At 42.4% G+C, this 252,217-nt stretch overlaps 3 protein-coding genes across 22 annotated transcripts; 1 reads left to right on the forward strand and 2 right to left on the reverse strand.

Annotated features, from left to right (window-relative positions):
* The first annotated feature begins 54,069 nt into the window (after positions 1-54,069).
* On the forward strand, positions 54,070-66,297 carry Ccdc190 (coiled-coil domain containing 190). 16 transcript variants are annotated; one of them, XM_076941551.1, is made up of 9 exons: positions 54,070-54,156; positions 54,987-55,100; positions 55,501-55,619; positions 58,143-58,199; positions 61,135-61,207; positions 62,619-62,706; positions 63,607-63,877; positions 65,199-65,322; positions 65,603-66,297. In XM_076941551.1, the coding sequence occupies exons 6-9, from the start codon at positions 62,632-62,634 to the stop codon at positions 66,159-66,161; spliced, it is 1,029 nt and encodes a 342-aa protein (XP_076797666.1). In that variant the 5' UTR covers positions 54,070-54,156; positions 54,987-55,100; positions 55,501-55,619; positions 58,143-58,199; positions 61,135-61,207; positions 62,619-62,631; the 3' UTR covers positions 66,162-66,297. The 16 variants fall into 16 exon arrangements, with proteins under 16 accessions (XP_076797666.1, XP_076797665.1, XP_076797675.1 ...); XM_076941550.1 differs by having other exon boundaries at positions 54,136-54,318; XM_076941560.1 differs by having other exon boundaries at positions 54,136-54,318; positions 63,687-63,877.
* Positions 66,298-87,424: 21,127 nt separating this feature from the next.
* Hsd17b7 (hydroxysteroid 17-beta dehydrogenase 7) lies at positions 87,425-107,550 on the reverse strand. Its single transcript, XM_034513595.2, has 9 exons — positions 107,390-107,550; positions 105,577-105,780; positions 104,152-104,244; positions 102,839-102,953; positions 99,431-99,625; positions 98,089-98,193; positions 97,836-97,892; positions 93,997-94,095; positions 87,425-91,233 (listed from the first exon to the last, which is right to left on the reverse strand). The coding sequence occupies exons 1-9, from the start codon at positions 107,422-107,424 to the stop codon at positions 91,132-91,134; spliced, it is 1,005 nt and encodes a 334-aa protein (XP_034369486.1). The 5' UTR covers positions 107,425-107,550; the 3' UTR covers positions 87,425-91,131.
* A 2,901-nt stretch (positions 107,551-110,451) lies between these two features.
* Ddr2 (discoidin domain receptor tyrosine kinase 2) lies at positions 110,452-232,989 on the reverse strand. Of its 5 annotated transcripts, none has more exons than XM_034512852.2 (18): positions 232,812-232,989; positions 211,646-211,795; positions 161,656-161,777; positions 143,628-143,730; positions 141,934-142,165; positions 141,491-141,638; positions 141,002-141,107; positions 138,459-138,642; positions 134,653-134,896; positions 132,522-132,584; positions 131,561-131,691; positions 127,981-128,191; positions 126,217-126,440; positions 124,823-124,950; positions 122,680-122,868; positions 122,176-122,410; positions 120,023-120,172; positions 110,452-116,363 (listed from the first exon to the last, which is right to left on the reverse strand). In XM_034512852.2, exons 3-18 carry the CDS (start codon positions 161,735-161,737, stop codon positions 116,229-116,231), a joined length of 2,565 nt encoding a protein of 854 aa, XP_034368743.1. In that variant the 5' UTR covers positions 161,738-161,777; positions 211,646-211,795; positions 232,812-232,989; the 3' UTR covers positions 110,452-116,228. The 5 variants fall into 5 exon arrangements, with proteins under 5 accessions (XP_034368743.1, XP_034368741.1, XP_076797678.1 ...); XM_034512850.2 differs by lacking the exon at positions 232,812-232,989 and adding an exon at positions 232,295-232,491; XM_076941563.1 differs by lacking the exon at positions 232,812-232,989 and adding an exon at positions 232,016-232,165.
* Between the last annotated feature and the right edge of the window lie 19,228 nt (positions 232,990-252,217).

The following is a 252,217-nucleotide window of genomic DNA, read 5'->3' on the forward strand; positions in this document are numbered from 1 at the left end:
GGTGTATAGTCCTGAATCATTGAAAGTGACCAGCATTTGGATTCTAAGGGCAAGCAATGGGCTAAATATTTGAAAATATGCAAATTGGGTTCTGAAGCTGGTAACTCAGCTGACCGAATATTTGCCTGGTGTGCACAAAGCCCTGGGTTCTGTCCCTAGCATGGCATAAACTGATTGTACTGGCACAAGCTTGTAATTCCATAAACTCTGGCAAAAGCAAAAAGATAAGAAGTTCAGGGGAACTTGAAGCCAATCAGGCCTGGAGACTTGTTTATATAAGGAAATAAAATACAATTTAAAATCAAGCACATTGTTCCATTCAACTGTAGAGTCAATTGTCTTCTAAAATCAAGTTGACTACTATACTCTACTTTATAACACTGTTTGGGACAACCTGCTGAAGAAACATGTTATAACCAGAGAGCATGTGGCTACCAAGTCCCCAAGAAGGCTCTACGGTGCACAATGACATCTCACTATCAAAGACCTTCTATGTTCTTTTACCTAGACCCTGGATCTTTATCATTTTTCCTTTTCTGTTCTGGTTCAGACAGAGCTCCCAGAGTTTAGGCTCTCAATTTTATTTCTAATTTAGCTCTTTGTCTCATTCATCCAGCCTAACATGAAGAAACAAAGAAAAACTATATGATTAATTTAATTTCCAACAATCTAATTTCCACCAAGTATTATTAAATCAATAAGCACTGACCTATTCAGATACATGAATATTTCTCTTTTTTTCCATTTTTAATTGGATATTTCATTTATTTACAATACAGATGTCATCCCCTTTCCCCATTTCCCCTCCCTAGAACCCCCTATTCTATACCCCCTATTTCTTTATGCTTTTATACCATTTTGATTACATGCATGTAATAAGGTCAGTTCTAGGTTGTAACATCTACTTACAAAGTTTTCAGAAGTGGGTTGTAGTTTGAAGTATCCTATAGGAACAGTCACTTGTCTATGTCAGCTGTTCAGAGGCCAAATCTAAGCAAATATTTGGTATAAAAGGCTGGATTTCATGGAAAATGGCAACCAAATACTTAACTGTGGTCTGTGCCTATGACACAGTTTTGCAATCAGTGTGTTGAGCTCTACACAAGACTTCTACCACTGTGAGAGGTTTTGTTAGACACTGGCTATGGGTTGCTGGTGAAACTAGTTTTGAAAGCATCTGGATTATCTGTAATATTCTAGAGTTACATACTTCATTTACATGAAGTAAAATATGCAGGATACAGTGAGGCCTGTAGACTATGCCATGGTAAGTAGTGGCTGAGGCTTCGTCTATAAGAGCCACCATATGACATCATTCCTCTTTGTTTAAAAATTTCCAGTTGCCTAATGTCAACTAGACTTTTGACACAGAATAAAAACAGCCAAAAGAACAGAGGCTGGGTTTGAAGGAGTTTATAGAACGTGTTTCATGAGCTTCATTGTCTGCTCATGGATGTTCATTTATTGCAGTACATGTGGACATTCAGTGCAGAATTTTGTCTACATTTTTTCCTTTCATTATACTCCTGGATTATAGTGACACAGTTCACTTCAACCCCTCTCTGACCACTACCATCATTCATCTCTTAAATATTTTATTTCTTGCCCATCCACACACCCCAGCATAGTCACAGGAACCGCATTCTTAGACAGCTGAACCTACTCTAGCAGACTAGAAGACCATGTGATTTGTAGGCCACAGAGTCTGCCTGTGAAGGGGCAGTAGTTAAGAAGACAAATGCACAAAGGTGAGAGAGGGGGCAGGTTAAAGCAGAGGGTAGAACAGAGCTGGGAAGCAGACCTATGTGGGAAAAGTTTAAGGAGAGGCTTTCTATGTGGCCAGGGCAGAGAATGCTGCTGAGCTTAGAGTAAAGTACACAAGAGGATTCCTAAGACTTGTAGAATGTTAGACAGGTCCACACACACAAGGCATGGGTTCAACCAGTCAACCCTGATGCGGGGAGTTTTACTGGTATCTATGCATGTAGTGGTTGTCCCTTTCAGAAGAGGGACCGAAAACACACACACACACACATACACACACACAAGCACACGCACGCACACCTGCACACACCCTGAACACTCACATGCAGAAACTGACAGAGCATGCATTTGAGTACCTGCCAATGACAGACAGAAGTATGAACCCTACCTGCTATAGAAATAATGCAGAACTTCATCATGTTCTTTAAACTATCATGTCAATCCCCTGTGCCCTCTCCTTGCCATCTTGTGTTCTCCATCCATCAACCACAGCTAAATTTCCATATTCTTAGACATCAGGTAAGACGATCATGCATTTTCTTAGCTTTTGCAATTATCTCTATATTTCAGCTCTATTAAACAATTATTCTCTCCATGGCAACCAGGGATCAGCACCAGCAGGGATGAGATGAGGACTGTGAACTCATAGCAAGACCTTCAAATATCTTGAGAATAATGAAGTTTCAAATCAGAGGTTTCAAGGGCTGTCTGGGGACTTGCCTTTGAGCTTCTTTTAAAGATGTGAGACAGAACTAACCAACCTTCTCTCTTGTGTGGGAGAAAGGAAGCCTGGTCATGCTCTGAGGTATCTGGTGGGCTTCTGAAGGTGTTCTATCCACCCAAATACCCTAGCGAACTAAGGACACCACCAGGCAGTCTCATTTGCCAAAGGAAAAAAATAAGAGTGGGGAGAGAGGTCGGAGGAAGAGGGGGATCGCAGTAGGACAGTGGGAAAAAGACAGAATGAGTGGGAAACATTGCAAGCAATTCTACTTATTTCTGCCAGCTCCTACCAGCATACTCCTTTTACACAGGAGGATAACTCAAGGGAAACTAAAACACTTGAGTTTTACTTAAATTGTGAAGACAGCATGTAGAAGATATGAAAATATGGTTCATCACAAATGTTTATGATTGTGACTACCACATTTAAACCCAAATATTGGGCACCAAATGTTTCAGCAACTTTTTAAAAATACAAAACCAGCAAAAGAGGCCACATGTCAATGGTAGAGCACTACTGTACTTGCCTAGGTACAACCCTCTAGTGACAGTAACAGCAGATACAAACATGGTTTATAAATACTATACCAGCCTTAATAAAAAACATAACTACTACCAATATTTCTCAAACTGTTCCACAAAACAGAAACAGAGGGAATGCCACCTAATTCATGCTATGAAGTCACAGTTATGCTGATACCTTAATCACACAAAGACCTAGCAGAAAAGGAGAACTTCAGACCAATTTTGCTTATGCATGTCAACACAAAAATACTCAATAAACCTAATCCAAGAACACATCAAAATGATCACTCACCACAATCAAGTAGGCTTCATCTCAGGGATGCAGGGATGATTCAATATACACAAACCCATCATCATGATCCACTATATAAGCAAACTCACAGAAAAAAAAAATCACATGATATTCTCGTTAGATGCTGAAAAAGACTTTGACAAAATACAGCACCCTTCATGTTAACAGTCTTGGAAAGATCAGGAATTCAAGGTATACATAAACATAATAAAAGCAATATATAGCAAACCAATAGCCAACATCAAACTAAATGGAAAGAAACTCAAAGCAGTTCCATTAAAATCCAGGACAAAACAAGGCAGTCCACTCTCCCCCTACCTATTCAATATAGTACTTGAATTTCTAGCCAGAGTAATTAGACAACAAAAGGATATCAAAGTGATACAAATTGAGAAGAAGGAAGTCAAGATAGCACTATTTGCAGATGATATAATAGTATACATAAGCGACCACAAATACTCTACCAGAAAACTCCTACAGCTAATAAACAACTTAAGCAAAGTGGCTGGATATAAAATTAACTCAAACAAATCAGTAGGCTTTCTCTACACAAAGGATAAACACACTGAGAAAGAAATTAGGGAAACAACACCCTTCACAATAGTCACAAATAATATAAAATATTTTGGTGTAACTCTAACCAAGCAAGTGAAAAATCTATATGACAAGAACTTTAAGTTTCTGAAGAAAGAAATTGAAGAAGAACTTAGAAGATGGAAAGATATCCCGTGCTCATGGATTGGCAGGATTAATATAGTAAAAATGGTCATTTTACGAAAAGCAATCTACAGATTCAATGCAATCCCCATCAACATTCCAACTCAATTCTTCTCAAATTCATCTAGAATAACAATAACAACAACAAAAAAAAGGCTGCTGAAAACAATTCTAAACAAGAAAAGAACTAGAACTTCTGGGGTAATTACAGTCCCTGACCTTAAGCTGTACTACAGAGCAGTAGTGATTAAAAAAAAAACAAAAACAAAACAAAACAAAACCTCATGGTATGGCACAGAGACAGACAATGGAATAGAATTGAAGATCCAGAAATGAACCCACACACCTATGGTCACTTGATCTTTGACAAAGAAGCCCAAACCATACAGTTGAAAAAAGAAAGCATTTTCAATAAATGGTGCTTGTCTGACAGTCTGCATGTAGAAGAATGCAAATTGATCCATTTTTATCTCCTTACACAAAGCTCAAGTCCAAGTGAATCAAGAATCTCCACATAAAACCAGATACATTGAATCTAATAGAAGAGAAAGTGGGAAAGAGCCTCAAACATATTGGTACAGGGAAATTTTTCTGAACAGAACATCAATGTCTCAGGCTCTAAGATCGAGAATTGACAAATGGGACCTCAGGAAACTGCAAAGCTTCCTTAAGGTAAAGACACTGTCAATAGGACAAAACAGCAACCTACAGATTGGGAAAAGATCTTTACCAACCCTACATCCAATAGAGGGCTAATATCCAAAATAGTCAAAGAACTCAAGAAGTTAGACTCCAGACAACCAAATAACTCTATTTAAAAAAATGGAGTACAGAGCTAAAAAAAAAAGAATTTATGTTCCTGTTTAGACACTTAGTTACAGGGTGTGGAAGGCATCTGCTTTCAATTCATGAGAAAAAACACTCATGGCATAAGAATTATTACAGTCTACTTGCTGCTTAATGAACTGCATATAACGTGTGTGCACGTACACGTGTGGGCATATGTAAAATCCATTAAGTTATATTGCACTTAGTAGTTCGTTGACAATGAATAATAAAGAGAGTCTGTGATGTAGTGGGCATAATTACCTCCACTTAACAAATAAAAAGAAAGGAACCCTTAAAAGATTAGTGACTTGCTTAACAACACAAAACAATGGGATGGAAATCTAGTCTTAGACCAGCTCTCTTTGCTCTCAGTCTTGTAGTTTTCCACAAATCTATATATTCAACTTGGTAGTGTGTTACTAAAATATACTTAACATTTTTAAATGCAAGGTGTCAGCAAAGAACTGGAAGACCACTTTATTTTAGTATATGTTGCACTTTATGGTTTGTCCCTCACAGGTTCCTGTATTGTAAAACTGGTTGCCAGTGTTGCATTGTTGAGAGGTGGTGGGCAACTTAGTCAAAGGTGTCTTGGTCACAGAGGCAACACGTCTTAAAAGGGTTGATGTCTTTGTCCAGCCTGGGTCTGTTTCCTCAGGACTCAATTATATGTGGCAAGAGTGAGTTAGGTCTCCTAGTACTGGATTATTTACAAGAAGCGGTCATTATTGTATTGTGTTACAAGTGAACCAGACTCCCTTTGTCTCTCTCACAGTGTCCTTCCTCCCTTGCTAACTTCCTCTTTCTTTTTCTTTGCCATCACAGGATACTGTGTGACCTGGTCCCTTCCCAGGCACAGAAGCAGATGTTGGCCGCATGCTGCTGAGCTTGCCTGTATCCCATCTGTTAGATAAAGTAAACTTCGTCTCTTTATAACTTACCCAGTGTAGTGTTTTATCACAGCAACCCAAAATAGACTAAGACATCAAAGGAACAAATACACAGAGAACACTAGAAGTTTCCTGGCCACAGTAGGAATAGGGCCACCATCCTTGCACACCTTAGTACATGCTACTCTGCCTGAAACATCTTCAATCCTAAACTTTCTTTCTGTCCTCCCTATATGCCCACATCACAATCATCCCTTCCTCCAGGAAGCCTTCCCAGATCTTCAGGGCTGGGAATAGGCTCTCCCTTTATATTCCAGTAATACTGGGGACTCGAGTTCATCGCTGCACACACACCATGTTGTAAATGTCCATTTAGGACTCCTGTCTTTCCCCAGTTACAGTGTAAGCTTCTAGAGACAGGGAATGTGCTCCTTTACTCTGACGTCCCCTAATCTTTGTATAAGCCTTAGCCACATTTTAAATATTCAAAAATTATTCGTAATTTGAACCTTCTGCAAAATGTTTGCTGGTGGGACTACATGCAACTGACCAAGGCTAGAAATGAAATCTGCCTCCCACAGAAAGAATCCCAGGCACCTTGCACCAATCCCCTGTACTAAGCCCTAATCTCCTGTGTGTGAGTCATCACCAGAGCAACTGCATGAAGAGGCTTTGCCCTTCTCTCTCAGAGCCATAATAAAGGTTAGTTTACTTTAAGCAAATGCTGTTTTCTTTCCTCCTCCTATTTTTTTCAGTAGCTATTTTTTTCCTTCTATTTACTTAACCAGTGGCGGTAAGAAAAATGACTCCAATTTCTATTTAGATATTTGATATGCAACATGTTTAGATAAGGAGAGCTATAAATTGCCAGCTAGGCACCGTTTGGATAACCGAACTGTGTTACTTTTATTTTAGATTTCAATAGAGCAGAGGCAAGGAGGGTGGGGGAGGAACGTGCATACTACTTAGAGATGTAAAGGTTTGAAACTGTATCATCCCCAATACAGCGTTTGAGCTCGTGATTAGCATTACACGCTGAAAGAAACGCACGCATCACAAAAAAAAAAAAAAATGAAAAAAAAAAAAAAAAAAAAAAAAAACCAGCAGCAGCAATCTTCAGAATTCAATGCAGACAGCATTGCTTGAGCACCAATTCTGACCCAACCACAAACTGGCTATATGAGCCCAGGAGAGATGCTGGGTCTGTTTTGTTGTTTGTAAAAGGAGCTAGGGGGTGGATAAGACTTGAAAACCTAAGTCCACTTATTTCTACCAGGAGTTGTGTGGTTTGCCTTCCTCTGTTATTTGGGTGAATCACACATCCGGCGTTCCGGTGCTGTCTCTGTTGGAGTCACGCACTTCCACTCCTTGAATATGTGTCGACTCTGACTACCACATGCGTGTTCTAGTGATCTTCCCCTTGTCTTCTTTATGAAACAGAATATTTACATTTCGTCTTTTAATAATCCAGTTGATTCTGTTTTCTGGAGTCTACCAGCCGTGAATAAACCTGCCATACTCTGAATATAATCTTTGCGAACCTGTAGATTGGATATGGCTGCTTGAAAAATGATCCCTTGGATTAATTGAATTTCTTAGTGCATTGAAAATAATTGATACTTAAAATGGATTTCATCTGAGGCATTTGATCTTCACACAGTTATGGGCACTCATGAAACACTGTCTAACCTGGACTTCCAAGGGTCCTCAGAAATCCCCATTCTCAACTAACTGATTTGCTATGTATACCTCCAGACCTGAATAGGCATCAACCGTCTCACACGCTTTCCTCCATGTCTGAATTCATTACTCAGAAACGTTCCTTGACTTCCCATCAGCATCAGAATAGAGTTCAATGTAGCATATCTCTCTCTCGCTCATCTGATCTCCATCTCTGGGTAGCACTACCCCACTGCTTTCTATTGTGATGAACTAACTCATGTCCTATCCTTTCAGGGTACACTCTGAGCTTCCCCGTTCCCACCATTCATACCATGCCTTTCCCCAGTGCCTCTACAGGCAATTAGATGGCATGGTGTACATCACGATTGTCAGCCCGGTGTCCATGATAACTTGCAATGGATAACTGGCTTTAGTGTTCTCATTCCTTCCTGTTTTCCTCATCCATTTGTGGATGACTTTGTTGACTAAGTGTGGCTCCGATTACACAGGGGACATCGGAGCAGAACAGCTGTGGAATGTGTAGGTAGAGTACAACATGTTAGTTTAGGCTTTTGGGGGAAAAAAATCAACGTAGCAGCAGTACACATTGTAAGCACAGGGCCCTGGTAAGTACAGAGAGAAGTACAGAGATGACATGCCCTTGGCTCAGGGAAGCTCGTTGTTGTGACAAGTAAGTAAAAACAAAATTATGGTACATTAAGTGCTGTGATGTGGATAAAGAGAGGACCCTGAGGAAGTAAGTGGGCATGGTTAAGAATGGCTCGACCCTTGCTAGTTGATGGAGGGTGGGAGGTGTCGAGAAAATCTTATGGAAGGAAGTAGCATGTAAACTCTCTTGTGTACTTCAAAATGGAGTGGAGAAATGAGGGGGAAAAAGAGCAAGAAGAAATCAAGAGGTAAAATAGCTCAATGCTAAATAAAAGAAAGAGAGAAAGAAAGAGAGAGAGAGAGAGAGAGAGAGAGAGAGAGAGGAAGGAAGGAAGGAAGGAAGGAAGGAAGGAAGAAAGAAAGAAAGAAAGAAAGAAAGAAAGAAAGAAAGAAAGAAAGAAAGAAAGAAAGAAAGAAGGAGCTGAACACCACAACGTCCAATGTAGGCCCCCATCCTGCTCCACTGCTGGGCATGGCCGTTGGGGAGGCAAAATGCAAGAAGTTTAACTATGTTTATCCCTTGCCACCGCTGAGTGCTGGGCTTCTGGGAAGCTCTATGCACTCACTGCTCCAGGGGTGGGAAAACGCAGTCTGAGATGTGAGAAAGCAGGCTTTTGGGTGTTTCAAGCAGGCTTTTTCCCTGGCTTCCAGGCCCCACGTCGCCAGGGGCTCCCAAACTCCTGGACATCAGGCTCTGCTTAGTCACAAGAAGTTGAAAGAATCTTCAGGGCCCAGTGGGCTGAGGACACAGTCTAGCCCAGGGCAAGGGGGAATGGGAGCTCCAGCTTTGCTCATCAGTGAAGGTCCTTAGCTTGGCTATGGCTGTGACCGGAAGCACAGAGAGGCCTTCTGCCGGAGAATTAGGCTGCGGCTTGGTAGTCACAGACCCTCTCCATGCTCCCCATGGTGGTTCTCGACGAAAGGGGCTGTCCTTGGTTCTAGATGGTTTATTGGTTATTCATCTTGGGAAAAGGATGCATACAGTACCAACTTCTTAGGGTGGACCCGAGATTAAATACCTTTTGTAGGGTGGAATGTCTGGGAAGAGATGCTTATTGGCTAAACCCTCAGGGCCTCTCAGTACCTCAATAGCATGGAGAATTCTGTTCTGGGTCTATGTGACCACAAGTCACATTTCTTTATGTAGGAAGTATGGCACATGTTCCAGGCCAGAAATTTGGCAGGGAGTAGGGAAGCCCCTACCTCTCAGGTGTCAGTTTCCAGGGTCTCAACCTGCTCTATCCACTAAGCTTCCTGGCATGGTTTGCCACTCCACAGTCTAAATTATACACATCCTTAAAGACTCAAACATTTTTGACAATGGATCACAGAAATAAATGTACACAAGACCCAATACAGATTGAAACAAAATGTCACCAAACCCCATATGATATATTTGCTCTTTTGTGATGTTACCTACATTTATAACCCATAATATGTATAAATGACCTTACTTTTGGGACTGTATAAAGTGACACCTAATCTTTTCATATTTAAGCCACCTGGATCTCTGAGTGCATTTCTGTGGACATTTAGATTTCTGGTGCCCATGTCATGTCTTACATCAGCTATGATGCCAGAACGTGAGAGCAGCTTCAGGTGTGCCCATCAGGATCTGGTAAATACTGTAAGCAGATCCATTGTCCTCCTCGTCTTTACAGCCACCACCCTAGAACCACCACCCTGCTCTGACTGGTCATTTTCTGCCAGCTCGCCCACCTCATTCTTGATAATGAGTTTCAGGAGAATCCTCGGTCTCAAATGAACAAATGCTTTCCCACGGGGCAGCATGCCACACACCAATAATCCCAGCTCTAGAGAACTGAAGGAAAGGTAGCAAGACAGAGACCAGCCTGAGCTACATGTGAACATTTCTTGTCTAAAAAATAGATAAATAAAACAGGCACTGGGATAGAGAAAATAAGTTTACTTGAATGATACTGGGTATGTTAACTATTCTAGGACAGCTCTCATGTTCAGGAGTAGTTGACCAACATATAATTAGACTCAATAGTTTTGTTTTTCTGTTGTGTGTGTGCATGTGTGTGTGCATGCGTGTGTGTGTGTGTGTGTGTGTGTGTGTGTGTGTGTACACGCGCGCGCGCACATTTAATATGGTTAGAATCTGGCGGCATCTTTTGCACTTTTTCTTCCTTCCTTCCTTTCTTTTTGATGTGGTTTTATTTTGTTTTCTTGGTTGGGGTGGGGGGCTGTTGCATTGGGTTTTTGTTTGCTTTTTGAAAACAACCTTAAAGTTGGGTGGGTAGGAAGGGAAGAAGAATATCATCAACTGATATTTAAATTTAAATTTAAAAAAAAAAACAGAGAGACCCAGGCTAGGGGTACACTTCAGTGCTGGAGTGCTCACCTGCATGTGCAAGGCTTTCAGACTTGCCCTCAGCACCACAAGCAACAACAAAATAGACCCCGTTCTTTAATACACTCTGGAATTAATACCAAACCAGTCTGATTCTGTGCGATATCTTCTCAGTGCTTTTTGTTAATCTTACACCAAATTCTAGTCATATATTCCCAAGACCTCACAGTATCAAAGCAGTCTGTAGAACCAGCCTTTAATAAAAGGCAAATTGCTCAGACCATGAATTTGCACTTTTAATACTTCAGTGATGGAGGAGAATTTAAGAGCCATTAAAAAAAAAAAAAAAAAAAAAAAAAAAAAACACTGTGTTCCTGGAACTTTCACATATGTGTTGTTATTATAAAGACTTTTAAAATACCTGTGAAACAAGAACCCCATTCTTATCTTCTCCCATCTGATAAGTGATGACAGACTTCATTGTGTCTGATTCAAAGGTCACACTCTTTCCATTATGCTAATCAAAGGACAGCAATGACAGGGTGTGCTGAACAAAGCTGAACTCCACAGCCAGCAACTCCACCCTGGGCATGAGTGTTCATTTACCCAAAGAAATCCCGTGGCAAACCACAGCCCCTTGCTTCCTAGTTATATGATGCTACACAGTGACTCCCAGGCTCCCTTGGTAGCTTGGCAATGATTGCTTTGCCCTGGTGCTTTGTCAGGGTCACTGGCCTATTTCAGAATTTACGCTGGATACAGAATGTCAGATTCTAAAGGTTAGACATCCCACTTCAGTCATTTATTTGTTATTTTATGGAGGTTTGCTTTATTTCCTTTTTCGTGACAGGAGGGAAAAAAAAAAAAAAACATTCCTTGCTTTCCTGAGGCGGCCTGGAGGTTAATGTAAGCTAGACAAAAGATTGTATGTTCTCAGAGAATTTGCCCTGTCCCACTGGCTTATACCAACTTTTAAGAAAAAGGCACTCACTGCCCACCACAGTGACCATGTTTGTATACTCCTGAAACTTCAGGGGCGGATACTGCTCTTCTACAGCTCCACCCCATGTATGTCCTTGAGATAAAAGTATTCTATAGTGTAAGTCCAGGGTGATAAGAATGTTACAGTGTGGAGGAAAGAAGAAGCTATGTCTAATTGATAGCAAGGACGTTTGTTCCAGAAGGTAGCATGGGGAGTGGAAGGAAGTTAAACTGGGAAGCAGGGTACCTGGTTTCAATGTCCACAGAGTGAGGGAGGCACTTATCAAAGTGTAAGCTGGGAGAGCAACACCAGCATGAAGACTCCTGTTGCTGAACAGTGAGCTGAGGGAAATCAGGGGCTAATTTGGGTAGGCTTAGAGGCTCAGAGGTTCAAAGAGTTACAACTGCCCATGGCCAAGCCAGAGTTACAGCTCACACCTTCAGGTTAAGAGCACAAGGCAAGGAAATAATGCATGTGGCCTCTAGATACTCCCTACTGCTTACAGCTAATATATCCAAGCCATGCCTTTTCCTATAAAACAAGAACTGCATTGAATTCAGACCTGGGTATGTGTTTGGGGCTTTGAATCTAAGGGAACCTGATGTGGATAAGATCCTTCCTAAGCTCTGGGATGACCAGTCATCCTTTGTAGATCAAGACTTTCTCAGACCGATGTCTTTTCCAGGCATTGTTTAACTCTGACAGGACTCAAGTCTTCCCTGACAATGCCTTGCTAACACCAAATTCCTCATCTCTCCCCAGCAGGCATTGCTCTGCCTCAGCACACAGCAGCTCCAGTGTAGAAAGAACAATCCCATATAGCATCACCACTTGCATGCTACAATCTTCAGGAAGCCCAGACCAGTTCCTTCCACAGTTATTGCTAGACTTGATCACCACGAGGTGCTGATCAGTTGCACCTGCAGTCTAAAATCAGCGCATACAGGAAGTGGGGTGGCTCTATAAACGCCAAGGCTTACTGTTAGTGATCCACCTCTTACCAAAGGGTCCACAGTCTTTCAAAGCAACACCAGTAGCTGGGGACCAAGTATCCAAACACATGAGACTAACAGAAGACTCCGAGGATGTGTGCTTAAACTGAGCAAGTTCTGTTATAAGAACTCAGACAGTTGTCTTGTCACTCTTCTTGTTGTTGTTGTTGTTGTTGTTGTTGTTGTTGTTGTTGTTGTTGTTGTTGTTGTTTGGTGGTGGTGGTGGTGATTGGGTGTAGAGACAGAGTTTCAACATACAACTCAACGCAGGTCTTCAACCTGAGATACAGGTGTCTTACCTTCCCAGGACTGGGATCCAGGTATGCACCACCAAGCCCAGCGCAGTAACTTTGTGTTTTATTTTTAAATCAGAGGCCTCAAAATCATGCAAAAGATCTTGCATGAAGTTGAAGCTACCACGAATCTTGAGAATGCCACACCTAAGTGCTGCGGCCCTCCTCTCCTAAGAGCACCTGCATGCAGATGAGTGGGATCCCTTTCCTTCGTGACTTAGAAGCCTTTAAGCAAATGGGTTTCCATGATGTAAAATATGCAGAAAGGGCACTGAGTGCTCATCTTAGGCCAAATATGAATTATTAATGTGGTGTTTGCTAAATAATTCATTCAGTTCAGTGTAGCTCAAGGATTCTAATTCAGACAAAATACAGAACTGTCTATGCTTTCCCAGTCTTTCCTATAACTTTCTTATTTTATTTGAATTTCTTTAGTAAAGTTTCAATACGAATAACCGCCAACTTACCCACCCAACAATTACTCATGCCAAGGATTTTCCTGAGTTTCTGGAGACAGAGCGGTGAACAAAGAGACAAAGCCGTTCGTTAATAAATATTTATTGTTCCAGGGATTTTGCTAGACATGCAGATGGAGAATTGTGCTGTCTCTGTCCTCAATGAGAGCAATAGATGAAAGCAATGTAAGATACAGAGACTCATAAATAGCAGATGAGACATGCAAATCAAAGTTGAGAGGGAAGGGTTTCTGAGAAAGGACAAAAAAGAATTGACTGACCTCTGTTATATTGGGTAGACAAATTACCAATCCCTATACACAGGCTTGATTGTGAATTTCTGCCCAAAGTATGCAGACAAATGCTGATTAAATTGGGCAACTGGTGAAGACTTTGGATATTGAATTTTCAATAAGCATAGAAACATGTTTTTATGGTCATTTACATTGGGAATGTTGATTTCCGATAACAATCTATGGGCTCAATTAAGCAGGGGGATAATTTAATAGATGGCCACCTGAAGTCTACAAAAGCAGAAAACACGGGAATATAAATAAATTACCAACCTTGTTTTCAGTAAACAACTGATTCATCCATTTAAGAAAATTGAGAGGTTGGGGATTTGACACCCAAAAAGTACATGGAGCTTGGGTTTAATTGGCAAGTTGGGTCCGTTATGAGACCGTGCACCATTAAATATGGAGGGGAATGAGATGCAGGCTTGCTGTGTTTTGCAAATCTAGAGCAAATCATTCATATGAATTTCCAATGTGACAGGTTTAGTTTAATGTAAATGGTACCACTGGGTAAGTGCATCCTCGTGCAGGTGCCAGCAAAAGGAGGAAATCTGAGACTGGCACTCTTAACTGAAGAAACAACACTTCAGTGGGAGTAGCTTCATGCAAATGAAAATCTGGTGGCTACTTATATTAAGTAAAGGTGGCTTTTAATGAGACAAGGCAAGAGCTATATAATGTGGGTTATCCACAAGTAACAACACTCTTTCTAGCCTTGTTTTGAGAGAGACTGACTGTGTGTCATACACACAAATCATTGATACCCATTAAATCCAAAATACTCCCAACTATCCATTTTGGAAACTCAAGTCCAGATATCAGGTATCCATCAAGAGCTACCTGCTCCAAATGACACCATTGGAATGACAGCTTAGAGAAGCTTTTGATGTGGCCTCTCAAAATTTAAAGAAACTAAATGAATTCAACTGTAATTACTTCAGAGATACCCTAGAAAAAGGTCTGAGGCAGAGTGCTAGAGGGTCCCATCCATGGCTACATTCAGCTTCTACTTTTTACACAACATACAAACTTGGCAGGTTACTTTCTTTAGCTGACAAGCTGAGGAGAAAGCTAGTGGTCTTTCTTTAGAGGATTTGAAGGAAAATTAACTGGACAGTACATCAAAAACACTAATCATATTTTTGTTACAATGTTGCTGTCCAAGAAATGCTAGGTTTATGATTCTTATGTTTCTATAAAGCGTTTGGGAATACATACATACACTGGTGGTGTACATAGACTTCCAGAGACCAGTGCATCATAAGAACTCTAATCTAATGAATGGGCCAGTCATTTAAGAATTTATACTTGGGGGCTGGAGAGATGGCTCAGCAGTTAAGAGCACTGACTGCTCTTCAGAGGTCCTGAGTTCAATTCCCTGCAACCACATGGTGGCTCACAACCATCTGTAATGGGATCTGATGCCCTCTTCTGGTGTGTCTGAAGACAGATACAGTGTACTCATATACATAAAGTAAATAATTTAAAAAGTAAACCAAATGTATGAATGTATACTTGATGGCATTACTGAGAGGTAGTAAAAGGTAGGGGGTGGATGCAGCTGAAGGAAGCAAGCCACTAGGGACCTGATGGTGGGTCTGAATCCTTACTGCATGCCCTTTTCTTTGCTTGCTGTCTGCCATGCAATGAGCTCTCCTTCTCTACCTGGTCCTCCCCTTTAAGATGGACTGTCACCTCTGCTACTGAGAGACAAGTAAGTCTCTCCTCTTCTCATAGCTACACAGAAGCAACCAGTGCAACAAGAGAATATCAGTGTGCATGCATCTCCAGGTGCTCGTGTACATGGAAATCAGGTGCACCTCCAAACCCAGGATACCCCCTGGTATCCTGCTCATGAGCAAGCATGTAAAAAGAAGGCTAAATAAGACAAATAAGACTGTCATCATGCTGGATTTGATGGTTCCTTGTTCTTCATCAGTGTCTCAGTCTGTATTTAACAGAGCACTACATATTATTGTAAAAAATGGAGTTTTTCATTTTATATTAAATTGCTGCAATGTATGTCAAGTCAATATACATTACATGATAACCTTGGTAACTGCTACTGTACTTAGCCCTAATGCTCAACACCATCAAATCAAGAAGTACAGAGGTCACTCTCCACACCCAGTGCAGTCTCAGACACCCCCTGCTGCAATCTGGAGTCTGTCTGTATGTTTGTCTGTGGGCTGGCTTCTCTTTCTTCTATTCAGAAAATATTAAGATGAGTGTGTCTGATAACCTGAGAACTCTGCTCTGAGTAATTACCCTTGAACAAGAATTCTAGCCATGCCTACTCTAGAGTAATCTGGGTTTGACATTTAGTGCCATTGGGTCTCATCTTTAGTATTAAGTTTTCACTTATAGTATTTAAAAGAGCTTTCTTGACTCTGAAATGTTATTTTGCTATTGTTCTTTAGCTAAAATCCAGTATAGCAGCTCTGGAATGGCTTAAGGACATACCAAGAGAGGCGAACAACACACACACACACACACACACACACACACACACACACACACACACCATACAAGGCAATTCTTTAAAAAGAATAAGAAATATTTGGATTTATTTTCAAAGGTTTGAGCTTCTGACAGGGTACTACTGCCACTGGGATTTCAAAGTTAATAATCATAAATTTTGAAGAAAAATGAAGCAATACAGGAGGGTAGCACAGAGCAAGAGCTCACAGGAAAGGGTTCCTGGTCCACCTGGGGAACCTCCTGTCAGAATGGTGCATAGCCTCAGAAGCAACATCACATTGCAAGTGTGAGATTTTTCACAGAAATTTAATGTGCAAAGAGCTCCCTCAGAGACCCTGAAAGTCATCCATGTGGAAGGCACTACTCGAAGGCATGAAGGATGTTTGTGTGTTCTGGATTTTAGAATTTTAGGTCAAGGAAGATGATATTAAAATCAATGCTAAGAATCAAATCAAACCCTACTTTAGACCCTAATGTTAATCTTTGCAATTTGTGAATGTCTCAGGAAAAAAAAAAAGTCTGTAACAGTTTGTGCCACAAACTATAGCAATGTTGTATTATGTTGTTTTAGTTTTTAATTGTTTTGTACATTCACAGACAGTAATAATGGCCAACCTAGAAAATGTGTTCAATAATAGCCATGTCTGAATTGTAAGGGTTTCTTTTCTCTCTCTTCCCCATTCACTGCTGAGATCCACTGGCTTACCCACTGCAACCTGGGGTCCTTTGTGTTTCTGTTTCAAAGTGAAAAGAGCCCTTACCCCCTCCACATTCTGGATGAACTAAAACTAACAGCCCCTCACCTATCTTTCCTTAGTCCTTCAACCACCTCAACTATGCAAACTGAGAAATCACAATTGTCTTTGAAAGCCATTCTGTCACTCTCCTCGGCTGCACCTGGACTAGCGACCCTTGTGCCTGGTCCACGGCACTGTGTCCTGTTCATCATGGACACAAAGAAATCTTCCCCAGGAGTCAACTCTGAGATTCTAATTACAAGGTTGATAGAGCAATGCCCTGAGCTTATCCCATCAACTTTAAGGCTAAACACCCTTTTCTTTTGACATAGTCATATGTACACCAAAAAGCCGTGAAGGAGATTTGACCCAAAGGGACCAAAATGTAACTGCCTCTTACACAAGATGCAGTTGAATCTTTTTATAAAACAGCTTCTTTCCTTCCTCAGAGTGAATCACAGTTATTTCAAAGAGAATTTGTCAAGTGGCCCCGTAACTATTTTTGTTTGGCGCCTGTATTAGGCTACTCTCATTTTCTGTCTAGGCCATGTTTCTTAGGTGAATGTGTCTTTTTAAAAAATGTCGTGATTTATAGAAATAACAAGAGACTTTATACCCACTTAGATAGCAGTTCCCACCTCCATGAGCCAGCCATGTGCCTTTGAGAATGAAACTTCATGTCATGGCCTCAATTTTCCACCTGTAAAAAGAAAGGGAAAAGTCCTTACAGGGTCTTTGAGAAAACATTAAGTTAAAACCAGAAGTGATCAGATCCCGTGTCCATTTTATGTGATTGGATTTAAATTGATACATACATGTCCCTAGTCTGCTGAGAGGTAGAAGTTTCTTCAGTTTGGTGACCAACATCCAGCAACTTCCTCAGGGTCTGTCTGGTCTCTGAGGAGAGATAGTGTAGAGTTGATCCATAGCTGGAGTACAGACCAGTGGAGTCAAAAGGAAGAGGAGTACCCAGCCTGGGCTGTCTGGAAAGGCTGGTTCCTGGTGCTTTTGTGTGTAATTATTGGGTCCATTAGATCCCTACTAACTCCCCAAGCACTGTTCATTCAGGATTCTTTGTGATATTCCTCTCTGAATGCTCCAGGGTCCCTGTCACTCAATTTGTGGAACCCACAGAAGCAAGACAACCCACGGCTTTGCACCAAACTTCTGCTTCCTGTTGACTTCATTTTTCACTGAGAGGTCAAATCTTAAGTTCAGACTCCATTTTAGAGAACCTGACCTAAGTTTGAACTCAGGTAAAATAACAAGCCGTTACCTAGTATTAGTTTCCAAGTTACACGCCCCCCCCCCCCCCAACAAAACCTGAGCCAAGATCCAGCCTCCAGGTTACACTCCCCCCAACAAGACCACCATCTCCAGGTTATTATCCAGATTACCCCGACAGATCTTCACCCCCAGGTTATAAGCCCACCCCCTGCTTAACACCACAAATGCAGAGGGAAACAGAAATTACGTTTATGATATGACTCCCAGCACCAGACAATTTTGTTAAAGACCATGGTAGCTCTCCAACTAGATATTTAAACACCCTCCACTCCCACCCTCCTCCCTACCCCCCGACCCCCACCCCTCACTTGTAGCTTTCTACAAAGCCTTGCCAGGATAGATATTCCAGGCTACTGTCACCACCAAAAACTGTCCTGCAAGATGGCAGTGTGCTGAGGGGCCCAAACTAGCTCCAATAAAAAGACCCTACTGTACCTACTGTGACTGCATCTGTTTGGCTCCTGTCTGTTTTTTGTGGGGTGGGGGGGTGAGGGTGGGGGGTGGGATCACTAACACTCCCCTAACCTACATCACCACCATGACGTGATGAGCAATGGAGATCCTCAGAGCTCCTCAGATGCAAGACAGCAGACCTTCCTCAGGGTTCATCCATCATGAAGTCCCACCGTCCTAGTCTCCGCCTGAATGTGGAGCCCTGGATCCTCTCTGCAAATCGACCCTCCTCCCTGTAATGAGAACATCTACTCATTCCTAGCTTTGCCTGAGACTTCCGCCTCCCTTGTCTCATACCACCCTTTCCCCGCTCTTCTAATAAGCCTTAAATAATGTCAGGTATGAGAAACATATCTGACTCATTTTTGAGATTTCTATGTTACTTCTCAAAGCTTAGGAATCTAAAAGTCTAGGTCCTTCTCTTCCTGTATAACATTTGTTAATGTCTACAATGTAGCCGCCCAAATGAAGGAAGAATTCTTAGAAAATCGGAAGTTCTGTGGGAAAAAGAAAATATTTCAGAATTCTACTTTTCTTTGATTCTTTAAAATAATGTAATAATAACCTTAATAGCAAGGCTGAGCTGTTGTTGACTGCTCTCCAAAGATTCTAAGGAGATGATGAATGATGGTGAGTCTTCACATAAAGTAAGAAAGTGAAAAATAAAATATGGAGTTTTACAATTAGAAAAATCTTAAGGATAACTAATTCACTCTTTGTTTCCAAGCTTTTTCCTCAAAGAATCCCCTAAAAATCTCTTTGAGGTAGCATTTTGATTTGAATGGTAATATGTACTGTCTATATGAGTTTTTTTTTTCTTTTTTGGGGGGAGCATTAATAAATCTGAAAATCAGGGGGAGGCCGGAGCTACCAGTACCGCACATGAGAACTGACACTGGCTGAAGTGTGCTCCTAGGTAAGACTGAGAAAACAGCTTTCATTCCACCACACCTTGTGTGACCCACCCCACCCCCTGCCACTCACCATGGGTCACCCTATGCTCTCTCACAGTAGACCCTGAGCAACATCCAGAAATCTTCCTGCTCCTTTTATATCATGTGGCCTTCCCTCTGGAGTTCTTAAGTGTTTCTATAACCATCCCCTTGGCTCAGTCCCCAACCCCTATCTCCCCTGCCTTGTTTTGGGGGACTGTCATTAAAGCAGGAACATCTACCCTCCTGACCCATATTCCTCCTGCCCTGACTCATATTCTTCCCCTACCAAGTGATCATTCTTCATCCAGATAATTGATAAAGCTGAAACTAGTCTAGCTTGCAGCAGGCAAACCTCAGAACAATTCACTTATTTAATAGCATCTGTAACCGTGGTGTGTTGACTTCCAACTCTACAGCATGTCTGATCTCATTGCATTTCTCAGGAATTCTCTTACACTGGCCTTCTGCCTATGAAAATACTCATCACGGTAATTTTTGTGTCTCCCTTAACAGAGACACCTCCTTCCAAAGCACAGTTGTACAGCTGATGTCACTTGCCTGGCTTCCAGCAGGAGGACTCGTGATGTTGTAGGAAGAGGCGTGACTTCCTAAAGTAAAATAAATCTGAACTCATACCCGCAATTCACTGAACAGCCGGGTTCAGTGATCACCGATAGCTATTTGGCCTCTCAAAACTCACATTTCTTTATCTGTAGGTGATTGATAATGATGTCAACTGCACAGTGTTGTTCTGAGGATTTAAGAGCCACATCTGTTCTGGCTTCTCTGCTGCCTGTCATCTGTAATGAAGACAATGTGATCCTTTCAGAATTAGCTGTTTATTGGCACGGTGTAGAATGGAAAGCATACCAAAGTCCTCCATCCTAATCCCAGCTCTGCCTGAACTAGCTCGATAGCTTTGGATGAATGCCTTCCGTTAGAGAAGTGGGTGGTGGTAAGAATTTATTTATCATATTCCTTACGTTTCCTTCCACGTGTAGAGTGTGGGAGGCCTCTTGGCTCCCTCCCACCTGCTCACTCACTCTTGACCATAGATATGAAAGCCAATATGGCTTTTGTCTCTCTTGCAGTGATGGAAGGGGAGTGGTTCTATTCTGTTTCCAAATGTGTAGATTTCCCCTGACCCCTGGCCTGGGGTGAGATATACCTTCATGAGCTGACCTGCCTACTATTGAAAACTCCATATCACGAAGTCCATTTGTTCAGACGTGAAACATGTTATACTATGTCAGAGTATGTCAACAATATCAGTAATACTTGAAATCCAGTTGATTTGATCTTTTGTCTCATTTTTTTCAACTATTGAGAACTTGGAAAGAAAACAGAGAAAGGGTTCATCTGGCCCCTTCTGGAGCCAAGCATTGTCTATGGCCATTTCTCATTCGAAAGTTGTGATCTCCCTCAGATCCTTTTATTGAAAATAGTGTTTTTCTCCTCACATAATATACAGCTTCCCTTCCATCTACTTTTCCTCCCCTCCCCTCCCCTCCCCTCCCCTCCCCTCCCCTCCCCTCCCCTCCCCTCCCATCCAGAGCCAGGACCTTTCTTTCTCTCATTAGAAAAGAAATGCATTTCTAAGAAGTAACAACAAAAGAAAATATAATATATGATTTAAAAAAAAAACACATTGGAATAGGACAAAACAAACAGAAGAAAAAGAGCCCAAGAAAAGACATAAGAAACAGATAAAGGGGCAGCGGCCCTCTCATTCACACACTCTGGAATCCTGCAACACTAAACTGAAGCCATAAAATATACACAGAGGAGCTGTAGGGTAAAATGATATATAGCAAAATATTAAATAATTTAAAGGTGAAAAGAAAAGCCTAGACATGACAGTATGAGACAAGGAAGCTCTAAAGATGTCACTGGGTTTATTTTCTCTTGGCCATTTCCTGCTGGGCATGCAGTCTAGCTTCAAGAGTAGGTGGTTTCCCCGGTGTAACTCCCTTGGAGAAAGCTAAATTTCTATTTGCAAGTGCCTATCAATTGGAGATAGCATCTGGGTTAAGAATGCAGGAATGTGTATACTCCCTTTTTTCGCATCTGGGTTAAGAATGCAGGGATGTGTATGCTTCCTTTTTCTGCTCTAGGACTCCACATGATGCAGACCTGTGAGAGCCCTATGCATGTTCCTCAGTTTCTGTTAGCAAATACATGTCATATTTGCCTTTCTGGGTCTGGTTTACCTCATTCAGGATAGTTTTTTTTTTTTCTAGTTCCATCTATTTACCTGCAAATATCATTTTTTTAATGGGCTAGTAACAGTCTATTGTGTTAAAGTACCACATTTTTAAATTCACTCATCTGTTGAGAAGAATCTAAGTAGTTCCCAGTTTCTGGCTGTTATGAATAGAACAGAAATGAACACAGTTAAGCAAGTGGCTCTGTGGTAGGATAAAGCATCCTTTGGGTATATGGCCAGGAGTGGTACAGCTGGATCTTGAGATAGGTCATTTTGCCTCTTCCTGAGGAACCATCACTGATTTTTACAGTGGTTGTACAAGTTTGCACTCCCACCAGCAATGGATAAGTGTTCCCCTTGCTCCACAACCTCCCCAGCACGAGCTGGTGCTTTTTGATTTTAGCTGTTCTGACAGGTGTAATATGGAATATCAGAGTCATTTTGATTTGCATTTCCCTGAATACTAGGAACGTTGGGCATTTTCCTTAAGTGTTTCTCAGTCATTTGAGTTTCCTCTCGAGAGATCTCTGTTTAGATATGTAACCCATTTTTTAATTGAGTTGTTTATTTCCTTGATATCTAGTGTTTGGAGTTCTTTCTGAATTTTTGAAATTAGTCCTCTATGCTAAGTGGAGTTCAGAAAAATCTTATCCCATTCTGTAGGCTGCTGCTATGTCTGAATGCAGGGTCCTTGGCAATGTAGACACTTTTCAGTTTTGTGGTCTTGTTTGCTAATTATTGATCTAAATGCCTGTGATAACAATGTTCTGTTTAGAGCCTTTTCCTGTGCCAATGAGTTCAAAGCTATCTCTCCTTTCTCTTCTGTTAGGTTCAGTGCATCTGGTTTTATGTTGAAGTCTTTGATCCAAGAATAAATTCTGCATACAGCTATCCAATTTGATCAGCACCGTTTGTAGATGTTCTTTTCTTCTAATGTGTATCAAACTTCTTTATCAAAATCAGGTCCATAGGTGTGTATATTTATTTCTGGGTCTTTAATTTGTTTCTATTGTTCAAAAATATCTGTTTGGGTGCTGACAGAATGATGTTTTTATTATAGCTTTGGAGTGCAACTTGAGTTCAGGAATGAGGAGACCTTAAACAGTTCTGTTATTTTTCAGGATTGTTTCAGCTACCTGGGTTGTTTTGCTTTGTTTTGTTTGCATATGAAGTCGAATGTTGTCCTTTCAATAATTGTGAAGAATTGTGTTGGAATTTTGATGGGGATTGCATTGAATCCATAGTTTGCTTTAGAAGGATGGTTATTTTTATTATATCAGTGCTACTTATCCATGAGCATGGAAGATCTTTTCATCTTCTGATACCTTTAAGTATCATAAAGTTTTTATCACACGAGACTTTCATTTGCCAGATTAGGGTTATCCTAAAATATTTTATATTATTTGAGGCAATTGTGAAAGATGCTGTTTCCATGATTTCTTTCTCACTTTATTAGGTGTATATAGGGTTACTTTTTAGTGTGTGTGTGTGTGTGTGTGTGTGTGTGTGTGTGTGTTAATTTTGTATCCTGCTACTTTGTTGAAAGTATTTATCAGCTGTAGATTTTTCCTGGGTGACATGGAAGTTTCTGGATATGTCAGATAATGGGGACTCAACTCTGTGTGATGTTTGGCTGATACAGACTCATGTGATGTTTTGCTAAGGCAGGACTGATGGGAGGACACAAGATGTTTGGAGATAGTATAAACAGGACTCAACAGACAGTGACAGGGTGCTTGCATAGTTACCTTTGCAATGATCTTCATTTTCTTGAGAGAGGCTCGCCAGAGAACTTCTCCTGGTATCCCAGCTTGTCCTAGTTGCTACTGCTGACTCCAGCAGATTAGGCAGAGGCCTTGCCGTTTCTGCTGGATTGTGCTACTGCTGCTGATTTGTGTTTGGTATCCTGACACTACTGAACTGGACTGTTGGTATCTTGACAATGGGGATTGGAATCACCCCCAAAGAACTACTTCTAAACAGGTCTACATCCCCAAGTCCTATTCATCATCTTTTCTCCACTACCTCTGTACAGTGGACTAGAAGGGAGGTCAAAGCATTTGAGAACTCTTATTAAAAATAGGTTTTGAAAAATCTAAGCCTACACCTGGGTTTAGTTTTTACATGTGTGTCTGTGTGTAGGTATATATGCACATGAGTGTAGGTACCCACAGAGACCAGAAGAGGGCATAAAATTCCCTGGAGCTGGAGTTACAGGCAATTATGAACTGCCTGCTGGGAACAAAACTTGGGTTCTCCTTACTCTCCTCACTCAGCCTCATGGTTTCATCCATGTTGACACAAATGGCAACATGTTATTGGTTTGGGGCTGAATAGTATTCTATCTGTCTATTTACCATATTATCATTGATATTCCATTTGTATGCATAACATATTGTCTTTGCTGATGCCTGTTATTGTTGTTTCTATTTTTTTAATTCTTGTCAATAGTTTATCAATGAACATGGAGTACAGGTTTGTCTTCTAACAGTCAGATACATTGACCATTGTCTTTGCGTCCTGTTTGAGAAACGTCTTTTTTTAAAGTCAATTGCCAAGTTTTAAAAATCAAATTGTTCCTCTTTTTCCTTTTGGACATTGAGGATTCTTAAAAGCTCTTTCTATTTCCTGTCTATTGTGCCATCACCAGATGTTTGGTTTGCTTTCTCTCACTGAGTAGGTGGTCTGTTCACTTAGTCAGCTTTTTCCTTCCTAGTGCAAAGCGTTTTAGTTTTAGCTTGGTACAGTCCTCTGTTTTTCTTTTTGTCTCTTGTCCTTTTGTATCTTACCTAAAAAAATTCACACCCATTATAATGCCCTCAGCTATTTCCCTTGTGTATTTTCCTCCAGTAGTTCCACAGTTTCAAATATTAGATGTGTTTGAATTATTTGAAGTTGACATTTGTAACTGTCAAGAGATGAGTCTTTAATTTCATTATTTGTGTTTGTTGGATAGCCAGTATTTGCAGGGCCTTTATTAAAAAAATAAACCTTTCTCTATTGTAGGTCCTTGTACTTTTGCTAAAAAAAAATCATGATTTCATGGTTTATGTGTAGGCTTTCTGCTCTGATTCATGAATGCATGTTTGTCTTTCTGCCAATACCATACAGACTTGACAGCTACAGCTTTGTTGTTTTCTGCTCTACATGGTTCTGGCTATTTGGGTGTTTTGTGAGTACATACAAATTTTATGAATTTGTTTTTATAGTTTTATAAAAAAATTATTGGCACTTTGATAGGGATTGAGTTGAATCTGCTGGGCAACCATTCCACCATGAGCTACATCCCCAGCTCTCATTAAACTTGTAGATTGCTTAGGGGAGTAAGGTTTTTTATGAATATTGATTCTCCCACATCATAAACACAGGATGTCTCTTCATTTGTTTGTTTCTTCCTCTGTTTGTTTCACTAATGTCTTCCATTTTCATAAGGACTTTCATCTCATTAGTTAAATTTATTCCTAAGTATTCTTGTAACTGTCATAAATGAGATTGCTTTCTTGATTTCTCTTTCAGAGAAGTCAGTGTTAGCAACACTACTGATTTTTTTAAAGATTGATTTTATATGCTGAAACTTTGCTGACTTTATTAATTCTGTTAGGTTTCTTTTGAGCCTTTGAGGTTGTAGGCATACGAGTATGTCATCTGCTCACTACCAGACTTCCTCTTTTCTAGTTTGAGTACTTTTGAATGGTCTGGCTAAGACTTCCAGCACAATACTGAAAAAAAGCCTCCCCACTCCCCTTTTAAAGTACCCTTTCTTGGTTCCAGATAGAATGAAATTTTCCAGCTCTTCTCTACTCAGTGTGATGTGAGCTATGGAGCTTTTCATGAGATCTTATTAAGTTAAATTCTATTCCTTCTATACCTAATTTGTTCAGAGTTTATATCATAAAAGGATGTTAAATTTTATCAAATGTTTTCAGGGCATGTATTTTGATGCTCATTGAAATTTTGTTATCGGTCTGCTGGCATGTTGTATCATACTTACTGGTTTGCATATGCAAAACATTAGTTAAGCCATCCTAGTCTCCTGCTTGGTCCCAGTGGATAATTCTCACTAAATTGTTGGATTTAGTCTTTGGTGTTTTCCTGAGGATTTGTATGTCTATTCCCATTCAGAATAATGATATGTTGAATTCTTTTCTTGCATTCTTATTTGATTTTGGTTTCTAGGCAATGTCAACTCTATAGAAGTATTGAAAGAATGCCATACTCTTCAATTTTCCAGAATACCTCAAGAAGAATCAATATTGTTTCTTTACAATTTTATAGCATTTGGCAGTGAAGCCATCTGGTTCTGGGCTATGCTTTGATGGAAATTGTCTTTATTGTGATTTCAATCTTCTTACTATTGATCTGTACAGATTTCTTTATGATTCGGTCTTTCTGATACTATTTCTGGGATGGATAATTAGACAATACTATGTCTAGTACCCAGAGTTTCTGTTGGATACATCTCAGTTGTTTTGAGGAAAGGAAGGATACTTCTGTTCTGAGTCTCTTTCAGATAATTCTTCCTTTCCATCTTGCAAAGCTATGTATGAGCTATTTCTAGATTTAAAATGTCCATCTGCTTCATTATAGATTCTAATTCATAGCCTACTCTATTTTCACATCCTCTCAATGGGATCTGCTCTTAATGGTGTATTTATCTGATAGACAAACAGAGATACAGGGAAAGAGGATAGGCTACAGCATCAGAGCCCTGATGAACCTAACCATGTCATGACAGTCATTCTTCCTTGAGGATATCAGCTAAATTCTGTTTAAATTATTTTCATATAAAGATGTTATAGTGACAAATCAATTTCAACTTCACTGGTATATAAGTTGGGATTTTTGATTCAGCAATATAACAGGAAACCTGAATTTTAGATGACACATGCACCTTAAGTCTCGCATAGGTGTCTAGTTAGACAGTTCAAGAGGAGCTTCTTCTTGTTGTTCTACAATCCTCAGTGTATGGTTTTGTTTCCTATTGTGAGTGGGTTTCAACTGCCCCCACACTCACATTATATCTGCCTTCTAGTTGCAGGTAGGAAGAAAGAAGCAGGGAAAGTGGCCCTATTTATAGAGGTATCATTCAAAAGCTAAAATCGGGGGAGTAGAGCCAGAGAAAATGGTCAGGAACCTCCATGAACTTTTATGTCCACATCTGAAATGAGAAAAATGGCAAAACTTACAAATCACCTTTTTCCTAACTCTGAAAATGAGCCAACGGCTTGCATAATCCTGGGAATATCTAATCAGAGGAGGAAACAAAATCCCAAGAAGAAACATAAACCTCCTGGTGTTTTAATTCACTCCAGTCTCATCTCCCTGTCTTCAATGTCACAGAATCTTTAAAAACTAATAACTTTTGTTTAAAATGAAAACTAGGAACTTGACAGCCACAGTGGGGAATAAACTAGAGCTACGGCTCCTTTGAAGTCCCGTTTTGATAGAATCATCATTATTTGTCTTGCCTTGTGGTTCTCCAGAAGATTCTTTGTGAAAAGCTGTCTGCATTTGATTTGACTCAGATGGATACATCCAGGTGGAGAAAGAAACCCATTTTTTCTAGGCTCTTTGATTGAAAGTAATTATAGGCAATTATTTCCCTCACAGCAATTTCAGACACTGGATAACAATTATATCAATCAGCAGACTAACCAAGAAAATCAACAGGGAATTGGGGAATAAGATGTCAGTGGAGACTTGGCAAATCTCTGACATCTTTCTAGGAATATAGAAAGCCACTTGCATGTTGTCCTAGGTTGATAAATGGAATCATATAAAACTAAAACAATGTGTGTCTTTTTCTTGTTTTATGAAGCACTGAGTTTACTCATGGTCCCCATAGACTCATGGGGAGCGGTACTATTAGTGGATGTGGCCTTGTTGGAGTAGGTGTGGCCTTGTTTGAGGAAATGTGCCACTGAGGGTAGGCTTGGAAGTTTCAGATATTCAAGCCAGGCCCAATGTGTCACCCTCACTTCCTGATGCCTGGGGATCCAGATGTAAAACTCTCAGCTCCTCTGCTGTACCATGTCTGCATGCTTCCTACCATGACAATTATGGACTAAACCCTTGAACTGTAAGCCAGCCTTAGTTAAATGTTTCCTGTATAAGAGTTGCCAGCACATATGTAGCAGTGGACCACCTGTCTTGTCTAGCCCCAGTGGGAGAAAAAGTGCTTAATCCTGTAGAGACTTGATGCTCCAGGGAAGGGGGTGTCCTGGGAAGGGTACCCTCTCAGAGGTGAAGGGGAAGGAAGAAGGGTGATGAACGCTGGGAGGGGGTAGCTGGAGGGGGATAACATTTGGGATGTAAACAAATAAAATAATTAAAAGAAAAAAGAAGAGTTGCCCTGGTCATAGTGTCTCTTCACAGCAATAGAAAACCGAAGACAAACATTATAAGGCCATCTTCAGAGGCTTCACATATCATTTTTCTCATGTGTGTACCTCAGCATTGATGTGCGCAGCCACAACTCTGGAGCTTAGAGGTGCCATTAGTTTGAAAAGCTATCCAAACAATCCAGTTTACATTACTGTGAGGAAACATGAAGTAATGTAAATAGGAAAATATAGATCAATCAACCTCTGACACACGGGATTTTGTGGGGGGACCAAATACAATAATATGTAGTGAGACCTTTGCCATTTATAATGTATTATACAAAGATGAGTCACTGCTGTCGCTCATCAGTTCAGGTTGGTAGACATCTCCCATCTAGAGCCAAGGCTGACTCGTGCTCTAATTGAACAAACTAAAAAAAAAAAAAAAAAAAAAAAAAAACAAAGAAAGAAAGAAAGGGAGGGAGGAAGGGAGGAAGGAAGGAAGGAAGGGAGGAGGGAGGAAGGGAAGAAGGAAAGAAAGAAAGAAGGAAGAAAAATAGATCAGTGTATTGAATTCAATATTTGCTAGCTAACATTTCAACTTTAATTCAAGCACAGGAGTGCGTTTCTCCACAAGGCTGATGAGAATCTGGCTTTCTGGGAGCAGCAGACTACAATGGTAGGCATTACCAAATGCAGAGGAACCCTCACAGCACCTAGGTGCCCTCTCTCTTACAGATGGCCTTGCTTTGATTGAACACTTATTGTTCTTATTGTTTACTTATTGTTACTTATTGTTCTCAAAGGTTTTAAGTGATGTCTTTTTATGTTGGGGGGGGGGAAGCAATGTATATAACTGATATGGGACTTACTAAAATGCCCCAGCCTTGATTTACAAGTGCAGGCAGAACACACATGGTGACACACACCTATAATCTCAGCACTCGGGAGGCAGAGTAGAGTGAGTTCAAGGTCATTTGGGGCTGTGTAACAAGATCCTATGAAGACATATATTACATACATATATACATATGAATACATACATGCAGACAAATTTGAAGTGTGCAAAGTCTTATCTTGAATCTATGTCATCAGGTATATAAAACCCTTCTCCAAATCTGGCACACACAGAACTCATCTCTCAGAGGAAGTAAGAAACATTTTTTTGTGGTCAGAATGTAAAACAATTTTTATATATTGAAGAAAGAGTAAACTTCAATACTTTCGCATACTCCCCTCCAGGATTTCTCATCAAGGTATCATTTTAAAACGTAACATGACTCAAAATAGCCTTGGCATTTGGCCCAGTTCATTCACCACAACTGAGAAATCTCTTTGGCATTCCACTTTATTGTAAAATTTTATGTATCTTCAAAATATTTCTATGTTGATCTTTATGATAAAATCGATTCTCTTTTCTCTTCCCCGTCCCTCCTTCTCCCTCCCATCCCCCTCCTCCCACTCCCAGCACCCTACCCTCTTTGTGTGTGTGTGTGTGTGTGTGTGTGTGTGTGTGTGTGTGTGTGTGTGTTCCTATACCACAGACAGGTATCTTTCTCCATCACTCTCCACCTTACTCTTTGAGACAGAGTCTCTCAGTGAAATTGAAGCTCATTGGTTTGGCTAGGTTGGAAGGACAATGAACTCCAGGGATCCACTTGTCACTGCTCCCCCAGTTCTGGGATTATAGAAATTATAGATGAGTACCACAATACCTGACATTTTTGTAGGTGCTGAGATTCAAATACAGGTTCCCCTATTTCTATGGCAGCCACTTGACTGACTGAACCAACTCCCCAATTTCCTCCTTCTCTCTTCTTTTTCCTCCCTTCCTCCCCTCCCCTCCAATTTTAAAATAAAAAGTATTTCAAGTGACTTCATATCATAATGATGCTCTGAAGAGGATCAGCCTGAGTAACTTCCAGCTACAGCTTCATACCACACTGTTCTCCCCGCTTAGAACTCTGGGGTATAGTGCAGTGCGAGAATCCTGCTGCCCTACTCTTCTAGATCCTTGCCTGCTGATACAAAGCCTTGTTTAAAATTCTGGGGAAGCATGCCTGAAGATACCATTATGGCCTGCTTCTCAGGGCTCTCTGCTGATTGTTGGGGCTCAGCTTCTCCAGTGTTCTCTGGTCACTGATGTATCATCCCTCTGTGCTCAGTGCTGGGCTGAGCACATTGGAGGTGTTCTACTGACATTTGTTGGATGACTAATACTGTCCAGGGATCTTGTTTATCAAATCCTTTGTTCCAAGAAATAAATGTATCCCAAAATAAAATATTGAACAGGCACCATTGTTTATTGGGGTTTAGAGCTAGGCGTGTTCATATGGTCATCTCATCATTTGTGGACATAAATATGGGCGGGCAATATGGTACATTGACTGTGAGTTTGGGGTGATCAGCTGCCGCAAGCTCCCTGACTTCCCTTTGGTAATGGCCCATAGCTTAAAAATTCCATGCACACTCAGGGCTTAAAGACTCATCACTTGTGGCTGGCAAGATGTTCAGTGAGGAAAGTCACTTGCAGAATGCACAGTAGAAAGAGAAGCCGAGCAGTGGTAGCGCACGCCTTTAATCCCAGCACTTGGGAGGCAGAGGCAGGCGGATTTCTGAGTTCGAGGCCAGCCTGGTCTACAGAGTGAGTTCCAGAACAGCCAGGGCTACCCAGAGAAACCCTGTCTTGAAAAAAAGAAAGAAAAGAAAGAGAAAAGCAGATACTGAGAGTTGTACATGCGCTCTCTCTCTCTCTCGCTCTCGCTCTTGCTCTCTCTCTCTCTCTCTCTCACACACACACACAGAGAGAGAAGGGGGAGAGAGGGAGAAAAGGAGAGAGCGAGAGAGAGGAGAGAGAGAAAAAATAAATAAACTTTTCTATAGAGAAGGCGAGAAGAGTAAAACCAGGGATAACTTTCTGAAATTAAGGCTCCCTCCTGTTGGCCTCAACAAACTCTCCTCTCAGGAGGAAATCCTTCTGAAGGCCAGGAATACCAAAGGGGTGGACTCTTTGTTTCCATGAGACATCAAAAGGGTTATTGGCATAGCTTGACTGAAATGGTGTGGCATTTGAATATCTCAAACCTTAGTGGCTCTACCTGGGGCCTCCTTGTTCTGTGGATGTAGCCCAATTAGAAGTTACTAAGTACATGTGTGGATCACAACTGGCTGAACGGAGTTCATCCTAATCGGTATCTGTTCCAAATACAAAATAACACACTAGACCTTGAAGGCTTTGGAGGAGAAAAGAAATGTAAAGTAATCTCAATAATTTCACATTGATTGTATGTTGAAATGACAACATAGCCTTGCATTGCTTCATGTCTGTCCACTCTCTTCTGAAAAGGGAAGTGGGCCCAACTCGCATCTAGAATTTCTGCATCTGAGAGAAAACAGTAAGTCACTTTAGGTTAATCCTCCCACAAATAGCCTCTGACAAGATTCTGAAGGGATCATAAGCAAATAAAGTCTTTGTAAATTAAATATATGTACAAGTATATAATAGTCCAATGATCTAGCAGACATGTCATGGTGGCTATTTGAGGGGGGAACAGAGGATTCAATAATTAATCTAAAAGAAAATAAACTAAGAATCTATGTTTATTACTTTTCTCGTTATTACAAACAAAATATCTGAGAAATGTACCTTAAGGGAAGAAGTGTAGTCTGTGAGACATGAAAGGCAGGGTGGCATGAGGCCCCTGGTCACACTGTATCTGCAGTCAGAGCATGAGGCCCTGCTCACACTGTATATGCAGTCAGGGCATGAGGCCCCTGGTCACACTGTATATGCAGTCAGGGCATGAGGCCCTGCTCACACTGTATCTGCAGTCAGAGCATGAGGCCCTGCTCACACTGTATCTGCAGTCAGAGCATGAGGCCCTGCTCACACTGTATATGTAGTCAGGGCATGAGGCCCTGGTCACACTGTATCTGCAGGCAGAGCATGAGGCCCTGGTCACACTGTATCTGCAGGCAGAGCATGAGGCCCTGGTCATACTGTATCTGCAGGCAGAGCATGAGGCCCCTGGTCACACTGTATCTGCAGGCAGAGAATGAAGCCCTGCTCACACTGTATATGCAGTCAGGGCATGAGGCCCCTGGTCACACTGTATCTGCAGTCAGAGCACGAGAGGAAATGAATGTTGGTGCTCAGTTACTTTTCTCCTTTTCTACATTTCTAGACCCTCCTTGTGGAATTGTGCCAAATGCATCCCAGATTCAATTAAACCAGTCCAGACACTTCTTCCCAGGGATGCCCAGAGACTTGTCACCTAGGTGATTCTAGAGTTGGCCAAGTTGATAATCAATATTAACCATCACAAGACCTTGCACAAAATAAAGACAATAGCTTGTCATAAACTAGGGTTTGTCTAACTTTCTGCATAGGAAGTTCTAGAAACTAAGGATTATCATATATATATATATATATATATATATATATATGGACTCCCTTCTCAGGGTAGAAAGTAGGAAGCACCAAGAGAAACAAATGAATCAGTAAGATGATAGACACACCTGTCCTTAGGGTCCCAGACAATGACCCTGAATGCTAAGTTAACATATGTCTCACCTGGGACCACAGGCTACAGACATCCAGTCCTCGCTCTGTTCACAAAGTTGAAAAAAAAAGAATCCATTTAAAAAGCTCTCTCTGACTTTACATAATGAGACATTATGTAAAGAAGGAACTTTATTTCAGTGAAGGCACTGACCAGAGCAAACAGTGAGAAGGAGAGATGATTAAAAACATGTCAATCACATTTATGCCTCAGAGCATACAATGTGTACACAAACCTCACCCCAGCAGCAGTTACTTCAGGCACCCAATCCACTAACATGTTGGCGTTGAAAACATTCAGGTGACCATTTTAGCATCCACTGACTTGCTTTGGGGGCTGGATGAAGGAGGTATTTTCATCAGCACCATCTGTTAAGAATTTGCTCATCTGCAAGTTGACCGACCAAAACAGCAGTAAGATTATCTTGACAGTTGTCTTCTGATGTCCTCTGTTACATCTTCTCAAAATTCCTAACTTTAAGTCCTAATGCCCAGCATCATTTGCAAATAGGCAAATAGGCTCGATGCTGTGTGACTGAGATGAGAGTCAACTGCAGCAGTGACTGGCATCATTTTTTAAAAGGGAATTCAGACATAGGAGAGAGAGAGAGAGAGAGAGAGAGAGAGAGAGAGAGAGAGAGAGAGAGAGAGAGAGAGAGAGAATATAGAAATGACAATTCCACAAACCAAGGACCCCCAAAGATTGACAGGGAACCACCAGTCACCAGGCGGGATGCCTGAGGAGCACATTCTTCCTCACAGCCCTCAGAAGGGATGGATGACCCTGCTAACCTTGATCTCTGAACTCTGAGAACTGAGAAAATATGTTGATCTGTGAAACCGCAGAGTTAATGATACCCTATTATGCTCTGTATAGAAAATCGACATAAGCCCACAACTTAAACTGATGATTGGCAAAAACTATCTTCTACTGACAGATACAGCAGGCTCTGCTTACGAACCAAGTCAGTAAATAGCTTGGCTCTATCAATCACCTGGGAGCTATGAAGCTGAGATAATACGGCACAACCTTCAGCACCTCAGTCTTTTGAACTGAAATGTGGGTGCAATAACCATCTTACCTTATGGAATGAAATGAAACTGACTGGCATATGTTCTGCACTCAAAAATATTAGCTATTCGTACTGATTAGGTACAGTGTAAATTATAAAATGCCCTCTTGTGTTTTATTATTTCTTTCTTCAGATTCCAAGATCATTGGGTTGCTATACATTTTACAACTAGATTGTGAATCTCACAGATTTAACTAAAAATCTTAGTGGAATTGAGATACAGGTAGTTGGAATCCCACATGATCCACCTCCTATTTCAGTAACTTTGGACACAGTTTCTGACTCAGTCTATGTACCTCCTCTTCTAAATGAAATCCTCCATACAGTGAACACACTGAGGTCTCCATAATCACAGGGGCCTTCCAATGTCTGTGGAAATTAATGCAATTTGAGGAAGATTGACCAGGATTTTTTTTTTGTCTTGGAGATAACAAAAAGCATCTGGGAGCCAATGGATGGAGTCTTCCCTAGATGCTGGAAAGGGGGAAAGCAAACTGGTTCTTTTGGAAGTCTGAAGTCTGCTGAAAGGAAACTAGCTTTCTATCAGAAATTGTGCTATCATAGGACCCTTGCTTTCCTGACTTTCAGAACAGTTAGATGATAAATCTCCAATGTTTAAGCCACTAAGTTGGTGACAACTTCTTACAATTTGCTGCAATGTAAACTAACGCATGGCTACTCATATCTACACCTTCGTATCTCTTCAAAGGGTTTCTTCATCCTCTTCACCCCCTCGTTCCTTCCAGTCAATTGCCCCAAAGTCCATTAGTATCCTATTCTTCATACGGGACACAACTCCTCTACATGAAGTAAATAGTCCATTGAACCATCTAAAAATCTGCCCCTCTCCCTCAGTGCTGTCTCTCAGGGTCCCTCTAGTGATATAAAACCATGGACCATTTTCTGATCCTCTTACACACCAGGATGATTCATTTGTCACCATTTCTTTGGCGCCCATGACCAATTCACACAAAACAAATAGTTTTAAGTAATAACATTTATTCTGTCAAAACTCTAGAGGCCTGGAAGTCCTAAGTGAACCTATCACCAGGTTTCACTCCTTTGTGAAGGACAGTCATTGCCTTCCTCTCTCCCACTGGCTGTAGATAGCCCTAGGAATCCCTGAGCATACAGATGCACCCACCTCTTCTCTACCTTTCTCTTCAAATCAACTTTTCCTCTGTGTATTAATCTTCTCTTTTGTGTCTTATAAGGACATATGTCATTGGACATAAACCCAACAAGGGTAACCCAAGTCCTTTGCTCCCTGCTAAACCAACTACACTACCAATTTCATCCTTTTTCTGTCTTCTACCAAAGTGGCCATAAGGATGAACAGAACATGTGCAATGTGACAGCCGTGGGTGGCACGGAAGTCCATTTTCTCTGCTTCCTTGTGCCCTATCCCTATTTATACCCGAGTGCCAACATACCACTTACATATTAAAATGCTCTGCTGTAGGTGTCATCCAGCATTATGCTTCGAGAGATCTGTCAAAAAGCACAGCTCATTGTGGACAATTCTGGATGCCTGGTAACTTAATATCTCACCATCAGATTGTTTCATTTATGCCAGGGCCCCAAAGACTGCTAGGAGCTATTTTCAAAAATTAAATCTAGTTCTGTTCCATAAATAGCTTGAATATATGCCAGAACCCTGGACATCTATGCTGTGATTTTCTTATCAGAGTTTGATAGGAACCATGCACAGGTCCCAATAGCCTATTGTGGATGCCCTCAGTACTACAGTCTATCTTATGATAGGACCCAAATGGAAGGGTTGATTGCTGATGCAGTTTAGATTTTTCTGCTGAGATTTCTCCTGCTTTAGAGTCCACTAGGAGATGGCAGCCTTTCACATTGCCTGGTAAATAGGTCAGAGCATATTCTCAAGTATTCCATATTCCATCTTAAAAATATACAGAGAAGCCTACGGGATAGAATACATCTGCCTTTATGGGGGAATGTGGAAGACACTTTGTCCTTGTTAGGAATAGTTATCTCACCATGTCCAGACTCTTAGACTCCTAGGACCTCTTCCAATAGAGCAGAGAATCTTTGTGGTGTTTATGTCCCACACTCTAGGACATATTTATGACCTCATCCTACTTTACATTTCTTTCTTAGCTGATATGAGGAAACTGGCATGAGTAGACGGTGTGATGTGCTGTCCAATGCACAGGTAGTCCTCATCCCTTTGGACTGCATCATAACTAGAGGTTACACGGTGAATATGTCTGACACAAGACCGTAAGTGTATACAGTTACCTATTCCATATAAATGGAAAATGCTTCTACTTTTATACCAAGGTTGATAAAGAACATTGTTGTCAGTTCGGTGGCTGTGTATCATGAACGCAAAATTGTGGCAATCTGCTCCAGCATGGTAGATGCAATATAGCTGAGGTGAGGGTAGTCCACTGATATCCATTTGAAATCCATCTGAGTTCTGTAGGAAACAAGCTAAAGAATGTCAATATGATGAAGGCCACCACCACACATCCTTTATGTCCTCAGAGTGGCAGTCATCTCTCTTAGAATCCAAGGTGGTGTTGAAATGGGTGGGATAGAGGAAAATTCAGAAACTGTTATAGAACCTTCCCCTCTATTACGTGTTAGCTCTTATTCCACAGCTTAAAGAACAACGTATGTGAATTCTGCTACAAATATGTCCATTCTAATGACATATAGGGAAACTATATCAAGTAGTTCCGTAGACAAACGGGACCCAGTGTGTGGCAGGCTTAGACTAGGATTTCTTTCATGACATCATCTTCATGTACCCAACTCAACTGAGGTATGTGTAAAATCAACTCATGTCCCTGTGTCTCTTTCCTCATCAAGTCCCTGCACACAGGCTCAGGGGTTAAGGATGTTTGCCAGCAAGCTGGAGTTCAGTGGTGGAAGAGAACCAGGTCCCACAAGTTGTCCTCTGACTTCTACGCATGTGCTAAGCATGCAAACCCCATCTTCCATAAATCAAAACAATGTTAAGGAAACTTATTTTATTTTATGTGTATGAGTGTTTTTCCTACATGTTTATCTGTGTATCATGTATGTGCCTGGTGGCTGCAGAGGCTTGAAAAGGGTATTGGATTCCCTGGAACTAGAGGAACAGTCAATTGTAAGCCATCATGTTATTGCAGAGAATCAAATTCAGGTCTTCTGGAAGAGCAACTAGTGTTCCTAACCACTGAGATAGCTCTCTCTATAGCCATTGGTTTTACTTTTGACATTGTCAAGACTTATTATTTTATTAAACTTTCTTCGGGCAAATTATCCAACCTTTTCTATGTAGCTGTTGATTTTTGTCTTTTATGTAAAGACCAGTCAGTGTACCAAACCAATGCTCTCTTTGGGAAGTGTTCTGAGTCATTTTTTTATGTTTAAAGCTGTAAGCCATCTGTAATTCCAATTTTACTTTCACAGGAAGAACAAGGGACATTTTTGAAGAGGCTTTCTAAAATATTCTGCATTTCATTAAATTGGAAAGAAAAAGACCAGATATTGTATCTAATTCTGTCTCCTTTTGCATAATAATTTCTATTAAATTACAAATGTATCCTTTATGGGAGAAAATTTTTTAAAATGTAGAAAAGAATAAGGGAGAAATTTGGAAAAGAAAAAAGAAAATAAACAAAAAATAAAAGGTAAGACTAGTAGGAGATAATTACTGTGACAGTTTATTTTTAGCACATCTACATAACCTTTTCTAAAACTTGGATCATACATTATATATACAGTTGATTTGTAGTGTTATCAATTTATTACCAATTCAGCAGGTTGTGGGCTTTGAAAGCATGGTAGAACGGCTATATAATATTTCCCATGCATTAGTATAATCATAACCATGTCAACAATTTGGGAGAGGATCAATAAAAGAAGTTAAGAAATCAGGGGCTGGAAAGATGGCTCAGCCATTAAAAGCTAACCAAAAATGTAAGAAATCAAAGATTTGCACATGTTGAAAATATCTTTAAATAACTTCTAATATATAATATTAATTGCCATATCTGCCAACTGTATTTAAGAGTATTAACCTCAAACTAGATTTTTTTTCCTTTTAATCTCTGCAACTTTGAAAGATGGCAAATGGTTTATTGTTAGGAAACTTTTAAATACCATATGACTCCCCAGGGGTGTCCAAGGATTAAAGAAAAAAACTTTCAAGTCCTCAAGCCTTCAAATCTTCCAGTTCTGAGAAAAATATAAACCCAGTTTCCCATGTATACTTTTGAACAAATAGTGCAAAGAAAGAAATGCCCATGCCCACGCCAAGCGCTCCATCCTCTGGGTTACTGTGACTCAAAGAAGTTACATGTATCCTGGTTCTACCTGTCCCTTGAGTAGGAGCCTAAGATTAGATCCTTAGAATTAGCAGGGGATAATGCAGAGGAGAGGGAAAGTCAGAAGACAAGAAGAAAAGCAAAAAGAGGATCCTGGGTCTCATGCCTGACTCTTCCTCACAATAGATCCAAAGATGCCCAGTGGCTAGGCAGGCTCTGCTTGAAACCTTGAGACGAGAGACTGTTCTGGTTAGATGTTTTTGTTGACTTAGTACAAAGCTAGTCACATCAGGAAAGAGATCATCTCAACATAGGGATTGTCATCATGAGATTAACCTATGAGCAAATCACTGGAAACATTCTCTTAATTGATGATTTTTGTGGGAGGACACAACACACTGTGGATGACGCCGTCCCTGGGCAGGGGATCCTGGGTGTGTAAGAAGGCAAAGTGATCCAGCTATGGCAAACAAGCCTAGAAGCAGCGTTTCTCGGGTTTCTCTGCATTTGTTCCTTCCTCCAGGTTCCTGTTTTGTGTTCCTGTCCTGATTTCTCTTCATGAGAGATTCTAAGTTGTGTGGTGAAATAAGCCCTTGCCTTTACACCCCACATTGCTTTTGGTCATGGTATGTATCACAGCAATAGAAGGCAAACTGAGGCAGAGACTCCGTTCATAGAATGGCTATTTGTCAAGAAGACAGTCATCCCCACATGTAACAACGTAAGTCATGATGAGAGAATAGATGAGAGTCATTACACAGTAACTGTCCCCAAGCTTTTCTGGTGAGTGGATCCCAACCCCACCCCATCCTGATTGATTGATTAAAGGAGTCATTAAGATCTACTAGTCTCGGGGGTTTCATTCATAAACTAAAGGTGAAAAGACAGGAGATGATGAGAGCAACACATACATGGATTTTGTATGTTCTTTGTTTTACATGGGAAAAACGGAGGCTCTAAGAAAAGTTAAGAAAACAGACACAATTACAAACTTAGAAAATAAATGACAGGCTTTAAATGCCAATGTCTGACTTGCTCCCAAAATTCTAGTGTTATCTTGAGCAGATGATTTAATTTCTGAGTTCTTGACCGGCTTACCTTTAATGTGGAAGAAGCAGAACTAATCATGTAGGGTCCAAGGCATAAGAGGGTGTTTGTAAACTTGATTATAGTGATGGCCCTCTGTTTGCAGAGTCATAACATGAGAGAGCTCCTGGCTCAACATTTCATTTACCCCTGTGATTACCTATTTATATCCCAGGAAGCCAGCATGATCTATAAATAGAGGATAATAAAACCTTATTGTAAAGCTTCATAAATGTAAATTAATACTCGTTATGTGTGCTCCATCAATGATCAACTATCCAGTTAGAACTATGCAAATCTGATCCAAAGCTACAGTAAAACTCTTAGGACAGGTTAGTTACTATGGTGGTCCCTGTCTACCTGTTCCCCTGCCCTTTCACTCCACAGTCCCCCAACCCACTGCAGTTCTGTTCTCCCATCTCTCACCAACAAGCTCACAGCTGTAGCAACCAAGATTTACAGTTGATTGAGAGAGAGAGAGAGAGAGAGAGAGAGAGAGAGAGAGAGAAAGACTATGTGTGTTTCTGTGTGTGCATGTGTCTGTGTGTTTGTGTGTGTTTGTGTGTCTGTGTATATCTGTGTGTATGTCTCTGTGTGTGTGTGACTCTGCATGTCTCCGTGTGTGTTTGTGGGGGGGGGGGGTCTGTGTATGTCTGTGTCTGTGTGTGTGTGTGTGTGTGTGTGTGTGTGTGTGTGCATGTGTTCACATTAGTAGATGACTTTGGGTGTCTTCCTCTATCACTCTCTACATCAGTGTTTGAGACAGGATGCTCACCGAACTTGGAGCTCACTGACTGTACAAAACTAGCCAGCCACAAGTCCTGGGGAATCCTCCTTTCTCTAACTCCTGCTTGCCCGGTGCTGAGATGACAGGATGCTCCTGTGGTCCTGAGGACTAAACCCAAGCCCTTCTCATGCTTGCTCAGCACACACTTTACCAAGTGAGCCATCTCCCCTGCCCTCAGAATTTATGGTAAATGTTAAGTACAGTGACACTGGACATTTGGACTAGGTGTCCCCAGCTCAGCCTGGAGAGCATAGCAGCAGAGAACAAAGGAGAGAGAAGAGAAGCTGGGTTTTGCCTATATGCTGACAAAAGCTGTACACTTAAACCAGTCCCTAGGATGAAAGAAAGGGGGAGGGGCTAAGGTCTTCTTTTCTCTGATGTCACACAGGGTGGAGAAAAATCTAGAACAACTGCTGTCCTTCTGTCCTTGAAGCACACACACACACACACACACACACACGCACACACACACATACACACAGCTCCTTCATATTCTCAACTACAAACTTGGGTGCTTACATCACAATTTTTAAGTATCTTTATATTATAACTGTGTAGGAGTCTAATTTGGGATCTTAGCATGTGGGTTACAGGTAATTCTGTGCATAACTGACCAATATGCATGTTTCTTTTGTAAAATTTATTTTTATTTGATATGTATGCCTGGCTTGCCTGCATGTCTGAACATCACATATGTTGCCTGCAGAGGCCCAAAGTAGGTGTCAGATACCCTGGACTTCTAACTACAGATGATTAAGAGCAATCAGTGCTCTTAGCCAAAGAGTCCCTCTCCAGACCCCTCGAAGAGTATTTTCAAGACAAGCTTCAAAAGGAAACATCCTTTTTCTGGTACTTGGACTTAGGCTGAGATGAAACCATTTTTGCTCTCCCCCCAATTCCTACCAACCTGGTACACAGCATGGGGAGACCTCCTGGGGCCGCACACCTTTCTGCACTTCTCACAACACATGTGGTCTCCTCGAATTAGTGGACAGTCAAATGAGACAGGCATGTGCTTTCCTCTGACATGGGGCAAAACACTGGGACAAGAGCAATGGCAGCATCTCACCCTTTGCACTTCACAGTCCCAGTGGGACTTAAAAAAGATCCCGTGTGCAAAGATGCATGTGGGTTATAAAAGGGAGTTGGATGGGGGACAAGAAAGGGAAGATGCTCATTCCATTAAGCCATTTACTGTTATTGTTCAATACAAGTTATCGATTATACATATTGATTATATCTATAATACAAGTTATATCCCACAGTTATTTAACATTGGTATACATTTCCTTAAGTCAGAATCTGGCATCTACTAGAAGATGCTATACTTTCCATTTTCTCATTCCTTCTTATTTTATTACTTTTTAATCTCCATTTTCTCTTGCTATCTAAGAGTAGAGTTCGTCTGCCCTTTGGTTTAAAAGCTGGTGGTGGTCATGTGGCTTCTCTGCTCAAAATAAATCATGATTGCTATTGTGATCTTCCTAGGCAATGACAGACACCGCTTCTCATGATGGATTGAATAGGAATGGCCCCCCCACAGGCCATATATTTGGATGGCTGGTTATTAGGGAATGGTGCTACTTGAGAGGAATTAAAAGATGTCACCTTGTTGGACTAGGTGTAGCCTTGTTGGAGGAAGTGTGTCACTGAGGGTGAACGAACGTTGGGGTTTTAAAAGTTCAAGCCAGGCCCAGATTCTCTCTCTTCCTGCTGCCTGGAGATCTGGATATAGAATTCTCTGTTACTTCTCTCTTCCTAATGCTTTTGGGTCCAGATGTTGAACTCTCAGCTACCACGTCTGCCTGCAAGTTGTGTTGCTTCCTGCCATAAGGATAATGGAATAAACCTCTGAAACTGTAACCCTGACCCAATTAAATGCTTTCTTTGATAAAAAAAAAAAAAAACTATCATGGTCATGGTGTCTCTTCACAGCAATAGAATGCTGACTAAGGCTCTCCTTTTGATAAAACAACTCAACTGTTCTTTCAAATACCTAGGTGCCAGGTAAACTCATTGTGGTCCCTGGATTCTGAGAGCTGTAAGAAAGAACTAACTCAAAAAAGTAAGCATTCTATGCCACATTTTTTTCTGTGAAATAAAATTAGTAACAGCACCTTACTACTCCATTACATTCTGACAATTATAGAAGATGATCCACTAATGTGCTTCCAAGAGTCTGTCATATCCGCACAGTAATTATGGAGAACATCCGATTGCTTTGCTCTAAAGGCAGTATTTTTAAAAGGAAGAAGACAGGAAGCTGAATAGCACCAATGGCCCACAGGCCTCTTGGCTGACCTGTAGCATGTGCTGACAGCAGGCAAGCCACACTTGAAACCAGCAAGCATCCTCCAGGAAGTAACTTGTACAATCACTGTCTCCATGACATGTGATCATAATCTGAGTCCCCCCATATCTCAAACCACTGCCACCCCCAACTTCTCTGAGATGACACTTATCTACCTCCCCTCCTCTTGGTAGAAGCTGGGTCTCCGTTCCTTCTCCTTTTCCTTCTCCTGCCCAGCAGCTCCAATTACAACAGTGAAAGTGCAGCTGCTTACAGAAGGGTGGAACTTGGCTTCTCTCCCAAGATAAACAATTAGGCAAGCATTAACTTCTCTTTAATGGGCAAAGCAACATTGAGCAGATGGAAGCCCGGACTCGGGTCACTCTGCAGAGAGCCCAAGCTGTGATAGGGTTGCCGTCTTCAAAATACTATCTCCAAATTGAAACTTAATTGGCCACTAATGGAATTTACCTAATTAAAAATACTTGTAATTAAGCATGAAGAAGAAAAGAAGACTGATTTTGGTCCTGGAAGAAGGAGAACAACATTAAACATAGTCATTAAGCCCACACTTAAGAATATATTCAATGCTTGAGTTGTGCAGGGCATATGCCCATCACAGAAGGAAGCCTACTACAGTGCCCCACCCAAGTCTTCAGGCTTTTCATCCTCCATCCAGAAACTTCAATGAGAGAACTAACTCCATAGTGTCTACTGAGGTCCTGAGAAACACACACACACACACACACACACACACACACACACACACACACAGCTGGGAGTGGTAAGGTAACAGACTCAGCAGTCAACAGTAGATTCAAGGCTTTATAGTTATCCTGCCTCACCATTGCCCAGATACTTGGAAGAATGAAATAAGATTGGCTAATGAAAGCACATTAGGGCCCAAAGGTGCAGGTGAATACACCTAACTTTATCCTCTTGGATGTAGCAATGGCACCTTGAATCCAAACATCACAATATAACTCCTGTCCTTAATATGAGCCTAAAACACAAGCTCAGTTGTTACATAGTGTAGTAGACTGGTTACCAATGCAAGCCTTGGGGCCAGAATGCATGAGCCATAGTTTGACCATGCTTTTTATGAACCATGTGATCTTTGAGCAAATTGCCTCTCTATCGGTCAGTTTTTCCACCTGTGAAATGGAGAGAATAATAGTCCTATAGGTTTGGATTGATGTATAAAGTGCTTTTGAACAGGGACTAATAAGTATTCATGGTAGCTATTACTGCTCATTTGACAAGATTGACAAGTCTTTCTCAAGAACCTCCTTTGCCTGAGATCTGTGTGCTTAGTGGCACTTATAATCAAATCATCCATAGATACTCTCTCAATACAAGCAAGGAGCCAACATGCTAATGTCATCCAGGGGGTGGGGTCTCCAGTCTGCAAAATCCTTTGTGAGTTTGGCAGGAAAGTGAACCACTGCTGGGTATTTGAAAGCCTGTCTCACATAAGACCTTGCTTGTCCCCTCTCTTTTGTCACTTCCAAGATCCACAGAGTCTTAGCTTTCTTCACATCATCTGTCTCCTCGGACCGAGGACTTCATCTGCCTGGAGTGGCTGAGCCACTGTGCCATCTCTTTTGCCTGCTTGGTCCTGATATGGATGAGTAGAAAGTGATGCTACTGTGTGTCCAAGCTGGGGCAGAACAGCAGCCAGACAGGTACACACAGGCTGGAAGCACCAAAGAGACTTGATGGGGACTATGGGAGGTGGCTCATGGGAGACAAGAAGTGGCTCTGGCCATGTCCCTACACAGAGGCTGTGATCCTTTAGTGTCCTTGCTCACCAGTGTAGGGAGCACAGCACCATGAGAGGAGCAATTGGTCTTCCTGACCTGTGGTTAGGGTCTATGTTTTCACTCTACACTGAGTTAACACATTAGGCACTGAGCTTTGACACTGTCTCAGGACCTCTTTGCCCTTGGCAACATGCATTACTTTGTTTCTACCACTGAGGTGTGGTCAGCTATGACAATCTCCATATGCCTGGGTCTTCCTATCTATCTGCAACAGCCTCAGAATAGAAACAAAGAAATCTGAAATCACAGGCAGTCTATGTGGCTTTAGAGTGTTAAAATTCTGAAAAGGGATGACAGGATTCCATCAAGTCAGGGTCCTGTTGTGATTCCTTTTTTTATTAAATATTTTCTTTATTTATATTTCAAATGTTATCCCTTTTCCCGGTTCTCCTCCCCTTTGGAAACCCCCTACCCATCCCCATCCCCTTGCTTCTGTGAGGGTATTCCTTCACCCACCCACCTGCTCCTGCCTCCATGCCCTGGCATTCCCCTACACTGGGGCATCGAGTAATAGCAAATAGATCTGAAAGCCACAGACAATCTTTTTTCTTCTACATCTGGAACCCATTAGCCCACAGGCTGCTTGGGGCAGCTTTGATAAAGGGAATGCCAAGAAAATCAGGCTAAGATTCTTACTAATTCAATCAGCTGCATAAGCCTTGGAAAAATCTTGAGCAGTAGAATCATTTTCTAAGCAGAAAATAAACATAATTAAGACCAACTTTCAGGTCATTTCTTTGGCCTTAATGTCTAGTGAGCAACTTCGGTACCATGGTCATATTCTGGAAAACAAATAAGACTCAAGCTATTATCTTATTGATTTTCCAGAGCTCCTTAAATGTGTTTAGAGCCTTGTTGACTGGAAGACTTCTCTACCTAAATATGTCCGTGAACCATCAGCCATCCTAAGCAGACAGGACAGATGAAGGGCTTTCTAAAAAAACAGTGTTCTTTCCTAAACACACCATGATTCAACAGGATGGTCTCATCCTGTTTATTTTCTACCAGTTTCTTCTGAGAGGCAAGCTCATCATGCCTGGATTTTGTGTGTGTGTGTGTGTGTGTGTGTGTGTGTGTGTGTGTGTGTGTGTTGCCTTGCTAAATGTGGAGCCAGATACAGAGGGAAGGCAACAGTTCCAGCTGAAGTGATGATGTGTCAGCCCCTGAGATAGCAGAGGTCAGGTCAACCATCCCTCTAGCAGAACTGGACTTCGTGTGTGAATTTGGTCATGAAACCCTCAGGCATCTCAGGAAACATCCAGACTTATAGGTCCCTTTGCTTACTCATCAGGGGCTTCCTGTGGCCTCTGGTATCAGTACGGCCTGCAGACCCATCCTTCTTAGCTGGATGAGGACAAGAATGTGCAGACATGCTTGTCAAAACTAACTCCCAGAGAACAGGGAACAGAGGACTTAGCCGCCCCCCTTATGGCTTCCTTTTCTACTCTATCTCCCTGCAGGAGAGGCAATGACAAAGTTAAACAAAGCATTGACATTGACAGCCCAGCCCCCACCTCAACAACACCACCCTATGACTCCCTCTCCCTCATTATCAGAGACCACAGCACTGGTCACAGCAGTTGGCCTGGCCCCTGGCCGTGCTACCATTTGCTTCCAAAAAGTCTCTTGGCTTGAATTCCTCTCTGACCCATCAGAGAAAATGCACAGACTGACCCTCACTAATCCCAGGCTAGATTATACTTATCATTGCCCTTTGATTATAGAACAGACAGCATTCATCTGACCTAGTCTATTTGGAAGTAATACCAAAATAGAAGCCCAAAGGAGCAAGATCCAAATAAAGTGGGGCCCTTCTCCCCACATATGTCAGGCACCAAGTGTTTTGTTGGGCCCTGATGGCTACCTATCTTCAGCAAACTCTTGAACAAAGAAAATATCTGACCATAAGACCTCCCAAGAAAGACATGTCAGGATTTTTGACTACATGGGACATGAGGCTGAGAAAAACACAAGCCTGTTTTTTTTATTGTTTGTTTATTTTATTTCATTTTCCCTCAACACAAATGCACCCTCGTCATCTAAGGAAAAATAGACGATGGAAAGCCACAAACACCAACCTAGGTTGCCACTGCTTGGTGGCTCTCTGGTCTTCAGGGGAAAGTGTTCTACAAGCCAGGAAACTCAATTCTTAAATTCTGGAGTGCACTGCTCCTTTAAGGAGCATGCATATCTGATACTATCCCCACAGATACAAAGCAGGTAAGTATAATCATTTTTGTGTAAAAGAGGTTCAATACTAAGAAGGCCAGAAGATAAGGCCAGAGAGCTTTTACATTATTCTGATAACTGAAATGTTTTTCCATTATGGGAGCATTTTGCTATGGAGAGTTGTTTCACAGACCTCGGAGCATGGCCTCATATTATAGACGTATCATACAGACACTGGCTAGAAGTGTGTATACATTTCTAGGTCCACTTTGTGGCATTCTCTTCTAATTAGTACCAGACATAATCTGGGAATTGAGAATTATGAAAAACATCCCAGGTAATTTTAAAAAAACATTTTTTAATTTATTTCTTTGTGGGGGAATATTGGGGACAATTTGAGGGGGTTGTTTCTCTCCTTTTACCATGCGAGTCCCCAGGAGCAAATTCAAGTCTTCATGCTCAGTGGCAGGTGCCTTTACCAGATCCGACATCCCACTGGCTGATCCAGTTTTTGTTTTGTTTTTATGAGAAAGGGTCTCACATAGCTCAGGCTAGCCCCCAACTCACTATGTAGTTAGTCAAGATGACCCTGAAGTCCATATCCTCCTACCCATTCCCTCAGAATGCTGGGATGACAAACATGCACCACCATGCCTGGCTCTCCTCTGAGACTTCAACCACCCAGCTCGGTTATTCATTGATTCCCACACAAGTCTCCAGCCACTCTCTGTATCTGCCATTTGCAGCCATCTCAGTGTTTAGTCTCCTGACTTTCAAAAGAGCTGACAAGATTTTGATAGAAAGACAGCGCTACAGCTAAGGCCTGGGTTAAACAGCAGTTCTTGCTGAGTCTATGGGAAATGTAGGCTCAGAAGCAGCAAATAATTTACCATGCATGAGCTACTTAGTATTTAAAAATAAAACTATCTTCCTCGGAAACTGGAAAGGTGGCTTAGTGGTTAAAAGCCCTTTCTGCTCTTTGAGAGGACCTGGGTTCAGTTCCCAGAACCCACATCAGGTGGCTCCCAAAAGCCTGTAACTGCAGCTCCAGGGGATCCAACACTGTCTGGCCACACAGGCACCTGCACACATGTGTACACAGACTCATGGACATACATCTATTAAATAAACATGTGAAAATATCCTATTGAACCATGTCAATAAATAGTAGTAAGTGCTACTAATTTTTAACCATTTGTTTTAAAGTGATGCCTGGAATAAAATGTGAAAATATTTTATTTGATTCAATAAATTTCCCACTAGCATTCAATTCTTCTCCTAATTCTCTCTCTTGTGTTTTCGAGAGCCAAACTTTCTCAGCAATTTAACATAAACTTCTAGGTGACTCAGTCTCAAAATAATTCTACCGTGCCTCTTCCCAACCATACACAGTGCCTTATTTTGATCAGAGACAATCCTAGAGTCTCTGAGTTTAAGAAAAGGTATACTATTTTATTTTCTTTTTTTTTTCCATTTTTTATTGGATATTTTATTTACACTTCAGATGCCATCCCCTTTCCCCATCCCCCCCCCTTAGAAAACCCCTATCCCATGCCCCCTTTTCCTTTTTGCACTTATACATTTTTTTTAAAATGTTAATCACAGGCTTTATAGGTTTGGTATTGCTCAATCAGAGGTGTAACCCACTACCCAACCTAGATATATCAACTATCTTTGACTGGTGGAGATACATGAACATCTGCCTCCCTGTCTCCCCCCTCTTTCTCTCTCTCATCACCTAGCTTCTCCTCTCCTTCTTCTCCTCCTCTTCTTACTCCTTCTCTTCCTCTCAGTACTCCTCCCACCTTAGCTCCTCCTACATATCACCCTATTAAAATGAAACTTTTCTCTCAAAATATAATTAGAGCATAATTATGCCAATTTGTACCAGTGAGGTACAAGATAGTCCTAATACCCAGTCCATCATTTTGTTAACTAACCAGAACCTCTGTCATCTATCCTAACTAAAACATTTAGTTCTGAACCTGGCTTTTTCCTTGGCTTTAGGATGAATGTCAGCTGACGACCATCCACTCAAATCTTTTCTCTCAAGGTAAATAGCCAGGATTGGCTATGAGGCTATAAGTTTTCAACCCCGTCAGAAATCCAGAATGACTGAGTTAACTATAATTGTGGGAAGCACAAAGCATAGCTTCTAAAACTTAGCCAATTTCAATGCAGCAACGGAATGAAAAACTTTGAGAGATGCCAGGCCTTGGCATGAGGTAAGGGTGAAGGACTGAGGCAGGTATGCAGATGTGTTCAACAAGGAGTAAGTAGAGGACTAGCCTTGGGTTTAGATGGGATGCCTAGTGGGAGAAGAGAAAAGCAGACAGAATAAAATCCTCAAAATTCCAGGAAACAGTGCTCCAATTATCAGAAACAAGAGCCCGGAGTCTCAGCATCCCCCAAAGAAGAGAGAATTGCGGTGCATAGGTAGATGCATAGACACATGGAACAACGAACTTGGGAACTTAGCACTGAGCCAACTCTGAGGGGCGAACAGAGCCAGCCATCAGTCTGTGTCTGCAATGAAGTGCCTGTCATGTTCAGTCTGTTCTAAGCTAGACTTGGATCCTGGTAGGATAAGGAAGGACACAGAGATCAAACTGCAGGGTCTAAGCTGACCTAGTATAGGAATGGAGTGTTGTAAACTGTTGTTGTTGGTTTGTATAATAATCACAGGCTCAAACCTCTTCCTGGTTCTAATAGCTTATAATTCTCTACTGCTGACCCAGTGTGTGCTACAGTCGGCTTTCACATGCTCAGGAGAGAACCTCACATAGTAGCTGAGGGTAAACTAGAACACACGCACACGCACACTCACACGCACACGCACACGCACACGCACGCGCGCACACACACACACACACAGGAATGATTGAGCTGAAAACCTGAATTTTGATCTTCATCTTCCTTTAACTGTTTATGATTGAATCATTTTAAGTTATGGCCCCTAAGAGAAGAGGCAAACAGGAGAGAAGAGCAACTCCTGTAAGTAAATCTCTAGCCTTGAAGTCAGAAGTTCTCCATAGTAGATATTTTATTGAATATATGTGTGTGTTCATACATACATATATATATATATACATATATGTGTGTATACACATATCTATACATATATTATATACATATATGTGTATACACACATATACACATATATGTGTGTATACACATATGTGTATACACACATATGTATTCGTATATACATATGTGTGTATACACACACAAACACATATGGAAAGAGATAGGAAGACAGACAGAGGTTTAATCTCCACGTGTGAGAACACAGAGGATGCTGCCTATCTGTAAAGTCTGTAGGCGATCTGATATGGTTTCATAAATATTTTCAAGACCATCATACAAATGGGAAGTAACCCTGATCTTTTGAACTATTGGTAGGGACAAAAGGGCAAAGCTGCAACTACTAGGCTCGTCAGCAGACTCCAAGAAGAATCTCACGCAGCAAAGATCAAAGTGAAGACTGCATGATGTTTCCGTGAGGAAGGTCTGGTTTCTGCTATCACAGGAAGAGAAGCAGAGGGAGCCTCATGTCTGGTTTGAGCTTTGGTCTCTGTGTTTGGGATCTGGGGAGGTTGGGGGACAGTGGGGCTGAGCACCAGGAGAGAAGCACCCCAGATGCTTGAGGAGTGTGCTATAAACAGTCCCTTAAGTCCCTTCCATCAGCACGTCCCCCAAAGGGACATTTCCAGCACTCCATCCAGCTACGTGCTTCTCTGCATTCTCAGCCAGATGTAAGCTGGCCAAGGGGTGGCCATCTGGACTCAGAGAGCCCATTAGAGCCATAACAGGCAGCGGAGTCTGGTTATAAACACCAGCCTTTCTCAAGCCAGCTGTCTCACGCTTTGCAATTACACACTTGGGAGGCATCTGGTTTGGGACAGGAGACATCTCTCCCATGGGCTTCAGAGAAGAGAAGCCTGGGGGTATATGACCCAGGCAGCATGAGGCTTCTGGCAGAAGGCTAGCAGGCTCTTTCATCCCTCACCCTGCTCTTCAATCTTCGCATGCCTACCTGTAAGGAGTGTGTGCCTGCACGTACATGGTTTTGGAATCATTTTCTCAGGACTCCTGTAGACAAAGGGGCTTTCATTAAAACAGGGATAAGTGAGAGATTTGAGAACATCTGGGACTGTCAAGTATAAAGCCATTTGGACTAGTAATAGTCACATCTGTAAGCAGCCCAGGCCTTAGACAGAAAAATAGAAGGAGACTAACTGGGGGCACTTGTCTGTGAGCAAACACACCTGTGTTCTCCCCTTCTGTAGATGGTCAAAATGAGGCAAGAAACAGGTTGAAAGTAACACATGAATGAAAATCCCACCTCACTGTTCGCATGAAGCCCAGGATCAAAGTTGTTCCTCAACAACTATCCAGATTCTTCTCTTGCTTCTGTCACGTCTCTGCCTATGACTCTCATTAAAAGCTCGCTGTTTCTTGGTTATTGATTAGACGTTTATCCTCTTCCCTTATCTTTAAGCTGCTGGAGGAGTAAGATTGCAGAGGGTTGATTCTTGCCACCTCCACGGCAAAGTAGGTGTTATGGAGCAGGTCTTTGACAATGAAGTGGATCAAATTGATTGGAAATGGGTGGGTAACTGTGCATTGGGCAAGTTGCTAACAGCTTTGCTTGGGTTGTGAAGAGGGTTCCTTACATTTAAACACACGCATGCACTGTCTCCTAAGTCTGCCTCTAAGACCCATGAAAAACAATTGCTAAGCTGAACTAGAGGCTGAAGGCTTAAGTATAGAAAGTGAACTAAGAGGAGAAGTGGGGGTGAGAATGACTCTTCCTGTGCAGAGCTTGAGAGGTAGAAGAGACAGCTGTCCTCAGGGAGGCCAGAAGCACAAAAGAAGGGACTACTGGGTCACCTGGGCCTTTGGGAAGGTAGGCTTATATCCAAATAAAGAGAGAACATGCCCCCCAGATGTCTAAACCCTGAGGCGTTCCTTAAAATGAGAAACCGAATTACCACAAACAAGTGAAGTGGATTACACAGTTGCTGGGTGAACCCAATTCCAAACTGCAAAAACTGACAAAGCCTCAGTCTACAGCCAAGGGCACAGGCATAGAGAGCCATCTAGAGGGAGGCAGGGACCCATCCCCAAGGAAGCTATGCTGGGAGACAGAAAGGATGGCTACATTCTCCCAACTACTGAAGTGGGGGCTGTCCCAGAATTTGTTGCCTGCCTGTGGATCCGCTTTCCCCTAACTGGGCCGCCTTGTCTGGCCTCAGTGAGAGAGGATGCTCCTAGTCCCGTAACGACAGTGCTGAGGATGGTGGGGTGCTCAGGGGGAGCTCCCCCTTCTCAAAGGAGAGGGGGAGGGGGAGTAGGGGCATGAGCTGGAAGGGGGGAAATCTGGGAGAAGAGGACTGGCATTGGGATGGAAAGTTAATTAATTAATTAATCAAAAAATCCTCAAGAAGTAATGTTTCCTATACCAATAACAGCTTCCTGGAGACAATTAATTTCTTTCTATTAGACAGGAAGGAATGAAGGAAGAAAGGAAGAGAGGGAGGGAGGGAGGAGGGAGGGAGGGAGGGAGGGAAGACAGAAAGTCTTCAGTTGCATTAAGCACCTCAGGCTGAAGTAGATAAATAGTATAACAGCAGTCTGCAGGAGGTTTGTTTGTTTTTCATTCTTCTGGTGTTTTTTGTTTTGTTTTGTTTTGTTTTGTTTTGTTTTTGTTTTTTGGCATTTGGGGTTTTTTTTAAAGGTCTCATTTTTATTTTATGAGCGTCACTCAAAATGAGCTCTGGAGTTTAGAAGGAAGAATTGACATGAGTTTTCAGGCAGGACCCTCTAGAAATAAAATTTTTAAAAATTGACACTAAAAAATATTTATTTTATTTTCTACTCTGACAAAAGAAAATTGATCCTCAACACATAATTCTGTGCTTTGCCAAGTGTGATTGCATGGGCTTATATTCCATCAGGTGGGACACTGAAGAAGGAACATTACAAGTTTGTTTGTAATATTTCTGTGTTTGTTACAAGTCTCTATCTCAAAAAACAATCGACAGCACGGACAAAAAGAGCAGGGAGTTTAAATGCTTCCAGACCTCTAGCACGGAAAAATTATGCTTCCATGTAAGAGGTCTTGAAGCATGCAACCCCAACTCTGTAAAACAGTATATTATGCTTTCAGAAGAAATAAATCATCAACGTAAAGGGGGATGGAAAGGGCTACTTTGTTAGGCCAGAGAGGGTATCTTTTCTGTTCTAACTCCTTCTAAGGCTCTCTGGTCCAGGAGTTTCTGACCGATTTCAATTTCCTGAAATTCTGTCTTCTCTCAGCTAAGTGAGTACGTGGTTTTGGGGCGCCACCCAGTGCCAGAGTCAGGAACTACTACAAATTTTCACAAGGCGGAAATGAAAGGAATCCAACTGAAAAATTCAGCCTAATATGAGGCTTGGTTACTTTTGTAGCCCGTGCTCTAAATTCCAATACAAGTTCAAAGTTCAACAGTTCTGAATTGAATGATTTTAAACTCTGTCGAAAAGCACAACAGAATCTGCGGGCAGGGTCTCAGCAGCTTCCATATGGCAAACTCAACCTAATACAAGCCGCCCAAAGGGTCTGGCTTTAAAAAGTAGAAGCCCTTCATTCCCCAAGGATACTACTCTTTACAATTCCCTTACTGTATTTAGAGAACTCTGACATCTCAGGCAGAAGCAGAAGCTCCGGTGCACCTTTGACCGAAGGAAGGAGAAAGGGAATCGATGGCTTTAGGCTTAGGGATTGTGCTGGGGTAGACTAGGATGGAGGTAGACAACAGCAGGCATTTTTACTTCAATGCACATTTCCTATTATTTCCCCTTAATTCACCTTCAATACCTGTGGAGGCTAATGTAACTTTTCCTTAAAATGTCTACAATTCTATGTGTAAATCAATATCCCTGACGTCATTTCTATAAAGTCCGTTTTATTTCTTGACTTTAATTACCAATGGCACCGTCATTGGCTGAAATGGCACTGCTAATTCCAGAATAAACACCAGTTAGGGTCAAGACATTTATTTCTAAGCATCCTTCCTTGTTCACAGGAGCTTTGAAAGAGATAAATAAACTTGTAATACCTTCATTGTTCCACTTGCTGTGTTCCTGTTTGAGCTCCAGTTTTGTGTTTGTTTTGTTTTTTGAGACAGGGCTTCTCTGTGTAGCGTTGGCTGTCCTAAAACTAGCTCTGTAAACCAGGCTAGGCTAGAACTCACAGAGATCCACCTGTCTCTGCCTCCCAAGATTAAAAGTGTGTGGCCTGTGGTGGCCACCACAGCCACCACCACTGGAGGCTGATCTTCACTTCCTAAAAGCAAAAGTCATTTGCACCTCTCTCATCACTGTCTCCCCAGTGCAGTGCAATGCTCAAGGTCCATATGTAGCATCAACTCAGTAAGGATGATAGCTGTGTATGAAAAGGGTTTCTGATTGTAGCAGAGACAGTTCCTCAATGGATGTTCCAGAGAGGGAATGGAATCCTTCCTTGGCTCTGGTACTTAAACATGAACAGTTAGGGGCTCAGTGATTAAGAGAGATTACTTCCAGAAGATCCAGGTTCAGTCCCCAGCACCATCACCAGACAGTTGGCAACCACCTGGAACACCAGCTCCAGGGAATCCAACACCCTCTGGCCACCATAGGTACCTACACACATGCGCACATACCCACAAACAGACACACATACATACTCATAATTTAAAATAAAAATATTTAATCTTTTAAAAGAATGAACAGTTAGGAAAAGAAGCGATCAATCTTGACAAGGCACTCGGGTTTTCCAAACAGCAATGTCTTCCCTAATGCAGATTTCAGCCTCCTAGCTTAGCCCCTTTATACTGTGTTCCACACACCTCCACAGACATGGGAGCTTACAAACAATAAAATCTTTTTTCTCATCGAGCTGGAGGTTGAGATCAAAGTATGGGCAGATTTGGTGCCAGATAGGTGTGGACCCACTTCCTGGTCCACAAACAGCCTTCTCTTTGTTGTGTTCTCACTTGACAGAAGGGATGAGAGAGCTCTCTGGATCTGCTATAGCAGAGCTCTAATCCCACTAGTAAACGTTCTGCCCTACTGACTGTATAATGGAGAACGCAAGCTGAGCACTATGGTGCAGCCATCTTTACAGCCTGACCTACAGGTCATGTGGTCATGTGACTAACTGCTTCCTGCTCCCGTCGCCTTGACTTCCTTGGCGCAATGGGCTGTGTACCGCAAACTGTGCGCCAAAGTAAGCCCTTTCTCTCTTAAGTTGCTTTTAGCTGTAGTACTTTATTACAACAGCAGAAAAATGAGGCGAGGTTGTTTAGAAATAGAGTCTTTGTGAGTGTAACCTGATCAAGATGACTGCACAAGGCAGTGGCTAATCCAACATGGCTGGGGATTTTAAAAGGTAAGGAGAGACAGAAAATCAGGCACAGGAGGGAGAAGGGTATGAAAAGTTCCCAGTAGAGCTTAGAACTGTGCTCCCACAAGCCAGCCTCTAACCCAGAGGTTCTCAAACTTCCAAATGCTGCAACTCTTAAGTTCTTCACGTTGCAATGATCCCACCCTAACAATAAAGTTATTTCATTGTACTTCATAACTGTAAATTTTGCTACTATGCAGGCTATCTGATACCTTCTTTGGGGGTTCAGGACCCACAGGTTCTGGACCCACAGATTCAGGACCCACAGTTTGAGACCAGTGTTCTAGAGCTACCAAAAACAGGAAAAGATGGGTGTGATTCTCTTGAAAGCCTGCAGGTGGCAGACCCTCTACTGCGTCTGGGTCCACCACAAAAAAAAAAAAAAAAAAAAAAAAAAAAAAAAAAAAAAAAATCACTGTTTCAAACTAGCCAGTTGGAGTAACTTATTATGGCAGCCACCGAAAATTCATACAGTTTCTTCTCAGAACGTAGACCAGGGGAAAAGAGTGGCTGCTTAGCTTTGTAGGTTAAGGTGGGTATTACAGGACTGTGTCACTATGGAGATGCCACGTTATCTAAAGTTACTCATTAAACTCATGAAGAGATTAGGAGTTTGTTAGTTTAATAAATGTGTGTACTTTGTCTCCAATAAGGGTGGCCACTGCTGTTATCTGATCACTATGTGACTACAGATGGAAAGTCATTACCAGAAACGGAGACCTGCCTGGTGGCTTTCCTGGCATAGCCATCCCCAAAACAGAAACAAGGTATCTTGATCCCTTGCTGCATCCTGGCAGAAAGCAGCTGGTTCCCCAAACTCAGCAAGGTTTCAGGTTCCACCAGGAGAGAACCTGGGCTGTGGATCCAAGATGAGCAAATTGAGGGCATATGAAATTTAGGAAATGAACCAACCTGTAGCCAGCCAGTGTGAGCTGATTCACAAGGAGCCTATGAGAATCTAAGCAACCATGGTCTCCTAAGTTTAAAATATTTATTGGTATTTGGCATTATTTTAAAAGAACACTTATCCTTCCAGTTTCATTTACAGAAGCACTGGTGGAGTTTTTTTTGTTTGGTTTGTTTTGTATTTAATAGAAAATGCAAAAGTTGTTGCATAAGTTTCCAGTGGAATTTATTTAAGTTGCTTTTTTCTCATATGTCATTCAGCAAACATTTATTGAACTCTTATCATGAATGAGTCACTCTGCTCCTTGAAGAAAAATAAATAAATCCCTTTCTTAAAAGAGTTGGCAACAACAGTGGATCAAGTGGATGAATAGTTGAAGGTACTGGATTCTTGTGTTTTAATTGGTTTTTAATTGTTGAAAGACTTAGTGTAGATATTAATGTCAAATGTGTTCTGTGCTTCAGACGTATAAATTGTAGCACAGAGAAAAGACTCTGGGTATCCTCTCTGGAAAACGAGGCCACTTGTCTGTCCCCTAGAGACACTCCCCTCCTCTAACAGGAACCAAAGGCTAACATAGCCAGAATAGTCAGAAAAGGAAGTAAGCTAGCCCGTGCTATAACCAAGAGTGCTGGGGTCCACATGGTCTTAGGAAAATGCAAATATTTCAGGGGAAAAATAAGGCAGAAGTCTCTCCTGAAAAAAAAATGTGTCTTTCTCTCACTTTTTTTTTTCCAGACTGGTACCCAAAAGCCAAATGAGGCTACTTTGTAAATTTCTTTACAAGAATATTTATGTAAATGCACTTTTGCTTCACTTCAAATATAATCTTTAAAAGTAGCATACTCTGACCATTTAGCCACCTTATATGTTAGTGCTGCCATGTGATTTTAGACTTTGCATTTCCGTTTTTAAGAGTGTTTGTGGTGAGCAGCATTTATTTAACTATAGTCTGTTACATATTGAAGTGATGAACAGACAATGAATCTTAGCAATCTAATTATTATATGCATATATTAATCTGTGTGGCAGAAATTTTTGGTTCTCTCCTAATACAAAACCCCATTCCCTAAATTAATGAAATCAAATTAATGAAATCGATACATCATTGTGGGGAGGGGGACATACATTGCTCAGACTCTCTTGCAGCTCGATGTGACCAAATGACTATAAACTGTATACAAATATCTTGTATCTTGGGAAGCTTCTAACAATATCAGAATATTCTGTATTACCTCAGTAGCCATCATTTATCTGAATTAAAAAAAATAAAACCTCACATAATCTTACTACTTTCATTTGAATTTACATTTGTAACCATTTTTGTTTCATGTACTGTTGCCTCATGTTTTTAACTCAAACTGGCAGCTGTTGATTGTTCAGCAAAACAATTACTCATTTGCATGAATAATAACAGATATTTGAACTTAAATTTCCATCCTATCATGTACACTGTTTTCCCTGTCTCTCCATCTCAGATTCATTGCTTTGTGGGTGTGTTTTGATTCTTTCACCAATACTTTTTCTTGAACTTAATCTTTTTAGCTGTCATCCAAGAAATTACAGTATTAATCACAATTTATAAAAGTAAAGTGTTAATGAGCATCCTTAGGTTTCTCTTGGAAAGTAAAAATAAAAGCTGGAAAACATTCCTGATCTATTTTTTAAACCTCTGTGGTTTGTTACAATGTATTAGATGTTTCATTTTCCCAAGTCCCAGCTTTATTAAAACAGTCTTCATTTTCACACATCAATACATGTGATACTCTCTGCACTCACCATCTCTCTGTACGCCAACCTTACACCGAGGAACTTTTTTTCTGCCTCAAACACATCTGTAGGTATATGTATTTCTCAACCTTGCTCTAGCCCACCACCCACCAGAGGTAGTGGGGAAGAAAGGTTATAGGATACCAGGGAACTGGACCTGCTTAGAAATAGTTCTTTAGGGCAATTCAAATCTTCATTGTTCTCAGTTCAGTCCTGTAGCAAAAACCAAACATGAATCAGCAGCTGCAGTCCATTCCACTCGGTAGACACCACACATGAATCAACAACTACAGTTCAATCCAGAAGAAGGTTTGCCAACCAGCCCGAGGCTGCGGAAGCAGCAAGAAGTCACAGGAACCTCACGAGAAGTTCTTTGGCGAGTTTCTCTCTATGACATCACCACATGCAAAGCTCAACAACATAATGTAAGGTGAACCAATACATGGGTGTGGTCAGTGAAGGCTAGGGAGGCAGAACAAGGCAAACCAATGTTGGAGCTCCTACTGTCTGTGGAGTCATATTTATAGTCCTTCTAAACATCATGCATGTTTTCATGTGCTTGCTACAGCAAAACATTCTTTCACCTGTGTTTGCTTCAGCAAAACATTCGTTCACATGTCTGCTTTAGCAAAGCATTCTTTCACCTGTGTGCCCCAGCAGAGAGCATCATTTGACATAACTGACTTTTCAAAGAAACCAGAAGTTTCCACTTCACACATCCATGTAGAGGTTAATTTAGCAAAGACATAATATTTTTCTTCCTTTTTAGTCTTGTCTGAAACTGTCTTTGCTACCCATGTGTAGAATTTGTGCACATATTCCAGTTTCAACAATTATCAATATTTTACAACTTTTGTGTCATTTAGTCTTGTGCACAAGTCACTCATATACTTGTTTTAGTATTTTTTAATGGAAGGTTTTAGAATACATAAAAAAGGTTGTGTCGTTTAATGTGTATGTCCAGTTGTGAAGGACCATATTGGCATGACCACCAAGGTGTAAGGTGGGAATCTCTACCCTCACAGTTCAGACATTGTAAGTAGATTACATCATGGCACAGATGACATCATAAATAAGACAGGTGCCCTTGAGAGAAATGCCCTAGTGAACTGTCTTGTTCTTCTCACTATAGGGGACACCATATGGCCATCTGTAAACTAGGACTCTACATCTGCCAGCACCTTCAAATGTAAGTTTACAGACATCCACAACACACACACACACACACACACACACACACGCTCACGTCCACATGTTGTAATAATTATTTTAAAACGTCTGCTTGTCAAGCCAACTATCTAAGCTGTGGCAGCTCTGCCTAGCTCAGCCACCATGTTCTGTGGCCAGAGGTCATGTGCACGCTGCAGCTAGAAACAGCCAGCCAGAAACACCAGCCCTGCTACCCATGAGACACCAGCATGGGAGATGGCTCTGCCAATCTTCCACGATGTCTCCACAAGGCTGGGCATTACCCAGACCATTCCGCCATCCATGCAGGCCCGGCAGGAAAATGAGACTCTAATGCTTAAAGATTAATCAAAGGCTTTATATGTTTAGTAATGCTTAATAACAATATGCCCATACAAAGAGAGTTATTTCCCAATTAGCTAACCTAAATATAAGTTGTTACCCAGGACTGCTCTCTATACCTGCGTGGCTCTCCATCCTCCTACATCTCTGCTCTCTAGCTCCTCCTCTTCCTTTTCCTCTTCCTCTCCTTACTCCTCCAACCTTAGCTCCTTCTACATCCACATACTGTTTGGTTGTTAGTATAAGCAGCTTCAGTATCATTTTTTAAGCTTGTAATATATAGCTATTGATTTGTCAAGAGAATCAGATAGTTCTCTAGGATAATCTATGTATTTTAATAGGCCTTCTCATATTGGTTATAAATTTCTTTATAAGTCTCTGAATGGCAGTCAGAACCCAAGGTTAGCATAAATTCAATGTAAGAGTTCTTTATGCAAGTACATTTCTCAGCCCTTGTCTTAATGACACAATTAATCAGTGGGTTCAGGTGGTGTCAGCTGAAGCTTCCCTATGAATCTTCCCCTGAAGCTCTCACTTAAGGCTAGAGCCATTGTCTAGGCCGCTTACCTCCTGTAGGTTTCCTCCTTTCAGGCTTGCATCTGTACCTGTGAGCTAAGTCCCCTCACCAACTCTTTAACTTAAAAATACAGTTCATGAGAGAACACATGGCAGATGCTCAGACCGTGAACTGTTGCCTACGCAGTCTAAATGTAGCCAGCCTGTGGTGGCTTTCCACAATGATGCTGAGTCTCTGGAATACTGAGGATCGTTTATGATTTAATAGTGTTTGTGTGTGAGAGCACACAGATGCCACAGTGTGTGTGTGGAGGTCAGAGAACAGCTTGTAGAATTTGGTTTTCTCCTTCCACCATGTGAGTCACAGGGATTGAGCCCATGTCTTCAGGCCTGGTGGCAGGTACCTTTACCTACTGAGCCATCTCACAGCCCACCCACCGTCACCCCCAGGTATATTTTAAAACTCAATTTTTTGGATATATAATCTACATTCATTTTAAAGAGGTTGATAAACAAATGCATCCATATAGACACAACCATAAGCCCAACACAGAACATTCCCTGTGCTACCCCAACCTCTTGCTCTTTAAAGTGAACCCACATGCCCCATCTCAACGACAAACAGCTATAAATCAACTTTAACCACTTTAAGTTCACAGTTGCTGGTACTTTCATGTTTGACATCACAAGGCGTGGAGTCTTTTGTATGGAAATTTTCCTTTAGCATAATCCCTCAGAGATTAATAATCTGCATTGCTGCATGTATCAGTATCGCTCTTTCACTGAGAAGTAATTTTGATGAATAGATGTACTGTTGTTGTTATTGTTATTATCATTATTATTATCATTGTTATTATTATTCATGTCCAAGCATTTAGATATTTCACTCTTACATCAACAGGGCAGGGTCAAACAAAGGTTCTACAGGTGTGCAGCTTTCTCCATCTCTCTCTTTCATGTGTGTCTGTGTGTGTCTGTGTGTGTGTATGTGTGTCTGGGTATCTGTGTCCATGTGTGTATGTCTGTATGTGTGTACTTATGTGTCTGTGTGTGTCTGTGAATGTGGCTATGTTTGTGTGTGTCTGAGTATCTGTGTCCATGTGTGTGTGAGTGTCTGTGTGTGTCTGTGTGTGTGTGTGTCTGTATGTGTGTACTTGTATGTCTGTGTGTGTCTGTGAGTGTGTCTGTGTTTGTGTGTGTCTGGGTATCTGTGTCCATGTGTGTGTCTGTGTGCATGCATTTACTTCTGCTCCGATAGTCTGTCAGTGCTAGCCACCACCACAGCTCACTGAACCTCCACTCTCCATCCAGCTCAGAGCCTGCTGGGCTCTGTTGAGCTTGCTTTCCTCAAGTTATTTCTTATCTCACAGGGCTCACACTTGCCCCGCCTATTTCCAATCTATGAAAACAGTTCTTTTGTGTACATTTGGTTGACTTTCTGGTTATCAGAAGCAGCAATCCTTCTTGTACCAAGCAAAGCTCCCTGAATCTTTTTTTGCAGTTATGTGGGGTTTCTTTTTATAATCAACTTTACTAAGATAAAATTTATATGCATTAAGATCCAGAGTTTAGGCATACAGGTCGTTGGCTTTGACAAATGTATGCAAATGTAATCAACACCCTTCTTTCCCCAGAACCTCCCTCTTCCATTTACATAATCAGTCTTCATCTGCACCTCTCTATCCTAGAAGCCACGGAGCTGGTTTTTTTGCTACAGATTAATTGTGCCTGTTTTAATATTTCACATATATCACCTCTCCATCTTGGAAGCCACCAAGCCGGTCTTGGTTGCTATGGATTAATGTTATACTTTTCCAGATATTGGGAGCCAGTTTCTCTTTTGTATCTAGCTCCTTTCACCACCAGGGTGTCTGTGGGATCCATTCATGGGTTTCATATATCGCATTTCCTTTATTACTAAGCAGTATCCTCTTAGGAGAATAAATCACAACTTGCTTCCCAATTCACTTACCCACTGGCCAGACAGTTTGTTTCCAGTTGAAGACTGCTATGTAAAGCTGCCATGAGCATGCCTAGGCAGGTCTTCAATGAGCCTCTTTTCTCTCTTCTCCCTTGAGATGTGGCCAGAGCTTGCATGTTGCTGTCTGTAAGAAGCCTCAGCCCGATTTAAAGATCCAGTCTCATCTGCAGGTCAGACCTTCTTGCCTTGTACTCTAGGGATGTGGGGAAAGGGACGGAGAGTGATGGCCTGTCATTCTTCTTCTCCTATTGGTGGAGTACAGTGGGAATGTGAACATGCATGTGTACACGTGTGTATGGGGGGGGGTATACGTGTTCATGCACATGTGTGTAGTGGCCAGAGATAGGAATGAGGTACCGCCTTCAGCAACTTTTCTCCTTGACTCCTCATATGGAGTCAGTGTCTCCAAGTCCCTCTCAAGAGGACCAGACAGCCATGGTACATGCCACACTAAGGGCCCTTCGTTAGTTCTGCAAACTCCTCCCCATCTGTACTTTTTCTAGATGATGGCACACCAATTGTACGAGAAGTGCCACAATGTCCTCAGCTCCAGGGACAACAAAGCTCTATTGCTATGCACTTCACCAGGTCTCCAGATGGGGAATGGAGTGTCAGTTTCCCTTATGTGGCACCCCACTTTCTGTAGTAATTGTCTTGGAGGCTGCACCCTCTTTGTTTAAATCCTGGAGATGAAGAACTTGTGCATGGGAGAAGCTCTGGAAGGCATCCTTCTCTACTTAGTAGAACAATGACTCAGTTCTTTCTCTCATCTCCCGAGTAATCTCTTTAGAATAGTTTGTTTGCTGGGTGGTGACTGTGAGTAGTAGTGACTGCTTAGCTGCCTTTCATAAACTCCCAGGGGATTACTGGGCCCCAGTGTGGAAAGCTGTCTTTAGACTGTGGAATATTACTGCTTCTTTTCAGTAGGATCCCCAAGAAAACAGTAAGAGTCCCAACTAGTATCTTCTATGACCAATAGTTCAGCTCTACCCTGTGCTGCAGCTATCCAAACATGAAGACAAAAGCCGACTCAGAAATGTATATCACTTCATCTCGAGCTATGTCCAGTCCTTTGAAAATTTAAATGCACTTTGAAATGCACCAGATGAAGCTGGAAGACTAGAAACAGGGTGGAGTGCAGTAATAGAATAAGCAAATTCAATGCCCGTCTGTGCAAATGTGCTGGGTCACCAATAGGAGGACAGGGTGCTTTCTTTTGGTTTCCAAGAAGCCAGGAACGGGGTGGGAGATTGGGTGGGGGTGGGGGGGAGGTAGAAGAGAAGCAGGGGGAGGTGGAAAAAAAGAGATTGGTTACAAACAGTGAGGGCCTCTTTGCTTTCATTCTTGGCTCCCATGGACACGACCTAGGAGCACCAGGCCTCCGGGGAGGGCTGGACGTTGGCAGGCTTCCTTTACTCTCAAAACAGGTTAGAGATGTGATCTCTTCGAGAGGGACTGGTACCCATGGCTCGAGGAGGCAACATTCCTAACCAGGGGAAGCAAGAGGAAAAGACGGAGCTTTCAAATGTAGTCAACCTTCTCCTAGCAGCCCCCTTCAAAAGTCTCCCCCCCTTTACACAGGCTCACACATTTAATGAAGAAAACAAGTCCAGCTGCCTGCCGCAGCCAAAGAAACAAAGATTCTCCTGGTGAGAAGCAGGGTTTGCAGGTAAGTGCTACCACCACCGTGCTCTTGGGTGAAGCTGTAAGCTGTACTCTAGAATCTAAATCAAGCTGACTTGAATTAGGCTCTTAAATTAGAGCTGCCTTGTGTCCCGCATTATCGCCCCTCACCCAACCCACTTTTTTGACATTTCAACTCTTTTTTTTTAACTTATTCACTTTACATTCCACTCACTGACTCTCTCCCTCTCACCCCTTTCCACAATCCTTCCTCCCCTCCCCACTTCCCCTCTGAGTGGGTAACCCTCCCCCGACCCCTATCCTCCTACCCTGGCACTCCAAATCTCTGTGAGGCTGGGCACTTCCTTTCCCACTGAGGCCAGACAAGACAGCCCAGCTAGAAGAGCGTATCCCACAGACAGGCACTCTTGGGAGAGTCCCCACTCCAGTTGTTTGGGACCCACATAAAGACCAAGCTGCACATCTCTTACATCTGTGCAGAGGCCTAGGTCCAGCCTGGTTATGTTCTTTGGTTGGCGGTTCAGTCTCTGAGAGCCCCAAGGATCCAGGTTAGTTGATTCTGTTAGTCTTCCTATGGAGTTCTTACCACCTTAGGGGCTGTAATCCTTCCTCCTATTCTTCCAGAAGAGTCCCCAGTTTGGCTGTGGGTTAATGCCCTTCTTTCATTCTAATGTTTTACTAAGTTATTACCACAATGCCTTAGAGAGAGCAAGTGACCTCTATCCTGCAGGTAGCCCTGAGGTAAGTACTGGCAGGGACTCACTTTAGGTCTTAAACTTAACATATCAAAGATGTGTCCCTTCCTGGGAGTGTTGTTGGGCTTAGGAAGGTAGAAGTGTGGGTTTGGATGTGGGGACTTCATCTGACTAGGCAGTTTAAAATTTAATAAAATTAGATTTCAAACTAATCGGTGACCAATGACCAGAGGCAGCCATGCTGGCCTTGGTCTTTTAGATTATCTGTGGTACCTGGAAGACACTTTCTTTACTGTCTCCAACACATGAGGAAGATGGACAGAAACATGGTGAGGGGACCTCTGTATAAGCAGTTCGACTTGGAGAGAAAGAGTGCCAGGCAAGCTGAAGCCAGACTCAGCCTTAGACTGCAGAGGCTGGAGGTCGTCTGTCTCTATCACATGAAGTCACTCGCCAGGGAGAAGAGGCAGCTTCAGAAAGAACTGCAGCGCCTGCAGCAAGGTAAGGCCCCACGAGGGGCAATATGCCTCCACTTCCGGTCCTAAGGAGCAATTTACAGGGGGAGTGTCCTGGATTTTGTTTGGTGGTGGTAGTTTGATAGGCATTTGGTTGTTATTCTTAGCTGGGATTTCTGGTTTGGGTTTGGGGGGGGGGGGGGACAGTTGGCCTAGTGCTCAGGTTTGAGTCCAGGGCCTTTTTCATGTTTAGCAAGCAATCTACCACTAAACAACACCCCCAGCCCTAACCACTGTAACTTTAAGTGATTCCCATTCAAACACAAACCAATGCAAGATTTTCCATTCCAAATGACTCAGTCTTAAATGCCTTGAAAACTAATAGAGTCAGTGTGTTCTCTTCAGCTGTGACAACAGGGACCCAGAACATAACCTGGAAAAATTTGAAATTCACTGAATCCTGGCCTCAGGCAGTTGCAAACCCTTGCCATGGGTAAAAGGCAGGCACACACCTGTAGTAAACAGACAAAATGTTCACGCCCAGTTATTTTCTTTTTTAAACGTTTGCACCTGCCAAGTAAAACATTAGAACAAACCCCACCAGGCCTGAGGAAGTTGCAACATCTGATCTTGGTGTCTAAATCCTCTCTGACATGTTCTAGGCAAACAGTCAGACCTGTGGAACCTTGCTGTTTCTGTCTACCATCTTAGAGTATTGCAACATGTGAAAGGAATCAGTACATCCTCATGCACCAGCACTCTGAAAGTCCAGACTCCAGCTTCCATTTTCCTCTCCTATTATACTCCTTTTCTAGGGCTTCGCAGTAAAGTTCCAAAACCACACAGCTCCATCCATGTACCTTCCTTGTGCCAACATCTGAAGCACAAAAGTCAAAATGGGCATGTGAACAGGGTTGGTTTCCTTGGTTGTGAGGCAGGAGCAGGCTTTTTCTTTAATGTGTAGGCGACAGGTCCCTTCATCCTGCCCAATCTGTGTGTCTGCTCAAATTGCTGTTGTCATAAGGACCCCATCACAATGGCCAGGACCCACCATAATGTCCTCATATTCCTTTGATCATCTCTACAAAAAGCCTATTTGTAAGCCATGTCATAATTGCAAACTAAGGACTAGGACCCCAACAAATGAAATTTTACATAATTCAGTCCACATTAACTTATTTTAAACCTTATTTTATTTATGTGCATATGTGTCTGTGTGGATGTCTGAGTGACTGTATGAGCACATGGGTGTGCAAATACTGACAGAGACCAAAAGAGGTCTTGGAGCATCTTGGATCCAGACTCTTGATCCTCATGATTGAGCATCGAGGGCTCTTCAAGCCTATTGTTTGTTAATTATTTCTTAGTGGATATCATCAATAAAAGGTTATCTTCTTATGTGGGACATGAAATTCAGAAGAGATCGAAAGGTGTTGTCACCGTCTCACCACAAACAAGACAAAGGCACGAAGTCCCGGAGCCTAAAATTAGGTAAGGATGTGATTAAGTGTTTGGGCATGATGCTGAATCCCACTTCCCAACCAATCTCTCTAAAACATCCCCTTCCATCTGAGAACATTCTTCCCACTCCTTCCTGGACATGTACACTCCTGCCCCTCACCCTCCATCCCTTCTCACCTACTTTACCACCTCAACTGAAACCACACTGAAAGGAACCACAGTCTAATAACCAGAAAGGTGGAAGCAGGAGCCTCCTAATTTTTCAAAGTCATTTATTTCTTCCTTTTATCTCCCCCCTCCAACTCCCCAGGATACTGAAAACCAGTATTACACAAGAAGTTAAAACTAAGATTCAGGTGCCCTCTTCACATGACCCTGCCCTTAAAGATGCCCTGAGAAACCAAGAGCGCCTATCATCTCAAGGTGAGAGAACCAGCTACTTCAAGGAAGGGAACTCACCAGCCCGGGAGGGAAAGCCCGCAAATCCACTGAAGGACATGGACCCCAGCAAGGATGTCTCTGTCTCACGTCACAACCAAGAGGTGTCCATCAACAAGACAGAAGACATCCGCGTGTCCAGCCCAGATGGTGAGAGAAGATCAGCATCTACTAATGAGACTAGATCCAAAAATGCCAATAAGAAGCCACACGGGGATGCTGATGTACAAAATCTCCCCAGCTCCATGGACTATACAGGAAGCCTCAAAGATGAATGCACAAAGCCAACCTTCCTAGAGCTGTTCGCAAAGGCCAAAAATGCCCACTATCTCCGCCACAGGGTGACCCCTGAGTCTGAGAGATTACTTAGCATCGGGGAGATATTTGGACACAGAGACTACTCACTACCCAGAGCAGGGGAAAAGCTGTGAAAATGGTGCCAAGTCCCTTCCTCTCTGGCTGTGTAATGACGCCTGACCAGAAGATAATCTGTAATCACTATGGAAATGTGACCCATCAAATAGCTGCCATAGCAATGCACAGAAATAAACAGAAATGCATGACAAACTTTCTTTTGCAACCTCAGGGCCCCTGCTCTCTAGATGGTCTTTCTCTTAATAAACAAGGCTACTATGAAAGAGAAGGAGAGGGAAAATATTATGAAAATATTTTAAGTTGCGAACCTAGGTTTATTTTGAAGAAGAAAGTCTTGTTTGTCCGAAGGTCTGTCCTGTATAGGAGATGCTTATACTGCCACCTGCTGGCCAAATGGCATAGCTGTTTGCCTAGTTTTCCTTTCTTTGGGGGTTTGCATAGGAACCCAACTGAAATCATGTACAGTGAGTGACATGGTCTCCAAATAAAACCTGTTCATGCCACAGCTCTGTTCTTTTGAAGTTTTCCTCTCTTCTCCACTTTGTTTCTCTTTCCTTCCCTCTCTTCATCCCCCCTCTTCTCCTCTCCCCTTCTCTTCCCTCTTTTCCTTACTTCCTTTCTGAATAGTTCCATTGGGTTTCTCTCTCCCCGTTTCCACCTTAATATCAAACATTTCTGGATCCTAATGAGAGAAATGAATGTGTCCTTTCATCTTCTCCCTAATCAAAATATCTTACGGCCCCCAGCACACTTTCAAATCTCTATCAGATTCAGTCAGTAACAGTCTTACAGTAAAATAAGAATAATTTCCATTTAAAAGTCATTGTTTTAAGTTAATGTGGTGCCACGTGTTTATAATCCTAGTATCCCAGTATTTGGGAAGCTGAGGCAGGAGGATTAACAGGGACCAGAGAGAGTTACACAGTGAAACCCTGACAAGAAAAACTCTCTTAGAAAAACAAAGACTACTGTTTGAAGTAGGTCAGCATAACCTGGGTCCCACTGTAAATGGATTGAATAAACTTTGTTCCCCACCCAGAGGGCCCGGATTTCACACTTAAAGCAAATGACGTCATTTGTCATCAGAAAACAGCAGTTCATGATTAGTGTGTTTAATCCTATTGCTTACCTACTACACACCAAATGAAGATTTCACTTTTATCATTTAATTATTATTTATATTGACTTCATTAGAAAAACTAGCTCTTACTTTTAAGTGCAAGATCAAATAGCAACTGTTAAATTCAAGTTCTCAACCCTATAGCAAACTTGGACACCAGTGGAATAAATTCAGGACTTAGATATTTGTTTGCAAATAGTTACTTACTTTGAATTAGTTTGGGTTTTTTTTTTTCTTTTTGGTTTTTTGCTTTTGTTGTATTTTTATTTTTGCTTTCTTTTTTTTTTTTTTTTTTTTTTTTTTTTTGAAACAGTGATTAAACTGTGCTGTCCTGGGTTGGCCCTGAACTCCCAGGTTCAGTAATCCTCCTGCCTCACCCTCCTGAGAACCTGGGATTGTAGGCTCTAAGCCCACCAGAACCTATTTACAATTGAACAAACATATTTGTTACAGTCTAGCTTGAGGACATCTTGAAGAACCCAAAACTATTTATATCAAAAATGATAAAGGACCCAATCATCTAATACTAAAGCTCCTGGGGGTTAAATTAATTTGAATTTAATGACAAAGTATGAATTAATTGCATTTAGTTTAATAACACTATTTAATTCCCATTTGTGATGCCTGGTGTTTAAATTCATAACTCATAATAGCTCCCGTTTTCCAGCATCTCCTGCTGCCCAAAGCTTTCCACACGGCATCCCAATTGCTCCTCAGAACTCTGTAAATGGTTTTCTTTTAGTCCTCAGTTTACAGATAAACAGAGCCAAGCAGAAAACGCCCTCTGAGTCAGGTCTACACACTGTCCTCTGTCACGCTCATTCTATCTACCTTGTACCTCCTAGTTGGAGACAAAAGCTTGGCTTGGTCTTGCAAAAAAAAAAAAAAATCAGTTTTATTAGCCCAGTCTTTGGTCTTCAATGGCAAGGCAATAGTTTATAGTAGAAATAACATAAATTTCTTTTCTTTTAATGTATTCTTTAATGGGGAAGGCAGGTCAGGAGCAAAACTCAATGGTTCACAAATTATTTACACTGGTCATGAAGGCAGGGACTCCCAGAACAGAGAACCATCTTTGCAAACTGCCCAAGTATTGGGGAGAGACCTGTTCAGTCTCCGCTCCCTGGTGCAAAAGGAGCTTTCTCCTTCACTGTATTACCCAAATGCCTTCTATTCGGAGGGCATCTACGCTTTGCCTGGAGGCAGAGGCATTTGGACACTCACAGAGGTAGCAAGTGAGCTCCTCTCAACTTCCCTAAGCTGTAGCACAGAAATACTATCAGTTCTGCAAAGAAATCTTAAAACTGATCAAGAACAACAAAAGGTGGCATCTAAGGAGAAGATGGCTCAGTGGGTAAGGAGCTTGCTGTCCAAGCACAGAGAGCGGAGTGTAGATCTCTATCGTCTACATAAAAGCCCTGGTGTGACAGAACATAGACAATCCTAGCACTGTGGGGAACAGGGAGGGAGGGCTGAGACAGATAGATCCCGGGAGCTCACTGGCCGTCTGGTCTGCCAGACATCACAGGGTTCAGTGAGACTGATGAGGGAAGGCACTGGACATGAACTTGTGGCTTCCACACCCTCCTGCATGAGTAAGCAAGTCTGCACACAGGTGACACCCAAGAAGAGAATCTATACAAAATTAAAACATTTACAGCAAAAAAAAAAAAAAAAAAAAAAAAAAAAAAAAAAAAAAAAAACAAAAAAAAAAAAAGGAATACCAGGACAATTGTGAGTCAGGGAACAGCTACTGTGGGAGAAAACAGAAACCACTCTGATTCCCCCTTACCAAGCTCAGACAGTTCAGTTTCTGAAGCAAAGAGGCACGTGTTGAGCCACAGACATTATCAAGACTGCAAGATTTATCAGCAGATCAAGGTTGAGGCCAGCCTGGTCCATATGAGGCCCTGTCCTAAGGAAGTCCCTTGCTCAAAATTAAAAAAAAAAAAAAAAAAAAAAGACATGTATTTAGTACAGAGTCTTCATCTCACTTGTGGCTTGGAATATGGATTTCTTGCGACTGCTAGGAAGAAAGGTTTCACCTGATCGGGTACAACATAAAACACTCAAAATGTCTCCATTTTCCCACCACTACTGTGAACAGGTTGCTGTTACATTCCCTAATAATGGCTCCTCACCAATTACAGTATAAATTAACGTCAATACAATTGGTCATGTTATTTTGAATGATCTGAGTTTAATTCTATAAAAATTGTTCCATGGAAGTGAGCCACAGGAACTGTCATCGGACTCTAAGAAACACAAATGCACTTGACCCACACTGACATGGTCACCGTCGTGGCCACTGAAGAGAGAAACTCTCAATTCAAAATTTGACCTACGATAAACTGAAAATGTATGTAAGCTGTGTATAAAGATAGTTCATCGTCCAACTGGCGATGAGAAGCTTTTTGTGTATTTTTGCTGAGGACTCTGCCTGTGATGCAGTGGGAGGAGACAAGGGGTGTTAAGTTGGCCAGACGGGTGTGCCGCATGGCTGGGGGAGAGGAGCAGACAGCAAGCAAGTTCACTGATCAACAGCAACTGTTCCCTTCTTAACTTTCTCCTGAACTCCAGGAAATAGGACACTAATGATCAGAATGTCCAGCGAGGCTACTGATGGGTCTCTCACTTTTAAATTTAGTTCAACATGAGGCTTAGTGATGGATCAGCCGTTAGGGACCCAAGGATTGTGGAGAAATGATGAGGTCTCCATCTCCTCTCCCTGATGAAAGAGAGCTTTCACCTTTACTTCAGAAAGGCTAGAGTATGTGTTCAGAATCTCAGCGGTAGTAGGCCTCAGAAGCAGGATGCAACCAGGGACCCAAGCCTTCTGATTCCCCACCACCACAATCAGCTTCCCCAGCAGGCCCCAAAAGCCTGTAGCCAGCTAGCTCAGTGACCTCCTGAAATATGGAGGCTGTGCCTGGAGTCAGACAACATCCGGGAAGCTATGGGTATTGAGCAGATCCATCAAAGAAAAAGACAAGGCTTGGACTTAAAGAAGCAGAAAAGGCTTAGAAATATATATATGTGCGGGCTACAGAGAAGGCCCAGCAGTTAGGAGTACTGGCTACCAAGAACCCCATCTCAATTTCTAACACCCACATGGCAGCTAACTACTCTGTATAATTCCAGTTCCAGGGGATCCAAGTCGCTCCTCTGGCCTCTAAGCATTGTACACATATGGGGCACAGGCATGATGCAGGCAGGCAAAATACCCACACGCATAAAACAAAATATTTTAAAATATATAAATAAATTGAGTTTTACAGGCTATATATAAGAGCTTGGGTCGGCATGTTTTCCTTATGCTCCATTTTCTTAAAGAATATGAACACATCACACACACACACACACACACACACACACACACACACACACACACTCATCACTTTCTTTAGGAATAAAAGTAAGGAGACATGCCCCCATGGTTTTGCAATGCCTCACTACCAAAGTCCACAGCAGCAACATTGTGGCTCTACTGTGGCTAGTGGGAGGTGCCTGTTTTGAGACGTGTTGGCGAATGGTGATCCTAACACAGTTTGGGGTTGGTTACTGTTGCTGTACAACCAAGGCTAGTCTCAAACCCTCAGTCCTGCTTGCTTGCTGTCCAGCCTCCTGAGTCCTTGAGATACAGGTGTATCCCGTTACATATGACAATTAGATGATTTTTTTTTTAAGTTCCAGAAAATTTGGTACACATTTTGCCCGTGTTTTTATCCAGGTATATCTTAAAAATAACAAACTCGGTATTAGTCGGGTCCTAAATGTAAAAGGAAACGAATCAGAAAAGATTTGGACTAGAAAGAAAGGCGCTTGAAGGAAATACACAGAAAGAGAACTGGGTAGAGGCCAGCCTGGCAGCTTCTCTGGGGATCTCTAAGGACACAAGATAGGCTACCTTACAGCTGACCCTATCCCTGACAAACCGAGCCTCTAGTTTGCACACAACATGCAGGTCTGAGCTGGCTGCCCCCATTAGCTTGTGTTCATCGGGAGCAGAAGAACTACCTAATGGTGTCCATTCAACAGTGAACAAAAACCCTGCCGTATAGTACAGCAGGTGCCCCAACCATAAAGTCAAGACTAGTTTATAATTATGTTTAAAGCAATAAGGTGAATATCTCTCTTCATCATAAGGATAGATTCTTAGTAGACACTCTTTCACTATACAAGACAGATACTTACTTGCCTCTTGCCTGTAAATAACTCTCCTGGGGTTGAAAAGAGTTCACTCACAGGAAAGTGTGCCCTATATCTGTGGTCAGATCCCTAGGGGTACAAGCTCATAGCTCATTCTAGCTCTGCCATTTAATCCTAAATATCACACAGATAAGTACAAAACGTTATGCTCGGGACAGAAGGAGTAACTTATTATCCTCCGGGGAGTTTACCGAGGGTCCCAGAGTTGGTGGAGGTACAGAGATTAGCCAGTTCAACCCCAGATCAAAGATGTGAAATGGCTTCTCAAGAGAAGTACAATATGAAAATGCTTATTTGGGTGAATTTTTAGTCAGTGAATTTTGCTTTAGAATGGAAATTTGTTCACAGTATACAATTCAATGCTACCCCCTAGTGGTAAAGATGGCCCGTTCAGAAAAAATTACCCTGAGAGTCATGCTAACATAATTTCTCAAAGGGTTTTCTAAGAAATCTTACTAAGTGCTATTAGGGAAAGACCTAGAATTGAAATAAGTCTGGATAATTGGAATCAATTTCTCTAGGTGAGACTTCTCTTAAGTCTTTAATATGTTAATATCAGGCTGAGCATCCAGAGGGGAAATTAAATGAAGCTAAATTACCCCAGATGAGATGGCCACAGAAACTTTGTCCATACCTTATCTCCCAGGAACTATGGTGACCTACTAAGCACACTTTAGAAACACTATCCTGGAATAAAAGCTTTTTATATCATAAGGATAAAATAGTCAACAAAGATCCCATAAATTTCATAAGATAATGACAGGAAGGACACTTTTCTTAGGGGATATTTCCCTTTGCTAACCTATGGGTATTCCGACAAACACCTCCTACACATATGCATATATACTCATGTAAATGCAGCAATAACTGTTAGTATTCTGTCTAAACTCCACCTCCCCAGTTACCTGGCAACAGCCAGGTATGCTCCTCCCCACAGTTACCTGGCAACCGCCAGGTAGGCCTGATCCACTATAAAAAGGGGCTGCTTGCCCCCTCCTCACTCTCTTACTCTTACTCTCTTACTCTCTCTCTTACCCTCTTGCCTCTCTGTCCCCTCCACCACCTTTCTCTCTCTCCATGTGGTCATGGCCGGCCTCTACTTCTCTTCTCTCTTATCTCTTCCACCTTCCTCTCCCCACCTTTGCCCTACCCCCTGAATAAACCTCCTCCCCCTTGGAACCGTGTGGTCTGGAGTGGTCTGTTCTGAACTGCGGTCGGATTTCTTAAAACAACTAATATTGGTGCCGTGACTCGGATACAAATACTTTGGGGACTGCTGTGCTGCCGGCTGCCGCAGCTGCTAGCTGCTGTGGCCAGGTGGGACCAACGCTGCGTGCATCACAGACCTCGTGAATTTCCACCGATGCTTCAGACTAACTAAGCCTGTGGCCCACCACATGGTACTCTGCCACATGGGAGGCAGCCAGACAGGCCCACACAGACCTCGAGGTTCCACTTTCCTGATACCAGACTACATAAGCCTACAAACACACACCGGCATATTGATTGGTAAGGAGATTCCAATTGGCAGGAGGGACCCTAGACACCCAGATAAGGCCTGGCCAGCCTTCCCTGGGCTCAGAGGTGTTGGCATTTGTCTGCCCCAGTCCCTATGACTGGCCTCCTAGCTGAACTACTACTTAGGACATTGGCCGCTGGGTGAACCCCCCCCACCCCCCCGAAAGCAGTTTACAGTCTCCCTCCCTGCTCTGAGCTCTTGCAGCTGCCGGAAATCCTAGTACCAGGTTAAACTGCGTTCGGTGAACTCCAGGAGTTTGCTGGGGCCCCTAGGTAATCTCGTGAAGACCTGCTTACCTAGGCTGTTGCCTGATTTTCTTGCCGTCTTTCTATCGGGACGCCGATACATTAGCTCGGTAAGCCCTCCCTGTCACCCAATAGGCGCTACATTGTCTTCGGCCACACCTTCAGACACCCCACTGGGTTGTCTCCTTAAAAACCTCAGATCTCTAAAATTAATGCCTGCTTTGAGGCCTTCCAAATTGATATATCTCTGCAATGAAGTTTAGATTCGGTATCTTCTAGATAATGGTTTAAAGTGGCCACCTAATGGCATGCTAGACCCAGTCATTTTAAAGGGCCTTCATACATACATACAACAGTCTGGTAAATGGAAAAGTTTCCTATATCCAAGCATTCATCTACTTTCGCTCTAATCTCTCCATGTGTTCTGCCTGTTCCCCACCTCAGGTTTTTTTAAACCATTCCCCAGTGATCAGAGTAACCATCCACATGGTCCCAGGAAAGATTTCTTGAGCTCAGAGCTAACCCTTTCCTTTCCTGACCCTCGTTCTAGAAATGCCCTTGGGTGAGACACTTCCCCTCTCCTCTTGAGACAGTTTCTTTCTTGCAGCTGAATATCCCAGGCCGGGCCTGGACAGACTGTTCTCTCTCAGGAGCACTGGCTCCAAGCTCTAGTCCCTAGCGTGTCTCCCCCAGGGGTCAGTCCTCCGCCTGCTAGTATAGGCCTCTTCCCTTCCTCCGTCATTTGTGGCCAATTGTGACCATTTAGTTCAGCCGGTTTGCCTGAAATGCAGCAGGTCCAGGACCTGGCTTGCTCCCTTCCCCTCTGGTCCTTAGCTCTGCTCTGGGTCTACTCCTTACATTCTGCCAGGGACCCTCTCTGGGACTTGTTTCCCCCATGCACAGCCACCCGAGCAAAGGGCTTGGCTGCCCGTACACTCAGGGAGTCTCTCTCTCTCTCTCTCTCTCTCTCTCTCTCTCTCTCTCTCTCTCTCTCTCTCTCTCTCTCTGCCCAGGACCTGTAAAGTGAGTGCAGACTCTAGCCGCCAAAGGCACTGGGCAGTGACTTCCGGCTGCTAATAGGAAGTCCCGCCCTACCGCCACAGCGGACCCGACCTGCAACAACTATGCCCTCAGCTGTGGGCCCATAGCCCCAGCTTTCCAGCCATTTCATCGTATGCCACTATTGCCAGCTTTCTTAGTCTGTTCCTAGCCAAATGTTTTCTTGCTAATACTAAAATGTGCTTTTCTCTACCTACAGAACCTGCCAAAGCTACTTAAGACTCTTTCCTATCCTGTCTTAATAGATTTTTACTACTGCTATTAAATTCTATTCAGTTACAACCAAACCTTATGGCTCTCAATCTTGTCAAAAGTCTGCTAATACTATATTTAAGTTTATGGCAGACAGAACTCCCAAAGCCTGTCACAGTTGACCCAAGATGGTTTCAGAAGACTTGGACACCTAGAAGATACAGCCTGGATTGCATGCGATGATATTGTCACTAATGTAGTGGACAAAACTGGATGCCCTGAGTCAAATGACTTGGCTAAACCAAGGTAAATCATTTCTCATGTCGCGCGTATCCATTCCACAGAGAAAAAGCCCTACATCTTCTGTGCTTGGAAGCCAAACTGACTTCGCCCAAGAGACTATGGAGACCATGGGAACTGTTGGCTAGTGGACTCGGTCATTTTTTAAAATAATATATAACTGGTAGATTATTGTTTACTCTTTCAGACTTCTGACTACATTGACAGCTAAGCTTTCACAGATATTATCTGTTACCTCATTAACTAAACTCAGTTGCCATCAATTAAATGCTTCTTATTTCCTCTTCTTGCTATGCCACTGTCCTAATATCTGAGTTCCTATAAACTTGCCTACCTCTAATAAAACATGCCACTATACAATCCAACAAAGGTTCATCTTAAAGACTGCTTATGTTATTAACTCATGCTGTTATCTCTTTTGTAAACTTATAAGCTACAGGAAACCCACTCAGATCTACCTTTCACGGACCAAATAGATGCCATCTGGATAAGTATATCTGCCTAAAGTTCCCACTTACCTATTCCAATGGGTGGGATCCCTCTGGGTTTCAAATGTACATCTTAGAAAAATTTTCTTTCCCCCAAATGTACTTAATCTTATTCCCTACATCTTGTCAAGTCCAGGCACATCCAGAACAACTCCAGAGAAGCAATCTCTAGATGCTCCATCTCCTGGCACATACACAGCTGCTTCTACTGGACCTGCTCCTTCTGACCTGTCCTCAGATGGCTCCATAGACCCTGGACAGCAGGAAACAGCCAACTCTCCTACGACCGGACAAACACCCCCATACCCATTCTTCTATGTTCCCTCTAGAGGCACGTTGCCCCCAATGCCAGCAGGAAGTGAAAGATAGAAAAATCATAAGTTGATCCCCTGAACCCTACTTTTAAAAGCAAAGACATAAAAACCTGTAAGTCAAACACTGTATTGCCTCAGTCCCAGGAAATTAGCTGACCATTTGAACAGATGGCCCTAACTAAACAAATCTTAAGATTCATGGTGTCAGGATGCTATGGGCCCGAGATTAGCTTGGCCGGGCTTTGAACTTAACAGCCCTGAGACAGTTGGTGCCAGGATGCTAAAAGTTTGAGATAAGCCTGACCCCCTTGAACTGGAGCTCATGATATATAGTGTGAAACTACTTCGAAATAGCCAATTATAAAGTGACACACCATGCATCTTAGGAATTTGAGATCAAATGTATCCATGACCTAGTGACCTGTTCTCCCTCCTTCCCCCTTCCCTAACTCCACTCTCAGCCTTCCCTCTTCCCTAACTCCACCCCCACCTGGTTTGTAGATGCCCCCTTAAAAGCTGTAAACTTCTTTTGTTCTTTTGCTGAATTCCGCTGCCCCTGCGCAGGCTTGAAGGAAAGACAGCCCTGGCTAGCCAGTAAACCTCTTGCGATTTGCATCAAGTTGTGTTTCTCGAGTGATTTGGGGTGCGTCTGCAGTTCTCCAAGGATCGGTGAGGTCCTTTTCATTTGGGTTTTACATTTTGGTTCCCTGACCGGGAAACAGCAGCCACCCCCACACTCCCAGAAACAACCTTGGAGGTAAGGGGATCCCCAGTGTGAGTGAGTGAGTGCATGAGCCGGCCGGCGAGTCCATTGTCTGTTTGAGGTGTGTTTAAAATAATCTGTATTCGGTCCGAAATAATCTGAACTCGGTTTGGAGTATTCTGTAAAGCACCGGCAAGTCAGTTGTCAGGTCTGATTCTGTATCTGTACCTGTATTCTGTATTCGGGAAAGCGCTTTTTGGTTTTGCAGCTGCTTCACTGGTCGTAATGACTGGGAAGCTGTAGTCGGCAGACGTGCTTGGATGGCTACAAGCTGCCAACCCTAGAGACGTCCGGGGGGGTTAAGGAGGGCCAGAGGTGTCTGGTGAAAGCCTCCTATCTGAGGAAAGAGGATTGCGGTCTCCTTCTGAGAGGGGAGTCTTGCAACCCCCTTCCATCTGAGTTGGTTGTGTGGTTGGGGAGCACTCGGTGTAGCCAGTGTGTTTCAGGTTGTTTGGTTTCTGCTTGCTGTTTTTGTGTTTTGTCCTTGTTGTGCACGTGATGAGGAGACTCTTGACTGCTGGAAGAAGTTAGAGAGACTTGAGGGGCTGCAGGGCTTTACTCTGCAATATTTGGTGAAAGGAACAGAAAGTGAGAGAGAGAGAGAGAGAGAGAGAGAGAGAGAGAGAGAGAGAGAGAGAGCGCTAAAACAGTGTGCTCTCAGGCGTGTTAACAAAAGAAAAGGCTATTTCAGAGCCCTTCTGGGAGCAGGAGCAAATTAGGAGGTTTCTCTCTGGCTCCTACTGAAGAGAATTCTTAGTTATGCTTTCTCTATCTACTGTGTGTCCTTGGCGCGCCAAATCTGTCCACGTGTCTGTCTTTGTTTCGTCGGAATGAATAAATGTTCTATGTTTCATGTTTTAAAACAAAAAGGTTAAAACTTCTGGCTTGATTTAACTTAAAACTCTCTTAAAGGATAATCTTAATTTACACAATAGAAGCTGATAAATAAATTACCTTGCTCTGGGGCTGGAAATAAGGCACACCAGAAAGAACCCTGGCAGGTATGATTATTTGCATAAGCTGCTCTTGGAGGGGGCCAACAAGTTTTTTACTTCTATGGTAAAAAAATTGATGGCTGTTTTCCTAGGAAAATTTTTTGTGACCGTGTTTATTAGCTTATTAGGCTCAACAAATGACAAGGTGCTTTCTTTTGAAATTACAGCTAGAAAAAGTAAGAAAGATTTGTTTAGTTAGGGCCATCTGTTCAAATGGTCAGCTAATTTCCTGGGACTGAGGCAACACAGTGTTTGACTTACAGGTTTTTATGGCTTTGCTTTTAAAAGTAGGGTTCAGGGGATCAACTTATGATTTTTCTATCTTTCAGAAGTAGCCAGATACCACAACGTCCCTATTCCTGCTTCACCATCACCTCTTTCTAATTTTTCTTTTTAATTAAACCAAAACGGGGGAATGTTAGTATTCTGTCTAAACTCCACCTCTCTGGTTACCTGGCAACCGCCAGGTAGGCCTGATCCACTATAAAAGGGGCTGCTTGCCCCCTCCTCACTCTCTTACTCTCTTACTCTTACTCTCTCTCTCTTACCCTCTTGCCTCTCTGTCCCCTCCACCACCTTCCTCTCTCTCCATGTGGTCATGGCCGGCCTGTACTTCTCTTCTCTCTTATCTCTTCCACCTTCCTCTCCCCACCTTTGCCCTATCCCCTGAATAAACCTCCTCCCCCTTGGAACTGCGTGGTCTGGAGTGGTCTGTTCTGAACTGCGGTCAGACTTCTTAAAACAACTAACAATAACCCTATTTAAAAATCTTAGCCTAAAGGAGACAGAAATGATGCAGTCAGGAAATAAGCAGATAGTTCACTCATCCAACCGGTGTCAAGGGTCATCTTTCCTTCATTTGACAGCTGGGAAATCTGAAGAGAGAGATTTGAACTACAGGGTCCTGAGTAGATTCTGAATAAACAGCAAATAACGCTTGGAATCCAGTCTATTTCTTTCTGATCATCTCCAAAGCCCATGCTCCACACTGATACCACCTTGTCTCCTTCCACACAAAAACTAAAGAAAGAAGCAGTCTCTGGTCTGAGGATCCTGATATCTAGTGACATAAATAGATCCCGGAAGAAATTCAACTCAGGCACTGAGTCAGGAATCACTCTTTTTAAACCATTCCCCAACATCTTTTATACTGCAAGTGATTAACCAAAGCCCACCACGGTCGTTCTGTAATTCATTCCAAAAAGGGTGTGTGGCTTGGTCCTTTCCAGTTGGACAGGAGACATCCACCAAATGCTTCTGAGGAAAGAAACCCAATTCCCAAGAAAAAAGAAGAAGAAGCAGAGAGAGTAGCTGTTTTCTTCTTCACCTGGATATGACTTCCTGTCCTGGTGAGGTCATCTTGCTCCAGGCTGAAGAGGAAACACAAAAAGCAATCAGCAGGAAACAAAGCTGAGAAACTGGGAGAGGTCAGCTAACAAAAGATTCTTATTAAGATTGCTCTGTGATCCAAACTGGAAGGCTTCTGAGAATGAGAAAGATGCTGCTAAAAATAAGTTGCTAGAGAAGACAGGAAATGGATGAACCTGGCTACATGAGATGCCAAGGAGCCCAGAAAGCCAAGGCCAGGGCTGGAATCAGGGTCAAGCTGTAGGCATAGTCAAAATGAGAAAAGTTAAGAGACCGAGTGTAGAGAGGGTGGTACAGATGAAGGGAGGCACATCGTAACAATGGTTAAGAGCATAATAATAATAACTATATAATAATTATATAAATAATAATAGTTGTGATTATTAAATTATAGCTAAGTATAATTAAAATAAAATAACACTCTTAATTGCCAGATGACTGTTTAGGTCTGAAAGGGTGAAATCAATAGTCTCTAAGATGGCACACGGGTACATTTTCTGGGACTGGGGGCTCATGAATATCACCTCACTCTGGGAAGTTAGAGGCAACGAAATCTCTGGACAGTATGAGAGGTTCAACTCCCTGAACCCACTCAGTGGGCATAGATTTAAGAAGCCATCTTAATATAGAAAGGAAGCTGGAAACGGAGAGTGACTCTGTTCATTCTGCCTGTCTGTCCAGCATGAGATCAAGAATAAAAGAATACATTTAGTGCCCAGGAGTCTAATAGATGTTGTGATCACAGACAGATTGACACTAAAGTATGTGAGGTCCAGTATACGAGGAGATAAAATCCTGGTCCTGTTATCAAGAATATGCCATGCCTGGCTTTTACACCTCATTCATTCTGTGGTCCATCAAATCGTTCTTCCAGGAAACTATCCCCATCACCCCATTTTTCTTCTTATCAGCTTTAATATACCTAGAGGGGCTACATTTTATTTACTTCACTGTGGTAATTGTCTCACTGGTAAAAAAAAAAAATAATAATAATCCATTGACCCTACTGCTTGAGAAGTGATCCAATGAGATACAAGCCCTTGTGTACAAGCCTCAACCTCCCTCTCTCCATGGCCACTCTCCCTCCCTCCCACTCCCCTTCCCCCCCATACACACATATTTTCCAGGTATCCAGATATTGACTTGTACCAAGAATCTCAGCACTAGGGAAGTGTGTGATTAAATCCATTAGAGAAACATTGTAGTCTGCTACTCTATGCATGCCTTTACTATGACCAGGGAAGGGAGAACCTGAAGCACTGGCTTCAGATAAATGCTTGAGGCATGAAAGAAAACCAGGACTTAGTGTTCAGCATGGAATGCTTTTCCTGGATCCCATATTTCCAGGAAGTTCTGCCCTACGTGGAAAGTTTCAACCTATCTGCACAAAACTTATAGGTTTTTAGCTACTTGCTCCCATGTGAAGGTATTTTTAGCAGCTGGGGTGTGAGTCAGTTTATAGGGTGCTTGCCTAGCATGCACAAAGCCTGAGTCCCAGATAAGCATTGCATGAACATAGTGGCACACATCTCTAATCCCAGCACTCAAGAGGCAGAACCAGGAAGATCAGAAGTTCAAAGCTATCCACAACTATACAGTAAATTTAAGGCTACCCTGGTATATATGAGTCCTTGTCTGAAGAATACATAAAATCAAGGTACTACTAGATCTGAAGTGACTTGCTAGCCATGAAGAATTGCTTCTGTGTTTTATAATGATTTAATTTTCAATTGTTTATAATTATTGTTTGTGGAGGGTGTATGTGTGTGCGTGTGGCATGTGTGTGTACGTACGTGTACATGTGTGTATGTATAAGGATTCTCGTGTGTCATGCCACCTGTGTAGAGGTCGCAGGACTACTTTGTGGAGTCTGTTCTCTCCTTCCACCTTCATGTGGACTCTGGAGCTTGAACTCAGACCCTCAAGCTTGAATAGCAAGAACCTTTTCTGGATGAGCCATTTCTCTGGCTCATATAATTTTTGATGACTCATTTTAATTATTGATAATTTAACAGCACTTATTTTACATCTTAATCTTAACTTATTAATTTAAAATCAATAATTAAGTATAACCATAATAGATACTACATACAATTATTGCATATAATTATATATAATAATACATGTTATTTTGCACTAATTTATTTTAACGCTACCCTTAGTCTTATTTTAATCTCAGTTGTAGCCATTTAAGTGAAGAGCAGGTAAGGTGGTGTAAATGATAGTCTATGTTTAGCCAATGTCCCAAATTAAAGAATCCATGGCCTTTGTGGCCCTGCTCAGCAGTGCGTCATGTAAAGTGTCTTTCCTTTTAAGTTTTTACATAGTTAAGCAAGAATTTCATGACCTCCGGAGAGGATCAGGTGATTCACCTTGGATTCAATATCACAGCTCTTGGAGACTCATTATTTATTAATTTTTAATTTATTTTAATAAGCACTAAGAACAAAACTGTAACTACCATATTACCAGATACTGTGGTCAGCATTCCATAAATATCAAGCCAGGACTCACTTCTCAAAAGCAGAGCAAGCATTGTCTTGGGGGCATACTCAGAAGAGCAGAGAAAGCTGTGTTTCCATCTTATTTTTAGAACCAACCTAGTCGAGGAAATTACTAACTGAGGCTCAAGGTCATGCAAGTCAGTATTAGATAAAAAGTAGCTGAGCGGAAGGCCAAGTATTGCTGGGCCATGCACTATAATCCCACCATGAGTTTAATTCAGGATAAAGGCAAGCGATCCTGAGACATTCCATAAGGGCACCTGCACTGTGTAAGTCTAATATATTCAGCTTCTGTGAACCCCAACAGCTTCTGATAAGGTAAACCCTGTACAGAGATTTTCTAGTTCCACTCTCTATCTGTGCCTTTATCAACCAACTCTTCAGAAAGGAGTGTCCTCTCAGGACCTCATTCCTGCCATGATTGGTTCATTTCCACTGCCAACTTGATTAGTTGAGGAGATATGTAGGTACCAATGAGGCACACTTGGGTGTATCTACAGGGCTTTTCCAGAGCAGGTTCATTGAAGGGAAAGCTCCACTTTGAATATAGGTAGCCCCATCCCATGGGCTGGGGTCCCAGATCAAACAAACAAAGAAAGCCTGCAATCTACCAGCATTCATCTCTCTGCTTCCTGATCTGCCCAGGATCTGCAGCACAGTGCAGTCTACACAGTGATACACTGTATCCCCCACAGAGTATGAGCCGAAAGACATTCTTTCTCACCCAGGTTGCTTTTTTCAGAAATTTGGTCAGAGAGAGGTAGAAAGTAACAAACACATATTAAAAAGTCTCCATTCTCCCTTGAGGATTAAGACTCAAATCAAACACAAGGTTCCCTCTGAGAACAAGTAACATATTATGACCCTGTCCAGTTCCAGATTAATTTGTACAGAACAAACCGTGGCAAACTATATTCAAAGAGTGAAAGTGACCAACTGAAATTATTCCCATCACCGGAGAGCCAATTACATCTGCAGACACCATGGGGGCCAGCTGTGCTAAAGGACTACAGAACCCAAAGGGCAGGAAAGAGGGATCAGGATCAGATACAGGGCTCAGAAATAGATGCTTAAACTAGACACTGCCCCAAGCACTAGCCAGAATACCAAGGACCAGCCTCGGCTTGGAGAGGGGTTCTGAGATAAGGGGTGTCTGAAAGAAGGGGTGAAAACCAACCACTCAAAGTCAAATTATGGGTCCAATCTGGCAGCCTATGTTCTGCTCAAGATACCATTCCAGATTGTTCTACGTTCTGCTCTCTTTTGCTATCCTAAAAAAGCTTTCTCTCTGTTCTGCTTTCTCTGGCAATCTCCAGATATCTAGATATCTAGATAGACAGACAGACAGACAGACAGATAGATAGAGATAGATAGAGATATATCCTGATCAAGACAGTTCTCCAAGCTGTTCTGGCTTGCTAGTCTAAAAAATTCCTTGAAAAGCTCATCTCTTGCAGACCATAAGCCCAGTCTTTTATTTTACATATCAATCCAGGCATTTACTCCAATTTCTGATTATTCTATGAATCAGCATCTTATGACCACCACCACCACCCCCAGCCCCTTGATTCTTAGGAGACAGCAAGCACACTTATTTTTTATTGCAAAGGAATTCAGAGATCTGTCTGCCTCCTTTAAGCACAGACAATAAGCTAGCTGGATGGGATCCTAACCCAAAATTACCATTTCCACCACACCTGGGCCTGGACTCCCTGTGTCTCAAGCTGACCTTGAACTTGGGAATCTACCTGCCTTTGATCTTTCTGACAAGCTGGATCATTAATGCAGCCGCCTCTGCCACTCCAGATCTGTGAAGCCCCTCAGATAATTCGTATTGCATCCTTTTTTGCATATTTGAGAAGTTATATATTTTGAACTCATGTTTTTAGAATTCTTTTCCACAGCTTTAAGGACTGTCCTGAAGGTCCCAGCATTTTGCTACATCGTTGCATTCTGGACTTGTGCTGCTCTGATTATCATGGAGTCATTAAGGCTAACAGGGAGAACATTCCTTGAAGGTAGGACATTATACAAACAAGCTTTATACCCCAACAACTGTCAACACTCATGGAGGCCCATGCCCTGCTGGCTCTGCTCCACCGGCAGGAAACCATGTCACACTGTTCCTTCTGAAAGCCATGCCGGCCCCCAGCCCCAGAACAGTAAATACATGAAGAAGCATTCTTAGAAATCCACCAGTAGGAGAAGATAGATGGGAATGACACAGAAGCCAACAGACCCAGTCAGGAGTGAGACTACCAGCAGAAAATTTCCACATGCAAATGAAAAAAAGGAAAAACTAAGAGGCCTGTTGTCTTAGTCAGGATCTCTATTGCTGTGATGAAGCACCGGAACCTGAAGGAGGAAAGGGTTTATTCAACTTTTTCATCCATATCACTGTTCTCCATCTCAGGCAGGACAGGGACCTGGAGGCTGCCACTGAAGCAGAGGCCAGGAAGAGATGCTGCTTGCTGGCTTGCTTCCCATGGTTTGCTCATTCTGTTTTCTCATAGAACCCAGGACCGCCAGCCCAGGGGTGCCCTCACTACAATGGACTGGCTCCCCCTCATCAGTCATCAATTAAGAAAATGCCCTACAGGCTTGCCCTCAGCCTGGTCTTACAGGGGCACTTTTCCAACTGAGATTCCCTCCACTCAAATGACTTTTGTTTGTGTCCAGTTGATGTAAAACTATCCAGCATATATATATACACAAGGATTGGGCCTCATCTCATGGTAGGCTGAAGACCAGCTCCCGGGCCTGTTGAGGTTGACTCTGTCTAAGATCAATCTGGGACAAGGGGAGAATCTTCTCATGTAGGTTTAGTCAGGCTTAAATTTTTTTTTCAGACTACATTAGTGAGGTGAAAAGCAAACACAGCAACTTTAGCCTGGTTGGGATGAATTCCATCCAAGTGTCAAGAGGTCTGCTGCCCTAGGTCCACTTCCTCTGTTCACAATAGCCAAGCCAGTTACTCGCCAAGCTGAGGTGGAGGGAGGGAGGCTTAATACGGCATGGGTGGGTGCAGTGCAGGTTTTCAATCGAAGATTCGTGTGAGCTCAGTTTATTAGGAGAAAGACGGTATTTATGCCAGGGTCTCTGGGGCAAGGTTTGTGCGGCTGTGTACTGTAGGCCAGGGCAGGGGTGTTCGAAGATGCTTCAACTACATAATCAGGGCCTGTAGGGTAGTGGTGATGTGCAAACAAGGACTGAAGCCTGATAACCACCAGGGTAATAAATTCTTGCTATGGTTGATTGCGGGTGTTGGGAGGAGGGTGCTTTCTGGTGCTAGGTTTGGAATGGGGAAACCATCCTCATGTTTGAGGTGTCTACAGTTAAAGCTTCCTCAATCCTTCCTCCGTAACCCTAGGCCATTACAGTCCCACAGAAGTCCAGACGTGGAGCAGGCCAGGCCATGAGTTCTGTGCTTGGGACAGCTTGCATCTTCCACATGTCATTAGATAAAGCTGGGTATGGTCACCGGGCACCAGAGGCACCATCATAGACGAAAGAAGAAATTTAAACTTTTTGAATGGGCTTAGGAGAAATGAAGGGAGTTCCGGCTGCAAAGGCAAGATCGTGGACTATAAGTGGACAACATGGAATGGCTCATTTGCTACTTTCTGACAGAAAATGGGCTTAGAAGGATCTTCCTCCAAATAGAGCAAAGCACCTTACTCACCATATATGATTGCCTCTGTGTGTTTTGTGTATGTTAAACTGCCTCGCTAGGGTGGGGGTAGACAGGAAGCCCCAAAGGCCAGCTATGCTGAAAACCCAAGGTTCTCTTTCTTCCCTCCCTTTACAATCCTTTTATGACCTACTCTATTCTCTCTAATTAGACTTAACTCTCTGGTTACTGCAAAGTCATCCCCACATGGGTTTTTTTTGTAATTGTAACAAGCAGAGCCTGAAGTTTGCATTTAAATAACTGCTATAAAGATCCATGGTTTGCAGGTTTTTTTTTTTTTTATAGACTTGAGGTGTAAGGTTAGTATTGCATGAAGTGCGTAGCCCACTCATCCTATAAGCTCTTTATAGAACAGACCCTCAGAGAACTGGGGTTGGATCAACTCACCCAAATTCCCAAGGGAGCAGCAATGGTGTCATTGCAGGAAGGGGACAGCTTGGATGCTGTAGAGGGCATCCCCGGGGCAACATTACTAGGACTTGAGTCTGGAGATACACCAGATAGAATTTTGAGTTGTCCCAAGGTGGGCATGGTAGGGAAGGAGTTCAGCTGGGTGGATCCTCCCCTCTTCCCTCAGTCACCCCAGTGAGTCTCATCGGCATGGTACACTGGTGCACACGAAAACCACTACTCAGCCTCAAACACAAGCAGCAGTTTCCCAAGTAAGAATCCATGGACAACTGACCCCAAGCCCTTAACCACAGCGCAGCCATCCCTCTGTGGTACCTCGTGGCAGTAAGTAGTCTGGGTCCAGCCCTGAAAGCACCTGAAGACTACCTGACCCAGAAGCCACAGAGTAAGGGTGGCCTCTGCTGGCTGAGAGGGACCACAGGAACCGGCCACACATTATCCTGACATGTTCCATAAGCCCCCACCCCCACCCCCCACGGCTTAACCTCTTACACTGGTCTGGTATCATATGTGGATATGTTTTTGGAGTTGTCAATCTGTCTGTCTATGGCTAGATTTTAAATGATCTCCATTTGGTCCTCCACTCTGAATATAAAAATCTGGAGGCGGTCATGAGTCTCTCAATTTCCAATATCATCTCCTTTGCTTTTTCTGACTTTACACTGAGGGGGTAGCTATGCAAACAGTCTTCCCTGGTCCCTGGTGTTGTTTTTCTGACCCTGGGTTGTTCATTTTAGGCATATACTTCCTGGTCATAATTAACTCAACCCCACGTAAATCTCCCTGAGGAACAAAGTAAACTAAATAAAGATTAGATGTGATTTTCCATAAAGACAGGTTCTATAGATGAAGTGAGGAAAAAAACAAAAACAAACTTATGATAAGGGTCCAGGGGATAAACCAGTGTAGTGTCCACCACACAGGCAGTGTAAGTGTCACCAGGCTATTCAGCAGGTCCACTGGGAAGTTATGCACCCCTCCCTGTGAAGAAACGACCCTGTGTGCTCAACATTTCAGGGTCCCCTAGTGCAGTGGTTCTCAACCTATGTGTCATGACCTCTTTGGGGCTGAATGATCCTTTCATATGGGTCCCCTTAAGACATCTGCATATCAGATATTTATATTACAATTCCTAACAGTATCAAAATTACAGCTTTGAAGTAACAACAAAAATTTTATAGTCGGGGTCATCCCAATAAGGACGTGTAGTAAAGAGTTGAAGGGTTTGGAAGGGTTTGGAAGGTTGAGACCCTGGTGCTTGTCTGTGAGCACACGAGGACCACCCTGCCTTCTACAGCATCTGGTTCTAGTCATTTAACCCACAATCCATACAGAACTACCTCACCTCTTTTTAAATAATTATTTTCCAATACTACTACCTTTAGTGTAGTTTATGGAAATGCCGTCATTCTTTGTCCAATACCCTAAAGACTAGAAACATGCTAACATTCTTTATATTCTCCTGCTGTTGCTGGATGAAGATGCTACAGGGAACATTGTCACGTTGGTCTAAAATCCCTTACCTGCAATTTCAAAGTCCAAACAGCTTAGAAAACTGAACATCTTTTTAAACTGTTTAGCATACTGCTTGGCAGCTAAACCCCACTTGAGCTGGTGGGTGGTTATTTATAGTTTTTATTCTGCTTTAATGTGAATTCATGTGTCTTTTTCGCTGACATACAACTGGCTTTGATTATAGGTTGTTACCCCAGCTCCCTCTAGGGCTGTTACAAAACATACTGTATAGTGTGCACCAACTTATCTTTCCAAAGAACAAGCAATTTTAATTTTCAAAGCATATTTAGCACCAAGAGTTTCTAACAGGTGACAGTAACCCTGACACTGCGTATGTATTCAAGTTCTAGCTTTAGGGTAAATTTAGAAACACTGAATTGCTAAAGGCACATGCACTTTTAACTTGTGATACATGCTGTCAATTTATTCTTCAAGAGTTAACTTACCAATATAGACAAAAGCGTTGTGAGGAGGAAAGCTATTTACTAGTATAACACAATGCTCTGAGATAGAAAACAATGACAGGCTCGGTAAACTCAAGCTTGGTATTCTGAGCATTGTGCCAAATTAAGATACAGTGTAGCTTTTTAAAAATGTGGCTTAATAAAAATCAACTGAGTCGAAGACCAAGATAGCATGATAATTTATTCAAATAAATGCTTGTTCAATCAACTGTTCATATATTCACCACGAGCCTAAGGAATGACATCCATTGATCAAATGCTAGAAATACAACAAGAAACAACAAGCAAAGGTCGTGGCGCCGATCCTTTGGAATATTAAAGGACAATCAACAAGAGAAATGAGTACAAATGTTAGATAAATAAATGAGTTTTAGGCAAGAGCTTCATCCTTTATTATATAGATAATATATATCTCTTATTACCAAAGGTGGGAAAATCAAATGGGACATGGTAAAAGACATAAACACACAGCTTGACACAAAAAAAATAGGTAATTTTTTTTTTAAAGCACCCTCTATCAATACAAGGAAAATAAAAGTTACTCAAGGCTGGTATATGTTTCTGAGAGGGCAGCTTCACCTGTGGCTAGGATCCTACAGGAGATGTGGAGGGATGCACTCTGGGTTAGCTTGGGAATGCCCAGTAGCCCTGCCTGTGATGCTTACCAGGAAGCATTCAGGGCGAGGAGGCAAGCATCCGGTGGTATGCACAGATGTTAGCTTTATCACAACTTTACTCGGTCCCTCCGATTAATAGGTTTTAGTATGGGCTTCTTTAAGATTAATTTTTACTTGTGTGTATGGGTGTGAACAAAGGTCTGTGCACCACTCGTGGGCCTGGTGCCCACAGGCCAGAAGAGAACACTGGGGCCCCTGGATCTAGAGTTACAGATGATTGTAAGCCAAGATGTGGGTGCTGGGAAGTGGACTAGGTCCTCTGGAAGAACAGATCTCTTAAGTGCTGAACCACCCCTTTAGCCCTCGAATACGTATTTTTATAAGGTAGATAAGGGTGATAAAACCTGAGGGACATGATGAAATTATAGATTCAGTAACTATCAAAGACCATATTGAGGACTGAAGAAAAAAAAATTGGAAAAAAACAAACCAACCAAACAAAAACTTTAGTTGATAAGTAAAATACACAGCGTTCCTGCCGAGGAAGAAGATGAGCCCCAAGGCCCTGGATTCAATATGCCCAAGCATGCAAAATAAATACATAAAAATAAATTAAGAATCAAATGAATCAAAATTTCAAAACTAAAACCAGAAATTGATCATAGAACAAGAAAAACTGACTGAGCACAGGAAAGAAACAGAAGAATAAAACCGCATCTGAAATGAAGACGGTGTACAGGTGAGAAATACTGTTGTCAACAGAGCACTGGGGCCCTCCCGTACAACACCTACCTGAAGAGTAACTATGAACTCCACACAAAGACAAAGAGAACAACCCAGAGTGTTCCAAGGAGAAAATACAAGCTGGCATGATGTGAAGAGAAAGCCACAGAATACTCATTCAAGCAGAACAGATCCTGGACCATAAATAAAAGTCAAAAAATATAATACAGAAATAAGAATATATTCTGATTATATTAACATAAATAGGATATCCCAACAGACTACACCTAGAAACCAGTACCAACTTTTAAAATAATTTTTATTCTTATGTGTATGGTTGTTTTGTCTGCACAGATGCCTGTGCATCATATGCACGTGTGGTACCCACAGAGGCCAGAAGAGAGCATCAGACCCCCTAGAACTGGAGTTAGAGATCTTGGGAGCCAGCACATGGTGTTAGGAATGGAACCTAGGTCCTCTAAAAAAGCAGCCAGTGCTCTCAACCACTAAGCCATCTCCCCAGCCAAACATCAATCTTAAATCTCTAAAGATATGAACATTAAATATCACTTAATAATTCATAAAAGAAAACCTCAACAGAAATTAATAAAACAATCTATGATTGAAAGAAAACAATGCAGGACAATATGTCAGCAAATGTGGGCTGAGAATGGCATCTATATAATTAAATGTTTATAATTAAATGCTTATAGCAGCAATCAAAAAAAATTTCCAAATAAGGAACCTAAGTTTTAACTCAAGGAACTAGAAAAGGTTTACTTTAAGCTAAAGAAAACAAAAAGAAGACAATTAAAACAAGCAAGCTAAAAAAAAAATCTGCATGGATAATATATAAGTAACTAGGGAGAGAAAAAACCCAGTGAGGAAGAAACACGGTTCTCTGCAAACACCAGCAAAATGGGAAAAACTCCTTCATTACTGACAATTGGGAAGAGTATCAGGAATAAAACAGAGGGAATTCCTAATGTAGCCAGCAAAAAGATAAAAAGGAAATTCTATAAGTAATTCGATGTTTATAAGTTGAAAACCCCAGAAAAAGACATGTTTTCTACAAACTCACAAATAAGCAAAACCCAAGCTTTCTCTCAATTCATTCTCAAGGCAAGTTAGGATGATGACTAACTACACTGCCGCAGGACTCCTAACCCTGCCCATACCATCCTACAGAGCTCTGTGGTGTGGGGTCCAGAACAGGCCATCCATGAGAAGGACGGTGGCCGGCAGTGACTGGGCCTCGGCAAGCTGTCTGACTGACCTCTAAGGAACCTCACCATTCTCTACAAAAATGAGGAATTCTCATGGCTCACACAGAGCATGGATCCTCAAGCAACCCTGTGAGGAACAGAACACAGGTGATCGCTTTGCTTTGCAGATGAAAAACATGAGTTCCCCAAGGAGGAGTCTTCTCCAAATGGGGGTTCACTCAGGATGAATAATAAAGAACCACCCCTTGTTTCCCAGAGACAGAGGAGGGGCCGTGGCTGTGACTCATTCTCACCTGTATCTTTAAAAAAAAAAAATCTTGGTCAACAAAATTAGAGAAACCCTAACCAGAAAGTTTTCATACCACAAGCTGTCAGATTATATTTATGTATCACTTTTCTCTCACTTTTGTTCAGAATTTTACTGACTTGATTAAATCCCAAGTGATACGATGCCTTTATGACAAAAATGTCTAGCCATCTCTAGCATTTTGATTCATAACAAAGGATGCTGAGATGTGGCTCTTTAAGACTTATGGAGAAAAGGTTTGAAAAACTCATCATCTGACACATAAAAATGAACTCTCTTCTTCTGCTTCCACTGTGTACCAGATGGCATCCTAGCGGTTTTTCTATTTTTTAAAAAAATTTTATTGAAACATGACTAAATAATTTTTTTGCTATAAGTTTAATTCCAGTGAATATGATCATGACGACGAGCTGTTCATAATGGATACATCTGCACATGTTATTAAAGACCAGAAATAATGCTCGTGGCCCTTTGCTCTTAAAAATGACTGCGTGGGCAGTTACGTGGGAGCCACGTGGTCGGACAGTGAGTAAACTTATCCAAAGCAGCATATGAAGGAGTACGTAAAGAGACGAAAAAAGGGGATCTCGGAGAAAAGAAAAAGAAGTATAAGTCCTACCCAGTGGCACTGCCTCTCCTTGCTGGGACTAAAAGAAGGTTCAGGCTGTACTGTGTCCCCAGCACAAAAGTGTAAACTACTGGGCTCCTGGTGATAGAAAGCTACCCAAGGATGCTCTGCAGGAAGCCTCTAGCAGTTCTGACAGGTCATTACCCTGGAGGGTATTTAGTTGGTTCCTCTACTGTGCCACTACTTTTTCACATGTGTGTGCACGCCTGCACACATGTGCACACACAGTCTTGGAGATCATTCTGAAAAGTAGGAGGAGAGATCATCTTGGCTCATGGTTTGCTACAAAACACGTATCACCCAGCACGATGGAAAGTGCACCAGAGAGTGCAAAAGGTACAAACGGGATGCTTGGCGGAACGTCACCATCAGCTCAGGTGATCTGATTTCTGAATGGTGATCCTGACATGCTTTTCCAGCTCCAGTAAGCTCTCGTAGAGTTTTTCAGCAGTGTCTTCATCTATGTCCATCTGGAAAGGAAACACAAATAGAGATGACTGCAAAAGAAAAATAAAACACTGTACGCCAGCAAAAGGAGGCGTCCACACATCTAAGAGAGCTGAATGATAGGAAGGGGCAGGAAGTGGTCATGCAGAGGCTGCAGGGAAACACCTGAGAACCTGAGGATGTAAATGCTCATGCAAACTGGCACCTGTCAAACCTCCTGCTGATCGTCCTACACAGAGAGATACACAATGTGAGTGTGATTTCCTGTTCTGACTCATTTTACTCCACCAACTGCTGAGGGACACGGGGAGTGGGGGGAATGACATCTGAACTCCTGCTGATGCTCACCCGCTTCCAAAGTGCTTCTATGTGCAGGAAATTGGAGACTCTGTCTTATATCACTATTATTTTGTATTCTTGGTCTTCTTGCAGAAAACCTTACTTTAACTGAACACAAGAACCTCCTTTCCCACAAACACGATCTCTTTGCTTCCTAGTCAACAAAGAGCCTAAACCTCTAAAACTGGCTCTTCTTGGAGGCTAGGGATTAAGGAAACCTTTCAGCATTTTGGAAATAACATTTATCCTCATTTGGTCCTTTTTGTCATTTGGATTGAAACTGCAAACATTACAGATCTGGCCTGTTCAAGCTTACCTTTATTTACATGTATGCCACGATAAATCCGGTTGTGTTCATCCTCACCCCCTCTGCCTCTCATCCCCCACCTACCCCTCCCCGCCCACCCCATTTTCCTATCATTTTGGTTTGTGTTGTGGCACACTGGGTTTAACAAGGGGGGTCCACACATGCATGGGTGTGTCCGTCCACTGCCACATGGCGGGCTCAGCAATGGATACACGGCAGAAGACAATGGCCCAGCCCCCAGGTCTGCCAGCAGCCAGCAGCTCCTCCAATCCTTTAACAGAGGGCAAGGTTGACTGCCCCAAAATGAATCAAAGGAAAAGCATCCTCTTCATTGTATCTCACTGAACATTAATGAAACACTTGGGTTTGTGGAATTAAACATTTTCTTCCCTTGATAAGTAAACTGTTCCCTGTAAGGTTATAACATAAGTTTAAATAAACACTAAAGGTTCCAAAATGAGCTATCATATTGCATCAGAGTTTTCTAAAATGTATCATTTTGTATATTAAGAATTATAAGTTGATACAAACTTGAGTTTAAAAAAAATAGATATGCATGGTAGTGTGTATCTTCAATCCCAGTACCCAGGAGGCAGAGGCAGGTGGACCTCTGTGATCGCCTCTGTAGGCAAATCTGGGATATAAGCAGTCTGCACTGCCTAATTTCATGTCATCTTGACACAACTGTCATCTTGGGAGAGGTAGCATTAACTGAGGAGAATGCAAGCCTGTGGCTCGTTTTCTTGGTTGATGAGTGACGTGGGAGGACTCAGCTCACAGTGGGCAGCACCATTCCTGGGATGACGGTCCTAGTGCTATCTACATGGAAGCAAGTGAACCAGCCACTGCGAGTAAGAGCAAGCCGACATGACACGAAGCACTCCTTCACGGCCTCTGCTTCAGTTCCCGACTCCAAGTCCCCACCTTGAGCTCCAGCCCTAACTTCCCTCACTGACGGACTGTGATGTGAAGTGTGAGGTGAAATAAGCCCTTTCCACCCAAAGCTGCTCCTCTTGTGGTGTTTTACCACAGCAACAGAAACCTTCCTCACCAAGACAGAGTTCCAGGTCAGCCGCAATGTCTCGGTGAGACCCTGTCTTAAAGACCATTCATGCAGTAAAGGACAATTTGTAAACACCCAGATCAACCATGTCATTTCTGTTTAACTGTTTCAATTCCTCAAAGCCATTCCTGGGTTAATACACTGTGGTGAGCCAGCCGTGGTGCAGACAGCCATGAAACACCACACAACTCTACCTCCCTGAGGAGCCGTTTCTTGAAAATGTCCTTAAGTCACTCGTAACTAACACAACATATTTCAAAAACTAGGAAAAGCTGGGTTTTAGCAGCAGGTGGCATAGGAAGCGATACACACGGCTGGCGGTCACTGGACTCAACCTGCTGCCAAATACTTGCCCCAATCTAGTTCTATTTTATATCAATGCATCCTCAGTAGGCTGGGCAGAGAAAAACAGGACGCTACAATAAACCTCGCTCATGACAAAGCTACAGCATGTTCTCGTAGTTCCAAGTACATGTTCTCATCTCTCTACCCGCCTCTGTGCAATTCTATTTGATTTCGTTTTAACTCAATACTGATTTAATTTCCTCTATTCTATTCCCTGCCTCGTCAGAATAGCTGTCTGACAGAGCTGACAATCACCTCAAACAGAATGTGCATTCAGAGAGAAGTTAAGTTCACATGGCAGTATTCTGTACTCCAAATGACTCATGATAACTTATTACCCGTCTCCACGTGAGACAGTATACGAGGGAAGCAGGTATGTTCCCTCCACTCAAAGCTTATATGCTGACAGGGACACCCGGGGGGTGAGTGTTTCACAGAATGGGCATAAGAAATCCCACCATAGGCCACAGGGCCTGGTCTAAAGAGACAGAGAAGGCTGGGAAGAAGCTGAGTTCTGACGGGTGACAGACATTAACACGAACACCGGTGAGAGAGGCTTAGCAGAAAGAAGATGCCCAAGAGCTCCGAGACAGGAGAAAGCAGAGAGCAATGACATGGACCATGATAATGCCAGAGTGAAGACTTGGGCACAGAAGCCACACAGCTGTGAGCACGACAGGCCAGCACATCAGCCTGGCTGCATCTCCCACGTGACGACATCAGCAGAGTTACCTTTTGGCCCTTGACGTAATTAGTCCCGAATCCTGTGGTGCCGCTCAGGTATTTGGTCCGAGGATTGAGAGACTCCGGTTTTTGGTGGAAAAGCCACACCTGGAAAGGAAGAGTGACGTCAGTGATGTCGCTCCTGCCCCAAGCAAATGAGATTCACCATCAGTACTCTACAAAGCTCCCCAGTGACATCGAAAGATTCCTCTCAAAAAGCACTAGCTAATCGAATGCCTTTGGAAACCACTACCGTATTTTGAAGAGAGACTCTGAGTCAGCCTACTCCACAGAGAGCAAATCTAAGCAAAATAACAAAACGGAACAACAACAAAACCAATCTTCGCTTTGGCCATCTTCTCCCTTAACTCCCACGAGTCCATGTCTCATCCATGGGCTTAGTCAATGTCCTTCTAGCACACGACAGTAAAGCACAGCTCACTAGGATAATATTTTACCAGTGAGAAGATGCACCTGACCTTTAGGAAGTCTTCCTCCCTTTCCAGTTTTGTAGCCACTTACCTGCCATCTCTGGGAGTAACCCGCTGTTCTGTCATGTGGTCAGGCAAAGAAATCTTTCTTCATTTAGCAACACATAACCTTCCTTCTCTCTTAAATGGAAGTATGCACGACACATGGAAGTTTTTACTTTAATATCTATCATATCTTCAGTTTTCCAAACCTGTGTATACTGAGCTGTTTCGTTTGGGTTTGAGAGTACAGAACCCCATCCTGGGCATGAGCTGTAACTGGTATGTTTAGCTTTTAATGAAAAAAGGGTATGCAGTAGACTGCAGTCTTTGTGATTACAAACTAAACCCTCAAGGATGGTAAGTACGACATTTTACAAGAGCCTGACTCCGTCTATAAAAGTGATGCTGAAAACAGAACTGGACAGTGAAGGTTATGTGCCTTTAACACGTGACTTTAACATGTGACTCTACAGGTCATCGAGTCCCCCATAGAGGCTGTGTAAGGCAGGCTCAGTCTCAGTTCCTTATCACGAGCCACCACAGCCCTGCACTGGACATCCAAGTCTCTGCTAATCTGAGATGAGCTCTGAATTAGAAGTTTAGTTTACACTTCTCTTAGCATCAGTGAGGCCAAGCATCTTTACACATGGCTGAACCCATTCAGAATCTTTGTGACTATGTCTTTTGCCTGTGATTCCAACAAGTGCTGTTTTCCCATTTGCTGGAGTTCTTGATTTACTAGGAACATATTTACCTTTTGTGTAAGACAATGTTTGCATTCTACCTTGTGCCTTATTTATAGTGGACTTTGGGATCATGCTAACATTTTTATTCTTAGTCTTGGAGAGTCCACATTCTGACAAGCAAGCCCTTCACATTCTCAAACTTCATATAATTCCTCTGTATTTTCTTCTAATATTTTTTATATTTTAATTTTGACATATAGACCACTTCAATTATCTAGAACATTACTTTGGTGAAAATCAGGACATAAAGATTGTATTGCCCTTTTGGCAGCAACCTTGCTTGTAAAGCCCATCTTTTCCCTCTATTTCTGGTCATTATCATAAACTAAATCTCAGGTTTGGGACCTTCTAAACTTTCTATTCTGTGTCATTGAGCTGTCACGTTGCATTTGTTTTGATTAAAATCATTTTTACTAAATCATTAATCATCAACACTGAGTCCCCTGCCATGCCCTGCCTCCGCTTGCCCTGCCTTGGCTCCCCGCTTTCATTCTTATTTTACATATGATAGAAGCCTAGATGTTCCAGACAGTGCTCCAGGGTTCCAAGCCCGGAACTGGAGACTTGGATGTGAACAGTTAATACAATCCCAGCATCCTCATGGTTGGCCTATGCCTTAGCTCAAGCTCATGCTCCCCTGAGGAGACAAGGCTTCCACAGGAACTGAGAGATCCTGGGTGCTAATGTAACGAGCTACCACCCTTCATCATCCCTACTGGCCTCTCTGGAAGTAGGTGGGTCAGATGTCTGCAGTTTTTGCCTTTTATGCATGTACACTTAGAAAATTATAGCAAGGTCCCGATGGGCTTTGTTTTAACTTTTATTTGTGTTCTCTGAGTGATCTTCGTGCATGAATGTACACGTCTTAAAAAGGTATTAGAGCCCTTGGAAGCAGAGCTACAGATAGTTGTGAGCTGTCATGTGGGTGCTGGGAACTGAGCCTGGTTTTCAACAAGTACTGTTAACCCCTGAGCTGTTTCTCCAGCCCTTCCTGGGACACTAGGATCGTGGTGCTCACCTTATCCAAATTACGTGACCCCTCAGAGTCTAGATTTAGCTCCCTCTCATTAAAGTCAGCTCTAACTCCTCCAGCCCCAATGGGTCCCCACCATTCAGAGCATTCCCTACCTAATGACAAGATGTCTTGATTCCTTACCGATTTTATGGATTCCTTACTTTCCCAAACAGACCTCTAAGCTCTTTAGGAACAGGATTTTGATCTTCTAAATACACCCCATACCACTGATGCTCAATGTACACCTGACACCTAGACAAGACTTTCACACATCAGATGTGCAGAGCGAGGAATCCTTAAAGCGCCACACTAATGATTCTTATATCATGGCAACTGTACCAACAGTCTAACAGCACCTGTCCACAATCAATCTGCGTCCTCACAGAAACTATTTGATTCTTCAATGTATATCATTCCCTTCATGCTTCCCCTAAACTCAATTTGGTCAAGATTTAAGAAATAGCCAGGCCTGGACACCACAGAAGTAGCCCTCAAGTTTCTAGGATAAAAGTCCTGTCTTGCTGTATTGAGCACACCCTTCAAAACTAAGACAACAAGATTCCAATCTGATGGCAGCTCTCTTCTTGTATGAGAATTCTGATCCATCAGCAGAACTTTGCGGCTGAGCTGAGAAATATGCAAAGGCATTACTAGTGGACAGAAGAAAACAGAAGTATAGCTCCCGAGCAATGCCTGCCACAGCTTAGGAAACACATGCAGTCCAACTGTCAAGGAAATTCTGGTTTCCTAATAAGGCAGTTTGATCCTCCAACACCAAGAGAGGAATAAGAACCTTTACGGTTTTTTCTTTTGATTTATTTCATGCACGTTAGTGCTTTGTTGCATGCATGTCAGTGTACCACATGCATTCCAGGTACCCGTGGACACCAGGAGCGAGTGCTGGATCTCCTGAAACTGGAGTTATGGACAGCTGTGAGCTGCCACGTGGGACTGAGAATCAAACTGTGTCATCTACAAGAACAAGTGAGCCAGCTCTCTGGCTCCAGGAAGAAAACTCTTTACATAAGACACAGGTCTTGTTGCCCCTATTCTTGTCCCTATCCCATGGGAAAGCATTCACTGGCATCCCCTTGCTTTGACTCTGGAGTGTCCTGCTACTTCTCCTGCAACTCCTGGTGCATCTTGCCTCTACAGAAGTGTGTTCTCTAGAGTCAAGGCGACCAGCGTCCCAGCAGGTGCTAAATACTAAGATTCTAACATTGTGTGTGTAACTTCTTTAGTCTCAAGTAGAAACTGCTTATCCGTGGAGCGTGTTCTATTACAGCAATGGTTGTCAACCTTCTTAGTGCTAAGACCCTTTGAGTATCTCCTGTTGTGGTGACCCCCCCAACCATAAAATTATTTCATTGTTACGTAAGTGTAATTTTGCTGTAGTTGTGAATTGCAATGTAAATATCTGTAATCTCCAGTGATCTAGGTGACCCACTGTGAAGGGGTCGGGTTTTTTTTTTTTTTTTTGCCAAAGGGGTCACAACCCACAGGTTGAGAACTGCTGTCGTACAGTCTTTTCCCCTGACACTGTTCACTGCCATCAGTGAGCTTACCATCCTATCACAATGCCACTATTCGGGCAATGAAACCCTAGTAACATACCAGTGCCTCTGCTCCATTGTACGGTGTCATAGTTAACGCATGCACAAAAAATCGAATCTGATGGAAAGAAAACAACAGTATTATCTGGCCGCTTAGGGTAGCAACGACAACAACAACAGATTTCAATTTAAGAAAGAAAATTTGCATTTATGATAACAGCACATCAAAAACCTTAAGTCAAATGGCTGCCTGTCACGATTGAATTCTTCAATTTCGTAACTCCATATTAAAAAAGGTAAGTGTTTGCACTTACTAGCCATATCACCGGCAGAAGCAACGTCCAGATAAAGGGAGGCAGAATCCCGTACGTCAGATTGGTCCTTACGACACCTGGGCACGTCACACTGGAATACAGACCCTGGGAGCCGAGGAGAGTCACAGTACGATTTTAATTTGATGCAAATTGACTTAGTTCAGGGATGCTTGTTAATAAAAGGCACACATATATGAGCCAGAAATCCAGGGAATGGCAAGTTCGGACTCTCAGTTGTCCCTGCTGCTTAGCAGGACCACGTAAGTCTAAAATCACAGGGATCAGGATGCCAAAGTTAACATCCACTCATCCACTTGAGGCTCCGGCTCAAGTGGTACTGCAGCAGTACAAAGCCCAGGCCTTGATTCCCCAGCACCAAAAATAGTAAAATAATAATATTTTGTTAAAAAGAAAGTAAAGTAAAACTTTGGGAAAATTCATTACGAAGGTTTCAAAATGGAATCCTCCAATGTAATTCTAAGGTTTCCCTGCCCGTCCCCCCACCCCCAAGCTGAGAAAGAAGAATCATGAGCTGAAAACAAATCCTACATTTTAATTGGCAACTAAAATGTAAAAAAAAAAAAAAAAAAAAATCCCAGAGCTTTTTATGAAGCATGGAACTAATTCAGCTTGACCCTGCCCTCTGAAAGAAATGCTGAGGACTTAAAAGTAGCTGTGACAAATTCTAAAGATCTCAAGAAGTTAGCAGGAAACCCATGGGTGGATGACATTCTGACTCTAAGCTGTAACAACAACCAGAAAATGCCAATAGGAAAGCCAAGAATTCCAGTTAAGGTTTTGGACCTGGGCAATCGATTCAAAGGGGCAGTGACTTCAGGTGACTGTGGTCAGCAGGAGCCCAGCATGACTGATAAGGGGTATCTTCTCATTTATATAAATATCCTCTCCATCTGTAAGCTCACAGAAACAAGAGCCTCATCACCACCTTCCACGAGGTTTATAACTACTGACCGCCTTTCAGTCATCAGCATGACAGAAGCTGGGAGGCGTGAGGCTCATTACGCAAAGTCTAACAGTCAAGGGACTTTTGAGTTCCTGACTCAACTTCTCAAAATGTGAGTGTTCTCATCTGAAAACTGGGATAGTGAGAGCCACCTGGCTACAGAGGGGAAGGCATTGAATGACATACACAGACTGAAGAGCACAGCACCAGAAGTCCTTGGTGGCAGTACTGGAGTCTTTCTATTGGCAGGGGACAGAGTTCTTGAAGAATGCAGAACAGGAAATAACCATTTTTCTAAAAGGATGGATGCTGCTTATCCCTCCCCTATGAAACAGCAACCCTGATTGTTAACTTCTGCATCTCTGAGACAGGCCTTGCCTTCTGGTTGAAATTCCTGTTCAAAGCCACATTCAGGAGGTCAGTAGCGTATTTGGAAGAGCTGTAGGGTTCCTGGCCTTTGCTGTGCTGGATGTCCTCAAGACTGAAGTTAGACTTCTTTGCATTGCGAGAGGACGTCCAGATGAGCTGAGAAGGGTTGTCCCTGTGGCAGAGAAGCGGTTCCAGTTCTCGAATCTGAATGAAGAAAACACAAAATAAAAGGTATCATGATCTACTAGGGGTATGCACTAACAATTTAAAACTTCTGCCTATGTATACTAGAATTCAACAAGTAAATACGTGGGATATGGTAGCAGGGAACAGGGATTTTACTGTTGCAAGAGCAAGAAGCTAGAAGGGTTACTGGCAGCAAGGGGTAATGGTTACAGGGAGCAAAGGGTACATGTTACAACATTAGTGTTTCCTCATGTTAGATGGACTACTTGCATGTATAAATATGTATACACCCACGAGTTAGTATACACACATTTATCTCCATGGTTTATTGGCTGAGAGGGCCTAGAGCTATTAACATCTAAATAGAAACAAGAACCCAGATCCTCATTTTTAGTCAATAGTTTATCTTGGTTTCCATCTTAAAAATGAAAAAATAAAATCAAGAAAGACCGGTATGGATGTCATGTGAGTGCATCTAATTAACATCCTATGCCATATATAGTAAGTAGTATATGTTACAGAGACTAAAGAGAGAAATAGCATTTTTAAATAAAAGACTTTAATACAGGAAATATATAACCGTGATTCCGCATGAATATGAAATGAATTGAATTTAAAAAATAGAAGAGATAAATTTTCCTGATGGAAAAATTCCAACAAATTTCCATAGATAATCCATCTTTTCAAAGGCGAAGTTCAACCCGTTGGTGTAGGTTGCATGGAACATGATGCCACAGTGGAAAAGCCTGACAAGCCACCTCAAGCCAGGTGACCAAGGTCAACATGAAAAGGTCTCAGACTCTGTAGTTGTCATCCTCTGAGCCAGGCTTTCATTATGCATCTCAGTGGGCTTGGAGCTCACTGGGTAGCACATTCTAGCTCTGAACTCGGTCCTCCTGCCTCCATCCCTCAAGTGCTGGGATTATAAGCATATGGCAAACATGCCTTGCCTTGGAATATGCAATCTTGATATGAGGTGATGAGACAAGGACTTTATAGCTACAGTCTTTCTGAAAACATTCTACAATTTCACTGTGTGACAAACATTAGAGAAACTAACTTCGAGACGTCTGTGAAATGCCAGGATAGCAAGCCTGAACTATCAGGGTCATCAAGACCAAAGTAGGTCTGTGAAACTTCCACATCACAGGACCCACGAAGCCTTGACTACTGAATGTATTCTGATGCCCTGGATAGAACCCCAGAGCTGATAATGAGACTTAATAAAACTGGCAACTTTAGTTTACACTTTACTTAATAACTTATCAATACTGTATCATTTATTTTTACAAATGCGCAGTACTGATATAAAATGCAAATAAAGAAACCAAATACAGGATGTACAAGAACTCTCTGTACCATCCTTGCAAAAGTTTTGTAAATATACAACTATATTTACTGAAAAACGTTAATTAAGGAAATCTCTAACACTAAAGCTTCCAGATGTGGCCCACGCTGCAGTGGATAAATAAGACAACCCACACAAGAAAACCCCACACATGAGACTGAGTGACCCGCGACTAACCAGTACCACTTCAAGGGACCTGCAGCTCACAGAAAGGACCCCCCACTCTTTATAACAGCCGTTAGTGTCTGGTCATTCTTTTTCTATTCTAGCCAAACTAGAAAGAGCTCTATTTCACCATTTACAAATGAACCATGAATTCACATTTGTGTCTTATGAAATCTGGTCAGACTCCTCAACATAACGGACATAGGAGGCATTGCTCTCATAGCTCTGACATCCTTTTATCTGGTAAGTGGATTCTAAGACCCCCGATGACGCTGTCCGCCTAGACAAAGACATGCTAGGACACCTGTGACATCTGCCCCATGGCCACACCTCTCATTTGCTTTCCTAACCACTTAACTTTGTAAACAGTACACTCATCAAAACATAAGACTATTAATATTATTAATGAGTTAATTCTCTATCATTACCACTTTATTTTAATATCATTTGTTTGTTTCTTTGTTTGTTTGTCCCACCACTTCTCAATAACTATCTTATTTAATAATTCAAAAAGATGGCAAAGAAATGGGAGAAGGTTCTAAGGAGATCAAGGACACATTAGATGATGGATCTCTCTATAAAGCTTTTTAAGATCAGATCAGATAAGAATCTTATTCTAACCTTGTGTTTTAGTAGACCACTGTCATTAAGACTGAGATACTCCATGGCACTAAAACCCAAACAGTGTTAAAATTCAGAGAATAAAATATGAATCTTCCACTCATTCCTAACATCCTGGTACCCAAGTTCATCAAAGGCAACCAGTTCTCTGTTTCATTTTAATTCATGTAAAATATATATATATATATATATATATATATATATATATATATATATATAAATATATATATAATATTATATTATTATATATGTATATAATGTATACGTATATATGTATATGTATATAATATATACATATATATACATATATATAATCTTGTCTATACAAAATGAGAGTACAATATTCATATTATACTTTTCTATTTTTTTAAAAGAAAATACCTAAAGCCATTACACAGGCACCAAATATTTATCTCACCCCCTTCTTTTAAAGATTGGTCCATATTAGTGTTCCACATTCTGATTTCTAATAAACACATGCTAGACCTTATCGAGGTCTAATTGAGAGACTTGGGATCAAAGAAAAAAAGATTAGCAATAACAGATACAGGTTTTATGCAGGCAAACTTAGCATCAAATTTCTCTCAGCACCAATGAGCTATAATGCCATCATGGCTGGCCACTTGCTCTCAATATTAAAGCCACCCCATGAGAGTGAGCCAGAGGCAATACCACAGAACACACTAGATAAGCCACATATCTCATGATGACTCTTTTATGTTTGCCTACAAAAGTACATCCAAATATGGAGGCTTGAGAAGAAAATGATAATCAAAGTCAACTATGTATCAGTGTTTAATGACAACACTCTTACTCTCCCAGGCTATGTGATGCCCAGCCCAGTTTGTAGACCTACTGAGAACAGAACTAATGTGCCTTTTCTGCTGTTGTGTACGTTGTTTTACAAGAGACTGTGTGTCTGACCATCTACCTCCTCCACTCTCTATGTAAGCAGCATTTTCAGAGGTCCGTGATCAGATGTAAATACTCGAAGATTTAATGCTAGCCCTAAACTAACAAGCTTCGCAGAACAGTAATATCTCCATGCACGCCCTCAGGATCACAGGAAAAAAAATATATGACCCCAGACTTTTTACCAGGATAAAGTGGCCAAAGAGATTGGTTTCAAACACTTCCTGGAACCCGTCAGCAGTGACCTTGTCATTCTGGGTCAAAAGTCCTTCTGCTGTGGAGAACATATGAATCACATTTCTGAAACAACAGAAGACAGTAGTGTGACTTTTTAAAGCTCCTTGAACTGAAAATACCAAAGATGTTACACACACACACACACACACACACACACACACACTGATTCTATAATGAGAAAATAATAATTTCTTGGACATTCGTATTGAATATTAAATACTTCTTTCCCCTAAATTCACAGGTGTACTTAACATGCTTTCCTGCCCCCACTACCCAGTCAGATTAGAGGTAAACTATTCTTAGGCAATAATAGTTATGCCGATTAGAAAAAAAAGTCTTCATCCATATTAAGTGTGTTTAATTACTGGAAAAAAGTTAACCAGGTTGTCTTTTTCACTAGGAATTCTAAGAGCATCAAACACAGTAACAGAGTGTCTTGCTGTGAGATCAGTTTAATAGTGGGATGGACGCGCGAGTTTTGTTCTCATGGAAGAAAAGTAGAGAGAAAATGAGCATGCTGCCTGCATCAAAAATCTCTATGAGTTAATGCACTGAGTTTCAAACAGGCATATCTCTGAGTCTGGTTTGTTGTTATGGAGCTTTGAAAGCCACTACACTTGCGTGTATTGAGAATTTCTCAGGCAGACATTAGTTCCCTGTATTCCCTCAGCTCACTAGTCAGAGTTCCTGACACACAGCCGGGCATCTCCCAGACACTGGAGGCTCTCTAAGAACGCCACCTGATCTAGAAAGGTTCTGAGACCAGCACATTCAATCATATCAACACAAACCATCTGATGATACGGAATGTTTCAGAAACTCAGACCATTACGGAAGCCATAGCCACAGGCAGTGCTCCTCACAAAGTTGAGTACCCGACTTGCCCACTGTAGTACCAACTCCTTTCTGTTCATCGTCATCCTTCTCAGCATTCCTCAGCTCAACATGCACACCAAAGGCAAAACCATGGCAACAAAATGAACACCTTCCTTGCACTCAGTTCACCTACAACAGTGGTGGTCAACCTTCGTAATGCTATGACCGTTTAATACAGTTCCTCATGCTGTGGCGACCCCCAACCATAAATCACTTCATTGCTACTTCATAACTGTAACTTTGCTACTGTTATGAATCACGATGTAAGTATCTGGTATGCAGGATATCTGATACGTGATCTCCTTCCGTAAGGATCCTGCACTCCTCCCCACAAGGTGTCTCCACCCACAGGTTTAGAACCACGGATCTAGACTGTGAAAATTACCTTGAAAACATGCCACAGAAAAATGCCTTGAGGTTTAGCTGGGGATTAGGCATGATTCCAGCATTCAGATACAAGTAGTCTAATCTTTGAAACCTGCAAGTAAAATACCAAAAGTGGCATTGTTAGAAAAGATGAGACAAAAAACGCACTCCACCTCTAGAAGACAGAAGACCCAAGGACAGAAAAACCCTTTCTGAACCAATAAAGATGGTCACAATGTAACCTCTGCGTTACAATGGCTCTTTCTCAGCAGTGTCTCTAGCCACAGGGGATACTTGAGTAGCCTTTCCTCATGGTGGTTTCAATGGGCTTTGAAGTTAAATCTCCAGATGGAAATCCAACTGCAGCCCACCAATCAGGCCCTGGAGTACCCTCAATCAAACCCATCTTCCTCCTGATCTTTTTAACCAGTTCACATCCTCTAAAGTCACGTAATATCCAGCAGGTCTAACCTGACCTATCAGTGCTGTAATCTGAATGGCCAGGTATCTACCAAAACAGAAGACCCAACAGGAAACTACTCAGAGAGCTCAAGGCCAGGAACTATGAATCATAAACTGACTAAAGGTCACACTCATATCCTAAAACTGTAAATGCTCTAGGGGGCTTAGGTATTCTCAGTGGGCTTGCTCCAGAATACATGTCATGGAGAAGCCAAGAAAGGCAAACTTGTGTGAGCTTTTTTTTAGTTTTGAAACTTCATAAGCCTTAATGTATGTACACCCCTTTGGAAGTGGGATCAAGGCAGGTGGTACCTGCTCCCTTGATACTCAGGCAGCATGCGCAGGGTGTCTCCCAGAATCCTAGGCACCACATCGTGTCTTCTATGTAACCAGGACAGAGCCACAGCTGATAAAACCAGACCTTGAAATTCATACTTGGCTGACAATACGGATTATGTATCACTGTTTCTTGATCGTACAAACAACCACATGGTTCAAATTATTAAAATGGTGACTTTAATTGTTGCTGCTTTGGCCACCATTTGTCATGCAAGTGAAGCCAGTGGGACCTCAGATCAATTATCCATTATCTACTTTACAAACTTTAGTAATAGCCACTTATTTGGCTAGGCATGAAGAAGCAATGCTTACTTAGTAAAGTGTGGGAAGTAAGCTCTGGCTTCAATCAAGCAGCACAATTAACACATTCAAAAATGAAAGGACTGCTATAGTGTCTCTCTGGATAAAATAGCGTCACTATTTTGTACCTGTTCTAAGTGGACAGAGAATACTGATCTAGTGTCAGACACAACGGTGCATTTGCCAACTGGAAAGTTCTGAGGGCTCAAACATCATTATGTACAGACTCTCTCAGCACAATCATTTTATATATACTATATCCATTATCTTTCTATATTTTTTCCTGCCCTTTCTCATTTGATTAATTTTCTGATAGACAGCAATCTATCAAAAAGAGACGTGCCTTTGCTTGACTTCCTCTGCACCCCGGACCACCGACTGCAAGTTGCTGACATCCATCTGCACGATGCTGACTTCAGCGGAGGGGTGAGAGGCCAGCAGGGTATCTCGAACGGCTCTTGCCTTGCTCAGATTCCTACACGCCAAACATAGGTGAAGGTCATCGTCTTCCGCCAGCAGCCGACCACAAAGGGCTAGCCCAATGCCACTGAAAGGACAATTCAGGCACAAGTGTGAGTTCATTGAAATGGTGTTAAACTAAGGCAGTTCTCTCTGGTTCAGAAACTTGACCGTGTCAATGAGAAGTCCAGATGGAAAATACCCAAACGTTATCTGAAGGAATCCCCCTGATAAGCCATGTTGATAAGCAACATCCAGCTGCTCCCCTCTAATATAGTTCAACGACACAGTGAGTGAGGTTTGGGGTACCTGTTAGGGAAGGATTTAATATATCCCCAAAAAATAATATAATGAGGGTCTTATTAGTTGTTTATTGTGTCCCCATTTTGTTGTGGTGCCTAGGTCCCTCAAAGGCAAGGGTTCTCACCACCTCCCGGTACTGTTGCTAACTGTTGTTGGAGGACTGTAAATCCCAGTAAGTGAACCCGTGAGGTTTTGGTTTTGGCTTTTGGGGGTTGTTTTGTTTTGTTTACAGAATACATAGTGGCACTGCAGGAGCTTAAATCCCTGTCAACTACTAAATCACAGCGGAATAGCCAACAGCAAGAAAAAGCCCTCAGTGCAAGTAGACAGAAAGTAGAAATAGCAATCAGATGGAACCAAAGACGGAGAAGCGGAGAAGAGCAGAGCTCAAAGGCTTTAGAGACACTGGGTCAGAAAGAACCATATGAAAGAGCCCAGCAGATGGGGCCCATTGCTGGCAGCAATGCCAGCCAGTGTAACAATAGGCTCTCATGTAGACTGCCAGCAAAGGGAACCCCAAAGTGAGTCTGGAACCCACACAATCTGGTGGCCCTGACAGCAAAGTATCAAACATATATGGGCCTACTCATCCTTACTTCAAATATCAGACCTTTAGTATAAGCTGCACACACCACAGTCTATCAAAATCACACAAAATCGGGCCTGACTTCTATAGGCACTTTTCATGTTAAGAACCACCAAAAACCAGTTGACCTAAAGGAGAGTGAACACTAACTAACAAAAAGCCCAAGAGAGACCCATCCACTGGTTTAGTTAATATAGATGTGATTGGGTCACTGAAACACGCTTAAGTGGCATTTTTTTTTTAAATCTTGTATTAATTTCTCAAAACATCAATATAACCAGTTTGGGGGGAGGGTTGGTTCCATCCTCCACACATTTTCGTGAAGAAATGATAAGGCATTAAAGTAGGTCAAGGGTCAAAGGGGCAAGCCTGGAATAACTGAACTGGCTAAATGTCCTGACTGCATCAGGATAACCCTTAGCCGCTAAAGACTGGTCGTTCTATATGTTCCTGGGGAGAGTATGTGAAATACCCTGCAGGAATGAAATGTCCCCATTGTGCTAAAGTTCATAGATGCTAACATTTAAACGCGCGGAGTGTAAGACACACCGCGTGGGGTGGGTTAAAGTGAACTGCGGGCGCCTACAATTAACTACTCTCGGAGACTGCGGGTCCCTTGAGAGTATAGGCTCAGCATCACTGCCAGGCTGATCAGTCACTGGCGGTCTAGTTTTCCTTTCCACTGTCATGTTTAATTCAAAGCGCCAGTCACCGAGCACCCAGTGAGGCAGGCATGAGAAGTGAATCACCGACCTGCGCTTCCCCGCACCCGGGAACATAGCCTCCGGGGTTCCAGAGGGGACCTCACCTGCTCGCCCCGGTGATCAAAACCACTTTCCGCATCTTCGACTCCCTGCAGCAGAGTTGATCTGCACCCGGGTTCTCAGCAACTCTCAGCCTGAACGGTGATCAGTGACCACGCGCACCCCGACCAATCAAGGCTCGGCCAGGTCCCACCTCTCTTGCATCATCTAGCTAGGCCCGCCAATCGCAACACGGTATCTTCTCTCCACGCCCAGACTGCGTGAGGTGAGATAGGCCGAGGGGCGGAGCCACGTGACACAGGGGTCCTAGCCAATCCAGGCAGTCTCCGCCCCCAGTCCGGAGAAGCGGGCTGGCAGTGGGTGTAACTGTAGGGCGGAGTCTTTATTCTGAGTAAGGCGAGCAGACAGACAAAACTGGAGATTTCAGAGGGACGCTGGGAGAGGCTGGGCTGCAGGAACCGAAGTCCAAGGTTGCTTCTTAGAACGAGTAAATGCAGAGCACCCACCTTCTGATCCTTTATTTAAAGCATCGTCTTTGAGAAAGAGAACGTGGATTTCATTGAGTTTTATTTATGTAGAATCACCGGTAAATTAGCAATTTCAAGCTCTGAATGTGGAATGAAAACCAGAGAATCTCAGAGCTCTAAAGGAATGAGTACGGTCATCTCTTTCTGTCGGGCCGCTGTAATGGGCTTTTTTGGGCGGCAGAGGTCGCCAAGCCATCCGAGATGAGTACTTCGGAGGGAGTGGGGCTAGGTTATGAGGGAGGGAAGGGCAAATGCATACACTATAACTCCCAATTTTTATTAAATTCAATTCGCATAAAAGTACCCCGTGTGGCTGTTATAATCGTTATTCCAGCTTTTGCTACTTATAGATGGTTAACATTTAGTGAAACTGCTAAAACTTAAGAAAATTGATTGGTCATTTCAGCTGTTCTTCAAAGATGGTAACTTAACAAATTTTCTAAAGCCTTGGAGTAAAAAAATCTCCATACCCAAATGATCCTTTTTTAAACCCTGGAGTTCCGAAGTTGCCTGTAAAAGAGCAGAGAAAACTATGTGGCTCTCCCAAAGAAAACTCACTTTTTAAATAGAAATTGGAGAGCTTAGAGTCTGGGGGTTGGAGGCGGGAGGTGTATTCTGAAAGTGTCCCACCACAAAATTGTAAACTTAATTATCATGAGTTTTATTTTGAGATTACAAAAAGCTCTCTTGTGCAATTATTATCATGAACTCTGTGCATGAAAAACAACATCAGGAGGCTAGCTGTGTCAGCCGAGGGGTTCAGCAGGAGGCTGTGTCAGCTGAGGGGTTCAGCCTCTACAGTGTCAGATGAGAACAGATGTAGGACCAGCGGTGAGTTAGATGAGACCCAGAAGACTTGAGAGAAGGCTCCCCTCCTCTATCACGTCCATCCTAGCCCAGTGAGGAAATATGGATGTCTTCCTCCTCTTGTTCTACTGAAGTTGTTGCTTCCAAGGCTCTGTGACTGTCAAGGGATGAACTGAACTGCTAGTCTAAAATGTTTCATTTTAGAAGGAATTTGTCATAGAAAGTCACAACCTAGAACAATTGAAATATATTTTAATTCCTAGGTGAGTGTTGGTTTTTGTTTTAGTTTGATTTTTGACCTCACTCCAAACTACTTATCTTGGGTTTGTGTTGTCCGAGGGTTTCTTCTGTTGGGTACCAGAACAGTATGGTATGGCAAGCCTTGGTGTGAATTGAGCAGGTGTAGTCAACTCTCATTATTTGTGCTCCATATAATAAATCCACCTCTACACTAAACTCAGACACTGGTCTCTTTTCCTTTTATGGCACCGTAGGTAAGGATGGGATGTATCTTTTGCTCCAATAACAAACCGTTATTCTTGGTTCTTAGAAATGTTCCCAGAATTTACAGCCTCCAATTTGCAAACAGGACTAACGAAAAACTGCCAGTTAGGGCTGTGTAGTTTCTCTTGCTCATATTTTTTTTAACCCTCTTTTCTAAAAAAAAAAAAAAAATGCATTCAGTCTGGCTCAAAACTAACTCAGAATTTTACCCAATTCATTGATGGTAAACAGTCATGTTTTACCCTGTGCAGGATCCAAGGACTATAGAAAAGAAGGATTTACAGATGTGTGGTTACTTCTCTTTCAAATAGGAAATAAATATAAAACTATAAACAGAAAATAGCTTTCTTGTTCTCTGCAACTTAACCAAACCCATGCAAGTTGCTAATGAAAAACTGCATAGACATAGTTTCCATCCTCAGTTATGAGCTATATATTGAGACATATGAATTACTTGTCTGTGTTTGTGTATGAGTGTGCATAGATGCAAGCCATCAACTCATCTCTGCCGTTAAGCCTTAGCAGTGTGTGTTGACGGCAGAATTATATCGTTGAACATCTCCAGTCCCCTTGTTTTCTTTTCTTCCATTGCAGTTCCACCACTCAGGTATATAAGTTCCTGGTCCCGGGCTCTGAAATCCCAGAAATCACAAGAGACAGAAAGTGCACACATGAATACTCTGTTTGTTCTTTGAGAATTCATACCCATTCTCCTGTCTACTATGACACCTGCTGGAAGAAGTGTGTTAGTGTAACTCAGAAATCTATTCTGCATGTTAAAGTAAAATGTGTTTGGGATCCATCCTCCCTAATCTCTATTGTGAAGTTTGCATCTGGATCCCAGTTGTATACAGTCTTTGTTAGTTGATGATTGTGTGAACAGCTGCCTGAGACAGGCCATGCTTTGGATGTAGCAAGCGTTTCTGTTCCTTAAAAAAACAATAAAAACAAACCAACTCCGCAGTAATGGCAATGAGGGTTCTCAAAATAAACCTGGAAACTCCAGACTCACGTTCCCAGAAGTGGCCCAATAGTGTGAAGATATAAAACACAGCTTCTACTATGTCAGAGACATAGCCATGTTAGTTAGCTGTCAGCTGACATCTAACAGAAGCCTTTTCATGTGACCCTCTGTCAGGTAGCCCTAATAAACTTGTTCATGCCACACGCACCCATAGCTCTTTCCCTATGTCTCATCACTACTCCACCAGGTGTAAGGAGGAAACAGAGACCGGAACTGTTACTGCTGAGACAGAAAGAAGACTGCATCAGTAGCATGACTCTTTAATCACTGTTATTTACAATTTATCATCTGACAGACTTACAGGGAATAAATAATGAAAAGAAAATATACAATTGGCACCACGTTCCATTCCCTTTTCTAATACAGAAGCTACTTAATGCATCCATTTGAGAATGACTATGATCGTTTATAAGCAGAAATTAAATCTATTTGCTGTTTAGCCCTTGACAAAACACATTACCCACCACGGGCTATTGAATAATGCCCAGATGTTGTCTCCTCATAGAAGAGTCCATTATGTTGCTGCAGGAAGTTGGTTCTCAGGAACAGGACATGGGGCAAGAAGAAGTGAAACCATAAAAGCAAAGAACCATTTTGCACTGAAAGTAACGACCTGTGCTTTCCCTTGACAAATGTTTTCTTGATGTACAGCAGTGACTACAGGTCAGGCTCAGGGACTTAGATCTGCTCTCCTATGAGAACTGTAAGGTTACTGGCAAGGTGTCTGTAGGAGAAACTAAATAGCTTTTTTCAGAGGAACTGAGTTTAAAGCCAGTCTTTGCTCTTCTATCTCTGTCTGTCTCTCACTCCTCTCTCTCTCTCTCTCTCTCTCTCTCTCTCTCTCTCTCTCTCTCTCTCTCTCTCTCTCTCTCTCTGCCTTTGGTCTAGTGCCATGTGAGAACTACCTTGCATGGCTGCCTAAATTGTTTTCACCACTACAAAGGGCACAAGGGTATACACTGCCTGCAAGACACCTTTTTCCTTGTTGTTTCTGATTGAGAATAACCCCTCTATGTTATAAAGCACTTCTCCCCAAATTAACACATGTGATACATAATTTTTCCATACTTTATTCATTAAAAACAAACAAATTCACAAAATATTCACTTGTGTGCTAGGAATTTCATAAGCCACAGACAGTTATTATTCTGTAGCCCTTAAGCAAGGCAGCTTAAAAATGTCTAACAGAAAACCCAAAGTCATGATCCAGGAAACTAGAGATTCAACTTTTCCCCCAGGAAGCTGTTGTGTTTGCATTTAGTTTAGCAGCTGATATTACAATTAAGGATGAGCAGTTAAGCAAACGAAGCTTCTCTGGTACTCGGAAGATAGAGTTTATCCTCACATTAGGGGTTTATATTCTATCCCTGCTTCCACTCGGCACCACTTAGTTCTTGACCGAAGGACTGCTTTATCCTAGACCCCTCTTGTCACCAACAAAAGTCCTATTTTCTGTTTAGAATTCCCTTCCACTTAAAAGCTTTCTTTGTTGTTACTCTTCTTAAGTTGTTCTTGGATTGTTTGGGGTGCCAAACAAAGGAGCTAATCATTACACGTGACTCCTGTGTAATGCTGAGGCTATTCTGGGTCCAGCAACAATGAGCTTTAATTGAAAGTGGATTCAGCAAATAGGTAGAGTATTGTTCACTGGTAAAGGAGCTTGTCGATTTGATGTTTTCTCTCATTTGTACACTAATATCTAGATAGAATCTTTTATCCTGTATGCCGCCAAAGCCAGATTGCAAACCAGCAAAGGCTAATATTATCCAGTGAGCAAATGGGTGCAAGGTAGGAAAACTGGCGAAAGCCAAGTCAGGCCTAGAATTTAGTTTCAAAAATGGCTCACAGTAGACCATGGTTTCAGTGGGTGAAAATAGACTGAAATATTTTCAGTGGGGGAAAACTAGATCCAGGGAAGGCTATTCTGTACTGATTCTTTTGAAACTTATTTCAAGTCTCAGATAACCACAAAATGAAAAATTTCTGAAAAACTTGGGACAGCTAAGTGCCCCCCCTTTTTTTCTGCCAGCCTGCTCAAGTCCTGAGTAACTACCCAGTGTCCTTCCTTAACTCACGATTCCAATTAATTCACCAAGCACCAATGACATTCTGTTTCTAGAATATGAAACGTCAAAAAGTTTTCCCAGAGTAGACCAGAATCTGCATCTTGCCAAAACATTGGGGGCTTACCCCACACAGTGCCCAAGGGCATGGGATTCAAAACAAAGAAAAGTCTATGATGCAAATGCCAGGCTCATGAACTCAACTTAGGATCAAAGTTGCAATAAGCAATTTATTGCAACTCTTTTCATTTTGTGCTGGATGAAACCAGACACTGTTCTGTTTCCTAGTGCATGTCTTCAGAACATCTTCCCACATTCCCTTCATCCTGACATGCTCCCCCCCCCCACCTCCTCTTTACTTAAAACACATGGCCTAAGCCCACATCACACTGTTCTTGTGAGATGCCTAGGTGGGAAATAGACAAACATATATGACACACCCTTTTGTCAAAGATCGGGCAAAACTTAGTCTTGTCTAACTTACACCTATTGTTTCCATGTTTGCTGTGGCCACTTTAGACCAAGCAATACTGAATATTACTGAAAGTGGATTCGGTAACTACCGAATGCTCCTAGATCTTCATGCCCAAACAGTACATGGAACACCAAATCCGGTGCACAGACAGCATTGTTACCGGCACTAGACGTGGTCTAGAACTCACAGGAGAGCAAACTATCTTTTGGACACACTTCCCCTGAGATGAAGAGGTCACTCCCTGATGGCTCTGGTGGCTACATGTTTCTATATCCATGAAGACCCATGTCCTTCCACAACTCTGCAAAACTCCCTTGCATTGCCTATGGTGTACCTGCCATCTGTTTAATAAACACAGGCTCCCTCACCCAGCATTTACTTACCCTCCATTCTTTCCAAGTCTAACCTCTCTCAGATCTCTTTTCATGTATCAGCGTTGACTTCATGGCCTCCAGCCAGCCCTGTTTCGACCACGTCTGACTTGCCTTACCCTGTGCCTTCCCCATAACCTCTCCTTGCCTCTCTGTATGGTTCCTTTTTTTTTCATTGTCTTCCTTGTCTCTCCATCCATACACACACACACATTCGTGTAACTACTTTTAAAAACCACTACTTGCACACTTGCATACTGCCCTCTTTTGTTATATAGTTTTGAGCATTCACAGACGATCTTTCCACAGCTTCAGCAATGTCTGCTCTCCTCAGGGTACTCATTTCTACTCCAGGTCACATATGTGACATAGTTACATGTTTATCTGGTCAACTGATCAAGATTTGAACATAGATACTAGGCTATAGATCAATGACAGAACCCATGTCTAGCAAATGTAAGCTCTGGGTATGATTCCCAACACTAAAAAATAAATGGACCTGGCTAATGACATATGCATTTGTCAATAGAGCTATGAATTGAAATATGACAGTCTAAAGGACATCTTGACGTAGATGGTTCACATATATCATAATCACGAATAACTTGGGGAAATAACAATAGCCCACAGTTTCTTGTCTGTTTCTGTTTTCACTTCCAAAGCCTACCTTCATTTCTCTAACTTAGATTTGAGCTACCTGTCTACAGAGTAAGTCTTTAGAGTAAGCTCTTATCATCTACCATGGTCGGTCACTCAAACCTGCATTGCTAAACTCTACTAGTGTAAATAGAAACTAAACCTGTGTCAATAATACAAAGGTTTCAGTGCCAGAAGGTGGAACCTTCTTCATAACCCCCCCCCAAAAGTGCCTGTACATGATGATATATATTTGATAGTCATCTGGAACAGATTAGTTTTATAAAGCAAAGTCCTGGAAATTTCATGTTAAATGAATACAGTGAACTAAAGGCAGAATCCTGAAGAGTATATAGTCAAGAGTTGTGAAAGAAACATGTCTAGCCCTAGAACTATCAAATGAGATAACATAAAGAAGTAGCTGGTAACTCTAAAAGCAGATATAACACAGGTGCCCGTGTTACTTAAATGATGTCTCTCGAGATCACTAATACTGGCCACAATTTTCTGAGCAGTAACTAAACCTATATCAACCACAAATCTAGTTCTCCAACAAGCACAAAATATAGTAGAACTCCAAGAGATTACTAGATCATCTAATTCAATTCTCTTGTGAGACAGATTAAAAAAAAAAAAACAAATTCAGAGAGACAGCAAGACTTGGGAAGATGGCATGCTTGGCTTGAGGCAGAACAAGCTCAACCCAATGCTCTCTCCTACCTTTCCAATCAAAGTTATTCTTGCTGAGAATGGTAGAAAAGCCATGGGAGAGCTAAATTTGCTATGAGTGAATGGAATCTAAATAATTAATGTTTAGACTTAGAGTTATACCTATATGCTGTGTCCTGTAGCCCTGCTTAAGGCTGAACCAAGAAGTGCTCAGGTTTCTAAGAGACGATGGAGCAAGCTGACTGGATAGACAGAAGCAGGCCACCACTATTTTACCTCCGCTTGGGAAGCTTTTTCGGTAATCTTTTCTTGGTTTTCCTCTTTAGGATTTAAGGGTTTTCTATTCTAGATTTCTCTGAATCTTAGAGGCTGTGGAGGATGAAAGCTTAGCATCTGCTCTAAGGCGGCTCCTGCTTGATTGTGCATCAGTTCTCATGAATCCTGAAGCCAGAACTTCATGCTTTGCTGCTGGACAACCTCTCTTTGGCAAAAGCACTTTCAGTAACACCGAATGGCCATCCTCTTCTTATCCCATATTATAAATATAATCTCCAGTAGTCAAGCGTCAAGAACCTCTTCCTTGCATAGTTCTTCAGCTAGTATCTGAAAGTTTTCAGAGACAAGACACTCCCTGTCATCTCTGGGGAAGCTCATTCACCTGCACATGTTCCATTTCCATATTTTCCCAAGTAAAGAGTAGAAATCAGTCTTCCTATTACTTCCTTCAGGGGTCCTGGTCAACCTTTTGAGAACACTCCAAACATATCTCTTGTATGCTGGACATGACATTGCATACTTATGCCTGAGAAGTTGAAACCCTAGACTACAAGTCCCACAGAGGCTTCACATATTGAAAGAAATAGAACTGGGCAAGAGGAACTGAAGGAGCAACAATTCAAATATTAAAATGCTAGACTTTACTGATTAAAGTCAAGTTGTCGCTAAAACACACAGGTGAAGACCCTCACACATGAACAACAAAGGCTAGCCATCCTCTGAGGACCTCCTTGCCTATGACCACTGTCTACTGAGAATCTTGTGCAGTCTTTCCCTTTCTGTGTCCTATTTCCAGCCTTACAACAGACAGTTCTTTCTACCCATATGCCCTGTTTCATAGGTAGGCTCTGATCTCTGGCTATGATTGAAGGAACCATTCATTCCAAGAAACAAGGTAGAGCTTTGTAAGTACATGCTACTCACTTTGATGAGATAGATAGATAGATAGATAGATAGATAGATAGATAGATAGAAGATAGACAGACAGACAGACAGACAGACGGAGACAGAGAGATCTGAGAGAAATGTCCCAGTCATCATCCATTAGTTGTGGAATACCAAGTCCTGCCATTCTTTATGACTACTGAGTATTTTTCTTAAGCCCAATCTCCTGTTCCCCAAGACATTCATATTCTTCAAGTTTTTCTTTCTAAAGGTATTTTACAGAAAGTGACATGGAGAAATATTGTAGGATCTGCACACTTATAAACATAAGCATAACCTTTATAAATTATCTGAGTTTCTAGTCTTCATTATCTAACCCTTTGGTATATCAAGTAACATTTCTTTTACTAATATCTGCTCTATATTTTTTTCTTCTTTTAGTTATTTCATGTAAAAAAGTATATATGAGTCAATGGTAGGGATCAGGGAAGTGTAGTGGAGGAGGTGAGGGACAGAGAGGGCAGAGTGACTAATTCTCTATCTCTCAGGTCCACTGAATGTCCGGCTGGAGTGGCTTAGATGTGGGTGAGCGGTAGGTCTTGTGGGAAGGATCTGGGCCACAGGAACATTGCCAGTCATCATGGCATCACTCAGCTCCTTGTTGAAGAAGCAGAAGGTGTATTTCTTGAAAAGATGGTCGGTGCTTGGTTTCTCTTCTCCAGCAACTCAGCATCAGCTTATACACGGAGTCGGGGCAAATGGCTGGTTGAGGGAGATAGATCTTTGGGAACAAAAATTTTAACACAGAGAAAAATATGTATTAAGAGGAAGGAGGAGAATGCATCGTATTATAGCTTAATAGGCACCCTCAGCACTTTACTGAACTTAGACGACAAACATGGGTATCATGTCAGTTCTCCCAACACACAGAGCCCTAGCTCATCAGCCCCTTTCTTCTTACCGTCATCTATTCTCGTCCTCCAAAGCACTGTTACATGATGGGTCATCCTGTGGGCCCTGCCTTCCTGCCAAAGGTTACACCAATGCAAAAAGAACTCAGATCTGCCGCTGATGAGAGTGAATCTTGGCTGAGCCAATATGACAGAAATAAAGTACATTTGTAGCTTCCACTCCATAAAGACTTTGAGGTTTTATTGCCACTTCGATTGGAATGACATTTCAGCCAGATGTAGAAACTGGAAGCCAGGCTGTATCCTAGCAATGCTAGGATTGTTCTTTGTGTTTCCCCTCCTCTGTATTGTTCTCATTTAGGTGAGGTTAGATTGCCCTAATGGGCATATTCACGATACCCTAAATCCAGCCTAGGATGCTACTCTGAAGTTTCCAGTTACCATTTCCACAAGCAAGATGCTACTCTGCTAACCCCCAGTCCATCGTTCACATTCTATATTTTATTACTATCATCTCCTTAACTATACTTTTAATACCCTGCTATATTGACAGATTACTAAACCATACTTAAACTTTCCATGATCTCTGAATTATCAAAGTACCGTTGGCTTTGCTGAGCCCAATATCTGTACCTAGGTAATCATTAGCTACTTTCCATTGCCCTACCTTATGTCATACAACACCAACCTGTATCATGTATCATAGGATCTGGACTTTAACTAGAGTTTAATATGCCCATTAAGTCCTAATTGACAGAAAAAGGTCAATAGGGAAAAATATTTGACTTCTGTTAAAATAGCAAATTAGATGGACTATCAAATCAGATACAACAAAGTTTAAGTCAGAATTAGAAAACAATGGATATAAAATACCAGGCATTAGAAAGTCACCATCACTGATAACCAGCATTCTCAGGTATTATTGGTAAAACGTAAAATTGCTGAGATCTCTCTGAGAACTTTCGAAAAAAGTGTTATAGTCACGTTGAGTTCCAGGTGTGGTAGTGGCAAGCCCATAGTCCCCATACTTGGGGGGCTCAGGCAGGAAGACCTGAGTTCAAAGCCACCCTGGAAAAGTAGCAAGATTCAGTCTCAAGAGCAATAACAGCAATAACAATTTAACTTGAAAAGTTCAAGTTACATTTCATAAGGCTTCATATAATGTATATCATTTTGTGACACCAAAATAAAATTTTAAATAATTTAATTTTATTTATTTTTCTATTTTTACTGTGAGCATTCGAGAAAGCATGCTATCTAGAATTTCCTCATAACCTTGTGATTGTAAATTCAAAACAAAGTGCCAAATGCATTAATGGTTGGAATTTTTGCTATAGACATTCAAGCATTTTAAGTTGAAAAGAAATCGTTTAAAGTTCACTTTAATCTATGAATCTTGAGTATGAAGTTTCTTCTAGAATTTATATCAGCCACACTGTCCTTTGTCTTCCCTGTATCTCCTGTGTCCAGTATGTTGGATGAACTATTGGGGAATGAGTTCATCACAGTTGTGTAGCTCAGAAACTACAGAAGCCATGTCGTAGCTAATAAAGACAGCACTATCCATAAATGCTCAGGTCAAACTCTAGAACATGAATACCGGAATCTCAACTGTAAACACAATAGTAATCAAATCTTACCAAATCTAGTAAATTGTATTTAACCAGACATTTATAGTTGATATATCAAATTTAGAAATGTCTTTATCAAAATTTAGAGTTGAAGCTGAGAAGTGACTTAGTACTTGATGGTCATATTTGCTTTGGGCCTGGATTCAGTCAAATCCCTGACTCTAGCACCTGATCCTGGGGAGATGGTCAAACATGTATGCAGTACACTGCTAGTATCTTGTGTAGGTAAAAATTAGTGGTCCTTTTCACATAGACTGCCTAAAGCTAAACGAGAAAAGTAAAGTTCTAAAGATTATTATAAATGAGAATTTCTATTATTTTCAGTTGGTTAAAAAGCTGTTTTCTTGTAAGGCTGCATACCAGAATTGAAGCTTATGTTAGTGTTCATGATATTAAAAACAAACAGAATCCAGGAAAGGACTTGGCCTTCCTCTTGTGATGTGGGTGTTGGTCCAGTTTGTGGAAAAACTACAGAGTCAGTTTTTATACGACTGATTTCTGTTGATAAACAATAATTTGAAGAAAACCATGAGGCTCAAAGGCCCAGCTTTCGCCTATGATTCAAGGATATATTCAAATTAAGACTATTCTTGTTTTAATGAGTGGGATCCATTTCCTAATTGAACACACAACTTTTAATTTGGCATGTGTCTTCTAAGGGGTGGTTTGAATACATTAATCTAGGAAGAGAAAGGTTTCTTCTTGGTCCATTGCATATTTCATAAAGACAAGAGCAAATCTTTGCTTTATCACAATAAGACAGTAGTTATCTCCTGTGCTGGATAGTTTTAGGTCAACTTGACACAAGCTAAGGGCATCTGAGAGAACTTCAATTATGAAATCTGAGGGAACCTCAATTAAGAAAATATCACCGTAAGATCCAGCTGCAGGCAAGCCTATAGGGCATTTTCTTGATTAGTGATTGATTAGAGAGGGCCCAGTCTATTGTGGGCAAAGCCATTCCTTGGCATGTGGACCTGGATTCTATTAGAAAGCAGACTGAGCAAGCTATGAGGAGCAGGCCAGTAAGCAGCATCCCTCCATGACCTCTGCATCAATGTGAAAGTGTAAGCCAAATACACCTTTTTCTCCTTAACTTGCATTTGGTCATGGTGTTTCATCACAGCAACAGAATTCTTAACTAAGACACCTCCTAACCAAAATAGATGATTTAAAGTTCCTGCTACCAAATTATCTAAAGAGCATTGAGATAAAAAATAAATTGCAGGCCGTTCTCATTTCCAGCATGCACCATGTGTTATTCTTCTTGCCCCTTGTCATTTGCTCGGTTAAGTCTGGGTAACCCAGAGAGAACACACTTTTTACCTCCTGTAAAACCCTTCTCCAGCTATTACCATCTGCCTGTTGGAGACGCAGTGATGTAAAGTGTGCTACAGACAGACCACTTGGGGGACTGCAATGCTCTAGTTATTAGCAAGCTTTAAATCCTAGGTCTCACGGGAGTATTAGTATTAGTATTAGAAACCTGGCCAACAAAAGAAAGCTTGGTTTCTCAGGGAATCAGAACTCCACATGGGCTTCAGGCTCAGCTGTTCATAACCCTCAAGAGGATCAATCAGTAGGCCCAGAGGCACCTCCCCAGAGAAGGCAGAGCATACCAGTCCATTTGTGGATGTCCAAGTCTAGAAACGTTGTTCACCAACCCAAGCCAACACCATATCTTATTCTAAGATTTTCTTTTAAACAAACACCATTGATTTCCCTCACTTCTTTTTTGCCACCAAGTAGACTTTCTGGATATTCTTGATCTACTAATAGACTGAACATAGAAGGAGAATTTTGTTTTCATCCTTGAGCTGGGGTCTTTCTACATAGTCAGGACCTTCCTTTCTCTGTCCCTTGAGAGCACCTGAGTCCACAGCCCCAACAGTCCATACCTGCCTCCCTTGGTCTCGGAAGAACTCTCCAGTGTTCTCGATAACCTGCTCATCTGACAGCTGGGAGTAGGGCTGCTCCTGACAAAAGGTGAAAGTCTCCCAAAGAGTCACCCCAAAGGCCCACACATCGCTTGCCGTGGTGAATTTGCCCTGTTGAAGGAGAGAAAAGAAAGTCAGAGCAAGCAAGGCCCACAAAGAGCATGTTCCATGCCCATCATCTGAAACCAATCTTCCTTCCCCTGAGAAGGGGGAGCAATGCTGAAATTGCTGAGATGTGCACAGAGAAACTAGAAGGGGCGATGTGAGCTTACCGGAAGACTGTCCACTCTAACATCCCTGTGACCTCAGCTTAGGTCTGCTTCTCTTGGACATGAAATCCAAGAACTACAAGGATACAGTCCATAAGCCCAGGGACTGAGCATTAGAACAGATGCCTCCATGCTGCCAGTTCTCTGAATGCTAGGTAGGCTACAGACCACTCTGGGAAAACTACCCAGGGAAAAGCCTAAGTGAGCATGAGAAATGAATTATTTTGATAATTCATTGATGAGAGGAATAAAGGAAGCCTTTTAAAGCCTGGAATTAGGTCTGGTGGATCCAGGACTTTCACTTCCCTATTCACTGATAGCCACAGTCTTGAAGATGACATTATCAAATGACATCAGTGAGATCAGATTAATTAATACTCATTAAATACACATTTTTCCTATTTAATAAAGATAGTGGTACAGACATGTAGAGGGTATTGTTTTATATATCAGAAAAATAAAAGGAGTGGTCCAGTAAATTATTCCGGTTGATAAGTCCATTAGTAAAGCAACAACTGAAATAAAAACATAGTCCTCTGAATGTAACCCTTTGTGTCTCTTTTTAATACCACACAGCACCTTTCGACTTAAAAAATGCTTACACATGTTGGATATTGATAAAAGTAAAGGCTCACATATATAGATGAAAAAGTCATTGGGTTTTCATAAAATGGCAGGTATCATAGCATCATTCTTGTTTATTTTCTTTTGTTTTTGTTTGAGCCAGGATCTCACTATCCAGCCCACACTTACGTCTAACTAACAGCATTCTCCTCGTTCAGCCTCCCTTGTATTGGGACAATGGGCAGATATAAGTATTTATTCTTCTTCCAGAGGACCTGAGGTCGGTTCCCAGCACTCTGTAACGACCTGTAAACCCAGCTGTAGGGCAACTGACACCCTCTTCTGGCCTCTGCAACCACCTGTCCTTACACTCACATTCTTGCCCACCGCAAACACACACATACACATACAATTGAATATTTAAAACTACAAAATTAAAGACATTACACATTAGAAATACATGTACAAAAAAAATCCTCAAAGGCAACATTCCAAATCACTAGCTTATTTTAGTAAGGCGACGATAATGTTCATTTTTTATCATTCCAAAACTAATTTATGAATCCCGTGTTAATATCAGCTAGAAATAAGCAGATGAAGTAGAAATGAACAAAATCGAGCTGGGTTCAGGCTTTTCCCTAAATATTAAGGAAGACAATCAAGGTAGCAAAAATTTACAGCTTACTCATCACATCAATGGGCTGAGCAGCTGTAAAGTCAACATTGAGGTGCCTCCGATACACATGGCCAGAATGATCCAGCTCCAAGAGAGGCATCTGAAGTCATTCATTCGGAGCAGAAAACACCAAGAATTAGGTAAAAATCATAAAAAGAAAAATGATGGATTCAACAAGTAAATGGTAAAAAAAAATCACTAAAATAATAACACACAGACCATTCTAAATAATTGATGAGATGCATGGTCATAAAGTTAATATGGGAATATATATTACAGCATAATTTTTTTTAACAGATAAGAGTTTTAATGCATGGGGTTAAGACCATTCAATAGAGAGAAAGGGAGAGAAAGATAGCAAATTTCTTATTCTTTTAAACCTTTTTCCTAAAGTTTCTGTAATGTACATTACCTTTTTCCAGCAGAAATATGCAAGTCTATAACAACAACAGTGACAGCAAAACAATAATAATATAGTGCCCAGTGAAGATCCTCTCAAGTCAGGGGAAAATGTCAAGGTCTATGGGGCTTGCTTCCTGCTGCCTCCAGTTTGTTCCAGCTTCACACCAGTTGCTGGGGTAGGACTCACAGATGTAGAAACTCACCAGCAAGATGCTTTCCCAGGACATCCAGCGGATAGGAAGCACTGCACGGCCCTGGATCCGGTAGTAGTCACCACTGTACAGGTTTCTGCTCATTCCAAAATCAGCTATCTTGATGGTGTAATTCTTGCCCACTAAGCAGTTTCGTGTGGCCAGGTCCCGGTGGACAAAGTTGAGAGATGACAGGTACTTCATACCAGAGGCAATCTGGGTAGCCATAAACTTCAGGTTGGTGTAACTAGGGGCACATACGAGAAAAGAGAAAGCAGCTGCGGACAGGGTTTATACTAATCAATAAACCAGGGTTGAAGCATCTCTATCCTGCCTCCATTCTCATAGAATGATTTCCCCCAAAGGGTAGCTGCCCCATCATCCACTGCACACTGGTTCATCTTCCACGATACCCCCACAGCAATTGATACCTTAAGTTTTACCACTCCCCATTTTCAGGCCCTGGAGTTACTCTCATAGACTACACAGAAAAGACAAAGGAGCTGACTCATTTACCTGACTGTGGCATTGCTAGAACAAGAACTCAGAGGCTCGTGGCGAGAAAGAAACTGATTGAGATCTCCATTTTCCATGTATTCCGTGATCATGCAGAGCGGGTCCTCAGTGATGCACACAGCTAAGAGACGGATGATGTTTGGGTCCTTGAGCCGAGACATGATCTTTATCTCCTTAAGAAAATCATTCCTTTGGAGGGTGTGATTGTAGATAAAGTCAGGGGTTGTCAGAGTCAGACCTGAACAAGAAAGGATGCACAGCAATGCCCGTCCCTACCCATCACACCATGCCTAGTTCCCTGTTGGACAACCTTTGAGATAACAGACAAACAGGCACCCAGACCTATCCCATTCACCTTTTCCATGAACACAATGGACCTTTACTTAGTCAATGGTAATGTTCTCAAGGATAAGATCTGTGACTCACTTTGATATCCCTAGTATTTGGCAAAATACTCACTACATAGAATGTTGTTGATATTACTGACTCGGATATGTGTTACTTAAAAACTACCCTGCAGATGGAGTTTTTCATTAGGAATCAACTCAAGTGCTATAAGATATTTGGCTCTTTCAAAAGCTGCTAAGTCACAATCTTAATAAAGTGAAGGTATTTTTTTTTTTTTTTTACAAAGTGGCCAACCATTCTCTTGATTATCCAATCTATTTTTATTTGCACCTACTGGCTTTTCCCAATACCATCTGCACTGGCAGTCAGCCACAGCACACAGTGATTTGGTAGCCTGTTCAAAGAGTTGTTTGAAAGCCATTTGGGCCAAACTGGTAATGGTTTGAGTTCATAATGACAGCCACATTTGAGTTGTAAATTGTCAACATGGAGCCAATAGCCCATATTCCCAAAAAACTACAGGGGAAAATCAGAAGTCTCCAGTGAGTTTTATAGGAATTCTGCACTGAAAGGCAAACCCTGTCTTGGAACCAATGTAATCCTGATTCAGCGTCTCCCCTCTCCTTTTCCTGTGAAATCCCAGACCATGGGTTTTGGCAACATTCGAGGATCCAGAACTTAGGCGATCCATCACTACCAAACAAGAGAGTGTAGATAGATCTGTAGATCTCACCAACCCAAACAATCCAGAAATACACCGTCTTATCTTATACAATGTTTTCCCCCCACTGGCCATTCTCTCCTGCCCTATGAAAGGATTCATATGAAGAAGATCCCATCTCTTGTTAATATTCATAAGACAGAGCTCTTTAAAAAGGTGAAAGCCCACACAGTTCCACTTCCTCACCTTTCAGTCCACATCCTGCCCATTGTAAGACTTTTAATGAAACCTATCATCATTTTTGGAATTTACAACAATTTAGGGATATAGGAATAATAAACTTCCTCTTAGGATGAGTGTCAGTGAGACATATCAGGATAACACCCATGGGAAGATGCATGTGGTATCCAGATGTTCAGGTTTCTCTGGGACACAAATAGTTTTCCACCAGGATGCCTCTCTGGGTGAGGATTAACTCACCATAGCTGTAATGGAAAGGCTGTCAGAGAGCAATGCAGTATTCTGCAAACTGTAATGTATGTAGTAAAGGATCCAAGGGACTACTAGCCAGTTGGGAAACCTGTTAAAGTACTGGGGATTCTTTTGCTCAGAGGTCCACGGATGTGTTTCCAAGTAGAAGTAGCTTCTCTTTAGTGAGGGGCTGCTGAACATAGAAGAAAAGGAGCATAAAAGAGAAAAAACAGGGTGAGAATGTGAACAGAGATATGGAAAATGGAGAATTCAAAGATGTAGGGAGGAAGGTGTTCGTTGTTAGGAAAAGCCAGCCAGAGGAATGGATGATATTTGAGATTATGTCTTTCATAATCTTGAGAGAAAAATATATTTGGGCTGCTGTATGCACTGGGTATGGGGACTTAAGTAAGTATATAGTGAATATAATACAAATATAAGTGAATATAGTATAAATATATGCATTTGTGTTTGAAAGAGACAGAGAAAAAGATAGGTATTTCTGGCCACATAGGAAATATAACATCTAATAGTGGGCTTGTGGGACAGCACACAAACCTTCCTGTCTCAAGAGAGAAAAATAAAAGCTCAGAAATGTTCAGGGATATTTCTAATTCTAAGCATGAAGCAAGTAAAGGAAAATTCAAAATGCAGACCACAGACCTGGCATTCTTGTTGGCATCTGCTCGAAGCATTTTCACGGCCACCAAAACAGGCTGGTTGACACTGACATCTAGTGCAAAATCTTTGTCTTTGAATTTTTCCATTCCCTCCACTTCACAGAGATGAACCTAGATAAAAGTCATCTAGTCTCAGCATCATCCTGTCTCCTGGAGATACCTCAGTATTCTTGCTGGGCATGTCCTGGAGATAAGTCTACTCTTACAACTCAGGGAAAATGATCAGTGACCACTAAGAGGCTCTGGGTAACATACCTTTGATTCAAATAATTGTCAAAATTAATTAACAATGCTAAAGTACCCAGCTAATCTGATACATCGGTGCCCTACAAAAGAAATGTACATTGAATGGAATATTGATATGGAAAGGAATGAATCTATAATGTAATATTTTATCACAGCATAACTCCACTAGAAAATAACATTTGACATAATTGCTTTAACTTTGACTTGAGAAAGTTAATCCCTTGATCATATAAAACATAAGGCAATTTCCTAAAATAATCCCCTAGGGTGAGGAGAATGTTGTAAATTATGCCTATGTGTTAGCAATAGCATAGTAAAAATAGAATTTCAACGCAAGGGACAGAATGAGTCCATGTGACAGTACTAACAAATGTCGGGGTCCTTCTGCCTTCTCTAACACCAGACCCCCCAGAGGGAGAATACTCAACCCATACTGGACATCAACACTGGAAACCAAGTGTTAACATTTGATGATGTAACCCTTAGATGACAGAATTCAATGATTCCTGTTACAGCTGAAAACATTGCTCTGAATTCTCTGAAGGTTCTGATGGTTTACGTAAGAGTTAAAGGTCTAATATTTCTTGCATCATTCTGAGAACAACTCAAAAGACAGCTCCTCCTTATCTCTGTGGTGATTTCATTCCTTGGTGGTTAATTCCAGAACCAAAACAGAGCCAAAGTTGGTTGGGTTTTTTGTTTTATTTTATTTTGTTTTGTTTTACCATGTTGATATAAAACTCTCATTAAGAGAAAAAAATATTGTAGCAAGCAGCAGGGTGTTCCTAGATAATCCACAAAAGACGATGCTATCCAGGAGCCCCACCCTCGGAAACCTATTGTAAACAATTCTTGAAAGCACTGAGTATTTTTCAGGATAGCTGAAATCTTGTGACTTGCTTTCCTTAAAATTTTTGTATAAAAACCAGAAGTCCTAGTAAATCCACAGCTCATACACAAAGATGGGATTGACCATTATTTTGCGAGCAATGCAGACAAACAAGTAAAGGAGACCTTCAGCTGAGAATTCACTTCTAGATAGAAATTTGTTTTATTGACCCTTTCTAATCCCCACCCCTACTTCCTTTCTGTTATCAAGGACTAGGTGTCCCATTCCAGAGATCTACTCACCTCCCCAAACTGGCCTTCTCCCAGCTTCTCCTTGAAGGCCAACAGTTTCCTGGGGAACTCTTCCACAGCCACATCTTTTCCTGAGAGCAGATCCATGGTGACAGCAGGTACAGAGTAGGTGTTGCCACCTGTCACTCCCTGGAGATTCACTATGTCGGCTTCTGCATAGTGGGGCACACCCTCAGGTCCATTGGGCTGGGCTGGCTTCACGACACCACTGCAGCCTGAGAAGACATGGGCCCTGAGTCTGGTTCCCAAGGGCTTTAAGAAGATCTGAGGGGATAGTGAGAACTCGGCCCCACAGCAGCCTAACTCTCTTCATACACACTTACTTGTGGGCAGTTGTGCTTCTTCTAGGCACCTTCCTTTTGGACTTCAGAATGTAGCCTGCCATTCTGCTTCTCACTTTCCCTACAAGGCACCTTCATGAACAAGTTCCCTGATGAATCCTGTGGAATTGTGAGGCTAAGCCTTGGGAAGGCTTATGCCGCTGAATCAGGATGGTAGCCTTGAAGGCTTAATAGCCAATTTCCTTCATTTCAGAATGCCGCCATTAACTTAACAGTCCAGTTTAGGGAAGAAAACAACTTCATATTGAATTTATAAAATCGTGTTTAACATGTACCATAATTATAGAAAGTTGGAATGTGTTTGACATGGGAGATGTGGACCTTAGGAAATATGTTAATTACTTTGGTTCTGTTAAGAAAATAAGTTAGTATGTAGTCTTTAGTCTTGCTGGTTCTAGGAATTAGATTAATTCCATGATCTTTTCCTATGATTTTTACCCCATCAGTGATAAGATAGATGTTAATTTCCTTTCTTCTTTCAGCACGTTTATTCTCTAATAAGCTTCTAATTTTCTATTTAGTCACACCACCTAGGTCAGGCCTTCCTCTCCAAAATATAAGACTTCTGCTAATAATCCTGTCACATCTAGACTGATGACCTTAGACAGATTCTGAAGATATACCATTGGTGACCCAGTACCACTTCTGATGTCACCCACTTTTCAAAGAGGACTGGGCTTTGAAGCAATTTGCATTATGCCTTATTCAGTACTTTTACTGAGAAAAGTCAAAAATATATTTACTATAAAAACAAAATCTTAGCCAGGCAGTGGTGGCACACGCTTTTAATCCCAGCACTTGGGAGGCAGAGGCAGGCAGATTTCTGAGTTTGAGGCCAGCCTGGTCTACAGAGTAAGTTCCAGGACAGCCAGGGCTACACAGAGAAACCCTGTCTTAAAAAAAACAAACAAACAAAATCTTATACTAGTGTAATGAGTTTTTACCAAAGAGTAGTCAACAAATTAATTCTTCCAATTATCCAGAGAGCTACCCAGAGATAGAGAATACCTTGGGCTTCAGGTCTCTTTTCTCCTCCAATTCTAATTTTCAATCTAGAATTTACCCCAGTAAAGTCTGGTCTCAAGTGAGCACAGAATAGGCCTCCTTTCCCATTAGATACAGAACAAGAAGGTTATCTGGATGAGACCGCTCAGCTTCTTCCAGTAACACCTCAGTGACACTTTGACATTTTTGTGTAGAGATCCCTCTGAACATCTTATGTTAAGAATAAAAGGATGGGTCTCAGAATAGACTCGAATCAGCAGCAACTAAGCCTGGAGACAAACTGTACACTTCTCCAGAGGCTGGCCCAGACTTAGTGGATTTGGTTAACCTGTAGCAAGAGTGTTATGCCTACTTCATATAAACCAAAGCTTCTTCTCCCAGGATCCCCTGCCCATGAGTTCACCCTCACCTGACTCTTCCTCCCCTGGAGCAAACTCTGGGAGCTTTCGGATCAGTCTGGATGGCTCCTGGTAGTCAGGGCGAAGGGGGAAAATTCGATCATAAGTAGAGTTGGACTCCTGTTCGCTTGGTGATGAAGAGCGGTTGTTATTGAACATGCTGGACTCGCTGGGCAGGGAAAGGCTGACTGTCATTTCATCATCCAGCATCCTCTGTGAAGCCTGAAAGTCATGGATAGAAGGGATCGTCACTCCTGCTTTCTAAAATCCAGTCCCCCTGCTCGGTTCATACCTTCAACCCCCAGGAACACTGCCGGTGACAGGAAGGCGAGCTGCTGCCCCGAATTCCTGTGTTGCAGAAATTTAGCAAAGGTTTCCTCTTTAGATGGCAGAATTGAATCATCTATCTCTTATGTTGGCCACATTCAGAAGCTTTCACTGAAGCACTTGTCAACATCATTTACACAGTGTCATGAGATCCTGTAAGTAGCCAAATACTTTCTCTGGTTTTTAGAGTTGTGTGAGTTTTATTAAATAATGGGTTTTGTTGACTTGTGCTTTAACCCTTTGATCTGTGTAAACATAAACTGAAATGTCCATTAACTTGGGAGTTCTAACACATGATAAATTGACAGTATATCTGATTATCCTATTATTACAGGCTAGAATAACATGCTAGGTTTTGCTAACCCCCAAACAAAATGATGAGTTACATCTAATACAGGAAGAGAAAGTGTCAAAGATCCAGCTGCAGTGGCATAGTGCCTAATGTAACTGCCAGCTCCAATAAAAAGAAAGCTGCTAGCATCTAGATTATTGGTTTAATCTGAACATGTAAATGCTCTATTTTAATACCCAGATGTAGACAGCATCTTAGATCTTTCTATAAGACTGAACAGTCCTTTGTTGCAGTAACATACTCAGAACAAACATGGAACCCAGCACATAGTAGGTTCTTCTAAAATATGGGTTGACTTTCTCAAGGAAGTATTGCTGAAGACACCATCAAAAGTATCAACAAAATATGTTATAGACTAAAAATAAGTTTAGTAATGCTGTTGGTATGTGTATGTAAGTTTTTCCACTCAGACAAAAAATTAGATATTATCCTAGCAAGAAATCCAGAATGCCATTCCAAGAAACTGTGAGTCATTATATAGGGCTATATACACTGGTAGAAAGAGTTTCTTGAAGGACTGAGTTAAAGATCCAAAGGCAAAACCTGCTTCCCAGACTAGCTTTGATCTCCGAGATGAGGAAGACGGTCCAGCAGATTCAGAAGAAAGACCCAAAGTAGTGTGGTAAATTCTAGATCAAATAAAGAGGGGGAAAGAGTCCAGAGTAGAGAATGTAGATTCTCCCGTTTCCTTCAAATAGAATGTAACCCTACTAGACTAGTCAGTAAGAGCACACACTAGGTCTCCAGCGCTAACTGAGGAACAGCTGATGGCTTCTCAGGGAGAGTCAATCAGTTTTCTAGAACGTTGTGACTTCTGCTAAGTTGACCACCCTCCAGTAGATAGTACCACACCCATGACTACATGAGCAGCACAACATGGACACCCAGTGGGTTATATTTTTTAAAAAAAGATAAAAAGAAAGATAAGAAGTTGGGAGGGGTGGGAAAGGTGACATTAGTTCAGGGAGGAGGGGGGTGGATAGATATGATCAAAACACATTGTATCAAATCCTCAAAGAACTAATACAAATGTTTTCAAAAAAGCATATGTTAGCTTCAAGCAGTTTCTTCTGCCATGAACTTCCTATTTGCTACCTTCACGTTGGAGTTTGTCATTTAAATATGAGTGTGTTTCAGCCTTCTGAAAGAGAAAAATGCTTAGCACTTCCCACTGGCACCTTGAAACATGACACATGCCATTGAGGGGATGCTCTGTAGTCTGCTTTTCAATGTTTTAGGTTCTGTTAATGGAAGGAAGGGTTTATTTTGTGTCTTCTGCCTAATGGTAAGGTCTTTGTGAGATGCAAAGAGATTTCCTCTTCTATGAAATATTCCTGCCCCAAATCCTTAAAAACTAACTTTGAAACCTGGATGTGGAGTGGTCAGAAAAGACCAGAGGTGATTTGCTAGATTGCTCCTCTGAAATCTAAAGTGAGCCCTTTCTCTTGTACCCTACAAACAAGGAAGTCTAGAGACTCAAGACCTTTCTCGTGGTGTCCCATGGTGTCCTGCTCCTCTTCTGGTACAAGACTTGGTCTCTGAAGTTAATGACTCCCTTTCTAGCCACTGAAGACACTGTCTAGAGATCCCATGACCGAAAGCCATTGCTAGGAAGCCACTGATCAGAAAGGGTCAAGCCAGAAAGATTCAAAGATGGACAGTCACTCAGCAGCATTGTCCACTGAGGTTCTTTTCTGATTAAGAAGCCAGGAAGATTTATAGATCCCCGTCCTCGTCATTGGTAAAATGTATCAATTTTGGACAATTATAAAAAACGTAAGTTAGAGCACAGGTTGCTCCTTGAGTATGTACTATCTCATCAGAACAAGCTAAACCTAGTCCATGCAATCATTACTCATATAAAATAACATGTAACCTGAATGTGCCAGCACATGCCTATGATGACATCTCTCAAAAAAAGCACAGGCAGGAGAATCATGGCATGTTCAAGGCCATCCCGATCTTCAACACCAGGTTAGCCAAGTTACAAAGGGAGACTGTCCCAAAAACAAAATAAAAGCAAACTTGAAAAATAAGGCTTTGCATAATAAAATAGTGTGTGTGTGTGTGTGTGTGTGTAAGAGAAAGAGAGAGAGAGAGAGAGAGAGAGAGAGAGAGAGAGAGAGAAGAGAGAAATATTTAAGCTTCATTGCTAACATCATGGACTGCAGATTCACATCAGAAACATAATTATAATATGTAAGGTGTTTCTAGAAGGGGTTAGCTGATCAAGGAAGACCCACCTTGAATGTAGGCAGTGCCATCCTATGGCCTGACATCCCAGACTGAATAAAAAGAAGATGGCAAACTGAATACCAGTATCCATCTCTCTGCTTCCTAGCTGTTGACACAAGGTAACTGGCCATTTCCTTCCTGCCACCATCCCTTCCCTGCCATGATAGACTGTCTCCTCTCTTAAACGATAATATAAAATAAAGCCATCCTTAATCAGATATTTGGTCGCAGCAACAAGAAAAGTAAGTAATCTGACACCAAAAAGCAAACGGACAAAAAGTTTAGAAAAGGTTAAAAAGGTTAACAAGATCAAGAGTGACCTTCCAACCTAGGCTGTCTATCAGAATTGCTGCCATACTGAAAACACACAGGTGCCTGCACTCTACCTCAAACCCAATAAACCGGATTCTTCATGGGAAATGCCAAAGTTGAAGTTTAATGTATTAGAAACAGTTTCCTAAGATTTCGAGGCAGATTCCAAAATCTTCACTCTGAAAATGAGAAGCTAATTCCCTTTCTGGGCTCACTTCAGCAGCATTTCCACACGAATGCTTCTTGGTTGCCTCAGAGGACTCATCAGGTCACTTAGAATTTTTTGGAAATTGGCCTTTGCTCCTGGCGTCATGGCGGTACCGGAAATGAAAGCATGGCTTCCTGTTCACACTGCGCATCCTCACCTTTTCTAGCATCTTCTGCCAGAACTGCCTCCACAGGATGATGACGATGATAGCCAGTAGGATGAAGATGATGGCCACCAAGCAACCAATCAGGATGCGAGTGTTGCTGTCATCAACTTTAAGCATGGGATCTGTGACCAAGTAGAGGAAGCAGAGAAAAGAATCACTTCCGCGGGGCAAACAAGAACAGTGGGGACTAGAGCAGAGCATGGAGAGCGTCTCTGTTCCTCCGGGGGAATTCTAGAAGGTTCTGTCCTCATATTTATACTTTTTATTGCTCCTGCTTATTACCTTGCTCTAATTTCCTACAATCTTCCTCCACGGGTCACTGCCCCCGTCTCTCTGTGTCGCAGACTAAATGGTAAGCAGTTTTCACACACATTTCCACATTTTTGTATCTGTTGTCATGGTCTAGTATAGGCTCTTAATGCTCATGAAAGTACAGGAGAGGGTTGAGTTGCACTCTTTATTCTAGAGATGGGTCAAGGGAGCTGTAATTCCTCTCAGAAGAAACCCAAGTGAACGTGTTTTCAGATTGCTGGCTGTTATCGCCAGTGACTTCTGTGAGTAAAGAACATACGTTTGCATATTCAGCTACTGAGAGAGAGAAAAGCATTTGGTTCCATGGACTCCTTATTCATGAGTTCACTGTTATGGGTCTCATTTGGGAATGTCTCCTTACTTGTTTCTCCTCCAACCTTCTTAAACACTCGTGGAATGGCTGGAACATTCTAGATCCTGCCCCTCTCAGCTGAAGGAACTCATGAATGGTGACAGATGAGAGTAACTTTGGGTCCTTCACTTTGGGGGTGGACTGTCCTTCCTTTCCCACACAAATATCCATTCAGAGCTACATAGAATCAAGCCACTCACACACAGTGAAGAGTTGCAATCTCTACCCTCCTTTGTCTTCCAGGAGGTAACTTCATTTTAATATTGTACAATTACTAATCACACATACCATAGGTTGTGGGTGCCATAGGAGAGGTGGGCAGGACTCCAGAGTTATTATACATTGCAGCGTCTGTGGCAGAACAAGAGTGAATTAGAGATTGGGAACAGACAGCCAGGCAATGGCACATCTGAAGGTAGCCCGAGACATAGTACATTGTAAAAATCAATATAGTGGGTTACCAATAGTATTTTTAAAAAGTATACATGTATTAACTCATTACACTGAAGCCTGTAAATACAAAAATGTATAATGTCTATAAAAAAAAATAAGAATGAATCCATAAATACATTCAGTAAAGTATAACTACCTATACAAGTAAAGACTTTTTTCTGCTGCAAAAACGAAATTGTTGTAAATATTACATATTGTCACAATATAAAACATTAGTGTATGGTGTTTCAGAGGGCTGTTGTCATAGATCATCACAAAATATGAATGAAAAGAAGGGCCTAAATTCAACAATATATAGAGAAAGTTCAGTGGATATATGGGCATGAAATAAACCTAGCGTGAAGACAGTCTTTCTGTCCAAGAATTTAATCAATTAAACAATAAAGAAATCAAACAATTTAAATTGTTTTCTAAAGGAAATTTTCACTGTGCTTCATTGCCCCAACCCTCAACTTAAGGCTCCATCCATCCCTAGAGCTAGAAACTGTCTTTGAAGTGCCCTTTACTGTGGCTTTCAAAAACAGACTCCAAAGTATAATTGCCATACTGACATTGGTAACCAATTTTTACCTCTGATTTGTCAAGAATTAAAATATGAATTTCTGTTCCACATGTTATTCTTTCAACAAAATTCTAATTTCTCTTCTTAGCATTATTATACATATAGTTTCTGTATATTTAAAACTATTTTAAAATAAAGGTAGTAACATTACCAAGACATACAATTTGAAGCTTAAGAGAATCCCAGGAATCTAAAACTCAGTCTAAGCCATGGTTGGCCAAAATAAGTCAAATATGCCAATTGCTCTGCCAAGAATACAAGTAGGTGGACATCTGTGTGTTCACCCAGATGATTTCCACAGATAGTGAGTATTTATTTATCTTCTGATTATTATTACAATGTAAGCACTCCCTCTTTTGAGCATATACAGTTCTGCTCTGAAGACATTAATGAACTAATTAGTCTGCTTGCTTTTAAATTACATTGGCATACACAGCATTTGGGCACCAATGCTTTCTAAATATGTACACACCCTCTTATCCTATTAACATAGCCTAATAAATGGACCATCTTGAAGTTTTCTTCTTTAGAAACATATCAAGCCAGGGGTTAGACCAGACAGCTCAGTCATTAAAGGCTAGGCTCATAACCAAAATTAAGACAAAAATCAAGCCAGAAAGAAGGGTGTTGCCCATGACTAGGTTATTCTCTCAAAGCCCATGGTTTGTTTCCATGCTTTTCCTGATTGCTTAGGCTTGGTGGCACACTGAAGTCATTCTAAAAAGCCATTCCTGTCTTCCAAACTAAAACCTAATGGCATAGACAAAGTCATCAATTCCATTTAACTTTTCAAGGCTTGGAGCAGCGCAGGGTTTCTGTGAACCCTACAGTTTACTCAAAGATGATTAAGTCATTTTTAGAATGTACTGGTAAAAGTTTTGAGTTGTTATAATGACATTGCACTCAAGAGAATGTTTTCTTAGATATATTCTAAAATGCCGGCAATAAACCTAAATATGTTTCAGATTTGTTTTTAAATACTGCAGCAAGAAAGAATAAACAAAGGTGGCAAAGCTTAGTAATGAAAGTGAGTGATAGGAGTTCATTGTTCTCTTTTGAACATAATGTTTAGGGATTTTTATTCAAATTCTTTGATAGTACTTAAATGCTTCCCATCAATAGTCTTAATTTGTAGAGCTTTCAGCACATTTTAATAATCTTTTGCCATAAATATTTCCTAGACAAACATGTAAAAGTGTCTAATAAAGTTTGTACTGTTCCACTCTGGTTGCTTATAACTACATAAGTTAAAACTAGAAACGCAAAGGATTCTCTCTTTCCAAAAACTGTAAAGCATCTGGGAAACCCCGTTCCTCTCAGAGACCTGGAAGAAGGCAGAATGGATGTCCTTCCCATCTCCTGCATCAACCCACTCCCTGCCCTGTGGGGTCTGAGTTTTTCTACCTGATTGGAAAGTGATCTCGCTGAACATCATCCATGTGTCGGCAAAATGGTATTGACATTTAATGGCACTAGCCATTCGGTGGTGGAGGGGCACCGTGACAAACCGGGCACTGGGGTTCACATCATCCAGGACCAAGGGAAAGTAGACAGCAGTGGGTTCCCACTCGCTGGCTTCAGAGCGGAAGTAGCACTGGACCTCCTTAAAGATCTTCACACCTTTAGCGAACATGTTGTTGCAGTGGACCTGGCAGAGAAAAGGACAAGTGAGAGACACACTGGCCCTTTTGGGTTACATAGGAAACCCTAGACCTGCCCATTGCTCTGAACACTACCCATAAGCCAGTTTTCTGGACAGGGGCAATGATACCCAGGTCAGACCTTATAAAACCTAGGATGCTGCCCTGATTTCCAATTTGTAATTGTGTGCTCTGTTCACCTGGTTCATGGTTTTAGTCTGCAGTATCCTCACCTGTTAAGTGAGGGCTAGATCAGCATTTTTCCAGGTCTGTCCTCCACAGGAATTCTCTTGACTCTGCAATCTTTTTAATCATACTAGCTATTTGCTCGTATTGGAGCTATTCTGATCTGAGATGGTGAGCCAACCTAGCATCCTACTTCCTCCCAGGAACTTTCTAAAGCCAGACCATTCCTTTCCTTGAAGGCTATTCGGGAAACTTGAAAGAAAATAATATTCAAACAAATACACTTTCATCTTTCTTTATGGAAATCTCACTTGGAATGCCATGGACTGGCACTTTCAGACTTAAATTTAGTTTAAGTAAAACCATTCAGATGGGAGCATCAAATATTTCTCATTGATAATATCTGAGATGAGACAAAAAGTTGGAAGGTCCACTCTCCTGCTGCATGACCTTTCAGCAGGGTCTTTGTTTGGCTTGTGAGGTCATCAAGAGCAAAAATTCCACAACAGTCCTTCAGCAACCCACAAAAAAAAAAAAAAAAAAAAAAATGTAATGTGTATATTAGCAACTGACTCAGGCCCTCACAGCAACCCATCTCCGTTTCCTCTGACTCGGCCTTAACGTGGAAAACAGATCTTTCCTGGCCATTGTCCCTCAAGAGCTTCATCGGCTGGAAAGGCATGACTGTCATTCGTGGACTGTAGTTCCTGTTTCATAGGCCTTCTTAGGCCCTGGGTTGTGCTGTGTGACTCCTGTAAGTCCTCCATGTAGGCAGTGCAGGACTACCAGGCTGAATTCACTTTTTAGACGAAGAAGGAAGAATAATGAAGAAACAGACATCACGTCAGAGAACCTGAACAGAGATATTCTAAGGGTGGACCATGAGAGCTACTGAAGGGTGTAAAAACCTGCTAGCTCATCTGTGAACTGACAAGATAGGGGTACTCACATGTTTTCCTGACCTATGGACAGTCCACAACACAATTGGAAGGAGGGCCCTAGACATCTAGTTCAAAGCCCTCACACCACATAGAAATGTAGCAGTCACCTTAACTTTTCCATTGGGATGTTTTTGTCCACAGGTTTTACTGATGAACCCATGTGTTAATATCATCCTAGTTTATTGACCCCAAGGTGATGGAGTGAGGCTAAGGTCAAAAATAAATAAATCAAAGAAATACCATCTCCAGCTTCAATAGGTTTTTCAGATGTTCTGAAATCTGCAAAGAGCTGGGTAAGTACCCTGCAGGGAAGGTAATAATCTTTCCTACAGATGGTTCAAGAATTCTCCTGGAATGCAAATAAAATAGCATAGGATTTCATTCCCATGTGGGCTTACATATTTATTTATTAAAATAATATACTTTGAATGCAGGAGTAAGCTTTAATAGTATATTTTAACCATTCTTCAAAGCAAGAAACGAAGAGTAATTTGCCTCAGAAAGAAACCTCATCTATAAAAGATAATGTCCTGGAAGTCATTTTTTACTTTTTTTTTCTTGCCAAGGAAAATTAAACCATGTGGATATGGAGGACCTGTTTGCCTGAAGAGACTATCCTGAATCTCCTACTTAGAAACTTCTGGCTTCTTGATCTAAGCTCTTGAATCATTTTTGATATGTAATAAATAAGCTAAAAAGAATCTTGGGAGATTCAGGAAGATCAAAGTTTACTGATGAGATGTTGTAAGGTCCCAGATAGTTTTAAATTTTAATTATTTATTAAACTACAAATCCCCCCCCCTGCATGTATAAACTTAAAAATTTATGTGTATGCTCACAGGTATATTAAAAAGGAATACAGAAATAATTTCTCTAACAGTATTTTTGTTGCTAAAAATATTTTCTTATTTTGCCTTTTCCTACTTCCTATCCACAATCTCTGAAGAATAATGTGTTACACATAATTGTACACCCGTATGTTTTATACTCACCAAAGACATTCCAATAACAAACCAATAGAATGGGCATATGTTGTTCCTTCTGTTCTCATCTTAAATGTTTTGTACATTTAATGGATAAGTGTTAATCTGGTTAAGAGATATCCATTAATATCTGGGAGCAATATAAAATACATTTTTTAAAACATAGTTTGTATAAGGAATAAAATGTTTGCCCTAGAAGAAACCCTTAGTGATGACTGATGTATATTTCCTTCTTCTGGGTCCCATATTATCCTGAATGCATTCTTTTGAAAATTAATAGTGCCTTTCCTACTGACCTTGTGACCAATATTTCCCAAGATAGGAAGTAGTCTTTACTCAGAATCCAGCATGCTGTGCTCCAAATATGGTTGTGGAGCCAATAACATGCACAGATGAACAGATACATTTTAATTATATAATCTATAATATAATTACTATCTCTTTCATTTAACCCAGGAAACAGCTATAGACTGAAAGCTACTGAGGAAGGCTTACCAAGTATGTTGATTACTACTACACATGACAATAAATATGAAAAAAGGGCAGAGAAGTGAACGTCCACGTGGAAGGCCACATTTGTTTGCCCACCCTTTCCGGAGACTGTCATTTAGGTTTCCTCTTGCTCTTTTACAGACTATTAAGAGTTTATATACCAACCACATAAGATCCTGCAGCCTGGTCCTACACTGAACACAAAGGCTTTCCTCTACACCCCTGGCTCCTACTCCTCTCTAACCCTAGAATTAGATTTAGCCTCCAATCTGGATACTTTTGCATGAACTTTTCTTCTTTTCCATGCCCTTCTATCTAAAACAGACGGAGGGTGGAATGATGTCAAAGGAGAATAATGATTTAAATTACACACTAGGAAACCCTTTGTGTCATAACAAAGACACTATCAAGGATGGCCTTGGGATTTGGCTTCCTGATAAGGCCATACTTCAGGGAAAATGAGATCTAGGAGTTAAGCTTCCTTCTTCAACTCTCTTCACATATTTGTTGTGGTCTATCACATGACAGCCTTCTAGGGCAGCCTTGGCTAAACCTTTGGCTTCCATCCAACCCCTCAACAATAGTCACCAACTTTCCACTTAACTGTTCTGCAGTAATGTACTGACAAAATAACTGGTATGTCTAATTGGATGGAAATCTTTGGCTCTGGTGGTAGGGAGAGAGAGAGAAGGAGAAAGAGAGGGAAGGAGGAAAGGGGGGGAAGGAAGAAGGAAGGAAGGAAAAGATGGAAAGAATCACTCAATAATAATGGACCTAACCTAAGCTGTCACAGAATTAACAAATGAAGAAAACAACCTTTAAAAATGCTGTGCTTCTGAACTCATCTATACTTGTAGTAGTGGAATATATTTCAAAATCTAGTTCTGTCAACATCAGCTCAAGACACATCAGGCACTTTCCCCCCAACACTATGATTTTGGATTTCTTGAAGAAAATCTACCACTGACCTTCATGGTAGTAAAATTCCTGATTCGGTCAAATTCAAACATGATCTCAATGAAGCCATTGGTAGCACTCTCGTTCCGCCATCCCACGTAGTCATAGCCAGGCCACACGTGGTATTCATGGGTCTGGGTAAAATCATCCAGGCCAGATACTCCATCAGTCAACTGGCCTAGTCCTTCAGTCATGCTGCTCAGGCCAAGGGAAGAGGAGAGAAGAGAGGAGCCCAGAGTTACTCACGCATCCACAGAAGAACTTTTCAGCCCACTGCTTCACCACTGGTTTTTGCAAGAGCTATAATCTTAGAGGTGGGAGTGGGTAGGAGAAATCATTCAAATGCACTTTATCTAGTAATTTCCTTTTCTGAATTGTGTAGTCCAAGAAGGGTTGGAAATGCTTCCAACCAGTGACTATTGATCACTGGTGGGTCAAGTGCTGTGCTCTTCACGCTATCCTCGGATGAATGGACTAATTTAAATACCATTGATAATAGTGAACCATTATATCAAGACACTATATTCCTAAGTATAGGGAAGGACACAAGGGAAAAACAAAGGCTTTTCATACAAACTAAGAGAACAGCACTTCAAAGTTTTACTGCTAACACAGTAAACATTTGTTATTTTATAACATTTGTTGATATGAAACTCCTTTTTTCTTTTTTTATTTGATATTTTATTCACATTTCAGATGTTACCCCCCTTACCCCATAGCCCCCCCACCCAGAAACCCCTATCCCATCCCCCTCCCCTCCTCCTGCTTCTATGAGGATGTGCCCCCACCTACCCCCACACCCCCATCTCCCCACCCTCGAATTCCTGAGTTCTCCATTGATTCAGGGAAAGAGATCATTAGGGTAATATTAATTTGATTAGATGTTTATAATCCCCAAATAAATATTTCTTTCCTATTTTGTTTCCAAGAATACCATTGTGGCCTCGGCTATTAGTTCATTTTTACATCATAGAATCTGGGATTTTAATTTTAAAATAAATCTCATTAGAACTCACATCTAATATTTGCCAGCTGCCTGTTTATTTGCCTGAAGCACAGCTCTAATCACATCTTTCCCTAACTTTAAGAATCATCAATAAATCACTGTATCGATGATGCTAAAAGGAACTCCCTTCCATCCCCACCTGCCTCCCTGATATCCTTCTTACTATTCCTGGTCCTGGCATTCAAGTCTTCACCACCATGACTTTATTATATTATACCTTCTCCTGCTGAGAAACTGTGAACTGAACTGAATCTTTCTTCCCTAAGTTGTTTATTGTTAGGTATTTGGACATAGCCATGTAAAACAAGCAACTAATACATAGAATAATTAATCTTCTCATGTAGCCACTGACTCAAACTATGAATGCCTCGAACATAAGACACATGACTTCATTTTTCTTAAATACCCACAACACCTAGTCAACTTCTACACACATGGTAACAACTGACTAGCAAAGATTGATTGATCTAGATTCAATTGATATCTCATTTCCTGTGTGCCTTGAGTATAGGTTAGCTAGGGTGTGACCGAGTCAAATGATGTGAAGACCATGTAAGAGAGTGAAGGAGAAGTGAGTGACTAAGTAGATGGAAAGGAAATAAGTCAGGCTATAAAACTGGATGAATCAGGACTTCATCCAGGGCCTGGCAGATGAGGGTGGTTGTTCATTCTCCACTTCTGAGCCAGTAGAAGGTCTGTCATTGTACAATCATCTGCATCCTGAGACTCACTAATATCTTTCTTTTTGAACCCCTAGAAACTTTATTGTAGGATCTAAATTTCACAATACTCTGACTCTCTCCTAGGCTCAATCTTTACAGATAAACACTAAACTAAGAAAGACAGGGATTAGGAATGGGCCAGAAGAAGAATGTAATGATCGAGTGGGTAGGCACATGTCTTACCCAGCTCTGTATCCCAGTGTGTCTGATGATATTTTTCTATGGCAGCTCTCCATCCATCCACTCCAGGCCTCTCTGCCGATCTCACCCCGCTTACTAGCATAATCAGACCAATGTTTCTCTGCATCTTCCTCTCCACCCCTCTACCTACAGCTCCCTGCTGTCATTACCATCTTATCCTAGCAGCTTTATTTCTTATCTATTGTAAGCCCCAAGAGTTCCTTCTTTTTACAGCTTCTAACATACTATATTTATGGAGTCCATTGATCCTTGACTTTGTGACCAATCTTTTTACTTATTACTTTGTCTCTATAGCTAAGTTAGCCTTTAGGTTGGAACACACATCATCATTTCAGGTTCGAAACTATAGCTCCCACACTTATAGACATATCACAAAGCTTAGTTCTTGCCTTGTGTAGTTTCTTCCTGTCTGCTGTATTGCTATTTTGTTTTCCAAAACTCAGCTACAAAACGAAGATAAATACCATATAGTTTACTATGTCTAAGTTATTTCAGGGTATCACACATGTGCATAATGCCAGTGGGTTGACTGGTTCTTTAATTATTGATGAAATCACAGTAAGAAATATTTGTTATGGCCACTTTTTTCCTATTCTGGTGATGATTTAAATCTCCTAGACTTTACCTGTACCCAACAGCTCCATCATAGACAGAATCATTCAGATAAATAATGGAGCCTCCAGGGAGTACAAACTGCTGCCCAGCTGGAGCACTGTAAGATACCAAGCCATCTGCCAAAGGAAACACAATGGTCAGTGTCTCTGGTAAGGAGATGCACCTGCTGCCTGACCAGTTATCCCAGGAAGATGCTTGAGCTTCCAAGGAAGTACAGTCTTGTCATCCTGTCCACTGGGGTTCAATCTGGGCTCATGGTTGAGCACTGTTGGGAAGCACACCTAAACGGCAGTTACCTGAGTAACTGAATATGTCATTCCTGGCACAGGGCACCAAGCCCTGGGTGGATGAGTGTGGCTCATTTTTTCTCTTTTAACCAAAAGGAAATAATTTCATTCCAAGGGTGAATGATTTCATCCCTTTTTGAGTCGGTAGCTTTTAGTTCTCAGGACTTGGAAGTTTCTATATGGTTCATAAGGTCTCTGTGGTAGAGACTTACCTAGCCAGACACAACCATAAAGCTCAACCCTCATGCACACATTCATGGAGTGGTCAGTGACTGGGATAAGGCGAACAAATCTGGCTACAATGGGTGGCTCCAAGTCCTTCAGGAAAACATCATAAGGGTTATTGTTCCCATCGAGCACCTAGGAGAGAGACAAGGAGCAGAGATCTTATAAAACCATGCTCCCTTTTCTTCATGCATCATGCATTTGATGGACACTTTGCTCCTCATTCATGAGCAGAATATAGCTACTCAACTCTCTTAGCAGAGCTAAGAGATCCTCTGTGTCAACTCCTATACCATGGGTCACATTTACAATGCCACATTGGGCTTGAACATACACAGTTTGAACTACTGACTATTGAACTATTGAACTCTGTTGACTGTTATGAGTCTTATAGTATCTCTTCCCAGAATATAGGACATTTTCTTCTTACCTGCTTCCCATGCCGGTTACGCCAGGAGATCCAGCGACTGCCATCCCGACTGTAGTTGATCTTGTACATGGGTGCAAACTCAATGCCATGACCCCCTGCATGGCGCCCCTGGGTCCCCACAAGAGTGATAAAGTGTAGGGTCCGTAAGTCAATCTGCAGAAATTCCTTCAGGTCATCAGGTTGCACTGGAATCTCAGGGCACCAGGCTCCATCTCCTTCTTCAGTGTCCAGCCTTGAGAAGAAGGGTAGGGGAGAAAGTGAGCAACTGTGAAACAAGAGACACCAGTTCACAGTACACAGCTGCCCTGCACCTGAGGAGAGAGTGAAAACCAGCCTTCTAGTCCAGAAGGACTTGGGGAACCTCTCCATGGTGTCTGTCTGTCCTAACCATTCCCATTTGTGGTCAGTTTCCTGTCTCTGAAACACCACACAGCCCAGGGGAGACACCACAAGGGAGACGGGGCCTTCCAAAGCACATGTAACCTTCTTGTCTTGATTTAGAGAACTCTAGGGAAATGAAACTCTTTCCACCCATGTTCCTTTGTGGAATCCTTTCACCATCCCCTTCCATTCCTCGGCCATAATCTCACAAAGCTGGTCGTTTGTGGTTTGGGTGTCAAGTTATAGGAAGGAGGACTGGGGAAGGGAAAAGGGAGGAAAGGTAGGGTCTTCAATGTGGGCTATGCAATGTAGTATATCGTAGCCAGCAGGATGGGCATAGCCACCCAGCAAAAGCCATGGGAACCGTGGTGAGGATGAGGGTGAAAAGTGTGTGAGGACATGCTCAATAACCTGGTTTCATTTACTTCTCCAGGCCAGACCGACCCTGAACAGCATTGAGAAATCACTCCAAGGTTTATTTAGGGGAACCTTCTGAGTTTTCTCCCTCTTCCCAAGAATGCTTCCTTTCCTCACAGATGTTACCCACTCATTTCTTGCTCCCCCCTCTAACTCCACATTGCTCTCTTCTCTCAAACACTAAGACAGGTATAATGAGGGAGGTTACGAGGGTCGAATGCCTCGTGAGTGATTCCATTTTAACAAAATCGGTACTCAATTTATACCAAAATAATTACATTCTAGCAGGAAGAGGAGACATCAGTTAGCAGCATAGCTTCTGAGTTTGGAGTCTGCTCATTTAGGGACCTTGGGAATTACATACTCCACATAGAATTTGCTCTGTTTATAGATACGGATGGCCCTTCTGTGTGAAGTTTCCTTGAGGGAGGAAAGAACTTACTGGAACCCTCAGTGTCTGGTTTAACCATAGACGCTTTGCCCAGTGACATTTCAGATACCTCCTGAGAAGCAGGCATCACTCACTGCCAGTGTCCTACATAATCTACGCCTACTTCTCTGTACCTGCACCCTTGGCCTTTCTCCTACATCAGCCCACAGTGAGGTCCGGTAAAACAAATCCACTGCCTATCAATGACCCCATTCACAGTGGGTGGTGTGGCTTTGAGGCCTCTGCGGTTGGGAAGAGGTTTCCAGGCCAGCGACTACAGCCAAGGCTTGGCCTCTCTCTGAAACATTCCAGGCAGCACAAACCCCTTCACATCTCTCTCTCTCTCTTCCAGTCTCATAAGCTCTCACCAGCGCCAGCCCTTCCCCCAGCACCCCAGCATCTTGAGTCATGGCTGTGTGTCCATACTGCCCCTGGCATTCAGGCCTTCTTGATAAAGCTATCTCACCTCCCATATTTGGCAGCTGTGGATTCTGACCACTGACTTGAAGCTGTGATATCCTCATCTGGAATATGGCCTCCTGACATGCCCAGAGGATAGCGACATATGGCTGGAACAAGGAAACAAAGAGAAAACAGAGAATGTGCTGTCATTTTTAGTCCAGAGTCCCTAAGGAGGTTGAAACTGGTAACAGAACAGGAAATAGGGGACTTGAAATCTTCCTATATCCCTTTATGACCCCAATTTAGCCACTCAAATGCCACAGAACTTCTTCCTAACCCTAATAGCCAGATAACTCCAAGATTTAACCAACAGTCAAATTTACATTTTGGTCCAAATTCTGATGACTAATGTAATATAATTTAATGTGCAAATTTCTTCTATTGAGTAATAACCCCAATAGTCCCAACCTTAATCACTTACTAGCAGATTTACATATTAAATCAATTTCCTAAAAGTAGCATCATCCTTGTACCCAGTAGGTAGCCCTAGATCCATAGCACTCTGGTTTATGAGGTAGCAGATTGTATAAGGCTGTGAAACAACCCAATACACTGCCCCGAGTCAGTACTGAGCATGCTGGTCCTGGTTAAAAACAATAGTTTCAAGGGTGGGCTTCACTTTCAACAAACAGAATAAAATAGAGCAAATGAAATTCCCTATGGGAAATAATCCAGCTTTCAAACAATGGGCACCAGACAACAATGGACCACCATCTCTGAGAGATGGGAAAAAAGGAAGGAGCCAACAGATGAACCAGCAACTGCCCAACAGAGCCCAGTTACAGCAAGTGAGAACTCAAGCAAGATTGAGTGGACTTCCAGAGTTATAAAGACAAAACAAGTAAATATAAATACTTTGAAGCCACCAAATTCTGTGCAATAAAAAAATGACAAGGCAGCTAAAACAGGGAAAGGAATCATTGTGGGGAAGGGAGAGAAAGAATGGATTTTCAACAGTAATTTTTTCCAGAAGTATGAAGCTGCAAAAGATCTTGCAAACAAAACAAACAAATAAACAAACCTCAAACCCTGGTGTATTCTTTAAAAAGAAGAACAGTCCTGGAAATATTAGGAGTCTAGATATCAAAATATATCACAAAGCTATAATAATTAAAGCTATAGTAATTAAACTGATCTTCAACATAGGTACCAAAAGCTGCATAGGGGTAGGGGGAGGTGTAGGGGAGAATAGTTTTGTCAACCAAAGTGCTGAAAAAAATGGGAAATGGATATCCACATTCCCAAGAGTAGAATTGGATCCTCATGTTATACACACACACACACACATTTTTTAGACTGGCTTACATGACCAGAGGCTGAATATTCCTCAGGGCCCATCTGCAGGCAGCAGAGAGAGGAGAAATAGTGGCTACTCAGTGCAAGTAGTGGGAAAATAAAAGCAATGAGAAGCCAGTGATGCAGCTCCCCTGTGAGGCTGAAGGCCTGAGAGCCCCTCACCTCCAAAGCCTGAACAACTGACAACAAAAAGCACACCTCTCCAGAAAGACAAACCGAGAGCACGAGTTAGTCCCACCTTTACTTTTTCTGTTCCATTTTGGCCCTGAGCCTATTGAATGATGCTGCCTACATCTGAAGATCTTTGAGATCTCTAGTGTATCTGAAAGATAACTCTGGGAGCTGCACGTTGATAAAGATGCAGTTAGCCTGCTGTGGGTTTGGGCTCAGAGCTCTATTCCCAGACCTCATCCATCCTGGACAGAGAAGGATGCTCAGGGGTCCTGCTGGCAGCTGCAGAATAGAACATCCACAGTCCCATCCATCATACATCTCCAGATGTGGGGCGTAAATGTTACTGAGAATCTCTGTCCTCTGGGACATGTGAGATAAGCCAGATATTGGGAGCAGCCAACAAGGTAAGTCATGGTATTATCATAAATAGCTTCCCACCGTGGAGGCCTGGTCCATGAAACAATAACCGAGACACTGACACTGCCCCTACAATGCATCTCGGTGGGGCTGTATTTCCCGGAAATCTTTTTTCTGTCATGTCCTAATTGACTCCATGCAATAATTTTTCCCTATATAACAAATAAAGAAAATGAAGTAAAAGAGATCAGAAGTGTGCCTGACAGGCAGACAGAGGGAGCGACAGAGGAAGACCACAAAGGATTCTCTCCTATGCAGTGTCAGAGGATAGCTAAGCTCTTCCCAGAGGCTTGAAGACAATGTCTTGGGAATTCATCCAAGGAACCTTGAGTCATGCAGACAACAAATAGAAAAGGCTTCCCCATAAGCCTGAACACTGCTTACTTTGCTGCAATCTATCCATTGTTATTGAGTTAACAAATGTGTCTATTGACAAGTGTTCTTGCATTTACAGTTAGTCAGTAGGGAATAAGACATAAAATGGTTTCTCTCTCAGACCTTCATTATGCTCCAAAGGACAAATGGAAGACAATAGGTTTTCAGACATCGAATAGATATAGTTGCTTACCTACTTGACTATTATTATTATTATTATTATTATTATTATTACTATTATGGTCTCAGAAAGTGTGACAAAGTATAAAAAATACTAAACTATGGTGTCAGGATACAAGTGACAGTTTCTTTTAAGAAGTAGTTTTCATTGTGAATTTTCTTTTTGCATTTTTTCTTTACTGAATATTTTCGTTATTTACATTTCAAATGTTATTCCCTCTCCAGGTCTCCCCTCTGGAAACTCCCTATCCCATCCCTCCTCCCCCTGCTTCTATGAGGGTGCTCCCCTACCCACCCACCAACCCACTTCCACCTTCCCACCCTGGCATTCCCCTACACTGGGGCATTGAACACCCACAGGACCAAGGGTTGCTCCTCCCACTGATGTCCAACAAACCCATCCTCTGCCACATATGTGGTCGGAGCCATGGGTCCCTCCATGTGTACTCTTTGGTTGGTGGTCCAGTCCCCGGGAGCTCTGGGAGGGGGGTCTGGCCAGTTGACACTGTTGCTCCCCCCACGGGGCTGCAAACCCCCTCAGCTCCTTCAGTCCCTTCTCCAACTCCTCCACCTCTTGATCTTCTTGAGCATAGTGATCATGTTGGATCCCTTGCCCCTTCCAATCTGCTGACTCACAGCTCTGATCAGGTGTTCAACATACATTGAGCAAACAGCTAAGTGTGAAAAGGTGGAGAGACAGGAAGATAGATGGAAATATCCAGACAGAAGAATGGAAACAATGGACTTCACACATCGGATCTTGAAGGGCAAGTACAATAGAGAAGATTTCTAGGTTGGAACCTCCCAAGTGGGTTGTCATCTGTGGAGTTCAGCAAGTGTTTGTGAGGCAGCAGTGCGCCCAGCTGTCTCTCAGCAGGGAGGGACTTAGTTCAGCAGTGGGGGTACATTGTGTGCAGGAGAGGAAGAGAAGCCACAGCACAGATGTTAGTGTTGCCGGATAACTACTCACAAAGATCCACTGAGGAAGAGTTTCGGGTGTTGGTTAGAAGAGGCTTCAATGACTAGAGACCAGGATGTGAACCCTCAGATCAACGTCAGAGTAAGTGCTGGGACACAAGGGTCACAGTAGATTCCATCCATTAGAAGGGGATATTTTTCAGTGGTTGGCTGAAATAGTAGATAGTACAAAGCCCTCTACAAACTGTTTTGGTTTTCCCTGTATATGCATACCTATAATAAAGTTTAACTTAGAAATTAATCATAGTAAGAGATAAACAATACTTAATATAATAAATTGGAACAGTTATGACATTCCATAGTAAAAGTTATGTGAACATAGCTCTCACATGTTTTTTTAAATGTTTACTTTGTTTATTTATGTGTGCGTGTCTATATGCACACATATTTATGCAGGTGTGTGGACTTGTATGCACTGAGGTCTAAAAGGGGTGTTTAATGCCTCTGGGATGGAGTTACAGCCATGGGATGCTCAGCTTGCGCCATGGGTGCTGGGATCTAAATGCAGGTCTTCATGATGCACAGCAAGGTCCTGCAACCTCTGAGCCATCTCTCCAGCTTTTCTCCCCTCTTACTGAACCACATTCATTTGTCTCAAGAAGACAACATGGTGCTTATATAGGGAGAGGAAGTGCAGTGAACTACACGCACTGGGTGTGACAGAGGAGGAGGGGCCAAGATTTAGTCCTCTGAGTCCCAGTCACTACATTTAAAATTTGTGGATTAGTTCTGACTTTGGCCGTCTAATATTTTCAGACTGTGATTGACTACAACTTGAAACCAAGGGAAGCAAAACCACAGGTAAGGAATGACTAAGAGCCATCCTACGACAATGGGTGTTTGGCTAGTGATCTAGAGATCTAGAAATCGGGACCACGGACAATAAGGTTGAAGACAGAGAGGTCAGAGCCAGTAAAGCAGCAGCGTAACATAAAATAAGGAAACAGAGTCTCTCCGTGATTCAGTGTTCCCAGGGGCCTCACAGGAAGGGCATAGGAAGAGGACGAGCTGATCTTGGATTGCCTTACCCATCCCGCTGGGTCTTTGGAACCAGAAGAAGCCTTGGCCCAGAGAACCCAACGTGGCACTTCTCTGCAGCCCCAGTGTGGTTTTCCTATTGAATGTGCCTATTTTGGGTAACTTGTGGAAGGGATCCCAGCTATTTGGGAAGATACAGAACCGCAACATTGGCTGAAATCCTAGACACCAGACCCCTTTCTCTCTTCCAAGTCCCCCTTCCCCGTTTACTAGATTATCACCTATTCAGTTCATATCCTGAGATAAAAAGAAATAAATATGTACAGAGGGAAGCCTGTCACAGGAAGCAAGAGTCACTGCAACAAAAAAAAAAAAATTGCTTGCTGAGTTGTCTTGGTGGTTTCCGGATGCTTCCGCTACCCACCAATCTCCTGACAGAGATGCCAATGGACTCTTCCAGTTTCCCAGAGTGGAAAACTACCAGCATCAGCCACAGTAGACCCAGCTGAGAACTCTGTCCATCCCAAGCTCCAGTAGGGGTTGGCAGGCAGACTGAGGAGAAACAGCTGCCACCAGGTCCCAGCTTCCCAAGAATTACTTTTCATATTCTCGAGCCAAGGCTGTAAGGCTGAAAGCATTGCTTGTTCCAAGATGTTTACCACCAACGGCCAACGCCAGCCCGTGACCTGCCTGTCAATGAGTATCCTATATGTGGCTTCCAGGAAAACATAGAGCATATTAAAGGTCTAAGCACAGAAGTATGACCCCTGGCTCTCTCCAAGCACACATGTTTGATAGAGAGAGATTATCAGGGTCATGGGGGTGGGGTAAACCAGTCTCATGATCTAAAGATATATCTGTGACTGCAAAATTTTAGAGCCAGGAAAGAAATTTTAACTTACTGAACCCTAAAGTTCCATATTCAATAACAGAATCTGTGAGCCCCAGAAAGATGAACTGACTCGCTCAGAAACTCACAGTTGACCAATGTAACCATGACCGAAATCCAGTGTTCTCAGCTCTGGTCGTTCTCAGGCCACCTCAATCTACTTCCGGTTCTAGAAAGGACAAGCCCAGTCAAAGGTGTCACCTGAGCCCTGCTTCCCACAAACTGAATACAGCTTATTCACACTGAGTGCCCAGGCAAGACTATTAGGTTGCTTTCTTCAGGCTGCGGGTTTGTTCTTTTACACATGGGTCTATTTCACAAAGGCGGCTTTCCCTCAGTTGACAACCCCTTCGGAATAGCTCTTTGCGATTGCCCTGAGAATTCAACATAGTTTCTAGAAACAAATATTAAAGACATGCATGGGATTTAGGGTACGGAAGTACATATTGGATGACATGCCCTTTCTGGTTGCATACATGAGCCAGTAGATGGGAAAGAAGTATGCTTTTTGTCCCAACACGGAGGTAAACTCAAAAAAAAAAAAAAAAAAAAAAAGTGGGTTAGAAATAGCATGGCTCTCAGAAGTTGATAGGAAACACAGCTTGTGTTTCAGCATATAACAATTCTATGTTTCATTAGGCAGAGCTTGTGAAACCCCACAGAATAAGGGGCAGAAGAATTGTAGGAACTAGAGGGGTCAAGGACACCATGAGAACACAGCCCACAGAATCAACTAACCAAGGCTCAGAGGGGCTCACGAAGACTGAAGCAAAAATCTCAGGTCCTGTATGGGGCTGAGTTAAATCCTCTACATATAAGTTATAGTTGGGTAGCTTGCTGTTCTTGTGGGACTCCTAACAGTGGGATGAGGGCTGTCTCTGACTCTTTTTCTCTGCTCTTAGGACCCTTTTCTTCCTACTGGGCTGCCTTGTCCAGCCTTGACATGAAGGTTTGTACCTACTCTAATTGCATCTTGTTATGACATGTCTGGTTGATATCCCTGGAAGGCCTGCTCTTTTCTTAGTAAAATGGAGGAGAAAGGGATCTGGGAGTGAGGGGAATGGGGGTGGGGCAGGAGAAGTGGAGGGAGGGGAAGCTGCAGTCGGGAGATAATATATGAGAGAAGAATAAATAAAAAAGTGATTCTATGTTTCAAACTTGACTCTGTCCTAATACGGAAGTACAAGACTGGTGACCACATCCCATCCCCTTGGGAACTTAGGATTCCTTATCCTCTGTTATGGTTTGACTGTGAAGTGTCCCTCACGGGCTCTTATATTTGAACACCTGTTCCCAAGCTGGTGACACTGGTCCAGTAAGTTGTAGAACTCTGAAGACTGTGGTCTAGCGAGCAGACGTGGGTTGTTAGACCTCGAAGGAAGTATCAACTTCTAGTTCCAGCCAGAGCTTTTTGCTTCTTGATTCACCACAATACAAGGAGTATCTTCCATGTGTTCCCATCACCACGCACTCGACCATGCCTTCCCCGCTGTTATGGACTGCACCTTTAAAACCATGGGTCAAAATCAAGTCTTCCCCTTCCCCCCCCCCTCCCAAGTTGCTTCTATCGGGTATCAGTCCCAGCAATATAAAGATAAGCAACATTTTCCTAACAGTCCTTAATACTTCTTATCCTTAATAGTAAGCAGGCTTGATACAGAAATTGATAAAATACAAATCACAGCACATTCCATGGATGTAATTGTACTCAATAGATGATACCCAGAAGGGGAAAGGGAATTATGTGTTTTGAATACCACATGCATCCTTTCTTAAGCAACATGAAAATTTTATGGCCTTTTAAGCATGTGTTCTCTGCTTAATCATAATAATGGTACTTATTTATGGAGATGTGTTTAAAAGAAAAAACAGTCAGTTAGCATTCTTCCAAACTTAGAGCAATGGTGTTTGGGTGCTCTTAATTCTATGGTTACTTTTATTATGGCTCCTTCTAAAGAAAATTGCAACTGGCCTCCAGAGAGTTGCATAGGGTAAAAATAAGTAAGTAAATAAGCAGAGGGGAAAGAGAACAGAGATAATAATAATAAGGTGAAGTTAATATCCAAAATTGCGTTTTTCTTTTGTGGTATTAGGTCAAGGCCAGGCCTTGCATGCACGCAAGGAAAGCATTCTAACACTGAGTCCCACCTCAGCAACACTTTACATTACTGGCTTCCCTGGTGGGAGCTTTTCACTTTGGTTCTGCTTTGAAGTCAGTTCGAAAAGTGAGATAGCCCAGTGCGATGGCTCAGGGGCTAAAGGCACTTGCTGTACAAGCCTGGTGATCTGAGTTCAATCCCCAGAACCCACCTGAAAGTGAATGGAGACTGTAACTCCACAAAGTTCTTTGACCTCTACATGTGTGCCTTGGCACAGGCAGCACACACACACACACACACACACACACACACACACACTATGTGTACCAAAACAAATAAATAGTAATAATAATAATACAGTATATGTTAAATGAAACATAAGCATTTAAGAGGAATCATAGTGGGCTGGAGAGATGGCTCAGAGGTTAAGAGTACCAGCTCCTCTTCTAAAGATCCTGAGTTCAATTCCCAACAACCACATGGTGGCTCACAACCATCTGCAATGGGGTGTGATGCCCCCTACTGGTGTGTCTGAAGAGAGTGACAGTGTACTTACATAAAATAAATAAACATTTTTAAAATTAAAGAGGAATCATAGTGACAACAGAAGGAGATTTTAATTTTTGATACCTATTCCCAGGTGGGATAGAATAGCTTGTGATAATCAATGTTCCCCACTCCCCCAAGAGTTCCTGGAAAAGCTGGATACACTTGATAAATGCTCTACTCAGAAGTACCTTACTGATGAGGCAGGGAGAGTGAAAGAACTAAGACCTTAGAGAAGAGAGCAGTCTCAGAGAGGAGAAAGAATTCCTGCAGTGTCTTTCAGCCTCCATCAGACTGGGACGACAGGGACAAGTAGCTGATGTTGGTTGTGGCACCTTCAGGGCTTGCTATGAGGAAACTAGCAGTGCTGATAAGGATCCAGAGGGAGCTGTGCACAAAGCTCTTCCACTCAGCCATGTGCCTGATGCTGGGCCAAGTCAAGCAGGAATGTGGAAGCCAAAGGATTCAAGACTTGCCAGGGATAAAACTCACAGGGGTTCTGGAGATACTCTCAGTAACCAAGAATTCCAGCGTATACCCTACCAACTATGCAAACAGAAGACGTGTCACTCTGCCAAATACGGGTAGATCCAACTGCTCCACCAATGGCCAATCTGGATTTGGGTTCACAGCCTCTTAGAGAAGCCAAAGATCCAACAGCATGCTTAAAGAGCTAGCCAGCCCAGCGCCACAAAAAAGCAGGCCATGCCAGGTCTCCTACTCCACCACGGGTTTCTCAGTAACTACTCATAGTGAGTAAGGTGCAGAAATGTACCCAAATTCTTTACTCTGTGTGTAAATCCTTACTCTTGCCTTGCCAAGGGAAAAGTTCCAGTTTAATCTTTTGGGTACTGTCACCTGTTAAGATGTAAAGTCTAATGAAGTATATGTTCTGTGTACAAGCATTACTAACTACAGAAAGGCTACTTTCTCGGGACAGAAATTAGACCTTTGTTTTATTTAATCAAGAAACAGAACAGAGCCAGGAATAGTGGTATACACCTGCAATCCCAGTGGATGGTGGGATAAGAGAAGGGGGAGCTGGAGCTCGAGGCCAATAGTAGCTCCACAGAAAGTTCAATCTCAACCCAGGCAATATGAGACCCTGTATTAAAACAAAATCAAAAAGAAAGAAATGAAGAGAGAAGAGAGTGAAAGGAGGTGGGGAGGATGAGAGAGAGATAGACAGTCAGAGAGCTAGACAGACAGACAGACAGGCTTATATGGTGGCATATACCTGCAGTCTAAGCATTTTGGAGGCCAAGCATGATGACGACTCATAATTTGAGGCCTGCCTGAGTTACACAGCAAATTCTGAGATAGCCTTGGCTATATAGTTTGATCTTGACTCAAGATCAAACAAACAAAACAACAACAACAACAAAAAACAAAAAGACAAAGGAAAGAAACACATCAGTAGCCAAAGATAGAATTGTGGGGCCCTCACTGACTTAATTGGTGGGAGAGAGAACTTTCTATCACTACTGAGAAAGGTTGAAACATGAAAATCTATTATTAATCTTAAATGTTGATCAAATCTACTAAAAGAGAACAAATTGAAAGCATACTTCTCTAAATTACATTTGCCCCATCCCCACAGACGGAGCTTATTCCACATCAGGGATGTGTTAGTGATATCACACAGGGCGGACCTCGCTGCCTTTTGTCTTTACTACTGTGGTTGTAACACTTGAAAAAGAGAGTCTGAACTCAGCCATAACAAATGCCAAGAGTAAGAAATGTACAGCAAATGCAAACACAACCTCTGTTATCTATAACCCTCCATTTAAATACTCATCTTGTAGACAGTAGGAGGGGGAACTTGGGTATTTAAGAAGAGGCAGAGGCCTCATCGCACTCCTGTGTGGCCAGGGTTGCTCCACCTCTCCACCTGGGAAGGGGGTCCCCACTCAGACCCCAGGAGTCTGGGAATAGACCTCAGCTGACTTTCTCACCCTCCCCCCACACCGCCCCCCAATCTGATTTACTGTCTACACTTAGCATCCCACTGTTAAAGGAATCACATTCCCACGGCCTCCACCTCAGCTTCCCCAATAGCTTCCCAAAATGAAGTTTCCCATGATACAATTTACATTTTTCCCTGTTGGAGAAAAACAAGAGGAGCCTAACCATCCCTTGACTTTCATTTCTATCCTCGCTGCCCTTGTTACTCAAGTATTTACTGACTGCCTTCATAAGCCAAGCATGGCGACAGGCACCCGTCATGGTCATGAGTGTGTGGGAGATCATCACCACAGAAAAACAGATAAAGGCCAAAGCCAGAAACATCTCCCAGTCAGAAGGAAAAGTTGCATATTGTTTAACAATTTATCACCACCCACATAAGCCCATAAAAACACACACACAAACCTCAAAGATTTAACGACTGTAACTTTGTTTTACTTTAACTGTGTTATGTGTCCAAACCTCCGAAAACTCTGAAAGGTTTATTTTGCTACATCTTTGCTCTTCAGAGACTTGCTAGAAGCAAAAGCTAAGTCAACAATCATGGTACCCTAGAACACATAGACCACATTTGCTCTGTCACTTTGGGGTCAGAGTGACCACAGCCCAGAGTTAGCAGAGGTCTCATTTCCCACTAACAACTCAAGTCTTTCTTGGAGACTACAGGCAAAATAATGGTCACTTGTATCTTCATTTCCTACCCTGCTATCTACTTGGTACAAACATTGTATGTAGGGTGTATACATATTTTGTTTCCTTTCTTTTCCCAAAGTCACAAACAGCAATTTAGTGTTTGCTTGTAACTTTCCAAAGCCCTTCACTTCCTACATTCTCTGTCTCCTAGAGCACCCAACCCCCAAGTGATCTTGTGAATGTAAATAGTAAAGTGACATTCTCCACCGCATAATTGAGTAAAGACCGTGCTGTTTGGATTTTGTTTGTTCCCCCAAAGGTCCACATAACAGACTGGGAACTTTGTCCCCAATATGGCAATCTGAAAACTAGAGGAATGTTAAGAGGTGAGGACTCCTGAGAAGTCCTTAGGTCATTGAGGGTCCCACCCCCAGAAAGCAAGGTCATTGTCACAGGACCCCATGGTGGGTTGTTATCAAAAACTGAAATTGGCTTCATCTAGCTCTCTTCTTGAAGACACTTTTGCCATGTCCTCAACCTTGCTCTTAAACCTCCCAAACTATGAATACAAAACATGTTTTCTTCATAACATCACCCTGCCTCGGGTATTTCATCATACCAACAAAGAGCTGGTGATTAAAGTGAGGTACAAAGGTTTACTTTAGTCGTTAAGGTCATAACATTGACCGACGTCAGAACCCGAAGTAGAATCTTGACCCTGACCTTCACAGTCACCCTCTATTCCCCACTCTCTCCATACATTGCTGACAGCAAACAGTTGACACACTGCCCAAAGTGTGACCTCGAAGCCCAGGAAGACCTCCAAGGAGAAGAACAATCTGGAAAGAAAGCTCAAGGAAGACTATTACTGATTAAAACTTTACAATGCCCTGGTCCCAGAGACATTGAAATGTACTAGTACAAGAAACCTGCCTCCTGCAGGCAGGGGTACAGCATGGATCTTAGTCCTAGATGCAGATAAGAACTAAGGTCATGAAATAGTTGGCATACACTAACAATTTCAAATTTATGTTTCACCTGCTTATTGTACCACCCCGTATGCCTTTACCCTTATGATGTCTTATTGACACTCATTCCTGTCTTCCTATTTTGTTCTTCATGTGTGCCTCTATGCCTTTCCTTACACTCAAATGCATCGCCTTTCTCTTGTCACCTGGCCTGGCAAATTTCTTCAGCGGTAGCTCACTGACGTACCTTAGCATTCCAACAAGCAAGACACTGGAAATTTGACAATGCAGGCACCATGTGAACATGATTGTAAATATACAAATAAATTAACTGGGCATGGAGATATATATATATATATATATATATATATATATATATATATATATATATATCTATCTCCAACTGAGGCAAGTTAGATCATAAATTCAAAGCTAGCCTAGGTTATGCAGTCTGCTTGGAGCCAGTCTAAGCAGTGTAGTAGGGCCCTTCATTAAAAATACAATAATTAAAGTAAGAAGGACTAAAGATTGAAGTCAGTGGTTAGGCATTGCTAGCATGAATGAGAACTTAAATTTAATCTTAGCAACACACACACACACACACACACACACACAACTACACCTATTGTATACCTTAATGATACATGCTGCAAGACCTTGGAGTTTTTGTCAGCATTTAGAAAAGGCATTGCTAAGTAAGAATGTTGTACAGCTGTAATGATGCTTCAGGCACCTCAATGCTCCGTCCCCGGGAGACACTGACACTTTGTATGTTCCTGGCAGGATTGAGGATCCTCCTGTAGTCTCTTGGCCTCTCAACAAAGCAAACCTGAGTTCGCAGTTGGTGGCAAAGAAAGGAGGCCCACGAAAGGAACTTGAAGTGGTATTCTGATGGCAATTACATGATCATGATCCTGGCCCTGAGGTTTAGCCTAAGTCTCCAAGGCTTCTGACTCCATGATCACAGGACAAGCCTCTCTTGCACTTCAACAATTATTTGCCTCTTGAAAGCTTGAGACCTGAGTCTCAAGAATGTAAAATACCAAAATACAAGCAAAACTTCAGAGTATAGACAAGAATCCACCAGATACATGGGGGTAAAATGCTGTGTTTGCCCAGCAATTGCACTTGGAGCTCCTTCATCCTAAGATGTAAGATTTATGCACTCTCCCCACCAAGCATATTTTATGTAATTTCAAATACATTAGACAGTATGGAATAATTATATTATCAATGAAGACTGTGATCGTCATAATACAATAAATAAAATTAAAGCTAGAAGACCTGGCATCTCTTAAGTACATTTCATGCGTTGAGTGTTATGCCAGGTCTTTTACATGCATTATCTTGTCCTTTGCAATAGCCCTTAGGTGGTGGTGAGCAATGATAGATAAGAAGACTGAGTATGTTGAAACAAAGGCTGCAAACCCTGCCACACTCACTCATACAGTCAGTTCACAGCCTAGGTCCAAAGTTAGATGTAGCAATATGTTGCTTCTCAATGGATGTTTCCTCCCATCGTTTTGTCTCTGTGAGTCTGTGTCCCAATTAATTTTAAATGCCAGTGGGTAATAATCTAGAATCACCTGGGAAGAGTAATAGAGTAATTGGCTAGGTCAGGCTGGCCTATGACCATATCTGCAAGGGATTGTCTTGTTTCTTAATTGACGCAGACCACTGTGGGTGGCACCATTCCCTAGGCAGTGGGTTTTGAATGATATGATAATGAAAAAAGATAGCTGAGCAAAGGCAAGAAGTAAGATACATTTATTTCTCTCTGCTCTTGATTGTGGGTACTGCTTGCACTCTTTTTTTTTTTTCTGCTTGACTTCTTGTGCTGATTTTCCTTCAGGGATGGACTATCACCTACAACTACAAACCAAACCTCCACTCCTGTGCTCCTTTTGTTTGGAGCATTTTACTATAGCCAGAGAAAGGATACAGCCACAGCACTCAGTTTTCTCATTTGTAGAAGACTAGGTTAAACCAATCATTCTTGAGCTTTCTGAGAGCTGGCCACAGCGTCCTTCAAATAACTAGTAAGTTTTCTTTTACAAAATGCACTTTTGCCTCCACAAGTCAGATTTTGAGATTCAATTGCTGTTCCATGGCTTACAGACTCCTCTACATTGGTACTTTGTTGTCTTACCATCTTCAGGTAAGACAACAGTGGAGCTCAGAGGTCAAGGTCTGTCATCCTGACAGCACCCTCCAGATGTGATCCCACCTAGGCTACTGCGATTCCTCTAAAACATTTAATTTTCACAGAACATTTGCGGGCCCCCACTCCTCCTCCATAAAACTAGAATACTAATACTGCATACTCCTTATTATATTCTGAAGATTACATTGTTAACACGACTTAAAACAGTACCAGGAACATATAGCATGGTCTTTGAATATCAGTTGATGCTTTTTTTTTTTTTTTTTTTTTTTTTTTTTGAGCTCTTCAACTAACAGTCTCTTTTTCCTCTACTTGGTGGAATCAGAAGAGCTCTAGAGACAGTTGAGTTTCTGTTGTCCCCAGAGGAAGATTCTTTTACTGAAGGAAAGGATACCAGAGGCCAGCCAGGGCTCGACTTGACAAACAAATATGCAAGGAAGAAAGACCCCATCTAGCATAGATCGTTTGAGAAAAATTCATTCAGGAAGGTCTGTCTTGCTTTTTTATATCCCTCCCTCCCAGCCAGGGCTCTGTTCCAATAATCAGAGAAAGAGAGCAAGAGAGGGAGAAAAGGAGAGAGAGTGAGAGAGAGAGAGAGACAGAGAGAGAGAGAGAGAGCATTAAACTCTCAGCATTTCTCTTGAGACATGAATAGTGAGAAGCCAGGAAAATAAAAATAAATTTTCAATTTGGAAATAGACAGCATACATCAGCCTTGATGGAAGTCAAGGAATTGGGAGTAAGGGTACAACTTGTTACAGAAGGGACCCAGATTATCCCCAGGGCTTCAGGGAGTTTTTGCCAGGATGAACTAGCCCCAAAGGTCTTCTAGCTTAACATAGAGACTAAGGTTCCAAGTGTGAGCTCTGTATATCCCTCTTAGCCTTATGCCAATTCTTTTGGCTTCAAGTTGAGCCTCAAACTTAATCAGCTTGTAGTTATAAGCTAATTAAATAGTAAGTGAATGAATAAACACTAAAGCTAAGTGTTTTCCTAAATGAACATTAAATTGTTCATTAAAAATTTTCTAATCCCTCCAAAATGGACTTACTGACTTGTAAAGATGATTTGGAGAAATCATAGTTTATTGTTTGCTAGGTGTGGGTTGTCATTCTTCTAACTTCTGAATTATGATTCTGCTGTAAGATGCTACCCTCAGTCCTTCTGTTACTTCCTCCAGCAAAATTGGCATTTGTTAGGTTCGGGTTCTAGTGCACTATCGGAACTGAAAGGTTGCTAGCACACTACCCATACGGCAGGGCTGGAACACACAGCATCTCAGTATTTCTCATGGAGACTTCCAGGGTCTACCCTACAGCCTCTCTGGCCACTTTGAGCATTGTCATCTCTAGGAATGTCAGTAGCATCACCAGACTTACCAACTCCTTTGCCAAAGCTCAGATGCACTAGAGCCTGGTGTCTTAAACTGTGGGTCATAATCTCATACTTGGGGTGAGGATGGGGGATGAGTGAGGGTTGCAGAACACAAAAATTGCACATTGTTTTTTGAAAGTGCAATGAGAACGATCAACTCAAAATGAGATGTGCAGCAGCTGGGTGATTCCTGCAGTGCTCACCCATGTTGCATTGCACAGCATCACTGGAACCTTGGTCTTTCGTGCACAACACAGGCACTTTGTACTGCGCATACTGCCGGGCCCCAAAGTGCCAGAGATGCAGCCTGAAGCCGTGGGGCAGTTATTATCTAGCATATTATCAACTGCAGTGTTTTCACTGTATTACAAACTTTTCTGCTCTTACAGAAAAACAATGATTTCATTGTGGATGGGTGCCCTTAACTTTTAGCAACATTCCTCAGTGTGTGTGTGTGTGTGTGTGTGTGTGTGTGTGTGTGTATGCATCATGTTAGAATGTTTGGATTTTTAAACTGCTACTTGAGTTGCTGAGCTCAGTTTCTTTTCTTTTTTAACAATCATTAAAAGAGTTTTGGCTTGTGACTAACTAGGATAGGATTTCTGATACCTTCTGAAATGGCCTTAAACCATCTTCTGCTAACAGTTGGTCATATAATTTGTTTATAACCCAACTCTCTCTGTTATACAGTTTGGCTAACCTGTGTGAAAAATCTAAGGCCCAGAACTAATTGTCCATGAGCAACTTTAGTGACAATCAATACTTTCAGTCGCCCCAGTCTTTCGAGAAACACCAGTAAGAACCCCTGAAGCATCTCCTGTAAATCAACTAGTATTTATTATGTATCTACTGTGCACCAAGCAGTGACCAAATCATACAACTCCATGAGCCCCAAGTTCCTAGACAACCATTTAAACCTGAGGAAAATGGCTGTCTGCTTTACATCCTCAGTTCCAGCTTAACCTGGTGAATGGAAGGGGTTGGCAGAGAGAATGGTCAGTCCTTCAGTGGGTAACATGGGCCTAGGAACATCTTTCCAAATTAAGATGTCTGTTACTTTGTGCCGGCTGAAAGATCCAATGAAAATGCCTAACAGCAAGACAGGGAGTAAAATTGCCTTCTGGCAACCTGTTTCCTACTCAAGAACTACAGCGTGTACTCTAATGTTAGAAGCCGGTTTCCCTGGTTTAATTGCTTAGATGGGCCCAGGTATACCAGTCTCCATGACATCACCCAGCACTTAGACATTCTGTGTACTCTTTGCCCTCTTCTTTGGAGCTCAGGGTAGAAAGACCATCAGAGGAGACAACCAAACTTTAGAGGGTAAGGATGCACAGCAGAAATATAAAAAAGCTGTCCGAGTTAAGATCTGAGGTGCCCTCACTAAGCTTATTACAATAATGAGAAAAGGCATTGGATCCACTCAAACAACAATTCTTTGACTTTTTAAAGGAGTTTTGATCACGTTTCCTATTAAGGGTATAAAGAGTAGCCCATGGACATGGACTCGGTGGGAGGAACAACTCTCACAAATGTACCGTTATGTTAGTACAAAGACAAGATGAACATACCCTTGATAATGTAATTACAGCTAGCTGAAAAGTTGAGCTCTACATACTGTTGTGGGAGGCCAAGTGGGTAAAAAAGAATCACTTTGGAAAACTCTATGGCATTCTGAAGAACATTAAATGACATGTTACAAGCAACCCAGGAATTCCACTTCTGCATATAAACCCCAGAGAACTGAGTATGTGTCCTTACCACAAACTCTAGGCAAGAATATGGAAGATTTCTTCACAATAGGCCCAGACTTTTAAACTATCCACATTCCCATCCATAGTAGACCATGTAAATGAAGTCCACACAGTAATATACAACAGCCAGGATGGGCGTCAGCCACTACTTGTAGCCGTGGAATCAACGCCATACAGAAAATGTTCAAAGCAGCTAGCACAGTGTCCATGTATCTGTCACATGTCTCTGTTTATATAAAATACCAGCAGGAAAAACTCATCTTTCTTGCTAGAAAGCAACATAATGGCTGCCAAACGGGCAAGGTAGGAGAGAGCTTTATGGCCTCATCACCGTTGATACGGTCTTAACAAACATAATTTGAGCAGCCAGTGGAAAGATTGTTTGCGTATCCGGCTTCTACACAGGCTCTTGTGCAATTTCCATGATAACATGGGTAGGCTAGTCTGCTAAGGAATCCACAGAGCAACAGCCAAACTGCCCTTCATCAGAGCCAAAGTAACCTTAGATGAGCCAATAGCCAGCTGACTCCCAGATAGGCAAATGTACCAAGAGAGATCAAAGTACAATACAACCAAGCACAGCATAAACCATCAAACTGTAAGCTTATGAGCAAAGCAAACACTCATTTTGAAGTCACTGAGCTATTGAAGACCGTTAAGCAACATTGTTGTATAACAGACAGATGATACAATTATATACTTCGGGTTAAAATTTAAAGATATATGAAGTACAACAATACAAAAAAAATTGACTTAAAAGAGTCATCTCACACATCTGTTTTGAACACAGTCACATCCTATGAGAATGAGAGCCTACCTGGGAGCCTGGGAACCTGACATCTCACAGAATCAGCATCCCAAAAGTATAACAGGATACTCAGTTAAAACCCATACCCAAGGCATCTAACAGATGAGCCAATCAAAAGCTCTCTGCCTCACCTATAGTTTCCCATTTTCCCCAAAATACACAGCAGCAAATAGTCATTCCTTCTCCCAATCTTTTTAAAATGGCATTTAAATGGCTCTGCTCTACATAAAATCTCTTGTATAATACCCAACACATTACATAAGGAGAGGGGGGCCCGTATGATTTTCTGTTTCTGATATGGCCATGGTTCACCACTCAGGGGAGAACAACAGACAGTGAACTTCCCTGGGCAGAGCTCTTTCTAAGATAACCACTGGCAGACATGTGTGCAGGCACCTGGTCCTCCGCATCCAACTGAGCAGTGACTGTGTTACCTGGATTAACCTGAGCTTTTGTGGAACCCGGGATGAGCAAGAGCAGGAGCAGCACCAGGGGCATTCTGGGAATCAGGATCATTTCAGAAGATGGAGCTGGATCTGGAGTCTGCAGCCCACGGCTAATGCAAGGAAACAGAAAGAAGGAAGAGAAATGAGTAATGCAGACTTCACCAGCACACGGGAACACGATCTTCACAGACAAGCTGGGACTCTTGCAAGGTTTATTTCCACATTTAAAGCTTCAAACCCCACCCGGGGATCATTTAATAAAGAATTTTCCAATTCTATTATATTAAAAACTCACTCCTGGAATTAAAAATCAGCAGAACTGCACACGGGTAGCAATGTATCACTGAGGCAAACACCGAATGGCAGTAACAAAGTAAAATTTATATTTATGATGCCAGCTAAAATTGTATATTATCAACATTAATTCCAACATTAAACCAAGAAAAAACATTCAGTAACTTTAATCTGTTTTAAAGCTCTATAAGTTCAACACTTATCTTGATCCATTAGCTTTGAAGTGATATTCAGGACTTTGTTTTTGGCTTTTAATTTTTTCTTTTTTTTTTAAGGGTTCCTCTGAGTGATCATGTGACAATGGATTAGCTATGGACCTACCATCTACACCCAGATTTAACTCAATAGTTACAATGTAACTACCTATCTACACTGTAGCCATTTGCATGTATACAGTGAATATAATACATAAGCACTGACCCTTCACTCAGTCAGCTCCTGGCAGTGAGCATCCATTGACAATGCAAACCCAGTGCCCAGATCTTGGCTTCTAATCCCATCTTCCAATAAAAGGAATCAGAGTTCTTTAAGAAAAATGGTTGATTCTAGGACTAGATCATGAAATACACAAGATAATCCTGGAATGTATGTTATATGCACACATGTGCACGCATGTACACTTGATGAAATACATCAAAAGCACATAAGGAGTCAACTGAAAGTTCTCCCAGTAACGAAAGCTGGAACAATTTGATCAACAAAACAAACAGAGGAGTATCAGATTATAACTCAGAGTATAAAATAAATATCCACATGTCCATGTTGATGTAAATAAATGACTGAATAAACAAATGAGGGAAAATAGCCCATTTCCCATGAGAAAGAATTCCAAATAATTTACGTAGCTAATCCGATTTTAAGCACACTCCTAGCTCCTCATATATAAACTGCACACAGAAACCTGCTTCCAAAGAAAGCAGCCTGAGCCAAGGAAGGAAGAGGAGAGCATCTTTTCAGTGGAGAAATCTGCCAAACCACTTGGTGCCAGGTGATTATGGTTAACATAGGCATTGAAAAGTTATCATGACAATGTGTGTCCTAGATAGGGTGTTATGGGAAGGCACTTGAGGTCAGTGGTCCCAACCCACAAACCATGGCCTTTATCTGTTCATGAAGAAAATGTCAGACAAATAATAAGTGAGGGACTTTCTACAGAATTTCTAACCGGTCCTCGGTGCTATCAGTCCTCTAAAACCAGAATGCCTGAGAAACCATCACAGCTCAGGGTTTGGGGGAGCTAAGGAAAATGTAATGTGTGCCACACTATATGGGTCCTGGACTAGAAAAGGGACATTGGAGGAAAACAAGGAAGTCGGAGTAAGTTGTGGACTTTAGTAATGAATGCATCCGCAATGTTGGTTTGCTCATTTGGACAAATGGGCCATAGTAATGTAAGATATTAACTCCTGTCAAGTACACAGGAATTCTACATAATGTCTTCACAATGATTCTGTAAATATAAAACTGTTCTATTCTCTGGATAACACTGGCAAGCAATAGGAGAGAAACCCATGTAAGCTGGACCGAGTAGGGAGACTTTTGGGAGAGATCTGTCCGACTGGGTTCCTGAAAGAGAAGCAAAGTTTGCAGTGCTCAGCTAGAGAGATGGAGAAGGACAGGGCAGATGCAGATGAGCAGATGGCACTTGTAAATGTATATGTATAGGTATAGGTATGCAGATAATGTGTATGTATATGATGTACATGTATATGGTGTATAAATATATGTGTGTATGTATATAATTTATATATTCATAGAAGATCTGATAACAATGACTCCTTCAGAGGAGATGCTAGATAGAGTGCATATTTTGGCAAGAGGACTTGGACAAGTAAGTCTACAGACTGCCTTACTCATAGTAATTCTATTTTTTCATGTCTGTATGTATGTAGTGTGTGTACATACATGTTTGTGTACCTGTGCATAGAGAACAGAGATTGGCATTGACTGTCTTCCTAGATCATTCTTCACTTTCTTAACTGAAGCAGACTCTCCCATTGTACAGGAGCTCACTGATGCAGCTAGTCTTGCTTGCTAGCTTGCTCCAGGAATTCTCTGTATGAACTGAGATTTCAGCAGGCTACCACACCCACCCACCTGGCTTTTATGTGAGTTCTGGAGACCCAAATTCCAACCTTTACACTTCTATGACAAGCCCATTATTCACTGAGCCATCTTCCTAGTTCATTGTTTGATTTTTAAAAAGGGAATGTGTTTTTGGTTAATGTCACTTATAATAACTTTCCTGAAAAAAAAATGAAAACATTATTCTTGGAATAAGGCTATCAGAATCTCAAGATTCTTTCCAGGCAATCCCACATGTTTCAGAATGGGAGGTGTTGGGGAAGCATGGCCTATATCTCCAAAAGACACTTGGACTACTCAGAGATAGTATTGATCAGTACATCACACAAGTGGGAGCACATGTTTGATGTGAATGGTTGAGAACCACCTTGTGTCTTCCTAGTTTGGAATGTTGAGTCCCTTCTAATAATATCACAGTCATTACAATCATGTAGAGGGAAATTACCACCTTCCTTCTACAGATCTAGAAAGTACAGTTGCTTCACTAACAGCCTGGACAGTCTCACCTGATCTGGCTGCTGTTTCCCATCCACCACTCTGAGTATAGTTCTCTTCTTAACCTGTCTGTCTGTCTGTCTGTCTGTCTGTCTGTCTGTCTACCGAGTCAGACTATGAGTCATCTAAGATCAGAGATCCTGTTTTCCATGCTTCAAAAAAAAAAAAAAAAAAAAAAAAGGTGATTTTTACTGCTCTGGACCATGAAGTTAGAGAGGGGAGGGGGCAATAAATTACATTAAATTTTTCTTATTTCCAGCCTGTCATAACATAGAAAGTAGGAAAGCCAGGCAGCCATTGGGGTCTCCTGGTCTAATGGAATGGGAAGTTGTAACAGCTCCTGTTCTTCTCAAGCCCCTTAGAGAGAGCTAAACCCACAGGCGGTAGGGTTCGTTGTGTCTTCATGTATGAACATTAGCATTACTCATCTTTTTCTCTGAAACAGTAATGGAGGGATATCCATCCCACCTTAAATGTCTGAGCTGACCTAATGTGTAAATCATTAAATTCTTATCCCCATCACAGAAGAGTTCTTTTCAAAATAACTTTGCTGGATGGTTTTGGATAACAAATCCCACATAGTACATTTAAAACAACATTTGGTGTTTTAAAAGTGTTCCATCTACTTATCAAGGTTGTAACCTGGCACCCTTAAACTGAAAATGCTTATGGTGCATTCAAAATACTACTCAATGCACTAAAATTCAGTTTATAACAAACCTCTCAGGTTTTCAGCATGTCTGATTTAGCAAGCAGCCCTTCTTAGACTGTCCATCATCCCAGACCCGATAGCTAGGGACAACTTGAGATGATGCTGGATTTGGTGAAGAATCAGTGTCTACAGATTTCATCTGAGGGCCTCAGTGAAGCCTGTGTCAAGGACTACAGAGGAAGTGCTGCCATCCTGGGCAATCAGCTCTGTCCAGGATATGGATGAAAGGCCAGGGGATGAATAGAAATGAAATAAAAGAACTTGTGTCAAGTTGTCGCTGGCACGTGTGTGTGTGTGTGTGTGTGTGTGTGTGTGTGTGTGTGTGTGTGTGTAACTGTGTATACATATGTTGATGATTAGGCTTTGGTGAGGAGAAATCTCATTCACGTATTTAATTCAGAGGACATTGGAGGTCATTCAAGACTTGTTTTTCCTCTCTGCTGAGTCATTTCAAATTTAACAAACACGAAGAGTAATCTTTGGAGTATTTCATATTCAGCAGAAAACTATGCAGAAATGACTTTGGTTTGGGTAAGAGGTCCCCAGACACACATACACACAAACAATAGAACCTCCCAAATGTCTTCATGTTTATCTTGATTCCTGAGGATGTGTCAAAGTCTTCTTTATTCCAACTTCCCCTTGGGTCTCCTGGCCTTTTCTTCTCTATATGATGTCCTCAATCCAGAGCCCAAATCCCTGAGTGGTCCAACATATGCTTAAGGACTTGAGATGTGACCCAGGTGACCTGGGGTCATTAGCTCTACTTGCAGGGAACAGCAAATGTTCCTTCTGCCTTTGTCAGAGGAGGAATTTGTTTCCCTCTACCTCTGCCTCTCCTCTGTAAAATGGACACCACTAGAGTTTGTAAAGTAGTGGAAGAAAAGAGTGATCCACATGGCTTGCATTACCTCATTCCCCTTCTCAGAACAGGGGATGGTAAATAGCAAATTCACTGTTGTGGGAGATGCACCCTCTTCCTGGGCAGAGTGTGATCACCAACCACTGTATAATATCATCCACCTAGTTTCACCTGTATATTATACCCCGGTGCGATGGTAAACCTAAGTGCTGCCACAGGATTTCCAGAAGGAAGAGGTAGATGGCATAAGTGCTAAGTATAAGTAGAGATCTTTCCAAACACACAACAGTGGTTGGCACTACACACAATACAATATTCCTTGGCTTGCCAAGATCTTAGACATGATCTTGCTGAGTTTCAACAGACCCTCGATCTTCATTCAGAGTACACACACACACACACACACACACACACACACACACACACACACCCCTCTGATTTCTAAGCAGGATCCCACATGTGAATCTCCCACCTACCCAGCTTTTCTTGTTTACCCAGCCCAACCCCTATCTGGGCTCCTCAGCCCTTCGAAGCATGAGCTCCTGAGCAAAGGGCTGTCTCTCCAAGGTTTGGGGCACAGAAGGGTCAGAATGTAGGATGGTGGTATGAGGGCTTTAAAGGTGGCAGAGGAACTTGATAGTCCTCCCAAACCACAGAACCACAACAGTGAAAGCTTTAAGAGACTCGAGACCTTGTCTTCCCCAGTGCTTTCTTGTTACATGACCTTTCTATGGGGCACGAGAGGCAGGTCAGACTTCTAGTTATCTAGTCCTTCTCTGTTTCTCTGCCTCTCCTGGCCCAGCTACCGGATCTTTCTACCTAAAATACAGAGACATACACAAGATCTTTAAGTTCTGTCTGTCTGTCTGTCTGTCTGTCTTTCTGTCTGTCTGTCTGTCTGTTTTAAAACCAGCAGAGTTGTTACTAAGGAAACCTCTATGGTAGTTTTAAAGAGTCTCCACAGATAGTTGTTACATTCTAATGCCTCATTGCATATAACTTAATATAAACTTAACATTAAGTTATATATAAACTTAACTGAGTCACATCTAGCAAAATGAAGAAATCGAAAATGATGCTTGTAGAATAATATCTGGTTGCTTCCCTAGAACTACTGCCTTAGAACTCCAGGCATCATGCTGTGACAAAGCCCGGACCACAAAAAAAAAGAAGCCATATGTAGGTGTTCCTGCTAACCATCCAAGCTGAGGTCCCATGGGACAACAGATTCCACTCTCACACTTTAGAGAGAGGAGGCCTTCCAGCAGAGCCCCACCACAGCTACTGCCTAAAACTTCAAGGTAGACCCTGAGCAAGGACAGCTGAGCCAAGTCACCCAAGCAGAGCCATGAGAGAAATGCTTGCTGTTGCTTTGTCTCACTAAGCTTTGAGGTGACAGAGTGTAAAGCAAAGAGTACCTGCAACGAGCCACACAGGTAAAGCTTGCCTGTCACAAATTGAAGTGCCCATTTTCTTAATATTGCCTGGTTTTTAGTTCACCAGTTTGTTTGTGGCCTTGCAATGTAGCAGGAGGACTTAGGTCATAGGGTAAAGGAGTCAAATGAGAAAGAGTGACAAGCAAGGACGACAAACTGCCTTTCTCTTGAGGTCTCAGAAGTGGCATCTGATCTAGTTCTCATTACTTTATTTAACCTCTGGGTGGCTCACTTGCTGTCTCCCTCTACCCCTCCAGGCTGCTCTTTCTTAGTCATCTTGTTGGAAGACAAGCTCGCCAGCTAGAGGGGTCCAGGCACACTTAAACCTTGGCACTTTTGCCCTCATCTGTGAAAATGGGAATAATAATGGCACTTGTCCCTCAGGAATGTTGTAAGGACAGCACACAAGAAGAGATTTAGAATACTGTGCATGAATGTGAACAATTATTTTAATCTCTCTCATATACAGACATGTGTGTGCAAGTCACTGCTTGTCTGTATAATGTGTCTCATTCATGCTCCTCCTCATTGTTTGAGACATGGAGTCACTGAATAGGAAGCTTTTGATTCAGCTAGCCTTGCTAGCCAGCAAGCACCAGAAATCCCACTATCTCTGCCTCCCCAGTGATGTGATTACAGGATGTCTTAGTCACTGTTCTATTACTGAAGAGTCACCATGACCAAGGCAGCACTTAGAAGAAAGCATTTAGTTGGGGGCTTGCTTACAGTTTCAGAGGTTTGATCCATGATCATCATGGCAGGGAGCACAGTGGCAAGTGTGGCATTGGAGCAGTAGCTGAGAGCTACGTCCCAATCTCCAGGCCAAGAGAGCAAGACTGGGTGGGGCATGGGCTTTTGAAACCTCAAAGCCCACCCCCAGTGACATCTTTCTTCCAACAAGGAAGAACAACCTTCTAATCCTTCTAATCCTTCTAATCCTTCTAATCCTTTCGAACAGTTCCACTCCCTGGTGACTAAACATTCGAATATATGAGCCTATGTGGCATTCCTATTCTTGTAGTGGTACAAGCCATGTTTCTTTAACACACACACACATATACACATACATACACACACACACATATATTATATATAACATATATACGACATATATAGCATATATATATATATATATATATATATATATATATATACACACCATATACATAACATACATATATACCAATGTGTATATATTGGTACTGGGGGTCAAACTCAAGTTCTACTAAAGGAAGGTACAACACCATCATCGTTTTTAGATTCCCAGTGCAGAACACTGAGTGTGATGATAATCAGTGGATGTGTTGAGGAGATGACAAGATGGTATGGGGTTCTTTGATAATCTGAAATATCTGCTGGCCTGTTAACCTCACTGCCCAGAAAGGAGAAGACAGAGAGCACATGCGTCTTCCATGAGGCTCTTCCCTCTTTGTAGGCGGTCATAACATATCTCCTCCATTGTGAACCCATTGCCTGAGCAGATAACCTCGTAGAAACCTCTACCGTATAACTTCCCAGTGGTGCTCATGTATCACCATGCATCTTGTGAGTCCTCAACAAAACCTGAATCAGGTCTCAAGGGCACAAATACCTTGCTCCTCTAAGTTTTTCTTAGAGTAATGATAAACATTAATTGAGCACTTACTAAATACCAGGCACTGTGCTAGGCTTTGTATACATTTTTCTCATTTCATTCAGAGCCCCTGAAGGCTCCTGAACCAGTGAGGACAGATAGAGAAGCTACCAGCACACCCACCCATGGACCTGAGTCCTAGCTTCAGCTCTCCCACAAATCCCCCTAGTGTCTGGGCAGTGGAGCAGTTCCGTTAAAGGACCCAGCTTCCTCTTCACTAAAACAATTGGGATAAACGAGAATGGAGGGATTCCAAGCTCTCTCTGTTCCAATGCTCTAAATTTTTAAAGTACTATTTTAATTTATTCTTTAACATTCTTATACATGTATACAATGTTACAATGTATCTTTATTATGTGCACCCCAACCCCACCATCCTGTTTCTGCTGTACTTTCTTGCCCCTCCCCCATGTCCTCTTCTTTCTTTATTGCCATTGGTTCAAATTAAAGCTCCTGCATGCATGTGGTTTGGGGAGGGTACATGCACTGGAGTATATGTAACCTATCAGTGTCTAAACCTCTCCAAAACAGACACCCCTCTATAGCCATCAACTGCAACCAGGGGTGGGGTTTTACAAGCCCCTCCCCCATCCATACTAAAATGCTGACCCGCTTGATCTGGTGCAGGTTGTGTGCAGGAGTCCCCAGCTGCTGTGAGTTCATGAGTATAACGGCCATGTCTTGAGACTAGGGTGAGGAGCGTCTTGAGAGAGATGTCCCGTTTAGGGATGGGCACTCAGCAGTCACTTACTCTTATCACTTTGACCAGTTATGAGTATCGGCATTACCCACTGTCCATTGGGGCCGGGGGAGTCGGGGAAGGCGGGGCGAGCTTCTCTGACGGAAGTTGTTGATACTCCCCATGCTGTCAGACGTGGTGGTTCCAAAGACTGTACAGCTTCACACAGCTGTCCCCAACTCAGGAGGAATATGGTTCCTATGCAGCCCAGGTGCATGCCAGCTGACAGTAGTAAGGGCTTTGCCTGCTCTACAAACTACAAAGCAGCGAGGCAGCCTGGTTTCGTCAGTACCCCTCGCCCAGTCCACAGAGAAAATCTCTGCCAGACCCAGGCCAGAGTGGAAATGGTGAGAGACTCCCACTCATTCTGTTTCCGAAACCCATTGGCTCCTGTCTGGAATGAAAATCACCAATGGTAAAGGCTACTAAGAGTCTGTCCACTGGGTGGCTTGCAAGGTCACTCTGGGACAGAGAGGAGGCCCTGGCTGGAGTTAGATTTGAGTTCTGAACTCACCAGGGAGGAGCTGGTGCCAAACCAGAGGCTTTGGGAGCCACGGCCTCTCACCTCTGGGAGAGACAGCAAAAGTCCAGCCAAAGATCTCCATGGAAACAAAGCTATCTAAGGGCTTCCTCTAGGTCTTGGAGACATCTTCAAAGTAGAGCAAGCCTTAATCAAAAGAGAGAGAGGCAAGCGCAGAAAGGACTGGAATTGGAGACTTGCTCTCTGAGCTGTGCCTCAGGGCATGTCTTCAAGAAGCTGTGGTAGACGGAGAAACTGAAGCGAAAACAATGCCTTTTGGCTCACCTTAGAGAGCACATAGTAAATTCATCCTGGAGACCGGCTGTTCAGAGGTCTCATAGACAGTGCTGAAGTGTAACTCTGAACTTCATGGTGAAACGCTGACCCCGCTGTGCGATGGTGTTGGAGCTTGTGCTAAGTTACCCCTTTGTGCCAGAGATCTTTTGTCATCTTTTTAAAAGATAATAAGTACTCTTTTATTCCTCTTTCAAGAGACGTCAAAGCTAGGGGGTGATGATGCACAGCCAGAATCCCAGCACTTAGGAGGCTAAGACAGAATGGTTGCTGTGAGATGGGGCCAGCCTGGGCTACACTCTAAGACCCCGTCTGAAAACCTTAATAGAGCGGATCATAAGGAGACTCCATAGAGCTCCTCTCACCATGCTGCACCCTGTGAGGACAGCGAAAAGGAGCCATCTGTTTAACATTCCCAAACTAGTGAGACCGTCTCTGTTGTTCTGCTTCCTCTTTGGGTTCTTCTGCAAGCACATCGGTGAATTCCTGTTGTCTCTCCGGCTATCTTTCTGTGCCTCACCTCCCTCCTCGAGTCCTAAATGATTCATCAGGGTGTTGAATGCTACTGAAACACAAATCCACGCTGCTCAGTGCTTCTCTGGTTTCTTTTCGCCACCCCGCACTGAGTGATCAGCTACAGAAGAAAAAACGTTGGTCTAGTTGCAAGGCATCAAGTTTCCTTCTCTGCCCTTAACACTAGCTATAAGCAATTAAAGGCATGAACTGTGTATGGTTTATTCTCCACTCTGCCCTAGGAGTACTTCCTAAGCTCAGGTAACATGACACAGTGTCTTCTCAATTTCCTCTTACGCCACGCCATGACCCCAAGTCTCAACAGTAAATGTCTCAAGTGCCATTTCTTCTAGAATTTTGATTAGAGTGTGCATTTTAGCATGTTTGGCAAGAGAACTGTCATACGCTCATGCTTCCGGACAAATGCACCCTCTTGTGTAGAAGTTCACATGCATATGATGAATGCTTAGTTGAACCAGGTGATTAAAAACTTTGAAATCTCAATGCTTTCCTAGAGTCCCAGCCTCTGCCTTCCCAAGAAGAAAACTCCTCCTCTAGGCATTGGATCTTCAGAGAAACTGCATGAAGATCTTCATCGAATGCCCTGAGAGGGGATGTAGTATAAGGAATAGTACCTAGACCAGTTTCCTGGAGTCCACAGCAGCCTGGTAGGCATGGTGCTCACAATGACCTGAGCCAAGGGATAAGATCCAGCAATGAGAAGAATGGCAAACTCAATATGGCAAGTGACTCTGTGATACAGAATGTTATGCAAAATGCCAAGCGGGAGGTGGGCTGAGCCTAAAAATGGGGCTGAAGAGCATGTGATTAGAGTTCCGTGATACTGGGAAATTGATAAGGGATGAGATCAAGGCAACTATCACGGCCACTGCTACTATAATGGCTACCACCTCTGCGTGGCCTGTGGCTGTGGGGTGAAGCTCTCTCCTGAGTAGCCGTGATTGTTTGCAAAGAGAACTAAGGTTAAGGCTTATGTGGGGGCAAGCTCACTCTCCTCGAAGCTTCAAGCCAACTGATGGGACACGGTGAGGTGAGAGCACCTTACCTAAGCTAAGAGGAGCGAAGAGCTTTCTGAGGTTTGCCTAAATCAAATGTGCGCACGTAGGTTTAAGAATTTTAAAGAGAAGTTTGGCTCTCATGTTTTTATGTGTGGGTTATGGAGCTAAGCCTTGCCCTCTTTATGTCTGTCTGTCTGTCTCTGTCTCTCATACTCGGCATTAAGCTGAGTAAGCTGAGGGCTTTGTTCAGGGTAGGCAAGCATACCAGCCTTGAACAACCACAGTAGTTTTTTCCCTATGCTTCACTCTTAGACGGCATCTCACTAAGTGACCCAGGCTGACCCTTCTGCTCACCCTTCTGCCTTTAACCTTCGGTCCTTTTGCCTCTGCCTCTTAAGTGGATAGGAAAACAGGCCTGTGCCACCAGCCTGACTCCAAGTGGCTTTCACTTTCACAAAACTGATGGTATTTGTAGAAATAGTGATTTTTTTTTTTACAGAAAGGAAGTTGAAACGGACCTATGAGAAATTGAGAATACATTTTTAACAAAATATAGAGAACAGCTTGATGGTATACATCATCCAGATGGATAGTTTGCAGAGACCAGATCACAGGACCACAGTCACCCTCACACAATTCAACAGCAAAACCTTTGTAGTCTTCAAAACCATCTATTAAGACAACTACTGGAGCCGGGTCTTTGGGACAGAGTAAACCCTGTTTCTTACTTGAGTGACACTAGGAAGTGGGAACAGTATTTATCCAGGAATAAGAGAGAATTAAGTGAGCACCAGCAGTGCCATCTTTGATGCCTGACTAGCCTCAAGGGCACACACAGCAATAGCAGAGGACCAGCCCCTTAGGAGTAGCAGAGCATCTACCTGGACAGCTTCTGTTCTTCTTATGCACCTTATCCCACCAACCTGTGCCATTTGATTCGTCTGCCTTCCAACTCTCCTTTCTTCTCATTATTCTCCTTAGTTGACATCAGCATCCTGTTTCATTGGCAACTTTCTAAGAAGGACCAGTCTCAGGCAGATAAACAAGTAGACAAATTATATGCGCCAGTGACTAACGAACCAGCAAGCACTCTTTTCAGTCTCAAAGAAGATGTTTTTGATTGATAGTTGTTGGCTCTATTATCAATAAAGGCAGGCTCTTGGGGTTAGACTGTAGAAGCCCAGCCCATCTGAACCTACCACAACACATCATACATCTTAACTCAGCAGTTTAAATCTTTAGAACAAGCTGCCTTATCTTCCATTTTAACTCTAGCCTTGACTACCTGTGTGATTGTAAGCAAGCTGGTAAATGTTTGTGCCTAAGCTTTCTTATCTAAAAGTAGAACCCCAATGGCAGTCCTGCCTGATAGGACCAGCCCAGGGACTAAACGAGTTAATCCTTAAAACAGTGCTTGGCATCCGATCTTGCCCACTATTATTACAACTGGAGCTGTTTAAATGACTGGAACCAATCTCATTTCACAGCAAATGCACTCTGATTCTCTCTAGTGCATGACAGGGGCTCATATATATTAAACAATCCTGACATTACAACACACCTTGGCGGCAGAAACAAACATACAAAAAGCCCATCCTCCTCTGCTCTAATAAGAAGCAATCCATGTTAGCCTGCAGAGCTGTCAGACTAAATCTCTTACCGGGACTTATTTTCCCAAGTATATCTAAGCCTATGTTCATTAGAAACGTGGGGTACTTCCATTGTCAGCAAATGCCCTTGGGAGACTCTACAGAGTTTCACTTTTGCCTGCCAAGGGGTTCTTAGGACCTAGATCTTATGACTCTCTACCAGACCTTTTAAGCCCAATATTTGGGCTGTTCTCTAAACTGCTTGGGGGGTGGGGCAGGTCTTGGCTCTTTTTCAGATGGTCTGGCATTCCATCCTTTCTAAGACATGCATCTTCTATCTCGTAATCCCCACCCATGAAATCTATGAAATTCGAAAACAGAGAAAGAGCTGTCATAAATGTGGTCTTTACTGAAGCTCCCCTGATAAGACCTTGATTCAAGATCTGGGTAAGATGGTTGCACGAGAATGGGAGACCCACGAAAAAGGTGGGGAGGCACAAGGAGAGAGCTCTTGCATAGCAAGGCAGTGGAGATACTAGGTCTCCCGGCAGAGCAAAGGCATGTGTTTACCAATGGAATGGGAAGAGAATCTGCAGCCCCAAATAGAAGACTAGCACAGGCAGGGATTTTCATCACAGAGGAGACAGTGGTGGCTGAGAGAGGAGCAGGGGCAGGGAAAGAGGCTTGGAGGGGCATAGCTCCCTTGGGTTTCTGCAGAAGGAGCTAGGCAAACAGCAGTGGTGGGGGAGAGTGGAAAGGACCTCTCTTAAGAAGGCTGGGTCTTGGCTCCCATCAGGAGGGTACACCTGTCAATTTCATTTGTGTCTAGGTGAGTTGTCTGACCACCCATCACCACCACCAAATGTGTATCCAATCAGTATCATTTTTCAAACTTTTGCCCAGATCTGGCAAGAAGGGCAGCAATGAAAGCCAGAGACTCAGACTAAAGCCGGAAGAATCCCAGAGGTCTGTGGCAGGCTCAGCTCATGAAATAAGACACCCAGAAAGAGAAGCTGAGGGGAGAGTCACAGCCAAGCAAACACACCCTCAGCCTGTGAGCTCTGAGCCCAGAGGCCTGAGAGGGTGTGGGGACTGTAGGGAAGGGTGGCCAGAAGTTCCCCTCAGTTTCTCTACAGGGTCATCATTTACCCAGAGTGTAGTACTGCTCCGCCCACATTTCTGAGTGCTTCAGGGGTGAACTTCTGTTAAGTGAAGCCTATGTTAGTTTTGTCTGCTGTAAACGATGCTGTTTCTATGTCCCCTGTGGGTCAGATGCTCTGCTGGATTCGTGGAATTCATTGTTCCCTTCTCCCCTCCCCTTTAAACAGCACGGGAGGACAAAGGATTCAGGACGTATCCATAATCTACAGCAATAAGCAGAGGGAAGACGCACATAGCTCCAGAATGAGTTAGCTCATATGTTTTCAATATGAGAGATGTAGAACCTAACGACATGTGCTCTGGTACATTTCAAGCCAGAAGCACTGGGTTCATTAGCTCAGTGCTACCACTGACCTGCTTCGTGACTCTGGAGAAATCACTCGAATTCCCTCAGCCTTAATTAACCTGTAAGATGGGATGATGACATGGACTCCCAAATGATGACTGTTAGAATTAAATAATACAGTCTGCTTCAAGCAGTTTGTCCTCTGGAGTGTAGCAGTTGCTCCGTGAATAGTGGCTACAAGCAGAGTATCTGATGCTTGCATCTTTGCAACTCTCCAATTCAACCTGTTGGAGTGAACTTCCAAAGAATTTGATACTAGCCCCAAGACACCATGCTAAGGCCCTACTTAGCTCTCTCCCATTCTCGTACCTCACAGTGATTGAAAGCTTCATTTCTCACTCCATACAAAGACCTCCTTCTGCTGTCTGACCTCTGCCATTCTCTCAAATCTGAGAAACATCCATTTCTAAATGAAGGGACAGTGACAAATTCGAAGGAATGTCCACTCACATTGCCAAAAACTTGACAAAACTGCCAAACATTCAGAATATTTTTTTCCAGAAATTAAGTCCCAGTTCTAGAAATGAGACACAGAACGATTGTCCTGGAGTCACAGCAAAACACATGGAACTCTTTTAATTATGCCTCACAGATACAAGGCTCCATAAACTAAAATTTCACACCTGTGTTGGAGGAGGGGCGTGATTTATGCACTTGAAAATTTAAGGAACACACAACTACCAGGAATAAAAGAAAGGCATAAAAATAGTCTCATCTTTCTGAATTAATAAATGATGTTTGGATTATAAGATACTCCTATGAGCTACCAATGAAGAGATTTCCAGACTCTTACCAAATTGTAAAGCTCCAGATTGAGATGCATTTATTTACTAGTTAGTGCACTCAGGGCCAGTAACTGTGCTAAATACCCAGGATACAAACTGATGTACACTGCCTGTTCAGCCCTTTAGAGTGGAGGGTTCAGAAAAATAATTACAAAATGATAAGAGGCGTCAACACTGGGAAACGCTGCCAGCCCATGAATATCTGATCAAGTTCAGAAGTGTTCGTTAGAGTAGCTTCCCAGATGAATATGGCACCCAAAATGAGCCCTGGGGTAAAAGAAATGTCACAATGAGCAAGCAAACAAATAGTACGCATGTATGGGTATAGGTATATGTATGTGTGCACATACATGCGTGCACATATGTGTGTGTGTTTGTGTGTATACATACATACTTTTGCATACAAAAATTTTTACTTGTATTCTTTTGAGTCTGGCTGTTCCGACTCACAATTTTATCTTTGAAATACATCCATGTCATCATACAGAATGACACTCAATGCTCCCTCACAGCTGTACGGCATCCCACCTTGTGAATAGTCCATGACTTACTCTCTATTATAGATCAACATATGGCTTTTTCCAATTTGAAATCATTGTTAATGACAGCACATGAAGGAGCGTTCTAGTATGAATCTTTAAGTAACACATGTGTCATATTTTCAGCTACATAAGGGAGCAATTGGTATGTACATGCGTAATTTTAATAAATACTACCAAAAGGCTCGTGGAAAGATTGTACAAATTTTCACTCTCACTGACAGTGGTTGTTATTGTTATCCTATATCCGCCCTCACTTTTGCCTATGAGGTTGGGAGAGTTCTCTGTTCTCTGTTATTCTGAACTCAAGCCCTTACTGAATGGATGAACATCAGTATCTCCCCCGAATACGTTGTCTGCCTTTCCCAGTTTAACAGTAACATGATGAACCCAAACGATTCTCTTTACTGCAGCATACTGTGCCACTTTTCCCTTCATGGCAGTGCTGTCTGAGAGTGGAAATTCTGTGCACAGGAAAGCTTAGTAAGGCAGGGAGATGGAGATGAAGGGAAAGCATCTTCTGAATGAGGAGTCTCCAGGAGTAAGGAAAGAATATGTCCTCAGGACTGGAAACAAGATCCTGGGATGGCCAGAGTAGAAGGCTTGTATCAGCCAGTGTGGGAAGGAACCTAGGTGGGTGGGATGTAGCTGATCTGCCAGGAACCTTTAAGCCAGTCCAAGGCCTTTTCTCTTGGCTTGAAGGCAGAGAGACTATTTTGAAAGGTCACTGTCTCCAGCTCTCTAGAATTCTTCCTACTATCTCAGCTGCATCAGTCTGAACCACCTGGGTGTGTTCACCACATACAGTCACTCTCCCTTGGAGAAACTTTCTGTTGAACGATCTCTGAAAGCAAACACTGGCAGAAGGTTCGGGACCAGCTTTTACAGGATCCTAAGAGATGATTCTCATATGTTTAGAAATTCTGGCAGGCTGCAGACATCATGATGATAGTTCAAATCACCATGATAAGAGTATGCAAACAGTAGATTTGTCAACAGCTACCATTGGGGCTAAGCACCTTTTCCACAGGATCCGATCTTGAACATTTACCAGCATAACCCCAGATATGGATCTTGCCCATCTCTTGATGCTTATCACAGAACATACCGCCTATGTCAGTGTTTGTTGAGAAAATTTTTAGAGAGAATGTCTTGTGTACTGTATGGAAGCATCACCTGTCAATAAAAAAGCTGATGGCCTATTAGCAAAAGGCAGGAAATAAAGGGTAGGACTCTATTGGTACTCTACAAGCTAGAGAGGTGGGAGGATGCAACCAGAGCTCTGAGGAAGTCGGATGCATGAAACTTAGGAGAGGTAACCAACAATATGTCAGACATTGACCACTGTAAATGAGTTATGTACATTACAAGCTAGTACTGGGGGGCGGAGCCTATGCTTGAGGCCATAACTATTAATAAAGCATTATAGTTAAGCATTATAACTATTAATAAACCTTGGAGTCATTATTCAGAAAATGGAGCACTGGTGAAGAAGCTTGTGTTTTTTTAAAAACAAAACAAAACTGTATTTTTCACAACTCATGGCACTGGTTTTGAAAGTCCAGGTAGGCGCTAGAAGGATTGCTCAACAGGTCGTAACAAGCTCTACTTTTCGAGAGGACTGAAGTGTAGTCCCAAACACCCATCTCAGGCACTCACAAACAAACAACCTGTAACTTCAGCTCCAGGGGATCCAATACCCTCTCTAGATGACAGAAGCACCTTCCCTCATGTGTTTGCTCCTGTGTGCATGCATACACACCCTCGCCCCCCCCACACACACACACACCACACACTTAAAAAATAATAAAAATAAAATATTTTTAAAAGCTAAAAGCCCAAGTAAAAAAATTCTTCTAGTGATAATCATAAGACCCCTCTTCTCCCCTCTTGCAATACGGTCAGTATATCCTGCTCATTTCTTGTACATGGTGATTGGTTCCTAACACTTTACAAGTGACTCTATGAAGACTAACTAAGTGCAAAGCAGTGTGTGAGATATTTATAAGCCATCTGCTGTCCCTAAGAGGTCTATGAAGCAGCCTTTCCCATGAAAATCTAGAGTAAAAACAGTCCAGGCATTTCCTAGAGCCAAAAGCACATCTAACTCACAAGGCCCTGAGTGAGGAGCCTGTGGGCCTGCTGTGTCATATTCCTGGGCAGGTCCCTTGCTGCTCTCTCCCCAAACAGGATGGGGAAATGTCAGATGGCTCTAAAGCATATGATTCCCATCACCAGTGTCCCATGAGGGGGATGAGGTTTTCAGTAAAAGAAATGAGCAATGCTTTATTTGCTGCACAATCCCCAAGGCCAGAACTGGGTGAGAGAATGAATACAGATTAAACAGACACAAGCCCAGCGTCTCAGAGCAGTTAAAGCTATAGCTGTAGATCCCTTTGTTTTAACGTGAGAGTAGCGCCCAGTGCTTCTTAAGGAGAAGAATGCAGGCTGTGACGGGGTTGGGGAGGGGGGGGGAGGAGCATCTCCTCCAGGAGACAGACGAGGGTGATTCAAACAAAAATTACTCAACATTACAATTGTTTTCATTTTATTTTTAGTCATCCTAAGCCACTTACTTGGAAATTAAAGAAAAGCATTAAGGACAGCATAAGCTATGTTTATAAGTACGTTTATAAATAAGACAGGCATGGGGCTTCACAAGGATGAGAACTACAGAGGAGGGAAATGAAAATCCAGCTATGAGCTCTGGAAGAACCCAGGTGGAGTATTCATGTATTATAGTAGTAGATAGCCAGAACTAACACACTTCAACACACAGTAGGTCTGCTAGAAGTAGCTATTGGATACATGAATGAAGAAGCATGAGTCAGCCTCAGGAAGAGTTGGCCTTCATGTCCTAAACCCAAGCACAGGGACCCTCCCACTGGAGAGAAGAATGAGCAATTAGGAAGATGGCGTCTGGAGCCAGGCTGCCTAACGTAGCTCTCCCTTGCCAGCTGGATGGCCGCAAGTGGCGTTCATAACATCCTTGAACTTCAATTTCTTCTTCCATAAGATGGGAGCTCCTTGGCAGCAGTCAGAACATATGACAAGATGGGACTACATCCTGTGTCTTGTGTCCTTGCTAAACCCTTTGAAAAATTAACCTAAGGACAAGCCTTGGAGTACTGTTTATGGATGGTAGTGTATTTTTTTTCTAGTAGCCTATCAACTTCAATAAAAACCAAAATCTACCAAAAATGTAAATAATCTAAAAGCAACAAGACCCTCTTTAGAAAAGTGCTTTGTCTGCACTATAAAGCCCCAACTGCCTACCAGGGTGAGCCAGCCTGGCAGTCATGAGCACAGAGTCTATGCCTTAACTCCCTCCGCTCAAGCTCTGACTCTTCTCTTTGTTTCCTATCAGTCCCACTATATATAACTTTCCCTCTCCACTGGTGCTGCTTTGGCTATAAATGAGACTTGTAACATTCAGTAACCCCATAGGGTCGTAGCAAGGAATAAACACTGGTGATTTGCTAGAAGTACAAGCATTAACGGTCGCCAGCATAATAAACAACCATGCAAGGTCACGTGAGTTTCCATAAATCCAGCTGCATTCCGGAGAATGGAATTGTCTTGGGATTGACTGGTCGTCCTACCAGAGCACATCACAGCTGGAACCAGGGCCACTGTCCCAATCCACATGCAGCCCTGACCCTGAGCTGAAGAGATGTACAAATAACCAACAAAGCCAACACTAGTTACTGGAATAAAGTCCTGTGACAAGCAGCTTGAATTATGGAACCTGGGCCACACATCGGAAGTAGAGGCTATTATCTGGAGAACATTTGAGGAGCATCTAGGGGGGCTGTGTCTTCAAAATCAGTGGTAACAACTTATCATAACCCATTGGCATAAGACTACATCATCCAGATCCAGCCAAACTAAGATGGGTAGGCACATGCTGAGGGATGCAGGGGAATGAGACCACTCGTGTGCTACCCCTGCACACTTGGTACTTTCCCGAGTCTTCTCCAGCCAGAGCTCTGGCATACGCACAACCCAGTTCAGCCCAGGACAGCTATGGGACTCGTGTCTACTGACGCACCCCGGTGCCCCTCCTTGGTGAGTCATAACAGTCTTCCTTGCAGGCAGATTGAAAGCCCACGCGGATTTTTTTCTTAATAGAGATAGTGTGTAAACGTTCTCCAGCTAACAGAGCCTAAAATCAATAAACTTGAAGATTTTATGGAGCCAGTGTTGTTCGTGGTCAAGAGCTTAGAGTTTGGACCTGCCTTCCAATCTTGCCTGATCTTGTTTATTTTGAGGCAGATCTTCAAGGAAATCATTACCTCAGTTGCCATATCAATAAAACATAATAACTGTATTTTACCACACATGGTGTTCACAATATTGAGTGAATTAACATGTGCGAGCACTTAGAAGGTACCCAGAAAATAGACAAGCTAGGCTTGGCATACCACTTACATGGGGTGGGAAAGGTGCCCACACAAATGAGGGGGGGGGACAGAAAAGAAGTGTCACACTGGACAGAACAAATAGACAGCCATTTGTGTACGCTAGTATTTTCACTGTGAAAAATACATAGTCTCACTTATTTCATTTTCATAAACTACTTTTATTATTTCAAAACTTCATGCACTGTATTTTGATCACCTTCACTTGTTTTTCTTCCCCTAACTCTCCCAAATCCAACTTTTATATTCTCATCTCTCCCAACTTCCTGTCCTCTTTGTATTTTCTTTAATAACCCACCAAGTCCAATTTTTAGCACCCACATACCTCTAGGTGTGGGGTCTTCCACTGGAGCATAGGTCACCCTACCAGGGACCACACCCTTTAAAAATCTAGTTCTCTCTCCCTCTGAAGCCATCAACTGTCAATAGCTTGTCAGCTATTGGTGGGAGCTTGTGAGCCTTCAAGCTAAAATGTTGAGTGGCTTGGTCTTGTGCGGGTTTTGTGCAAGCAACTGGAGTTACTGTGCATTCATGAGTGTAGTGGTCCTGTTGTGCCCAAAATACAGTTTCCCTCTTTCTTCCTTAACCTCTGGCTCTTACAACCTTTCCATTCCCTCTTCTGACATGGCCTCTGAGCCAGGGTGAGCATGAAGAATACAGATGCTCCATATGTGACTGGGCACTCTACTGACACTCTCTACACTCTAATCAGTCGTGGGTGTCTGTTTTAACCATTGTCCGCTGCACACAGAAACACCTCTGACAAGGTCTTGCTCACGTGCTCCCTTTACTAAAAGCCCTTAAGAACCTGTCCCAAGGCAAAGGCTTTGTAGACATCCCCCAGGCCTTCACAGTCCTAATGCTGAACTCAGCCACTGAATCAGTTTTAGTCTAGGTTTCCAAAACAAACACCTTTGAACTGAGTTGCCCTGGAAACATGGTACATTGGGTTGCAGTTCCAAAGAACTGTGAATGAAAACACCAGACGGTTAGCTAAAGCTGATTACCCTAAGCACAGAAAGGGCACCCAGAAGAACAATGCACCCTGTTAGCCTATTAATACTTACTGTGCTGCCCTGACTCCTCCCTATCCAGTGAGATGCAGTTCTCAGGCCCTAACTGCTGATGTCAGTCTCAGAATACTTTCCCACTCTCACCCCCATGATGGGTTAATGCACACTCCACTGGTTCTGGTCTCCAGCCATCTCCTTCATCTCCACCAGAGATCTCAATCATAACAGAGCACAGGTCACAGTGGTACCCATCTGTAATGCCAGCCCCAGGAGGAGATACAGGTAGATGCAGGTGGAGAGCTCACTGGCCGGCTAGTCTATCCCAAATAGTAAACTGCAGGTTTAGTGAGATAATCTGTCTCAAGAAATAAAATAAGCTGGAGAGCAACTGAGGAAGATTCCTAACATCAGCTTCTGGCATCCTTGAGTACATGTGTGGACATGTGCACCTGCACAAATATCCCTTCACATGTATGCATGCACTACACATATATCAAAGTAATGATGATGGTGATATGCATAGAGCCAAAAATAGATAAATAGAAACTTAGATCACCCTCAACCTCAACACATAGCACATTCCTAATCTAACACAGTCACTTCAGCAATTAACAAGTTCTCAACACCTTATGAGGATAAATCTTAAAAGCAGCATTGAACCTCCCAGAGGCCAGGAGAGACAATGCAAAACAGTAGGACCACTTTGCTGCCATGGTGGCCACAACCGTTGCTCAAGATAAGGCCACTGGGCACACATGAGAGAGTGGAGCTTTGCCAGTGTTCCTGGCTCTTCATTTCCACTGCCACACCCAGCATTAAAGGACACCAGAAAGGTGTATGTCTGTCCTCATAGAGACACACAGAGGCCACTTTACTAAACACGAGAAGACAATAGCAGCCAAAGAGCCAAAGAAACCCAAAACCTGACAACCTTGTTGTTTTCCTCTGGCTTTACTCTACCACTTCCTGTCCAGCCAGGAGCTCTCTTCTGTCCCTAGCTGAGATCCCTGCTTTGTGTGGAACATATTAACAAAACAAAATTAACCTTACTGAGGACATCTTGACTCTATCCTCCTAGCAGCCCAGAAGGCTAAACACATGTCTATGATCTTCAAGGATACTAAGTGTCAGTCGAGGCCTAGCTGTGGATACACTCACAGGACCGTGGAGGAAAGGTAGCTAGCTGTTAGGACCCAGCCCTTTGATTTGCTTTACCGGTCACTTGGAGCTGTCTGCTCCAGAATAGAATTTCTGGTATACTGAATCCCAGTTCTGCCATTTAATATCATGGAACCTTGGGCAACTCAGCTTTTGTCTGCCGCAAGTTTCCATATTCCTAAGTGAGGATGAGAATGTGTCTTCATCACAGTTTGCTCCAAGAGTTCAATAATGGGAAGGACTTAGAAAACTGTCCGCTGCAGAAAATGTTTTCAATGGACACTTTGTTCCTAGGAGATCCCATGGGGTCCTTGTCAGTAAAACTGCTTGTGTGCCCCCGAAGCATGCTCCCTCTTAGGAAACAATCACAAAGGACCTCAGTGGGACTCTTAGCTTTCTCAATATGTAGAAGGGAACGGGGTTCAGCAACACCAGTTGACTTATCTATAACTGTACACCTTGTCATTAGGAGCCCTGGGAGGAGACCCAAGGCCTGAACTGCCCATGAATCTAATGGACTACAAATCATTCTGTTAATTGGCCTTGAGACATACTTGCAGTCCAGTGACTAAAAGGAGGGGATGAGCACCTTCACAGTAGCACCATGACGTGATTTATGAAGACAGTACTTTAAGGCAAAAGCCCCCAATTGTCTCACTCCACCCATACATCATACAAATAGATTAAATTGCATTCATATATACCCTTTGTTTTATGCGTAAAAGCTGAGTGTGGCTGACTCCTTTAGATTTCCACAGCAATCCTATGAGATAGATATTACAGTTAGCATAATGTTATTGAAGAGAAAACCAAAGAAATAAATAGCTTAACAACCCATCAAGAGGCACCATTAACAAAGATTGAAATTACGATCTAAACTCCAGCAGAAATCCATACTCCTAACCACTCTGCCGTACTGCCTCATGAGTGTGACCTGGCTCAGATTTAGAGATTGCTATAGCTTTAAGCTTCAAGTTCCCTTGCTTGATTTTAGCCGTAAGTATTTATTATAGGGACCCCAGAAGATAGCACTGGTACTAAGGGAGCTAGCTTAGTGTGTGTGTGTGTGTGTGTGTGTGTGTGTGTGTGTGTTATGTGTGTGTGTGCGCACACGCCATGTTCCTTTGTGGTTTTTGAAGATCTTAAGGGCTCATATACTATGAACTTACATGTAATCATCTTTAGGTGATTGGCTGATTGTTTTTGGATCACTTTGAGATATAGCCCACACAAGCAGAAGGAGTCACCTCTGAACCTCCCTTAAATCGCTATAAAGTCTCTTGTTTCCGAACATTCACAGAAGTTACCTAACCAAGCCACAAGCTTTGAGTCTTTGGGAACTCTCAAGACAGCTCTCTAACACTAAGGCCCATAGCCCATGCTCTTCAGAAAGGCCAATGGAAGATTTGTCACCATCAGTCAGGAAAAAAGAAATGAAAGATGTACACCTTGGCATTTGACTTTAGAAGATTTACACAGCCCCGCTTTCATGGTGTTCGCTCAACTACTAAATATTTTGGTGTGCCGAGTTCCTTACTCTTGAAGAAGGAAGGAAGAGGGTGAGGCTCCTTCCATCAGAAGAGAAGCTGTGTCCGAATATGTCAAGTGACTTAGACTCACCGGAGACACAGACTTGTGATTGATTTTTGAACTGGTGAGTCTTCCGAACATTTATCAGCTCAAGTAGTGGGGCACTTGATAGACTTGGGTTGGGGTATGTAGGAAACTAAGTTATCTTCAAAATTAGGGTTTTCCCTTCTCCTTTCCAATATTTACTCTTTTTCATAATTCCTAGAACTTTTGATACTATGTTGGAAAAGAAACAAAGGCAGGTGTCTTTGTCTGAATGCCAATCTTAGGGAGAAAGCACCATTACCATATGCAAAGTGAGCTGTAGACTTGTGTAGACTTTTTTATCTTCTCTTCCTGGCCTCCTGAGAGGTTCTCATTGAACGTTCCAATGAGCGATTGTTGACGACTGGCAAATGATTTCCGTATTATTTAATAAGGTCATATAATTTTTAAATTTAGCCAATATTTGTATAATTGAAATGAATACTCTGAATGTGTCCATTATCTTTCCACGTTCGATTTGCTAATATTTATTGAAGATTTCTAATAGTGATTAGAATATAGCTACTCCAGCCTCCTTTTAATTATTATCTATATGATTCAAAATGTTCCTTTTTGTCCAACATACCTGTTACCTTATAGTTCAAGGACTTTTCTCATATACAACACATAGCTGAATCATGTTTTTAAAGCAGTCTGTTAACCTTTGCTGTCGTATAGGTGAAAGCAAATTTCATGTCTTTCAGTTTTACAGATTAGTACATTAATCCTTCAAATTATATCATCAAAACATAATCATTTTATAAGGGAAATTGAGATTCAGAGAACTAAAAACATTTCCAAGGTTAACATCCAGGAAGCAGTGAACTCTCAGTCTAGACTGGCTCCAGAGTCCTTGCTTACATCGACTCATTCGACTCATTCGACCAGCCAAGGCAGCCAGCAAGCAGGGGTGAGCTCAACACATGCTGTGCATAGCGGTCCACCTGCTTCCCGAGCTCCATCCTCACTTCAGAGAAAAATAAAGGTCTATGCTCCAGGCTTGACAGTGCCTGCAGCCATTCAGGATGGTTATCTGGTATTACTGGTAGGTTTGAGTGGGAATAGTATCTGTGCCCTTCTCCTTGTCCCAGAGGGCCTGAACATCTGGCCTAAAATCACCAACAGGCCAAGTAATTGAGGTTGAGTCTCTGGCCAAATTTAAAAAAAAAAAAAAAAAAAAAAAAAAAAAAAAAAAAAAAAGGAGGGACCAGACTTCATCCTGGGCAAACAGAGCAGCGGAGTCCAGCTCAAGGGAGGCCTACCAAAATAAACACTGGCCCCTCGCCTCGCAGCCTCGCTGTGGATTTCTCCAGGAAAGAGGAGGGAGGGGCTCACACAGGAATCAGGGCAAGGCCTTGGGGCTGATCCAAAGCAGACACACAGATCCAACCAGGCACCTCATGAGGTTACTGCTCTAAGCTATCCTGGATTTGGCAGGCATTGCCTAACTGTTTCAAGAGGACCCAAAATTAACCTTCCTCCCTTGAAATGAAGCAGTTCTTAAAATGACACACAGAGGCGCGGAGGTCTGCATACGATTCATGGCTCTCCTCCGCTGAAAGCACGCCCGCTGCCCACACCCGCTTCACTCTAGTGTTTATCTCTCCCCAAATTCGGACTCTGGAAGCACATCTGCAGTAGAAGGTACTGGAGCCTTCTGAAGACGATGAAGGGCAGAAGGGCAAAACCCCGCTGAGTAAGATTAAAACCGGAAACCAGCAGAGCTTCTTCCTGGTTGAGGGCTCTGACCTTCAACCAGGAGGTGAGACGGGATCTCACTAGATACCAAGTCCCCTGGCACTTCGATTTATGACTGATGCCACTAGAAAATGGGAGAAATGTGTTTTTCTTGATTGGCTACAAATCTAGGCCGTTTGTTATAACAACAAAAACAGAGGAAAATGCTATCCTACCCATTCCATCTTCATGCACAGTCTTTGCATAGGCCTGAGCAACCAAACTCATAAAAGAGAGAAGGTCAGAATGATCTAGAAAGTGATGTCTACCATTAGAGGGTAGAGGTAGGACCTGGAAGTACACGTGAGGAAACTCAGCCAGACACGCAGTCTGCTCATAGCATAGAAGTCTGTCAATCACATTACAGACAAAATTTATATAGCAGCGTCTGATCCTTGTGAACATTTGCTGAGCACAGAGTGCACACTAACCACGCTGATACCAGTTCTTCAATGCCAGATCCAGGAAGGTTAAGACACTTTTGTAAGGTCATCCAGCAAAGGGGGTGGGGGAAGCAGAACCCAGATGTGAGTTCTGGTTTCAATCTGGATCTCTTGGCTGCAGACAGTGTTCTGGTCTCCTCATTCTTCTTCCATCTTCAGTCACAAAAACAAACAGACGCAGATTTGGGAAGGACACGAGACTCTTCCCCTCGAAAAGACTCAACAGGTCCCTGGGTGAATTTGAGTTTTCTTAGAAATATCTTGCCTTCGTGGTCTCAATTTTTCAAAAAAAAAAAAAAAAAAAAAAAAATGGTGTGTTTACAGAAGATGACTAGATGGATCAGGTGTGTCGTGGCTGTGAGCAAAGTTCTCCCCTGCCACCAGAAAAGCCGTCTCTGGGTTTGCATTTGTTTGTACACATTTTTGTACACAAGCTTTGTAAATAAGCTCATTGTTCTGTGTGGCACCCCTTATGAATGTGTCTAAGGCCACTACAACGGGCTGGTACATGTCACTCTGACATGTCTCCGCCCTGTAAGAACCAGCCTAACAAAAACATGTCTACACTCCTGTCTTTAAACACTGCCCATGTGTGCTCCTGAGAATGCACGTGTTGTTCCTTCTGCCCCACGTTACCTCAAGATGCCCTGGCTCTGCACCCAGCCCAGCCTAGAGAACAGGAGACAGTCTCTCCCATGATGCTGGTCTTTAAGCCTGACTCACACTGTTATCTGTAGTGTTTTAGCCAAAAGTGCCTCACAGGTGAAGATGTGTCTTTAAGGGTGTGCTAGACCTCTAGACTGGCCCACCCACCCTCCATGTCTTGGATGTGTGGTCTTTGTGAGAAGAAAAGTGTTCCAGGCAATCGACAAAGACTGTTTCTGAATTCTTCAGCAACCTACTCTGTGACTCTAGGCCTATGTGTCTTCATCTAGGAAAGGGGATAAATAAAACTATCTCTTTGCTTCCTCCCAGCTCAAAGTTCCACAAGTCTCAGTCTCTAGCAATAAACTCAGAGGATTTATTAGCAGGGTGCTGGCACTGGAACAGACAGCACTGCAGCATCTTAGTGTTAACAACAGCTTATTTGAAAGGGTTTACAGTGTGTCATGTACTATTCTTAGCATTCTACATGCAAGCCCTCCCTTAATACAGCAGCCCTAAGACAGGGGTCTTACGATCAATCTCTGATTTATGTATAAATAAACTATGGTCAGAGAAGTTGTTTACCTGACCCAAATCACATGACTGTCAGCTAGTCTGGCTCCAGAGCCATGATTTTTAGAAAGACCTGTCCACATGACTGTATCTCTCCCTAAAGTGACATATACTGACTTGTGGTTTCACCAAACTTACTCCACCTCTTCCTTACAAGTTGCCCAAATTCTTCATGGCTTTTGATTTGCTCCGAATGATCTTTTTAAGTCTTTGCTCAAGTACCATCTTGGTTACGTTTCTTTTCCTGTGATAAATCACCATAACCAAGGCAACTTATGCAAGAAGGCATTTATCTGGGCCTAGTTTCAGAGGGATAGTGTAGAATCTCCAGTAAGCACTACCTGTCAATTAAAAGGTTGATAGCCAATGAGCTGAGGCAGGATATAGGAGGTGGGACAGTGGCAGGAAGAGAGAGGATTCTGGGCAATAATGAGAGTATAAAAGAGAGATTTGGGTGAGAACAGGAGAGAGACAGACCTAGAAGATGAATATAGACCAGGAAGTAGATGAAGTCAGGGAGATGAGACGCTGAGAGAGAGACACAGAAGAGTTGTGAAGAAGGAAGCAGGCAGGACTGAAGAAGAGGTGACTAACCAAATAGTAGACTTACAATAGTTTAAATAGGTTAAATAAGTTACAAGTTAGTCAGAGAATGACCCAAAGCTTATGGCCTATGCATTTAGCAATAGATAATTAGTTTCAGAGTTGTCATTTTGGGAACTGGGGCCGGAAAGAAAAAAATGGATTTAAAAGTTCTTTTATAGTTAAGAATCCTCGATGGTGGAGCAAAGGAACAGCTGAGAACTCACATCTTGATTCAAAAGTAAGAGGCAAAGGGGGTGGGGAGGGCGCACTGGGAATTTTAGAAGTCTTTGAAACCTCTATTTTGAAACCTTGAAGCCCACTCCCAAGGACAAACCTCTACCATGGTCACACTGTCAAATCTTTCCCAAACAGTCCCACTAACTGGGGATGAAGTGTTTAAATCCATGAGCCTAGAGGGGCCATCCTCGTCCAAATTACCACAAGCACCAACTTATTAGGTATAAAAAATATAAATTGCCAGAATCTATGAGTGGTTGTATTTCAAATACATATGGAAGCTAAAAGGTGAGGGGGTGAAATTCATATTGAGCACAACTGAGCACATACTGAGTCTTAATATGTAAGATAGCCTCTAGAGAACTGAAATCTGCACCCCAGTAGTCTTTTCTTAATTTAGTTAGCTCTTTGACAATTTCACACATGTCTATACTGCATTTGTGTTGCCAACTCTCCCTTAGTGTCTTCTATCACCCATCCATCCTACCTCCCACCTCCTCCCTACTGGCCCCCTTGACAGATTCATGACTTTTGATTTTGTTCTGCATTGTGTCCCATTTGCTTTCACCAGAACCATCTACGTTTCCATTGGATTGGAATTCTCCACTGGAACCTGGTAATGTCACAAGTGGGCACACAGTGAAGGCAATGACTTCCCCTCTCCTGGAATCTGTTGGTAGGGAATAGATTCCTTGGTGGCTGGTAGGACTTCTCGAGTCCCACCCACATCAGCTGATTGTGAGTCTGTTATTGCACAGACCCCATGTAGTCACCTGCAATTATTTAGAGTTTGTATATTGCCTGAAGCTGGTGTCTTATAGTCCCTCTCCCTCCCTGTCTTCTAGTTCTTATATTCTTCCCATCCCTCCTCCCTCTTCTGCAATGTTCCCTTGACCTTAAAAGGGATAATATAAGAGTCTTGTTTTGGCTAAGCATTTGTAGCCATGAGTTTCTGCATTCACCACAGTTCACTGGTAAGAAAGGCTTCTCTAACAGGGCTGATCCCCATATTCTTGATGATGATGATGGTGATGATGATGATGATGATGGTGATGGTGACGATGATGACAATGATTAATGAGGTTGCAGGCTCCTTAGGAGGTGCTGTTCAGTTCCAGGATATTGAATAAAGACTGTGTGGATGAATCATTCAACTTGGAGAACCAAGGCAAGTCAGCTAGGGAGAAATATTACATATAGAACAGGATCCTCAGGGTTTCTTCTTTCTCCTGGGTTGCCCATGAATGTGAGAATCCCACTGGGAGAAGACACCAAGAGCCCAAAAGCATCAACTGAGATGTGTTTGTGAGGTTTATTTAAGCTGTGAGCAGTCAGCTAAGTTCCTTCAACAAATAAATTATTCATTGAATGTTAGCCTTGTGCGAGGCAATATGGAGATGGAGGGTTCCTGCTCTTCTGTTTAAATTTGCTATAGTAGCTAACACAGAGCTGAAAGAAATGAGGTCTAGACATATTTGAAGTTTTCCCCTCACCCCGCTCCCAGCCCCCGTAACAGTCACATTTGCATGTGGCTTCCCCTGGCATAGAAAGTATCCTGTGTGAACTCTTGGGGAACAAAAGAGAAAGGCAATAGTTTAAGGGAGGAGAGTCTCAGTCTCAACCATAGATCTCATGTAAGATATTATCATTCCCATGTGCCCCCCGGGTCCAGCTGACATTTTCCAGTGCTGGATCAAACCCAAACTAGCCGTGACTCTGGGATAATGTTTTTGGTTTGCTCTTTGAGGTTGACTGAAAAACCCTTGTGCACAGAGGAAGCAGTTCCCTTGTAACCAGATGGTGCCCTTTGATTTCCAAAGAGAAATGCATGGACTTTTCCACTTAAGCAGGGAATAGAGAGCTAAGAGTAATGCATCATGGGGAACGGAAGCCTGTGGACATAAATGGTCGCAGCGCAGACTTTGACATGCAGCCTTAGCTGTGTGACTTGAAAATGGCTTCACTGTAGTGAGCCTGACTTCTACCATCTGTAGAAGGCAGGTGACAATATTTCCATCCTGGCATTTCTTAAAAGCTTTATATGCACACAATAGGCTAGTAGCAAATCGTAACCGCTAAGTGCTATTGGTTCCAAAAGGCATGAGAGGTAACAATGAGACTTATGTTCTGACTTAGTGAGCTGCAAATGTCCACAATAAACTAAAAACTCAAATTTGTTCAATGCACATTAACTGAGGTTAGACTCTGGGAGTAAGGGGGAACCATAAATAATGTGCTTGACTCACCTTGTGTAGCAAGAGGGAAGCATCATGTAAACAAAAGTAAGTCATCATGGAGGAAGGCGCTGTGTGAGCCTAAGGTTGTCGTACTTTACATCTTAGAGTGAGTCAGCATGGAAGTGCTCTTCCAAGTTCTTCTTGGAGCATGTGATGTGAAGCCTAAATAGTGTTTTATGAGGTGTCAGGCAGAATGGATGAGTATTAGATAATTCTTGAATGCGCATTTATGATTCAGGAACACACATACACATTCACGCACACACATACATACACACACACACACACACACATACATACACACACACAAGTGGAATGGGATTTAGAGTACATCCAATTTACATACCTGTGAGATATTTCATGTACAGACTCACTCCAACTTGCACATATACAAACGCGCACACATATACACGCACACATACAGACACACACACATTTCAGTTACTCTCATTCTCACACTACAATCAGTGCCTACATTGGGATTCACCTCTACTTTTGCCTCTACGCTTTCCAAGCCGTGGACTTTCCCTGAGTTCTGTGAGACTCTGGTGTGTGCTTTCATGTCCCTGCACAGCTCAGCTGCCTTCCCTGCCTATCCATGCTCAGAGCTTTCTGTCTTCTCTTCAATCCACTCTCTGTTCTGTAAAAATAGGTGTTGTTTCTGAAGTTCAAACTGACTGTGAAACTCGGTTATCTACCTATCACTCACCCTAGCCAAAAAAAAAAAAAAAAAAAAAAAAAGGCAAACAAAAAGAACATGGTGTCCCCATGAACCTAGTCCTTCCAGCACCCCAACTTTCTTTTAGCCATTTTCATCTGTTTATTGAATAGATATCAGGTAGGTGCCTAATGTACAGCCTTCGGGCCTGGCTCATGCTTTCCAGTACAAACGGAAATAACCCATGTATCCACTGGTGAGTCAACAGACCTAGGAATGTGGTTCCTTAAAGTCACCAGTCATCTCCAGGTCAGGGGTTTTTGTTCATCTCTCATTTTGACTGGTAAGCTTACCAGGAGCTCAAAGCTGGGGAGATGACCCCTCACAAGACCAAGAACCTGAGTCTGGATCCCTTAAACCCATGTAAAAAGTCAAGGATGGTGGCAGATACTAATAATTCTAGAAACAGCAAAATGGGAGACAGACAAGCAGATCTCCAGAAGCTCAGGGGCCAGTTAGCCTAGCCTACATATTGAAATCCCATGCCAGTGACAGACCCTGTCTCAAACAAAAAATGGGAGTCACCTGAGGACTGACACCTGAGATTGTCCTTTGACTTTCATTCATGCCTGCTGTGCACATGTATGTCCCCATAACCCCGTTAGATACACCACACACATGCACATATATATATATATATATATATATATATATATATATATACACAGACACATGTATATATATACATACACATACATATGCATATATATATATACATGCACACACACATGCATATATATATACATACACACACATGCATATATATATACATGCACACACACACATGCATATGTATATATACATACACACACACACAGAAACCTTCCTGTAGGCAGTGACATGGCCATGATCACCACCATTCTCTTACATCATCATGACCCCTGAAGAACTGGCCAAATATTTCCCGTGATATCACTCAGCCCATGGTTAAGTGCTGTGTCAGACTCTGGTTCCTGTCTTCCACTCACTGAAATACCTGCCTGTCTCTACTATCCTGTGAACTCTGTGTGTCTAGCACCGAGCCTGGCCCTTCAGTCATGAGAATCTTTTCGGATGATCTTGCTGGTGAGGCAGCATTCCTTCTATGACAGCACTCGTGATAACATGTGTGGGTGTTCTTTGTCCATCACGGCTAAGGTAATCATAGAGAAGAAATGATTTGTGAGGGTTTCCAACATTGACAGTAGACTTATTAATCCTCACTGCAATGTAATTAGCAAATAAGAATCATCTCCGTGCAGTGTCCTGCAGTAGCTGACCTTTAGCCTAGTAAGTGGCAGAAGCAGGCAGGGCTTAAACTCAAACCTATACTTATAAGTTATATGTTATATATTATAACTTATAGTATAAATTATGTGTTCACAAGAACTGATAGATTATATGATAATTTATAAATTATATGATTGAACTATCCTTCAACTGGGTACCGATACAAAAAGAAAAAAGGAAAAGGAAACCAGTGTGTTCTATACTCTCCGGTGGATTGCAGCCAAACAGCTAAGAAATGGAACCCCAATGTCCACTGATGAAAGAATGGATAATGAAAAAGCAGTACACATGTGCAACAGAATGCTCTTCCGTGACAGGAATGAAACTCTGTCATTCTAGGTAACCGAGATAGAACTGGAGGACATTAATAAAGAACAGGCCAGGCGCAAATACTGCATATCCCCCTCGTGGGTGGAAGCTTTAAAAAAAAAAAAAAAAAAAGGAAAGAGGAGAGAGTACACACATAGATGCTGTAAATGAACCAAGCCCTTTTGTTTCTCTCATGACTTGCCAAAAAAATGATGCATTCTGCTTCATGAGGGTGGCATGATTTTTATTTGCACATGGGCACAGTTGCCCTAACTGTTCTCTCCTTTCCCCATGACTCCTCAAGCTTTGATGTCACTAAGTTTTCCACTTAAGAGATACAGATTCACCATGAACTGAGGGGTTCTTCTCTGCCCACCACAGTCCCGACTTGGCCTATCAGAAATGAGGCAGACAGTCTATAGGAGAATGGAGCCTCCTATAGAATGGAGCCTCAAGCCCTTCCTGACCCCATGCCTCTTGTGTGAAAATGCCCCCAGGCTCCTCATAGCTACCCTCTGGGAAGCTTTTCCATGCACAAATTTTTATGGTGTATTAATTTTCCTTGTAAGGTAGGATAAGGGAAAGAATTTAGAAGTTCATTTGAGCCGATTGTTATGTCTCCGAAATTAATGTACTTATTATACCTAATTACAGAACTAAACTGGACTATTAGAGCCCATAATTAAAGAATATACGTAACAATGAAATTACAGTGGGCAGTGATCTGAGAAAAGTCGTAATTATACTCTGTGAACCTGAAGTCCCTGGCACACCCTCGCATCGCTGTTTTCATTGCAGAAATCTCTCCCATGAGCTCATCTCTGGGGTTTACATGTCTCTGAGTGTGCTCATTTCACAGGACAGAGAGGACCCAAGATCAGGTCCACTACAAACTTTCACATAAACCAGTCAGCACAGAACACCTTTATAGGAACAAGCCGTACACTGGTGGAGGGGACCTTGGGCTGGGGGGACCTTGGGCTGGGGGGATGATGGTTCAGTGAGTGAATTTCTTGCTGAGTGGGAATCTGAGCTCAAATCCTTCAGAACCCACAGAGAAGCCGGCCCCTAGCCCCTTTTGTGCTTGAGCTCTTGTTTCAAGATAGAAGACAGAGAAGGGAATTGCTAGAACTCGGGGGCCAGCTAGTCCTGGGTATGCCATGAGAAACAGCAGAAGAGACTTTGTTTCAAGAAAATAAAGTGCAAAGGCTGACACCAAATGTTGTCACCTGGCTTACACTCCTGTATCATGGCATGTGTGCTGTGTATTCACACACACACACATAAAGTAAAAGTAAAAGCTAAAAACAGTTCATCTCCTATAATAGATTGGATGGAGACTTGTCTAAATCTTTTATTTAGAAACATCATCAAAATGTCGATCTGATTAATCAACTAAAGAGTATATACAAATCATGTGTATTTATTTAGCATATAAATGGCATATTGCATAGTGTGTGTGTGAGAGAGAGAATGCTTGTGTACGGTGTGTGTGTGTGTGTGTGTGTGTGTGTGTGTGTGTGTGTGTGTAGCTCCCAGAGGACTGTGAAGAAAGACAAATCCTGTGGTTTAACTATGAAATGCCCCCCCCCCGTCCCCCCTTGGGGCTTGTATATTTGAATACTGGGTCACCAACTGATTAACGCTGTTTGGGGAGAGCTTAGAACTTCTGAGAGGATGAGGCTAGCCTCAGCAGTGGGTCTCTGAGAGAGTGGGCCTTGAGGTTTCTAGCCTGGCCCTACTTCCTGCTCCAGTTCTGCCATCAGCTCCACTGGGATGGAATCAAGCAGCTGCCACCACAGAGCCACCTGCCAGCAAGCCTTTCTTACCACTGAAGGACTGGATTCCCTTAATCCCTGATCAAAATAACCCTCACCTCACTTAAGGCGCTTTGGGGCAAGGATTTGGTCATCTCAAGAAGCACAGTAAGTGATCTAATAATGATGTGAATCCAGCCAGTGTTTCGTGAGCAATGCTATAAACAACTCAGAAATACAGTGAATAATCAGTCATAAAAGTAAAAACACAAGGTATTAGGAGTGTCCTAGATAGGTTGTTTTTTGGTATTTTTTTGTTTGTTTGTTTGTTTGTTTGTCTGTTTTTTGTTTTTGTTTTACTTTGTTTTGGGGGGGTTGTTTTGTTTTGTTTTTGTCAACTTGACACAAGTTAGAGTCCTCTGGAAAATGCCTCCATCAGACTCGAAGCAAGTCTGTGGGGCATTTTCTGAATTAGTGATTGAAGTGGGAGGACCAAGCCCACTGTGGATGATGCCATTTCTGGGCCTGTGGTCCTGGATGGTATAAGAAAGCAGGGTGAACAAGCCATGGAAAACAAGCCAGGAGGCAGCACCCCTTTATGGCTTACAGGTCCTGACTCCAGGTTCCTGCCTTGAGTTCCTGCTCTTCCTTCCTTTGATGATGAACTGGAATGTGGAATGACAAAGTGAAATAACCACTTTTCTCCTCGAGCTCCCTTTGGTCATGCTCTTAACCACTGCAATAGAAACCCTAACTAAGACAAAGAAGAACTGCCCGCGGAGTGCTGTGATGTCACTGTTAACTGCGCATGTGCTGACTCATTTCATCTCCCACCACTGCTCCTTGAGAGGAACACGGTGAGTTCATAGAATGACCACAACACACAGTGATTAAGAACATGCCCCATGTGAACCAGGAGTTAGGCAGGCAGTGCTGGGTTTAGAACCCACATGTCTTCATGCAGAGCTCAGCAAGCAATCCCCTGCAAAGTTAACGACAGAGAGACAAGCTCTGAAGACAAAGTGTGAGCCCTGGAGACCCCTGAGAAGAGTCTGCTGAGCTAAAGAAACCAGAAACAGCCGCTGAGAAGCAGAGAACCGCAGGGAGTACAGCGCTGCGGCTGCAGCTTCGGCTGTGCAGTGTCCTAGAAAGTCACAAGGTTGCAGATGAGAAATGAACGGCAGGAGAGAGAAGCAGCACAGGACGGGCGAGATGAAGGAGGTGACTGTGTGACCTGGAGGGCAGAAATGGGAGGCCAAACACCACAAAGCTTGCAACCGGATGACAAGGCCAATACTGTCAGAGGCAGAAAAGGTAGGTAGGTAGGTAGGTAGGTAGGTAGGTAGGTAGGTAGGTAGGTAGATAGGTAGGTAGGTAGGAGGGAAGGAAGGAAGGAAGGAAGGAAGGAAGGAAGGAAGGAAGGAAGGAAGGAAGGAAGGAAGGAAGGAAGGATGGATGGATGGATGGATGGATGGGGAGAGTGAGTTCTTTGCCGGTCTCCCTTTGACACAGGTGTCCAGCCAGCAGCTGCTGATCCAAGACAAGCACTTGAGGAGACTCTCAGGCCGGAGAGGCCAGTCTGTGAGAGATGTCTTTGGTAAAAAGGGCTGGAAATCTGGAGCAGCCTTAGAAGGGCAAAGACTTGGAGGAAGAAAAAAGGGTGTTAAAAGATTTGACTCTGGAGTAGAACAAGTATTGGGCTCCCTGCTTCCTCTCTCACGGACACACACTTAGCAGGTGCTAATCATCTGATCAGTTGCTATTCATTCAGATTGCTTGACGGTTAAACTATGAAAGGGTAAAATTCACATGTGTCTAGTTCACTGCTGAACTCTAACATCTCTGTGCCTGGCCTGGCACTAAATTAATGTGCCCTGATTGTGGCACAAATAAGGGCAGAAGTGGGAATACTGGGATTATGGGATGGCAGGAGCTTAGTCCTTGTTGGCCCTGTTCTGTTTCTTCACACCCCCTGCCTCCCTGTACCCACACCTCAGCCCCTTTCTCATGGCAGCTCTAGAAAACACCTCCCATGATGTACACCTGCGTTACAGAACACGTGTGTGTGTGTGTGTGTGTGTGTGTGTGTGTGTATTCACAGGGTACAGAGAGGCCAAGCCACAGCCACCCTTCCCTAAGAGCCCACACCTCTCATTTACTGTGAACCTCCTGGCACTCAAATCAGAGACTCAGTCCAGCAGTTCAACCGCCATACCAAGCATAAGATGTTTACTAGGGCGGGAGGAAAAAGCAACATCACACCCTCGGGCTCTGTACCAGAGTCAAATCCCTGAAATTAGTGTTCCCACTCCTCCGCTAACATAACCACTCGGTTCTGACAAAGCAGGGAAAAGTTGCTTATCCTTCCTCATCATGTGAGCCAGTATCAGCCGATAACAGAAGAAGCCAGAATTTTGCTCTTGTCTAAAGCAACTGGCGTCAGAGGCATCAGCAAAAGCTGACTTCTGCCAGTATCCTTTGAAGTCTTCTGATTTGTGTTAGCCAAGTTGTTGGTGGGTGTGATGGCTGTTCTTGGTTGTCAACTTGACTACATCTGGGATTAACTAAAATCCAAAAATGCCCTAATGAGGGATGTGTGTGAGTGTGTGTGTGTGTGTGTGTGTGTGTGAGAGAGAGAGAGAGAGAGAGACAGAGACAGAGACAGAGACAGAGAGACAGAGACAGAGAGAGACAGAGACAGAGACAGAGAAAGACAGAGAGAGAGAAAGACAGAGAGAGACAGAGAGACAGAGAGAGAATGTGTTATGTGCTGGGAGCCAAACCCAGGTAACTACCTGCTGTTCTAGAAAGACTAGTCAGTACAAGGTTAAGAAAGGACGTTCACAGGTCTCAGGTCCCAGGAACTTAAAGAACGTCTGGCATTTCCTAGGAGCCGGTTACGACAAGGGGATGGTCTAGGGTAATAAGGATATGACAGTGGACTGATCTTAGACAATAAGGATTCCATAGTAGGATAGCCCTAAGCAATGACCCTCGCCCAAACTTCCCGGTTTGCTGTGTCTTTATAACCTGCCCCAAAAATTAAAGTTTCAGAGCTTGATCAGAACCCAGACTTGCTCTCATTCTTTGTGTCTCTTGTCCTTTCAGTCTTTCGCCCCCTTCCCTGAGTTCTCGTCGAATCCCCGAGGGCTGGGGCAGTTACGAGAACATTAAGCTTCTAAGCAAGGAAGTAAAGAGAGGCTGGAAGGAAGAGAGCAGTCATCAAGCACAAGGACTTCCGGGAAGTAAGTCAGAAACCAGGGAAGGATTCGGAAGGGCACAGGAGGGGCACCTTATAAACGTTCTTCTTTCCTACTGGTGCTATTAAGTCTAGCTCACATCTTTCAAGCTCTGACTTCAGCCATGCACACCTAAGGAAGTTCTTTCCATTCATCTTCACAGATGGGCTAGAGGAGATATGCATCAAAGAGGATACTTTTTGCTCACAGAGAGAATCCGTTTTAGAGGTCACAAACTTGAGGGAGCTATGGTTCAGATGTGAAGGCCCCCTCCAGGCTCACGTGTTTGAACACTTGGTCCTCAGCTGCTGTGGAAAGTTAAGGGACTTTGGGGGGCGGGGTCTTGCTAGAGAAAGTGAATCACTTCAAGGGAAGACCTTGAGGTTTGGTAGCCCAGCTCCGTTTTCTTCCCAGTCTCTATTTCTTGAGTATAGAAGCAAGGTGACCAGCCACCACAAGGCCACCTGCTCACATTCCTTCTATTCCATGATAGACTCTATTACCTCAAACCACAGGCTGAAAGCAACCCTCCCTTAAGTGGTTCCCTGTGAGGCATTTGGTTATAGCAATAAGAAAATGAATGCGGAAGATACTAATCAAAGCTCTAAAAGTTTTAAATGTGGGGAAATGAAGAAGAACAACAGTTACAAAATATGACATGATTGGCTTTCGTGATTATCTGTTTGAAACCGGGGCTCCAGCAGCATTCCACATTGCAGACATGAAGGATGGAGTCCAAACTGACTTCACAATGGGATCCTGTGCTTTAGCACATGCAGAAGACTGTGGAAATGGAATCTTCTGGAAATATGATAAAGGACTGAGAAAGCCTCACGGAGATTTACTAATTTTATGAAAAAGAGAACCAAGACCATAAGTACGACCTGCTTCTGCACCGATGGCAGGTTGTTGACAAAGCATTCCTACTTGTTAGCTCAATGCTCTGGAGAGGAAACTTGTGAGAAGACTGAAACCAATACGTTTCATTAAAAATAGTCTCTGCACAGCCCCAAATGGGGCATTCACATCACCCCCACCAGTGCCTAGGAAACATTATGGAAGAGGGGGGCAGACAGACTGTACGTGGCAAAGGATATGGAGAAGGATATGGAGAAGTGTTGGGAAACACTCTTCTAGATCAGACATGGGAGTTACAATCATGCACACATAGCAGCTGTGGATACTTGCACAAGACCAGTGTATGTGTCTCCCAACACACCATCATAGATAAGGGGTGCTCATGTGACCCCATCCCTTTCTAAGGAGCTACTGGGAACTAAGGGCTACCGTGGTCACTTCTTGCAGTCTAATGAAAACCCAGAGCCCTTGCTGGGAACGATATGGTTAGCTACACAAAGAGTGTGAGACTACAACAAAAATCAATTAAACTGAAATGCAATTATCAAAATAAATCAGACATATGCACTGTACAGGCAAGATGTGGGTAGCCTATTTAACAAGATCCAGTCAAGGACCTAATACTACAAGTTTTAAGCACCAGTGTGTGCTTCCTGAGAGTGTGGCAGTATGACAATATGGTATGAAATGCCTTTGATGTCTAGTAATTGGAAGAAACTCTAAATTTTGTTAACAGTTTAAAAATAAATACATAACCTTTTCTTTCAAATGTCATGGATATCCTCCCCTTCGGTTCTATCACCTTGGGCTCTCATATGTATCTCAGATTTGAAGACCTTTACTTTATTCCACTGGCTTCCCTGTCACTAGATAAGTCCAGACTTAACACTAGTAGATAAATATTGGGCATGCAAGTAAATTTAAAATCTCACCCAAGACGGGAAACCCAAAATATCTTGCATCCACTTAATCCAAATTCTAGAACAATTTTAGTTCACTAAATGTTTTCTAAATTATATATTTTTTTAGTTTCTGCCTACTTTTAGTTTACAGTAAGGGGGGAAAAAACCTGAAATAAGCTAGCGTGAATTCAATTTTACCTTTCCACTATGAACATTTTTACAAAGCAAATCATTTATATAAATGAGGTTACAGGAAGAACATGAACCATTTTAAGAAGGCAAACTGTTTCTAGAAGCTTTAACCAGACTCCCAGGTGCAACAGCCACATGTTGTGAACTAAAAATCAGGGCACCAGATTTAACAAGAGGACATTTTTGCCCCAGCTGGTGGGAGTTTACATTAAAAAAAAAATTCTGAAATTTATTATACTTCGTAGTAATGGAAATAATTTAGTAAAATGCTTGTACTCGAAGGAAAAAATAACAAAAGAAAGGCATAATTTAGCATAAAGGTTTCCCCATCATTATCAGCTGAGTACTTGACATCATATCTTCTCAGAGAATCCTGTGCCTATGTGTGTCAATTATTGAGACTGGAATATGAGTAACCCAATGAACCTACCCTCCATTTCGTTAGGAATTTAAATTATAAAAGGTCTGTTTCCCCAATCTATCACCACTCCTGCAAGCCAAGCACATGTTTCTGCATGAAGTGAAATGTCCCTACATAGTAGTGAGCTATGAGGTTGAGGTGTGCCCTCCCCCTCAAGAAAGATTCGTTCAAGTCCTGACTCTGCCTGCACGTAGGACCTTATTTGGAAATGGGGTGTGGTAGATGTTCTGACCTTTCACCTTCTGGAGTAGATATCATCCAATGGATCTTTATGAGAGTAAACAGACAACCACCAGGGGAGCCTAGATGACCACACGGGTAAGACTGAATGGGTTCAGGAGGCATAAGAAGCCAGAAGGTGGAGGTGGGCTACATCCCTGGAACCTCCAGAACAACCTTAGTTCTGCTCAAAGCTTGGTTTTGCCTTTTCTCCAGATTTGTGAGACTGTAAGTTTCTGTTTCCTTAAACACTCCACTTCTGGTAACTGGTTTTCGACTCTCTAGACAACTAACTAATAGAAACAATCAAATCCATTGTTCTTTTTCTTCAGAAATATTTTCTCATAGATCACAGGCTAAGTAAGGTTTCATGAGTCTGACATTCATGGGCTTAACTCTGGATTTTAAACATCAGGGCATAAGCTTGACTCTCCTGCTACTGACCTTTCATTTCCAATGGCTTTTTCTATAAAATCTTACTTACAAACAGGCTTTTGGCCATAGCTGGCTAGCTGCCGATTGACATACTAAATATTGAGTTAAGGTAGTATTTATCTTGATTTCTGATTTCTTGCTTTTGGCATTTTTAAATTTGTACCCAAGGCACGTGACTCACCCACATCCCTAGTCCCACCCCGGGCTCCCTAAGATTTCTCCACTGTGTCCACATTGTTCCCCTTTGGTCCAGCCTCCCTCCCATGATCGTGACCTCTGTGTGATAATGCTTGGTTTCCAGTGAATTTCCAGCTAAATGCATCTGTGAATTTTAATAACAAAGCTGGTATTTCCAGTAGAAAATTGAAGAAAGTGCCCATTAAAGCTGATCCTGACCAGATGCCTACAAACCCTCCTAAAAACACTTCCCTCCAGGGTGAGAGTAGTGGCTTTGTTAGTATGCACATCCTTTGACATTCTCCTGCTGCATCTACACAACCTAAGCCATGCCCATACCCTTTGCGGACCATATTGGAGACATTGCAAAAGAAATGGTCACTAGTTAAAGGACAAGTTATCCCATGCTGGCCCCTCTCACCACTAATGTATTTGTTCCTAATATTAGCATTTTGTCCAGGCTCTGCCCCACAGTTACCTGGCAACAGCCAGGTGTGCCTGACTCACTATAAAAGGGGCTACTTAGCCCCTCCTTTCTCTCTCTAGCCTTCTTGCTCTCACTCTGCTCTGCCCTCTTGTCCTTCTCCCCCTCTTGCCCCATTTCCCTCCTCCGTCTCTCTCCATGTGCTCATGCCCAGTCTCTACTCCTCTACTCTCTCTCTGCCTTTGTCTGTCTCTACTACTCTCTCAACTCCCCTCCCCATGCCCTGAATAAACTCTATTATATACCTTCTTTGGTCATTGGTCTGTGGCTGGTCCCTCAGGGGGAAGGGATGCCTCAGCATGGGTCCACAGAGGTACTCCCTTTTTCTACACCTGACTGCACCTCCACCCAACATATTTCTCCCCCCAGCCCCCTGTGTGTGTGTGTGTGTGTGTGTGTCTGTCTGTCTGTCTGTCTGTCTGTCTGTCTCTTCCTATCTTTTATAAAACACAACACCTAACTATATCTTTCAAATGAATTTGGACTTGAGATTGGGAGAGGGGTTTTATATCTTTCTTAAACATAATTTAATGCAAGAGTCTGTTTACTGGTCTACCCCTCTCATCGTGGTTTTGGATTTATTAAATAAAATCTCTCGTGGTTTTGTTGGAGCGAGATCAAAGGAGATCTCAGCCACAGTTTAAATCATCAGAAAATCTGGATCTGGTACAGTTGAGCTGTGACTCTGTGTCTCAGGCAGACTACTCCTCCCATACGTTTACTGTGTTTTCTTCATCTGGAACTGAAGTAACAATCTCTGTCATCCTTCCCTACAGTGTTTATGAGTCAAGGGAGTAGTACGTGCTCAAATAACTTGTTAATAAAGTCATCTCTTCCCCAAGGCTTACGGATGTACATGTATAAGGAGGTCACAGAACGATGTTTGTAATCACAAATCACCAGTTGATGGTGACAGGTGATAAATTATACCTCTCTCAAACAGTAAGTAATTTTGTTTTCATTCAAACAACAGTTGACTTGGAGAGGGAAAGAGAGGCAGAGATGGTTCTATTTTTAAAATAGCATATGCACACATAGCTATAATCTTTGGAACTGTGGGGACATGCCAGGAGCTATAAGGTTAAGGCAAGAGGTGTTAGAAGAGATGCCTAGGGAGGGAATTCACATTATCTAATCTTTTAGTGGTGAGCTAAGGTTAGTATGACAGAGACTTTGGGATTTTTAACATGAACAACCAAAACCCTAAAGGAAGTGAAATACTATATAAATGCCAGGTCTCCAGTTGCAATCATGTACCAGAGGATACAGCCACACTCCTTAAGGCAAGAATGTTTCTGACAACAATGAGGATTAAGCCAGGTTGTCATGCAAGCTAGACAAAGACTCTACCATTGAGCTAGATCCCTGATCTTACTTTTACTTTTTATTTGAAAAGGGGATTCATTACTATATCCAGGTTGGTCTTGAACTTACTCTGTAGCCCACACAGGCCTTAAACTTGTGCTCTCTCCTCCTCAACCTCCAGAATAGGAGTATCTGGGCTTGCAAGTGTATACCACCCAAAGGGAAGCGTTCTTATCTGCTAAGTCTCTTCCTGTGTACACACATACACACAGAAACACACACACTTTTTAAACAGCCGGAAGAACCAACCACACAGTGATTAAGGATGTATCCTAGTAAGTCTGAGCAACGACCCATCACCCAGTCCACTGTGACACTGAACCCTTTCCGTAGTCCACACTACCCCTGTGCCAGCAAAGCTGTCCATCCCTTACTGTTCAACCATTCATCTTACAAACACTTAAGGAATGTCCACTGTGTGTTTGGCCCAGTACTCAGTTCCAGAAAGACGAACAAGAAATTCAGAGTCTTCTGTGCTGCTAATAAGATGAAAGATTTAGAGACATTGCATCTCTGTCTGAAAGACCATTTAATTAAGTTCTCCTACCCATTGGTGTTGAATTCTAATCTAAATTATATTGTCTGTTATATTTTTAGCATGTGCCATGGTTTTAATTTTAAAAAGAAAGTCTATGTGAGTGGTCAGAATTTCATACGTGGCCACTGTTAATTGAAACCACTGGGAACGAATCAAGAAGGAAATGGGACGTGGCTCAGAAAGTATGGCATTTGAAAGGTAGAAAGGAGGGAAACAGCACTTCCGGCAGTCATAGCCTGTGAGGTGGTATGGACGGGAAGCTAGAAACAAGTCTCTCTCCGCTGTAAAACTATTGGGCAACTTAGTGAATGGCCTCAGAGTCCCTGATGCACAAGCACACTGTGTGTCATGGTCTGAGAAGGAACTGAGCTGCCAGGTCACACAGATGAGCCAACCTGGTCATGCTGTAAGAAGTATTGGAGCACTTTACAGCACTTAACACATGCCCAGGGAACATGGTGTCCCCAGAAGCAAATCCAAGTTCCAATATGGGAAGCTGGGCATGGTGGAAATAGTGAATCTTAAAGACAATGCACGGAGGGAACTGAGATCCCCTGGGATTGAATTCCCACTGTGGACAGCAAGCCAAGCAGGGTGGGCCTTGTTCTTCATGGAAGTCACAGAGCATCCACAGGTTTGAGTGGAGCACAAATATAAAACCCTGCATTTTGCTGTTGTTGTCGTTGTTTGGTTAGGAATGGATTGACATATGGAAAGAATTTAACTTTCAACAAGGAAGATGTTTCAGAATATATATATATATATATATATATATATTCAGAATACGAAAAAAGAAGAAAATTCCCAGGATTTTTGAGTATTCTCTCTCTAGAGAAAAAGGATACTTTCATAACATCTCCCCTTCTTCAAAAGTTATATAAGTGTATATATTCCTTGTCATTTCATTCCTTTTCATAAAAATAATTCATGCACATTTGTGACAGTTTAATCACATAAAGAACCAAAGAGGCACCCCTAACCTTCACGTGGAAGCAAACACACTTCACTGTGACAGCAGCTCTTGATGATCAGCTCGACACACCCAAGAAGAGAGATCCTCAATTGAGGAATCACCTCCATCACATCAATCGGCCTGGGAGGATGTCTGAGGACATTGTCTTGATTGACACTAGAGGGCCCAGCACATTGTGAGCAGTGCCCTTCCAGACATGTGGTCCTGTGAGGTATAGTGGTAGCTGAACATGAACCTGGGAACAAATCAGCACGCAGCATTCTTCCATGGCTTCTGTTATAGTGCCTGCCTCCAGGTTCCGGCCCTGTGCTCCTGCTTCCCTCGGTGATGGACTCTAACCTGTGAGCTAAATAAAGTCTTTCCTCTACAAGTTGCATTCTCTCATGCTGTTTCATTATATCAATGGGAAACAAAAGTAGAACATCAACATCTGGGGATATATATGCATTGATTTTGTACTTTTTTTATAACTTTGTAACTTCTATTTTCATTTCATATAAAAATACAAAGATTGTCCCGTGTTATCTCACACTGAAAGGTTTATCACACACACATAAAATTTTGACCACAAAATTGTCAATTTACACTTTTCCTTTTTTTATATATGTTGTAATAAGTGTCTTTATGTATAAAGCTGGCTCCTTTTAGAGTAATAATCCCTTAGTGCATTCATAAAGCGAAAATTCTTAAACAGAACCGATGCTTTTTAAGGTCACTCATAGATCTTGTTTGGTTGATTTCTACTTTTTATTATTTAATATATTCAAAAGTATACAGCCTTTGGATCAGAAAGAATTAGAGATTTTATTGAATGAATGTAGCTTCTATTTTAATAGGTTTTTATTAATTCATTAATAAATATTCCCTGTGTTTAAGAAACGAAAAATCGCCATAAAATTAGTTTATCTTAAAGGGAAGGAATGGCTGAATTAGCTGCATCGCTCAATCCTTGGGTATTCTATGCATGCCATGTTCTGTTGTCTTATGGGCAGTGTTTTATCTCCTTTCTTTTCTCAGAGGCCATCCCGGTCTCTCTGATTCTAGGATTTATGGAGGGAAATTCCACTGCGCATTTCCTAGCACAGCACCCAAGTGCTCATCCTGAGGCTTCTGCATCCTTGCCCAAGGCTTTGGAAAGTACAATTTTGCAACAACAAAAGATTAATGGCGATTTCCTGATCCGAGTGGCCTGTGCTTTCCACATTGTCTTCCCTTGGATGCCAGTATTGCCATTTGTTGTTCTGTAGCCACAGTAGGCTGTGCCTCGTCCCTCCCAGTGTTACAGTAATCACCACACTCCAGTGCAGGCAGAGCCTTTTCCTCTCTCTTCTGCTTGGCATTGTTTGGCTGCAGGCCCCCTCACTCTGACTGCACTATCCATCCAGGCACCATCCATCCAGGCACCCACAGCTCCTAGCTGCTTTCCCTTCCAGTCTTTCTTATACAGTGTGATGCAATCAAGTCTTCCTACAGCAAAACTCATAACCTCTCATAACATCACTCAAACAACTACACCAACTCTTTGTCACTTACGTGGGAGCAAAGGTCTAGTATTTTTTTCAGTGGTTGAATAAAAAGAAAAAAAATCATGTGGTTTCAGATGAATAAGCCACACCATGAAACACCGTGGGATCAGTGGGATGAGGTCTTCGTTAGCACTAAAGCACACATGAGGAAAGTTAAATATTTTAAGGACTTCCCTGAGGACTCCCTGGAAGAGGTCAGGTAGTTTTCCATGCAAGAAGTTCTAACTCATTCCTATAATCTCTCAGAACTGGCAAGACACAAGCCAGACTCTAGAACTGAATCGAAGAAAGGACTTTCCATTCGTGCCTACTCTACCTTCTCAAAAAAAAAAAAAAAAAAAAAAAATCATTTGAGTGCTAAGCTATGCAGACAAGAAAAAAGGAATTTAAACTCCCGGGGCTGTAGCAGGTTCCCACAGAATTCCAGACAGAACCTCTTGGGCACCAGGGAACGCCGCTTCCTCCTGCTTGGTGAAATTTTGTTCTCGAAGAAATCCAGGCTAGGACCCTCACGACTTGCAGATCAGAGCAGCGTGCCCACATCCTCCAGTGAGTCAGTGGGGCCCTGCCTTCTCCTCCCACAACCTCCGGACTCTGCTGTGTGTTTGTGGAGCAGATGCTTGGTCCCAGCCCCTCTGCTGCTGCTTGCCCTAAAAGTCTTCCGTTGTTGTGTGCAGTCTCGTACACTTGGCGTATGCGCGCAGCTATTCTAGGAACTGTGGGTGCCATCATCTCACAGTTCAAAAAAACCAAATAAGACACAGGTGGTGGGATTTTCCCAGGAAATTAAAAGAAGGAAACATCTGACTCTGGCTGCCCAGAGGCCAGACCAGAAGTGGGCGGGGACTAACACTGCTTCTCCAATGGAAACACGGGTGTTGATGAGCCCACAAGGGTTGTGGGTGTGAGTGCATATACGCACGCACGCACACACATATGCACACATACATGCACATGTGTGCTGGCATACACATGCCCCAGCACACGTGCGAAAATCAGAGGGTAACTTTGGGGAGTCAGTTCTCTCCTTCCACTGTAAGGTCTAGGGATCAAACTCAGGTCGTCATGCTTGCGTGGCAAATGCTTTTACCCACTGAGCCCAAAAATACTTCTGCTTATAATTCCTTCTTGGTTTGTTCCCTAACATCTATCTGAAGGAAGGAAACAGGAGCCCTGTGCCCTGGGAAGCAGGGACTTAGGTTAGGTTCAGGCTCTGGTAGCAGTTCAGTGAACACTGCCATCAAGGGATGCTTAACATTATCCCCCACAGCCCACAAATTGGAGCTCATACTCAATATGATATGAAATCTTGTAAGGCTGAGAGTTGAAACTATGAAAACAATATGTCTCGCTAGCTGCCCCATGTTCTGCTCAGGGAGCAACAGAGTTTATGGCTGGTTCTTAAAGATCAAAGCAAAACTAACAGATTGAAATCTCAGAAAACACTACTTCAAAATATGTCATGTGCATATTTTTTTGGTCCCCAAGTATACTCTTTCCCCCTGAAAATTTACTCTTATGATATCTCAAACCTCATTTAGAGCTACCTTCACTCAACAGGAAAGACATCGGGAAAGAAGACCTCTAGAGGTGAGTTTCCCCCTCCCCACCAGAGCAAGGACAGGACAAATGCTGAGTCCCCAACATGGCATCCAGATGTCTTACCCCAGCCAGCAGTCAGGGCTTTGCCCCCTCTGGCAACTCTTCTCCTCTGCAACCTTATCTACCACTCTCCCACCCACACCCTCTGCTCCAAGTAGACTGCTATTTCCTCTCTTCTCCACCTCACGTGCCCAGCCAGGTCTCTCTGGGTCCTTGTGGCCTAAGTCAGCTCCAACAATAACAGCTGCTCATACCCTCCCTTCTACATGTTGGATTTCTTCCTAGCTCCAAGGCTTAGCTCCAGTTCCATACCTTTTCAGCCTTAGAGCGTTTCTTCAATAATATTCCAGAAACAAACGTCATTGTCACCTTCTTTCCATCTCCACTAGCCTCCTGGGCATATGTAATTCCCTCTCCCTCTCCCTCTCCCTCTCCCTCTCCCTCTCCCTCTCCCTCTCCCTCTCCCTCTCCCTCTCCCTCTCCCTCTCCCTCTCCCTCTCCCTCTCCCTCTCCCTCTCCCTCTCCCTCTCCCTCTCCCTCCCCCTCCCCCTCCCCCTCCCCCTCCCCCTCCCCCTCCCCCTCCCCCTGTCTCTCTTCTCTTCTCCTCTCTCTCTCTCTCTCTCTCTCTCTCTCTCTCTCTCTCTCTCTCTCTCAGCTGGGTTTTACTAACACAGTTCTACTTCTTTCTCTTTCAGCCACGTCTACAATTCCTAGAACATCTCAGACATTCAATAACCATTGTTCCTGTTTTACTAAGTAAAAAATATCATCCGAAGTTCTTGAGTCTTGGCAACAGCAGAGCTTGTTGAGTGTTTGCTTATGTTGCTGACGTCTGTCCCAAGCTGATGCGTTTGGGAGCACTGCTGGAGCGCTGTTCATCCAGAAATGCCTAAGTCAACCTGGGCATGTTTTACTTCCACTTCCCTCTGACAGCTCTGTCTGCCTCCATTTCTACTCCACCCTGCCACTCTCTGGTGGCGCACTTATGACAGCTATGGATCCTCTAATTAGTTACTCCTCCAAATCCCGCCTTTTCTAAACTAACCCTGACACAACTCTTCATCCATATGATCATGGTGTCTCATTTACCTCTGCCATAGTTTACTCAGTAGCCAGCACCTGGCTCCCAAGTTAGTTTCTATTCAACCTTCACCCATTGCCACTTCCAACATTCCTGGCAGTGCTGTCTTCACGTCCTAGAGCACATAGCATCCAGGAAGCATGGGACCACTATCTCCCATCACAGATGAATCAGAAACAGGCCATGCTTAGGTGATGGGAAAGCAAGCTGAGGTTGAAAACTCAAGGGGAAATTCTCATTGGCCGAGTTCTCAACCAGAAAGAAAGCAACTGTTTCGAGTCTGCTTAGAGCTTAATGGTGACCATTTCCTTATGAGTATCATGACCAAATAATCAGCATCCGAACAGAAACACACAGGAAAAAGAGTTGTCCGTAGGTCATCTGAAGCTCAAGGCTAACCTGTGTGGCCACCTGCTTTTTGACAGTCTTACATAGTGGGCTCTGACAGCGGAAGATAACTACAGCCTTGGGGATTAGACTCCTCATGTTCTGCATGCTTCTGTGGTTAAAGCATAGGTTTCATAGCACAGAGCCTGGTCCACAGTGGATAGCAGAGCTCCCAGGGAGATGCTGTCAACTGTGTCAAAGCTGTAGCCTTTGAGATGAAGGTATAACTGGCCAGCTTGTCTTCTTCTCTCCTCTCCTCTCTCATCCTCTGTCTGCTCCCTTTCTCCCCATGTCTTCTATTTTCCACTCTGTCCTTTCTCCTGACTCTAACTTTTTCACCATGCCTCTCCTCTACCTCCACTTCCAACCCCAACCTCCCCTACACACACACACACACACACACACACACACACACACACACAAAGGCTTTTACCTGAAGGAACCAATATACTTGAGATAGCTCCCAGGTATAATGCCATGAAAAAGATTGGGGGTAGGGGGGCGACACACATGACCCAAATCAAGCCTCATGTCACCAAGCTGTGTTTAGCACCTGCCTTCCATATTGAAATCATGGCTCCTGGAAATAGTTATTCCAGAAGCGGAAGAGGAAGTAAGACCACAGTCAGAGCCCCTGAAAGGTAGAGCAGAATGATTCATAGACAAATAACTCTGGAAAGTCTAATGGAATAGAGAAAGCCCACAATCACTTCTGATTAGTGGCTAAGCATAGCCATGAATTACTCATTCCGAAATGTCACTCCCCTGTGAAGGATCTGGTTAAGAGTTTGTCAAAGAAAGGAAGAAAAAGAAAAAAGCAGGAAGGAGACTGATGTGGCAACCTGTGGAAAGACATCATTAAACTGTGACATCACCTCAAGGAGGCAACAAATAGTGAGGAATTCCCTTGATCAGAAACAGAAAGGTGTCAGAGTCAAGAATCTCTGCAACAGAAGAAATCTCCTTGGGTGGGGTCAAGGGGAGGGCCACAGAATTTCCCCTGTACTCAGGAATCACTTATTTCACAGTTCCACCTGCTTTGCTCAATCATTCATATGCTCAACAATATTCCAAAGGCTGTACGGGATACAGGCAAGTCTGAGGCAATCTCCCCTGAGCAGCCTCCATATGCCAGGTGAAGACACAGTCATGAAGCAGATGGTACATCTTAGTTCAGTGAGCTCCAGAACAAGAAGGTCTCAGAATCAGGTCTAAGTCAAGGTTCTGGGTCTTCACTGAGCATGCTCCACGTGCCAGCCCCTAGGCTAGGTCCTATAGATACATCTGCAGGCTTAAAAGAGACATGATTCTGTTATCGGTGAGCTCTATGCTATAAAGGTCTCGGAGTGTTCGAGACCTTGCCAAGCTGTTAGAGGCACTGGTGAGATCTGACCTGTCCAAAGTGTGAAGTGAGACTCCCATGGAGACCAGAAATTATTTCCAGCAAATGGGAAAACTCCCAGAAAAATCTCTGCAGCATAGCATGCTTCTCTTTAGGCCTCAAGTCCTGACACAGTGTATAAATCTGCAGCATCTCTGAGGTACCTATTACAGTTATTCACTCTTCTAAAACTCTAGTACAGATTACTGCTCTATATCCCAGTTTGGGTGGTTCTCAATACTGTTTTCTTGTGAGTCACTTCAAATTACTGCTGAAAGAAAGCAACTTATAAAAAAAATTATTGAGATTATAATATTAGAAACCACACCCAGGAATCCAGCATTCCCATGAGTGCTAGGATGGGTAAGTCCAATTCTGACCAAGATAGATGAGTTTCAACATGACCCACCCTGACTTCTCATCTTATGTGACAACAGAGTTCCAGCCAGTGACTACTTACATCAGTGGGTGCAGAACATTCTCTGTAGAACAGTATCCTTCGAAACAATGGGCCCCTGCTCCTCTTCTATTATTTTTGCTTCTTTAGAAGTCAAGCAATGAGCCTCAGAACGCTCTAGAGCATCAAGTGTCAGGCCACGTGTAGATTTCCCTTGAGGGGAAGGGGAAGGAAAAGCAATATTTTACTGCAAAGTATTGCTTCATTCGCATTTTGTTCCTTCTTAGCCGCCCCATCACAGTACACGGCAGAGATCGCAAGCATGCCAGGCTCTGATGGGACTGGACTCATCCCAGAGAACCCCAAGGGGATTTCAAGTCTATCTCCTGATATTGACTGATTTCTAAATTAAAACAGAGCATTTAAAAGTCATTATATACTCCTTGGTGACAATTATGTTAGCATGAATATTAAATACTACAAAAAAATAAATTCTTCCCGGGAAGCTTTATGAGAAGAACGACATCATTTTACGTTTTTGATATAACCAAACACCTGGCTTCATCAAAAATAGCTGGATTATCATATTTGCATCTGGATTCAATTTGTTGTAGCGTCACATGTTAGTTAACCTCTGGAAAGCTCCTCCATGTACTCACAGCAGAAAGAGAGGGTGGAGAAAGCAAGAGATGCCCTGGCACTGTCATGAAAATAATTTTATCACGTGGATCTTCCAAATAAACCTTGTGGACTTGAAGGGATCCCACATAACATCCCATGTGATAAAATGTCTCATGTGCACCTCAGACTATCATCCTCTTCCCTGGATGCAATTGCTTATCTGTTCTGAATTGTTTTCTAGGACTATTCTACGTATGTATGTATGTATGTATGTATGTATGTATGTATGTATGTTTGGTATGAAGATACAGATTTAAGTTTATAATGTCAAATGGCACCAAACTGCATTTCCCTTGGTTCCTCTATTTTACAAGTTAGGGAAAATTCTAAGTCATCCTTTTTTGTAGCTGCCTCCCTTTTCACTGATCCATTGAGACTCACTGAATGAATATGAGCACACACACACACACACACGCACACAGAGACACTGGTGTGTGTGGGGTGTGTGTGTGTATGTGTGTGTGGTGCCTATGGATTGGAGGGGTTACAGAATGACTACATAAGTATCATTTCCTAATAGTCACAGAGTGGTCACACGAAATAAGAATAGATGCTATGTATCTAAATACAGCTTTCTTTATCTTCTGGTTTCCTAACAAAGCACACAGCTGAAATTTTCCAACCCTGAGAAACAGCTAACCTTTGTCTTAGATGCCTGCCATTCCATGGCAGAGCTTATTACTAAGCATGCCTTAGGATTGGGGGTCCTGTGCACAGGGATGTTTACAAATAGAATCCCCTCTTAAGACATACTCTGTCATCAGCACCATGATGACACGAGGGGAGAACAAGGTCCTGATTCTGAAAGCTACTTCCCTGCAGCACAAAGAAGGCAAATGGGGAGTCTTGTTGGCTCACAGCTTGATTTAGAAGCTAAGGGAAAGTCCAAGTCATACAATTAACTAGGTTTACAGTGAGTACCTCAGATATTAAATCGTGCATACATCGGCAGCGGCAGACATAAAAAGTACTATGCCGTCATCCTTAGCAGCCTAGGGACTTCCTTCCATCTTTTAGGGACTTCAACTCAAGTAAATGGCATCAAACAATGTCAGGCCAAGCTAGTATGGAACAGGGTTTGGGTTTTATTGAAGATATTTTAATACAGATTTGAAGCACACGGATTAAGAGAAAGAAAAGCACTTTGGAAGAAAGTAAGACCCAGCAGAGACTATGGCCATGGGCTTCTCTAAGCCAGGGTCCCAATTCATTGTCTTTACAACTGTCATGTATAGGGTTTCAGTAGTTCTAAAGCTATTATCTTCAGAGACTTGCCAAGAAACCTAAGTGATACTGTGATTGTTCCCAAGAGGCACTCAACAGGACTGAGAGCTTGTTGGTGGAGAAGTAATGCATTGTTTAAACTAACTCGAGATATTATTAAGAGTTGGTTGGGCAAAAAGTATAGAATGAAAGGCTGAGAAGGGAACATCTGGATAGATATATGGGCTGAGAAGATCAATAAATGGTTGGCTAGAAGCCAGATAAAAACAATGAATTCATGAAATTCTTAGGCAAATGGATGGAACTAGAAAATATCATCCTGAGTGAGGTAACCCAATCACAAAAGATAACCCACTCACTGATAAGTGGATATTAGCCCAAAAACTCAAGTACCCAAGATACAACTCACAGCCCACATAAAGCTCATGAAGAAGGAAGATCAAAGTGTGGGAGCTTCGGTCCTTCTCAGAAGGAGTAACAAAATACATGGGAGCAAATATGGAGACAAAGTGTGGGACAGAAACTGAAGGAGGGGCCATCCAGAGACTGCCCCACCTAGGTATCCATCCCATGTGCAGTCACCAAAGGCAGACACTGTTGTGGATGCCAGGAAGTGCATGCTGACAGGAGCCTGATATAGCTGTCTCCTTAGAGGTCTGCCAGAGCTTGACATATACAGAGATGGATGCTCGAAGCTAACCATTGAACTGATCAAGGAGTTCCCAATGGAGGAGTTAGAGAGAAGACTGAAGGAGATGAAAGGATTTGAGGCCTCATGGGGGAGAGCAACAATATCAACCAACCAGAGCTCCTCAGGGTCTAAACCACCAGCCTGGGAGCACATAGGGAGGAACCCATGGCTCCAGCTGTATATGTAGGGGAGGATGGCCTTGTCAGGCATAGGTGGGAGAGAAGGTCCTTGGTCCTGTGATGGCTGGATACCCTAGTGTGGTGAAATTCAAGGGTGGGAAGGTGGGAGTGGGTGGGTGGGTAGGGGCACATCCTCATAGAAGCAGGTTTCAGGCGGAGATGGGAAAAGGAGATAACATCTAAAATATAAATAAATAAAATATCCAATTTAAAAAAAAAAGCCAGGAACAGGGAAGTAACTGGAGAGAGCAAGGAGAAGGTCAAGGTGGAGAGGCAGGGCTGTGAATGCTGGCTGCCTAGGTGGTTCAGACAAAGGCTATGGGAAGCTCTGTGGGGCTGAGTCTGGTGCGTGAATGACTTTAAACGAGAGACAGAGAGCCTAATAACCAGATAAAACCTGACCTATGGTAATGACAGCATCAGAGACAAGAAATAATATAGAATATAATAACAACGTAGACATAGTTGAGAGTGGCCCCATGACTAGCGACAGGAGGGGGAAGGAGGAAGTCCCAGAAGCCTGAGCTCCTAGCCTTCGTGAGATCAGAAACACGATCCTTACATTTTTGAAGCTGGGAAAACCAAAGGAAGGCTTTGTTGGTAGAGAAAGGTTGGACATAAACAATTTAGTTTTCTATGGAGATAAAAAAAAAAAAAAAAAAAAAAAAAAAAACAGACATTGCATGAACAGAGGCACAAAATTGAGCCTGGAAGCCTAGTGAGTCTGATGCTGTCCACACGTGGATTAATAGCTACCTAAGGCAGGAACAGACATTTGAAGTGTGTCAGAAGACCTAAGAAGGAACAAAACAAGAACATTCTTAGAGTCTACTCGCAGTAGGTAAGGAAAATGCCTATGTACCCTTTATATTGTCCAGGAAAGACCTGGAATCATTTAAAAACAATTCTTTCTCGCAAAACATCAGGGGCTCTAACCCAAAAATAAGTTCCTTATTTTTGCAGGTGAAGAACCCCAAATCCAGAAGGCTGATTTATCCAAGGTCACACCACATCTACATAGAAAGACAGACAGTGTGAGTGACCATGGGGATGAGCATTGCCTCAGCATGTAGGATGCTGTCCCAGGCAGCACATGGCACAGTGGTGTGACAGAGGTCTGGGAACAAGCTGCAGACTCCCTTTGTCTCTGCCATTCCAGCCAGCAGTGTCGGGCCCAACCATGTAATCAGCTCAGGGGAATCAAACCACATCTTGCTCATGGTCTTGTCACTGTCCCCATTGCTTCTCCTTCCTGTTTCCACTACCAGTTATTACAGAGCAGAAAAAAATCACAGATCACTCCTTCTTCTGTATATACACATGATCTCAGACCTCTTGAAAGGACCTTGAGGAGTCACATAATATTAGGAAGAAAAAGCCAACAGACACTGGGCTTGAGAGGTTGAGAGGAACCCAGTGGCTTGCCCTGGTTGTCAGTTTGTAGTTCCAGACCCAGATCCCAACCTTTCGTTTCTTTCCATTACATACAAGCTGCTGGCATAAGAGGCTTTACTTCTAAGATGTACTCCCAAGTGCTGAATTTTTCCAAACGTATGATCTGCTGGTCTGCATTCCTTTTCCCCTGGGGTGTTCCTTCCAAAAGGAGGCTGTGGTTCAGTAAGCTTGTCACATACTACAATCTACCCCCTATGATAAGTAACACTCTGTGTGCATGTGTGCGTGTGTGTGTGTGTGTGTGTGCGTGGTGTGGTGTATGTGTGTGTGGGTATATCGTAATGTTAATTCATGTGTGCATGTTCATGTGCCCCTATGTGCAGGTGTGTGTAGAGGCCAGAGGTCAGTATTTAGTTGTTTTTCTTAATCATTCTCCACCCTGTCTTTTGAGTCAGCCATTGAATCTGGAACTCACTTAGCTAGCTAGACTAGCTGACCAGCAAGCTCCAGGGATCCTGTCTCAGCCTCCCCAGTGCTGAGGTTACAGGAATCTGGCACCATGGCTAGCTTTTTAACTAGGGAATCAAACCTGTGTTGTCAAGTTGGTAACATCAGCACATAACTAACCAAGCCATCTCCCCAGCCCCAAGACAATGCATCTGTTACCGTATGAAAAGAAACCTATCCAAGTCTCTCACAGGATTTTCCAAATTCACTTGATTACAGGACTCTCACCTTTACCCCACTACTTTGTTGTCTACTAACATGTCACAAATTTCCAAAGGTTGTACTCTGGAAAACATAAACCCCATTAGCAAGAACTCTTTTCGCTATCCCGAGTAAGATGTTCCCATGGAGTGGTCTCCCTTGTGGGGACCTGATAGAGACACAAGGGAAGGAAAGGGAAAGAGTAAATAGAGCCATGTGCACTGCCAGAAGGAAAGGGTGAGGTGGTCACACGGTCCTCTGGAACTCTGATCCCAGGCTAAAAACACCGGACTCCATCCACAGGTTCTCATGCGCTCAGCATCAGCTAAGGGTTTCCTTCTGATCTCTGTTAGCAAAGACACTATGCTGTGAGGTCCTTCCACATGTGCTGTAGGCTTTCACCATCCTGATCTAAAACCTCAGGACTCAAAGTCCTTTGGGGACCTCTGAAAGAAGCTTTCTAATGAATGTCCCTACCCGACTCCTTCTCCGCTGCCATTTCCCTTACAAGAAGCCATCCTGTTAATCTTCTTAAGACAACACTGTGTTTGCTTTCAGAGAACGAAAATGTTCAAAACTCTGCAACGGCCAAGGTCCCTCACTGCTGTCCTAACAGTACGACACAATGCACTCCATTTTCCCCCAGCAAGTTCCTCATCACCTTGGGCTCCCCTTCTGCTGCTGTCCCAGCCATCCACAGAGCTCTGCATGTCTGCTGCCTCAGCCTCTCCAGCTTCTTCTGGTTCTTACCTTCCAGCCTCCACCAGCAGCCACAGAACAGTCCCAGCTACCACTCTCCTACATTTGCATGTCTTGCTCTTTAACAGGTTCTTGCATTTCTTAACCCATACTAACCCTGGGAAGGGAAACCATCAAACTTCTCAAGCACACTTAGGAAGTACCCAGAAATTTCTCTTGGTGGACAAAAGAAAGGGTCCATATTCGTCTCATGACTATAAGTTAAACGGGCAACTTTAAAGCCTACAACACTTCAAGTCAAAAACTAGGAACACTAACCTCTTTTGAGGACTCAGAGGTATCTAGAATAGATCTTTAAAGTTAAATTGACCTTAGAACTAGGGAAAAAAATCTATCTCCTCTTAGAGGACCCAGGGAATTCCACTAATTTTCCTAAAGACAGAGCAGAGCTTTCTGCCACTTTGCCACCAGTTTCTTGCTATGCTTGGGGGGTGGGGGTGGGGTCTAGACAGGGTGTGTCAGGTAACACATCTCCAAACAGTCCAAAGAGGATGGTCAACAAAATTCATCCCAAGAAGACTTTCTGTCTTGGCAACCGCTATTTCCTTCCTCCATTCTTTTAATTGTATCACTATCATTTTGTTATCAGTATACTAATGGACAAGTATAGATTCTTCTTAACAACAACTACAAAACAAACAAGCAAACAAACAAACCAGTTCTGGTACTTGAGTCATCGGCAGTCAAATGCAGGTGTTTAACTCACAGTGTATGGACCCGCCTGAAGAAGGCTGCTAAAACAAATAGTGGTCCCCTGGACACTAGGTGGATGGAAATTTCTTATTCATTGGCTGGAGCAAAGCCTGATACGTTCTTTTAAAAAAAAGCATTCCGGGTGATTCTGAAGCATATTGGAGTTTGAAAGCCAGATGGAAGACTGGCCCAGTTTTTAAAGAAAAAGAAAAACGTTTTAGGGTTAATTGTAAAACAGCTGTGCTTGGAAATGGGGGTGTGGCTCGTCCAATGAATTTTTTGCCACACAAGCAGGACCTAAGGTCAATATCCAAGATCCACATAAAAAAAAAGTCAAATCTGCTGTTGTGTACTTGTAATCCCAGTGCTGAGGTGGAGACAGGTGGAACCCTGGGGCTCATGAGCCAGGCAGCCTCATCTGCTTGGTCAACTCCAGGCCATTGAAAGAAGCTATCTCAAAAAGGGGGGGTGGGGGAGGAGGAGACCTAAGGACCTGAGGTTAACTTCTGGCATCCACATGCATGCACACACATGAATATGCATGCACACACACACACACACACACACACACACACACAAAGTCATTATGCCTACTTGTAATAAAAGATGCACAATGCATAATGAAAACATTTGAAGAATAAGTAGTTGGCAAAATCTGTATAATGCAGTGAGAAAGGTCCAGGTTCAACTCCTATATCAGCCACTTCCACACCATGTGCCTGACATTTTCTAAGAGTCATATGTCCCAAGGCAAAACAGGAGACGTCCCCACCTTGCCATACTAGTCGGTTTCAAAGGGACGCTCTATGTGAAATACTTGAATTAACCTCAATGCACAACAGCACTAATTAATTAGTAGCAGCACTTACTAATTATTAGTGAGATTTGAAAGCAGATCAAAAAAAAGGGGGGGGGGGGTTCCTGGAAAGTAGCAAGCCTGCCTTAATTTGCTTTTCTGTTGTTATGATAAAGCAATGGCCAATAGCAACTTGGGAAGGAAAGGGTTTACTTAGCTTACAGTTCATGCACGGTCACTGGGAGATGGCAAGGTAAGAACTCAAGGCAGGAACCTAGGGGCAGCCATGAAGAAATTCTGCTTTCAGGCTTGTTTCCTCTCTATGGCTTGCTCGGCCTGCTTTCTTATACAACATAGGACTGCCCACCCAATAGTGGCAGCACACTGTGGGTGGTCAATAATGAATCAAAAAAAAAAAAAATCTGCACAGACATTCTTCCAGGGCACTGTGATGGAAACATTTTTTTTTTTCAGCTGAGGTTCTTCGTTCCCAGATGACTGGCTTGTATCAGGGACTAGCCATTGGAGAGCCCAACATTAGTTTTCTTGTAATAGGTTGTGGTCAATGTATTCTTAAAGTCCACAAGATTCCCAGAATCTGTAAAAATACTATATCTTCAATTCTCTGATTTGACATTTAGTACAAGAGATAGCTAGGTGGCGACATCCAATCAGTCTTAGCACCTAGCCTTTCATTTGTGTTTATAGTTGTACAAACATCAAACAAAAGCTAGATAGAACAAATATGGAAAGAGAAGAAGCAGTGGGGAAACTGAGTCTCTGCTGGGCATGAGGCGGTTTAAGCTAGTCAGACACAGCTGTCCTGCTGCAGGCAGATTCGAGCTTTGGAATCTGACATCTTACATGGCAGCCTGTACTAGTTTATAAGCAGAGAGCTGGGCCATAAACACACCGAGCAGAATGATTTCGTCCCTGCTTTTACTAGTAATTAAATGCACATTTAGTACCAGTTTTAATGTCACCACAATGTTAACCTTGTCTTCAAGTGAGGAAGCAACTGTGATACTTTATCTTAGTGGTCATTGGAATCTCCTAGAAGATATATATACTGCAGGCCTTCCCATGAGAGAATGTTCAGGAAGAGTTGAAAATCCTACCTTGAAGATGGGCATTGCCATCCCATAGACTGGGGTCCCAGACTGAATAAAGAAGAAAAATGGAAAAAGCAAAGTACCAGCATCCATCTGTTTCCTGACTGCACCCAATGTGACCGGTTACCTCGCATTCCTGCACCGACAGCTAGAGCCACACTCACACCGTGCCTGCCCTGCCCTGCCATGATGGTCCTTCTCCACTAACCATGAGTGAAAATGGCCCTTTCTTTAAGATGTTTTTCTTGGGTATTTTGGTCACAGAAATGAGACGAGTAATTAAAACAGCAATTTAGTAAATGATCAAATGACATCCTTTAAAACTAACACCTGACAATTAACTGCTACTGCATTTTGACTGAGATCCATGTTTTCTGAGCTTATAAACCCTCGAGGCTAAGACAATTTGTTCAATGGATCTACACCAGCAAACCTTCTCTGCATAATTATTAATATATTTAAATAATAAACCCAAGTTACAAGTAAAAGGCTGTTCGATTCCAGCCACTAACCTCCTCACTCGTGATGAATTCAAACAGAGCCCTATTATAACCATACTCCTAATTGGATTTGATTTCATTCATCATTTGATTTCGCCAATTCACTTGCGCTAATAAATTTATTTTAGCTTTAGGGTTGCCTATGAGCTATAAGCACTAGAAGTACCTAGTTTCATATTTATACACTTCAAAAATATTTTTAAAATCTTTATCGTATCTGTATGTGTGTATATATACCATGTGAGTGCTGGGTGCCCACAGAGGCCAGAGTCGAGCATTGGAAGCCCCAGAACTGGAGTTACATCTGCTTGTGGGCTGCCATATGGGTGATAATAACTGAACTCTGTCCACTCTCCACCCATCTATCCAGCCATCTCTCCAGCCATCTCTCCAGCCATCTCTCCAGCCATCTCTCCAGCCATCTCTCCAGCCATCTCTCCAGCCATCTCTCCAGCCATCTCTCCAGCCATCTCTCCAGGCCCAGATTACACATGTATTAATAGCACATTTATAGCTGATCACCTGAGAAGTTGAATTGTTTCTCATAAACTAGATTCACACAGTATTCATGTAGTGATGGCAAGTGAATAGTCCTAACAAAATATTTCTTGAGATCCACGTCTCCCCTTCTGTTGACTTGTGAGAAGGTTCTGTGTCTCTCTCCCTTTATTAAACCATAATTTTAATATTTTTAAATTAATATTAATATTCAATTTTTATAATACTTTTAACATATTCATGAAGACACTGGTATCTTTCTTCAATTGTTACAATTTATAAGAAATAGAATTTGAACCCAGAGCTCCCAACAGCATACTCAATGCTTAGTCCATTTCTATATGACCTGAGTCCTGATCTGGCAGTATAAGCAATTAACAGACATCGAATTCTTTTATGTTCTCAAAAACAGAATTAAGAGGCTTTCATCACTCCTGTCTAAGAATTTTTCCAACAAGTCAGAACTGTGGTGGGCATATAAAAAGCCTATTTTAAGGAGCCAGTTAAAAACTTATTTATGGGGTTTTGCTAAAAGTGATTTACAGAGACCACCTAAGATACATATGGTCCTTGCTCAACTGGATGAGCCTGACAAAAATTAGGAAAAAAAATCCTTGGAATTCCAATAAATAAGATCTGAGTTAAATATATGTAACTGTTGTGCAGCTGTGTCCTCATGGGGTGCTCCAGAAGCAGACTCTGTCTCTGATGGTATTGTTCACCTGTGGATCCCTTTTTTACCCTAGCCTCCATAGAAGAAGATTCAGATAGGCCAGTCTCACTGCAACTTAATATGCCAAGGCTGGTTGATATCTATGGGAGGTCTCTCGTTTTCAAATGAGAAGGGGAGGAGAGGTAGCTGAGGGAGGAAAGGGGAGAGAGAGGGACTGGGAGGAGAGGAGAGGACAGGACAGGACAGGACAGGACAGGAGAGGGAGGAAAGGGTTTGCTTAGCTTACAGTTCATGCTAGGTCACTGGGAGATGGCAAGGTAAGAACTCAAGGCAGGAACCTAGCTTTGATCCAGATGCAAGTAAATAACTTAATTAATAAAAACATATATATATATATATATATATATATATTCCATGGACAATCTGAAACTGGACCTTGCCCTTTAAGAAGAGGACTATTTAGCTGAGGTGCGGGAGAAAGGAATCTATTCAGAGAGTAGCACATGTGACTCAAGGTTTTACTGTGAAATGACTCTAGGTATGGATGCTGATCCAGGTATGGATGCTGATCCCAGACAGAGATCAGCAGAACCAAACTAGAAGATGCAGAGATGTTGTAATGTTCTTTGTAGACATGAACATTACATCTACTTATTTGTTGGGTGTGTATGCATGTGTCTATGTGCGCGTATATGTGGACCATAGCACATGCATGGTGGTCAGAGGCAACTTGGGTCAGTTTTTTCCCTTCACTATGGAGAGTCCACAGGGAACGAATGCCAGTGGTCTGGCTTGGCAACAAGCAACTTTACTTGCAGAGTCATCCTGCCAGTCCAAAAAAGAACATTTTAAGTGCAAAGAAGTGAAAAATGGTCAAAGTCTCACTGTTAAAAGTCTGCAAAGTTAAAATCAGAATTGCAGCCTGTTAACCCTTGGCCTACTGCACTTTCAACAATAAGATGATATTAAATGATATTATTTGTCTGTTGTTATAGCTAAAATAATGTAAATTGTAAGTAATAGCTGTCATGTGACAAGAAGATCTTTATCTTACCCAATATCCCCTGGAGTGCTTGAATACTTGCTATGAACCTTGATCAGTAATCTTTAAGGTTTCTGCTTCACATAGTTTTGTTAAGTAAAATAATATTCAAATTTAAAATACAATTGTTACAATAATGCCATCAGAGACACATAATCATTTTGAAATAAAAATAACTCATAGCTACTATCATAATGCAATGCTTCTGTTCAGAAAAGGAAGATCTAAAGATAGAACCATAGTGCTAGTAGTTATTGGCTTGGAGGGGAAATGTATTCTTCCTTTTTTTATTATTAATTTTATTTTTTTACACTCCAGATTTTATTCCCAGTCCACCCTCTGACTGTTCAACATCTTATACCTCCTCCCCGAGAAATGTATTTTTTTAAAGATTTATTTATTTATTTAATGAATATGAGTACAGTGTTACTGTCTTAAGACACACCAGAAGAGGGCATCAGATGCCATTACAGATGGTTGTGAGCCACCATGTGGTTGCTGGGAATTGAACTCAGGACCTCTGGAAGAGCAGTCAGTGCTCTTACTGCTGAGCCATCTCTCCAGCTCCGAGAAATGTATTCTTAATTACATCTTTTTTTAGAGCAGTTCTAGGTTACAGAAAAACTGAGAAAACACTAGAGATGTTTCCCATATGCTGCCTGCCCTCACATGAGTTTAACCTCCGGTGCAATCAGTGTCCCCCAGTGAGGTAGATGTCACTTCTATTTCTACTGGAGGACATCTTGGCTACTCCAGAGTCAGACAATTGTGAATAAAGCTGCTGTGAAAACTCATGTGCAGTTTTGTGTGGCTACAACCTATGGTGAAAGTATATGTAGCTTTTTTGGCTATTTTATTTATTTACAGAACAGATGTCATCCCCTTTCCACATTTCTCCTCCCTAGAACCCCCTATCCTACACCCCCTCTTCCTTTATGCTTTTATACCATTTAGATTACATGCATGTAATAAGGTCGGTTCTAGGTTGAGGGTCTAGCAATACAATAGTTGCAAATAGTTGAGGACTGCCAAACAGACTAGACCAGAAAAGAAATACATGCCCTCACATAATAATCAAAACACCAGATGCACAAAACAAAGAAAGAATATTAAATGCAGTAAGGGAAAAAGGCCGAGTAACATATAAAGGCAGACCTTTCATAATTACACCAGACTTCTCACCAGATACTATAAAAGCAAGAAGATGATGCACAGATGTCATACAGACCCTAAGAGAACACAAATGCCAGCCCTGGCTACTATACCCAACAAAACTCTCAATTACCATAGATGGAGAAACCAAGATATTCCATGACAAAACCAAATTTACACAATATTTTTTCCACAAACCCAGCATTACAAAGGATAATAGTGGGAAAGTTCCGATACAAGGAGGAAAATCATACCCTAGAAAGAGCAAGAAAGTAATCCTCTTCCAACAAATCCAAAAGAAGATAACCACACAAAGATAATCCCACTTCTAATAACAAAAATAACAGGAAGCAACAATTGCTGTTCCTTAATACCTCTTAACACCAATGGACTCAATTTCCCAATTAAAAGACATAGGTTAATGGACTGGATACGTAAACAGGACCCAACATTTTGCTGCATACAGGAAACTCACCTCAGTGACAAAGACAGACTTTACCTTAGAGTAAAAGGCTAAAAAACAATTTTTCAAGCAAATGGTCTTAAGAAACAAGCTGGAGTAGCCACTCTAAAATCTCCAGCCCGAGAACACAAAGGGAGGGACTCATGGCTCCACCTGTATAGGGAGTTGACGGTGGCTTTGCCTGGCATCAGTGGCAGTATATGTAGCTTTACAGCTCTCTCTCTCTCTCTCTCTCTCTCTCTCTCTCTCTCTCTCTCTCTCTCTCTCTCTCTGTGTGTGTGTGTGTGTGTGTGTGTGTGTGTGTGTGTGTGTGTCGCACATTAACCTAACTTGCAATTCCTTCGTGGTCTGTGCAGTCGAACACCTCACCTGCTCACCTACCCTCCATCTCTCTTGAAGTGTCCTTCAAGCATTTCATTGTTTTTAAGCAGCTGTCTGTTTGCTTCACAGTTGAATGTTTCCTTTCTTTGTGTTTCTTAGATCATGTCTTTTGCAAATAAGTTTTCCCTAATCTGAGGCTGATAACCCCAGTTGTCTTGACATTGTCTTTAACAAGAAGGAAGTTATTAATTATAATGATGTTATTAATTTTAATGATGTGTAGCTTATCAACTATGTCCTTCATGTAGTTTCAAATGTACAGTTGGCTCTGGGAGACACTGTGTTAATTTTTGTGGAGGATGGCAGTGATTGTGTAGATTCATTGTATTTGCTGAGAGAAAAAACTTTCTTGTCTTTGCTTACTCCTTTGTCCAAGACTCTATGAATGTATTTGTGTTGGTCTATTTAGGGCTCTCCATGCTATTACACACAACTATTCATCTGTTCTTTGCTAGTACTGTGCCGCCTAGATTACTGTAGCTTTATAGAGAATCCTAAAGTTATGTGGTGCCAGACCTTCAACTGTATTCCTTTATCAATATAGAGTCAGCTATGCTGGCTATTTTGACTCTCCATATAAACATTTTTTTAATGAAGCAGGGTATCACTATATGTTGACCTAGAACAGGATCTTCCTGACTCAGCCTTCCTAGTGCCAGGATAAGGGTATGCACCACCACATGCTTTCAGGACTCCACATGCGTTTCACCATCAGTTTATCTTAATACCAAATAACTTGCTAGGGCTTGGGTTGGGAGTTAGAATTTTTTTAACTTGGAAAGGCAATTCATTTCTGTAAAAGGATACATCATGATTCAACCAAGGCTAGCAAGTGGCAATCTGTATTTCTCTTAAATTTCTTCTCATACTATTTTTACATTACCTTTTTAATTTTAAAGCTATATACTCCACACATCCTAAGATTAGAAAAGTGTCTGAGTCAGGTGTGGCAGAGCCCACACATTAAGTCTAGCACTTGGGAAAATGAGGCAAAAGTATCATCAAAAAAGTATCAAAAGTTGAGTTCAGGTCAACATGGGCTATGTAGTTAAGTTCCAGGCTAGCCTGGGCTATAGAGTCAAAGTCTGACTCAACAATGAATAAGCAAGCAGAGCTGCACGTGATCACCAGTAAGAGTTACAACTTCTTCAGAGAATTGAACTTCCACCCTCTTTGTTAGATTGGTTGTTTCCCTGTAAGGGTCTTTGTAACACTGACCCACTGTCTAAGTTTTATTAGCCTCTGTGAAGTTACAGGATGGCAAAGTATTTAGATGCAGCTCCCATGAGGACTTCAGGGTGTGAGTTCCTTTTATAAACCAAAATCCTTCCTCATTTTACTCCCAGTGAGCAGTGTGAGGGGTGTGTATTGGCGTAATGGTGCTTTAAATCTACCAGAATCACACATACACACAAAGTCACCCATATACACAATTACACACACACACAATCACACATATACACAATCACACACAGTCACACATACACACACAAAATCACACACAATCACACATATATACAATCACACACAATCACATATACACACACAATCACACATACATACAATCGCACACACATACAATCACACATACACACAATTATACATATAATCACACAATCACACACACACTCACAATCACACATAAACATACAATAACATACACAATCAGACATATATACAGTTGCACACACAATCACATGTACACATGGCCACACACACAATCACACACACACACACACACACACACACACACACACACACACCTTCTCCTACCTTGCCATGAGCTGCATGGCTTGTTTTCAGTCTTTGATGCAGACGTGGAATGATAAGCATGACTTGATGCTGATGGTGACGACACAAACAATAGAGCTGATAAGGAATACAGTGTTCTCCATACTCCCCCTCAGCCCACCCGAGCCAAGACGATGGTCCTGTGGGTAGTGGTTTGCTTGCCTATGCTAATACCTGTCTCCCCTATCCTAGCTTAGGAACTGCTCTGTATTGCTTGTGAGATTTTCTTCTGTCACTGCTGGGTGTGTTTGTGTCTCCTAAATCCTAAAGACAAAGATTATCTTTGACTTCTAGATCCTTCACCTGTAGATACAGTCATCATGCAGTAGTGGTTGCCTACAGTGTCCCAGGCCTGGCACTGCTAGGCCTATGCTAGGGGCACAGCAGCTGTTTAAAAAAAAAGCAGAACTTTGAACTATAAACACACATCATTATACATGGTTTGAAAGAAATAAATGTGATTTGTTTCTTTTATCCTTTCATAATAACTAACAGAGGACATGAAATGTTTAATAAGTGCATCTTGAATGGTTGATAAAAAATAAAATAATACCAGTGCAAGATGTTGCCATCAGGGCAACCATGTGAAGAATAGGGGGATAGGAGACCTCAGTATTCTGTTCTCAATTAGTCTGTCGAGCTAAAGTTGCTATAAAATGTAAAGCCTATTAATTTTTGGAGGAAATTGTGAAAAATAAAACACAAACCTTTCAGTCTTTGTAAAACATCTGGCTTTCCCATCATGTGCAGGAACCATTTTTGAATTCCTATTGCTAAATTATTCAATCATACTTCAGAAAACCTGAAAGCACAAAATCTTATTACCTAACCCTGAATAACAATTTTCCAAATCAGCTTTTGTTCAAATCCATGTGATATGCCCCAGAACCTAAAGCAATGGCTGTCTAAAGACATGAAGGACCAGGCAGTGATGACGGCCCCACTGGCACGGGGCTTCCTGAACAAGCATACGGATCTAGCTTGGATGGCCCAGAGTCCATGGTTTAAAAAGAGAGACCGGCATGGTTGTACATGCTTGCAATTCTCGGTCCTGGGGAGGAAGAGACAGGCAGAACTCTAGGGCTCACTCACTGGCCAGCCTAGCCTACTCGAGGAGAGAGAGATTTACCCACACATAAATATGGATATACACATACAAAGAAAGAAAGAAGTGATACTAAATCATTATAGTCACTAAAATGTAGAACTTAGAGGGTAGATACCAAATAAATATTTGCCGAAGAATTACTAAATCAATAGAGAAAAAGAAAACTAGGGTAGATGATGCCAGAATGCTATACAATTTATAATAGATAGATACATGCTTTTAAAACATCAGTTAACATTTCCATAAAATACACCTGTGACCTTTAAAAGTAACACTATTTGGGAAGAAAAGGCTAATGACAAACTTTTTGCCTTAGACAAAATAATTCAGACATGATCTGTTTTAAGTTTTATAATTTCCTAATGTACTACATTTAAAAAGAAAAATTAAAGAGCACTAATTACTCCATCTCACATCTCAGTTTGTTCCCATTTCCTATGCCGTTCATTAAGACCCTAAACATGGAGGTTGGAGAGATGGCTGTCCTTACAGAGGACCTGAGTTTAGTTCCCAGCACCTACATGGGGCAGTGCATCACTGCTTGTAACTCCAGTTCCAGGGGATTCAATGACCTCTTCTGACCTCAGTGTTTACATACAGATATGTACACACACATACACACACACACACACACACAATTAGAGGTGGTTTTTTAAGTCTTTACAAAAGACCCTAAACAAATCTTTAGCAAATTTTACTGGACAGCTTCCTATGAAAGAAACCAAAGGGCATCCCCACCTACCATCTTTGTATAAACAATGCTTTCCAGCTTTTAAAGCGTTACGTTATCTGACCCAGCCCACAGATAAAGGGAATAAAAGTGAACGAGCAAGACAAATGATTGTAGCTCAATGAAGAAAAGGCTCCCCAAGTAATACATGTAAAAATAATGCTGTCGAGACCAAAACCTCATAATATGACAGACAGCCACCTGGCAAGCTCTTCTCATCACATGCCCCACCCACCCCCCACCCCCAGTCTCACACTGTAGAGCACCAGGCAGCATTAACCTCTGAGTGGCAAGTTTAAAGGGCTCATCAAAGATTTAAGGCAGGCTTGAAACACAGTGACAAGAACGTACTATCAACAAAGCTTAGTTTCTAGACGAGCCATGGAAGGTCAGCCTTGTGGCAACAGTCTAAACTCATTTCTGCAACATCTTTGTTTGTGCATTCATCTTCCAGGCCAGGACAATACTCAAAGCTGACCTTCCCCTGTGTTTACATGACAAAGTGAAAGTCCAGCTAGCAAGTACACAATATGTCAAATGACAGGATTCTGTATCTCTTAAGAATTACAGAAAGTTGGAAACATTCAACGGTTTTATGTAAGACATGAAGAACAGAATACAAAATTTAGAACGGACATCAAAATAACAGAATTATTTATAACCAAATTATTTAGAAAGCATGCAGCCTTGATTATAATATAGTCAAATGTATGCAAATACAATGAATAAAAGGAACGGCTTAAAGTTCCTTAGTTTCACCATCAGGTCATTGGAGCTCCAGTGAATGTCATTGGACAGTTATCTATGTCCTTACTGAGCTGTATTATTTTGGGGGGAAAAAAACTCAAACAGAATTGAATTGAAATACCTTAGGCTCATGCCGGGACAAATACTTACCTCTGCTTCACATCAGAATGACCTGGGTAACAAATGACCCACTCTTGTTTTCCGCCTTTGGGTATTTTAATTTAACTAGTCTAGAAGTCCTTAAGGCCTACCCGGGGTTCCGAATTACTGCTGAACAAGTCTATTAAAACATTGTCTTCTCAGCTGCAAGGACACACTGAGAGGATTTTAATCCAGTTGCTGAATTCAGAGCAACTCTGGGATGCCTGGGAATATTGGACACATTCATGGCCTTGTGGGGAAAGAGTCACCCAATTCATATGCTGCACAGCTGTCAGCAGGCCAAGCACATAAAGAATCTAGTGTGCCTGTATTGCAGACAAGTCCACATGGATGTGAGCTAGTACACACTAGCATGTCATGGTAGTCCATTTTTAGATGGGCCTTGGTTTGGTTTATGTGTTTGAGGTGATATAGAATACCAGAAGGAGCATCTTCCAAAGGAAGTTGAGATGGATGTCTGAATTAAAGTTAAATGCATGTGGCATGACATTGATAGGCAGGAGGCACTCTGTCTTTATTAGAACATCTGTTTAAAATGCTATCATGGGGAAAGGTCAGAACTCAATTCCCTATGGGGAATACAGATCCAAATGGCTTCCATTCCTGAAGTGACGGTGTAAGACAGGAAGAAAATAATACAGGAAGGCTATGGAGGAGAGACAATGAAGGAATTTCTCTGAATGATGCTTCTGCTTTACAGTTGAACAGGAAGACTGTTGGTCCTAGCAGCTGGACCTTAAGCAGAACCAGAGGTGGAGGCTTCCACATGCTAGCTTTTAACTCCTACTTCAGGAACACAGCAACTTTTCTGACTGCAGGCTCAGAACAGGCAATATGAAGTAGAAGATGAAGGGAAATGCACTTGCCAGTAAGAAAATGTTCCTGGGCTCAGGACCTGTCCTCAGCTGGCTATGAAGTCCCTCCTGATTAAACTTTTCTCATTCAGAAACAGTGCAGATCCAGAGATGGGGAGAGTAACCTAATGCCCTTCACCCTACCCCACTCTGGATGAGGAACCGTAGACAAACTAGACCCAAAAGGGAATTTTCAGAGAGTAAATCCAGGAGTATTTCCCCATAAGGCAGAATCGTTGCCATTAGAAGATGGGCCTCAGGACCTAGAGATATCTCAGTTTGTAATGTGCTTATCACACAAGCATGCGAACCTGAGTTCAGTCTCCTGAAACACACATTAAAATGCTGGGTGAAGGCATACACTAAGAATCCAACAGTGCAGAGGCTGAGACAGGAGGGTCCCTGGAGCCACAGGCCAGCCAGCCTAGCCTACTCAGTGAGCACTGGGCCAACGAGGGATCCTACCTCAAAAAACAAGGGGGGTGGCTCCTGAGGAATGACACCCGAGGCTGACCTCTGGTCTCCACATACACAAACACACCTGCACATGTACACCTGTACACACATGTGTGCCTGTATGCACACACCACACATAAAGACAGGGATGAAGATAGAATCCCTCCCCATTTCAGAGCTTTGCACACAGTCCCACAGGTCTGCACCAACTGCCAGACACAGCCTGGCAAAGGCTGATTTCCGGTACATTTCAAACAACCATAAAACTCAAGAGTATATTCTTATTTCCATGTAGTGAACACAGAGGCTGAAGTGCAGACAGCAGTAAAAGGTAGAGATAGAACCTATCCGGGCTCTACCAACTCTAAAAGTCCCAGACTCTCTGCATTGCAAAGCTAAACAAATATCCAGTACCTCGAACGTAACCTACATCTGATACCTGGTTAAGTGTTTCTCTGAGTGCAGATCCAAACTGTGCCCTTAGCCTGGCATGGGTACCTCCTGATCACCCAGTGAAACACGGCGTTTGACTCCAAAAGTAAGCAAGTCCACAAGCGGAGTGGGAGATGGGAGAACTTCCCACAGTGAGTGGGAGCACCGGACTCTGGATATAATCACGTTTAAGCACATCAGTTGTGCTTCCTTGAACGATTCATTTCACTTCTCTGTCTTAAAATCCCTTCCTATGAGACAGAAATGATGCCTTACAGAACCTGGACAATCAATCATATAACAGGTAAATGTCTGGAGGCTGGTAAGAGCAAGGACTCAAATATTAAATTTTTTGTTTCGGTTTGCACACACACGTGCACACACACGTGCACACGCGCACACCAACACAGACACACAGACACGCACACAGACACAGAGGACCATTAGCTGATGAACCACTTCTTCCATCTTTTTGTTGCTGATAAACGTCCTTGAGATGACTTGCCCCTATTGTCTCTTCTAAATCTTCTTAAATAAGAAGCCTGAAGGCAGAAGTGCACAGTGTGAGAGGCACCTCCGGCCATGCTATCATTTCTGAAATCTGTGTAATGAAAGGGTCAGAAGAGACAGCGGCGATTGCAAACTCCCTTTTCCAGACTCCAGTTGCCACTAGGGAAAGATGCGGAGATGCGGAGAGCTGAACAGTTAAGATGGTGCTGAATGCGCCGCCGCCTTGAGTATTCGCAAGTCTCCTCAAATGGCTGACCTGAGTACGTCTGCCACTCTGAGAGAACTCTGTCCCTTAGATGGATAGGCCAGAACTCTAGGTACCAATTGCAAACAGCCTTGACCCTCTGATAACAAAAAGAAAAGCACCTAGTGCCAGGGAGGAGGAGAGTCTGGGAAGTGATTGCTTCGTGTCACCCACTACAAACCCTCCAGGCAGCCGGCCTTCCCGCGCCCAGCCACCCAAGACCAAAGGTGAAGCCACCCTTCATCCCAAGCCCTCAGCCACAGTCGTCCTTCCCACAATTAAATCACAAAAGGTGCTAGGACGTGTTCTCACCAAAACTCAGGTCCCTCACACAACAGCACTCAAAGCCTGAAAACACAGCTTGTGGCTCGCCTCTCTCCAGCAGCTCCACTCTGCGATCGGCCTGTCTTGCCTGCCAACATTTCCAACTCTGCTAAAACTGTTTATTGTACCTTGCAGCGGCTATGGAGTCCTGTACTTCGCTTCGGCCTTCTTTGGTTATTGGCGCCTATTCTTCCCTCCCTGACACACATCCAGACCCCAAAACACGAGATCTGTCTTGGTCCTGAGTCTTGTAAAGCCCGGCTCCTTGCCCTTCCGCCCTGATTCAAACTGCCCTCTGCCGATTTTTAAAACTTTTCCTGACACACCAAGAGAAGTCCACTTAGAACTTTCGTTTTTAGAAAAGAAAATGAAGGTGGGGGGAGGAGAGAAGGAGCCACATCACTTACTTCCAGTCCAGGGACGCCCAGTTTTGAAAAGAAGAAAACGGCTATAATCCAGTTGGTTTCCCCCAACCCAAAAGAAGAATTTCTTGTGAACCACTTCTTTTTCCACTTTGCCGGTGAAGGAGCCCCGTGGTAGGCATACATCCACAGGCTGATGCAAGATGCCTTTGAGAGAAACCTCACATTCTGAGGATTCCTGGGCGTGCGCCAAGGATCCCAGCATCCAATATATTGCACATTTGCTTTCAATTAGGAAGGGGGTTGGGGAGGGAAGAAGGCAAGTCACCAATCAGAGCTGTTTTCTGTTTAAAGACTATTTCTTTTGACCCACGGGACCACGAGCAAAGCTATAATTTACAGCAAAACCCATTCATAGAAGAAAAATATGTATAACCATAGGACGGACCTAAAGATGCAGTTCCAGCCTGCCTTCTTGCCACTCGTGCCTCTCTGTGCCTTTCCCCGGCACCTAAGATGTGGTCCCCGTCGTGGGATATTCCCCCCACCTCATTTTTCTTACTTGAGCTGAAGCTATAAGCACAACTCCAGGTTTGGAGTCTCTTGGGATTCTCGTTTCCTGGACAGTTGAGTCACGCACATGGAGCCGATCTTCTGTATTTTGGCCATGAGAGCTGAGCACTGAACCCTCCTCCAAAAAAATCGGTTTTAATCTCTTCTCCTCACTGCTAGAGAGAGAGAGAGAGAGAGAGAGAGAGAGAGAGAGAGAGAGAGAGAGAGAGAGGAAGAAAGAAGAAGAAGAAGAAGAAGAAGAAGAAGAAGAAGAAGAAGAAGAAGAAGAAGAAGAAGAAGAAGAAGAAGCACCTAGATGCTTCTAGCATCCAGAATTTACTTTTTTTAAAAATTCAATTCTCAATTGGCTACTGCTGAGAGTCTGTTTCTACCCTGGATTCCTGCTGTTAAATGAAAACACAAGGACTTTCTAAATATTTTGAAAAAAAAATTTTTTTTGTCTTCTAATCCCCCTGCCCCCACGCTCCTTTCTGTGGCTGGAGTGAAAGAGACATCATGTGAAAGTAATGTGTAGCCAACAGGGGAGGAACCCCTGCTGGGCTCTCCAGATGATAAGTAATAATCCTGTCCATCCACTCAGGTTCTGTTCTTAACTCTTCGGAGCCCAGATCACTCTTGTCAAAGCCCGGGACCTGGAAACCCCGATTCCTTGTGTGGATAATAACCACTGGTTGAGCAGAGCAGTAGAGGGAGGCAGACTGGGCAGGTTAGTCAAGAAGACAGCCTCCTTTTGAGAGCTAGCCTTCCGATAATGACACCTCTTCCTGTGGGCTTCTGAGTGATTGCCAACTCTTCCCTGCCTTCGTTTGAGTAGACAGCCTCTGAGGAGAGCAGCGGGAGAGGTGGAGCTCCTGGGGAACGGATCCAGCATACCTCAGTGAATGTGGCACTTGGCACACTTTCCTCAGGAGGCTGGTGACACATGGAAAGCCCCAGTTGGGCTGGCCATGAAATTAAGATCTCTACCGTCAGCGGTGAGTCACCCAGGGGTCATAAGCCCACCACAGGCCAGAGAATTAGAAAGCAACTGTAAAGCCATGCTCCACTGTGGAGAGGACACCGGGAATGAAGAGGCTGTGTTGGGCCAAGCACACAGACAACGGTGGACAGCAAATACAAGCCGGGAGAAGGAAACTAGAATAAAGGTTATTTTACAAAGATAGCGGTAGAACAGAGAGATGCTGAGAGGATCCTTCAAACAACGTAGGGCATATAGCATCAGGGGTGAGGATGACCAGAGCCAAGATATTTAGCTCAGATTGGTAAATGCCTATAAACCATTGGTCAGATGCTTCACTGGGTGTTTGCCAGTGATATCCACGGACCTCTGGCCAAAGACATATGCTTAGAATCTGCCTCCCCGTGTGGATGAACCATGTTTGGTGAGGTCACAAGTTAAAGCTGAGAAGCAAGAGGATAACCTTGTAAAGACTGACACTAATAAATTAAGACAGGTACTTGTGGATGTGCATCCTCCAACACCAGGATCTACCTGATGCTGCTCCTCGGCCCAGGATGTTTACTTATGGATGTACATAATTATTCTTGAGCCAATATCACTGCCTTCAAAACCCAGATTCTCTGGATCTGCCTGAGAATGGATGGCCAGCCCCATCAGGAGTTTATTTGTGTACAGACCAAGAGGACTTCCAGAGAAGAGTGGACAGATGAGGAAAAGCCAAGAGGGTTTGAGAGGGGCAAGTGCAGGACCAGGAGAACTGGGCCAGTAGGTAAAGTTCTCGACACACACACATATGGAGACTGAGTTTACAGCCTATACCCATATTTAAAAAAAAAAAAAAGGGATCTAGAACTGCCTATATGCATTGCAGTAAGTCATGTGCAGACAGAAGGATTTCTGGGGCTCAGTGGCAAGCCACTCTAGCTGTATCAGTAAGTTCAGGGTTTGGTGAGAGACCCTATCTCAGTAAAATAAAAAAAAAAAAAGTGAAGCATTATTGAGAACAAAACTAGACATCAACCTCTGGCCTCCATCCCAACTAGCCTACACACATGCATAGGCATTCACACATATCCATGCATATGTACACACACACACACACACACACACACACACCATGAGAAAATGTAAGCCCAGCCAAGCTTTGCCAAAGGTAAGGAGTAGCTCAGAGGAAAAAAAAATGATCTGACTGCCATTCAAATATTATGTAACCCCAAATTCCCTGTTGTTCAGACTAACTTGAGCCACATCGCAGGTTTATTGTGAACTCTAAAAATTGGATGTTACCAGAACAAGAGCAAGGAAAAGCTAACAGTAATATTTCACTGAAATACTTCAGTGCCAATAATGGCACATGGGGGGGGATTGTTTTTAAGACTTTTTTATACATATGAGTGTTTTGCCTGTGAACCACATGTGTGCCTGGGACTCTCAGGCATCAGAAGATGGTGATTGAGCCCCTGGAACCTGAGTCCTCTGGAAGAACTCGTGCTCTGAACACAGGATCAGCTCTCCCATCACAAAGGGATGGTATCTGGGCCTCAGTTTCCCAAGAGCTCTCAGGTGGAGCAGATAGCTGGGCCCCTTTGGCATTTGGAGAGTCCTTGCTGGACAGGGAAGAAAAGAGATAACAACTGTTACTTAGAAGCTGTGAGCACCACCTCACAGAACATGAAAGAAAATTCCCGAGGACTTGTGAGCCGTTAGACAGTTTTGAGCAAGACTGGAATTCCTAATGCTATGGGAACAGATGTGGGAAAATGATGTTTTATTACTCTTTTGTGTGCAGATTTTACCCCCTGGTTTGTTTGGCCTGGGCAACATGAGTCATCTCAATCAGAATTATTCATATCCCATAGAAGGTAATACATCTTACTTATGAGTACTTTTTTTTTTTTACACTGAAAATGAAAAACTGAGAAGCAATACGGAATTCCACTAGTAGGGTCTTACTAAAAATAGAGTCTCTCTGGTGAGAAGGTGAGGATGCAGTGGTTCAGGTGGGGATGTAAGTCAGTGTAGAGCATTTGTCTAAGTATAAGCAAGACCCTGGATTCAATCCCCCACCCACTCCAAAAAGCACCAATTAAGGAAGCAAGCAAATGACAAATGACTTTTCAGGAACTTGTTGCTTTAGGCTGTACCTGAGATCCAAGTAAGCAGGAGTGTTGAGACTGACGTGACCATGGTAACTGTAGCATTACACCTGGCAATATGTAGGACTGGACACTCTGCGAGGCTGCAAAAAAAGCAAAGGATGTTTAAGAAATCCTTAAAAGGATATGAGTTTTCATGGAAAGTGTCTGCCAGTGCCAGTCCTTGCTGTCTCTCTGCCTTCTTTTCCCTTCATCTACGTGCATTCATTTCTTCCCACCTCCTGCAGAAAACCAACAGGGTTTCTTTCCAGAAGGTGGAAACCCTCAAACTACACCTTAGTTCTTAAATGTATACATCTTCACTCCACATAAACATGGCCAGATGAGTATTTGAAGCCTGATTTCAGGGCCTACACATGAAGAATTTGCTTCTTCAGTTAGGTAGACTTCACATGTTCATCTTCTACGTTTGAAGTCAGAGGTGATGGTTTATGCACTAAGAATCCTGCTCCAAGGGTCCACACTCACATGTAAGTCAAGTACCAGGAAATACTAGACAGAGTAAGCAGACCACCAAACTGTTACTATATCAATAATTAAGAAAGACTGACAATGCCTAACTTGTGAAAACATTATAACTAGCCAACATGGAAACGGAGAACATTGCATACAGTAGAGTCAGGTGAGAAAGACCAAAGGAAATACTGGTTTTCTTAAAGCCACGATGGTCTAAATATCTAAACTTCCTCAGGGGAGTTTGCTCACGGTTATCAAATCTTCACAGGTTTAATGATTATCTATAGACCTGCATGCACCAAAGCATGGATACTGTCTGCCTAAGTTAAAAGTCCTTCAAAGATTGACCTAGCTGTGAAATTGTTCCCTTTCTGACCTGACTCTTAACTCTGTGCGCTAACAGATGTTCTTCTCCTTAATGGGAAATGATTTGAATTCAGACATCTGGAGGGAAGCGTCACCTTGTGCAAGTTCTTAACTGGTCATAAAATAAAGAACAAGATGAGGAGACAAGTTATTATTGGGTTGTGAGGACCTGATAAGAAAATAAGTATATTATATTATATTATATTATATTATATTATAATACATATTTTATTTTTATTTTTTTTTCCATGAGACTCGGGAGGAGACAAACGGGACGCAGCGGGATTCCAACGCACGGGTAGAAAAAGAGCGCAGAGGGCCCCGCGCCCTCTGCAGGCCGGCGCCTTTATATTTTATATAGTGTTATATATAGTATAATATATTATATTACATATATAATACTATAACAAAGTGTATTAAGTGCTCACAATGTGCCAGGCAACCCTTTAAAGACTTCACTTTTATCCCTTCATCTGATATACACAGGATTTTTTTGGGAGAGTACCCAGACATCCCTGTGTCAGTAGGAGGAACTAATGAACAAGATACCAATTTGCCCAACTCTATGCCTTATGGAGCTGGAATGTGTGCATGCACACAGATGCTTTGCTCACGGTAAAGTGTGTCTACATGGTGAAGAGAAAAGATTGGCAAGTCCTTGGGAAATCTTTTATAGCCTTTCAGAGATACATGTCATCCATATGGAAACTTTTTTCCTTTCTTATCCTTTCCACTCCTGAAACCCAACACTGTCTTTTCCCAAGGTCTTCTCCCAGAGAATGGAATGAGAATTAAAGAATTTCAAATCAGACTGTCTGCTGACTGTTCTGTGGAGTTGAATACAGAAGAAGTTGGGGTTAATGGTGAGAATAAGACTCTTTTTTGCCTTTGTTTAGAACAATGCCACATATAGTATGTGACAGTTTAAAGAGTGCCTTCTCGCAGACATGACTTCATCCGATCCTCAGACAGCCCCAATATGTACTCAATGCAGATATTAATATCCTCGCATTACAAATAAGGAAAGGGGGAGGCTGGAAAGCAGTAGCTCGTTTGAAGATTTTGGCCAGCAAATGGTAGCATCTGAGCATACGTCCAGGCCAGTTCTTATGATGTTCAATACCCTCTCTGCCCATTTGGTGTCAACCGCAAGCCTTCCTGGAGCCTCCAGACCAGACAGTCACTTGATTCTAGTGGCCACACCAGTTGGTTTCCCTGATTTTTGTTCTTTCTTTCTCTCCTAGCAGATCTCCAGAGATTAAGGGTGAAAAACCCAAAACCAGGAAAACTTGGAACCTTAACTTGGCTGTGGGTTCCTGAATAAAATGATGGTTACAAAAAGTCTTGGCACAGCTTGCTCTGAGACATTATCCTAAAGAGTATGACCTTCCTCTCTGGCTATAAGGCTGGAGCACTACGCTATCCTTGGCTAAGAGTCCAGCCTACCTTAAAATGTCTTCAGGGAACATTTTTCAACAGCTTGGCTGTTTATCAACACTCATGGTCTGCCTTATATGTGTCCTGATTCTCTTCCCTTCCGACATTTGTACCTTATCCTGCACTCAGCAAAACCTACCTCCCAGCATCTCACACATTCATCTGTCACAGCAAAATAGAGTCTAAAGAACAGCAGTGTTTCCCTGACTTCGTCACAGTTTGGAGCACTTGTTGCATACACAACCATAACCCTCTTTGTGAAGTGTAAAGACCCTTAGCTGCCTCTCTTCCAGGATGGGTTTTTTTTTTCCAGTGTGCTGGGGAGGAACAACGGTCTCCACTGATCTACCTGGATCCAATTTTGTAAGGTCAAATTATGTTTACTTTTTTGAGGCTTACCTTTAGAGATTTGCATGACTCTCCTCATCTATGTCCAAAGGGCACTGGGATGCACGCAGGGATAATATCTGTGATCATCATTGGGGTGGAGAAGCTTCTAAGTATGTATTAAAAATCATATTGTCTTCTACAGCATCTAAATTCAAGGACTTCATACCATCCTCCTCTTTGCAGGCCAGTCCATCACGCTGCCCAGAGTTACACACCAGAACACCACTTCCTTACTTCTAACATACATTGTACTTCACAGCAGAAAAGAATTTATAGCATTGATATTAATTTTCTGTGTGTAAGTCCAGTGTGGAATGGTCAGCAGCACACAAATTCCCAGTCAGTTCCTGTTCCTGTGCTTCTAGAAAGGCTAAGGTGTTACACTCACATACGGAGTCTGTATTCTCCAAGGCCCTTCGTGTCCAAGAAAGAACCCAGTTGCTTGGAATGCTTTGTTTTGAACCACTGAAGAGATTTGCTGCTAACAAAATAAATAGGAAAAACCAGCAAAGTATCCCTGGACCAGTGAGGGATTGTGGGAGTGGCTTTGGGGGATGGGGTATGATCTTGGAGCATCTTGTTGTCAACTTGACTACATCTGGAATCAACTAAACCCAACACAGCTGGGCACACCTGTGAAGGATTTTTCCTGATTATATTATTAGAGGTCAGATGATGCACCCTAAATCTAGGCCACACCTCCTACACAGGGACAGGGAAGAAGGAAGCCTTTGCTGTTTGCCTACTTTGCCTCAGTTTCACTGGCAACTTCCTCAATCCTGGTGCTGAGGCCTTCCGTCACTGTTATTAGAACCTACTTCTTGTTTTAACAAGAGCTGAGCATCCAGCCTTGTGGACTGAACATGGAGAGGTAGCCATTGTTAGACCAACTGGAGCACAGCCTGTAGGCCACTCTAACTAATCCTCTTTTAATCCATAGTCATTATATCCATTCCTTTTCTCTAAAGAGAAGCTTGACTAATATAAGAGGAGTGGAGTCTGAAAGTTCTCCCGTGGGAACAGCATTGAGAGGTCTGAAAGCTCACATTGTTGCTGAGTCAACGGGCGGCCTTCATTTCTTCAATGGATTGAAGAGTAGTGGTAGAGTGAAATTTTTCATGAGAAATCCGGGATGTGCTTGAGAGATCTAAGGGAGATGAAGGGTAGGATATGTCCTAGCCCCTGAATCCTTACCTCAGTTTTCCCCCTCTCTCGTTCCTTTTTAGAATCAATCTGAAACAAACACTGATATCAAAATCTGGCCTTGACTCAAACTCCAAGTTTTATCGTTATCATTAAGGCCATGTCTGGCAGATGGATGCCTGTCCTCTCAGTGCACAGTGATGCTGGTCTCGGTCTCATGCAGGGCAGACTACCTGAATCTAAGCTTTCATTAGAGAATCTCTGCTTCCAGGGCCAAAACTGACAGAAGACGGTGAATAGAAATCTAAACTAAGCTGCTCTCTGGATGCTGTTTTATAACAGCAATGAAAATGAAACAGAGAAAAATCCTACCCACTGCTCATTTTCAAAGAAGAGATATTAACCCTAAAGCCACAGGCAGAAATAGTCTCTGCATCATATAGACTACAGGATCAGACAGAGGCAGTAAATCCCCAGGAGAAGGAATGAAGTAACCTGCAAGAAAAGGATACTAGCAAAGATCCTGGCAGTTTTCCAGTTCCCAGCCCCACACTCTTCCCAAGCTAGAGCTGTAATCCCTGCCCTAGGATCCGTACAACACGGAATCCTTACGACACAGCATACTCCACTTTACTACTGAAACCATGACAAGTAAACTCATGTAATGGGCAATCAGACTCCTTCCAAATCTCTCCTCTGCTGTGTCTCCTAACATTCCAGTAAGAATGAAGGTAGGCATCACTGTCCCAACTAAGACTGATAGCTAGAAGATGCGTCTTACTGTTCCTGAAAAGTCTTTGGCTACCTGTTGCCTAGTCTCCTGAATGCTTTTCTTTGGCATTCACTCTACTTCTACTTCTGGATTAGTCAGAATGTATAAAGAGATGAGTCTGAAGTTAAGGGTGACTGCTACTCATTCAGGGGACAAATATTTATCCCCAAAACCCATGTTGGGTAGCTCAGAAACACCTGTAACCCCAGCTCCAGGGGCTCCAATGCCCTCTTCTGGCCTCCACAAGCACAAGCACATGTATTATATTATCGCACAGAGAGAGAGAGAGAGAGAGAGAGAGAGAGAGAGAGAAATACATAAATACATACAGGCAAAACACCCATACACATTGCACACATAAAAAAATTAGTCAGAAAAAGACAGACACCACCCTCCCCACCCTAAGTATTTCAACAGAAATTGAAAAGTGTCATTATGAAAAATTGGTCACATAGCTCTTGGAAGGATAACTGGGAGAAATATTAACTTCGGACAGTAGTTACCACCCTAAGTCTCACAGAACAAAAGTGGACAGATTAGACTGAAGCACTGGGAGAAGGGGACACCAAGAAATTAGAGCTTGACATTTGAGGCAGTTCACACGTGGCTTCTTCTGGCACCATGAGTTGGCACACAGAGGTTCTGCAAATAGGAAAGGAGCTGAACCAAACTGCCACAGTGGTGTGAAATGCCACTGCTAGGGGGAGGTGCCACAGCTGGAGCAGTGACATTAATATCAAGGAACAGAAAAATGACTTCTTTCTTGTCTTCTTCTGCCTTTTGGCTCTGCTTCTTGCCTCCTTTGGTCAAAACCTAAGAGTAAGCCCATAAAGGGAGAACCCCTGAGTCTGATTTACAAAATTCCAGCTCTGTCATCACAGGACACTCTTTTTGGCGACTTGAACATGCCTGCTCCACCTCTTACCCAGATTTCCACCATATAAGACCTCCTTCCTTAGAGACTATGTCTTTCTATGATCATCAAGCCTTCTGATGACTGTCGCTAATACAGTGTTTCAGACACCAGGTCCTCCCACAGAGTATGCATAGCCATGCCCATTCAGGGAGCTCTATCTTGATCCAACTAATCAGATTGAACTGACTGGTTTGTGTGTCAACTTGACACAAGCTAGAGTCATCACAGAGAAAGCCTCCCTTGAGGAAATGCCTCCATGAGGTCCAGCTGTAAGGCATTTTCACAAATAGTGATCAAGGGGGAGCACCCAGCCCCTTGGGCGATGCCATCCCTGGGCTGGTGGTCCTGGGTTCTATAAGAAAGCAAGCTGAGCAAGCCAGGAGAAGCAAGCAGCACCCCCACTGTGGCCTCTGCATCAGTTCCTGCTTCCAGGATCCTGCCCTGCTTAAGTTCCCTCCTGACTTCCTTTTGTGATGAACAGCAATGTGGAAGTGTGAGCCGAATAAACCCTTTCCTCCCCAACTTGCTTTTTGGTTGAGGTGTTTTTGTTGTGCAATAGAAACCCTAAGTAAGCCACAGATCATACCAAAGGCCAGTTGATATTTCCCAAACATTTACTGCCCTAACCCAAAAAGTACTAGAAGATATTTTCCAAAACAATTACACAACTCAAGTGTCTCTGACAAAAAAAAAAAAAAAAAAGACCCAAAAAGAGAAAAAGGAGGATTCTTCTTACAGTCCAGGGGGTAGTAACTCCTCGGGATGCATTTACCCCCCAGTAACCCCAGATGGGCATATTTGCTCTGGTTCTCCTGTCTTTTATCTATCGCAGGCAGATTTCATCTTCTCTTCCTGCCTCTACTTCATGTTGAATATGCAAGCAGGCATGTCCTCTACCAGTCTCCAAGCTTCTTTTTCCCCCCAATGTTTTAATTGACATAATTGTATATGGTGTGGTGTTCCAATATAGGTATACACTAGGTTAACAAAGAATGGGATTTGGCATCACTGCCACCTCAAATGTTTACTATTCCTTTGTGCTGAGAACACTAGCATCCTCTTTTATTATTTTTTTAAAAAATTATTTGTTTTATGTCTATGAGTACGCTGTAGCTGTCTTCAGACACACCAGAAGAGGGCACCAGATCCCATTACAGATGGTTGTGAGCCACCATGTGGTTGCTGGGAATTGAACTCAGGACCTCTGGAAAAGTAGTCAGTGCTCTTAACCACTGAGCCACCTCTCCAGCTGCTATTGTTATTTCTGAAATATACAGTATAATATGAGCTGTGTTGGCCTGCCCATTGTATGACCAGAACTTGTTCTCCTATCTTACAATACTTTTGTAACTGTTAAGAACCTCTTCCCACTGTTTCCTCACACCTCCTTCAGTGGTTATTCTTCTACTCTGTACTCTTAATGCCTAAATGGGTCTTTTTAAATTAATTGTTGTGTGTATATGAATGATGTGTGTGCATGCATATGTGCATGACATGACTTTGTGGAGTCAAGTCTCGCCTCTAAACTTTACATGGGTTTCAGAAATTGAACTCAGGTGGTCAGGCTTATATAATAAGCACCTTTACCCACTGAGCCATCTCACCAGCCCCGTTTAAGTATTTTTTTAAGATAGCACAAGTTAATGGAAGCATCTAGTCTTTGTCTTTCTATGTCTGGATTGTCTCTCTTAACACGGTGTGCCCTCCAGATCCACCCATATGGATGTAAATGGCAGGCTCTTGCTCTGTTCATGGCTGAGTATTATTCCAATATGTATACATGGTCAAAAGTTAGGGTTATGCTCTACCTGTCTATCCCATTTATTTTGCAGCTCACGGTAGATGTTTAATCAGAAGCACAACCATGACACATGGTAGAGAGCAGATACCCTCACTGAGACTTTGGTCAATAGTCCAGGATTTTAGAGAAAGGTGAGAGTACTTCCTATTGGGTGAGTCACAAAGCCTTTATAGAGAAATACAAATTTTCCTAGTCTTGAAAAACACATGTAGGTCTGGAGAGATGGCTCTGTAGTTAAGAGCACTGGCTACTCTTCCAGCGGACTTGGATTCAATTCCTGGCACTCACATGGCAGCTCATAGCTGTCTGTAACTCCAGTTCTAGGAGATCTGACATCTCATGCAGGCAAAACACTAATGCAAGTGAAGTAAAATAAATAAAAATTTTAAAATGTGAATGTAGTTTGACATTCTGGTCAGAAAGAGCCAAGCAAAGGCATCAAGGCTGGGAGAAGCAAACCACATCTTAGAAACAAAACAAATGATGACAAGATCCCAAAGACTGAGACCTGTGCATGACAGGAACAGGGAAGGGAGGAAGGCATTTGGGTTGGCAGCAGCAAGTGGAAGAACAACCGTGTCTACCTGTGGGGACAGGGGATGACACAGGGATGCAAAAGACAGACAACAAGATCAAGTGCTATGGTCCTTAAAGAAGATGGATATGAGAAGCTTGTTCACAGAGCCAAGAAATGAATGTGGAGAGACACAAGGGACAGGGAATGAAGATGAGTATTTTATGCAGTTTTTCACAGACAGGCAAAGGATAGAAAGCCAACAGTGTGAGTCTCTGTTAAGAAGAAGAAAGCATAACCCTAGCTCTTAAGTGATATAATGCAGTGGTCACCATCATGATTCCTAGTGAGCTTGCTCCTAGTTTCCCCTCCCCCCCAGTTTGATTGTGAGCACAGCAATCTGTATCTTTGTGCCTCATACTCCTGATGCACACGCCCCAGATGATTGCTGTCAGAGTTAATCGGACTCATCAATGTTTTGGCATAGCTGCAACAGCATCAGTATCATACTGGCCACTAAATAAATGTTAAATAAAATAAAATAAAATGTTGAAAATAGAAGATGCATGTTATACACATGTGTACTCACATATTATTTAATGTATATTAAATAATCTATACAAATGCACAGAATAGGCACAGTCAGGAAATTCAGAAAATTTAAACACTGGGTAATTTAGGTTTCTACTACAGAATCAGGAAGAACTCTTCACTGAGCTACAGGAAAACATAAATAAGAGCCTGAAGAGGTTTTGGGGCTCATTGACTCTAACTCCTTCTCCATCCTCCCTCCCTCACTGTCTCTTCCATACTATAGAAAACTGAAGTTTGCACCAATATGGCACAACCCTGTAATCCCAGCACTTGTAGCCTGGGACAAAAGGTTGGAGTGCTTGAGATCAGACCGGCTACATAGTGAAGCCCTATCTTTAAAGGAAAAGAAAGAGAAAGAGGAGAAGGAGGAGGAGGAAGAAGAGGAAGAAGAAGAGGAGGAGGAGGAGAAAAGGAGGAGGAGAAATGAAAAAGAAGGGAAAAAATGCCTTTCACATGACGAACATACATATATATGTACACACACACACACACACACATACACACACACTCGACCATTTAGAATGGCCATGCAGAATCCAGGTATCTTGATTTCCAATCTAGTATACTGCAACTATCTCAGAGAAAGTGCCATAGAGGGGACCTGGTCAGTTGATCCAAATCTGAAGTGGCTTACCAAGAGATGACAAAGGAAAAGCTGCTGGGACACAGCTACACCACACAGGCGCCCGTCTTGCACATCCCACTTCACCAGCCATTTTATTTCTGTTCTGGAATCAGTTTAAAAGACTATGTTGCTAGAAGCAACCCACAGAGTATTTGATTCTGAAACATGATATTGTATAATCAGAATGGTCTCCTAAATGTATATTCAAGGATAATGATGAAAAAAAAAAAAAACTGTGCTTTAAACAAAAATTTAGAAGTAGAAAAACCACACAAAAAATACTCTGTGGAATGGTGAAAATACAACAGAAATATGGGCTATACTTTTAATTTTCTACTTTGGGACTTTATCAAATGATATAATTTTGGTGTGTCCTTAAAAAGTCTCTATTGTATACAGGAAGCCAGATGAGGTTTCCACAAAGGCTGGTTGTACTTGCTCTCAGATATATTAAACAAAAATCGGTTACCCAGTAGGTCAGATTGTGTTTCTGAATAAACAACTTGCTGGTTAAATATAGGACTTGAAAGCATCACGATGACCGCTAGTTTGCTATTGTTTGGTTCTTCACAAAGGAAAGATTATTTGGGAGAGGAGCGGTGGAAGGAATAGAGAAAGCCTGGGTTTTTGGAATAATATAAAAGGACTTAATTTGCACTTTTCAGGGAGAAAGAAAAAAGAATCAAATAGAAATAAAATTGATGTTCTGGGTTTAGAGATCGGAGCAGACCCATTGTTGATGAAAGGAAGATTTTTATGGGAATGTGAGACTATCATCAAAACTTTAAGTGAACATCTGATAGAAACAGTGGGAAGGGACGTATCTAAGATAGGAGTTTTCTCACCCCACTGACTGGAAATTGAGATTTGCTTTATGGGCAGTTTGTCAGTCCCGTGGTAGACTTCTGTACATTGAACAGTGTTCGTTCCTGTTGCACGTAAAGAACAGACTATGTTAGGAGATTTCTTCTTCTTTTTCTTTTCTTTTCTTTTTTTTTTTTTTCTTCTTTTTCAGCAGAAACTGGAACCTCTGGGATTCGTCTCCCATATTCTTACAAGGGCATTGGGCAGCTCTGGCTCCTACTTAACCTCTCATTATACCCTTCTTGGTATACTCTGCAAAATCAAATATTCTGTACTAAGTCTCAAACAATCACATTGCTTAGATAAGCATAGGTTATATGATTTGGGTCTAAACTGTGAAATTCGATTCCTGAGTTTAGGCCTGTGTGATTCTGCCCTGTGTATGTTTGAGGGGATCGTCAAGGGAAAACATTTAAGTTGTTTAAACAATTGGTATAAAAGTTACTGGATCAGCCACAAGTTGTGTGTTTTGTTGTAGCTAAGACACATGCTGCTTGCAAGCCTTGGAAAATGTCTATAAAATAACTTTTCTGTGTTTTATGTATTGTAGATGGTAATCTACATTAAAAGATGTAAAATTTTTAAGACAAAAATTTAACCATTTTCAAGATAGCCAACATCCATGAGTTTGTACCCCACCCCCTGCCCCGTCACCTGAGACCACACCAGAAAGCCAGCAAGTGGGAAGTACCTGCAGCCTGACAAAGGTAAAGGCTTCTAAAATCTGCTCCATAAAACAAGAGCACAGAAGAAATCATTAAAAATCAACCCTTTTCGGACATTTGTAACAACTGAAGGGACATTATGAAGGAGCCTCTAAAATGAGGTAAAGAAAACAAGCATTGTGGGTTCTAACTTGCCCCTGTTTTGCCCGCTGATGCTCTGCTCAGCAGGAGCCTTATAAACCAGACAGAGCAACACATGATTATAATCTCTGCTTGCAGGAAAAAGAGGTGGGAGGATGAGAAGGTCAAGGCCATCCTTGGCTACATAGCAGGCTTGAGATCAGCCTGGGCTAAATGAGACCCTATATCAAAAAAAGAAGTTGGGCCAGGCAGTGGTGGCACACGCCTTTAATCTCAGCACTTGGGAGGCAGAGGCAGGCGGATTTCTGAGTTCGAGGCCAGCCTGGTCTACAGAGTGGGTTCCAGGACAGCCAGGGCTACACAGAGAAACCCTGTCTCAAAAAAAAAAAAAAAATGGGGGTGGGGGAGAAGAAGAAAAAGAAGAAGGAGGAGGAGGAAGAGGAGGAGGAGGAGAAGGAGAAGGAAAGGAGGAGGAGGAGGAGGAGAAGGAGAAGAAGAAGAAGAAGAAGAAGAAGAAGAAGAAGAAGAAGAAGAAGAAGAAGAAGAAGAAGAAGAAGAAGAAGAAGAAGAAGAAGAAGAAGTTGGAATAGGCAGTGGACATTGCTGAAGAGATGGCTTGGCTGGAAAAGTACTGGCCATGAAAAAAGGAGGACCTGAATTCAGATCGCCAGCATCCGTAGAAAACCTGGGAATGGTAGCATGCACCTAGAATCTAGAGGATCCTGGCACTTGCCGGCCAGCCAGTCTAGCTAATTGACTAGTCTCTGGTCTCAACATACATCTACATGCACAACACACACACACAGACACAGACATGGTCTGAAAATATTGTTCAGGGGTACACCATTTGCTTAACATGCATAATGCCTCAAGCTCCCAAACCACTAAAAGATTCAAACTAGCAGCCTCAAAACTCAAAAAAAATGGCCGCCGTTCACCTCTAGAGACAGCAGAAAGTTTGCAAGGTTTTCAAAAGGTACCACCTGCGATCCTCTCTATCGTCCCTCCCCATCTGGCAGCTGTCTGGAAACTCTATATCCTGGAGTTGTCTTTATTTGACCTGACTCAGATTTCACCCAGTAGGAAACTGTATCTTTAGGATGTTTATCAAAAGCATGCAGTGGTAACAGTGTAACGTTGCAGTTGCCTATGGCAGCCATACACAACTAAACAAGCAAGAAGCTGGCCAGAATGCTTTAAAGAAAAAATTAGATTTCTACATGAACTTTGAAAAATTCTCCAGTACTTTCTTAGGGATCTAAAAGACTCAAACTAAGCCCGTAAGTATGCCTAGAAATGCCTGGAAAAGGTATATCTTCTTGACACTGGCTAACAATAAGATACTGGACAAGCAAGAATTGAAAAAGAGGTGTGATAAGAAGCCAGCCAGTGCTTTGAGAAGGTACCCCTGCACTCACGCAGAGTCCATCAGCAGAAAGCAGAGAAACACTTGGTTTAAAATATCTAAAGAAATTTCTTTTATAGCTGGCCAAAGCTGGCCACTAAGTTAACCTAACAGAAACATTAATGTTCACCCATGCAGAGAATGAAGACTATTACATCAGTAACAATGAGGAAAAGAGAAATGTGGATTTTCGGAGTCACTATGTTGAGCTATTTTAATTGTCCAGTAGTTTTTAAATGACTTACACAAAACCAAGAAAATGAGTCTATGTAAAAGGAAAAAAAAAAAAAAGGTTGTTAATAAAAATAGTGCCTGGGGAAGCCCTAATGTCAGGCTTGCTAGTAAAAGGCTTTAAAGCAAATACCATAAATCTTTTCTAAGAAAAAAAAAACTCAATGCAAATAGTTAAGGACAAGTCTGAGAACGATGTCTTAGAAATATAAATAAAAAACTGCTATTTTTAAAGAACTAAACAAAACTCTTAGAGATGAAAAGTACTATGAATAACCAAAATTAAATTTCTGTAGATGAGAAAACTTGCTTCATAAAGTATTTGTACAAAGCATAAAGACTTGAATTCGATTCCCAGAACCCATATGAAGAGGTGCAGGGCATATATCTAGATGGTAAGACACTATTACTGAAGAAACCACACATTTTGGTAGCAGGACACAAAGAAGTCAAAGTAGAACTGACCAGAAAACTTTCCCCCTGCTGGCTAGCTTTCAGACTGCAAACAGGCGCTATGCAGGCAGCAGGGCGAGGAGAGATATCAGTGGTCTTCCTCAGCACAAGACCCTGCAGGCTACAATACTGGCCCCTTTAGGTGAAATGTGTATACGGATGCAACTGCAGCATGACGGTTACAAGTCACCAATCACCTTCTGATTACAAGAAGGAAGAATTCATCCCAAATACTGTAACCTGGTCAAGAACTCATGGCTGTGGAAAAAAATAGACCCTAGATGTGGGGAGGCTACTATTGCAAAACGGTCATGATATCAAATGGCCTTCTGAATACCCACAGACCTGGGTTATATCCACAGACCTGGGTTATACCCACAGACCTGGGCTACTTTCAGTCTTGTTCAGAGAAAGTTTTTGTTTTTCTTGTTGTTGTTTGTTCGTGGTAGCTGGCAGCCATAAATGCAGAAATTTAAAACTAGTCAAAGTGCTAAGAATCAAGGGCTGTAAGTGCCCACTTCTCAATGAGACGTCTATATCACATATGCACCCAAGGCTCAGAGGGCACTGCAGAAGAAAATGTGGAAAGGACATAAGAACTGAAGAGTGGACAGGAGTGATCTGAAATGTCATCCGGATATGACATAGCGGATATGACATAGCAGTGGTATACATGAACTCCATTAGCTGTGGTTATCTGCACAAGATCAAGGCAGTCAAAACTCCACCAGGGATGGGGAAAACAAGGCCTGTCTGTAGCTAAGAAGCCATTGGTTACTGTTGGCTGCTGGTGGAGGGAGAGTGGTTTTTTTCTTTGTGTATATGGCCACTGGTAAGAATATGGACAATACTAACTGTACTCAGTGGTGTGTGTGTGTGTGTGTGTGTGTGTGTGTGTGTGTGTGTGTGTGTGTAAAGGTCATAAAGTTGTAAATGGAACATATTGAGGGAGGACCCACAGGGAGTCAGAGGAAGAAAACAGGTGGCATGGTGCTCCCCAGATTCAGGATAGGTCTTTTCTTTATGGTTAAACTTCTCTAGAGACACCCTCTCTTGGTCAAGGTATATCTCGTAGGTAACTCCAAAATCCAGTCACATTAACAGTGAAAATTACCCATCACAAAGTCTATAAATACTAAGCCTTTTAAGCTTAAGAGTTGACATAGAGCTATACAGCTGCTAAGCTGAGAAAATCCCCTGGGAAGGGTTAGGATCGGGATGCAGGGATGAGGCTCGGGGCTGCCAAGAAGAGAATGATTGAGAAGATGAATAAGACACACAAAAAAGTTAACTCTCCTCTTTAACCCAAGCTGTCAATGTCTCCAATGCTACCTGCTCTGCCACACAAGAACCAGGACTTCTTCTAAGAAGCATGTCAGCCGATCATATCAGAACTCAGGAGAATCAAGCAGAGAGCTGAGCCAAAAAGAAGATTAATCAGAAAATAGGATTTGGTGGGGAGTGTACATTGTTGCCCAAGGATATTGCTAGCCAGAATCCTCAAGATCCTGCAGTGGAGTTCAGAAAGACACAAGCCCCACTGCGCATACCTTCCCTTATCTTCTCTGGAGCTATGGCATGAATATAAATAATTATATAAATAAAACGTGTGTGTGTGTGTGTGTGTGTGTGGGTGTGTGTGTAATCAAGTAGTACAAACAAATAGAAAAACAGGAACTTGGGAAAACGTAATGATAGCACAATAGACGGGTAGAACACCTCAAGCTTTCACTGTAAAGCGTGCTATTGAATAAAGCTGGGGCTGTCACGACATACATGATTCAAAAGTGATCTTGTATACAAGATACTCACACTTGATTAAGGAAAAGCTACTAGAAATTAAATTAGTATTGTAAGTGAGGTTAAAAGCTCTCAGGAGGGGAGGTGTTTGAAACTAAAAGTGAAATTCTTCAAACAGAAAAAAAAAAATAAGAAAAGGTTGAGAACGAGAGGGTAAATTCTGCTGACTCAGCATCCCGCAGGAGCTCCACAGAAAAGAAGGGGGAAGGGCTGGAGAGGTGGCTCAGCGGTTAAGAGCACTGGCTGCTCTTCCAGAGGTCCTGAGTTCAATTCCCAGAAACTACCTGGTGGCTCACAACCATCTGTAATGGGATCTGATGCCCATTTCTGGTGTGTCTGAAGGCAGCTACAGTATACTCATAAGAGAGAGAGAGAGAGAGAGAGAGAGAGAGAGAGAGAGAGAGAGAGAGAGAGAGAGAGGTTAAAAAGCACAATCATAGTAAAAAGCAGCTTGATTGTGGGCCATAGCTATGTAATTATAATCATTTAAATGTTAACACTCTCTTGATGGAATTTCATACTGTATCCACTTTAAGAAGATTCTAAGATAATAGGGAGGGTGTGATAAATAAGTAAAGGTGTAAGAAAAGGCTAATTCCTCATTTTAAATACATGTACGTGGAATACAAATATATGCACAGATTAATGTAAACACCTGAGTTAGTCAGGTTTCTGCTGTCATGATAAAAATGTCAAGAAAAACAACTTACAAGGTTGGTTCATGGCTTTGAGGTTTCAGGTCGTGGTCACTGGAGTCGTGATGCTCTGGTTCCACAATGAGACAGGACAACATAGAGGGGGGCACGCGAAAGAACAAAGCAGCTCACCTTATCCTCGCCAGGAAGCAAAAAGAGAAGGAGAAAGGGGCGCAGGTCCCAATATCTCACTCGAGGATATGCTGTTCCCAGTGAGCTGACGTCCTTCGAGGCCCCACCCACTAAAGGTTTCACTACCACCCAATAGCACCAAGAGCCGTGACCAAGGCTTCAATGCTTGGTCTTTAGTGGGCATTTAAGAACCAAATTATAATACTACTGAAAGAAAGACTACAAGAATTTAAAGTGGGGGCTGGCAATATGGTTCAGAAGGAAAACAAACTTGCTGAGTAACCTGAATTCAACCCCAGAACTCACATAAACGGGGAAGGAGAGCCCCAGCTCTCTACGAAGTTGCCCTCTGAACTCCGTACATACATCTGCCGCGGCACAAATCTACACACATGCGCACTTGAACATGCATAAAATAGCAATAATGATGACAATTATAATTTTAAAAAGAATTTAAAGTGGTCAGTTATTTCTGGAGAACGGGACTTGGGAAAAGTTAATCTTGGTTGGGGAGAGGGATCGGGATTTTTTATATCATCATTTAATTTTCTAGATACAAGAAAATGATACATTCAATTAAATGACAAGTCATAATTTAGTTTTAATGAATTTACTACTTGGGGGGGGGGGAGTTGCTGGTCTTCAAACTCAGGGCCGTGCAGTCCAGGTGCTCTACCACTGAGCGACACCACCAGCCTGCACCCTCTTTTGAAAAGAGCTTCTGTTGAAATGAAGTCGAGAAAAAAATATTGAAAAAGAGACCTCAGCGATTTGTCTACTCCTTGCCATTGCTGTTTCTGTCTGTCATAAGTTCCATCCTTCATCTTCGCCTATCACCTCTGCCATTTAAACCACACTGAAGCTTGAATTACTCTCAG

The sequence above is a fragment of the Arvicanthis niloticus genome, chromosome 10 (assembly GCF_011762505.2).
Source record: "Arvicanthis niloticus isolate mArvNil1 chromosome 10, mArvNil1.pat.X, whole genome shotgun sequence".
Taxonomy (NCBI): Eukaryota; Metazoa; Chordata; class Mammalia; order Rodentia; family Muridae; genus Arvicanthis; species Arvicanthis niloticus.

Bases quoted from the DNA above. Each gene is read 5' to 3' on its own strand.
- Ccdc190 (XM_076941551.1), top strand. From the start codon at position 62,632: ATGAAGAAAACAAGTCCAGCTGCCTGCCGCAGCCAAAGAAACAAAGAT. The intron at 62,707-63,606 runs GTAAGTGCTACC...ACCAATGACCAG, and splicing joins GTGAGAAGCAGGGTTTGCAG to AGGCAGCCATGCTGGCCTTG. The intron at 65,323-65,602 runs GTAAGGATGTGA...CCAACTCCCCAG, and splicing joins GTCCCGGAGCCTAAAATTAG to GATACTGAAAACCAGTATTA.
- Hsd17b7 (XM_034513595.2), bottom strand. From the start codon at position 107,424: ATGCGGAAAGTGGTTTTGATCACCGGGGCGAGCAG. The intron at 94,096-97,835 runs GTATGTTACTAG...CTTCCTTTCCAG, and splicing joins ACAATGGAGCAGAGGCACTG to GTGTGGCTTTTCCACCAAAA. The intron at 91,234-93,996 runs GTAACTCTGCTG...TTTCCTTTCCAG, and splicing joins ATTACGTCAAGGGCCAAAAG to ATGGACATAGATGAAGACAC.
- Ddr2 (XM_034512852.2), bottom strand. From the start codon at position 161,737: ATGATCCTGATTCCCAGAATGCCCCTGGTGCTGCTCCTGCTCTTGCTC. The intron at 141,639-141,933 runs GTAAGAAGAAAA...TCTCTCTCCTAG, and splicing joins GTAACCGGCATGGGAAGCAG to GTGCTCGATGGGAACAATAA. The intron at 116,364-120,022 runs GTATGGACTGTT...TTGTTCCCAAAG, and splicing joins TCCGAGACCAAGGGAGGCAG to ATCTATCTCCCTCAACCAGC.